The sequence below is a fragment of the Dermacentor variabilis genome, chromosome 11 (genome assembly GCF_050947875.1).
Source record: "Dermacentor variabilis isolate Ectoservices chromosome 11, ASM5094787v1, whole genome shotgun sequence".
NCBI classification, from domain to species: Eukaryota; Metazoa; Arthropoda; class Arachnida; order Ixodida; family Ixodidae; genus Dermacentor; species Dermacentor variabilis.
This window is the reverse complement of record NC_134578.1, coordinates 114,495,977-114,784,334: the sequence shown is the minus strand read 5'-3', so window position 1 is coordinate 114,784,334 and position 288,358 is coordinate 114,495,977. Positions and strand designations below refer to the sequence as shown.

At 46.5% G+C, this 288,358-nt stretch overlaps 1 protein-coding gene and 1 pseudogene across 1 annotated transcript; both read right to left on the bottom strand.

Moving 5' to 3' along the window:
* Positions 1–61,805: 61,805 nt before the first annotated feature.
* LOC142563144 (CD63 antigen-like) lies at positions 61,806–62,469 on the bottom strand (annotated as a pseudogene).
* A 50,394-nt stretch (positions 62,470–112,863) lies between these two features.
* On the bottom strand, positions 112,864–226,010 carry LOC142563440 (sodium-coupled monocarboxylate transporter 1-like). Its single transcript, XM_075673994.1, has 12 exons — positions 225,872–226,010; positions 210,421–210,561; positions 209,354–209,483; positions 191,923–192,011; positions 181,985–182,094; positions 170,593–170,660; positions 167,862–167,948; positions 153,038–153,210; positions 145,010–145,113; positions 132,144–132,241; positions 114,424–114,588; positions 112,864–112,914 (listed from the first exon to the last, which is right to left on the bottom strand). The coding sequence occupies exons 1-12, from the start codon at positions 225,931–225,933 to the stop codon at positions 112,864–112,866; spliced, it is 1,278 nt and encodes a 425-aa protein (XP_075530109.1). The 5' UTR covers positions 225,934–226,010.
* Between the last annotated feature and the right edge of the window lie 62,348 nt (positions 226,011–288,358).

The following is a 288,358-nucleotide window of genomic DNA, read 5'->3' as shown; positions in this document are numbered from 1 at the left end:
GCAACATGGCTTGGTCACGTGGGTCACAAAAAATAGTGACGTAAAACGATGCTGCGTCGTCTGCTCGCGCTTACGCGTGCTCTCCCAGCAGAGGTAAATAATTGGCGATTCGAAGTGCATGTCGCGATTATTATAATTATTGCAAAGAGCGACAACAACGGTAAGAAAATATTGCGGCTTGTGACAGTCGGTGATTCGTTCCGAAGCGCCGTAAGCTTTAGCTTTGAAGTGAGCCGGAAAAGGCGTAGCGCCGATATCGGCGGCGCAGAACGATCAGAAGCGGTGAGGCTGCCGTCGGTGCCGGAGTGACCACTCCTCGTTCGCTGATTGGCCGCTTCGCCGTACGGCTGCCGCACAAGTGGGTCCCGGGCCCGTCCTCTCTACGGCAAGGAAATCTCGCCGTTCGCGAGCAAAACCGCCGTCGCACGGGGGCCCGTGATCGGCAAACGGCGTGCGGCGAGACTCCGTGCCGGTAACGTGGACGGGCCCTCACATTGAGAAAGGCCAAGCGAACGAGAGACCGCTCCGAGCTGCCGAACTATGCGACTATGCGAGGAGAGAAGTGGACAAGACGAACGCCGCATATCCTGGTCCCTTTCGGAGTCACACGCAGTTTGCCGTTCGCGGGCCGCCGTGCGGCGTTCGTGTTGTCCACTTCTCTCCTCCTGTGTCCGTGTCTGCACGCCTTACCACTTCTTTGCATTAAGAAAGGATTTATATATGCCTGTAGCTCGGTCATAGTGGAGGCTATGCTCGGTCGCTCGGCTCATCTAAAGCCCCTGCATCCACGCCCCTGGTCGGCGGAAACGTGTATGGAGGGGCTTTAGGCTCAGCAGGCTCCGTAATCGGCATTTCATCGCTACTCATCATACGTCACGTATTTGTGCTGGCGTGCTATGACGTCAATATTTTCGTTCCTCCTCTGTGACGTCATAACTGCCGCGCTAGCGATGGGTCTCGACCACGAGAAGGAGTTTTTAATGACTTTTTGGAGCAGAATTAAAATTATATTGAAATGTTTTACAGCGTCCAATACCTCGTTCTGGGTGTCCTTGCATACGTAAGCAGCCTACAACATGCTTTTTATAGCCTAAAAATTTGGTGTCCCAACCCCTTTAAAGATCCCGTGTTGGTCAAAGCTTTTCCAGCGTCCTCCGCTATGGACTCCCTCATAATGAAATTGTGCTTTTGGCACGGAAAACCCCAGAATTCGAAGTCGCTTGCCGTCCGTATAGAATGTACCAAGTCGTCGCATGTTAAAAATTAAATTATGGAGTTTTACGTTCCAAAACCACTTTCTGATTATGAGGCACACCTTAGTGGAGGACTTCGGAAATTTCGACTGCCTGGAGTTCTTTAACGTGCACCTAAGTATAAGTACACGGGTGTTTTCGCATTTCGCCCTCATCGAAATGCGGCCGTCGTTGCCGGGATTCGATCCCGCGACCCGCGACCTCGTGCGCAGCAGCTTAACACCATAGCCACTGAGCAACCACGGCGGGTAAGTCGTCGTATTAGGCACATGCGTTCTCAACTAATGCTTGTATTGACTTTAAACTTGTTTCATGATATTTCAGCAACTTAGTACAGGTGACAATCGAACGTTGTTTCCGAGATGTGCACACGATTTTTATGCGCTTTAGGATTAACGATATAAGGAGAGTAATTGCAAGGAGAAGAAAGCAGAGAGGTGAAGCAGAGCCGACGTCCGGTTTGCTATACTTTCCTGATCTTATGAGAAAAGAGGTTAGAAGGAAAACAGAGGGAAAGAGCTGAGACGGCGTGCACATGGAATGAGGCAAATTAGCTATATATAAGCGGCTACACTCAGGCCGGCTTATACTTCAAGAACTGCTATTACAGTGCATGAATAGGTTCGTGTGCGAGCGACGGATGTGACCACACTGCGAAAGGCTAAAAAATGGCCTCAACTCCAGGCTAAAGTTGCCCAGAGAGAGTTGCTGGGCGTAGTAACCAGGATAGGTGCACAATACGTGCTTAATAATTTCCAGGCATCTGCTGGAGTCGCGCAGAGGGGATATATCCTCTCAAGTTCCCAATGGAGCGAGAGAAGATTCGCTATAACTGCACATGGAATTCTACATTTTACAAGAGAGTCCCAGTGGGAGAGATATGAAACGCTCCTGTCGGATATTCCTGTGCGTCCAAGGCTGTCAGAATTATTGCGTAGTTTTCAACTAGGTCTTCTTTCATTGCACGTCTAGTTAGAGCTCCATTGTCGGCCTCTGTACATTTTTGTAAGGCCCTAACGGTGAGGGTGTGGCCGGTGCGACAAGAAAACTTCCTTAAAGGTGTGAACGTTTTTACAGTGTAGCCACGCCTTATGCCGAACCATTAGTTTAACAGTTGTTAGCGGGAGAAATTGCCATCACCAGGAAAAGTTTAATCGATTTAGGTGTGTTAATATTAACTCGAGTAGTGCCAATCAGTGGTATTTCACGCACTCAATAATTAAACAATGCCTTAAAAAGTTTCATATTATCAGAAATGTTATCGCATATATCTTCTCAATACCACAGTTGAGCGTTTTTATGCTTCAGTGCTTGCAAAGTTGCCTGCCTCTCACCCTATTTCACATGTACACATCTCATGTACAATCATCAATCTTTTTTTTTCCTATTTCCAGTTTAAGCAACCATTATGAAGCCCAGTACCGCAGCCGTTTTCTGTGCCATATCACTGTGTGGCGTCGTCATGACCGTCGGCCAAGCGCACCCCGCAGTCCTCGTCGGCGGTGGGTCGTACGGATGCAACTGCCCCATGCTGAACGTGGTGGCCGCAAGGTACGTGCCCCAGTTGGCCGACGCTCTCTACACTGAGAATTCGTTGCAGCCATACCCTTCAGTGATTTGGAAAGAAGGCCGCTGTAGCATGGCATAACATTTCGGCCGGATCAATATAAAACTCCGCCTTCGAATGATTGCCTCGAGAAAGAACAATCATTAGCCCCTAAACAGTTGCTCACATAACTAGAAGTGAACTTTAAAAATAAGGTTGCGCACCTCAGAAAAGTGAACCCAACCGCATGTTTTTCACAGTCATCTTGAGTTAATCGAGCTGTTTTTTTAAGCACGATAAACTAGTAAAATAGTAACGTTGTACAAGGGAAAATCTGAAATAATAATTTTAAGACATTGTCCGCAACTGAGAACTTGCAGAGCTTGCTTACCAACACCCAACGAAGTTCTTTGGAGGTCGTTATCTTTTTCGTTAGTGTTGTTTGTGAGCTGGGAACAAAGCTCGCAAAGTATACAAAATTGATGTCACGGTGTGCTTGTACGTTTGCATTGCAGCGCTATCAATCGTGGTTTTAAAGAACGAAGCCCGCATGCACGCTAAAGAAAAAAGAAATAGATCGAGATGACTAGCGTGCATCAGCACCTGCATTGTCAATATCAAAATTGGCAATCGGGCCTACACGACAGTAGATAGACCGGCTCTGAACGGGGATGCAAACACAGTCGTTGGCTTTCACTCGACATCGTTCTTAAGATATACGATTAAGAGCGCTTGAATCCAGCCGCAAAAGCGCACCACTAGTGGCATCATTATTCATATATCGCGGGCTTTTTTACTAAATTCGAAAAAAAGGCTCACTTATGACATACCAACTTGGAAGGAACTAGATTGGCTGTTTCTGAGCACGCTCTAGAAATGCTGAAATGCGACTTGTGCCTTGAAGTATACCTGTAAAATTTAAAATAACGAACACTTTTATAGGCTGGTTGCTATTCGAAAATAAAAGCCGATAGCCCAATGAAGACGTTTCAGTAAACTAATATGTATTGTGCCGCCAATTTCAAGAGTGGAACGCTCCTCGTCAGCACGGGTTGAAAGTTTTAGCGTGGCCTGCCGGAGCGCTAGTTCTATTCTCAAACTGTTGGCATATCTTTTTTTTAAATTTACAACGATGCCTCCAATGTACCATCATCTTTTAGACATAAAGATTTTACATTTCCAATGGTTGGTTTGGAACGTGGTGACCACCGCACAGCAGCCGAATGCTCTTACCAGTAGGTGACGGATTGATGATGCCTGTAAAGGGAAAACTTATCTAAGATTTGCTGAAAAAGCGCCCTTACAAATTTCCCTCGTCCGAGCGAGCACTTTGATACGGTTGACGCGTTGAGCTGCGGCGCATATCTACAACTTCCTTGCAATCCTATAATATACCGACGCTCATAATCGTCAGTTTTCCTTACCGTACTAAAAAGCAAGCAAGCGCACCTTCTACAGGTGGCGATGGAAGGAGTTGTTTTTAGGATCAGTTAACTTACAGAACAAAAACTACAAATGATTATCAGCCACGGCGTACTGGGTGCTCTATAAGATTGTTGACAACCTCGGTTTTTTTTAAACATGCGCTCAATGCGCGGTACGCGGGCGTATTTGCATTTCGCCCCCATGTAGATGCGGGCGCCGCGGCGGAGCACCGGTCCCGCGCCTTTAAAGAAAATGTTACGCGACGTGTTCTTCGCAAAAATTCGCCGCGCGTCTTTCATCATACTGTGACGCTGTGACACTGTTCCACAAGGTTCAGCACGTAGTTTCGTGTGATTGAACGCTTTCCAATGTTAAATAGAAGTTCCGCCAATTCTTCAATGCTAAATAGAAGTGCGTTCGTCCCAGAAATCTTCACCGCGTCTCTTGTCCCAATGCGCCATCTTGCTTTGATAGCACACCATAGCTTCGCTTTTCCCGATTCTCCCAGTGCATCGGATTTCCATAATTTTTATTGTACTTCTCATTACGAGACCTGCCTTTCCGGCTCAAAAATAACGTAAATTGTGGAAGGATAGTGCGATTTCTTTTGTGACGAAATTTGAGCGCTTCAGACTTGCAGCTGAATGCACGACAAAAGTAAGATGAGTTCAACATTCATTTTCTTTCTCCCTTAGTCTCACTCGTTAGTGCATACGCACTAGTTTTGTTTTATCCCTCTTGTGAGAGCTTGGTCGGAGTCTCCTATTTTGCGCATTCCGAATTCTGCCCTGTGGCCTCTCTGTAGTGCACAAAATCACCTGTTCACCCGTCACAGAATTTATGGACTGTCGCCGGTAATACAAAAAAAGAACAAAAAGGAACAGTGATTTCGCAAGTGAAATCAGCACGTCTCTTTATGGAGATAATTGTGCTATGCCAATTATGTCACATATATTGTGCAAATCAGCAGCTTTGTGAATTCGGTATCGTGTCTGTATTGTGAACGTGAAAACCTGCTCGATACTCCGGCCGCTCGATCAAAACGCGCGAGATGCGTCTTGGTCGTGTGAACATGACTGTAGTCAGCCCGTCAGATTTAACTCCAGACCTGACAAGAGCACTTCTCCGGCGATGCAAGCATACCTTAAGATACCGAGAGGTGAACTTTTTGATCGTCGACAGGATCAGGTAAAATGAGTTATTTTGAAGTTTCGTTCCTTTAGGTGTTCCCCAAACCTATGCACCTGGCTGCCACACCACAATGAACACTAGTTCTCTTTTAAAGCTGGCTGCTCACAATGCTGTTCCGGCTTGACTAAATTTTGCTTTAGGCTTGTGAATTATGCGAAGCCTGATATACTTTCTATGACGGAAGTGTTGCTGTACGTTCACAGAAACAGAAACACACACTGCAATCGCTTAAGTTCTTTGCTTGTTACCAACGTAACACCAAGGACCCGATGTGCATGCTGGTGCACATGAGTTCTGAAAGAAAGTTTGGGTTGCCGCTGTGCCGTTTATAGTTTGGGAAACGCATGCCCCGGTGATTTTGTAGCTGCCCGCCATCGCCTTCCCCTGGACTTCGTTGAGGTGGCCTGCTGTGAACATTACCTTTCACTTCAGGTTAGCGCCACGAAAGAACTCGTACGAGTCTCGCAGTTTGCGGGTCGCTGTCGTTATAATCACGTGCACGTTGTTTATTGCCAAAAAAATCAAGCACCGCGCCAACCTCACGTAGGAATTTTTATTTAGCGTTGCATTGATTTACAATTTGCATTTCGATTTTCGTTGCAGCGCAGGGTTCCAATACACGTGTCGATGAAATTAAAAACTCATGCCTTGCAATCTGTCTCTTATATGGTAATTTATTCATTTTTTGCAAATGAATTTTGCAGACAATGTTGCGCCACGGTGGGCACCTGCTGCCTCAGGGCAGGGATGGGCGTTGGAGCTTTCGGCGGACATCTTGGCGGCGCCGCATACGGTGGCGTTGGATACCCGGTCCTCCCATACGTTCCTCAGGGATTGGGCATGCGCAGGCCTCTCCTCACTCCATTTGGTCACGGTGGCCTGCAGCTCAACATTGGCGCTGGACTCGGTTGATGGCAACCCTGATACTTTTGGAATGATAAATGCAGTTAGATACCAGAGTCTTGTGTTGATTTTTTTGTTGTCAACTTGGATTCACGTTTTTTTTTTTCTGTCTGATGCCAGCAGTGTAGCCTGCGTATTCCCAGTTAGTGAAGGAACAGAGGTAAACGCACCAAAATTTTCTGAAGACCCGTGAATGGAAAGTGAGGAATGTGAGTGCTGAAAGCACTAATACCACGACTAGAATTGTTAGGAGCTCTACTGCCAGCACTACTGAAGAAAGAGACATCAAGAGGCTATGAAGAACTGTCGTGGTCTTATACAACAACTGTGCTTGGCTTCCAAAGCGCAGGCGCTAATTTCTGAAGGTTTATGCAGTGAACAAAGTAAAAACATACACGTTCCATGTCGACCAGGTCAGTGGCAGTACCGCCCTTCGGAACAATCCAGCCAGTTACGCATGTGCGGCATTACAAAGAAGACCCTTCGAGATCGCGCCTATGGGTGGAAAGAACCGGACTGTTCCAAGGAACCAGATATTGGCCAAGTGCACCCATTAATGTTATCGCCACGCGGACTTACGCTTTGTTCGAAACAAGGAATCAGGCGCAAAGATTACAGGACCGATGGCTAGCTGATAAACCAATCAGTGGCGCACCGGAAGTGATCTTTCATGATTCTACATCCGGCCTCCTCCGGCGTCGCGGCAAATTCCGCGTAGATTCTGAGAGTTCTCGCTGAGAACGATAATCTCCGGGATTTAGACTTGCGGGTCGCGCTCAGCCGGGCTTGCCGGTGTGAACATCAGTCGCCTTCGTTCGCTTTTTGATCGCGAGTCGCAAATGGTCGCGCGACCTCCTCAAGTCGCCAGTGTGAATGAGCCATAAGGGAAAGCAGGACGTGGAAGTTCATACCGGAGCCAAGCTTGCTTAGAGGAACTTCAAGCAGCCTTCTTCTTACTGAGGAATATATCGTGAACAAGAAAATGGTCAGTTCTTTCCGGTTCACAGCAGTGTATACGCAAACGAGATGCCGCCGAACTAGCCCCGTGTATAACCAAAATTTGTGTCGGGATGAAGCTTCATAATATCGTTAAAGTAACCTCTAATTTGCATGTTGGGCAGTATGCTTGGCTTCAGGGGAATTGAAGGTCATGCCACTCGCAATATGACGTCAGGCTAGATTTACACAACTCGATCATTATAAATCCTAAACCTAGCGGCAGTGCTATAGGTGGTCGGGCCAACGTCACAAATTATAGGGCTACTCAGGGGTGCCTTAGCCAGTGAGTTAGCAGACTCATTCAAAGGTAAACCTTTGTGCCCAGATACGCCACTCCTTCTGACTATAAGCAGACGTTACTGGTTTTGACAACAAGTTGAGTTTTAATAACCATACAGAGCGTCTCAGATTGCACTGATAAACTATGACAACGGAGAAGAAATAAAATACTAGCAGTAGTTAAACATTTTTTTTTATCAAGAGACACGTACACATTTCTCCTCCGTGTCAGGTGGATGACAGAAGTCATTAACAAGGCGACATCGGTCAAGGTGTTTCCGGAGAAATATGATGTGGTCCTGAGAACGATAGAGGCCGGGTAGTTTCAACACTTGGCGCCTTTAATTTAACATATCGGTGTTTTGCTATGTGGTGGTACGTGATTAATAACGAAAATGGAAGGGGCGTCTAAATAAGCGAAGAATGTTCCCAACATGAACTGCGTCGAGTAAGCTAGTAGCTCTAATAAACACACGGATGCGCAAAGCTATGATGAAAATTCCAAGGAACAAAACTGAAAAATAGAGATTGTGACTGCGAATATTAGATTGTACTTCAAGGCCAGTCTTCGTTGTCTCACTTGCATGAGCAAAGGCGCAAATCCTAGGTAAGTTTTCTCGGCCCATGCGTAAGAATGTTTCGCTGCAATGTCTCGGATCCCGCCAAATTTGTTGTATACGAGCAATTAACGCCAATAGTGCTCGTAATAACTGAAACAATATAGGCTTGCGAATATCGAAGGGGCTGAGGGGAAGCGTTTAGTCAGTCCTTCATTGTATCATAGCTGCTACAAATTGATTAATAGACGTTACTGTTAAATCGAGAGAGAAAATTGTGCAGATCCCACTCAAAGAGAGCATCAGGGCTGCACAAAGGTTAACGTTTACATACATTGTCTCATTGTGCACCTGCGTATGCGACTCTATCGGTTGAGTATCCGGCTATGAGCTAAAAGATTCTGGTTCTAATCCCACCTCCCCAAAAAATTTCTTTTTTATTGAAAAGGCCCCGAACCAGGCAAGTCGAGAAGCTACCTACATTAGTGTACTGCAAGGAGCAAAGGATCTTCCCGGCCGACTGGTCCTGTTGATAACGTGGGCGGAATGTCGCTTCTACGCGAAAAACGCGAAAAGCGGTATCACCGGAATGGGTAGTGCTACAAAATTGCGGCCCAGATACTCTTCCTGCCTGTTTGTGTTGGCGATCGCCATTTTTAATTCGGACTAAATGGTTCACGTCTGACTGCCATGCTCATTCGGTACCTCGGTCTTCAGCTATATTTCGTGATGTCAACAGATCTGAGTGCAGGGCATCCTGTGTGCGCTTTGAGCAGAAGCGAAAGTGGAAGAAAACGCGCCATCCAGAAGTACGCAAGTGGAATAACCGTTTTTTCGCGTATGCGGTATACTAAAATTTATGCAGGCGATTGTCAGGCTGATTAGTCGTGAAAGTTACCAGAAAAAAACAGCTCAATGTTCAGTGCCCACCTATGTATGTCTACACCTGGATGCCTACGGAAGACTTCCGCAGGTGCGTACATGGCTCTAGACAGATGTGCCTACCGCTTCGTCCTGCTTGTGGCCTCGAGATCGCTTCAAAGTATTCGAAACGAAATGGATTTTCGTATCCCATTTAAAGTCCAGCTGCAATGAAATTTCACTGTGATAACTTGGTCGCAAATGAGTACCGTATGTGCTATCAAAGCAGTATTGGCATAGATGTGGGAAAAGTAGCTGTCTGATTTTTGTTTTAGAGCGCAGCTCTTTGGCGTCCGTTCCTGGGTTTCGCGTCGGCGTCGTCGTCGGCCTCGTAACCAGCTCCGCCCCCCTTTCATCCCCCCAGCGCTAGCAGCGACCGACTGATACCGCTGGATGCCGCTGACGCCGCTAGAGAGTCAAGATAACGTGACTGCATAGAACACCGTCGCCGCCATGCAGAAAGAGGAGGAAAGGGTCCCCCCCCCCCTGTTCTTGTGTGGCGGATAGGGTGCTCTTCAGTTGCCGACGCGCCGGTTATTCGTTGTCCCTGAAACCAACTCCGCAGCTGGGGTTGACTCACTATCGGCGTCTGCGGCATCAGTCAGTCGCTGCTATCTCTTCCCTCCTCCCTTTATCGTGTTGTACGCTTGCTGCGCGCGCTTCTGCGCCCATCGTTTGCCGCTGGGTGTACACGCCGCCCCCCTCCCTTCTCTTCCTGCGAGTCTCCGGTTGTCAAAGCGCCGGCTCGAACTTAATTCCTTTCTTCGCTCCTCCTCCAATGCAACCCCTGTGCGGTGGCAATCAGAGAGCCAGATCGGTGGCGGCGGATCTGTATATGTGCACCGCCCGAGCCGAAATTGCCGCTGCCGTTCGCCCTGTGCGGTGGCAATCAGAGAGCCAGATCGGTGGCGGCTTGACATAAAGACAAACAGCAATTTCCTAACACTTATGCGGGAGAACATCCCGTTCCTCTCGCTCGTAACGCGTCCCACGGCTGTGACAACCTCGCGAGGCACTTGTATAGATCTCGTCTTTGAGAATCAAGCATTGGTGTACCAAGTCGAACATATATCAGTCTATTTCTCCGACCACAAAGCTTCCTTCATGACTGTCAAGAACTGTTAGTGGAGTCTTTGTTAAAGGAATACGTGTGAAAAATAAAAAAAAATTCTGTGATAGCGCATACATGTGTTGCTCGATTTCTTTGCCTCAATCTATCGAAAAGGTGGAACAGCTTATTTGCTGCGCTCAAATTTCGCATTAGGAAGTAACGTAATCGTCGGCAATTTTTATCACAGCTTCAAGTATCACTTAAAGAGGCGGCGCGTGCACACCGTAGTTGGCGGATATGATGCCAATCCTAAACCTGATTCGCAGTATTTTAGAGCTAGCTGATTCACACGGTTTCAATTGTGATCTTTTCATCGAGCTTACAGAGGAGACCCTTCTACGTGCACACAGAAAATTACCCGACATCCGAGCAGCATTACGGTAGCCGAGGAGTCCCTCAAGGCGGAGTGCTTAGCCCGACTCTTCTCAATCTCACCCTTAGTGGATTAGTGTACAACCTGCCAAGCACCGTACAACTTTCAATCTATGCGGAAGACATCCGCATTTGGGCGTCAGGCGTGACACGACTTCAGCTTCGCGCTCGGCTTCAGAAGGCAGCCACAATGACATCTTGCTACCTTCGTTAACAAGGACTTGAAATTTCATGCGGAAAGTGCGCAATGGTGGCATTCACGAGGAAGCCAATGTCTGGTTACGGGGTATCTATTAACGGTCAACTTATACCATACGCAGAAGTCACAGGTCCTTGGGAGTCGTAATTGACAGAGACCTGTCTTGGACTCCGCACGTCAATTACGTGAAAAAGCGGCTGGCTGCTATCTGTCACCTGTTCAGGTTCCTTGCAGGAAAAAGTTGGGGATATCTATACACGCTATGTTACAGCTGTACATGGCGTTGTTCGTTGGATTCCTGCGATACAGCCTACCTGCAATATCCAACACCTGCAAGACTGACCTGCGTACGATTTAGAGTATTCAAGCCCAAGCCCTTCAGATATGTCTTGTTGGCTTACCACGCAGTGCATGAACGGCTGAAACCATTGCCATTGCGCAGGATTACCCAATCACGACGCACATTACCGTTGAGACAATGCGTATGCATCTCGGGCATTATGCTGGGACCCCTTCCCACCACTTGGCAAGGCCGCGCTGCAAGGCCGTGCTCGACATTTAGCGGTATTGTCAGTGCACATCGTGCGCCGTTTACTTCAGGGTACGCACCTGCGGCCAAGCCAGCGTTTCCTCCGCGGTGTTTGAGCCGTTCACAAGTACACATGATGATTCCAGGACTACAGAAGAAGACAGATCTACCGGCCCCTGCTCTAAAACAGCTGAGTTTACTTCTTTTGCATGAAAATTACAGCAACCACGTGCACACCTATAGCGATGGATCGACTACGTCCTGCAGTTCTGGTGGTGGCGTGGTAATACCAACGCGAGGAATGACACTGCGGTTAAAGACATCGTGTGTCACGACCTCAACGGCGGCAGATCTAACGGCCCTGCGTCGAGCACTGGAATTCATTCATTCTGAAAGACCCAGAATATGTGCTGCGTTCTGTGATTCAAAACGGGCATTACAGTGCGCGCAGTCAGTTCTCCGACACGGATGTCATGGCCGATTGACATACGAAGTCGTGAAACTTTACCATGACGTCCAACATAAAGGTCACGAGGTCGTTTTTCAATGGGTACCTGGCCACTGTGGAATCAGTGGCAATGATTCCGCGCATGACGCTGCTCGCACAGCACACCAACAAGAACACAGCGTTCCAATTCCGCTTTCGAGGACAGACGCTGCAAGGCAGCTTCGACACCTGGCATGCAGTCTCACAGTGACCGAGTGGAACTCGCCAAACTTACGACTTACACGACTGCATCGACTAAACCCCTCCCTGCAACTCCGACCTCCACTCGGACTTCCTCGACGTGAAGATGCGCTTCTCTGTCGCCTTTGGTTAGGAGTTGCCTTCACAAAGCATACTCTACATTTATTGGACTGACTGACAGTGCAGCATGCGAGGTCTGTGGTACCGAAGAAAACATCGACCACCTGCTGTGCCACTGTCCACGATATGCCGCAGAGAGACAAGAACTTGCCAAAGCTTTCCAAAAACTGGACAATCGGCCACTTTCTGTGCAGGTGCTGCTGGAACACCGCCCCCATCGCCCATCGGCCCAAAAGCGGTGATTGCGCTTTTGTGCTTCTTAGGGACGACGGGTTTGTGCGACCATATGTGACTATTAATGATATTTCTGTAAGACCACACGCGCGAGCGAACTCACCACAATTTCCTTCTTTCCTTCCCTCCTCTATCTCCCGGTGATCTTTGTTTTCCCCTTTCCCATTCCCCCGGTGTAGGGTAGCCAACCGGACGTTATTTTGTTTAACCTCCCTGCCTCCTACATTTCTCTTTTCTCCTCCTCCTCACCCAGCGAGTGGCGTTGTTGTCAGTTGTCGTGTCGATAACGTGTATTTTTGGAGCTTATCATAAGACGGCCCCGTGTGTTTCAAGTGTAAGCTATTGCAGGAATGTTGTTGCCTACGCGTTATGAAACTAGGCAACATTAGCGGCCCAAGATTATGACGCAGTTGGTCTTGAAGTGAAATGGGAAATAACTTAGGCGGTAGAGTTTAATGCATTGTTCGTCGACAAGACAGCGATCCCTGCTTGAATTTCAACTACTTCTGCAGTGAATGGAAAGCATACCACTAATCTGTCAATATTTCAAGTTACTTGCCTTCGTGCCATTCGCCCTCTCCTAAACAAAAAAATCTATTCTGGTTATTTTATTTATCTGCCGCAATTATAGAAGCCTATATAAGCAGGGTTAGATCACTATATGTTGTTTGCTTTCAGTGACCTGCCAAAACTGTGCGTTTTATGTGCACTCGATGCTAGACGGCACAATTTCTTTTACGTAGCACAAAGGCTCGCGCATGATTGTATATATGTTATTCGAGTCCACGAAATAAAATCTTATTATAGATGTAACAACTTCACAAATAAGCTACACAATGCTACGTTTTGAGAAAGAGAAATGCTAAATAGTAGGTGTATTTCTGTTAGCGGTAGCAAATTAAAAAAAATGCCTGCGGAAGACACGTCAATTATAAACCTTGAACTATGTTACTTGATGAGGTGGGTATTATACTTCTATAAGAAATCAGAATACTACATTGAATAACGGATATAATATCACTAATTATCTTCTTAGTTAATTAATTTACGGCTCAGATTAGAATTTGGGCAATGTAGCCGGTGAGTTCTCAAGGCGTATCCATTTGCAACGAACTGTCATCATGGCACCAGATACGAGATAATTTTTAAAGTATGTGATGAAATACATGGACATTCCTGTTAGTTTTGTGCTTCAATGCATAAAACAGCGTTTCTTGAAAAAAAAAATGAAATGCAACAACGGAGCATTTTTCCGCAGATTAGACACGCATATGTCAAAAACGGTGTCATCCTTAGAGTTAATTAGAAGTAGATATGCCTTGCAAACTCACAAGCTGAATTTTGTAAATTGCAATATGTGCGGGAAATAATGAGCAATGAACCTAATAAATGAATTTTTGTTAATTTTTCAATTGTCAATTTGTTAATTTGTCAATTGGGAACTTGATTGTTCGTGTAAGAAAACGTACTTCATCGAATTTTTTAGATTTTTCAGTTTAAGGGTTATAATTGGCCAACTTGCCGCAGGTTATATATTTGGGATTGTGGGGTAGGTATAAGACACTCTACATAATATTTGAAGAGCAACACTGAAAAATCATAGCCAACACCGAAACCAAAGCTTGACTTCTCTGTTGCTGCCTTTTGTTGGGAGATTGCGAAACGAAGTCCTACGTGACTTTAAAAAATATGTCACAGAATAGAAGCGCTGCAGCACGACGCGGCACGATAGGTGCGTGCTGTTAAACCACGCGGCCGCGGCTTCCGACGATTCAGCATTGATTCGCTTGGGTGCATCAAAATGTCACGCGCATTTGCACGATTGTGCTTGAGAACTCGCCTTTGGGAACACTGTTGCCCCACGTTTGGGAAGTCGGTAACAGGTATTACTCGAAAGCAGTCTTCGGACTTGATACAATTCACTGGCTATTGTAATGGACGCCGTAGTTTGAACCCTGTTACTGTTTCTCAATAGAAAATCGACTACAAATCTTCGTGGTTTGCATAGGCTTCCATTCTGGCCTGAGGCAGTACAAAAACTGCATTTGTCGTTGCATTTGTGGCTTGTCCTCCAGGAGCTGTCTGTCACCTGCCTTTTTTAATCATCGACATGTACGTTCAAGTATTCACGAAAAACCTGCTCATTTCATTGAAAGCGCGCTAACTTCGCGGCGCGGCCGCTTGTATCCCTGGTTTGTACGTGTCCAGAAAATCTGGATCTGGTGTCCAAGCGTTCCGGGTAGTACGTGATATGGGTGCTTCAATAACGGCTCATAATTTAACCCGCGGCTTTAGAACAACTATGCAGGTCGCCGAGATCAAGTTTAGTGAAAATAAAAACAAGATATGTCAATGTTTGCGAAATAAAATTTGTGTGGATCGTTTGCTGCCGTTGCAAATTCCTCAACAATGGCTCAAAAGCGTTATTACGAGCAAAATGTCAAGTTGGCGAGTCATCTGCCGGCAACGTGTCAAGGTATGTGGTTTAATGACAGCCAACTGAAATTCGTCATTTAACTGCTCGAATGAAAGAAGCTCACAGGAAATTCGAATTGTGACTTGGCAATGTCGCACATGCCTAGGTGTATTTGCGTAAGTGTTTCCACTAACGCACTTATCCTTTTGCAGGTGTTGGGCTGCTAAGAACGCGGTCACGGGATGAAATCCAGGCCACGGTGGCTGCATTTCGGTAGAGTGCAAGGTAAAGAACGCCAGGTGGTCGAAATTATTCCGGAGTCCCTCTCCCGCTACGGCGTCCCTCACAATCAGATCACGGTTCTTGCCATGTAAAACGCCATTATCTTATTTTCATTAATTATTTTACAACAAAGCAGCACTGCACCAAGGGGTAGCTATGGAGGTCGTGTTTTTCCTAGTTGAGTTGTCTTATTTAGCACTGTTACATCAGGCTATACCGACGAGCCCGTATCACTCAAAGTATACCTATACCAAGTGGAGCAATCTTGAACCACATTGAAAATTTCTTGGAGTTTTAAAGAAATACGTTATTTTGTCGTCACGTGCGTATTTTGTCTGTTGAATAAATGCAGGGCTTAACACCGCTGTTTATTTTACCACCACTGTCTCAAGAAGCATTGCCGTCACACATGTCGCCAGACAGAACAGCAATGAACGTCAGGATTCAACGCTATAGATTTTTCACGTGCGTATACTTGGATTACAATTGCTTAGAGCATTAAAACATAAGCAAAACTTGATGGAATTGTTATTGTATCTTTGGACAATATGCACGAAGTACCCACGTTGTTCATCGCATAAAACGAAGTCTTAGTTGAAGAAAAATTGACAGCCAAATGGCAGGACTGGGTTGAGGTTATTTCATTTTATTTGAGTATAACCATGGAAATTGTTTGCTGAGTAAGAAAAGCTTTGACAGTTTGTATAACACTCTGTTGTCGGCTAGCGGAGTATCCAAAGGGTCTCTGCAGCATTTGTTGAAGAAGTTTAGAAGGTTCCTCTAATAAATGGCGGTTCAGTGGGTCGGTTGCAGTTCAGCAGAAAATAACGATTCGGCTCGGGTTTTCGGGTTCTGGCATTGATCAGATTGGTGCCCTGATTCCTTCGTGGGTTTTGTTTTGTTGTTCTGCAGTAGTGGCGCATAGCTATGGCGCGGGATTGGCGGCAAGCCCTATAACGTAAAACTATTCCAATAGGTCTTTATTTCAATCTCCTGGCGTCAATTTTGCCTAATCGCCGACACAAGTATCGGGCGGTGATCCGCAGGGTTGTCTGAACCGACCAATCGAACGCTCTCCTCGTTTATAGAAGGCCAGTTTTGTTTGCTTTAAAAACGAATAACATTGCTCAGACTGAGTGGCTTGAGTTATCTAATTGGCTGACAAGAGGCGAGGAGCACGCTCAAGTGGAGAGGGATTCGATGAGGCCGAGCCAGTTCACTGAAAATTGATAAACGGATGAAGCCGGATGAGCCGGATAATCGTATGGGGCCGGCATCTGCAATTGGTCCGCTTTCCCTTACTTGGCTTGAGGTGCCTGGTCAAAAATTGCGGCGGCATGTAAAGGAAGGTTAAGAATGCCGCTAAAAAGGACCAACAGCAAAGAAGAGTTGGCAGAGTGAGATCGTAAACGTGCCAAAAGTGCTCGAAAATGTTACGCGGCCGCGCAAGAAAGCTTATTGTGCGCAATAAACCCATACTCTCCAGCAGGTGCGAGTAGCCGGTGCTTAAACTATCGGCGGCAGCCATCTTTTATTCTTTTCCGAAGGGGTAGCCTGCGGCTATTCCGAAAAATATCAGGGGCGCTATAACGTAAAACTATTCCAAACTTTTTAATTCCAATTTTGCAATCAGCCTTTCGCGATTGGTCAAAAATTTTTGGACCACCCCCCTTTCACCTGTCTGTCACGCGACGTCACGAAAACCGCGATAGCTACCCATCTGATATAACGTGTACATACGGATTATGCATGATTTCACCGAAGAAAAGAAAAATAGTTATTTCTGAATCGACGCCTCTTCGCCATTACCCTCGGCCATTGGTTAAAAGTTTTCGGGCTGCGCCCACTTCACCTCCCCCTCACGCGATGTCACAAAACCGCAAGAACTCACCGCCTCAAAGTGACGTCTAGCGATAAAGATGCATTAATATGCCGAGCAAAACTGAATTTTCTTCTGAATAGCCGCAGGCTGCCCCGTTCCGAAAGGAATAAAAGATGGCTGCCGCCGATCGCTCAAGCACTGGCTACCCGCACCTGTCGAAGAGCATAGGTTTATTTGCGTGTAATAAAACTTTCTACGTGGCCGTGTAACATTTTCGAGCACTTTCGGCCCGTTTAGGACCTCGTCCTGCCAACTCTCCTTTGCTGAGGATTCGTTTTAGCGTCATTCTTAAGCTTCCGTTGCATGCCGCCGCGATTGTCGACGAGCCACCACAAGCTTAGTAAGGGAAAGCAGACCAATCGCAGACGCCGGCACCACCCTCTTCCTCCGGTTATCGATTTTCAGTGTAGTGGCGCGACCCTATCGAATCCCTCTCCACTTGAGCGTGCTCCTCGCCTCTTGTGAGCCAATTAGATAAGACAAGCCGTTCAGTGTAGGCAATGTTATTCGTTTTTCAAGCAAACAAAAGTGACCTCCTATGAATGAGGAGAGCGTGTGATTGGTCTGTTCAGAGAACCTGGCGGGTGACCGCCCGATGCTTGCGTCGGCGGTTACGTAAATTTGACGTCAGGAGATTGGAATAAAAACACATTGGAATAGTTTTACGTTATAGGGCCCCAGTTCTGCACGGCATAATAATGCATCTTTAACGCCTACACGTCACTTTGACTCGGTGAGTTTTCGCGGTTTTGTGACGTCGCGTGACAGGCAGATGAAGTGGGTGCAGCCCAAAAGCTTTTGACCAATAGCCGAAGGTTATAGGTGAAAAAGGCGTAGACAGTTTCTTTTTTGTTCGGTCCAATGATGCATAATGCGTGTGTAGGCGCCATATCAAATGGGGAGCTACCGCGGTTTTCGTTACGTCAGGCAATGTGGGGGTGGTTGAAAATATCTTTTGACCGATCGCGGAGGGCTGATTGCAAAATTGTAATTGAAAAGTTTGGAATAGCTTTACCTTATAGCGCCCCAACAGTAGGATTCACTTAGTCTCACTTTGGCTTCTTCTGCCACATTGAATGATTCCAAGCTGTCCGCACACTGTAGCCTTTAAAGTGCACCTACAGTGCACTTTGAAGGCACCTCAGTAATGCAAGCGAAAATGCCACTAGCAGCCAAGTGAACTCGCTCAATATGCAATTTGCCCACGTGACAGTGACATTAAGCGCGCTTTGAGCGAGTGCACTTCGCCGCTTGTGCCATTTGCAGACTGTCACACGGGAACGCTTAGTGACACTTGCTGGAGAGCGCACACGTCGGAGAACGTGTTCGGCGAACACATTTCGCGGCGGTGAAGTGTGTAGCCTCCTCAGGAACGAGTAGAAAATATTGAACGAGTTGTAATATTGAAAGCAGAGTGAGAAGTAATCTTTAATAGCCCATTTTTTTATTGCTAACGTTACAAGGTAATAATACGGGCCACACTGCAAAAAAAAAAAGAGAAAGAAAGCAAGAAACTACTCTCGCTTTCAGGCTATTCGAGACCACGCCGGGTAAGCCGCGCAGTTTGGTGGAACGCGTCGTTTGAACTGGTACTGGTCTAGTCTTGCGTCGTCTTGGCTCTTGATAATAAATCTTGTTATTGAGATTGCAATGAACTACTTCACCTACACTTATGTTGAATTCAATTCAATTTTATTCAGAAGTAAATTATTACAAAAAGAGTTTATGCAGGAAGCGGTCCCAAAGTAAAAACTGCAGGCTTGCGATGAATTGTAAATACAGAAAAAGATCGAAGGTGGCTACGCATAGGCGAAAAATTATTAAACAGATGAAAAAGGAAATAACTACACTGAATTCATGCATAATCATATTGTGACACGCTGACGAAGAAGGCGTTTTAAGCTTGGACGGAAGAAGACGCTCTGGACTTCGCGTACTGTCTATCACCTTGTCAGCTGCTACCATTAGTGCAAATATCCTGTAAATATGCTTCTGACTACTTTTACCCTCGTACATTTTTGGTGGAGGTTGCGTGATCATTACCAAGATGTATTTACACAGCGGGCTCTCCTTGGCTGCATCTGCATGCCAGCTCAAGGCGAGGGTGTTTCGAGCACTCGGCACCCACGCCCACCGTCTTTCAAGCACAACCCCGCAACCCAGGAAAAGGCTGCCATAGGCAGTTTTGAAGCAGAAGCTCTTACGACGCTAGCACCAACGTCCCCATCAGTTACGGGGCTCTAACAGGAGGGGATGCTTTAGCAAAATGGCGGCACACAAGATTGTTTACGTTGTCATGGCAACAGGAATAACATCCGCGCGGCGCCTCCTCTCCTTAGCGTTTTTTTTCTTGTTTTTATTGTGCCGACCCGCACCGCTTCCTCTCCGCCCTCCCCCGTGCCTGGCGCGCCTTTACTTTTGCTTTCTTTTTGCCTCTCCACGGCGCGTACTTTTCTTTTTCGCGCGTGTGCGCTACTCCAGGAATTGTTTGTGAACTGACGAGTGGTGCCCGGTCGGTTCTTTATGGTTAGCACGCACGCAGTGTTGTCCGTACTTTGAGTATGCCATCATAAGCGAGAACGTATGTAAATTCCACTTCCAGCACACCCGTTCTTTGGCCTCGTTTTATTGACTTCCGTTTCCGACAACAAATATTTTTGCACGATTTAGTACAATACACGCTCAGAAAATAAACAAAAGCGAAAAAGGCATGACATGTACATGACTACTAAACAACAGGAAAGTTCAAGACACTGAAATAACAAAAAATGAATAAATAAAACTCGTGAAAACGCCAAGGCGTTTTCATGCACACACATATATCATATTTTTATATAATGCCCTTACGACTAAAGTGTAGAAGAGCGTCTGGTATGCGCATGAGAGCTTCTGATATGTTCACGAAGATATTGTACAAAACTGGACGACGTCTATGACATAGTCATGACAACTAAAGAAAGGGGAACATTCACTGGTAATGCCAAAAACGTTCAATTGAAAAATACCTAAGAAATGGAATAAAATTCTAAGATTGTTTTATTGACAGCCATACCAAGAAAAAAAAACAAAAGAACTTACTCGTAAACCTGCGCAAATGTCTATGAAATGCGTGGCATGTTCATTACTACTGAACAAAATGAAAAGACATAGCAGAACAAACATAACATTGCACTGAAAACGGAAATACACAGTATCACATTATATTGCACTTGGCCACAAATTTAGTAACGGTGGCAAGGGGGAGCAGAAGGTAGCCAGCTTTTGCAGAAGCACATACAAAATATTCGAAGAAAGGCCTATTCTTCAAAGACCAGGTGAAATAAGCCAGCAACACTACTTTTCTTTCACCACGAATGCAATGCTTAGCAGTAATATTACTTCACTTAAGGCACTAAGTCATACCTACTGCGCACTGTTTGTGTAATAAACAGGAATTGCAAAAATACGCATATAGGGTACTTGCAATGCTCATGCTTCCCAGAAAAAAAAATCGCATCATGCCTACACATGAATGTTGTTTTCGCGCTTTTCCCTTCGCCAATTACTGAGATAATACATAAACGCGAAAGGTAATTTTTCAGCTGTTAGTTCGTTTGTAGAACGGGGACACACAGAAAAACCACTGAGCGCGGTAAGGAAAGCTGGGCGATTTAGTGAAGTTGCAGAATAAGATTTGGCAAAGAAGACCAAGTCATAGAACAGGTGACAATGAGGAGGAACATTTTTGTGAGTTTTCTCTACCGGTAAGAGGGAGGTGTAGCACAGTCCACGCGCAACGACGTCCGGAGACACACGGAGCACACACATGCAGAAGGCCGTGTTCGTGTACATGCGTCTTTTTATGTCCTTGGGTCTGCGCGCTCACCTGTTGTCTTTATGCACACGGAAGAACCTTGCAAGGCTTGTATTTGAGGTGTTCGTGCACCACTGCACGATGCATGAGCGGTGGCAGTGGTGAAACGGGTGAAATGTCGCGGAGCACAAGCACAGAGCGATCGAGGACAACGAAACTGACGGAACTGCCCACGCCTGTCAACGGACAGCAGCGCACGCTGCCCCATAACAGCAGATAACAAAACATGAAACGTCATGCAGCGGGCTAAGCTGGCAATGGGCCGGCGGGCGCGCGCGAAGACAGTCGAAAATGAGGAAGTTACGTGGGAGGCCTAGGGGAGAGGAATTGAGAGGTGGGGCGAAAGGACACAGCCTCCTGCGCGCGCCGATATAAGACGCCGTGTAAGGGAAGCGGAGTTGCTTTCCCGCCCTCCCGGTGGATGGCGCCAATTACCTCTGCCACGGAAGCGCCGGAGTTTCCGAGGCCGGCTACCGAGACTAGACCATCATGCTCGCTAATTTGATATTTTACCTCGCGGGCACGGCGCGCGTCTGGTTTCAGACCCACGAGGCGGAATTTACTACCTGGGACATTTGTAAACAGAAGCTCAAAGATTTGTTTGGCAAGAAACTACAGATCGAGAATCTCAGGCCGATCTCGCTTACGTCGTGCCTGGGAAAACTGTATGAGAGAATAGTCACCAGAAGGATCCAGCAGCACCTGGAGAACGGGAGGTGGTACCCTGACAGCATGTATGGCTTCAGGGCCAACCTATCGACGCAGGACGTCCTCCTGCAACTGAAAGAGGAGGTACTCGACACAATGCCCAAGGCGGGTGAAAACGTTGTGATGGCGCTCGACATCAAAGGCGCCTTCGACAACGTCAGCCACGCGGCCATAATGGAGGGCCTCAACAACACCAACTGCGGAAGGAAAGTACACGACTACGTCGAGGACTTCCTAACCGACAGAACGGCAACGGTAGGACTGGGGGAGTTGAGGAGCGACACCTTCTCCACACCGTGTAAAGGCACACCCCAAGGCTCCGTGATATCGCCCGTGCTATTTAATGTGGCGATGATCGGCCTGGCAAAACGACTCGGCGAGATTCAGGGCATCCAACACGCGATGTACGCGGACGACGTCACGGTTTGGGTCACGCAAGGTTCACTGGGAGAAAAACAAGAGAAGCTACAAGAGGCTGCGCGCTGTGTCGAAAAGTACACCAGAGAGAGGGGACTGGTATGCTCCACAGAAAAATCCGAATTACTGAGAGTAGGTGGAGACCCCACCCAAGCAACGCTGGAAGTAACGCTTGATGGTCAAAACATCCCGGAAAAGAATATGATCAAAATCCTGGGCATGTGGCTACAGGGTAGCAGAAAATGCAGCCACACCATCAACCTGCTGAGCAAAGTGACGGAGCAGGTAGGCCGGATGATCAACAGGGTCTCCCAAAAAAGATACGGCATGAAAGAGGAAGACACACTCAAACTCGTCGGCAGCCTGGTCGTCAGCCGAGTCATCTACTCGCTACCGTACCACGCGATGACCAAAGGAGAGAGGGAACAGGCGGACACGATAATCAGGAAAGCATACAAGACGGCTCTCCATCTGCCAAAAAACACTTCAAACGAAAAACTGCTCCAACTGGGCATCAGCAACACTTTCAGCGAACTGGCGGAAGCCCTGCTTGAAACGCAAAAAGCCAGACTCAAAAGCACCCCTGCAGGGAGAGCGCTCCTGACTAGGCTGGGACGGGACACGAGTGGACACGTAGATAGATACGCAGACGTGCCCGACTGCTTAAGAAAAACAATAAGTGTTAGGCCAGTACCTAAGAACATGGACCCCAACCTCCACGAGAGCAGAAGGCAGGCGCGAGCCGAATACGTGGAAAAGACACTCGCGCTACTAGAGAACACGGTGTACACGGATGCTGCCACGTACCCGCGAGAAGGGAAGCGCACGGCCACGGCGGTGGTGGTGGACGGCGACGGGAATCTGATCACATGTGCGACGGCAAAGGCAGCCGACACAGCGGAGGCCGAAGAAATTGCCGTGGCGCTGGCGGCAGTAGAAGGATATAGGACAGGCAGGCCTCTAAACATCTTAACAGACTCAAAGGAAGCGTGCAGAAATTACACGAGGGGCAGGATTAGCAAAGCCGCCCTCAGAATTCTTGGCGGAGCCAACTTCGCCGAGAGGAACGTTACGCACAAGTTAATTTGGATTCCGGCCCACGCAGGCATACAGGGTAACGAAAGGGCAGACAGCCTAGCTCGAGAGACCACGTGCCGAGCAGAGCAGTCGCGCGCCCCGGAGTATCACCCACACGCTTGTGAGGGAGGATACACAGAAATCTTAAACTTATACAGAGGGACGAGAGCCAAATATCCCCCACCCCACAAAGCTCTAACGCAGGAGGAAGCAACGAGTTGGCGCAGATTGCAGACAAACTCCTTCCCAAATTTATACATCCTAAACAAAATGTACCCAACACAATACAGAGACACCTGCCCATGGTGCGGGGCCACACCCATACTATACCATGTCACATGGGAATGTAAACACAATAAATCATTCCACCAACACAATAACCCGAGTGCGGAGCAATGGGAGAGTCGGCTTACCAGCTGCGAGCTCACGGCCCAAAGGGCCTTAGTGCAGCACGCTAGTCAGGTAGCTAGGCTCAGTGGAGCCCTGGAATAGGGGCCCACCCTTGCTGGAAGAGGCTCCAAGTCGCCGGCGCCCAAGACGACCGAGACCTCGAGACGCTAAATCCTTGAAGGAACCAAAATAAAGTTTCTCTCTCTCTCTCTCTCTCTTGGCAAGCCTGTTGGACGTCAGCGTGCCACCCAAGAAGACTTCGCTTCGAGTGTCCCGGCCGAATGGTGCACTTCAGACGACAGGCCTATATGCTTCACTTAGGGCCGTGTCGGCCATATTTCACGTCACTGCCGCTCTTCGTGGAATTCGACTCCCTGGCCCTACCTCCCATCCCATCGCAGTCGTGCTGCTCCTCGCTTCCCTCCGCAAACGCAGCCAGTAAATTCTGGCGACACTTCCCTGCCTACCCTCTCTGGCCGCTCTCGTTCGCTACGTTTCTGCTTCATCCAATAGCCCCCATCTCGTCGATCGCCGTCCCCTTGCTCCTTGCTTCGCACCCTTCCGGAAAACTAACGGGTGCAGCACCTGGAGGTGATGCTGCCAAACCTACCCGATGCAAAAATCCTCTTCTGACCTTGCCCACACGTCGGAACATCATTAAAGTGAACGTGGATGGTGTACCTGTTACAGCTCTGATTGACACTGGTGCGGATGTATCTGTGGTGAATGTTAAGCTTTGTAATCGTCTCAAGAAAATCCTTATTCCTTACCCGTCACCTGTGGTCCGAGTCGCCGACGGTGGAACACCAGCCGTTATTGGCATGTGTCCGGCTCGCGTGAGTGTCGCCGGACATCATACTTCTCTTTTATTTTATGCTCTAGAACAATGAGGGGAGGGGGAGGGGGCCTCACGACCTAATCCTGGGACCTGACTTTCTGTCTACACATTCCGCTTTGATAGACTGTTCTGCTGGTGTTGTGCAACTCGCTCTACCTGCTGCTATTGACCCTCCCTATAGTGCTCCGATACGGCTACGGTCCACAGAGGATATTCGCCTCCCTCACCGTCGGTTACCTGCATAGGTGTTTCACTCGTTCCACCTGTACCAGACGGTGACTACCTCGTATCCCCTAATTCGGATGTCCTGCTCTCGCGTAACGTCGCTTCTCCTGACACCGTTATTACCATTTCGGACAACACGTCCTGCCTGCCGCTTGTGAACCTTGGACTTTGTACACATGTATTCCCACGCGGAATATTCCTGGCGCAAATCACGCCAACCCTAGACTACCACATTTCGGCTTTAGCTTGTTACAGCTGCTCGTGTGCAACTCTTGCGTTGCCTTCTGCCCTTTCAGCTTTGAATGCCCTAACGAAAATAACTGCTCCCGACTTTCCGCGCCAGCGTGCTCAAGGACTACGTTGCCTCCTTTCCTCGTACTGGGACTTATTCGACCTCGTAGAGCCCCCTCTAGGACAGACATCTGTCGTCAAATATCGAATAAACACGGGTGATGCTAGCCCGATCCTTCGGCGACCCTACCGCGTCTCGCCTGGTGAGCGACACATCATCCAACATGAAGTTGACAAGATGCTTTCTCGTAACATCATTGAACCTTCTTGCAGCCCATGGGCATCTCCTGTTGTACTAGTTAAAAAGGAGGACAGCAGTTGGTGATTTTGCGTGGATTAGTGACACCTCAAAAAGGTAACAAAGAGGGACGTCTATACGGTACTACGCATTGATGATGCCCTGGATTGCCCGCGTGGAGCAGTATATTTTTCGTCCATCGACCTTCGCTCCGGCTAATGGCAAATTGTCGTCGATTACATGGGCCGCGAGAAGACGGATTTTATTACTCCTGATGGCCTTTATCAGTTCAAAGTGATGCCGTTCGGTTTATGTAATGCCCCGGCCGCATTTTAACGAATGATGGACGCCCACCTACACAGTTTCAAGTGGTCCATCTGCCTCTGTTAGCTGGACGACGTGATCGCTTTTTCTCCGACTTTTGCACGAACCTCGAACGCCTATTGACGATCCTGTCTGTTTTCCGCCAGGCGGGGCTACAACTAAATTCGTCCAAGTGACACTTCGGTCGTCGGGAAATTTCTGTGCTCGGGCATCTCGTCGATTCTTCTGGTGTAGGCCCTGATCACGGTCAAATACGGGCAGTGAGGGACTTTCCCGTACCAACATGGGCCAAGGACGCTCGCTGGTTCTTGTGCCTTTGCTCCTACTTCCATCGGTTTGTCTGAAATTTTGCGGACGTTGCGCGCCCTCTTAATCAGCTCCTCAAGAATGACGCTGCCTTCATCTGGGGCCCTGAGCCAGTTCGTGCTTTCACTGAGCTGATTGGGCTGCTTGCTTTCCCGCCAATTTTCGCTCACTTTGATGCGTCACCTCCAACAAAAGTATGTACCGATGCCACGGCCACGGTATTGGAGCTATCTTGGCACAGAAACAACAAAGACGAGAACGTGTTATTGCCTACGCCAGCCGTCTTTTTTCCCCTGCTAAGCGCATGTATTCTATCACCGAACTCGAGTGTCTGGCTCTCGTTTTGCAGTGGGCTGATTCCGCCCCTATTTGTACTGCCGGCAATTCACAGTCATCACTGATCACCACGCTCTGTGTTGGCTTTCGTCCGTGAAAGATCCTTCAGGGCGCCTTGTCCGCTGGGCCCTGTGCCTTCAAGAATACAACTATCCAGTTGTGTACAAGACCGGCTGGTTACATCAAGAAGCGGACTGCTTGTGGAGCCATCCTGTAAACCCACCTAACGTTTGTGCGACCGGCATCCCTGTCACCGTTCTCTCTCTGGCTGCTTTTCGCCATATTGGAGCGGAACAACTCCGGGACGCCTCCTTACAAGACCATATACAACGGCTCACTTCAACGACGCCCGGTCCTTCCTTTCGCATGTTTGTACTTCGCGATGGCATATTGTACCGCTCTAACATGCACCCGGACGGCCCTGACCGACTCTTCGTGGTGCCTGAACATCTGCGTCAGACTGTTGTCGCCCAGATTCATGATGTACCGACTGCTGGTCACCTTGGCGTGTCACGAATTTATGACCACGTTCGTCAGCGCTTGTTTTGGCCTGGTCTATACCGTGACCAGGCGTGGGCGTAACCAGGCTGATCATGATGATGATGATGATGATAAGACGCGCGCCATCGCGACGTCCATTACATAGCGGGCGCCCTGGTTCTCCTTTGGTCACCGTCGCGACGCGTTGGCCTCTCGGAAAAGTTACTTTTACGCTGCTCTGGCCCTTACCATGTCTTGCATAAGGCAACTGACATCACGTACCAAATTGCCCCTCTTGAGCCACCTGTGCATCAGCATCGCTCCGGCGTGGTCCACGTCGCGCGTCTGAAGTTGTATCATTCGCCCGCCTCCTAACCAGCACCGAGCCGGTGCTTCAGCCGCCGGAACTCATGTGACACGCTGACGAAGAAGACGTATTAAGCTTGGTCGGAAGAAGACAACGCTCTGGACTTCGCGCGCTGTCCACCATCTTGTCAGCGGCAGCAATTATTGTAAATATCGGGTGCTAAAACGTAAAACTATTCCAAACTTTTCTATTCCAGTTCTGCAGTGAGCCCATCGCGACTGGTCAAAAACTTTTTTGGACCACCCCCACTTCTCCTGTCTGTCACGCGACGTCCCGAAAACCGCGATAGCTCCCCATCTGATATGACGTGTACGCACTGTTTACAGATAATTTGACCGAACAAAACAAAAATAGTTATTTCTGATTCGATGCCTTTTCCCCATTAGCCCTCGCTCATTGGCCAAAACTTTTTGGGCTGCATCCACGGCACCTGCCTCTCACGCGACGTCACAAAACCGCAAAAGCTTACCGCGTCAAAGTGACGTGTACGCGTTAAAGATGCATTAATATGCCGAAGAAAAGTGAATTTTCTTCTGAATAGCCGCAGGCTGCCCCGTTCCTAAAGGAATAAAAGATGGCTGCCGCCGACCGCTCCCGCATTGGCTACTCGCTCCTGCTGGAGAGCATGGGTTTATTTACGTGTAATAATACTTTCTGTGTGGCCGTGTAACGTTTTGGAGAACTTTCGGCAGGTTTGCGATCTCCTTGTGCCAACCCTTCTTTGCTGAAGATCCGTTTTAGCGTCATTCTTTAGCTTCCGTTGGATGCCGCCGCGATTTTCGACGAGCCACCGCAAGCTAAGTAAGAGAAAGTGGAACAATCGCAGACGCTGGCACCACCCTCTTGATCCGGTTATCGATAGTCACTGCAGTGGCTTGGCCCCATCGAATCCCTCTCCACTTGAGCCTTCTCCTCGCCTCTTGTGAGCCAATTAGATAAGACAAGCCGCTCAGTGCAGGCAATGTTATTCGTTTTTAAGCAAACAAAAGTCACCGCCTATCAACCAGGGGAGAATTCGATTGGTTTGCTCAGGCAACCCTGCGGGTGACCGCCCGATGCTTGTGTCGGCAGTTATGCGAATTTGACGTCAGGAGATTGGAATAAAACGTATTGGAATAGTTTTACGTTATACAGCCCATCCTGTAAATATTCTTCTGACTACATTTAACCCCGTAATATTTTAATGAAAAGAAGTTACAAAAATAAAAGGAGTGCAGAAAATACAAAAGAAATCCAAGAAAGAATAATAAAGTAATACCTTGATATGGCATGTCTTCAGGATAATTTAATCAAGTTGACGTATAATGTCAAACCCTACGTCAAATCGATTTGTACAGTCATTTTTTGATTGAGACAGGTGTTCTTTTCACTGGGATTTAAAGACCGAAAGGGAGAGACGTTGTTTTATGTCGATAGGCGATAGTGTTAAAGCAGAAACCATAGTCATCAAGCCGAAAAAGTAATAGCTTTTTTCCCGTAGTTAGTTTGTACCTTAGGCAAAAGAAGATTGCCTTTAACTGAAACACGGGCGCAGTTAGCGTTATCCAATATGTATGATCGAATTACATCGAGATAGAGAGAGTGATGAAGGACTTTGAAAAATAATAGACCAAGAATATTGTAATAAGATAGGGATAATGGTAGTACGCCATTGTTAATAAAGAACAGGAGTGAGTACGATTATTCAGCAACAGAAATAGTGCGAACAGCCTGTTTTTGAAAGGTTAGGAGAGGCGATAGATGGATGTTATAGGTGCTGCCTGAGGATTCAATGCAGTTTTTCATGAATGTGAATAAAGACATAATATATAGTGACGAATGTTGTGATGTCAAAAAGAAAACTCTAGTGCGAATGAGTGCCCAAGTCTTGTTGCGATGTTCCTAATAAGTGACAAGATATGGTGACAGAATTTGAGCTTGGAGTCAATACTAACACCTAAACTGTTAGTGCGACTGTTAGTTTTGATTTCTTGACCTTCAATATATATAGAACGAGGAATTTTTCGTTCTGGAATGATGTAAATATCCTAAAGTGCGTTTCTTTACGTTAATTTCTTAGCTTATTTATAGTGGACCAATTCTGAAGAGTATAAATGTTTGAAGGTTGAACATTAGAAGTTCAAGGCTGGCATAGGAAGAAAAAAATGTGGTATCATCCGCATATAATATGCACTGAGAAGAAGCTAAACCCGGGGCAGGTCAGTAATGGAGGTTAAGAGAATGAGGCCAAAATAAAGCCTTGAGGAACACCACATTTTGTAGTAGTTGGATCCGAGTGAACGATAAATAGAGATGTGCTGTGTCGTATTCTTCAGAAAACTCCGTAAAAAGTTTGAGGGTAGTCCAGCTATGCCATAATGCTTCACTTTTATAGGAAGTCTGTTTTGGTCAATACAGTCAAAAGGCTATTGCAAAGTGGACGAAAATAGCTGCACCATAAGTTCCATTAGCAATAAATCTGTTATGTCAGAAGTCTTCAGTAGCCATATCCGTAGAAAGCCCCTCACGAAAACGAAACTGACAATGAAGAGAAGGTGAAGCTGTGTGATACATTTGCTAAGGCGGATTTGCATTACTTTTCTGCAATGAGGGTGTCGGTAAATTCTGTTTCTAACAATAACAAACTATTTTTGTGCGCAAATGTTTAAGTTAACAAATATATGCCTTGCCAACTGACTTCCGATCGCCATCGCCACCAATTTGAAAAGACATTTTCCTTTCTTATGTAGCAGCAAGCTACCAAAATGGTACTCAGTGTGCTGAAGTGCACTTGCTCAATGTGCACTTTAGTTTGCCCGTGTGGCAGGGGTACTATCGCAGGTTCTAGCGTGCAGGAATCTGTTCAGAACCGTGCCATAATATATATATATATATATATATATATATATATATATATATATATATATATATATATGTATACTACTCCAATGTAGGTAATTCTGTCATTGGCAATTTTGGTCCGAAGTTGCGTGTCGACCATTCAATCGGAACCGATAAACAGGCTGGCTATCCCTCCACGTTTACTGCGCGGGGCGCTGTTATCTCCCCCTGCGCGACACTGCCTGAAGCTGGAACTGGAAGACAGCCCGGTTCCAGGTCGTTCATCATCGTGCCAGGAAAAGCTGCTTTGTAGCATTTGAAGGTTCTTCGAGGACGGCCTGTCCCCTCCAGCTAGCGCCTGTATCATATCTGATGAAAACGCATGCGCTATTTACATGCACAATTGTCACGTGCATATATACATGCCCCTCACTGTTACTGACCCTTTCCACCTTCGACGATAAATAACGACGCAGAACAAATGCGTGGGGGATTTGCTTCTTGACAACCCAGCTGTCCAGTCTGTTCGTTCCACACGGAACGAAACATGGTCTCAGAAGTGGAACACAAGGCTACCAGCTCAAGCGAATGGTACCTGGGATAGGTGAACATGAGAAGCAACGACATGGAGCCCCTGAGGCAACCTGAACCGTTACGTTTGACAGCGGATGGCGGAAGGAACTGGAAGCGGTTTCGTAAGCTGTTCAAGTTTTTTCTGCAAGCGACGGTATGCAAAACCAATCCAAACTTGGAAGCGGCAAAGACGGCCCTGCTCTTCAGCGTGCCAGGGGAGGAAGCCTTCGACGTTTTCAACAATTTTGTGTTCAGCGGAGACAAGAACAAGGAAGACTACAGCACTCTGATTGCCAAGATCGAAGAATACTACACAGAACAACAGAATTAAATCCACGAGCGATACGCTTTTCGTTCTCGTAGTCAACGTGAAGAGGAACCTTTTGAGCAGTTTCTACGCGAGTTGAAAAAACGAGCACATCAATGCAACTTTGGGAATATGGCGGACGATATGGTACAAGACCAAATCGTCTTTGGAACAAACTCGCAAGCCTTCGAGAAAAGATGCTCAGGGACAAAAACCTGTCCTTGGAAAAGGTTGTCATCCCATGCAAGGCGGCTGAAACATCAACTCGTCAAAACAAATTCTGGTACAAAACAAAGGAACTCGATATGAACGCTCTCACAGCCAGCAAGAGAACTCCTAGAGGGTCCAGGCACAACCTAAAGTGCAACCGCTGCAACCGAAGGCATGTCGTGAGACGCTGCCCAGCTTACGGCAAAGTCTGTTACTCGTGTAATGGGCGAAACCACTTCGCGTCTTGTTGCAGCGAGAAAGAGCGCGTATACGAAGTGCAGCGTCAGCACGACGACTTCGAAGTAGTGAATTTCGCCAGAATCAGCGCAAGCAGAGAACGATACTGGCATGTGAACGCATGCATTGACGGCAGGTACGTTACCTTTAAGGTGGACGCAGGATCGCAGGCAAACATTTTGCCACTTTCAATATTTCGCAAGTTCAAGATGACCAGTCTGATGCCCAGTTGCGCCGCTCTGAGATCCTATGGGGGCAACATGATCAAGCATGTCGGAAAGTTTTCAGCGCCCGCCAAGATTGGCGACCGCGAGGCCTGCGCAAGTTTTTTTTTGTGGTAAAGAAGGACCACAGCGCTATCTTAGGCTTGGAAAGCAGCGAGAAGCTAAGAATCGCACAGCGTGCGGTTGACTGCGTGACGGCGAGCAACAGTGAAGCAAATGTGAAGGAGTTTCCACGTCTTTTACATGGAACAGGGCGCGCCCTGCGGGAATACAAGATTGCGCTGCACAAGGATGCCTTGCCAGTCGTCCAGCCAGATAGAAGAGTGCCCCTATCCCTGCGAGAGCCTCTCCGTAATGAACTAGACAGAATGGAAAAGGAAGGCATCATCATCCAGAAGGTCAGCAGCCCCACAGATAGGGTAAGCCCCCTTGCCATTGTTCTAAAGAAAGACGGCAAATTGCGAGTCTGCATGGGCCCAAGACGCTCATATAAGCTCATTTCTTACAGATCGGAAACAATACGTTGAAATAAATGGTAACAAATTAACCAATTAAAAAGAACCTCAGGCGTTCCACTTCTTTTTCTAGTTTACATAAATGATATAGCTCATCCCATAAGTAACGAGATAACCATCCGATTATTTGCAGACCATTGTTTATGATATCGTGAAATCGCGATATAATAAGGAGTCACTTAGTCAAGCCCTTAAAGTAGTAGAAGTCTGGGCCGCAAAAAGTAAAATGAAAATTAACGAATCTAAATATGTCATGCTCAGAATCGTAAACAAAACAAAGCATGTTATTGAGTGTAATTATGAGATGCTCAACAATTCTAACCGAAGCTGAAACGATAAAATACCTACGTTTAACAATTTCGAAGGATTTAAGTTGGAAATCACACATAGACAGAATTTGTGGAGCTGCAGAAAAAAAATTATGGTTTCTTCGCCGAAAATTAAAGCTAGCAACCACACCTGTCAAACTACTTGCATATTTAACTTACATTAGACCGACGTTAGAGTATGCCAGTGTCATTTTGGATCCATTTCAATCAGGATTAATAAACCGCATAGAGAAGGTACAGAGAAAATCTGCAAGGTTCATTCTTTCCCGGTATTATCGTACTGACTCTGTTTTCGAAATGCTTCGGTTGCTTGATTTGCCTCCACTGGCTCAACGGCGGAAGTAGGCTAGACTTAAATCTCTTTTTTTGTTATCAAAAGGCCACTTCAATATTGAAACGGCACCCTATCTTGCTCCCAGGCAGGCTAGAAACGTCAGGTCACGCAGTCATTGCATGTTATCAATTCCAAAAGCATATCTGGACATGTACGCTTATTCATTTCTTTCCGCGGCCGATTAAGGAATGGAACAGTTTGCCGGCGTCTGTTTTGCAGTCAAGTAGCATTAAAATCTTTGAGGAACGCGTTAAAAACCTTTCATGAAATTGAATTTTAGTTATGTCGTGCAAACGTTGGTCACACTATTCAAGAAATACATACAATGGTCTTTCTTTTACGATGTTTCCGATTTAACTGTCACAATGTTACAAACATGCATTTCTTAGCCAGAAGATTGCATTTGTATTTGGTTATTTGTTTTGCATTGTATTTCCAACATTCTTTGCTTCATGTCCTATTTACGTTTGTAAAGTGTAAAGTGTTTACATTTTTTACGCTATGTGCAAATTTGCTGTGCCCACCCTGTTGCGGCCAAGACGGTCAACAGTATTTGAAAATAAAAAATAACAAAATAATAAAGATGCATCAGCGAAAACATCAAAAGGGAGCACTACCAAATGCCTCGCAGAGAGGATATTAAGGCAGACTTAGCAGGCGCGAAGTTTTTTTTCGCGTCTCGACGCAAATGCGGGATTTCATCAAATCGCATTAGACGAACAATCATCGAAGATATGCATAGTCGCGACGCCCTTCGGCCGCTATCGCTTTCTTAGATTACCGTTCGGTGTAGCGTCGGCTAGCGAAGTGTTTCAAAAAGCCCTTAACGAGGTTTTTGATGGCCTGCCCGGTGTACGCGTGTGAGTGGAGGATGTGTTAATCTGGGGAGGGAGCAGGGCCGAACACGATGAGAGGACGCGCAGAGCACTAGAAGCAGCTGAAAAAGCAGGTTTTACCGTCAATGCATCGAAGTGTCGCTTCGGCCTGCAAGAAGTTCTGTTCCTGGGTGTCATCATTAGCGACAAGGGCATTAGGCCGAATCCTGATCTCGTTGACGGTCTTTTAAAAATGCCAGAACCTCAGGACGAATTGACGGTACAAAATCTGCTGGGAGTCGTTAACTACTTCAGCCAGTACCTACCCTCACTCTCACAGCGTACGTCTACTTTACGTGCCCTCGTCAAACAAGGCGCCATCTTTCATTGGACACCAACCCATGAAAAGGAATGGCAGGCTATATGTCGGGATTTAAGTAATGCACCATTGCTTGCTATATTTGATCCGAGTCTGGAGACAAAAGTAACTGCGGACCTCTGAGTGGTGTTGGTGCGGCGCTCCTGCAACGTCATGGGGACTGCTGGCATCCGGTCGCCTACGCGCCAAGAGCTTTGACAGAATCGGAGCAAATATATTCGCAGATTGAAAAAGAGGCGTTGGATTTGGCTTTCGGTTGCGAAAAGTCATCCTCGAGAGTGACCACAGTCCACTGATAAACATATCAAAGAAAGGCATACGTGATATGCCACCCAGAGTGCAACGACTTTTCTTGAGATTGATGCAATATGACTACACGCTGACGTTATTCCTAACAAGCAAATGGCCCTTGCTGACATGCTGTCCCGATCACCTGTTCCAGGACTGACGGCAGCTCCAGACACGAGTGACATCGAGATCCATGCCGTCACGGTCGTATCAGCACTCGTAAGTGAAACGACAGCTAGCCAACTTGCACAGGAAACGGCTCTGGATACACATCTTGGCACTGTGTTAAGAAAGCTTGCGGAGGGAGAACCTGTCGACGGCCCCCTGAAACCAGTGGCCGCCTAGGTGTCCGTAGAAAGCGGCATACTATTGAAAGGGACGAAAGTAGTCATACCGACAGGCATGCGTGGCGACCTCTTGAAACGGATCCACGCAGGCCATCTGGGCCAGGTAAAGTGCAAAGCTAGAGGAAGGCAAATTGTCTGTTGGCCGAACATAAACCCAGACATTCAGTCCTTCATTGAAAGATGTCCAACCTGCGAGACATATGCTTATAAGCAGCCATCAGAGCCTTTAATCATGCTACCGATGCCACGCAGCCATTGTACCGTATCGGTGTCGATCTTTTTCACTAATCGGGAAAGGATTATTTGTGCGCATACGACTCGATGTCCAATTTCCCTTAGGTAGCGCTAGTTCCCGAGACAACAGCGAGTGCTGTTATCGATAGACTGAGTGAACTATTTTCATGGTATAGCATCCCAGCCGAGGTTTGTACAGACAACGGCCCACAGTTTAGCAGCCAGGAGTTTATAATTTTTGCAAAGTATTAAGCTAGCAACAAAATCCCAATAAAGAAAGGCGTCAGGCAGGGAGATACGATCTCTCCTATGCTATTCACAGCGTGTTTACAGGAGGTATTCAGAGACCTGGATTGGGAAGAATTGGGGATAAAAGTTAATGGAGAATACCTTAGTAACTTGCGATTCGCTGATGATATTGCCTTGCTTAGTAAACTCAGGGGACCAATTGCAATGCATGCTCACTGACCTGGAGAGGCAAAGCAGAAGAGAGGGTCTAAAATGTAATCTGCAGAAAACTAAAGTAATGTTTAACAGTCTCGGAAGAGAACAGCAACTTACAATAGGCAGCGAGGCACTGGAAGTCATAAGGGAATACATCTACTTAGGGCAGGTAGTGACGGCAGATCCGGATCATGAGACGGAAAAAATTGGAGGACGCTTAAGCTTCGCCTTCAAGAGTGGAACGCGACAGCGTTCCCGTCGACCCGCTAAGGGGTATTGGGCTACGGCGCAGCGACTACGCGCCCCGTATCGGACGCGGTGAGCGTCGAGCAACGCAGCGTTCGGCGCGACAACGAAATGTGCGCCTGAGCAAGCGACGCACGCCTGAGCCTTAGCAACAGCTCGTTTCTAAGGAAACACCGCGTTCACTAGAGGCGCTTATGTACCGCTTTGAAGCATCGAACTCGTGGCTCAGTGGTAACGTCTCCGTCTCACACTCCGGAGACCCTGGTTCGATTCCCACCCAGCCCATCTTGGAAGTTGCTTTTTATTTATGAAGTACCTGCCGTGATTTATCGCTCACGGCCAACGCCGCGGACGCCGACACCGACACCGACGCCGACGACACCGGCTTTTCTGCGACACGAGCTCCTTAACGCTGTCGCGTTAATAATCAGAAGAATAAGAATGAGCTGGGGTGCGTTTTGCAGGCATTCTCAGATCATGAACAGCAGGTTGCCATTAACCCTCAAGAGAAAAGTATATAATAGCTGTGTCTTACCAGTACTCACCTACGGGGCAGAAACCTGGAGGCTTACGAAAAGGGTTCTACTCGAATTGAGGATGACGCAACGAGCTTTGGAAAGAAGAATGATAGGTGTAACGTTAAGGGATAAGAAAAGAGCAGATTGGGTGAGGGAACAAACGCGAGTTAATGACATCTTAGTTGAAATCAAGAAAAATAAATGGGCATGGGCAGGACATGTAATGAGGAGGGAAGATAACCGATGGTCATTAAGGGTTACGGACTGGATACCAAGGGAAAGGAAGCGTAGCAGGGTGCGGTAGAAAGTTAGGTGGGCGGATGAGATTAAGAAGTTTGCAGGGACGGCATGGCCACAAATAGTACATGACCGGGGTTGTTGGAGAAGTATGGGAGAGGCCTTTGCCCTGCAGTGGGCGTAACCAGGCTGATGATGATGACGACTTCAAACATATGACATCAAGCTCGCAACATCCTCAATCAAATGGAATCGCCGAGAAGGGTGTACAGGTGGTGAAACGTGTTCTAAATAATACAAAAGCTGCAGGAGAGTGTTTTTGGCTGCGCTTGTTAAATTACAGGGCGTGTCCTATTGAAGATGGCAGGTCTCCTGGGGAACTAATGCAAGGAGGGCGGCAGCGCACACCATTGCCGGACTTCAATCCAATGTCGGGGACTCTCGTCGGAGCCTCGCCCATGGTAGCTCAACAGCCGTCGCCTCAACCATTGCGACGCAGCCAAGGACAGACGCGGCAGCCAAAGCGTCTGGGTTATGACCAGCAGTTCAAGCAGACGAGCCAGCGCTATTAATTTCGTCATGTAATTACTGTTTGGAAGGCGGATGTATCATATCTGATGAAGGCGCATGCGCTATCTACATGCACGATTGCACCTGCCCCTCACTTTTACTAACCCTTTACACCTTCCATTATAAGTATCGACGCAGAATAAAGGCGTGGGGGATTTGCTTTTTGACAGCCCAGCCGTCCAGTCTGTTCGTTGCACACGTGAACGAAACAGCGCCTTCCAGAGGGGGAGGCAACGGCACTCTGAGGCAGCCATCGGAGAGATAGATCCCAGGGAGTGTCTCCATTGTTGGAACATGACGCCACTCCGACGATCGGATGAATATGATCACCCTTGCACGGGCTCGACGACTCGCTAAAAATGACGTGACCCTGACGGCCTGAAGGCGTTGTAAACACGTGAATCATCGGGAAGAGAGAGGCATTCTTCTTGCCGCGGGCTGCTGCGCCCTGTTTGCTGTCGATTGTAAAAATTATTTCTTTGCTGTTATTTTCCTTTATTCACTTCCTATACTTAATATAAATAAATCTTCACTTTTCTAAGTCCACTTCAGCGTAGCCCAACTCCAGCACACAACGGCAGGATCAAATAACTGGTGGCAGTTCACAGTCCGGAGAAACTGAACAATCATAACGATGGTCCTTCGACCTATGGAGTCCTGAGCAACTGGCAACAACGGCAAGGGTTAGCCGATAACCTAGGGAGCCTTGAACAACTGGGAACAATGAGAAGAATGAACCTTCCACCCAGGGAGCCCTGAGCAACTTCCAACAGCGACAAGGGTGAGCCTTCGATACAGGGAGTGCTGAGCTAGCGGGAACAGCGATAAGGATGAGCCTTCAATCCAGGGAGTCTTGAGCAACTGGGAACAGCGAAAAGGATGAGCCTTCGACTCATGGAGTCCTCAGCAACGAAGGGGGAATAGTGGACAGGTGAAGCAGATGGCGTGATTCTGCATCCGTGAGTGAGCGCGTGGTTTTTTCCACCGGATTCGACAGACCTCAAATTTCGTGCGTTTATTTCGATTGTTCTGGGAATCCGCTATTTGTAGCATATTTTGCGCTTGCGCAAATTATTTAAGGAAACATTTCTGACCACCAGTCGTGGCAGCACCAATGAATCTTCGAAGGTTGACGATCTCAGACCACACGTGTAATCGTGCGCAGCGCAATCACATCCCGTGCCGATGAGCAATGGGTGCTGGTCGCCTTGCCTTGAGAACATATGAACTATATGCAGCTTTTTATTGATCGTTTCCGTAATTACATTCGAAATAAAGACATTTTGTCATTTTGTACCATGGTGGTGACGGTGGTGGCGACGCTGGTACAGGCGGGATTATCCTTGAAGACTTCACCGGCAAGTGCTCCGCTGAGCGTCGTTTCCTGCGCCAAGTATGCCACGATCAGTTTAGTGTCTCGCAAGAATGTGGGAAGAATGCATGACACTTCCAAAACCATTTTTTGACGGCAGTGCGCTGAATAGGCGAGCATGTTTGCGCTTGTCGGCTCTGTAGCAGACGCCCAGAAAAGGAAACTGTCGAATATGGGTACGTAGTGATTTGCCGCAAAATGTAGCCTCAACTACAAATGCGTGATGTGCCATCATGGCATCAGTTCACTGTTCTTTCATTTCTCCTCAATTAATCGGAATTTAGATTCCTCTTACCTCTCTTACGACGTCGCCGTAAGTTAAATGCGCGGCCACATTAGGATGCACGCTTATTTTATCGTAAGGACTTTTTGGCTAAGAAGATGCGTACGAACAGCGAAGCTTATTGAATTCCGCCCCAGATTACTCTGGGCTAGTAACATGTTTCAGAACTAGTGACTAACATCTCTCACCTATCACTAGCATTCCAGAGCTTTTCGTTTGATCAAGTATTTCACATCTTTGAAAGGGCATCATTACTACACGATAACGGTCCGGCGCGGAGACGCTATAAGCCGTATCGACTCACAAAATAAATACAGGCAAACTGGGCAACTGCCCAATTCACGCTTCCGAATCGATGCTGCGTTTTGCGTCCAGCGCAGAGTGTGGTGGCATCTGCACATATATTTGGGCAGCCAGAATAGGCACCTCTTAGCGTAGGAAGACGAAATTGTTTTCACCGCAAGAAATTTATTCAGCGTCTTGTGGCGTCCATTTTGAGAGAATACTCATGTCGCCGTATTTTCTTTTTGCGAGTGCCACCCTCTGGAGCTTGTACGAAACAGGAAATGCATTTAGCCTTGAGTACAAATAAGTGGGTTCACTGCACTGGCATGAATAAAACAACACTAACAAAACCGAGAAAAGTGATGACGACAGAGCACACTAAACGCTTTACGTAATTTTCTTGTTGAAAAATTTGGCACTAATACCAGAATAGCAGTGAAAATCATTTGAAACATAGTAATCATTCGAACGAACTGCAGTAAGCAACAGCGCTCCCTTTTAGCATACGGCCTGCATTTTGCTGATGCTACTGTTTTTTTTTGTTTGGTCCCCGCACTTTTTATTTTTTACAGGCACTGAGGAAAATTCCTTGTTGCTGTGTTCTCTGACAAACCATTGCAATCTGAAATTAGTACCTGCAAATTCTGTTCTAGCATCACACAGACGAACCTATCTCAGGCTCCGTGAAAGAAGAGACAGACAAAGTTATCTGGGTCTACGTGGGTCGCCAGCTCTGGCGATTGATGCCTAGCAGGTGAGCAAAGAACTTCGAGACCATTAAGTTATATATATTTACAGAGACGAGTGCTTCCTTGGAACGGTAATGAGGTTTAATATTGCAGTGTTTAAGAGGCTGCCCACGTTGTCAGTTTCCATTGGCCAGATATCATGGGATACCAAGGAATTGCCTTCAGGGATACATTTTCTTGGAAGCAAAATACAAATATACGAACATGCTTGCACAGTGATTACGTGAATATGTCGCTCTAATACGAAGCTACGTCGGAGGCAGCGAAGTTGAATTCGCAGACACAGTCATCGCTCAAATGCTGAAAATTGGTTATTCCGAAGGGGAACACGCGGAACGCTTTCCGACAGAATAGTTGTACTGTTGTCCGAGTTACGAATACGTGACGATATCTTTATTTTGCTCATATGCATGAACTGTTTCTTTCTATCCAGCTAATGAAAGGATCGAATCCCGTTGACGGCGGCCATAGCCGACGCGCAAGGGGTGCCTCAACCGTGAAGAAAGACAAAGCAAAGGGAGAAGCACCGACAGTCGATGCCGCAAGTCTAACGTTTAGCGCTGCCGTCGCGACCGAGCCCGGCCACCCGTCTCCGCAAAACGGCTTCGATGCCCACAGGGATGTCCCAAGTGTGCCGCAGATCACACCGCAGTTTACAATGCCGTCGATTATGCCACAGGCAACTTCCCAAGACCCGGGCTTGTCATCCATGGCGGCGGTGCTGCTCGCCCTGCGCATGGTCGGCCTTTCGCCGTCGGAGTCCAATTCTCGGCCAGTCATCTGGATCCCTGTTGACGTGCCCCAACCACCAACGGCACAAATGGTACGGTGCACCCTCAATTTCTGATGACTTTTGAATTACTGCTGCAGCGTTTGGGATGAGCGTACTTAAATATCTTCCCGAAGCCTTAGAAATTCCGTCCAGAGTGCATTTATAAATGCACTCTGGAAAAAGCTGTATACAGCTTTTTTCTTTCTTTGATTCGTTAGTAGGACATACTTGTACATGTATTATGGCTATAGAAAATGAAGACAAAGAAACATACGGTCATCTTTGCGTTTTCCCGTCACAACAAGTGTAGCTCTATCTCTGACCAACAAGCTTAAACAAAAGTTATGCTACACAATATTTATTTTACTTTGAGCTCGGTCGAAGCATCTCCAGGAAATACTTTGCAGCAGGCAGCCGTCCTGTTGCGAGCTAAAGTGTGGTAGTCGCAACAGTGTAGACACATGGCGGGTGGGCTGACGGAATGCCGCATCAGCTTCAGTCAGCATAACAGAATTAAAAAGTTTGACTTAGGACTGGCCCATACAATTAATATTGTCACGTGGTCGTGACTTTGACGAACACTGTAACAAACCTGTAAATGGCGAAACTTGATCTTTATTTGGCGAGCTTGTGCCCCTCAACAGCAAGTTGCACTTAAAACAACGATAGTGGCGAACGCAGCCGGCGATCGTCGAAAATTTGATCAGCGGGTCAAGCGCGTCGGCTTTTATAGATCAGTCATCGAAGGTTCCAGACTAAAAGCGGGGACCCACATGTCTTCCAAAAAGTTCTACACCATTCGCGTCGTGCGACGAAATCACATAATGCAAGGTTCGGTAACAACAGACAGCGGATAGAACCATCGATAACTTTCGAGAAACTTCCGGTACATGCGCAAGCGCGTCTTGCGCTGTGCAATAAGACTTGTTAGACGGCGAAACGGGGCACATCACCCGATGAAGATGAACAAGTATACGTGTCAATATCGCTGAAGTTACAATCTCAAAAACCTAGCGCACAAGGCGATCATTACAAACGTCGGAGCGGAAAAACGCGATCACGAAAGCGCAACAGGAAACATAATAAAGATAAATATTTTCTGCCCCTCTTATTATTATATTACAATACAGTACTCTAAAGCATGCCAATTATTTCTCGGCGTGTTGTATATATTAATTTTTACTTTTCTTCCGCAGTTCAGTTCGGTTATAATATTGTATTGGGGCGCTGCTTACTTAGGGATGGTGTAAGGGAAAATTGCACAAACTTTTTTTCTATATCCTGCTGCTAGTTTGAATACAGGGAAAATCAGACATCCACCCCCTTCGTAGCCTGATGTCTCATTTTCCCTTTATTCATTACTTCTCTCCACCTTGCGGGTTTCCGCAGAACTACTACGTCATGCTGCTAGTTTGTAACGGGTCCTTACCCCATTCAAGCTACTTGAAGGCAGGTCTTTGTCCTTAGTAGGTTTATCTTTTATTTATTGATTATTGTTCAATAATTTAGCTTCTCGACTTCAATATTGTACTCTCCTGTAGGTATATTCACGACGCAGTCTTATTCCTCTGTTCATAATAGAAAACCGGGATATCAGCGAAATATTTTGTTTACGCAGATATAAACGCCCATTACCATAGTTTACTAGAGCAAAAATACTTCGCTTACAATAACTAAGGATATGGCGCCTTAGCGATAAAAGCTACATGTCCCTGTTTAAATCCACGTGTATTTGTTTCTAAAGAAATTCGATCTGACTACTATACCGCCATCTTTTTAAGCGTATTATTTGTTATGGAAGACATCTATAATGTATTACCTATTGAACTACAACATGAGGCGGCACCTAAAATTTCCTACGTTTACTATAGCAGGTATGTAGAATTAATGCGGAATTAATAAGAACTTCTATTTGCAAGAAGACGGACAGGTGGGTTATGCGGTAGATATTGAGAGTATTGAGGCGCATAAAAAAAAAGCGCTGCGAGCGAAAGGTGCAGAACAAATGCTTTCCCGTTTCCGACACATAAAGCGGTGTTGCTTATGTCTGCGCTCACTCTCTGTTTTTGTGTTGGAATACCAGGAAGAACTTGTTTTTCAGACCATTTCTTTCCCCCCGCCGTGGTGGCTCAGCGGCTGTTGCGTTGCACTGCTAAGCATGCGGCCGCGGGGAGAAATGCTGCTCACGGCGGCCGCATTTCGATGGTAGCGAAATAGAAAACCACTCATGTGCCATGCACTGGTTGCACTTTAAAGATGCCCAGCTGGTCAAAATTTTTCGGGAGTCCCCATCGACGGCGTACTTCATATTCTTATTGTCGTTTTGGAACGTAAAGCCCCACAATTACTTTTTTGTTATTTGTTTCACTTGTGGTCCTCGCGCGCAGGCCTACTGTAACGTTTAAAGCACACATCACGTGTCACATGCCTCGATATACATGAAACGCTGCGTGCGTATTGGTTTTTATAATGGCTACCAGATGGGTTCCAAAAGCTCAAGGCCACGTGAGCCATTATTCGCCTTTGGTGCTGGAGTTGCTGGAAAACTTTTCGATGTCCACATGTACAGCAGTTTTAGATCTTCAGACAAGAGCTATATGAAACACAGTTGATAGGAAAGGCACTGCTTGGATCTACGTGTGGTTTATTTCCATATGTGAAGTTCTGGGACATTTAGGTTCTTAGCGACTGTCTGTGTAATGATGCGAAGTCGCCATTCGACATAAATAAGCCTATAGCGCGTTATGCTGCATTTTTCTCTCGTCTACTCAGTGTATTCTTGATATCACACGTGACTAGTCTCTACTGCGAGATGACCACACTCAATACATGGCGGTTGAATAGTCACGGCCAAACCGCGCCATATACATACAGTGCCTTTTACAGGTCACTTGTGAAGACTTGCCTGTCTTGGTGCTTGACACCATGGGTACCTTTTATTGCGTTCACGCTACAGCAATAAGCGAAACACAGATACAGTTCCTATGCATTTGGCACCACTTATGTAAGATCGTCTAACTCATGCGCTAGGAGCACTCACTGCGATCAAGACAGTACGTGTAGCAGGGTCAGTTCAAGGTGCCATACGTATTCACTGGAGAATCGTGCCCGGAAACAGTGTCAACTTGACTTGATGATGATGACTTGATGATGATGACTTGAAACTTGACGTGAGAAACAGCCACTGCTCAATAGCGTCACACTTCTGTGGGATTTGGCAGATCAAGTTCGCCATTGAACTTTGGTACTGCGGCGTTACAGGAGACGTGGAGAACAAGTTAGTATTTAAATGCTTTTCAAAAGGCTGTGGTTAAAAGCAGACGGAGTGAAATGAGCGTCGCAGCAGTGCTATGGTGGAACATCACGATAGCAACCGTGCACTGTGCGAAAACTATTGCCATCCAAGGTATGGGGTGAAGGGGTGGCTGATAATTTGCATGGCCCGCCCCGTTTTGAGTGTCTCGGTACAATACTACTGACCATAGATGTGGCTTCGTCGGCAGAGTAAAAAATATTTTAAAAATCCATAGTGCACATCGATTCACTGGTTTTCAACTACTTTTCTGGGGTAGCAGACTGATATCGCAAGGGACACGAACAATGAAAACAATCATCACAAACTTATGGACCGCAGGAGAAAACCAAGATGCAAACTATTAAGAGGAAGCTTAAGCTCGAGGAACCCTAGCTAAATACACGGGAACAGAGAAATAAGCGTTCGCTGCAAACACAGCGATGAACTGGATCAAGTTTCTTACACTTAAAAAAAGATAAAGTGTAGTGACTATAGACAGGAAATGATTTATTATGGCCAAGGAGTTTTTGGTAAATGTTGTTGAAAATTGTCCAATTTCAAAAATGACACTGCTAAGCAAATTTACCTATCAAATTAGTCGGTTTTAATTGCAATAACGGTTGCAATATACAGAGCTGCGATATCTGTTTTCGGTGCCGGGTAGGGATTTGTAAGCTTCGAGCTCCCATTTTGTATAACTTTCCAACTTGCCAATGAGTAAATAGAAAGCCTGCTTGCTAGTGTTGATAAAACCTAAATTTGTCTGTGAAATGTAATGTGTTTTATTCAAGTTATTCCAGTTGTTGCCTCATAAAAGGTTTCTGCATTTTGCATGTATGTTAATACACGTAATTGTAGTCGGCGCCATGCTTCACTTTCTTTTGAAACCGTGGGACAGGAAATCTTATTGCGCTAAAACAGTTTGCAAGAGCTGGTTTCCAGTGAATGTGATGTTGGAAGTACTATTGGCGAAGGTAGCCGGTCAATATAAAAAACGGTTAAAAGCGCAAAGCTTTGCAGCATCAACCTCAGATTCTCTAACACCTGTTTGCCTTACTGCGCATGAGTTGCCTAGCAAAGGATATGATGTGTTGATGTCCTTATTCATAAGTCTGTATTGTAAGCACATCGATTAAACTTGCTCGCGTTCGTTCCGGCTTTATTTGTTTCCTTCACGGAGAAAAATATGCTTTAGCTTCATATTCGAAAATCGCGAACATAACGGTTAGTTGCATTTCACGTTGAGTTGAACAAAGAACACCAATGCGTTGTGAATTTTTTGTACAGTTGGGATGCATCGTTTTCTATAACGCTGTAGGCGATACAGTGATTTCAACCTGTGCATGTCTTTCAGGAAGGCGCTGCATTCAAAGTAGGCAAGGCGGCAGGAACAACGGAACAGCCCGCTCTGAGCCAGCAGGCCCCTGCGCTTGTGGACCTTCAAATACAGGAAGGTACTTAGACACGTCGTCGACAAAAAGTCAAGCCTGTGCCTTTCGTGCGTTTTTAGTGATTAGTTCCGTGTACACAAAATAAATAGTGCCCAAAATAACGACGCGTCAGAATATAGCATTTGATCTAATGAGTTTACATATTACATACGTAGGAACATCTACAAGTTAACAGTTTTGCCCGCATGCGGGCTCAGTCGAATGCTGTGCGTTTCATACCATGTAATACGCAGCAGCCGTGGCTGGTGGCTGTTTTAGTGCTCGCATTATCTGTTCAGTATCACGTTATGTCTTCGACACTCGAAGCAACTTTGCAAGGCGTATTGTTAGCGACGTAATTGTAGGTGCGTAGATTTTCCTGCCGATGAGTTGGACAGAGCAACTTACCTTAAGCAGCGGAGTTCCTTCACCGGCAGCAGGAACAGTTGTAATTAGCTGCGCTAGAATTAAGCTTTTGATTTTTCTATAGAGGCCGCCCCTGCTCTTTTTATTGCGATGGAGGCAGGAGCGGCGGAAGTTTCTACTGGCGTTAGTGCTCCCTGACTAAACCTTTCTTTGCTTGTCACGTGATGTTGACGCACTGCTATTCACTTCCCGTTGATAGGCTCACATCTGGCGCACTTGGCAGACGACACGTTAGTGCCTACCCTCGCGTGTGGCGCCGGAGAGGCGCATGCCGTGCTTCAAAATGAGTAAAATTAGGCGTAAGCCTAGCGTGGTAAACACGCTAGGCTCCGTGCGTGTGCCTTTCGGCCTGTCTAACAACGATGACGTCAACCCTTTGCTTACTACGTCCAAGTCCCACCTGTAGAGCTGAAATAGCAGGTGGCAGCGTGACAAGCACGGTAATCCAGCGACAGGCGTAACTCCAGATCTGAGTTTTCAGAAATTCATTGACTATGTCACCCATGTTTTTAACAGCTCTGATTATATAAATAATGAATCCTTCGTCAGGGGCGGAACGACCTGATCTAGATGAACTGCGCAATGCGATGAATATCTCTCAATACTAATAATCAGCAGGTCCCATCTCACGATGACTGTCGAAAGTAATGCGTTTAGCATTGAATCAATATTGCGACACAACTTATCGCCACCGTCGAAACGAGTTATGTGTGAGAAAGTGTACTGCAGCAGGACTTCTCTATTGCACTTCCTCAAGAAAGACCCGCCGTGGTTGCTCAGTGGCTATGGTGTTGGGCTGCTGAGCACAAGGTCGCGGGATCGAATGCCAGCCACGGCGACCGCATTCCGATGGGGCCGAAATGCGAAAACACCCGTGTACTTAGTTTAGGTGCACGTTAGAGAACCCCAGGTGGTCTAAATTTCCAGAGTCTTCCACTACGGCGTGCCTCATAATCAGAAAGTGGTTTTGGCACGTCATCATCATCATCATCATCATCATCATCATCATCATCATCATCATCATCATCATCAGCCTGGTTGCGCCCACTGCAGGGCAACGGCCTCTCCCATGCTTCTCCAACAACCCCGGTCATGTACTAATTGTGGCCATGCCGTCCCTGCAAACTTCTTAATCTCATCCGCCCACCTAACTTTCTGCCGCCCCCTGCTACGCTTCCCTTCCCTTGGGATCCAGTCCGTAACCCTTAATGACCATCGGTTATCTTCCCTCCTCATTAGATGTCCTGCCCATGCCCATTTCTTTTTCTTGATTTCAACTAAGATGTCATTAACTCGCGTTTGTTCCCTCACCCAATCTGCTCTTTTCTTATCCCTTAACGTTACACCTATCATTCTTCTTTCCATAGCTCGTTGTGTCGTCCTCAATTTGAGTAGAACCCTTTTCGTAAGCCTCCAGGTTTCTGCCCCGTAGGTGAGTACTGGTAAGACGCAGCTATTATATACTTTTCTCTTGAGGGATAATGGCAACCTGCTGTTCATGATTTGGGAATGCCTGCCAAACGCACCCCAGCCCATTCTTATTCTTCTGATTATTTCCGTCTCATGATCCGGATCCGCCGTCACTACCTGCCCTAAGTAGATGTATTCCCTTACGACTTCCAGTGCCTCGCTGCCTATTGTAAATTGCTGTTCTCTACCGAGACTGTTAAGCATTACTTTAGTTTTCTGCAGATTAATTTTTAGACCCACTCTTCTGCTTTGCCTCTCCAGGTCAGTGAGCATGCATTGTAATTGGTCCCCTGAGTTACTAAGCAAGGCAATATCATCAGCGAATCGCAAGTTACTAAGGTATTCTCCATTAACTTTTATGCCCAATTCTTCCCAATCCAGGTCTCTGAATACCTCCTGTAAACACGCTGTGAAAAGCATTGGAGATATCGTATCTCCCTGCCTGACGCCTTTCTTTATTGGGATTTTGTTGCTTGCTTTATGGAGGACTACCGTGGCTGTGGAGCCGCTATAGATATCTTCCAGTATTTTTACATATGGCTCATCTACACCCTGATTCCGTAATGCCTCCATGACTGCTGAGCTTTCGACTGAATCAAACGCTTTCTCGTAATCAATGAAAGCTATATATAAGGGTTGGTTATATTCTGCACATTTCTCTATCACTTGATTGATAGTGTGAATATGGTCTTTTGGCACGTAAAACCCCATTATTTAATGTAATTTCGTCAAGGAAACTATGCGCCATCTAGCGGAGCCACCGTAAAGCCTGTGCGTGGCCTCCGAGATGCATGGCAAGCTGGTGCGTGCGGGCCCTGAGAAACGCGCAATGCGCCAACCGGGGTCTTCTCTCGCGCTTCTTGTGAATACTAATTGGCGTTCCCTTTGAAACAGGCTGGTGACAAATTGTCGCCTAGCCTGCTTTTATTTAATCCGCTGTAGTACAACTGTTTTTCAATCTAGAATTATTGTATGCGTCTTCTTGATCTATTATCTTTTCCTGGAAACCTGTCTATCTACCTTGTACAACTACTTACCCTTGTAGGGGATCCGGTCCTATCGATCTCTTACATGCTTTTACAGCGAAGATGTATATAGCTACCCTCCAGGCCGTGGTCGATGACCGTCCATGTACGCGACGTGTCAACACAAAAAAAATTTCGTCTCCAGTTTCTAGCGAATACTCTGTAGCTCTCAATCTAATGTAGGTATCTTAGAAAAATTATGCTGAAATCGGCCCTGTACTAGGAATCTATCATTGCGTCGAGTTAATTTACTTATCTTCATTAGTTAGTTCACGGTGAAATTGTAAACGCCACAGAATTCCAGTCTGCTGTCAGTACATGGCCGTTTCCGGAAGGAGGATTATGGTTAAAGTAAACAGTTTTAACTCTTGCTTTACCAAAACTATCCCGAAACAAATTATATGACCATTAGTCGCTAAGATAACTCTAATGTTACGAAGAGTTTGATCTACTCTTCACAATTACGTAGTTCATAGTGAAATTGTAAATATATTGAAAGTCCCGTCTTCCACACTGCGGCGCTGGTACACGTCACTACTCCATAACCGAATAAATCACTGTAGAGGGAAAAGGTGTGTTCGTTGTCTGTATCCTTTTATAATAATAATAATAATAATAATAATAATAATAATAATAATAATAATAATAATAATAATAATAATCTTTACTGCCATAACAGATGTACAGTGTTATCATCAAACTTTTTCAAGCCAATAAGGGCTTGTGGGACATGGGCCTGCAAATTTCGCAAGGCACTTCATTAAAACAGGAGAACATTCAGATATCAACAAAAATTAACGCTTTTACGTAAAATTTGTGCGACATTACATTTGGCTGCTCAAATTTATTACAACAGTACATAGATTTCAAGCTTACCCATAACAAAACCTAGAACGAACAGACACACAAAATGCAAGATTCAAATCTTTGAAACATTTGCCACATAAATGTTACACGAGGTAAGAAGACAAAGCTAACGTTAACATGAAACAGGTATATCCTACCGGGCACGGTATATCTTTTTCAACACTATTTTTGATGTCGCTAAGAAAATATCCTCTGGTAGATTCCTAAATAGGTTGGGAACGTAGACACATTGTCCTGCCTTACCGTATCTCGTTGAGGAACGAGGCAGAGTGAAACACAGAGTGGAACGGAGCAGGCGCGCATGTCTATGGTCAACTTTGAAATCCGAGTCCCAAAGATGACGTAACGCAACCGTTTGAACGAACTACAAGCAGAACGAAGAAAAACCTGCGGTCGCAAATATGTTCCGAGAAGGAAGTAGAGGCGCGTTATGCGCGACGCTTTGGAGCATGTTTTTTTTCTAAAAGCGCGTGAACGCGGCTCCCTCGACGCGAAGAAGAGAGCACAAAAATTGTGATGCCATACCATAATATTCCACACGCAAGGGCATCACAATCGTTTTCTTTTTTTGATTGAAAAACGAACTATACTTTTATAGTGCTCAAGAACCCAGGCAACACTTCGGCGTTTACTACATAGATACGCTAATTATGTTTCCCAGGACAGGTACGAGTAAAAAATTACACCCATGTACTTTATTAACTGCACGTACTCCGCTGGAGTAGAGCTACATGGCGAACAAATCTTGCTGTGCAAGTGCATATTTTCATCTATCGTTGTGATCTTGGAATGATTTCCGAAACAAATCGACTTTGTTTTTGAATTATTGATTAGAAGAAATTTTTTAGAAAACCAATCAATTACGGTGTAGGCACCTTTTTGTAGCCTATTGATTGCCGATTTACAGCATAAATAGTTTTCTAGTAGGACGGTGTCGTCGTCATATTAAAAAAAATGTGCATTTTTTAAAAAGTGGACGCAAGGTCATTCATGAAAATGTTAAAAAGTAACAGGGAAATAATACACCCTTGATGGACTATAGCGTTGATAGGCAAAATAGAGCTAGAGTGCCTAACACTAGGGTTTGCGATCTATTCGACATATAACGTTTAGGCGTGTCGTAAAATGGTCCCCGAAAGCCCTATAAATTTAATTGGTACAACAGAATATCATGAATAACGGTCTCAAAGGCTTTACTGATATCCAGGAATAAAGCATTGCTAAACAAATTTTGGTCGAACTTGGAACAAATTTCATCGGAAAATGCTTCTAAAATTAGTGCATTACCTTTACCAGCGACAAAAACAAAACTGGTGAAAGGACAAAATCGAGAACTTGTAAATGAAGGGAAGCTTTATTTCAAGAGAAAGTTTAACACTTGGGACAGTATAGGCAAAATATATATAGGCCTATAGTTTTCAATCACATACTTTTTTCCTCAGTTTTGAAGCGGCTTGACTAAAGCAGTTTTTAGCTCTTCGGGCATGGAAGCATCATCCAAAAACGCGTTGAGCATAAAAAAAAAGTGCTTGACAGCGCCTCAAAATTTCTTTGGCGTATGCGCGCTGAAAGTCAATCGTGACCGGGTGGTTTGTTCAGTCCGAAGCTGAAAATGATCCCACGTAGATAATGTTCCAAATGTTTCGGCCGGAAGGCCGAGGCAGATGCAGATTGTTGGAGCATGCAGTCCAACGCATGCCCGTAAGCTGCTTTATCAGACGAACGAGCAAAATGATGATCAAATTTATTAGTGGTTGTTGCGGGGTCGTTAACGAAAGGAATGAGTAGCCGAACTTAAGTCTGCTTTACTTCGAAGGTGATTTATTAAAGACCAAGCCATTGCCGGATTTCTCAGGGATATAATAAATTGTTGCGAAAAATACTGCCGCTCAGTCAATCTAACAAGGGCCACCATCTTGCCTCTAGCTGCTGTGTACTCAGCAGGAAGCGTTACATTTTGGGGGGAACGTCTCTAACATTTCCATAACACATCCCTTTCCGATATAGCGCAAATTACGTTGGCATTCATCCAGTTATCATTTTTTCGGCGTTTCCTTGTTACAGGTTTTTTTCCAAGTTTTCACATATTTGTACTTCTTCGTAGAAGCAGTTGTAGACATCTGTAGCCTTTGAGTTCATTAACGCAGACCAATCGAACGCACTCTAAGTAGGTCATACAGCTTACGCTGGTCTATTAAACAAATTTTAACATCGTTGTAAGGTGAATCATCTGCGCAAGCACGAGCTGCCATTGGGATTGACGACGCAAAGTAGCAAGCCAGAAAGTAATGATCTGCCAAACGTTGAGTTATGACACATGAATCGAAAGAACAATTGGAAGCACGAACCTAAATGTCATCTATGCATGAACTGACTGCACGCGCATTTTTACCAGCTCTTCTCTGGTTGAAATGTTTGTAGTATTTTGAATCGCGTGCGAAGCTACAAGTGATAAGTAGTCCGATACCACACCATCTGTGTGACGGAGGCCGTTTATGTTAAAGTCTCCAACTAGGCATATTTCATCCACCGGGCTGAATCGTTGACGAAGTCTTCCAATTCTATTAAAACGCGGCTGACACTATTTGATGGAGGACGATAAAATGCGAATACGGATAGCAGGAACCGCCCATGAGCCACGTTGACATTCCGCAAAAGGGAATGATCCATCAATGTGGAACACGTCGTACACGTTTTCGTCAAAAGGAGCAATCCATCCTCCTCGCCGACGTGATCATGTCACAAAGTATGATTGATAGTCGTGCAGAACAAACGTATACAGATTGGGACATTAATTTCTTTAATAACAAAGGTATCCTGAAAAAGTAGTGTTGAAGGTAGAATCATTTTAAATTCGTCCAAATATTTCTTAAGGCTTCTAATGATGAATAATCATGAAGCCACGTTTCGACTTGGGACTGAAGCTCTCACAGAACGATTTGAATATCTCGAAGCTCGTTTCAGGTGCTTACTATTATATTAGATAATCTTTTCAAAGTCTGCTAGCGCGTCGATCTGAAGGAGAGCCGAGGATTTATCTTTCTTTGCGAAATTTGCTCCTGCTTTCACCCAGGCGAACTTGTATCCCATTTCTTTAGCTACTGGCCTTGCTCGGAAGAGCAATTCTCGGTTTTACTTGGTTAGATTCTCATTGAAAAATAATTGTTGCAGCTTAACAGGGGGATAGAGCTCCCGCAACTTGCCGCAAGTCTTGAACCATCTTTACTTAACGGTAACGGAGGTGAAGCGCACCAGGACTTTGGGAATGGAGTCGCGTTTTCCTTGTAAGCAATGCACAGCTACCCCCTCTGATTGGGTGAAATCCGCCAATCCCAGTTTTTCAGCGAACTGCCCCAACGTCTGATTCAAGTCTTCGTTTTCTTCTTGTGGAAGGCCGTGAATTTCCAAGTTAGCGTTCTGGCTACATTGCTCACTGTCATTCTTGCCTTCGTGCTGGCGCTGAAGCTGCTCCGCCTCTATCGCCACTGTAGATGATAGAACGGCTATCTCAGATTCGTATTTTTGCATTTTGGGTCTTGGATTTGCTTAGCTGGGTAATAACCAAGTCGTATTTATTCGACATAAATGTCACCGCTTCCTCCACATTGTCCACGGACTGAGGTAATTTCGAGAATTCTTTGAGTCAGGAACGGTAAGCAGAGACGAATGTCTATTATGTCCTTCAACTCAGCCATGCGACCCATTTGGCATGGCGTTTTCCGCGACATGAGTAGCATCAGGCTTAAGTATAACCAGCATGGCTCTTTGTAGTTGTACAGGTTTTGCAAAGCCAAGCTTGTCTTTTAGACAGCCCCATTGTGATGAACGTATTTTGTGCAATACGAGAGCAAGATCGGCCTAAATGATTGGAATGGCGAAACCTTCATCAGCTTTCCGTCAGTAGGCAGCTGTTTGGGACACACAACGGAATTTTCATCATTGCCAGACATTGTGAATTTACCAGTTATCAACAAAACTGCACTGAATAACAAGACTGCGGTCGGCGGCCGACACAGCCAACAAAATAAATAATATTGCAGCACTCTACCTGCTAAAAAACAAGGTGTCAGCGCTGGGCGAAAGTATCGCCGCCAACTGCAAGGAATCGTCGGTGTCCATCCAAATTATACAGGTGCTGCTCTGCCAGAGTTTCCACGTGAGCAGACGGTTGCCGCCGAATCTAGCGAGCGAGTCCTGGTGCAGAAAAATGATGGACCTGTCCGGCAACGCTTTGCAAGAATCCTGGAATGCAAGAGCAGCAGCGGGGGCACAGGCTTAACGAAACGACCAACCAATAGCAGTGCAGCCCTAACATGTTCCTACGGCGCATCTGTAATCTGTTAAAAAAAATAAGGTGTCACTGCTGGCCGAAGATATGGCGGCCATAACGACAACAACAATATACATAGATGAGTGAACTGAGATAAAACGCACCACAGTTCCGTTCCTCCTTCTTCAAAGTGGCAGGGCTAATGATGCTTTCTTTATGATAATGCTGCAAACATCTGTTTCATAATTCTGCTGCTGACCGGTTGATGTTTCCATTCATGTTAAATGCAACCGCTTCTGAAGCGTGTAGGGCTGATGATGCTTTTTATATAATAATGCTGTAAACGCCTGTTCCTTAAATCTGCTGCTGTCCGATTGATGTTTCCGTTCATGTTAAATGCAACCGCTGCTGAAGCGTGTACGTTACCTACGGGTATCACTGGGTGCAACAAGGATGTGCTGATTTGTCGCCTGTGTTTTTCTGCAGCATACACACGCCTTATCTTGCTCCCAATATTTGTTCCGGTATGTTTTTATTTTTGGCCAACCAGCTCGAGTGCCAGATTATGAGGCTCTGCCCTTTGTCTGAAACTAAATATATTGTGTTCTAAGTTCCTTGTTTCCTTTTTTTTGCGAATCTGCACAGTGTGTTTGTTTCCATTCTTTGCATCGCATTCCCTGTCTCTGTTTCTCTCACTTCCTTTTTGACGGCCACTGTTTGTCCACATACGCTTTAATTGCTCTCAGTTCGTTTTCCAACTTTCTAGGTGACTTCTTCCCTTCCGTGTCTACACTTTTCCTGCACATGAAGTTCCTTATTTCAAAGGAGGCCCGACGCATTTCAGCCTGCACTGCCTCATTTATGGTTTTAACATAGCCTCGCAAAGCACAACTGGCCTACCCATCCTCGGTTCACTTCCAACCCCGGCAACTTATCCGATTTTAAGCACAGAATGACAATTGCAAACGTTAGCGCTGGCACCATTACTCATTTCCAGCTTCATACTTATTGTGGCGCCAAAGTGCTGTAGCTTTATTATTGTTGCATGCCGCTCTCCCTATTCATGTTATTTTCGTGGTTGCTCAACTAAGTATCTCCCTCGTTTATATATACGTTGAGGTATTTAGAATACTTGACTAATGAATTGAATTGATTTGACGATTAAATAGACTGCGCTTAATTGTCTTTTCATTAAAGATCATAATTCCTGATCTGTCTGCGCTAAAAGTAAGCCTAGATTCGTCGCTGCGTTGCCACATATATTCGGAAGTGTGCGTAACTTTCTTGCATTGTCCGCTAGTAGCAGTATGTCGTTCGTACACACCAGTCCGGTGATTTTCTCTTGCAGCATCTTCCCATTGCGGATTTAGGACAAACCAACTCCTCATTTAGTGTTTCCTAGTCATCTTTCCGTCTTTCACAAAAAGCGTGAACAGCAATGGAAATTGGACATTCTTGCTTCAATCCTTGGCGAATTTCCGCTATTTCATTGCATTTGCGGCCCATAGACAATTCGCAATGAGTTATCTATATCTGTTTACCTCAGAACCTCCACGAAATTGACCGCTCTGCCGTCGTGCTCCAGAATATCCCTCACCGATTCTCTGACTACGGTTTTTAAGGCATGTTTATTATCTAGAAATGCTATTCTTCAAGGTGTGTTCTGGGCTACTGAAATCTATATGCACTGAGTTAGTACAAACATAGCGCCCTCTAAACCTGGTCGGATCCTATTTTGCAGCTTCCCCAGTACACAGTTGTCTCCACTCACATAAATCGTTCCACATTTACGGCTTGAATTGTCGTTCTATATATCCCCGACGTTTCTGTTTCTGTAACTGGCATGTACGAGCTCGTCTTCTGACCCCTGCCTTTGTAGATGCGGTTCATGGTGCTTTCGCGCTATCCGACCGGAATATTTTGCCTTATAATAACTTGCTCTATGACATTAGTCAGTAGGGCATTGCTCATCCGACTGAAGTTTTTCGTTAGCTGTATTGGGATTTCGTCGTGTCCTGCGGCCGTATTCTTAAAGACATTTTCTTCTGCTTTCTCAAGTAAAACTTTTTCGTCCTAATTTTCGATCTCTCAGGCATTGAGCTGCTGCCTGTACACGTTACGTCATCTGGTGGCGCTGTCGAGAAGTCAACACCTGGCCTCCGAGACGAGAGGCGTGGGGCGCCGCGGGTACTGAGCACTGAAAATTATTCCTTCGCTTTCCGCAAATTCAGTGGCGCCTACTCAGTGACCCAAGTTCGCGAGATGTTCATTGAAGAGTGTCAAATACCCAGCGAATTCATGGCGCAGCTCGCTAAAGCGTTGCTGAAATTAGGAAATTCGCAGGCGTTTAGCGGGAATCGGTTGGCGCGGGACATGTGAAATTGCAGATCGCAGGGAGAGGCCTTTGTCTTGGAGTGGACATGAAACAGGCTGATGATGATGACGATGATGACGATGTTCGTTCCTGCGACATCATGGGAATTTATCACTTTTTGGTCAGCGTAGTAATTGATACCCGAACATATGGACCAGCTTAAGATATGCGTTTCCGGCCTCACGCGGATAAGCTCCATTTTCGACGGCTGTATGTGGTCCTTCGTTATCGTTTGGCAAACGGTTATGCCATCCGCGTTCTTGCAGTCTTCCTTGAACACAGCTGTGTACAGAGACCATTTCACCCATTACCCCTTCACCTTGAGAAGCCATGGCTTAAGCAGTCTGTTCTCGACGCACTTGAGCAGATGCGGTACATCGGAAAAGGCAAACACCTTGCGCTCCTCATTTACGGGGTGCTCGAAACCAATATTCTCCGTCTCATAGAGCTTTCCGATGACACCCAGGTGCGTCCACATTTTTATACTAGTTGCTGCTCCATCGCACGCGATCCCGTCAACTTCTGCTCGAGCATTTTCCAGCATGAAGATCTCTTCAAGAACCAACTGGCTTGGTACTGTCACTCTATGCTCCCTTTGATGCAAATACACCAATCCGTTGCGCATAACTGCCCCCGAAGGGGCAAAACATGACTATAGTATGATTTGCAAGCTCGGAATATTGTTTTTCTCTCACTGTAGTCCACGAGACACGTGTACGTTAGCGTTGTGGAGTTGTCATTCTTCCGCGCTCTCACCAAGATTGCGTGAAACAGGAACATGCCATGTCCCTCGAACTCAGTTATCGTACCCAGTTTTCCTTTTAACGCGTGCAAAAGAAAAGTCGGCATCAAAACTACATTGGCATTGGAACCATGGCGTGATACTTTCTGATTGTTTTCCCACTGGGTAGAGGCAGGATGTTAATTTCGCCTAGAAATCTGTAGCCTGATGACGTCCGAATGTGTAGAAGGCACAGCAACACCCAGTCTTGATGGCAAAGAATCACTCGTTCCGACACAATTTTTGCAGCTTTTACACGGTACTTCAGGGGCATACAGTGAGCATCTGGAAAGCAGGCCTTTTGTATCAAGTTGCGCAAGCTGTTCTTGTTCACTTCCTTCAGCTGGTATTTGTATTTCACATGGTCAAGTTCGTGTGCTTCTTGCCAAAAGTCGTTTCCTAGAGCGATATCAGGCGGAATACCTTCTTCGCAAGGCTTTTTTTTTTTTGACGGAGCCAAGGGATTTCGTACACGTGTCTGCTGCCTGCGCTCTTACTTTGAAATTTTGTGGACCCGTAGCCTGCTGGACGACGTCTTGCACGCACTGCACTGATTTCCGAGGCAATCAAGGAGAATGGGACACCTTCTATGCCGCCAAAGTTCGATCGCGTTGATGGAGCCGCGTTCTACTTTGATCCCGAAATATTTTTTCTGTGCTGGACCGCCGCGACATACAGGGTTCTCGTGAAAAACCTCGAGCATTTGCGTAACCTAAATAACATGCTAGGTACCTGTACGAACTTCCCTGCCGTGCTGCTTGCTTCACGCTGTAGGACGCACTCCGTCACAATTATACACACTTTGTACACTGTGAACTCAGGTATTTTATTTACAAAAACCGGTGGTGTCGGTGATGTCTTTCTCACCTCGACAAAGGGGATGGTGACTGCTTGTCAGCTCCAAGCAGCGCTGGGCATGAAAATGTGTTGTTCCCTTACTAACTAATCTAACAAGGAGATTTTAGGTGGATTAAATTTCGAAGTCTCGATTCACGCATGCACGTCAGTGTCACCAGAAATACCAACGCAGAGCTCGTTATGGCTTTGAGCAACGCAAATTGCGGTGCTTGTTTCGTCACAGTTCGATGAATTGGTACTAGTACTAGCGCTACTGACCGCGGACTCGTGGCAGACGTAGGACGCGAAAGGACACACCGTCTCATCTTTCTCTCCGTCGCAACCCGCATGCATGTTCGTATCTTCAGCAACCGAAATCTCAGTCTTGGTATGCTTCGCGAACTTCGCGACAGGTCCGGCTGGCTTTGTCTTTTTGCGAACAGAAGACAAGTAGCAGCTGGGACAGTGCGAAAAAAAATTAACGGCACATCGTCTGGCAACAGGACGGGCTGTTTAGGTTAGGTCTAGAAGGATTTCGCCATCAAGTTCACCATAACACCGTCGACTCTCTGTGTCGCTCTCCGAGAAGTTGTTCTCGCTAACATACTCGCGAGACGTCAGTTCTGGATCTTTCCATCTAATTGCACGAGCCCACAGTTTCAATCGCAGCATGTCACTCGGAACTTTCAAGGTCCTTTTCCCTGCAGGACGTGTAGCCACTGCTGCAGTTAGGCACGGCACATTTCCGCCCCATTCTAAAAAAAGCACGCATGGAAAGCGCTCGCCTTTGTCGCAACGTGGAAAGCGTGTTGGAAGTCTGAGAAGCCAGCGTCGCCTGCACAATGTGGAAGCCCGCGAGAGCTCTACCAAAGACGCAAAGCCTGCAGATCGCGAAGAAACACGACAGCTTGCATGTCCAAATGAGGAGCTTTTCACCTCGGGGTCACCTACGCATGCGCTCACGCCACATGCGAGATAGTGGACTGTGGCGTCGTCGGCTGACGTCCTGTGCTCACGGATTACTGCTATACTCGCTCACAACTTTCTGTGACTGTAAAAAGAAGTTTACAAATGCAAAGCGCGCACAAGTGAGAGCGCTTCCGAACAGAGTAGCGATTTTTCATCCACGTTAGTTTAAGCTGGAGAACAGAAATCATTAATACCTTATTAGCAACAGTCAGATAAAGTAAAACACACCATACAATGTAAATGCTTACTTATGTGGCGGCTTTTCCCTTCTGCGTCTCGGCAAACGCTAACCGTCACACGTGGAAGCTGCGTCAATTCGCCGTCTGTTCCGAGCAGCCGAGAGCACTCTCATACACTGGCAGACTACTTGGCGCGATAAAACTTGTGCAGAAGCTCCGCGCCCTTAGCTCTGCGTTCATAGCCACAGAAAGTTACGCGTGAGTTTTTTTTTTATATATAGTAGCTTGTTTAAAGCGCAGTACGGCATGTAACAAAGACAGTATACGTTAATAGCTGCTGCTAACATGCCCCTCCCCACCCCTCCCATTCCCGCTTATCGACGGTACCGAATGAAATCTGGCAAAAATTACAATATATGAGGCGATAACGCGATATTTGTGCGTAGCGTCCATAGAACATGTAAACCACGTTAACGCGCCCGACGCGTCCGCTGTCGTGCTGCGGTGAAAACTGCATTCTCTCCTCGCCCGAGCGTAACTTAACCGCACCATTCTCGCGCGCTGTGGCGGCCTTGCCAGATCCCTCTCCTCAAATACTTCTTTATGGGTCGGGGCATCTCCCTCAACCTCACGCAATCCCTTTGTATATACAATTGCGCACATGAATAATTCCAAACGCGGGAGTTGTGTGCCTGTCTTGCATTGCCCCCTAGCGGCCTTGTCGAGATGATACAAATTCGATAGCGCTTGCGCGTAGGCCTGCGCTCGTAGGCGGGTCAAACATCTCGATCTGTTCCTTTACTCGTGAATCGGATTGTCGTCCGCAGCTTCTGTCACTGAACACTCAGCTATGGAATGATGGCGGCCGTAGCATAGTAGATTTAGGGTGCCTAAATGTGTTCCCTCGCTCCCGGCATCTTAGTGGGGAACAGGAGTGGATTGACACACTCTAAACTGTGTATGTAGTTCATCCATAGGATTTGGTTCAATTACTAGAGGGAATATTGGCGCTGCGATCGTTCAGCCACCCTACGAATGATAAGTATAACATGTATTTGTCTTACCTTTGTGTTTTGGGTTTCAGACGTTCTTGTGACTTGGTCTATTAAGCTTTTTTAGTGCCTGAATTGGCGTAAATCTCAAAGAAATTTATACTATGTCCAATTTGGGAGGTAATAAGGCTCTGGACGCACCCACAATCGCGGCTAATTCCAGTCGTTCCGCTTCTCTATGCGTTCGTGGCTTAATCACATTAAAATTCATTTAGAGGTTTGATAGCCTTGACAGCCACTCGGGAGTATCGCCAGCGGCCTTGAAGATCCTAAGGAAACCGCTGCACAGTTTCGTGGAAATATATTCGCGCAGGTTGTGCGTCGGGATCACAGTAGTATCCCGCCAATCAAGAGCGCCAAATACTGCGGAGGCCTATGAACATTATTAAATCAAGTGGAACCCCATCCTCGTTAGTAATAGGCAGATACCGTATTCCATGAGGTTCAAGTGGACATTGTTTCTTTATCGTTCTTTGCAGTATGTCACAAAAAATTCCCCTCCCCAACAATGAAGGAATACAGAATCTATCGTTTCTAGTTGTTTGTAAATAAGGCATAAGGCAATGAGATCCCCATGGAACAAATAAGCCCTTTTCCTGTAAAAATAGTTTTACTGGCAACGTTCCAGTGTGTAAATGAAAAAAATGTATTAACCCCTGGCGCAACTCGCATTTTCGTTACTCTCTTTAACACATCCCGTCCAAGGCCTCCACTGTACAAAGCTCTGTACATGGGCTCCGGCAGAACAATGTCACACAAATCCTTGTCCTGCCCCCTTCCAGGCTGATTATGTCAGTACCGCTGGGTCATTGTATCCTGCAATTTTTATTTTGTGTATTGCTCTTCTTCGTCAAAGACAGGCAGTAAAGCAAAAAAAAAAGCCTCCGTGACTAAATGCTTGCCATATTGGGCTTCTGAGCTAGATGTGCCATGTTCGAATCCTGCAGTCAGACAATATGAATGTTTATTTAAATTTCCATACCGCGATACTTAATGAGAAATTATATTTTGCAAAGTCACAAAGCAGTTGAAATCCAGAAGGACGAAGTTTAGCCAAATCCATATACCACGCATCATACCCATGCTGGAGGAACTGCCCTGCTTGCAAGCTCCCTAGGGCACTAGCACCGCGGTTGCTACTCGCAATTGTATAAAACCCGTGTTTCACACGCGCCATAGACATGCCTTCGAGACAAAGGCAAGGTAGCTGTGATATCAGCGACATCACGCAAGCGAGTGTTCAGCCGCGGAAGCAGAGAACGATGCCCGATCACTGGGCAAACAAAGAGAGCAATAAGGAACTCACTATGAGAGCGACGCCACGCCGGTGTGATACGATTGTTCGATACTCATGGGGCTGCTAGAGAGCATTGGAACGTAGTTCGCCACACAGCTCCCGTGTCTCAATTACTTATGCCCGTACCCGTGCCCTGACAGCAAGTGTTTGCCAGTTATGGAAAATGAAGGTTTTCGTGGCTATAGATTAAACGTGTCAAGTGTAATACTCTGGGCGGGTGATGTCATATTGTTTTGCATTGATAAAGTGAAAAAGAAGCAGTTTGGTATAGTGCAACATTATCGTGAAGCTACAGGAAGTCTTCTAAACTGGGGAAAGTATCTTGAGTTGTGGGACGATGAAAGGCCGTGGCCCCAGGTATAGTGCCAGTGTCAGGCGGATGAGAACATGTGAAAAGTATCATGCCCTGCCATTTTGTAAAGGTAATATTTAGTTTTGGAAGCAGCAAGTGATAAAGAACACTTGACAGGACGTATATGTGTTAAACAGGCATGCACTTTCATAGAGTTTCGTACAATAACTGCAAGAGGGACTCTGGCACTAGTGTCTACGGAAAGCTGAAGTCAGGGCGGTTATGCCAGCATGGTAATAATGGGAAGTGTATGAATTTGCCGAAACATTGTCCTTCTGGCTTTAAACGGCTTCTGGATTCTGTAAATTTGTCATTTTAAACTAAGCACTGTGCATTAAATAAATAAACAAACATTATAAAAATTTCCGACGGCAAGACAAAAACGCGGGACCTCTAGGACAGAAGCCTGGTATCGAAACCATTACGACGTGGTGGCTTTTTTTTTATCACAAACATTTATTGGCTTTACTCCACTTGAAAGCGCAAAGATCAGTTATTACGTTGTTTTATTAGACACAATTAAATAACCTATAGTATAGCAGTATTACATATTACTTTCAACTACGGCTGGGTTCAAGTAACTTGAAAGGCAACTGCACAGAAAAAATGCCAAAGCCAGCACGATATTGAAAAAAACAAAATCAAGTCATACTGGTAACCACATGAAAAGAACATATTGTCTTACAAAATGTGAAGTAGCTTACTAAAGTAAACATTTTCTGCACAGATTCCATTATTTGTCATAAGTACACAGCACTTGACAAACAGCGGTAGATGGAACTGAAATGCCACCTAACTATCCAGCCACCGGTAGTGGTGCAACACAACAATGGTGCGGCATTTGAAATTCCAGACAGAAAGCATAAATATCCATAGAGAAGCGTCACACTGTAACTATCGCAAGAGAAGACGCCAAAAAAGCTACATTTAGCCTATTAAGGAAATGTTAAGATCAAACCTGCCAATTTAGTGTGGCTGCTAACGTTTTCGCAATGAACATTAATCGTGGTTAACAGGCACCTATGAAGCTAACCTTTGCCACTGGTGGTTATATGAGGCCATATGCCAACAGTGATTTTATGTATGCTCTCCACAGGGAGGTTTTTAATATTTGTCCCCTGATCGTAAGGCACTGAATGCATCCAAGCTTATTTCTTTAGAAGAAATTATTCTTCGCTGCACTAGTGGACAACCACGCTTCGTTTTGGCACCAGCTTCCCACAGCATATTTTAAAACTTGAAGCGTGCAGATAACCTTAACGAGGAAAGCGCACAACCTGACGGCAGACTGGCAGAATAAGACGTCACCAGAACAGAACGGTTGGAGAATGTAGTCCTACACCACCTCGTATTTTCTGATAGCTTTGGCGAAGCAACGAACCACTGCCGACAACCTCAATGAAGCAGATGATGATGACAGTAACTCAGACATAAATAATCTTCTCATTAAACTTCTCCAGAAGCACATCAATAGTTTCTTTTGTATGCCTTCGACACGTTGCAGTTTTTAGGCTTGTCCGTGCAGCAGGGCTGAGGGAGCTTATCTCCGTAGTCAGCAGTGCTGTTACCACCACAGCAATGCAAGCTGTTCTGGATGTCATCCCAGAGATGCTTCATATCAGTGTTGGCGTGGTACTACCTATCGGTCGACTTAGTGGCTTCGTTACTTATGGAATGCTCAGTTACTGATCGGCAGGCGTATGTGGCAGCTCCAAGTTCACAGATCAAAATAATGGTCAGCAGCACATCTGAACGCCATGATCACATGGTAGTTCTCCCGGGTGGTACCACAGCATCCTAGGAAAGCAAGCACAAAGACGGAGGCCACCAAGGTCACAATGGCCATGGGTGCACGCAGGTAGCCCTCATGGAAAGGCTTCTGTGGATTTAGGGCTGTGCATTGCAGTGGCGGCTATCAAGGCAATGCCACAGAGAACAAATCTGGCATAGAAGGCAAAGAGGAAGTACTTCACAAATGCCATTTTTTACGAATTCACCATAGTGAGCAGAAGCAGTTAAGCTATTCCGCCGAAGAAACAAAAACAGGAGAAGAAAGTTGCCACTCCAAAAGATGCGTAATGCAGACCTATGCGAAAGACACATGGATCGACAAGAGGCATAGAATGCCCTTACAATCTTCTCGCGGGAAAGCCAGCCTGTTGAGACGCTTGGCGCGTTTCAATTTGGCCACCTCGACAGGTTTAACCGCTACAATTAGTAGAGATTGTGTGCTTTCGCAGAATATTCTGCACATATAAAAGTATAGATGGTCTTGAAATTTAGGAAAATGAAGACAGATAAGGCGTAAAAGCAAGGACACAAGAACGTCTGAATCCACAAGTGCGAAGACCAGACAAATCCATGTACTTGCCATCATTCCCATGGTGGCAGAATTATCGCTGCGCATGAATTCCATCTACTAATTATTGTAACGAAATTTGTACAATGTCTGTTTTCAACAGGGCGACAATTGGCAATGTTGATTTGGGGGCGTGTGGGTAGTAATTTCGTGTCGGTACATTATATAAGCTACACTGTTCAGGGCTTATTGTACAATAACTCCAAAGATTCGATTATTGTGCGCGTTTCCAAGTGGGGAAGCTGCAGTCACAGGAACTTATTGAAACGTATTAAGATATGTGGTGTGCTCTCTGCATATCTTTTCGACGGCAACTAGCGAAATGTTCTCATTGTGTAGCGGTAGAAATGACTGTCTTTCTTTTTCTGACCTGCTGTATGCGCCTTGAGGCTCAGCCAATCGGTTAGCGAACTATTTGCTAGTATAGATGCCCTGCCCAAAATGTTGCTGGCGAGTGTTTTCCTAACAGTACCTTCTTTTGGCTATAAACAGAAAATTCCAGGTAGAAAGCAGAATGGTTCTGGCTTCGAAATGCGAAGACTTCGGTGTCAGAACAAGACTTCTTTCCCGCGGATATTTATTTTCGATATTATCACTGATAAGAGAATGCCACATTGCTCGCAATACGGGCAAACGTCCCTTATTGTCAATCAGCGTGAATGACTGAATTGATACAGCGAGATATTTCACCGGAAGCGCTATGCCAGAGAAAGATTGCTGCTTGCGTTCACGCATGCAATGTACGATCTTTGTTTTAATAAACTGTACAGTCTCAGTGAGTCGACAAAAAAAAAATGCTTTTTAGTCAGTTCTGTTAGCAGTTTCGCTGTTAGTGCATTTGACTTTCATGTTCGCGTTCAATAACAATTGAGCTTGAATTGATTTTCAATAAGCGGCTCTCCCCGCCTTATAATTTTTGATGTCTCGTTTTGACAGTCGGCATTATAAGTAAGGTATTTCTTGATTTAACAAATACATGAGTTCCAGTAACCGTGTGTTGTCGCCGCAGGAAAGCCTCAGCATCGTAGAGTACATGGAGCCCCTGCAAATGGAGCCCAACCTGGACAAAGCACTGCATCTAGTCACAGGACACCGAACGGTGAAAACTTCGCCGCCAGTGGCGGTGAGACCAAAGCTACCCAAATCAAGGTGCAGATGAACCTGTCAAAGGACATCACTGGGTTTGCGGCTGGGACCGACAACGCGCGAAGGGCGGCAGTATTGGGAAATGTGAATTCGAGCGGGCCTGCAGAAGAAGTCCCTGGCTACGAACGGAACGGCAATGTTGGTTTGGTGACGTTGCCAGGGGCTCTGTCGACCTTTACGACGGCTGGTTTGGGTGCTGCGCCGGCACAGCATGCTGCGGAACTTAATTCACGTGGTACTGTTAGGACAAAAGACGGAGCGAAAGGCCAGGAGAGCGGCAAGTTGGCGGACTACGGCGAGAACGGTGCTTCAGCTGGTCGGACCAGTCGGAATACGATGGCCGTGTACCTGGCGCTGGCGGTGCTCCTCGCATCCCTGGTGGCCGCCTTTTGCTTGCTTCTGGTGGTTGAAGCGCCGCCTCGTGGCATCCACGCAAGGCTGGCTTTATCCACTGACGGGTAAGCCTAATGGCGTCGTGGCACGCATGATTCGCTTTGCTCTTTTGCTTGGAAGTGAATAACGTCATCTGATCTTAATGATCAATGCACCATTATCAGCCAATATGATATGAAAGCCAGTCACAGTTTCATCATTTTGGGAGCTCCAAAGTAGCAACTCCACTGCCAAGTGCTGCATCACTGCGACGATCGTGTTCCTGCGTTTACGTCGTCTTTAGTGGCGATTTCATTGATTATAATGACACCTTCAAAAATACAGTTTCACTCTATAAAGTAGGGGTGCTTGTCTAGGCAAAACAAAGAGAGTAGTGCACCAGAAGCACGGTATCTAGTAACAGGTATCACGGTTTGACACTGTCTTATGTATAGGTTGATATTTCTTAAGTACTTCCTGTACCAGAAATCCAAGTAAGAGAAGAAATATCTTTTTCTTTGCTTCATATCACGAAATGACGTGCTATTTTCTACATATGAGCTTACAGTGGCTGGACTCTATGTGCACAATGTTAAGACTCGCACAAACCTTCGCTGCATCTGCGAGATTTTCCTGCATAGATGGATGCTATGACCGTTCCCTTCGAAACTGGATGGTGCGTTGTACCACCAACCTCATGTACTTAGTTTCCTTAATGTCATACTTATCATATTTAACTGGGAACACGATGAATTCGCAGTATCAAGCTTAATAAAAATTTAAATTCTGCTGCTTTACATGCCAAAACCGCAATTGAAAATGAGGTACACCGTAGTGTGGGACGCTGCAATAATTTGGACTACCAGGGGTTCTTTAACGAACACCTTAATCTAAGTGCACGGGTGTTTTCGCCTTTCACCCCCACCGATATACTGCTGCCGTGGCCGAGACCCAATCCCGCCATTTTGTGCTTGGCAACCAACACCATAGACACTAAGCAACCACGGCGGGTTATCAAACTTACTGAACCACTACTTAGAACACTGTTTTTGTACGCCTCTGTTGTTTGTGGTCTCTGTACTTTTCTGCCACCAAACGCCAATTCCATTTTGCTAATCTCTATTGCGGACATGCTTACCCCTTCTATCTATGAACTTAAGGGCCTTAAGGAGGCTAGCTAAATATAAACCGACAGCCTAAAACATGTTCATTCGTTTCCCTAGCTTTTCCGCCGCAAGCAGAAGCTTATTCATTGGTGTACTTCGCTTTATAACCCTATGTACTAAGGCGTCAATATATTTTTTGAACAGGAAAGAGATTGCCTTTGAGTTATTATCAATTGTTTCTTTCCTGATTTCTTTTTACGTGTTAGGTAGTTACACATAGCAGGTATTCTTTCTATTGCCGCCACCAAGGAGATCTCTGACTGCGCTTAACGTTCTTTGTTGCGATGTTGCTTACTGAACTGGTCACATAATTGCTGGTAATCTTCCTTGTTATTTTCCTCCAGTGTGAGCCAATATTTTGCCTGTACAAATATTTGAGCACATTGGCAGCCCATTTACATTCTTTCATACTTAAGAGCTGGCCTTCGAAATTAATTTAACTCAGACCTTTTCTCACATCAACACTCGTTCAGCCGATATCACCCTGTAGCGCTTTATTTCACTGTATTTCCACCAACCTACTTCCAAATGTCAGTACAGGAAACATTATACCTACCCACATTATATTCCTATAGAACTCAGTGTTTCACTATGGCCACTTTTCTCTGCGCCTTTATTATTATTGTTTTCCCTGTTTCTACATACATATCTATATATCTATCTATATATATATATATATATATATATATATATATATATAATTCTTTAGTGCATTCATACACCAAGGTATTTGCATTTTTTCCCGATGCATTTCCTGGCCTTTAATTTACACTGACTGTTCACTATCTATCATTGAATTCCATAAAACCTGATTTTCCTATGCTAAATTTCATTCTCAACTTCTCTCCTTTATGTCCACAGATATAGTGAGACGTTGCATAGCAATTACCTTCTTGGCAAGCAGCGCAATGTTGTCCGCATAAATCAAACCTGGAAGCTGCTCCTCGACAATTGCACCCGGTTGTTTGTATGAGCAGGTAAAACCCATTCTTGTTCCTTCTAGTGCCCTTGCCATCCTTAAGATGTTTACCATAAACAACACCCTTGTCCCGGTCCCTTAGTGACATCAAGTTTGTTCTCCGTCGTTATCAGTTCCCATTCAACGCCCCCGCAGGGGCGTCTTCGTCAGTAGGCGTTTGGTGTGTTGCGACACCACGTACCCGAGCAGACGAGGGTTGGACCCTCCCGCGTTTAACCGTGCGTGGCTTAGCCGTGTCCGGGGAAAAGCGGATCCTGGGGGTTGAGCCGATGCCGGGTGTACAGACCTTTAAGGCCCCCCGGCGAAGGCAACACACCTCTTTGGCCTCTGCTTCACGTAGACGGCACCCCCGGACTGACCCACCCGGGGGAAATCGGTAGTTGCCTTTTCCTATCCTCCGCTCTAATCGTCGTCTTTCTCTTGCTTTCGGTCTTTCCTGTCTCCTCCTAGCTTCCTTTTTATTTCTACTTTTCCCAGACAGCAAGGGTTAACCTTGTGTGGTATAGCCAACCTTGGTTATAACAGATTTGTTTATAGTAGCGTCGTACAGCTGGCGCGTGCAGGCCGTGTCTTTTCACGGTCCTGCAGCATCCCCTTGCTGTGCTCCATGGTGGGTGGCTAGCGGTGCTGCCGAATTTCAGCATATATCTATGGCAAGTTCTTTTCCGGCCCTACCTGATCGCCCTCATAAACGAGGGCGCACCGAAGAAGTATTTAGGTTCTATGGTCGTCATAATGAAAACTTTCCCAAATTTCATGTCATCTACTCGGAGAAAACCGCAAAGTCAGCGAGAATAATCTCTCCTTTTCTAGTGTCTAAATCAATAACCGATATTCTTGGCCAAGGCTTTAAAGTAACCAAACTTGCAAGTGGAGATCTCCTTTTGGAAGTCCGAGATAAAAATAAGTTTGAAAAGCTGCCGAATCTTGTCTCTTTTGAGGACGTTCCACTGAATGTGACACCGCATCGCACCATGAACACCAGCCGTGGTGTTGTATCAGGTAGTGACCTGATTGATCTGACAGAGGCTGAACTACTCGAAGGCTGGAGTGACCAGAATGTAATTATTGTAGAACTAGTCAAGATGAGACGCGATGGTAAAGAAATTCATACTAAGCATCTTATTCTTACATTTGGTTCAACTATTCTGCCCGAAACAATCGAGGCAGGCTATGTGAAGATCAGAGTGAGGCCGTATATCCGAAATCCCCTCCGAAGTTTTAAGTGCCAAAGGTTTGGCCACAGTTCCCAGAACTGCCGTGGCCGACGAACCTGTGTCAAGTGTAGCGACCATGAACATCCGTCCGAGTCATGCAGGAGCACTCCACACTGTGTATATTGTGAGGGGGAGCACCCCACCTACTCGCGGTCCTGCCCACATTGGAAAAAAGAAAAGGAAATAGTGGCAATCAAAACCAAAGAAAACATTTCGTTTTAGGAGGCACGCAGGCGCGTATCCTTCTTACCGAAGAATAGCTTTGCCAAAGTGGCGCGTCAGGGGGCAGCGCCATAATGGCCTGCGGCGGCAGTCCGGCCCACACCTAGTGAGCCGGCAGTCCGTCATCCGAGAAGGAGCCGTCGACCTCCGGGCTGGTGGCCTCAAGGGCCTCATCCTTTCAGAAGAGGCTTTCTCAACAAACAAATCGCTCACAAGAGCGGGTGTCCAGCGCTTCGCAGGAGGCGATGGACGCGACACCAAGTCAAAGGGCGCCACTAGCGCCTAAGGAGCGGCGAGAATCGCTCGACCGCTCCAAAAAAGAGAAATATCGCATTAAAGGACCGGAAAAGGGTCCTGTAACCTAAATTCTCTTTCTGGACACACAGCACTAACCTCGTTCCCGTTATGGATACCCAAATAATACAATGGAACCTGAGAGGACTTCTTCACAATCTTGATGATGGTAAAGAACTCCTTCGCAAATCCACTCCAAAGGTGCTGTTTGTCCAAGAAACACACCTTAAGGTAACACAGACCAACTTTCTAAGGCAATATGCCACTTTCCGCAAAGACCGCGAAGATGCACTCACCTCCACAGGGGTTGTAGCCGTAATAGTCGATAAAGGCGTTGCATGTCAGCAAATGAAACTCCGAACTCTCCTTGAGCCAGTTGCAGTCCGAGTTGTGCTGTTTGGTAAGTTAATGACAGTTTGTTCGATATACGTCTCCCCCTGCTGTCAATTTTCTAAAGCAGAGCTTCAAAGCCTTATCGATGAACTTCCTCCACCATACATAGTCGTTGGTGATTTAAACGCACATATCCCCCAGTGGGGCGACTCACGTTCCTATGCGCGTGGGCGCCTGATAGAAAATTTTCTGTTTTCTTCACGTGCATGTTTATTGCACAAAAAAGAACCAACGTATTACAATGTTACACATAACACACACTCGTCCATATACTTGAGCATCGTTTCGAGTTCACTATTCTCTTACCTGGAATTGTCTGTTCTCAAGAACCCCTGTGGGAGTGACCACTTACGAACGCCGACCATCAACTGAAGGGAGCACTGAGGCGAAAAAAGAAAGAAGACACAAAACTCATCTGCGCAAGCTCAGGAATGGTATCGCCACGTGTCAGTCGGGTACATGTGCCAGTCTACGTGAGAGATAACTGTTAAGGCACTTAATCTCTTCATTATGTAAAGTAATCGAAGGCTGAATCACGCACGCACTTCCTCCATTATATATATATATATATGCCATGCCTCTACCATAAGACGCGTATCTTCATTCCTATGCCTGTACAATATCGCGCATTCTTCTAACACTGGCGTGCAGTCACAATCATGGCAAGGTAGGGAATGATTAGAAGGCGATCCACCGGTTAACAACCTTTTATGTTCCATTAGCCTCTGACTGATACCCCGTCGGGTTTGCCCAACGTAGAACTGGCCACAGCTAAGGGGAATTTTATACACCACACCCATGCGACAGTCAGTAAAACTGTTGTTCTTATTGTGCTTCACTGGAGAAATATCTGTTCTTTTTTTACTTTTACCTGCTCCTTTTTCCTCTGTACGGCAGCGCATATCTTACCTAGCTTATTGGGAGCAGCGAAAGCTACATTACCATCATATCTACTTACAAATTTTTTAAGCCTGTGCGGCACTGAATGAATGTACGGAATAGCCACTACTCTTTTTTTGCTGTTACTGCTTTCTGTAATCACGTCCGTCCCCCTCCATACCGACTTCTTATGGTAGAGTGTCTAATGGGAGATGCAATGCATACCTATAATGGCGGAAGTGCGTGCGTGAGTCAGCCCTCGATTACTTTACTTAAGGAAGAGATTAAGTGCCTTAACAGTTATCTCTTACGTAGACCGGCACATGTAGCCGACTGACACGCGGTGACACCATTCCTGAGCTTGCGCAGATGAGTTTTGTGCCTTCTTTCTTTTTTCGCCTCAGTGCTCCCTTTAGTTGATAGTCGGCATTCGTGTTGTCCACTTCTCTACTCTTGTGTCCTGTCTGCACGCCTCAGCTCTTTTTTGCATAATGTAACATTGGTGATATTATCACCTTGTAGTAATGATGAAAAATATTTCCAAACACTGCCAAGAGCATACGTTAGGAATCTAACTGTTTATTGGGTGAACATGTTTATCGAAAGGCAAGCAACGCTCATAATGCTTCAGTACCAGCGAACGCAAACACGTTTAGGGGCCGTATAACGTAAAACTATTCCAATATGTTTTTATTTCAATCTGCTTACGTCAAATTTGCGTAACCGCCGACGCAAGCATCGGGCGGTCACCCGCAGCGTTGTCTGCACAGTTGTCCACTTCTCTACTCTTGTGTCCTGTCTGCACGCCTCACCTCTTCTTTGCATAATGAATCCTCACCAACTAGCTCAGCTTTCATTCGTTCTAACCACCGATGTTACTGCAGCTAATCTGATCAGATCTGTGTTAGCTTTAGCTTCATTGCTCATTAGATTCATTTTGCCTTCATGGGAAATTTCCATAGTGCGAGTGAGCTTTGCATTGGTCTTGGACCGAGTTGCCCAATCAGATGTATTGCAACTTTTCCAGGTACTATACTGCCGTTCTCATAGGAGAAATTTATGGTGATTTTTTAAAGTTGACACATTTTTGTTCAAATTTTGATTGTCAGGATTCTCTCTTGCTGGGTCTGTCTGAGTTAGATGTTTTTATTCCAACCTCCTGACGTCAAATTCGCGTAACCGCGACGTAAGCATTACATTAAACGTAACCGATTACATTAAACCTAACCAAACCAGATGCATGTCGCCGCGTTTCCCTCGATGGAACTTCGAATCAACAAACTGGGAACTGTTTCGAGAACTCACGTGTTTAGGATGGGACGACATTTATGATGTTAATATAGATGATGCTGTGGCATACCTAACTGGTTTTATTATTGACGCTGCAACAAAATGTATTAAACAATTTAACGGACTGGCAAAGAACCGTCGCATCCCATGGTGGAATGACGAATGTCGAAATGCACGCAAAAATCAAAACAAAGCTTGGGGATTGCTTCGCAATTCTCCAACAGCTGAGAACCTTATTAATTTCAAACAAGTCAAATCTCAAGGCAGGAGAATACGTCGACGTGCGATGAGAGAGAGCTGTGAGCGGTACATATCTAGAATAAATACTTACAAAGACGAGGCAAAAGTGTGGAATAGGGTGAATAAACTAAAAGGCCGGGAGACGAACCCCCTGCCCTTAGTAGTTACCCATGGAGATGGCCTTGAAGACCAGGCAGACTGTCTGGGGGAACACTTTGAGTATATCTGCAGTGCATCGCATTACACATAGTGATTCCTGAAGTTCAAAGAACGCGCAGAGCGACAGCGCCTTGATCAGAAATGTGGCCATTATGAAGATTACAACCGCCCGTTCAGTTTAGCTGAGCTCAAAACTTCTCTTGCTTGTTGCAACAGCTCAGCACCAGGTGGTGACCGTATCATTCATGAAATGATCAAGTACCTGCATCCTCAAACACAGAAAACACTCCTCTAACTTTTTAATGCCAAGTGGGCCGCTGGGTATATTCAATCTTCTTGGAAAGAAGTTGTAATAATACCCATACTCGAACAAGGTAAGGACCCATCCTTACCTAGTAGTTACAGGCCTATCGCTTTGACGAGCTGTTTCTGCAAGCTCTTTGAAAAGATGATAAACCGGCGCCTAATCTATATCCTTGAGAGCAATAGACTACTAGATCCTTACCAGTGTGGTTTCAGAGAAGGCAGGTCGACCGCAGACCACCTTGTCCACATTGAGGCAAATATAAGGGATGCCTTCATACACAGTTTTTTCTTTCCGTATTTCTTGATTTGGAGAAAGCATAGGACACCACATGGCGCTTCGGTATTATTCGAGACCTTTCCGCTATGGGTATCCGCGGGAGTATGTTAAGTGTCATTGAAAGTTACCTTTCTAACCGCACATTTCGTGTTAGGGTGGGCCATGCCTTTTCAAGGTCTTTCACCCAGGAAACTGGTGTTCCACAAGGTGGTGTGCTAAGCTGCACACTCTTTATTGTAGAAAGGAATACTTTGGGCATGGCTATCCCACCAACGATCTCGTACTCTGTATATGTAGATGACGTCAGCTTGGTTTTAAATCATCCAACTTAACTATCTGCGAACGACATGTCCAGCATGCCTTAAATAAAGTGGCAAAATGGGCTGACGAAAATGTTTTCAGGTTGAGCCCACAGAAAAGTACCTGCGTTCTTTTCAAAAATTTGAGAGGAATAGTACCACGCCCTGCTATTGAAATCTCTGGTAGCAGATTACCTGTGAGCGCCGAGCACAAGTTTCTCGGCATCATACTGGATTCGAAACTGACATTCATTCCGCATATTAAATACTTGAAGGCTAAATGCCTCAAAACAATGAACTTATTGAAGCTTCTATCAAGTACAACATGGGGCAGTGACAGGAAATATCTTTTGAACTTGTATAGGTGTCTCACGTCTTGACTATGGCGCTATAGTATATCAGTCCGCTACACCAAGTGATTTAAAGATGCTGGATCCTGTCCATCATTTAGGAATCCGCCTCGCGACTGGAGCCTTCAGGACAAGCCCCGTACAAAGCCTTTTCGCAGAAGCAAATGTATGGTCACTCCATTTTCGGAGATGATATAGCAGTTTTACATATTTACTCAAAGTAAATACTAACCGCGAACACCCCCCTTATTCATGCATAAACGCTATGACCGATGCCATACTCTTCGATAACCGACCTGCAGCGAGAAGACCGTTCTCTTTGCGCGCAAGGAACCTCAGTGAGGAAATGGATATTCCGGTGCTTGAACAATGTCTTATGGCTCCAGCGAAACTGTTAGCGCCATGGCAGTGGCAGCTGATAGAGTGTGACACATCCTTTGTAGAGGTCACTAAACATGCGCCAGAGACACATATCAAAATGCATTTCTTGGAGCTCCAGTACAAGTACTCGTGCACAGAGTTTTACACAGACGCTTCTGAGTCACATGCCGGGGGGTCCTACGCAGCCATTGGTCCATCCTTCTCGGAATCCGGTGTACTGCTACTGAAACAAGTATGTTTACGGCTGAGGCCCATGCACTGTTGTCGGCTGTGAAACATATCAGAAAATCAAATCTTCAAAAATCAATTATATTTACAGACTCTTTAAGCGTCGCAAAAGCCTTGAAGTCACTCTGTAAACACAAAAACCCTGTACTTACTGAGCTCTATTCCATTCTCTGTAGAGCGTATATGTCTAACCAGCATGTCATTATATGTGGGTACCTGGCCATAGAGGCATCGAGGGGAATGTACTAGCTGAAGAAATGGTTACATCAATCACCTCGCAAGCTATTATTCCTACGACCGCTGTCCCTGTCACAGTTGTGAAGCCTCTCTTACGGAAGAATCTGCGAAGCCACTGGCAACACTTGTGGGACATGGAAGCTACGTATAAGCTTCACTTGATTAAGCCAAAGTTAGGTTTCTGGCCCTCGATAACGAAAACACGACGAACTGATGTCCTGTTTTGTCGACTTAGGATAGGACACACCTATGACACCCACGATTTTTTACTGACCGGAAATGAACCTCCAACGTGTGGTAGATGTGGTGAGAGGCTGACCGTTCTGCACGTCCTCCTGGAGTGTCGGGAAGCCGAAACTGACAGAAGACATTTTCCCCTTGTATATAGCGAGCACGCCCTTCTCCATCCAGCAATGTTTCTTGGTGAAGAACCGTTCTTTGACACCAAAGCAGTTCTAAATTTCTTGAACGAAGTCGACTTGCAAGTTTTTAGCCCCAGAAATTCATAGCACATCTGCTTTCTAGAGGATGCCCCTGTGATGGTAGTCTAGCATAGCACATGCCTACAGGCCCTTGCATCCCAAGGACTCTGTTAAGGCAGCAGTGCATATTGGAAAAATTATATCTGTGAGATACACCACTAAATCATCTTTATTTCACAGTGTGTATTTCGTGTCCATTGTACAGGCCATTAACCATCGGCATAGTTTTATCTTGTATAGGTTTTATGCACTTTAGAGCGACTGATTTTAGGCCCCTTTACAGCCACCGTAACATCTGCCCTTCGTTATTCATACCTCCATTGCGAACGCATTACCACAGGGCCTGGCGCTCTTTGGCCACATTTGGACCTTGTGCCACAAAACACCACATTCATCATCATCCCATTCAACACAAGCGATATTTTATAGGTAAATCTGCCTCGAAAACTCTGTACAATTGTTGCCTAAGCTTCCCCTTCCACAACATCCCACAAAATATTGGGCCTGCGTAGGTGTCTGCTCCTGTAATGTCTAAATATACCCCACAGAATGGCCTCCTTTATTCTCTGTATGCTTGAATACACTAAGAAGAAGTGCGTTACCATTCAGACGAGTATAAGTCCTGAAGATATAATAATAATAATAATAAATTTTATTTCTGCCTCTAAGATACATGGACAGAGGAGCTGCAGAAAAAGCTGTAAAAATACAGCTTGACAAAGCCGCAGCCCCCATTTTACAGGCAACAGCAGAAGACAAACAACCACTCAACTTCAGGTGTCGTATAAACGAAACAATATTTATGAAGTGCCTGCCGTGATTTATCGCTCACGGCCAACGCCGCGGACGCCGACACCGACGCCGACGACACCGGCTTTTCTGTGACACGAGCTCCTTAACGCTATCGCGTTAAAAGAACAAAGATGTAATGCTATACATCGCAAGAGCACTTCAAGCGTACTGAGTAAACACAGGGATAAAAAGATTGTTATTACATATCACACTCTCATACATGAAATATGAGATACAGAAGCAAAGACTTATTTTGGCACAACTGAAGATGAAAATTGTTCGGAGCTACCTCCTATATACATCCTATGCAATACCTTATGAGTACAGGTGAATAAATCAAAATGTGCAGATGTATAAGCGTTCAGAAGGGAAGGGAGTGTGAATTGCAAACGTTCTTGCCCGGAGTTTAGGCGTGCTGTTGGCACCATCCATTGTTCGGGTTGTCTGAAAGGGTAATTTGTGGTTTTCTCTTGCAAGTTTGCCAATCGTCGAATATGGTTTCTACCATTTTTTATTTCTGTTTTGTAAGAAATGCTCAGCCGGTATCGATATAATTCATAGATTTGGACCACACCGGCTGCAAGAAAGAGACCTTTGCTAGGTGACCCATAGCTAACATTGAAGGCTTAGCGAAGGACCCTTTTCTGCAGCATGTGTATTTTGCGAAAAAAAGAATGTGTTGCAGTTCCCCATACAAGATGACAATAATTTACGTGAGAATAAAAAAGTGCGTTATAAAGAGTTAGTTTGAGTGACGTCGGAAGAATGTGCCATGTGCAACCAATCGTGCCCACTACTCTAGCCAGTTGTTTGACAACGTGAGTTACATGGTGTTCCCATGACATGGTTGAAGAAAGTATAACTCCAAGGCATTTAAAATGAACTATTTCTATAGGTCGAGAATTATATAGAATATAACTGTGAATAGAAACCGGCTTATTTTTCGGGCGAAATATTACGGCTTTTGTCTTCTTTTCATTCACGCGCATATCATTAGATTTCGACCATTTTTCCAGCGTGACCATTGTTGTATTGCAAGACACTATTAGATCCTGAATGTTTTTCCCAGCAAAAAAAAAAATACTCGTGTCGTCAGCGTATATGATGAATTTGGCATTTTTGTTAATGTTAACAATGTCATTAAGGAATATATTGAAAAGAAGTGGGCCTAACACGCTGCCTTGAGGGACGCCAGAAAATATAGGTTTTACCTCTGATAGTACATTATGTAAGCTAACTGCTTGTTTTCTTTGCGAAAGATATGATTTTATTAACATTGCAGCCTGGCCTCGGACACCATAGTACCATAACTTCTTTAGGAGTAATTCATGATTCACCAAGTCAAATGCCCTTGAAAAATCTACAAATATACCTATTACGAAAGCTCTGTTATCAAACTGGGACAGTATATATTCTTTTTGATGTAGAAGTGCTAGCTCAGTTGATTTATTTTTGCGAAAACCGAACTGACACGGAGTGAGCAAATTACATTGGTCAATAAATTTAGTGAACCTGGAGTGCATAACTTTTTCTAATGCTTTAGAAGAAACAGGAAGTATGGATACAGGTCTATAATTACCTTTTTAGCGGCTCAGGTGAGACTGACGTAGAAGATTGGCTCTCGACCTACGAGCGCGTCAGTGAACACAACAAGTGGGATGACCCGACGAAGCTCCGTAGCGTCATCTTCTATCTTGCTGACGTTGCGAACCTCTGGTTCCACAATCACGAACGGGAGCTGCAAACCTGGTCCGCTTTCAAAACTGCATTCGCGGAAGTCTTCGGTCGCCCAGCCTTGCGAAAACTCCGTGCTGAACAACGCCTCAGCCAGCGCGCTCAACAGCCCGGCGAGACTTATACTAGTTACATAGAGGATGTCGTTGATATTTGCGCCCGCGTCGATTCCACCATGACTGAAGAAGACAAGGTGAAGCACATCCTCAAGGGCATCGAGGACGACGCATTTCAAATGCTCCTGGCGCGGAACCCTACTTCTGTCGCAGCTGTCGTCACTCTTTGCCAGAGCTTCGATGAGCTGCGTCGACAACGGGTCCTTGCGCGCAGCGCTCTCGCACCTGGCGACTCTCTCTCGGGCCTCACGCTTCGCTCAAACACCACGCCAGCAGCATCGCTCTCTGTTGAGATAAAGGATTTCATTCGGGAGGAGGTGGCGCGCCAATTGTCTATGCTGCCTCTCAACGATGGACCTCCCCTGCCCGACACATCTCTGGCTGCTCCCATTAGGCGGGCCATTCGCGAGGAACTTGCTGGGTCTTTACCTTTCGCCCAACCCTGCCCTCCCGTGGCTGCCCCTCTGACTTATGCCGAAGTCGCCGCGCGACCTGCGCCGCCGACGTTCTCGTTTCCGGCGCCAATGCGACTTCTTGCTGCACCTCCTCCCGCGTCGCCTCCCGTTCCATCTCGACGCCCCGTTCAGACCTCTTGGCGCACACGCGACAACCGACCCATATGCTTCGCTTGCGGTGTCGCCGGCCACGTTGCGCGCTTCTGCCATCGTCGTATGCCAGCTGCTAACGCTCCTGTCGCACCACCTGGATATGCCTATTCCCACGATACCGCCGGGCATGCGATGCTTCCCGACAACGAGTTTTCGCCGCCTCCTCGACGCCCTGTCGGCACCCATCGTTCGCCATCGCCACGTCGTCGCTCACTTTCCCCCTTACGTCGCCGCCAGTCACCTAGCGAGGGAAACTAGTTGCTGCAGTTCCGCAGGCACGAACTGCAAGCTTCGCGACTTCTACAAGGCCTGCACAGTCGCCACGCAATTTATTGGATGTTTTGGTCGAAGGAACCGCCGCAATTGCGCTTATTGATACTGGGGCTGCAGTTTCTGTTATCGGCGAAAAGCTTTGTCGCAGCCTCCATAAGGTCACAACGCCGTTGTCTGGTATGCTTCTAAGCACCGCGACTGCGCAGCATATAGCCCCGGTCGCTCAATGTACTGCAAGGGTAGTCATCGAAGGCATTGTCTACGTTGTTGAATTTTTCGTGTTGTCATCATGTTCACATGACATTATACTCGGCTGGGACTTCTTGTCTCACCATCGTGCCATCATCGACTGCGCCCGGGCCGAAGTAGCGCTTTTCCCGCTTGCCGATGCCCCGCTGCCTGACCCTTCTGAACAAAAAGCCTCCAAGCTCACTATTGTGTCCGATACGGACATACCACCCGACATGTGTGTGCTTGTGCCCGTCTCTTGCTCTACCGCGCCAGACGCTACAGTACTTTTTACACCGTCGCCAATTTTTCTACGTCGCAAGGCCCTACCTCTCCCATTTGCCGTCCTCACCACTGTGTCTGGATTCTCCTCAATGCTTGTGTGTAACCCGTCTCACTACCATGTGTCGTTACTGCGCGGCGAATCACTCGGTCGTGTTCAGCCCCTTGACCCGCTTCACATTCTCGATGTTTCCGACGACACGGCCTGTTATGAACTCGACGCCCTCACTTCTCCTGTGCCGTGCCCATCATCATCATCATTGTCGTCGTCGTCGTCAAACGTTCTTGAATCTGTCGTAGACGCCGATCTGCCGCCTCCATATCGCCAGCAAGTCTTCGCGCTTCTTCAGAATTTTCGCTCGTCGTTTGACTGTGACCAACCATCTCTGGGGCGCACGGCAACCGTCACTCACAGCGTACACACTGGTTCCCATCCTCCGTTACGCCAGCGACCATACCGCGTGTCGGCAGCCGAGCGGAAGGCCATTAACGAGCAGGTCGACGACATGCTGCACCGTGGCGTCATTCGCCCTTCCCACAGTCCTTGGGCGTCTCCTGTAGTATTAGTACGCAAGAAGGACGGGTCAATACGCTTCTGTGTGGATTACCGTCGACTCAATAAGATCACTCGTAAAGATGTCTATCCGCTGCCTCGGATAGATGACGCCCTCGACTCCTTGCAAGGCGCAGAGTACTTCTCATCTTTGGATCTTCGCTCCGGCTATTGGCAAGTGCCGATGGCAGATGATGACTGTGAGAAGACAGCTTTCATCACGCCCGATGGCTTGTACGAATTTACTGTAATGCCATTCGGGCTATGCAACGCGCCCGCTACTTTCGAGCGTATGATGGACACCATCCTTCGCAACTACAAGTGGAAAACATGTCTGTGCTACCTTGATGATATCGTGGTGTTTTCGCCAGATTTCCCGACGCACCTCGTTCGCTTGCGTGAAATACTGACCTGCCTCACCTCTGCTGGCCTCCAACTTAACATCAAAAAGTGCCGTTTTGCTGCTCGCAAGTTAACAATATTGGGTCACGTTGTATCGAAGGACGGCGTGCTTCCTGACCCAGCCAAGCTTCGCGCGGTCGCAGAGTTTCCGACGCCACTACTCTTAAGGCGCTCCGCAGCTTTATAGGGCTCTGCTCTTACTTTCGGCGTTTTGTGCGCAATTTCGCGAGTATCATCGCACCACTGACCAATTTGCTTACCGCTACCAACGGCATCTCCGCGTGGTCACCTTCCTGTGACGAAGCCTTCCAGCAACTACGTCGCCTACTTACTTCGCCATCGATTCTTCGACACTACGATCCCACAGCGCCTACAGAGGTACATACGGACGCCAGCGGTATCGGACTTGGTGCAGTCCTCGCACAACGGAAAGACGGCTATGACGAGTACGTCGTCGCGTATGCGAGCCGAACTTTAAAGAAGGCAGAAGCCACCTACTCAGTAACCGAAAAGGAGTGCTTGGCCATTATTTGGGCGCTCGTCAAATTTCGTCCATACCTATATGGTCGCCCTTTTGACATTGTCACCGACCACCATTCACTTTGCTGGCTGTCCTCGTTGAAGGATCCGTCAGGTCGCCTAGGGCGATGGGCACTCCGCTTACAAGAATATGATATCCGCGTTGTCTACCGATCGGGCAGAAAGCACTCTGACGCCGATGCGCTTTCCCGATCGCCGCTACCTTGTGATGTGGCTTCAGTGTCTCCGCTCTTCGCATCCATGTCAGCCTTCAACGTCGCTGATATGCCGGACGAGCAGCGTAAGGATCCCCTGCTTTCAACTATGCTGAATTTCCTCCACGACCCATCCGCCACATCCTCTTCTCGAACACTTCGTCGCCAAGCCGCTCACTTTACTGTCCGCGACAACGTTCTTTACCGCAGAAATTATTTGCCTGATGGTCGCAAATGGCTCCTGGTGATACCACGACACATGCGTTCTGACATATGCGCTTATTTTCATGCTGCTCCTCATAATGGTCACGCCGGTGTTCTGAAAACGTATACTCGGCTAAGGCAGCGTTTCTACTGGCACGGCATGTATCACTTCGTGCGCCAGTACGTACGCGCTTGCACGGCGTGCCAACGGCGTAAAATTCCACCTCGCCCTCCTGGTGAGCTACAGCCGCTGCCCTGCCCGGCTCGGCCCTTCGATCGCGTCGGCATAGACCTATACGGGCCACTTCCCTGCAGTTCCGCGGGTAACCGATGGATCATTGTAGGTGTCGACCACTTGACGCGCTACGCCGAGACTGCCGCACTCCCGGCAGCCTCTGCGCGCGAAGTTGCGTTCTTCATCTTGCGGAACTTCGTTCTTCGACATGGCGCACCACGCGAACTGCTCAGCGACAGGGGACGTGTCTTCTTGTCCGAAGTCATCCAAGCCCTTCTCGCTGCATGCAGCATCGTTCACCGCAAGTCTACAGCCTACCACCCGCAAACGAATGGCTTGACAGAGAGGTTCAACCGCACACTCGGTGACATGTTGACTATGTACGTCGCCTCGGATCACAGTAACTGGGACACGGTTTTGCCGTTCGTCACGTATGCCTATAATACGGCCACACAAGCTACCACTGGCTTTTCGCCTTTTTTTCTGCTGTATGGCCGAGAGCCCTCGTGTACTTTGGACACAATGCTCCCATACCGACCCGATGCTGCCGAATGCACGCCTGTGTCTGAAGCCGCCAAATACGCCGAGGACTGTAGGCAGCTCGCGCGAACCCTTACGACCGCTGCTCAAGGTCGTCAAAAGCTGCGGCGTGACAGTGACGCGCTTACACCAGTTTTCCCGACTGGTTCTCTTGTTTGGTTGTGGGTCCCGCCTCACAGCCCTGGCCTTTCGACCAAACTCCTTGCACGCTATGATGGCCCCTACCGCGTCATAGACCGTCCCTCCGCTGTCACCTATGTTGTAGAACCTGTGACACCTTCACCCGACCATAGGCATCGCGGGCGTGACACGGTTCATGTCAACCGACTTAAGCCGTACTATGACCCCCTCATCCTACCTACGCCGTAAGTCGCCAGGATGGCTCCTCTTCTCTCCCGGGGGCCATTGTGGTGAAGAGAAAGACGAAGAAGGTGCTCTGGTGTCGGCTGTGCGCATGATCAGCGTTCATCTACTGCCAGTGCTACTAGACTATGCCTAGTGCCTCGTAATAAATCATCTTATTACACCTAAGTCATTTTGGTCGCCCTTTTTAAATAAAACGGTTACTTCGGCGGTCTGCATTTTTTCTGGAAAGGAAGATGTAGTTGAGCAGAGGTTGAATATGTGTGTAACTGCGGGGGCTACAATATCAGCAACATATTTTACTGGTCCTATCTGAAGGTCGTCAATGTCTCGGCATCTGCTATTCTTTTGGCTTAATAATACTGACACAACTTCCTCTCTTGTAACAGGTTCTAGAAACATTGTTTTATCGTTACGGCAGTTTATGTACTCACATGCATCTGGAAGCGATCCATAGGTTGGCATTTGCGTAAAGAAATCATTAAAAGCATTAGCCAACTCAATTCCAGTTAAATCATTGTCATTAATCTTCAACCTTTGTACGCTGGCATGGGATTGGTTGCGTTGCAACAAAGAGTTTAGACGGGACCAAAGTAAGTTCTATATAACTTATCTTTCATTTTTATTTCTTGGCGCAAGGCAGGAGTGATCCAAGGTTTACGACTCTTACGGGACCGCTGATATGCCTTATTGGGAAAGTGAAACTGGTAGATTTGTTTGAATATATCAAGGAATTGGTTATAAGCATCATTTGCGTTATCCAGCTATATCCCCATTGGGTGGGCGATAACAAACGGAATAGATAACTTTCCCCACAGACAGTGATATGACCTCGTAGTGTGAAGTGATCATACTGTATGAGTCAAGCATTTCACCATTTTCGTTCATATCCAGTAGAACTGCCACTCCCCCACCACGGCCAACAGATCTATTCAGGTAATACGTTTTATAGTTAGTCATTCTGAAAGCATTATCTTCACTGGTGCTCCACGTTTCACTTAACATTATCGCAGTGAACTTGAATTCACTGAAAAATTCTTCTAGGGATTGTGTTTTATTCTTCACTGATCGTGCGTTGATGTGTACAGCTTTTAGCGATGCGGGCGAAAAACAGGAAATAATACGGTTTAAGTCAGCAGAAAGATGATATTGGTTTTGCATCTTTATTTCTCTTTACTTTATTTTCTTTTATCGATTCGGCAAGCACAGTACTCATTTCAACTGTTCTAGGTCGTCTTCTCCTTTGATATGGATGGCATCCATCCCTGCACTTTTGCGGACAAGAACTTTTCCATTTACATGCCATACATAAAGATAACCATTGCCTTTTGCCCAGTCCTTCACCCGACGAAGCAGTTCTCTGTTGTACCGAGTAAGGTTTTCCTGGATGATGATAGGTGGATCGTTCTCTTTTACTTTGTTCTTGGCTGAAAGCCAAGTGTCTCTTGTCGCTTGTCGGGTAAAACGAGCGATTATACCTGGCTTCTTATCTTTCCGGGCAGGCAATAGGTGTGTCGTCTGAATATCGGTTGCTGTTAGAAGCGGTATTTCAAGCTTGGGGGCAAGACTGTTTAATACAGAAAGCAGATTTTCATCTGGTTGAAACTGGATACCGTGTATTCCTAGGTTAAGTTTTCTACTGCGGTGTTCGAGGTCATTAACATGTTGCTGCAGTTGGGCTTGCACTACCTGCGTCATATCGTCTTTCTCTTCTAATTCAGCTACTCTTTTTTTCAGAGGCTTGATTTCATTCTCTTGACGAGAAACCTGTCTTTCGAAGTCATCAAATTTCTTGGACATGTGTTGGACAGATTGTTCAATTTGATCCACTTTTTTTGTTACTTCTGGCAAACTTTCCAGTTTTCCTAGGATAGCGGCAAGAGTCTTCCGAATATCAGATTCAGAATTAGAGCCATTATCCTCTTTGCCTGTTACAGGAGCCTTTCCTGCTCGGCATTTACAACAGCGCCACGTCTTTTTCGAATCAGGGGGCTTAGCTTGAAACGATTTCTCTTTTACCCCAGCACACTGGCCAAAATGGTATGCACAGTTACATCCCGTACAGATCACACGCGGGACACTTTCTTGAATAGTTGATGCACAAGAAGAACATGTGCTGGACATTTTTTTTTCACAAGGTCTGGCCGTTCAACGCAACACAAAGCATACCGTTACGATGAGTAAGTTTCAACTAAGGTGGCAGCAGCGGCAGGAATAAACTGCATACAAGTTTTGCGTAATATTGCACTAACCTGCGAAGACAGCAGTAGCTTTCTAGCGATGCAGTCGTGTCGCTGCCGCTGCTGCAAAGTGACCGCTGCTCCGATGTTCGCTCTTTTATCTAGTAGATGGTCCAGTGTACGTCTGCGCAGATTTTGCCAATACAGCGCCAAGTGTCCGATGACGCAGTTGGATGACGGTGGCCTCAGGTTGGGCGCAAGTTCACAGCAGCGGGGACTTTTCACAGTAGTACGCAGATTCACCTCAGCAGGGGTGGTGTTCCTTGGACCCAGTCACAGGTGTATCCAGGGATCTGCGAAGACAGCAGTAGCTTTTTAGCGATGCAGTCGTGTCGCTGCCGCTGCGGCCAAGTGAGCGCTGCTCCGATGTTCGCTCTTTTATCTAGTAGATGGTCCAGTGTACGTCTGCGCAGATTTTGCCAATACAGCGCCAAGTGTCCGATGACGCAGTTGGATGACGGTGGCCTCAGGTTGGGCGCAAGTTCACAGCAGCGGGGACCTTTCGCAGTAGTACGCAGATTCACTTCAGCAGGGGTGGTGTTCCTTGGACCCAGTCACAGGTGCATCCAGGGATCTGCGAAGACAGCAGTAGCTTTTTAGCGATGCAGTCGTGTCGCTGCCGCTGCTGCCAAGTATTCTGAAGTCTTCCCAATATACCAGTACTGTCTGCCCATGCCTGGAGTTTCAATATATTTGCATACATTACGAGTATATTATCGATGTAATGGCCAACAGTCTACATGAGTGAATTGCATTTCCCACCCTTACCTTTGTAATAATAAATTCATTTTAATTTGTCGCCAAGTGTCTAATATTCGCGTATCCTATACGCGTTTTTCTACTGCATTCAAGACAACTTTCATACTTTTTGTTCCCAGTTCATTAACCAGCCTAACGGGAACGTCATCTAACCCTGTGGCTATCTGCTTAGGAACTTTCTTCTCGGCTTTTTTTCGAATCGGCATTTGTCAGTGCCGGCTTCTTTTGCATCTGGTTCGAGTTCATGGTCTTCTTTTCTCCAATTTGACCTCGCCAATGCGTTGAAGCGATTTGGCGGTTACTTTTCGCTAATAATTTATTGCTGCACCCCCTTCCAGTTTGTTTCCATCTTCTAAGAAAAGGCGTTGTATTGTTTCAGACATTCTGCCTGACTATGTGGTTTCAAAATCTACTAAGTGCGGCCTTCTTTTTTCTCGTATTTTTTTTTATAACCAACGTTCATTTTCGCCTTTAATCCTTTCTTGAACCAGTACTTGAACAGTAAACTTGTTCTCCCGGTTTATAACCTTTTTCTGTCTAATTCAACCTGTGTCAACTGCCACTTTCTCGCTGCACATTGTCACGTGTCTTACGCAGACTAATTATATAATCATCATCATCAGGTCGGGTGCTAATATGCGGATTGGCTAGATGTAGAGGACGACGCGAACGACGTTGGTGGCTGTTGCCACTTAAGTAAAGCCGTTCGCTGGCAGTAGACTTTTCTCGTCTTTCCTCTCGCGACAATTTGATGGAGGTGCGGAGTAGCCTGACATCCAAGGCCATCTGGGCGAGGAGTTGCAGACTCCACTAGCTTTCTCAACCCAAGTAGCCCGAAGAAGCCGCCGCCTGCAAGGACTGCCGCCCGAGTTCAATCTGATGGCAAGCCCAATGAGAATAATGTCCACCACTACAGTAGGCCAGACAGAAGAGTCCTAAACTGCTCAGGTCTCGTTCATTGTTCATGCGCCACAAACGGCAGGGTCGTTCCACAGCGACTAAGTTGAGGACGTTGAAGATTCGTTGGATGACCTCGAACGAGTCGCCCGCTTCAATGATTGGGATGACACTAAGAAGACCCGCAACATTACTTTGCACTAGAGGATTAAGTGCGCTACGGCTCGTGAGCCAGGAGTCCTCTCTGACGAATTGGCAGGAATTTCGGTGGCAGCTTCGCGACACCTACGGCAGCACTCATAGGAAAGAACTAGCAGAGCAAGCCCCCGTGTCACGATACCAGAGGTCAAACAAGAGCGTTGCTATGGTCGCGAAGAAATGCCTCGGTTCTTCCACTAGGCCCTGCATGTCCGAGGATAAGGTGCGGCTCTTTATGTGTGGAGTAAAGAGCAGCTCTTTGCCGGTCTTGTGCGTAATCCTGGTACAGTAGCAGAGTTCCTTCGTAAGGCAACATCCATGGAAAGGGTGCATCGGCAGCGGTCGTCGCAACATGAGCGTCTCACAGCCACTGCCTGCTCCCTCATGACAGGAACCGAGAATGAAAGCCTCGCATACCTCGTACGGCGTGTGGTGAGAAAACAACTCCAAAAGTTGCAAGCAACAATGCTCCAACCGATTGTGACGGCAATTACAGATGTGGTTGCTGACGAGGTCCGGCAAGTAGTACAACCTTTCGCACCCACCTTTGTCGCTTGTGCCGGAGTGGTGTGTGCGCCATCGCCAACTACAGTCGGTATCTGGTAGCCGAAGAGACAGACATCACCGCTGTTTCTGAGTGCTGCAACTCAGAGTACGGCTACATAGAGTGACCCTCAACAGATGAAGGCAAATGCGTGACGCACGGCCAAAAATAATCCAATATGTTACTACTGTGGTGAAGCTCCTCACTTTTTCCAAGACGGTACGTTCCGGCAATTGAGTCTCCGTGGCTTTCACTCGGATGCGCGTAGCCCTAGCTACGGCGACTGCCTTCAAGCAATCGAGGCATACCAGGCAGGACACAATCACCTCGCGGCTCCACATTGACGGCAGTCGCGATCACTGCCTCTTAGGTGCTGTTCTCCGTAGCCGCAACACTACCTCCATTCTGTTGGCCGCAGTGGCTCCAACCAATCTCGGGGCAACTAAGAACAGGAACCTGCGGGAGTGAAGCCACTATCTGTGAAACCGAAATTCCTCCGTCGATGCAACGTATGACTGAAGAGCGACCAGTAATCGACCAATTCCCAACTTCTCACGCGATGTCAAAGTTACGGCTTACATAACTGTTTGTGCTGTTGGTCATCAAGTAACTGCTCTCCTCGACACTGGTACCAATCATTCTTTTCTAAGTGGTAAAATCATTGCCGCGCTGCGGAAGGGAACGACGGAAAGGTCCTCAGCTGCGCACAGCCGCCGGTCATCTTGTAACACCAACGGAGCAGTCCACGTCCAGAATTGGAATGCGCAATTCTAACTTTATTGGCTTTTTCATTGTACTGCGTCATTGTTCGCGGAAAATAATATTTGAGATGAATTTTCTACGGGAATATCAAGCCACCATCAAACTGCGGGATCTGCTCGTCGCGTTATCTATCGAAAATACTGTACGATCGAATAGCTGCACATCAGAGCCAATAACATTGCGTGCGGCGGATAGTACAGTTACAGTACCACCACGAAGTAGCATTTTCATTGTTGTCCACTGGGAGTCCGACCGAAAAATTCTCCAGCCTGGTTTCGAAAAATGATGAACGGTGTTTATAAGCCACACTTGAGACTATGCTGCAACGTTTCCATTGAAGATATCCGAGTGTACTCACGGTCAGAAGGGGGACACACTCCGAGCATCTGGCGAAAGTTTTGCAAGCGATTAGTGACACGGACCTCAAGATAAATGAGAAGAAAAGGCAGTTCTTTAAGACAAAGGTAGTTTTCCTTGGAAGAGTGTTCGACGGAGCTACCAAGGACACTAAACAGCAGTCCGTCCAAAGGATCACGAAGCTTACAAAGGCGCATGGCATTCACTCCATCAGTCTCCTTTGTACTCGCAGGTCACATCAGGAACTTCATTACTGATTTCGCCAATATAACCAAGTGGTTGACGGAGCTGACAAAGAAAGATGTGTATTTTGTCCGGACCGAACAATGCTAAAAGAATGATCAAGAACTAGTACATCGTATATCCTCGGACCCTATTCTCGCCCTGCCGGACTATAATTTATCTTTTGTGATGAACGCGGACGCCTCAAATTATGGTACAGGGGAAGTTCTATACCAAAGCGATTTCACATGTCCAGCTCAGCAGCTGCGAGTTATGGGGTACTACTCCTATAGATTCAACCCTACTCAGTTGAACTATTCGACAACTGAGAAAGAAGCACTAGCCGTTTTAATTGCTCTGCATTACATGCCTCCTACATCGATTGAGGCAAGTTCAAATTGTACACTGATCACCAAGAACTGACCAATGTTTTATCTATGTCAGAGCTCAGAGGGAATCTGGCCCATTGGGTCAATAAGCTTCAGCAGTACGACTACGAGGTGTGACACAAAAGAAACGAGACTAAGTGTGTAGCTTAGTCATGCAGGTAGTCATGTTACAAATGCAGATACCCTATCTCGATTGGCAGTTGAGAGATAAAGCTTTATTATGTCCTTAATGGGGTCCAGGGGTGGCGGGTTGAGGTTGCACATGGATGGTCAACTTGAAAAAATTATGGGAAAGGTATGAGCCGTTGCACTTCGAGGATGGAAAGTTCACTGTACCAGAAACACTGATACCAAAAGTAGTTCACTTATATCATGACAGCCTTGAATCTGGCGGTCATGATGGCTTTTGATTGATGCACACTGTGTTATCTGCCCTAAACTGGCAATCTTGCCTCGTATATTCAGATGACGTCTTAGTCTTCTTATTTAAAGAACACATCGATCGACTTAAAAGCATACTTCAGGCATTTCGTACATCTGGTCTGTGCCTTAAACTTGAAGAATGGCATATATCCTAGAACGAACTCATATTCCTTTGCCACGTCTTCTGTAACGCTGGGATTTCCCGACGCCTATAAACAAGTGTCATGTCCGCCACTTTATCGGACCTTTCGCCTACTACTGCCGCTCTGATGAAAAATTTTCACAACTCGCGGAACCAATAAATCTGCTTAGGAAGCATAACGCGATTTTGTTTGGGCGCGAGGACAGCCAGATGCCTTTAGACAGCTCCAAACCCGCCTTCTGCCTCCTACGATTCTGAGCTACTTTGGCACGGATGTCGATATGAAACTACACACGGGTGGGAACAACGTTGCCATTGGTGCTATTCTTTTGCAGCTACAAGGTGTCGAAGGGGTTATTGCGTACGCCAGCGGCACTTTACCATCTGCAGAAAGAAATTAGACTACCACCGAAAAGGAATGTTTGACCGTTATGTGGGCCATCTCGAAGTTTTTACTTTACCTTTACAGCCGGCCTTTAGGTGTCGTAAGCGACCGCCATTGTCAGTTTTGGCTGGTGAATATAACAGATCCATCAGGACGTCTAGCTCCGCGAAGTGTTCGATTGCCGGAGTTTGATGCTACAATTCTGCACAAGTCGGGACAGAAACATATCGACGCGGACTGTACGTCTCGCGCTTGCGTTGGCACTTGCAGCACCGATCTCGAAGATGAGTGCGGTTTGCTCCCTGCTCTTGCAGTATCTAATGTAGCACAATAGCAGTGAGAAGACTTACAGCTGCGACCATTCATCGACTACCCTGAGGCACGCAACTCCCAAGCTCCTCGAGTGTTCGCTCGTTAGGTGTCATAGTTCTGCCTCGGCAAAGACGTGCTTTACAAGTATACTTTCCAGTAAAATGACACCAGACACCTGCATGTACTCCCGTTGGTCTCCGCGAGGAGATCCTACGCTCATGTCACGTGGAACCTTCTTCACTTGGGCCTACCGCGCACATTGAGCGGAATTCGTCAGCTGTACTAATAGACTAAATTACTGAAGACCGTGAAGCACTATAGGAAGAGGTTACATGATTGTCGACGCCGCAAGATTCTGCCTGCGCAACCAGACAGTTTTCTGAAGCCTGTTATTTAGACAGATTCCTTTTGAGGAGGTCGCTATGGATATTCTCGGTCCGTTTGCGAAGTCTTCTGCTACGAACGAATTGATTGTGGTCGCCACCGAATATCTTTTCTGGTACTGTGAAACCAAGGGAGTTCAGCGAATCACTGCCTTGGACACTGCCTTATGCTTCGTTCATAATGACACGTATACTTATCTTTATCGGGCGACCACGTTTCGCCGCTTAACAAATGTAATCGCACAGCGAGGGACGCGCCTGCATGTATCCGACGTTTCTGGAAAGTTATCGATGCTTCTACCCGGCTGTCTGTTGTCGCCAAACCTTGTGTTATCAGATTCCATCGCGTAACGCGAATGGTGTAGAACATTGTGGAAGGCACGCGGGTCCAAACGATTAGTCTGGAACATTCGACGACTGCTCTATAAAAGCCGACGCGCTTGACCCGCTGAGCAGATTTTCCGACGATCGCCGACCGTGTTCGCCGCTATCGTTGTGCTATAAGTGTAGCCTGTTTTTGTGGGCACAGGTTCGCCCAATAAAAGCTAGTTTTGTGTTTCACCGTATTGCTTCTTTCTTCACCGTCACTACCACGTGACATCTGGTGGAGGTGCTTTACGTCCATTTACCGGACGCCCCCGACAAGCCGTAATCCAAGCCCAGACCGCAAAGACAACACCAGCGCCGTCCCGGAACATCGAGCAAGCCGCCGTCTTCAACAGCTGCCCCCGGAGCACGGACTTCTACCTGAGAAGACCAAGAAGATTGTGGCCAAGGAAACCCCAATGGCAGCCCCAGCGTCCCCCATCGTGCTGCAGCAGCCCAGGGAGCCTCCAACGTTCCGCGGTTCAACATTCGAAGACCCGGAATCATGGCTGGAAACCTACGAACGGATCGCGACATTCAACAACTGGGACCCCGACGACAAGCTGCGGCATGTCTACTTCGCGTTAGAAGACGCCGCCAGAACTTTGTTTGAGAACAGGGAGTCGACCTTGACAACCTGGGACCTGTTCCGTAGCGCCTTCCTGCGCACCTTTACAAGTGTCGTGCGCAAGGAAAGGGCCGAAGCTATGCTGGACGCCCGAGTGCAGCTACCAAATGAGAACGTTGCCATCTTTACGGAAGAAATGAGCCGTCTGTTCCGCCACGCCGACCCGGATATGGCCGAGGAAAAGAAAGTACGCCTACTCATGCGTGGTGTGAAGGAAGAACTTTTCGGCGCAATGGTACGAAGCCCACCGACGACCGTAGCAGAGTTCCTTCGCGAGGCCACCGGCATTGAGAAGACACTCGAAATGCGGAACCGGCAATTCAACCGCCGCACAAGCTCTACCCACTACGCAGGAATTCAATCACTGGCCACGGACGATCTGCGCGAGACCATCAGGGCCATTGTGCGCGAAGAACTGCGCAAGGTCTTGCCTTCGTCGCAGCCTCAAGTGGCCTCTATCGCCGACATCGTGAAAGAAGAGGTGCACCGATCCCTTGGAGTTCCTGAGGTACAACCAGAACCACCGCAGCCGGTAGCAATGAGCTACGCCGCCGCCGTCGCCCGCCGTCAAGGCCCCCCTGCGCGACCGCGCCAAGGTCCTGCAACACCGCAATTCCGTCGTCCGCCGCCGCCGCCGCCAGCGCGCCCACCCGTCGCCCAGCGCACCTATGCGAGGAAGACGGACATTTGGCGAGCCCCCGACCACCGCCCGCTCTGCTATCACTGCGGAGAAGCCGGCCATGTGTACCACCGATGCCCATACCGCGACATGGGACTGAGAGGGTTCGCCGTCAACGCGCCGCGTCCACAGCTTGGGGAGCGCCCACGTGACATTGCCGATTACCTAGCCGCCACTCAGTGGAACTCTCGACGACCGTCCCGTTCGCCGTCACCAGGCCGCTACCTGTCGCCGCAGCGCCGTCCACACACTGGCCCAGCCCGGGGCCGCTCTGCGAGCCCATACCCGGAAAACTAAAAGCAGCAACCGATGGAGGTGCGGTTGCTGTTCGTCGAACTGACGAAGATCCTCCGCCGCCGACGAAGACGACGAAGAGACCATCTCGACGACATAACGACACGCCGCCGTCCCGACGAAGTCTGGAAGCCAAAACTACACCGACGAAAGACGACTTGACGACGCGACGTTCCAACTTCAGTTCAACACGACGCAGCCGTGATCCAACGCCAAGACCTAACTGCAATGCCAGACAAAGAACAACCGACCTCGACGTGCTTCTCGACGGCCACGCAGTCACTGCCTTAGTCGACACAGGGGCCGATTACTCCGTAATGAGTGGACACATCGCCGCCCAGTTGAAGAAAGTTAAGACCGCATGGGAAGGCCCTCAGATTCGCACCGCTGGAGGACACCTCATCACGCCGACTGGGATTTGCACGGCAAGAATAACCATTCATGACCGGACTTACCCTGCCACCTTCGTTATCCTCCAACAGTGTTCACGAGACGTCATTCTCGGTATGGACTTCCTGGACCAACACGGCGCAATCATCAACCTGAAGTCGAAGTCAGTAACGCTGTCGGAAGATAAAGCAATGCCGCCGGAGAGGCCTCGTAGTCACCACGCCTTGAGTGTGCTCGAAGATCAAGTGAGCATCCCGCCTCGCTGCAGCATTGTTATTTCGGTCAGCACCGAAACACCCGCTGACGTAGAAGGCGTCATCGAAGGCGACCAACGTCTACTGCTAGACCGTGAAATTTGCGTCGCAAGAGGGATCGCTCGACTGCATGGAGGGAAAACTGAAGTGTTGCTGACAAACTTCAGCCAGGAGTTCAAGCACATCAACAAGGGCACGACGATCGCGTACATCGAGGAAATTCTGGAAACAAGTAATGCGTTTGTCCTCTCGGATTCCGCCGCATCTACCCCGACGACCATGGTTCCCGAACCAGACTACGACATTAATCCAAATCTCCCTATGATTAAGCAACAGCAGCTCAGAAGTCTGCTCCGACGATACAAAGGCTGCTTTTCGACGTCATCGAGGATTCGACAAACACCAGTCGCCAAGCATCGCATAATCACCGAGGAATGCGCTCGACCACTCCGTCAGAGCCCTTACCGAGTTTCGGCGCGAGAACGTGAAGCTATAAGAGAACAAGTCGACGAAATGCTGCGCGACGACATCATCCAGCCGTCGAAAAGCCCGTGGGCATCCCCTGTTGTTCTGGTAAAGAAAAAGGACGGAACCCTACGTTTCTGCGTCGATTATGGTCGTCTGAACAAGATCACGAAGAAGGACGTATACCCCCTCCCACGGATAGACGACGCATTGGATCAGCTCTGCAACGCTAAATACTTCTCGTCCATGGACCTCAAGTCTGGCTATTGGCAAATAGAAGTCGACGAAAGAGATCGCGAAAAGACCGCCTTCATCACCCCAGACGGCCTCTACGAGTTCAAGGTTATGCCATTCGGACTGTGCTAGGCGCCTGCAACGTTCCAGCGCGTGATGGACACTGTTTTAGCAGGATTGAAGTGGCAGACCTGTCTCGTATACTTGGATGACGTCGTCGTCTTCGCCGGAAATTTCGACGTTCACCTTAGGCGGCTGGCAACAGTACTAGAGGCCATCAGGTCATCAGGACTTACTCTGAAGCCGGAAAAGTACCGCTTCGCTTACGAGGAGCTTCTACTTTTAGGCCACGTCATCAGCAAATCTGGAGTCCGCCCCGACCCGCAGAAGACAGCTGCCATAGCAAAGTTCCCACAGCCCATAGACAAGAAGGCAGTGCGTAGATTTCTTGGCATGTGTGCCTACTACAGGCGATTTGTCAAGAACTTTTCACGCATCGCTGAGCCGCTGACGCAGCTAACTAAATGTGACGTCGAGTTCAAGTGGGAAACGCCGCAGGCCGACGCATTTCAAGAACTCAAACGACGTATGCAGTCGCCGCCCGTACTTGCGCACTTCGACGAGCACGCCGATACCGAAATCCACACTGACGCCAGTAGCCTAGGCCTCGGCGCCGTCCTGGTCCAGAGAAAAGATGGACATGAACACGTGATAGCTTACGCTAGCCGGTCGTTGTGAAAAGCGGAAGGCAATTATTCTACAACCGAAAAGGAATGCCTCGCCATCGTTTGGGCTACAGCGAAATTTCGCCCTTACCTATATGGCAGGCCATTCAAAGTCGTCAGCGACCATCACGCCTTGTGTTGGCTAGCGAATTTAAAGGATCCCTCAGGACGGCTGGCACGGTGGAGCCTCAGACTACAAGAATACGACATCCCTGTAACATACAAGTCCGGACGAAAACACTCAGACACCGATTGCCTATCACGCGCCCCCATTGACCCACCGCCGCAAGATGACGAGGATGACGACGCCTTCCTTGGGATAATAAGCGCGGAAGACTTCGCCGAACAACAACGAGTGGACCCGGAACTTAAAGGCCTCGTCGATTATTTGGAAGGGCACACCGACGTTGTCCCCAGGGCATTTAAGCGCGGATTATCTCCCTTCACGCTTCAAGACAGTCTACTCGTGAAGAACTTCTCACCAGTCCGCGCCAATTACCTTCTTGTTGTCCCGTCAGGACTTCGTCCAGAAGTATTGCACGCCCTACATGACGATCCGACCGCTGGACACCTCGGAGTTTCCCGGAAACTATCGAGGATACAAGAAAAGTATTATTGGCCGCGCCTGACCGCCGACGTCACCCGTTATGTCAGAACATGCCGAGACTGTCAGCGACGCAAGACACCGCCGACAAGGCCAGCCGGATTACTACAGCCAATCGAGCCTCCTTGCCGACCATTTCAGCAGATCGGGATGGACTTGCTGGGACCCTTTCCGACGTCAATAACCGGAAATAAGTGGATCGTCGTGGCGACGGACTACCTCACCCGCTTCGCTGAAACAAAAGCACTGCCGAAAGGTAGCGCAGCCGAAGTGGCGAAATTCTTTGTCGAAAACATCCTGTTGCGACGTGGCGCCCCAGAAGTCCTCATCACCGACCGAGGAACGGCCTTTACAGCGGAGCTCACCCAAGCCATCCTGAAATACAGTCAGACAAGGCACAGGAGGGCAACGGCTTACCACCCGCAGACGAATGGTCTTACGGAGCGGCTGAATAAGACCCTCGCCGACATGCTAGCGATGTACGTCGACGTCGAACACAAGACCTGGGATGCCGTCCTGCCGTACGTAACATTCGCTTATAACACGGCGGTACAAGAAACAACACAGATCACGCCGTTCAAGCTGGTCTACGGCAGGAACCCGACGACGACGCTCGACGCTATGCTGCCTCACGTTACTGACGAGGAGAACCTTGACGTCCGTACCTACCTCCAGTGCGCCGAAGAAGCCCGACAGCTCGCCCGCCTGCGAATTAAGAACCAGCAGAGGACCGACAGCCGACACTACAACCTCCGACGACGCTTCGTGGAGTACCAGCCCGTTGACCGTGTTTGGGTTTGGACCCCTATACGCCGACGAGGACTGAGCGAGAAGCTTTTGCGTCGCTATTTCGGACCGTACAAGATCATCCGACGTATTGGCGCACTGGACTATGAGGTCGTGCCAGACGGTATTTCGCTATCACAGCGGCGCCGCTCACGACCTGAAATCGTCCACGTTGTGCGACTCAAGCCCTACTACCAGCGTTAATGAACTTTGTGGCTTCGCGTAACTGACCTTTGGACTTTATTTCTTTTTGTTGTTACTTATGTTTAAGAAGTGTCTTTTTGTGTTTCGCTCTCTTATATTTGTAGCATCGGGACGATGCTATTTAAGAGGGGGGTATTGACACGTATACTTATCTTTATCGGGCGACCACGTTTCGCCGCTTAACAAATGTAATCGCACAGCGAGGGACGCGCCTGCATGTATCCGACGTTTCTGGAAAGTTATCGATGCTTCTACCCGGCTGCCTGTTGTCGCCGAACCTTGTGTTATCTGATTCCATCGCGTAACGCGAATGGTGTAGAACATTGTGGAAGGCACGCGGGTCCAAACGATTAGTCTGGAACATTCGACGACTGCTCTATAAAAGCCGACGCGCTTGACCCGCTGAGCAGATTTTCCGACGATCGCCGACCGTGTTCGCCGCTATCGTTGTGCTATAAGTGTAGCCTGTTTTTTTGGGCACAGGTTCGCCCAATAAAAGCTAGTTTTGTGTTTCACCGTATTGCTTCTTTCTTCACCGTCACTACCACGTGACAATAATATAGTTATCCGGCGTGGTGCACCAGCCCTAGCCATCACGAATAGCGGTACAGCCATTACAGCACAGCATGTTTACCGAAGCCGTGTAACTAAATACTAGTGCACACCGAAAAGCTACTGCGTACCATTCGCAAAGCAATGGCCTGACCGAGCTCTTAAACAAGACAATTGCTGATAAGCTGTCCATGCACGCGGCCGATGACTACAATAAGTGGGACCATGCCCGTCTATACATTCGCTTGTAATACTGCGCTTCAGGAAACCACAGGATTCAGCCCTTTACATTTACTATACATACGCGAAGTTGCCGCTACGTTGGACGCAATACTATTGCCTCACACATGCACAACTGCTTTCGCGGATACAGACTCCTGTGCCAAACGGGATAAGAAGCTGGTCAGCTTGTGCAACTGCTTATTCAATGTAAGGAACGCTAGGATGCCCGCCGTTACAGTATTCGCCAAAGAGAGGTCGTGTACAGCCCTTGTGATAACGCGTGGGTGTGCAGCCCCATATGCTAACAAGGTCGCTCCGCGAAACTCCTACGCCGCTATTTTGGTTCCTGCGTAGTCTTGCAACGCCTAAACAATGTGAACTACAGTGATTCCAGCAGACTTCTCACGGCCCTTCTGACGTAAGCCTGGGCCCGAAATCGTGCGCGTAGTTGGGATAAAGCCCTATTTCTCACCACGACTTACCTGCGCTGCCCTCTTGTATTGACGCTACTTATGTGCTTCTGTGCATGTTTTGTTTTAATGCTTAAGCATTCTTCGGCGAGTACCCTAGCCCCGTCACGCGAAAAGTGAATGTCTTGTATTTGCGGAAAGATGCGTAATTTGCAAAGTTAAGGCATTTAATTGTTTTAATAGTGAAAACGTAGATAATTGCTAGATTCATAAGCAATAAGGAACAACTTAAAAAAGGAATGCATATGAGAATGCGCATAGGGATACATAGGGCTTCCTATAAATTGCATGCGGCAGATTATAGTAGGGTTGGGCAACTAAAATTTGGTGGGGAGGAAGCAACTTAATTTGAGGCTTGGCGAACTTTCTAGGAGGGCGAATTGAAGTTTGGGGGTGGGCCAACTTAATTTTGAGGAAGAACCAATTTGTAATTTTGGGGTATGCTTACGAATTCTTATATAACTCCAGTGGAGTTTCCGCATTCTTCTTTTTAGAGCGCAGGCCTCATGCGCCCGTTCCTGCCTTTAGCGTCGGCGTCCTCGCTCGGCGTAACCGTGTGAACGAGCTGAGCTAAGGATGAAAGAGCAAACGTGGAGCGCAGCGGGGTATGATAGACGGCGACAGCGAAATCATGGCGATGATCAAAGCAGTGTAGTAGTACCGCGGAAGACTGGTTTAGTGGCGACGACCATTACGAGATGACCCCAGAGTAGCGCACCATCGTCTGTTTACCGATGGTATGTGGCGAGCGCGTCCACCGATGTCATATATGGAAACAAAGCGCTGCATGAGCGGGGGTGTGTCTGCGGCCGTGCTATGAATCACGCCTATGCATCACCCACGCGGTGCATATCACGATCTCCCGACTAGCGAGGCAGTAGCGTCACACTTCGCTCCCTTTGCAACGTACCACATGACACAGATTGTCCGCGCCAACCACAATATCGCGAAATGAAAACGCGTATAGAGCTGCGCTTAAATTGCGCATTAAGGAGCATCGCAATCGTTAGTGAATTTTTTCTTCTCCACTTGTTGTTTTTGTGGTCTTGCTCTCTCATGTTTAGAAATCGAGACGATGCAGTTTGATAGAGGGAATATTGACACCCGTCTTTTATATGTTCACTCCACAAGCATTGTCATCAGAAAGAGCGTCCATTTTCGGACTGGATGGATGTAGCGGATGACGTGAGCGATGTTGGTGGTTGTTTGGGCTTCAGTTAAAGTGCCATTCGCTGTCAGTGGACTTCTCTCCCATTTGCTCTCATGACACTGTGCTCACATTTGCTCTCCCGTGATGCTTTCTGTTGTTCATCGATCACTTCCAGTGTCTCCTTGTTCCACCAGCTTTTAGCTTTCCTTTTTCCTATCCAACAAAGGTGTTGCTTCTCTTTCCTTCTTTCTCTCGTTATTAACCTTGGAAGCTCGCTCTACTACCACACTTTGCTTGCATATTTGCCAAGTTCTTTTTCGACTCTTGTGACTATATTATTTGTTCGGGTTTCAAATTTGTACTAGCCATTCTTCCCGCCTTGCTCTCTTTTCCAGCTATACATCTAATTTCCAAAATGTTGCAGTTATACCGCTGTGTTGCCATACCCTTCGTCGTGAATGACCATTTTTCTCCTCATAATTTCCTCATGCAAAGAGACAGTAATCAATGGTCAACCGTCTATTGCAGTTTTCTCGTGTGATCCACCCTTCACATTTAGGTTTGGTATTCATGATGACGAGCTCAAGGAAATCTACCATTGACTTCCCGCTGGTGCCGGCAGAACCACCTACATCCTGTATGTGGGTATTCAGTTAACGTAACATTAAAATTTCGGCATTGTTCACGAAACCCATTAAATTAGCACTTAATACTAACTCTTCCCCTAACTCGAAACAGCATTCTTTCGCTCTTTGCCGAAGCCAGCGTCAGAGCATGGCACAGCACATATGTGTAATTTTATGCCCGCATGCCTGCCAGTCAGGCACATTCAGCTCGCGTTCCCGCCAGTGTACCGTCTGAAAAATAACTGCCGAAAGTCGACGCAGGCATGGTGTCCATGTCAGATAGAGTGAGGTGAAACAACGTACCCTATGCAAACCGCTCCTAGGTGATGGTGGGGTCTTATCTATTCGGGATTTTAGATTAGCATATATTTGAGGCTGATGTGCACGTTCGCAAATGAAAGCTTGTTGGGCAAGTTCGTGCATAGATGCTATGATATCGCGGGTACAAAGAACTAGATAAAATCGGAACATTCTGGTAGATCTTGCTTTGAATATCGACGTTAATGCGATTAGCATTAAGCAATCTAGCGACACACCGTATTGACAACGCCGAACAACGTTGTGTATGGGGCGTGATCTGCGGCCGGGCTGCTTTCTCGCGCTTCCGGCTGGACATGCTGCGCCATCTATTGCACCGCCAGGAAGTCGGCACGCAGCCTCCGAGTTGCGCGGCGCGCCGATGCGTGCAAAGGTTAAGAATTTTTCCGTCTTTGCGCGTGGGCGTTCGTGGCGCAGCGTTAAATTGACGCACTTTTGTGTTGATGAATCCGTGCAACGCAGATTCTGTTCTGCTCATCGCCAGATTAACTTTAAAAAGCTTTTTTCAGTGAAGATTGGCGTGAATGAGGTAGATACGACTTTAGTCTGCAAAGTCGGCGAAGTTACCGAAATTTTTAATTGTCACAATACAAATTGGTCCAAAAAGAAAGCATGGGCGCTATAACGTAAAACTATTCCAATTTTTTTCTGTTCCAATTCTGCAATCAGCCCTACACGATGGGTTAACTTTTTTGGACCATCCCCACTTCGCCTGGCTGTCACGGGACATCACGAAAACGGCGATAGCTCCCAATATGATATGACGTGTTCACACTGATTACGCATGATTTCACCGAACAAAAGCAAAATAGTTATCTCTGATTCGACGCCTTTTCGCCATTAACCCTCGGCCATTGGTCACAGGCTTCCGGGCTGCACCCACTTCACCTGCCTGTCACGCGACGTCACAAAATCACAAAGACTCACCGCGTCAGAGTGAAATGTACGCGCTAAAGATGCATTAATATGCCGAACAAAACTGAGTTTTCTTCTGAATAGCCGCAGGCTGCCCCGTTCCGAGAGTAAAAGATGGCTGCCGGCGATCGCCCAGACACTGGCAACTCGCACCTACCCGAAAGCATGGGCTTATTTGCGTATAATGAAACTGTTTGCTTAGCCGCGTAACGTTTTCGAGCACTTTCGGCACGTTTACGACCTTGTTCTGCCAAGTCTTCTTTGCTGAGGATCCGTTGAGGATCCGTTTTAGCGTCATTTTAAGCTACCGTTGCGTGCCGCCGCGATGTTCGACCAGCCACCGCGAGTTAAATTAGCGAAAGCGGACCAATCGCAGGCGCCGGCACCACCCTCTTCGTTCGGTTATCGATTTTCAGTGCAGTGGCGCGACCCCATCGAAACCCTCTGCACTTGAGCGTGCTCCTCGCCACTTGTCAGCCAATTAGATACGACGAGCCGCTTAGTGTAGGCAATGTTATTCGTTTTTGAAGCAAAGAAAAGTTACCTGCTATGAACGAGGAGAGCGTTTGATTGGTCTGTTCATAAAACCCTGCGGGTGACCGCCCGACGCTTACGTCGCGGTTACGGAAATTTGGCGTCAGGAGATTGGAATAAAAACATTTTTGAATAGCTTTACGTTATAGGGCCCCATATTCCAACTCAGACAGACCCAGCAAGAAAGATGCCTGACAATCAAAATTTGAACAAAAATGTGTCAACTTTAAAAAATCAACATAAATTTCTCCTATGAGTGCGGCAGTATAGTACCTGGAAATGTTGCAATACATCTGATTGGGCAACTTGGTCCAAGACCAATGCAAAGCTTACTTGCACTATGGAAATTTCCCATGAAGGCAAAATGAATGTAATGAGAAATGAAGCTAAAGCTAATACAGATTTGATCAGATTAGCTGCAGTAACATTGGTGGTTAGAAGGACAGAAAGCTGAGCTAGTTGGTAAGGATTCATTATGCAAAAAGGTGAGGCGTGCAGACAGGACAGAAGAGTAGAGAACACGAACGCCGACTATCAACTGAAGGGAGCACTGAGGCGAAAAAAGAAAGAAGACACAAAACTCATCTGCGCAAGCTCAGGAATGGTATGTGTCAGTCGGGTACATGTACCGGTCTACGTGAGAGATAACTGTTAAGGCACTTCATCTCTTCCTTATGTAAAGTAATCGAAGGCTGACTCACGCACGCACTTCCACCAATATAGATATGCCATGCCTCTACCATAAGACGCGTATCTTCATTTTTATGCCTGTACAATATCGCGCATTCTAACTCTGGCGCGCAGTTACAATCGTGGCAATGTAGGGAAAGATTAGAAGGTGATCCACCGGTTAACGACCTATTATGTCCATTAGCGTCTCATTGATACACCGTCCCGCTTTCCCTACGTAGAACTGGCCACAGCTAAGGGGAATTTTATAAACCACACCCATACGACAGTCAGTAAAACTGTTTGTTCTTATTGTGCTTCACTGCACAAATATCTGTTCTCTTTTTGCCTTTTACCTGCTCCTTTTTCCTCTGTACGGTAGCGCATATCTTACCTAGCTTATTCGGAGCAGTGAAAGCTACATTAACATCATATCAACTTGCCACTTTTTTAAGCCTGTGCTACACTGAATGAATGTACGGAATAGCCGCTACTCTTTTTTTGCTATTACTGGTTTCTGTAATCACGTCATTCCCTCTCGAAACCGACTTCTTTAGGCGCTCAGCCACAGTGGCCACTGCTACACTAGGATAACCTGCTTCTAGTAGGCGCCGGACTGCGCATTAGAACTGCCGCTCATTTTGTGCATGCAGGATCTGGTGAGAGAAGACTTAAAGCATGAGATGGCAATTCCGTTTTTTACCACTTTGGAATGTTCGGATTGAAAGTTTAGCAACGGCTTCGCAGATCTTGGGGAGTAATATCAACAAACGTGATTTTGTTCGAAGACCAAGGAAATGTCAAGAAACTGAATTACACGTCGCTGAGGAAATTCCTTGGTAAACTTTAATCCTCCTCCATAAAGTTTAAATTGCTCACTTACTGAGGTAGCAGCGGAACCGAATTCTTCCCTATTGCAGAAAAACAGGTAATCATCAACGTAGCGAAATTTCTTGATAGTGCTATCACCTAAGGCTTTCTCTAAGCAGCTGTCAACTTTACTCAGGTAAATAATCCTAAGAATAGGGGCAACCTTTGAGCCAATACAAATGCCTGATTTCTGCAGAAGAACGCCATCTCTCCACCCAATCAGCGTCGACTTCAGGTACATTGAAAGATTTTCAGAAAAGCTACCGTGGAAACACCGCATCTGTCTTTAAAGCCGGTTATCAACGAAAGCAGGTTATCCTAGTGTAGTAGTGGCCACTGTGGCTCGAAGTTCGAAGTTCCATCGAGGGAAACGCGGCGACATGCATCTGGTTTGGTTAGGTTTAATGTAATCGGTTACGTTTAATGTAATGCTTACGTCGCGGTTACGCGGATTTGACGTCAGGAGGTTGGAATAAAAACATCTAACTCAGACAGACCCAGCAAGAGAGAATCCTGACAATCAAAATTTGAACAAAAATGTGTCAACTTTAAAAAATCACCATAAATTTCTCCTATGAGAACGGCAGTATAGTACCTGGAAAAGTTGCAATACATCTGATTGGGCAACTCGGTCCAAGACCAATGCAAAGCTCACTCGCACTATGGAAATTTCCCATGAAGGCAAAATGAATCTAATGAGCAATGAAGCTAAAGCTAACACAGATCTGATCAGATTAGCTGCAGTAACATCGGTGGTTAGAACGAATGAAAGCTGAGCTAGTTGGTGAGGATTCATTATGCAAAGAAGAGGTGAGGCGTGCAGACAGGACACAAGAGTAGAGAAGTGGACAACTGTGCAGACAACGCTGCGGGTGACCGCCCGATGCTTGCGTCGGCGGTTACGCAAATTTGACGTAAGCAGATTGAAATAAAAACATATTGGAATAGTTTTACGTTATACGGCCCCTAAACGTGTTTGCGTTCGCTGGTACTGAAGGATTATGAGCGTTGCTTGCCTTTCGATAAACATGTTCACCCAATAAACAGTTAGATTCCTAACGTATGCTCTTGGCAGTGTTTGTAAATATTTTTCATCATTACTACAAGGTGATAATATCACCAATGTTACATTATGCAAAAAAGAGCTGAGGCGTGCAGACAGGACACAAGAGTAGAGAAGTGGACAACACGAATGCCGACTATCAACTAAAGGGAGCACTGAGGCGAAAAAAGAAAGAAGGCACAAAACTCATCTGCGCAAGCTCAGGAATGGTGTCACCGCGTGTCAGTCGGCTACATGTGCCGGTCTACGTAAGAGATAACTGTTAAGGCACTTAATCTCTTCCTTAAGTAAAGTAATCGAGGGCTGACTCACGCACGCACTTCCGCCATTATAGGTATGCATTGCATCTCCCATTAGACACTCTACCATAAGAAGTCGGTTTCGAGGGGGACGAACGTGATTACAGAAAGCAGTAATAGCAAAAAAAGAGTAGCGGCTATTCCGTACATTCATTAAGTGTCGCACAGGCTTAAAAAATTTGCAAGTAGATATTATGTTAATGTAGCTTTCACTGCTCCCAATAAGCTAGGTAAGATATGCGCTGCCGTACAGAGGAAAAAGAAGCAGGTAAAAGGCAAAAAAAGAAGATATTTGTCCAGTGAAGCACAATAAGAACAGTTTTACTGACGGTCGTATGGGTGTGGTTTAAAAATTCCCCTTAGCTGTGGCCAGTTCTATGTAGGGAAAACGGGACGGTGTATCAATGAGAGGCTAATGGAACATAAAAGGTCGTTAACCAGTGGATCGCCTCGTAATCTTTCCCTATATTGCCACGATTGTGATTGCACGCCAGACTTAGATGAACGCGCGATATTGTACAGGCATAAGAATGAAGATACGCGTCTTATGGTAGAGGCAATGCATATCTATAATGGTGGAAGTGCGTGCGTGAGTCAGCCTTCGATTACTTTTTATAAGGAAAAGATTAAGTGCTTTAACAGTTATCTCTCACGTAGACCGACACATGTACCCGACTGACACGTGGTGACACCATTCCTGAGCTTGCGCAGATGAGTTTTGTGTCTTCCTTCTTTTTTCGCCTCAGTGCTCCCTTTAGTTGATAGTCGGCCTTCGTGTTGTCCGCTTCTTTACTCTTGTGTCCTGTGGGCACACCTCACCTCTTTTTTGCATAATGTAACATTGGTGATATTATCACTTTATAGTGATGATGAAAAATACTTACAAACACTGCCAAGAGCATACGTTGGGAGTCTAACTGTTTATTGAGTGAACATGTTTATCGAAAGGCAAGCAACGCTCAAAATCCATCCGTAGCAGCGAACGCAAACACGTTTTCGTCCACAGGTGAAGTGCGTTGGCTACTTGTACAGTGTGCATTCCTACATAATCGTGATCGCTCGCCTACGTTTTGAGAATTCACCCCAGTAGTCGCATTGCGCGCACAATCTGATCACACAACGCCCTCTTAGTATGGAATTGGCCACAACGATTGTGGAATTCGAACAAAGGTTACCTATCTTTCGCATAGTGGCAAATTGATAGCACATAATAGCACTTAAGGCGCTAGTTGCGAAGCCCAGACATGCTGAGGGCGAGAAAGAATGTCGGCTTGCCTAGATGCTCTATCATTGCGGACACGTCCCTCTTCCTCTGCGTCAATTATTACCCCAGTATTACGTCATCCTCGAACTGATGAAGTAAACCCCTGCGCAACGCTATGTCCGCGTTGACGAACTTCTCGTCGAAGCTGCCGTCTTCCAACAGCTTCTTTGTGGGCGTCAGGAATTGATCGGCATGCGCGAGGTGGGAAACATGCCTTTGAATCGCTATTCGTGCGGTGGAAACCGCCACCCAGTGTTCCACCGCCGATATGCCGGGATCTACTTAAGCGCGCCAGGGGGCTTGGCTCACGCGAGAATCAGAGGCGACAGTCGAAGGACGGAGCTCGAATGAGAATGTTGCAGCGACCACGCCGGCAATGCGAACCTCAGCATACACCCAGCAGCTCAAGTCTCACCGGCGTGGAAGACTACATGGATAGAAAGACACACTCAAAATGGGCGAAGTACAATGTCTCGTATTAAAAGAAATATTTGGTGAACTGCAGCATTTATTCTGCCGAGGGCGACATTTCCAAGATATATTTACTACTAAGCATACAGATTAGCTCAAATTAGAGCATTACACACCGTGTGTCCCAGCTAACGCTTGCCAAATTGTTCAACAAAAAATTATATTTCAGAAACACGGTGGGAACTACAATTATAAGACCTACAGTGTCCGGTCGCCGCAGGTCTTGCGACCAAAGTGCAGGTCTTGATATCGTGTCTTGCACCGTTCATTTTTAATCTTGTTTTTTTTTTCATTGAATAGCTTGGATAACATAAGTTGACAGAGCCTACATCATGTTGCTGGGTAATAAGGGACTGTATAACAACTACAGTAGGAGTCGCTACGGGATATCCTTAAGCAAGAAGGCATAGATAAGCATTTTGTAGAGTTGCTCTGGGTATATATAGAGAGAAGCGAATAGGAAAGCTATACATGTGGAAATTCCCTCAGGACAGACGTTCGTATGGCCTATATCTGAAGGGCTGTTTACAGCTTATGGTAATTGAACATAAACATCAATGGAAAGTTCTAACTGAAATTTTCTTTTAATCTTACACCGGTAACGTGCAGCTCGTACAACCCACCTGCATACTTTAGCTGAGGATTTCCGGATCAATGTATGCTGTAGACACAGTGCAACTAGATAACAAGAAAGAGGACACACGGGATTGCAAAGACGTGAGGCAATGAAGCGACATATCTGGACCCTAATTTCCCTGCTGAGGAACGAAGAATATTGGTCTTTATTGAAGTAAGGAGCAAGGAATTAGCATATATGATAAACGGCGAGGCTCAGGCTCAGTCGTAATACATAATTATGTGGGTGTTTACATAAATGAATAAAATACTCAGACCCCCACCAAGAAAACCGAGGATGAAGGGAAAGCGTTACGCGGCTATAAGGAAACAATGATCACATTGTGGCAACAATGAATATGAGGTGCAGATGTTAAGACCCGTTTGTGTAGTATTAAGGTCAAAATGGCTGAATACACAAGGCGAGCAACTTGAACACACTCTTGCAACAAAGGTAGCTTTGAAGACCTTCGTGTCATTAACGTATATGTACAACGAACGTATTCATGGATTCGCACCAACTAGCCCGCCAACGCATTGTGCTGAACGTTTTCGCATAGATTATTTCTTTATTACAGTCATATAGTAAAAATCAGCATTACACTGATATCAGCTGGTTACGATTCAGTTACACCATTAGGCCGACGAAAATGTGTAGGCGCTCAAACTAAACACAGCCTATGCAATTCTTCGGTGCAATCATGACGCCTGGCATGTCGTCTCTTGTAATGTAACTATTGAATTGGATAGTGACCGCCACGATTGTAACAGTCACTACCTTAATCCACCATTTCTCCACTTATTTATTTGCTAACTGCGTATGCAAATTTGGTTAGATATAGAGGGTGCGTAGCGCATCGACGCTACACAGTGCCAACTGGCTACTGCTTTTCTTAAGTTATCGGGATTCACGTGCCAGAACCACTTTCTGACTATGAGGCACGACGTAGTGGTGGACTCCTCAAATTTCGACCACCTGGGGATCTTTAACGTGCACCTAAATCCAAGTACACGGTTGTTTTCGCATTTCGCCCCCATCCAGATGCGGCCGCCGTGGCCGGGTTTCAATCCCGCGACCTCGTGCTCAGCAGCCGAACACCATAGCCACTGAGCAACCACGGCGGGTCTGGATACTAATACTTGCCTAGAAATACCCATTGGCACTACGTTTAACCCCCTCCCCCTGAAAAGCAAGATAACGGAAGGAGCGTTGACAGTTCACACAGCGGCCTCTTGAAACCGCCTTGGTGGTCTGCGGTCACTCAGACGGTACTTTCGGTTATTAGGGACTTGCCCAGGTGAACCGAGGCCAGCCGTGGCCTTGGCTGCATCACTGTCTTATAATGTAACACTTGAACCGAATAGTCACGAGCACAATTGGAACAGATAATAGTTTATACTGCCATTGCTTCGCTTACATCGCTGGCATCAGCATATATAGATTTCTTTGCATAAAGTGAGTATGTGCCCGTATTCACGCTACATAGTTGACAACTGGCTTTGTTTGCTTGGCTAAATAAAAGATATGAATAGATAGGTTACATGTCAGAGAGAAGAAGTCACACCACAGAATGCCGCAATAAAATCACGAAGGGGCAAAGATGACATAACTACGCTTGTGCTGCGTTCTACAGTCGTTATTGTCCGCATTCGTGCAAATCCTTAATAATTGAACCCGCTGAAGAGCACGCCTAGCTAAATGTGGGGACGACTGGAAGTAGAATAAATGGCTGACTATGATGACGGTGACAATGACAGAGAAACGTTGCTGGATGATGAGCATCGATAACCTTTTTATTCTTTCGTTTTTTTTTTTTTTTGACTTCAGACGCTCTGACATCGTTAAGCGGACGACGCCCTCCGTTCCGGAGACAGACGCGCTGTTCCAATCTGCGCTGGGCACAAATGAACGCGGGAACGAGCCTGTGGGTTCTCATTTCACAGGAAGAAAGAGTTCAACACTTGCCACACGCAAACCAGTGGCCATCAACGACACCAACCTGGAAGATGCCGTTTTATAGCTAAGTGATGACGAGAGCTAAGTGCCGCGTTGCGCGTTGCTTCTAGCCGCCATTGGTGCTTGACTTCGAAGGCTCCCTATGACTAGGGAAATGGAGAAAGCTAAGAGCCTATTTGTGCGAAACAAGCTCGTAATAAATTGTTATTCGCTCCTTTGCTTGTCGTACCTTAAAAAGAAAGGCGCTCTATTTACGCATCTATGTACGTATTATTATATGGTCTTGTATTACGTACCTCTTCTGTTATGAGCGAAGTCCCCTTAAAGCTAAATTGAACTGGATGTGTGCTAAGTGTCAATACGAATTTGTGAACAAATAAATGAAGAAAATAAATTAAAATCAAACCCACATTTTGGAATGCAGGTGATGCGAAACTTCACTAGATGGTGTAAGCAATACTATAAAACTAACGGCTATGAGTACAATTTTCCTCACTTCCATCCTATGCAAAGTGAAATCTAATGCTTACATTTATACACACCATAGGTGACGTGTCGTGCAATTTTTATGTTTGTGCATTACATCGCTCAGAAGGTATGCCAAAATGCACATTCCTAATCAAGCGGATGCACAGTGTCAGATGTGGACGTAGCGATGTCCACATGACGAAGGCGATTTGTGCTGCTTGTCAAAGGAAGAATAGTGATGGTAGGTGTGTGCACACAAAAGTACGACACGTATCCAGCAACAATTAGAAATTATGTACGTGTTGCAACACAGGACTCCGCGTACGGCCGAGCACATTCTAATATACGCTAATTTCAGTATAACCGAGAGAGCATTACTGTAATTTCGTTCACTTGCATGTCTGACTGTATGCAGTTGATAAGGTGAAGTATACGAAAACTATTCAGTTTGAGAATAATGAGGAAATATTAGAAACCACTGAATAACGAATGAAATATTGTACTATTCAAATCGAGGGACGAATAAAATAAGGCAATATTTCATTATTATACGAAACATTCCAATATACGCCCATCGCTAACCTTTTCCTTTTGTTGCCTTTTTCGCAAACGTTGCGGGTGCTGGCTTTATTGATGAAACACAAGCCTACTGCCAAGTATCATAGTAAGCACTAAACAGCTTCCAAATACCGAACTATTTAGTACCTCTATGTAGCGCGAGACTCCAAAATACCTTGATGCTGTCGTTGACACGGCCTTCAGTTTCTTCTTACCTGCTGCTGACGTTGTGCTGGGAAGCGAGGTGAGTATTTGTTCCCGAAACGGGGAGCAGACCAGCGTCGGTACGCAGTGAAGGATGTCCCAGAAAGTGGATGTATACTTGCTAGTAAAGGCGTTGTGTGACAGAACCTATACGCAGTGATAAGAGCGCGATTGACTAGAACCGTGTGCGTCCACACGTGCGAATAAATAGTTCGAGAAAAAATGCGAACACGAATAGTATGGATTGGATTGTTGCGCGGTGTCTGTGATAGACGCTGGTTTCGGAGAACTAAATCTGTGCCGTTTGACTAAGACAGGCTTAAACTGAGTGAGGCATTTCGCGGTGTACATTTGTCCAACTTTGTCATGTTCCTTGTACTGCCGACGATAATTTAATGCAACGGCGTGGACAGTCAAACAAAAGACAAAACAGACAAGGTTGCGAGCAGCTAACAAATTTTTATTCACAGGTCACCACCGCTATACGCGCTATTTGGTGTGCATACGATTCGTCACGTCATCGCGCTACTGGCGAGCATCAGCGGCACGAAAGTCCTGCTTGTAAAGAGATGGAAAGCGTGTCAAAGCAAAAGCAACCGTAGTCATAACGTGAGAACGACTATCCAACCATAAGTCCTCTTGTATTCCTCTTACACACCAACTAAATCTTTACATGAACCACTTTGCGCAGTAAACGAGCTTCGTACAGGCGCCCAAATCTTTAACTGGCGTGCGCGAGCGGCGACTTTTCCGTGCGTCAGCGCCGTATGACGGGGCGAGGCTGGAAACAGCTTAGCAGACGATGGGCCCAGCTGAGCGCGCTTTGTCCGCATGCGCTCAGCCTCAGACTCTTTGCAGCCGCGCCCCGTCATACGGCGCTGACGCACGGAAAAGTCGCCGCTCGCGCGCGCCAGTTAAAGATTTGGGCGCCTGTACATTTTCCTTTATTTTTGTGGATAGAGGACAAGGCTCAGAGAAAAATGGGAAGGTAAGCGTTTTGTGCTTTAAACTCATTTTCAGAGTGGAATATGCGATTTTAGACTTTCCTCCTAACGGAGAGCTGCACAGCTTTAAGTGTTGTGCGTCCTCACTTCGACGAGGCGAAGATGCTTTGTGCATCCCATACGCCACCTTTTTTATTACACTTACAAGAAATTTAAGTAGCCATCCCAGCAGCGTTAAAAAATGCGGCGGTGTCTCATGTTATCACCTATACACCGATTCAAGACACGCCGTCGAGCAACTCACACAAGCAGGTGAAAAAATTCCGTACCATTCCACTCTGTGGACGTGCATGAGCAGCTGTGCATGTGGGCCCCTTAATGGAGAACTGTCCATTGCCATGCGTCAAACGCTATATGCATATAAACGGAAGGCGAGGCGCGACTAGCCGCTCCTCCACGATGTCGAGCCTCGGAAGATGATGAGGCACTGGGGGTATACATGCCCGGTTATTGTTGCAAAACTCGGCACCACATCTTTAACTAACGAATTCCGGCCCGCAGAACAGACACACACTTCACCGCACTCCGACGGCACACATTGCTTCGCCGTAGCCAACGCAATCGCGCATTCGTCGACGTCCCGCAATGCAGTAATGATTGTGAGGTCACGCGAAAACTACAAGCCGCCACACACAACACAGTCCACGCAAAATTGTTTCCTCACGTACCTGCTCTGGAACGTGGCCGTTACTGCGATGTCCTGGCGGTCAGCACGCTTACGGGACCGCCACCACGAGAGAGCGGAAGGAAAGGAGATACGCAAGCACTTAGAACGCCGACACAGAGAGGGCAGTGCGAACGTACACATCGCCGACGCGGGTGAAAGTGTAGTATCTGTTCTTAGCTTAATATCTGCTACGGGTTACATTTGTACCCAAGATATTAAACTTATCTTTGCAAGTTAGCGGAGTGCTTAAATGGGCCCTGAAGAACTTTTTATCGAAGTGGATGGAGGCACTTGAGGTGGAATCAAGCTATTTCATAAACACCCGCCGCAAAAAGTACTTCCAATAATTCAGCTTCTGCTGAACGCATCGCATTCAAACGCGGTCTCCGCTGTGCTCCCGTTCCTTCTTCGGTACCTTGCACTGCGAAGGCTACGACGCAGTGGGGCGTATGTACAACGCTCCGCCTTCTAAATCTCAGCGTGGCACGCAGTTCAAATTTCATTTTTGATGTTAACGTAGGCGCCACGACTTACGCCTTTGGTGCCTACAACGCGCTAAGCCTACGTCAAGCGCGGTTGTTCTCAGCGAGCCGCATTGCGCTTAGCCAGTGGACTCGGGGCGGCACCCCGCGGCGGCCGTGGTATCCACGCCATGTAGCCGACCGAAGCTTGGTGTCAGCCATCGGCCAATAGCAGCCGTCTACGGGAATGACGAAATAGCGCGTCCGATTTCGAATAGGGCGTCTAGAAGAGAGTGAGGACAGGGCCTGCTGCTGAAAAGAGAGCGTTTGAGAGAAAGGTGACTTTGCAATCCCCATGCGAGCGCCACGCACCGCGTACGACAGCAAAACTTGGCCTAGATGTTCACAGTAGGGCGCGCTACCTGCGAACTATGTTATTTTGCCAAGCCCAACAGCGGTTCATGCCAATTTAAAGCCTTCTTTACCTCTGCCGCGTGTCGGCCCGGTATTGCACTATCTTCGTGATTGACCTCTGCATGGGGAGAAATTTTGGACCTACACGGCTTGATAGACGCAAGAAATTCTTTCCAGAACGTACCCATATACAGCTTCGTTGTGAAATTCCTTAGCAGTAAATTCCTTAGTACAGTAGATTCGCGCACAGCAAGACCACTTGCTGGATACAGTTCTAATGGACTGGATTCAGGGTCATAGCTCTGCATAAGTTAATATATAGCTGCTCATGAGACTACTGTGTGGGCAAGCCAATCTCAGACTCGCAGTAGTAGTGTTCTCCCCATGGAAACCTATATCACGCTCGTGGTCTTGAAGGCTAGGAAGCGAGCAAGCGCGCGAGCCTTCATACCACCGTGTAGCATTCGATTAACGCCCTATTTTTCCCCGGATACAGCTAGTGGTGATGACGCGCACACGGGGTCTGAGCGCGATGTCACTCTGGCGATCATCACATCCTGGGAAGAGGGCCGGAAAAGAATTTCTCAAGCATGGCGGCATTGCTCGGCCACGGCTGACCAGGTGGATGTGAGCCAGCTCTAGACCTGTCAGTAAATGCTAGAAGATAGCGATCTTTCCTAGGCAAGGTTGCATACAGTCGACCCAGACGGATAAAATACATGGAGGAACTCAAACACTTATGTCGAAGGTCTCATGTACTTTATAGATTCCGCAGGCTTACCCGTCTATTTCGCAATTTTAGGCTTCTAGGCGCATCCTATTGGGCTACAGGTCAACGAAACAAGAACAACGAAGATAATGACAATCACAACAAAAGTCAGTAGAAAAACCCTGTATATATTTCGCGACAATCCCAGCCGCCATGTGGCGTTTGTCCTTGGCTGCAGTGGAAAGAAACGTTATCGCTGATTTGTTGGACAAGAGTACACTTATCTCAATTGCATAAATTCAAAGAAATGCTTCAGTTGTCGATGAGGTTTGGGCGTTTCGTTCCCTTATTGTAATGATGTCATTTCTTTTCGCATTCGTGACAGAACTCTGAAAAAAAGAATTCGTAGAATCAATCAAGCAATCAATCATTTAATTAATCAATCAGTCTTTTAACGCACCCAAGAAAAACCTGGCACTGGCAAACGTGATAAACTGTAGAAGACACACACACACACACACACACACACACACACACACACACACACATATATATATATATATATATATATATATATATATATATATATATATATATATATATATATATATATATATATATATATATATATATATATATATATTGACACGTGTACTTCTTTGTCTTCATCGCCTGACCATTTTCACGGTCTAACCGATGTTATCGCTCAGCGCAGGCCGCGCCCGCATGTATCGGCAGTTTCTCGACAGTTATCGATAGTTCTATCCACTGTCTGTTGCCACCGAACTTTGTGTAATCTCATTGTATGCAAAAAGGGAATTATGTGGTGCTTTCTGAAAGACACGTGGGCGCCAGCGATTGCTCTAGAACATTCGATGACTCATGTGAAAAATCCGACGCGCTTGACCCGCTGATCCGTTAGAACAGCGAACAGACAATGAAGCTAAGGAAAGCATCGGAGAAATTAATTGTGGTTCAAATTGGAACATAGAAAATAATGAAGAAAAGGGAAATGGAAGTGGACGAAAAGATACCTTGTCGCCGGTGGGAGCTGAACCCAGACCCTCGGCATTATGCGTGCTTTACACTAAAAATTGTACTACGGCGACGCCTATCAGTTCGGACACTAAGTTCGGTATCTATGTTTGCTAGATCTAGCCTTAGGAGTGTTAGCCAGCACCACTCAGAGCCATGGTGGGTGGATGTGGAACATCCCTTTTTGCCCTTTTTTTTAACACTCGCATGTTAAATAAGGCTGCGCGAACGACACCCTCGCGTTGAATATACGAGAGAAGGGGAATCGAGCCCCTTGGTTCTCATTCTTCTTTCATTTATATATATATATATATATATATATTATCACGGGCCGAGGAACTTCGTTCACAGCCGATTTGACGCTATCCATTATGACACTGACTCATACCACCCACAGGAAAACAACTGCCTATCACCCTCAAACAAATGGGCTAACCGAGCGATTCAACAGGACGCTGACCGATATGTTGTCGCTTTACGTAGACTTGGAGCACCGTACATGGGACAAGATACTACTCTATGCAACATTCGCCTACAATACCGCATTGCAAGGGACCCCTCAAGTAACGCCATTCCAGCATGTATTTGGTCACACAGTTACCACACCCTTGGATGCAACGCTGCCTGTCAGCGACAGTGCAGAACAAAACCCTGACATCAGCGACTTTACACAGAGGGCCGAAGATGCACGTGAGCTGGAGCGACATCGCATTTAACAAACGCAGCGAATCGACGCGGACCGATACAACTTGCGGTGAAGGGAAGTCGAGTATGCACCAGGCAACAGAGTATGGGCGTAGACTCCCGTACGGACACGCAGCCTGTCCGAATAGCTTTTGCGCCGTTATTTCGGCCCTTACCGAGTGCTTCGCTGCATCAGCTCCTTGAACTACGAAGTCACGCCAGAAGGACATGTGAGGTCACCACGATGCCGGCGTCCCACAGCAACTGTACATGTGGTCAGACTGAAGCCATATTATGACAGGCAGTCAATATTCTACCAAACATCTACTCTGTGCCGTATACCAATTTAGTATGGACAACAGCTTGTGAACAATTTCGTCGATGTATGCATCGGGACGATGCGTTTTGGAGGGGGGATAAGGATGCAATGCAGAAACATCTTTAAACAACGCGCGTAGGTTCGTGCGGCCCTCAAGAGGACAACAACGTATTGGAGGAAAAGACGACGAAATAATGACACGTGTTTTCGCCGCACGCACTCGCATCGTAGGTGGCCGTTGTCGGCGTCTACAAGAAGAGGTGAAGAGACGCTCGAGAGAGAAGAAGAAGAAGGCATTCCTGATCTCCTGTTTAGAACGCGGCAGTCTTTTTAACGCGATAGCGTTAAGGAGCTCGTGTCGCAGAAAAGCCGGTGTCGGTGTCGGTGTCGGCGTCGGCGTCCGCGGCGTTGGCCGTGAGCGATAAATCACGGCAGGCGCTTCATAAATAAAGAGCAACTTCCAAGATGGGCTGGGTGGGAATCGAACCAGGGTCTCCGGAGTGTGAGACGGAGACGTTACCACTGAGCCACGAGTTCGATGCTTCAAAGCGGTACAAAAGCGCCTCTAGTGAACGCGGTGTTGCCTTAGAAACAAGCTGTTTCTAAGGCTCAGGCGTGCGTCCCTTGCTCAGGCGCACATTTCGTTGTCGCGCCGAACGCTGCGTTGCTCGACGCTCACCGCGTCCGATGCGGGGCGCGTAGTCGCTGCGCCGTAGCCCATTGTCTTACACCCTTTGGTGGGTCGACGGGAACGCTGTCGCGTTCCACTCTTGAAGGCGAAGCTTAAGCGTCCTCCAATTTTTTTATTTACCCCCAGGGCAAAAGTTAGCCCACAACAAATAGTTGTGTCTGAACTCCCTGAACTGATTGTTACAATATATATATATATATATATATAGTCGCAATGTCGAAACAGGGGCTGTAGAGCAGGAGGCGCCGCAGCAGGTCGCCGTTGACATTATGCGCGCAACCACGATTTCTTCTTCCTCACTGCGCCTTCACAAATATGCTCATGCACATTCGCATTGTCCTCCTTTTCAACGGAGTACAGCAGTGGCGTTTGCGTCCCTCCGAAGGAAGCATCATCCTGGTGCTCAATTTAAGCGTATGAGGGCGATGTATAACGGATCAGAGTTAAACACGCAAAAGAAAGAAACAAAAAACAATAGTTAGTTCGACAGGTACGGCTTCCTCCGCACCACATGCACCACTTGAGGCAAGTACTTGCGGCGACTGGAACTAATGTCACTGTCAGTAACGACCTCGTAATTCACGTCGCTCAAGCGGCGGGTCACTCTGTACGGCCTAAAGTACCGTCGTAGGAGATTTTCGGAAAGTCCACGACGGCGTATGGGTATCCACACCCATACTTTGTCGCCGGTAGTGTAGAAAACGCACCTGTATCCAAGATCGTATCGTTTCGCATCTTGGAGTGGCTGAATGAAGATACGTACGTGGGCAAGCTGTCTTGCTTCTTCGGCGCGCTGGGTAAAATCGTCAACGTCAGTAGGTATGTCGTCAGACTCCTGCGGCAGCATAATATCCAGCTTTGTCGTGGCTTCGCGACCGGGGACCAAGCTGAACGGTGTCATTCCAGCAGTTTCTTGTCGAGCGATATTCTAGGTGAAAGTAACGTAAGGCAAAATCTGATCCCAGTTTTTATGTTCTACGTCCACATAGATGCAAATCATGTCTGCGAGGGTCTTATTAAGGCGCTCGGTTAGTCCGTTTGTCTGGGAATGATATGCAGTTGTATTCCGGTGGCTTGTACCACTGATTCTGAGATTTTAAACAAATTAGCCAAATAATAAACAATTAGCCAAACAAATTATAAACAAATTAGCCAACAATTTGTTAGCACTGCCCTTCTCGGGGAAAAAGCATGGCTAGATATATTAACTTTGTAGTTTGCACTTGCAGTACGCGCACTTCATACTTAATATTAAATATGGAGAGGGCAGACCGTTTCACAATGTATAAAGGCAATATCACAAAATACAAAAAGAAAATAATCATACTCAAAGCTGTCACAGTACAAACACAAAGCGGTGGCACAGTTACAGAGTTGTTAGTCCAGTCTGCACGGAAATCCTACATAACAGACAGTACATGCGTAAATATTGCATTGTGCTTGCCACCAAATTAAAAAGAAATTATGCGGATCCCACGCAATATAGTATTCGGTGTAAATGAAGCTTTCTGTGCTAGGGTTTGGGTACGGGTCCAGTTGGTATTCCATTACAAACATCACTTGCAGCGCGCACATAGACACAGGGACCGAAAGAACGACGAACGACAAGCGCTGCGTCTCGTCTTCGTCGTTCTTTCGGTCCCTCTGTCTAGTACGCCCTGTAAGGGATGTTTTCAAGGTAATTAGTGGTGCTGTTGACGAATAATGTTTCATTTATTCAGCGTTAAGTGCAAAACGAGAGTGGTGGGTTGATATTAAAGATCATCACACCACGTGTTTGCTTGAGGCGTTGCTGCACGCTAGTGTTCCTAAACTTCGAGAAGTATACCATTGTCATTGCCTCACAAGGCTCATCGCATCGTGACAGAAGTGTTAAACTTGAATAGAATTCTGAGGCTGTACGTGCGAAAACTACCATCGGATTATGAGGCATGCCATAGTGCACAACTCCGTATTAATTTTGACCCCCTGGGGAATGCGCCTAAATCTACACCAGCGTTTCGGTATTTCGCCCCCATCGAAATTCCGCTGTCGTGGTCGGGATCGAATCCGAGACCTCGAGCAACGTCATAGCCGCAGAGCTACGACTGCGGGCATAATATAATTGTTGATTTGACGTTCGGCCTCTTCTCTACTTCCGCCATGGTACTACAGTGCTTTATTGTGGCGTTGCGTCTGCGCGCCCTGCGTGAATTGTCTGCTAGACAAACTTGCATAGTGTTTAATAGTCGAAAATTGCAGAAACGTACCGTACCGTACCTCGAAACCTTTGTTGTGTCGAGCAGTAGCAGCTTCTGGCCTTCCTAAATTGCCTTTTTCATTTACTGCCATCCTCAATGCATGTGACATGGGAGCGAACAGTTTAACTCATTGGTTTCGTGACTGTGTTGGTTCTGCCAAGGTTCTACCAATTTGTTTGTTTACTCTCGATCTCTACCTCCTCTCTATTATTATCTTGGCAAGTCCACGTTAGTTTAACGGTAAGCGCGGAGTTTTCTGCAGTGTTTTTGAGTGGCATCACGGATGATTACAACCGTCAATGACATAATGTGGCGATGCCCAAAGAACACCAGAGACCACTGTAGCGAGTCGACGATATTGGAAGGTTGGCGGAAGTAGGGAAACGACAAACAACGGAGGCGTCCAGAAGCAAAGTGCTGAATAGGAGTTCAGAAAGTTTGGTGATGGGAATCCTTGGTTGGTTTTTTTCCATTTTCCTTTTTTTTCCTTTCTTTAAACGTAGGTAGGACATTAGGCAATATAATAACAAGAGCTCGGTGGCGCAAACCACGGCCCGTCCGAATAGAGACGCTGATACCAGTCCATCCATTCATCCATCCGAAAAGGTGCAAACGAACTCCTCGCGTCGCCTTTCCTCTGTGCCATGCTAATGCCATGCATGTGCGCGCTCTCAACCACCACTCATCGCGGCCTGCAAGACAGCGACACAAGCAGCAGAAAAGTCGAACGAAGAGCGAAAGAAAGCTTCGCTTTAAGCAAGGAACTATGGAAGAAACACTTAAAATATTTTGATACTGCAGTCTTGCGTACATCTTTGGAGAACCCTAGGGGGTGTCCAGATAACATTCACTTTCCTATCGTAGTCCTGTTATTCAGCGTGGTCGTTACTGTAATGCTTGTTAAAACTCAAGCGTAATTCAAATATATATGAATTATGTCACTGGGACACGGCCATCACCAGCACAAGGCCTTAAACAGACCGACAATTAGAAATAGTATCGTGTTAAAAACATTGTAGTCGGCGACTTGGAACATATTCACGATTTACAATGAAAAAAGACGGAGAGAAAATGATTGGGAGAACACTAGCGCTGTGTTTGCACTGAATGTTAGCACGCGCAGTATTGGGCGTGCAACCGTGTAACGCTTTAAATAAGTCATAGTTTGTTTTTGTGCATAACGCTTACCATGCAACTCGCCAATAAGATTGACGATCTTGTCACGCCACTTTCTAGCCTCATGTTTTTTGTGACATTGTATTTTTAATGGGCTTACTACTCCAGCGATCCGTCAGCTGATAGTGATTGTGCTGTCTGCTACTTTTGTCCCACCATCGCGTGCTATAAATCCTAAAATAGCAGCTTGGTTACCAGCAAGAAGTTTGCGCATAGCAACCAGCTACATACCGTGGTTTTTCAGTGCTCCTAATGAAATATTTTTTGACAAACCTCATTATTTTGTTTGGCTGCGGCGCTCAGCTGAAATAGTGCGATAGTTATGCATCAAAAATTTGCGGGGAGTTGGAAACAGCATCTATCAAATTACATCTGGCCTTGTCTATGAGATGGACTGTTATTGAGACTTTACATTACTTACTGTGCGCGGTACAGAGTATACGTTGGCTGCCGGAAGCGTTCAGATAACCGCGCGTTCAGTTGGCTGCCCTAAATGAAATAACCATACTTGATTTTTTTCCGCAGGAGGCATAAGCCTCAAAAGCCGTCATAGAGGGAATGGAATGTCGGGCGTGAGTTGGTGCACTTCGGCATTGGGATAATTAGTGACATCTGCAGGAGCGATGAACGTGAATTTTCGAGTGCGTAACGAAATTACAAATCCGGTTTCAAAATATACGCGCCTCAGCCAAAGAACGTGTGGGCAGAACAATAACAGTCTAGTTTTACACGTTGCACATTTCAAGCGAGGTTTTGCAGTATACATGGGCTTGAACACTACTACCGCTGACGCCAGATAAGCATCGTAATCATCATCATCATCATCATCATCATCAGCCTGGTTAAGCCCACTGCAGGGCAAATGCCTCTCCCATACTTCTCTAACTACCCCGGACATGTACAAATTATAGTCATTTCGTCCCTGCAAACTTCTTAATCTCATCCGCCCACCTAACTTCCTGCGGCCCCCTACTATGCTTCCCTTATCTTGGAATCCCGTCCGTAACCCTTAATGACCATCGGTTATCTTCGCTCCTCATTACATGCCCTGCCCATGCCCATTTCTTTTTCTTGATTTCAACTAAGATGTCATTAACTCGCGTTTGTTCCCTCACCCAATCTGCTCTTTTCTTATCCCTTAACGTTACAGCCATCATTCTTCTTTCCATTGCTCGTTGCGTCATCCTCAATTTAAGTAGAGCCCTTTTGGTAAGCCTCCAGGTTTCTGTCCCGTACGTGAGTACTGGTAAGACACAGCTGTTACATACTTTTCTCTTGAGGGATAATGGCAACCTGCTGCTGACGATATGAGAATGTCTGCCAAACGCACCCTAGCCCATTCTTATTTTTCTGATTATTTCAGTCTCATGATCGCGATCCGCGGTCACTACCTGGCGTAAGTAAAAAAGAAGTAAAAAGTAAAAGAAAGAAAAAGTAAAAAAAGCAGGAAGGTAGCAAATTGTTGGAGGAAAGATTGACTCCGGCAGTACCTATTCTGGCTCTTGTCGCAGTGAATTTCCAAACTATTTGTGGTGGTCTATCGTGCCGGAAATATCACAATCAAGCTGTTAGAACCTCGCTCGGTTTCTCTTAATGTCCGCAGCTTCCCCGAGCTGGCGGAGAGAGGTAAGAGAGAGTGAAAGCAGAGTACAAAAAAAAAAGCATCCTACAACATGGCGACGCGGCTTTGGGTGGAGCCTAGTGAGGGAGAAGGAGCGGTGAGGTGGGGACACAGGTGGTGTGACGACATTGCACTCCGATGAAAACAAGCGCGTTCGCTTCGGCGGTCCTCTTTCCCGCAGTGAAAAAAAAGTCATGCGTGGCTCTGCTATCGCAAACACCAGAGACCAGTGGACCTGGGGGAAGTGCAGCAAAATATAGACTAAGCGTGGGGTTTGACACTACTTTGCTGGGGTGCGATCTTGTACGCGTTCCAAAATAGAACGGAGACGGTCCGTTCCACCGAGCCGCACATGATTGGTCAATTTAAACCGCGACGAAGGCCACGGCGTCAATTGTGACGTGATATCTGCTGTCAATCAGTCCCTGTCGTCTGCTATCGGACGAGCGCAACGGAACGGACAGCCTATTTCGTGACGTAAAGAACGGACCGCCTCCGTTCGATTTTGGAACGCGTACAAGATCGCACCCCTGGTCTTTCCCCAGCTCCGCCGGTTTCTGGTGTATGCGATAGCCGAGCCACACATAATTTTATCGCGTGCATACGATGCCCCATTTATGCCTCGCGCGTTTGTTCTGAGCCGTGATCCGGCAAAGGAAGATTGCGCAACGATTCGCCTGAAAAGAGTATCGCGTGGCGACTCACCGCTGCATAACCAACATCGTGGGTGCTTGTTCCATGGTGTATTGTTTTGCTCCAAATTGAAGTTACGACGAGCATTGCTTGCCACAGTGTGGTAAACTGCGGGTGCGCTCGCGTAGTGTTACGCTGTGTTTATCGTCGGAGGTGGTGAAGGGATGGAGCAAGAACATTCTCGAGAGAAATGAGAAAAGGGTACGCGGATAAAACAAACGGACCAGTATCTCAAGAGAAAATATTTCAGAAAGCAACCTTTAACGTAAGGATTCGTTTCTGCCAGCTGAGTGCGCAAATGATCGTTGTAAGTGGTGTTATAATATAGCCAGGTGTTTAGCAGCGTCGGTCGAGCATTCTGTAGCAACATCGACTGATTTCTGTCCACCAGGGCTAACAATAAGAAACTAACACCCGCTGCTCGAGCGAATGTCATTGAATTAGTAACGACCATATGTTTGGTCGCGGTCTTTGTTCCCCTAATGCCAGCCCCAGTACCAAGTCACATAAAATTATGACCCTTAATCTGGTGCCTTTGCAAGGGAGCTTGGCTTAAGTTTTACATCGCTGTGTAGCTTAGTACTCTTTGCTCACTGCACGCGCCAGGTGCATAATGCCTGCTGTGACATAATCATGTAAATGTGGTGCTGCCAGCACTCGAAAAAGCACAAATTTCTGCGCTGCTTTTTGAATCTCGTCATACGTTGCTACAATAAATTTTTATGACTATGTTACCGCTACGGTGCAAAAAGATAACAATAAATTGGAGGACGCTTAAGCTTCACCTTAAAGAGTGGAACGCGAAAGCGTTAGCGCACCCCGTTTGCTCCGCCCACTCATTCGCTCGGCATGCTCTTGAATCACACAAAGACGAAACGTGCGCCTGAGCAAGCGCAACGAACCAAGGAACTCGGTGTCTCGGAGAGAGAAACGATCTACCCGAGCCAAACGTCGTTATCGGCATGGACAGCCGGGCCGCGACGCGCCATGAAGGCGGACGCGATCATGGGGCTAACGCCTCGATGGGATCGTCCTCTATCTCGCTTGGGAGCGCCACGCGGACGCATGACTCCTCGCCAGCAGCCGGGCACCCATCGCAGGGGACGCTTTGCCACCAGACGCACTACGGCTTAGCGATCACGTCAGAGGCGTCCCGCATCGGACGCTGCACCTAGGAATTGCGCTGTGGGCGGAGAGAGGAGCCGCGTCGCGCGGTAAAACCCCTTAAACTTCGTAAAGTACTGCCACGCTTTGAAGAATACCGTCTCCTCTTCGCGCGCTCTGTCCGAGGCCCACGCCGCGTCGCTATTGGCCTAATAGCATCACGTGGGCCCTCGCGCCGTGCATCAGCGCCACTTTTCCTCGAGAAGCGTCTACGGAGTGGCGAGGAGCGCATGTTGGCGCCGTTGCTACGATCGAGCAGTGTAGGCGGCGCCACGGTCGATGAGGGAGCGTGAAAGAGAGGAGAAACGTGAAGGAGTGAAGGCGGAGGAGGAGAGTCACTAGTTTCCGAAGTTTAAGGGGCTTTATCGCGCGGGCGGGTGGCGTGCCACGTGTCGGGGCAGCGCCGTACATTGCGAGGGGGTCTACTGTGTTTGCCGCAAGATGGCTCTGCGTGCGCGCCAAGCGCAGAAGAAATGTAGCGGAAGCATACTTCGCTACGCGTTTAACTGCGGCTTCTGTAATTTACATGCTCATTATAACCGATATGCAGCGCAGTTTAAGTTTTTACGGCGCGTTTCTGAGGCAACACCACATTCACTACAGGTGCTTTTGTCCCGCATTGAAGTGTCGAAATCATGGCTAACTGGTAGCGTCTACGACTCACACTTCGGAGACCCTGGTTCATTCCCACCCAGCCCATCTTGCAAGTTGTTTTTATTTATAAATTGCGTCCCACCATTTTCGCTCACGGCCAACGCCGCCGACGACACCGGCTTTTCTGTGACACGAGCTCCTTAACGCTATCGCGATGAAAACATAGAAGCTAGAGAAAGCAGCTTGTGAACTGATTCCTAACACCTGTACCCACGTGTCTCTGTAAATGTGCGTGGATGTTTTCTTGCGCGCTTGGGTAGATATTTATTTGCCATATTGCTTTATATTTCAGAATTTAGCGTTCGTGTTTGTGTACATGTATGTGAATAGGTGCTTGCTTTTGTGCGTGCGTGTCTCATTTTCCTTATTTCTGTCCTTTTATTATATATTCGCGTTTGTGTTAGTAAGTTGTCTTTCAGCTACGTCTCTTCGCAAGATTTCACTAATTCTCTTATTGAAAGCACCAAGTCCTGTGAATAGAACGGCGGGCCTCTTCGATCTGAATAAAGCCTATCTCTCTCGTCTACTTTGTCCCGCCAATCGGCCTTGTGTGTTTCCTCCTACTATTATATCCTTGCTTTTAGTGTTATTGCCCCAATGGGATTAACCTACTTGCACAAAAGAAAGATTAATCAGCCATGAGAACAGAAAGGTTTACGTAAAGGTTATGTTAAAAGCGTAAGGTGTGTTGCAAAGTGATTGAACCGCTAACTACAGTTCATGTTTTTACGCATCAAATCATGTGGCAGCTGACCAGAAGTGCACGTGAAAGGGTGCCATACAGCGAAACAGCACGTTGCTATGTTGTTGCTTTTCTTCATGCTTCCAGTGAATAAACAGATGGTCTAGCAGGCCATCACATACGGCTGTACACATTTTCAACGCGGATGATACTGTGCAGGGGGGTCATTTGCTCTCGGATGCTTCCTTCATTATAAAGGCAATTTCAATCAATAGAGTGCAGCAAAACAGGGCCCTGGGAGCATTTTAATCTTTCACGATTTGTTACTTCATCAATTTCTTTCTCTGAATCTGGTCGTTGCTTGGCCTACGGCTTGCGCAATCAACAAAATGCTTTAATAAAACGCCTTCAAGTTTACTCACTAGTTCTCTGTATAAAAATGACAAATAATACTAGCAGTACTGTTCAGGGTTAGTAATTGTGCTTTCATTTGTGTTACTCGGCCCAGTGAGACAAACTAATTAAGCAATGGCTACGACATGACTGCGCTTTGAATTGCAGACTGCTAACGGTGCCTTTCAAGCGTGCCCCGATACTGCTATTTCACCACGGGGCCCGTCAAGCTTGACAGCGGCAGCCTGAATGAGTGTTGTGGGCATCACTAAGCTAATGACGTGCTACCAATGTTCTCTTATTCGCATTACTTGCCCGAGCCAGATAACCAAAATAAACAATGCAACCACATGAATGTTATGTTGCGTGCAAGCTGCTCACAGTGGCTATCAATTTGGCGTTTACTACTGGTATTGCATCACAGGTCCTGTCAAGCTCGACGGTGGCTGCCCAAATGAGCATTTTGGGTCCCACAAGGCCATTCAGGATTAGCAATTCTGTAGGCACTAGGAATTGCCAGCACTTAAGTATGTTTCCATGGCAGTACTTAAATTAAGCACGAAGTGTGCAAGCCGTTGCTTTCTTAGAATTCAGCTTCCAATAAAAGCAATTTCCCATAAGAAACTCGCCTCCACTCCACCCTGTACAAGTGGATGTAAAACAATGCTGTTGCCGACGTTAGACAAGCACAACCGACGGTAGACAAGTACAACCACGACCGGTGACGTTAAACGGCATTAGCCAAGCACCAGCACCACAAGTGACATTCGGCGACGTTAGACAAGCGCCACCACAACAAACGGCATACGTCACGTGCGCATGTTCGTGTCCGGAAGTGCGGCTTGCATCCTGATTCTTCTATACACTTTGCCAAGTGCAAATGCCTTGTTGAAGTAACAGGATTTTTCCATCTAAATTGCGTCACAATACTCGTAAAGTGCGGCTTAGACAGAAGCTGCAGACAAGAGAGCGTCGCATTGTAATTCGAATATACGAGAGAACATAATTATGTTACGCGGAAACTGAATGAAAAAGTCCTTTTCCAGCTGCCGTTTGAGGTCTGCCTGAATTGCCGCAGGCGCTAGGTGACGGTGCTGTTTCTAGGGTTTGCATGAGGCCAAAAAAATTCCGACCAACTAGAGGCTTACAGGTTCTCTGTGATAACCTGGCTGTTTGAGAGCTCGCGGTGTGAATGCTCGGCTATAGCGTCGCCACCACCAGCAAAATTTTGGTAGCCCTGATAAAGGATTTCAATAATAAGCCGTCATGCTTCGTCGAGTGGCTACATGCCGGACAAGTCGTTGTTGCAGTCACTTTCTTCAGTGTGTTCTTCCCCCACTTGGAGGACGATGGGTTGGATATGGTCAATCGCCGACGTATCAAGTCCGCACTTTGCCTACAGGTTCACCACGTGCTGAATTTTCTTCCTCCAGCCTTCCGCCGTTACGTGCTTGATTTTATCCCTCAGGATGCCTCCGGCGGTGGACAGCTTGAAATGTTCCTTGTCCAGAGCGACGGCGTTTCTGACCTATGGTTACACGAGCTCACTCGGTCTAAATTCGCAGTCGTAAGGCCCGAACCTGAGTACAATGCAACAGGTGCGTTCAGCTGTCGTCTACGATATGGCTGAGAAAGTGTGACTTGGAGGCGGCATGCACGGCACTCAACAATTTGCAGTTTACCGCGAGAAATTGTAGTACATTGTCTATTATGGCTATACAGGTGTAAAAACTGAGCAGTAAAAGCGCATTTCTGTCCAAGATATCACCTAGAACTCGCCGGCTGCAAGCCCTGCCGACCGCGATGTTGCCATGTTATGTGTGGCTTCACGTTCGGCATGGAACTGAGCCATCGTCTGCTATAAAATCGGCCACGGCACATCGTGAGGTGGGAGCACAGCTGCCGTTTGTTATTGTATTTGCTCTGCATATCGCGTGCCACGTACGTCTTCTAGAGGACCAGCTTGACTTGAAGAAGCAAGCGACAAATCTCTGAGCAGCAGAAGCAGCGATCGCGTCGTGTGCGCTGCGCATTTTGACTTCGACCCCATCGCCACCAGCTCGTGGGACGAAACATTGCATCCGAGATTTGCGCGCGCCGGCTGTAGCGCGTAAATCTTGGAGGCTATGGACGAAGACAGCGTAGTAAACCATTATGTATAATATGAACTTTTATGTCGACAATGGTGTTGCGCGAAATGCTGCTGATGCTCTTCCGAACTGCTGGGTACTATAGCTTTATTACGTCACATTTCAGGCCCGCAGCGTGGCTTAAACAGTTCACGGCAGATGAAGTCTTGGGCTACTTCCTACACTGCAAATTGTTACGCGTGTAGATTGTTAGCTGGCAAGATTCCCATGCATGCATGTCTCCTGCATTTGTATTCAGCAGAACTACGATTTTGTTAAGCTTATGCACGTTCCCACCAGTTTCGTGCTTTCTGTACATGCGCGCGGTATATGTAAACAAATGCACGCGCACATGTGTCGGCGGAGCGAGCATTTTGCGCGACGTTCGCTTCGGCTTAACCTTAATTTGAACTTGCTTTATTGCCGCCGACATTGGTAAAAACACGTTAAATTGGCTCATACCCTAGATTTCAGTTGGCCGACTCCCAAATTTCAAGTTGGCCCTCCACAGAATATTAGTAGGCTCACCTCTAGCATAACCTTCCCTATGTAGATTCTATGGAGCCTGATGTACCCCAATGGGAATTTTCTCTTATCATTTTTTAATTGTTCGTTATCGCTTGTAAAGCTACCAATCATCTACATTTACCCTATAATAACGATTTAATGTCTTCACAAATTACACTTTTCTCGTGACAGTGCTGGGGTATTCGCCAGAGCGCTCTTTGCATCCTGGTCTCATAAAGTTTGCATACTTCCCCCTTTGCGACGTTGCAGCGACTGAACAGAGCGCGTTTCGAACAAAGATCTCCAATCGTGCCCCTCAAGAATGATACGGAGCACTCCTTGCTTACTTCGCTGTGGCAACCCACAGAGATACATAGGCACCGCGGTGGAATCGTTTCAGCCGCCAGAAGTTGAACAATTCCAATGGGAACAATGCATAAGTTCCCTGTGTGCGCGCAGCTAAATCACGGAGTCATTGCCGGACTATACATGCTCGCTTGGAAAGCATGCTGCTTGTGACGTCATGGCTCGCGAGCATGCCAGTTTTGCTCGACTGTCATGCCGTTCGAGTGTAATATAAAAAAAAATCAGTTACAAATTACGTGCTGGGTCAAATGCGCTAAAATTTCGTCAACGTCTTCTTGAACGCGCAAGGATTACTTCACAGAACACAAATTATGGCCGAAAATTGGTTGTCATGTCTCATTTTAGAGATTTCACCATCGGAAGCAGCTCGTTCTTTACAATCATTTCAGTGTAGGCGATCTTATTACTTTTGAGCCACTCCTGTATGTTTTTCCTTTTTCCAGATCATCGTCGGCAATTTCTCTTCTGACCTGGTATGGGAAGGTACATTTTCCATTAAAATGACGCCAGAAGCTGGCAAATTCTGCGTAACTTCACGGAACCATCTCTCGAGGCGCTGCAGGCCATTTCTTCGTGGTATTCATCTCTTTTTTTGGGGGGCCTTGCAATACATTCAAGCAGCTGCCGACCAAGCTTTTCTCGCTGCCGATGTGCGTCGCGATCACGCGCTGACCTTTCCCAGAAGGTTGTTTCAGACGCCTCGACAGGCAATTTGCTCGAGCATATTGACGTCCGCGCTTCAGCACCACGGTGTCTCTCTACACGATTGAGCGAGCGTGTACCTCCGTCACCCACGTCTCGTCCAGGAAGAAGATCCTTCGGCTTTCCGCACGGTAGCGCTCCATCTCACGAAGGCAGCGATTCCATCATTTCGCAATGTGATCCCAGTCGATAAGCAGCGAGTTGTGGATTCTATTCTCGTGTATTAAGCCAATATGGACAAGCAGGCGACACATAGTACACCGCTTGAGTGATAGGAGATCTGTACGCTTCGATAACTCGTTCGTTATGTTCTCGACCTCGGTATCACGTTAAGGTGAAAGATCGCGCACACATGACCACTGAGCACACAATGCAAAACTGTCAAACGTCGTGCTGCGTCTTCTCTTGCCCGCATTTCGTGGGTAATTTCGCGAGGGCATCGACAATTTACCACCCTAAAAATTGAAGGCCTTCGCCGGCGACAAACTTGCTCGTGTCTTCTAACCAGCGTTCAGGCTCCCTGTTACGCGAATACGTGTAGCAACGGAAGCTCTTGTCGCTTGGATCACTGTTCACGATGTGACCGCTCGTGTTCCTACCGAGGTTTCGTGGTGTAGATATAGAGAAGACACAAGGCTCGTTCGGCAACAAAACATCCCGTTCTGTTGTCACCTCCCTGAGCTCCATGGCAGAAAACTCTCACTGAACGGAGCGCGCGAACTCGTGAGATTGCAGGCTTGAAAAAAAAAATAAATAAATAAAAGACGAAAATACAAACAAACGGGAAACGCAACTAAAGGTAAAAAAAGAATATCACATTCTTTACAATGAGTTCGTGAATAAACAAAAACAAGAAATATAAATTTCATGCTAAACAAAAATAGAAGCAAGCGCGCATTTATTCAAAACGATGAATGAAGTATTTCTGCACCTTTGAAGCCTCGTCTTCCCGCCGGAGACTTGTGAAGTTTTGGAAAAATGCATTCTTTATTTTAACGCGACAGTGTTAAGGAGCTCGTGTCGCAGAAAAGCCAGTGTCGTCGGTGTCGGCGGCGTTGGCCGTGAGCGATAAATCCCGGCAGGCACTTCATGAATAAAAAACAACTTCCAAGATGGGCTGGGTAGGAATCGAACCAGCGTCTCCGGAGTGTGAGACGGAGACGCTACCACTCAGCCACAAGCTTTCTTTTTTAAATATCGGCTTGGCAAAAGAAAATACAATGTGAGTATTGCATGGGCATAAAAGACAACTAGTCAATGCCGGATCAGTGTGGTGACATAAGAATGATGTAGGCTAGTCACTTTGTCCAAAGCGCTTAGCCAATTAGGACGATCACTCTGCGCACAGAAAAATTCGCGGATATATAACACACTTTCAATGAAGTATTCATGTGCTGGGGTCTGAACAATGCGCTCATGTGTAATATTCATACGCGTACGCCACACACTGTGCATGCACAGAAGCATTAACAGATCGACAGGCACAGCATTCACTAGAAGCGCTTTTGTACCGCTTTGAAGCATCGAACTCGTGGCTGAGTCCCGCTTCCTGCCATGCGCGGGACTCAGCCACGAGTTCGATGCTTCAAAGCGGTACAAAAGCGCTTCTAGTGAATGCTGTGTTGCCTTAGAAACGAGCCGTAGAAAATTATACTACGGTGTATATCAGTAATTATGAACATGTAACTTACAGAAGTCGAAGTTACACGAGTAGTGAAGTCCGTTTCCGCTACATTTCTTTTGCGCTTTCCGCACACGCAGAGCCATCTTGCGGCAAGCACAGAAGACCCCCTACTCTCAATGTACGGCGCTGCCCCGACAGGTGGAGCGCCACGTGCGCATCGGGCTGTGCGGGGACCGGTGCGAGGCGCGTCGCGGCCCGGACTCCCTCTCCCCTGACGACGCTTCGCCTTGCTCCCTCACGGGTTGCAGAATCAAGCGTCTTTCCTTTCTTTAGATCACGATCTCTCTATCTCTCTGCCCGTGCCGATCACGACGTTTGGCTGGCGTACATCGTTTCCCCCTCCGAGACACCGAGTTCTTTGGTTCGTTCCGCTTGCTCAGGCGCACGTTTCGTTGCCGCGCCGAACGCTCTGTTGCTCGACGCTCACCGTGTCCGATGCGGGGCGCCTCGTAAGTGATCGCTGCACCGTAGCCCATTGTCTTATACCCCTTGGCGGGTCGACGGGAACGCTGTCGCGTTTCACTCTTGGAGGCGAAGCTTAAGCGTCCTCCAATTTTTTTCAAGGGCTTGTTAAATAGCAAATGATTTTATAAGTTCGGAAAGCGAGTAGTAGCTGATCCGTGTGCATGTAAACCAGTGCAAAAGCAATGCAGTGCTCCTGATTCTACGTTTGTCCCTCGCAACAAATAAAAAAATCTGAATTGATGGGATTATCGCCTTCTCTCTGCGAAGGCGCTGATGGTACTGGTCGACTGGCTGCCGGTGCAGTGATTTCAGTGTCAAATTCTTCTCCTGAATATGTCGCTCGCGCCTTCGCCGTCGTCTTCTTCCACAGAGGGCTTCGACGCCGCTCATCTTGCTAGTGTCGCCATACTCCCCATGAGTTCTGCGAAGGTGCTGACGGCACACCCAGTCGGTGCAGCGATTTCGGGTCAAATTCTTTGCCGAAATATATCGCGAAATTAAAACACCTATACGGCTATGCTCAAACTTTGCATTAGGGAGTATCGTAGTCGTCGGACATAATTTCTTTGTTCGCTCCTTTTTTTTCGCTGTAATTCACCAAATAATAGCTTTCTAACCAGAAAGAGCTCTACGTATGAGGACCGGCTTCATGGTGTTTATCGTTTCAGATGTGATATAGTCGTGACAAATGTTATTATATTTTGCTGGATGAAGCGCCAGGCAGAATCATCATCATCACCATCATCATCATCATCATCATCATCGTCGTCGTCGTCGTCGTTATCATCATCATCAGCAGCAGCAGCCTGTTTTATGCCCACTGCAGGACCAAGCCCTCTTCCTGCGATCTCGGATTACCTCTGTCCCTGCGCCAACCGATTCCAACTAGCGCCCGCAAATGTCCTAATTTCATCGCTCCACATAGTCTTCTGACGTCCTCGACTGCATTTTCCTTCTCTTAGTACCCATTCTGTAACCCTAAGGGCGCATTCTGTAACCCTAATATCGTCTTTACCCGTTTGCTCGCTGATCCAAGCCGCTCTCTTTCTGTCACTTAACGTTATGCCTAGCAATCTTCATTCCATCGCCCTTTGCGCGGTCCTTAACTTCTTCTCAAGCTTCTTTGTCAGTCTACAAGTCTCTGCCCCATCTGTCAGCACTGGTAAAATGCGCTCATTTTAAACCGACCTTCTCAATAATAATGGTAAGCTTCCACTCAGGTGCTGACAATGCCTGCCATCTGCGACCCAACCCATTTTTACTCTTCTGTAAATTTCGTTCTCATCATCAGGGTTCCCTGTAATTAATTCACCTAGGTAAACGTACTCCTTCACAAACACTGGATGCTGACTGACGATGCTGAACTCTTGTTCCTTTGCCCGGCTATTCATCATTATCTTCGTCTTCTACATAATAATCTTAAGCGCCACTTCTATAGTCTCTCTGTGAAGGTCCTCAATCATTTCTTTTAACTCGTCTGCATTGTTGCTGAATAAAACAGTGTAATCCGCAACCCGAAGGTTCCTGAGATATTCGCCGTCGATCCTTACTCCTAAGGCTTGCGAGTTTAATGGCTTGAATACTTCTTCCAAGCACGCAGTGAATAGCATTGGAGAGATTGTGTCTCCCTGTCTGACCCTCTTCTTTATACGTATCTTCCTACTTTTCTTGTGCAGAATAAAGGCAGCGTAGAACCACTGTACATATTTTACAAGGTATATACGTTAGAGTTCTGTACTCTTTGATTACGTAATGCCTCTATGAATACCGGTGTCTCTACAGAATCAATTGCCTTTTCGTAATATATGAAAGGCATATAGAGAGGCTTAATGTACTCTGCGGATTTCTCGACAACCTTATTAATGACACGGATGTGGTCCATTGTAGAGTATCCCTTCATGGAGCCAGCCTGTTCCCTCGGCTGGCTGAAGTCAATTGTTGCCCTTGTTCTAGTGGAGATTATCTTGGTGAATATTTTATATAATACTTCAAGCAAGCTAACGGGCCTATATTTTTCCATTCTTTAAAATCTCCCTTTCTGTGGATTAGTGTAATGTTGGCATTATTCCAGTTCTCTGGGATCTTTCAAGTTGATAGACAGTTGGTATAAGGGCCGCTAGTTTTTCAGGCATTACGTCTCCTCCATCTTTGATTACATTGACTGGTAGTAGAACTTCTTCTGATGAATTCCCCGTTTCATGTCTTGGAAGGACCTTCTACATTCATCGCTAGTTACCAGAAGGAGCCTCTATAACCTCTTCATTAGTACTTCTAATGGAGGAATCGTGGATGCTTTGGGTCAGTACAGTACAGTGCAGGTCAGTGTAAAATTATTCCGCTGCTTTTATTATATCGTCGAGATTGCTGATGATATTACCCTGCTTGTATTTCAGTGCATACATCTTGGTTTGTCCTGTGCCAAGTTTCTGTCTCACAGATTTCAGGCTGCGTCGATTTTTTACGGCTTCTTCAGTCTCTCTCACGTTATAGTTTCCAATACCTCTCATTTTCACCTTGTTGATCAGTTTTCACAGTTCCGGGAATTCTACCTTATTTCTTGAGTTGAACACTTTCATTCTTTGTCGTTTCTTTAATAGGTCTTTTGTTACTTCGGCGAGCTTGCCTACTGGTTGCCTCAACTGCTGCCTCTGAAGCCAGCCTAGTTACGGTTTCATTCATTATCTGTATGTCATCATCTCTCTGTTCTAAGGCTGCACATTTGTTTGCAAGTACTAGCCTGAATTTGCCTGCTTTTACCCTTAGCGCCTCTAGGTTGACCTGTTTCTTCTTGAATAATTTTCCTCTTCCTCTCTTCAAATTGAGCTAAATACTAGCCCTCACAAACCTATGATCACTGCACTTTACCCTACCGATCACTTTTACATCAGGCATTGTGCTCGGATCAGCACAAAGTACGCAGCCAATTTTATTCCTTGTTTCACAATTAGGGCTTTTCCAGGTCCACTTCCTGTTGCTACACTTCCTGAAAAAGGTGTTCATCATTTGAAGCTTATTCCTTTCTGCGAATCGTACAAGCATCTCTCCTCTAGCGTTTCTAGAATCGACGCCGTAGTTGCCAATTACTTGTTCACCAGCCTGCCTTTTCAACACTTTTGCATTGAAGTCGCCCATTACTACAGTGTACTGAGTTTGTACTTTTCTCATCGCTAATTCAACAACTTGATAAAACTGATCTACTTCCGCATCGTCGTGACTGGAATTTGGAGCGTAGGCTTGTACTGTTAGTTTTGTACTATACCTGTTATTAAGTTTTATTACTACTACAGCTACCCTCTCATTAAAGCTGTAGAATTCGTCAATGTTGTCCGCTATGTCCTTATGGATTAGGAATCCTACCACGTATTGCTTCTTATCTAGGAGGCCTCTATAGCAGAGGACATGTCCGTTATTCAGCAATGTATAAGGGTCACCAGTTCCAATGGTGAGTTACTAAGGCCGATGATATCCCAAACACTGTCTGATAGTTCCTCAACGAGTCCTGCTAAGCTAGCCTCACTCGAGAGGGTTGGGTTTTTAAACGCTGCAAGGATCAGTTTCCATTGGCAGCCTGTCCAGGCCTAGAGATTCTTAGCACCCTCTGCTGCGTTACAGGTATGACCGCTTCCTTGGTCAGGTGCTCCGCAGCTGCTGGAGACTGAGCGCCATTGGGTAATTGAGTGAGTCATTTGGGAGGTGGTGGCCGAATACGGCACCAGGGAGGCCAATTCCTGTTCTGGCGAGGGAATGTCTTGTTGAAGCTTGCTCCACCTTCCTAATTTTGTTATACCAGGCTAGATCAATAGCGATTATACTTCTTAAACGTCCCAGAGAACTAACAATATTTTCCTTGTATTGTATTTAATCTTCTTCTATAAATTGATTCTGATAGAGACTGCACACTTCTCTGTGGGCTTGCTTTTATGTATGCCAAATGTGTTCTTCGCAAGACCCGCTTGGATTACTGACTAATCCTTCGGCGACGCAAACAATCTAATGATCATGCTTACTTTTTCTGCAGCAGGCATCAGCCTAAGAAGTCGCCACAGTGGGAATAAGAGATTGGACGTCAATTTTTTCGTTTCCACATCGGAAAAATTGGTGCCACCTGCAATAGCGAGGAATGGACAGTTTTCAGTAGGTGACATATAATATCTGTGGAAAAAGTGGATGAGCTTATTTATTTAAGAGAAACAAATTATTAAGTTCTAACACACATTTTGGATTCAGTCTGAACCGATGCGCTTAGCGGTGAAGCGCTTAGCCCTTCAATGACGGCATATATAGTTACCCCCAAAATACATATTTTTACCCATATGTGCAAAATACATAGAGAATAAGCTTAACCAAATGTAGGAATTTTTTGCGGGATCTTTTTTTAGGAATAGAAGGAAAACAACAGGAAGAAACCTGAGAGGGGGCTTCTCCCCGAGGCAGCTATGACTTTATTTTGCATTTGTACAGACAACTGGTCAAAGGTGAGGCACAAGTGTAAATTTCACTAGGTTTGCATCACGCAGATCTTGAATCCGGAGATCTTCCATTCGTCGGTGCCCTTTGCACGTGCTTTCAAAAGAAAATGATTCGTGTGCCAAACAGCTCCCTCCTCGACCTGTGTTCCAACTCTTAACGAACAAATGACGCTTGGTAGCTGTAATTTGGTGGTAGTCGAAGCCATCCAGCCCAACAAGTTGTCGTTAAATAGCGAACTGGACAAGCAAATAGTTTCGTGCATGTAAGATTTGTCATTAATGGGTAAACGAAATTCCATAAGATTCCCCATTTCATGCTTGCATCTTTGACGTAAAGGACACCGGCGTGCGCTCGTGCTACCGAATTTTACAATTGTTATATTGGTTTGTTCGTCTTAAATTTTTCAAATTTATCCTAAATGTGTGGACAGCTTCGCCGATTCGCCATTTTGTGCAGGTTCCATAGTTTGGAAATCGTCATCGTAATCAACAAACGGCAAGCTCCTGAAAGAGCTAGCTGGTATCAATGGCACCACACATGCATTGTGGCCCCATGCTCGACAATTAATAAAATGTCGAGCAACTGCGGCCTAATGGTTAGAGCATCCGCCGGCTGTCCATGGTGGCCGAGTGATCCAAATCCCAGCACCGGGCGCTATTTCATTTTTGGAAGAGTCGGGAAGATTATGTTCTGTGAGAACCCGACTAGTGAACGACCAACTGACCTCGGTGAAACCAAGGAATGGTAGGCAATTATAGGTGCGCTTCAAACGGCGCCGGCTGGGCCCACGGTGATGTGCTAGCAGCGTCGGCGATGTCTCTAGTCTGCAGGTGGAGTGTATTTTAGTTACGCGTGTTTTGGTATAGATGCGGTTGTGTTGATAACCGCCGCGTCGCCTCGGGAACTTTTGATGGAGTAAAAATGACGTAGTGAACTTACGGAGGATACTGCATACATTTATGTGCACAATAGCCAAGCAGAGGTCCATCCAAAGATCCCAACGGCGTCTGTAGATGACAGTATGGTCGCACAGCATATTGTAACGCTGATTGAAGACGGTGTCTCGCAAAATAGATGCTTCTCTTTTTTGGCGGGCCAGAAGAAGAGCGTGCATCTTACGCGTTTCATCGTTGTTCGTGGCACCGACCTTTGCGCGCGCCGTCCCGCGGTGCGGTAGCCCCACATCACTGTGTCAATGAACCCCCATGCGAAAAGCGACCGTCTCGGTCGCGTGAAAAAGTTCTTTCAGCGACTACAAGAAACCGAGCTCTTCAGGTGCATCTCGGCTCTCACGTACGCGCATAGTGTGGTTTCATGCGCACTACATGAGCAACTTCAGCGCGAGGACGACGACGGAGCGAATCGGGGTCAAAACTGCAGGGGACGACTTCGTAGGTGACGTCACTGAGGCGGCGTGTAGCCTTGTAATGACCAAAATACCGGCGGAGCAACTTTTCCGAGAGTCCGCGGCGAAGGATGGGCATTACAAAATTTGTCGGACAATCCCACCGCTGGCATGCGGTTGTAGGAGTTGTCGGACGATCTCGCCGCTGCCACCATTTGTAAGGGGTTGAAAGTCGTAGAAAGGAACTTTGGAGGAACTAGGTGAAGAGGGTTTATTTACAATATTTACATTTTAAACAAGTGATACATTTACGCAGTCTAGCGTGAGTCCAAAATGGAGCCCGCAAAACGAAGCCTACAGCATACGAGCACGAAGCTCCAAAGACACTGACGAGCACGCAGCTCACGAACACGACGACGAGCACACACAAGCAGCCCACAAATAGCCGCTTACAAGCACTCCGTTCTCCCTAGATCCCTAGGTGAGAGAACCGTTCGACGTCATCGTCAACGCAGTCGACCCGCCGGTTGTCCATTATTTTGAGTCTTGAAAGGCGCGTTGGTTCCCCGAGCTGACCCCCGCAGCGCGGTTGCCGGTTGCCCATTGGCTTGTGCCTCTAAATTCCAGAGTTGCCTTTCTCCGGTAGTCACCACGAGTGTCAGCAGACTGTGACGAATCCTGGGTCCCCGTACCACCAAGCGCCCTTTTGTTAGGGAAGCTCGTCTTGCTGCCGAGACACACCATGAAGACCCGGCAAATCAACCAACAATACGTTGGGCGCCAAACGTGGCCCGCCCTGCTGCCGTCACCGATTCTCCGAACGAGGCGCATGGTGGGTTAGGTCTGTCGTCCTCGCTGGTTCTCCGAAGGGCTCCAGCACCGCGGGTTGATCGAAGCACGCGCAGCGGGCTGAAATAGCTTTGCAGAGCACTACCCCTGCAGGCCGATCCTAGGAGCTCCTCCATGGCCCGGAAAATCTCGCCTGGCAAGTGCTGACAACCGCTGGGAAGGAAGAGAATGGCTGGCGAGCAATAAGATGGCCTTGCTCTCTGCAATCCCTGCGCACTTGGAATGCCTTCCACCATAGCACAACAACCGGCACAGAAGAGTTGATCTCGGCAACACAATACCGCTCAGCGTTCAAACGCCCGGAATCAGCTGTTAATCCACCAGGCTTCCTATCAAAATTTCAATGCAAGCCACTCAACTGGGAACCCCAAATTTTGCCCAAAAATTGTGTGCCGCCAAAACAAACGTTCACGTTCCCCTAGAGCTCGACCAAACCCGACCGTCGCGCTGCACATGAGTAAAGGTTGACGCAGAACTACACCGAAGGCTCTCAAACACCAATACCCGAACCTAAGCAGCCTACCTTCACGAACAGCCTGTTCTTACCCTATCCCAGTAGTGTATGTATAGCACGTACTCGTGCCGCTGAACAGTCTGGTGAACTCCACTGGTACAAAATTACAATCGCGCTAGCTTTGTGGTCCCTATTCCGAACGCGTACTTGCGTCGTACGTAAGCATTTCAACACGCTTACTCACATTTGTACCTTTAGTCCATACAGGACACGTACCTTAAACTTACAACTAAACTTGCGTAACTTACGCACTCTGCAGAACCCTTTAAAAATGCGTCTTCTAATAACTAGTTCCACGCATGCTTATGAGAGAAGTCAGAACACGGCCGCCCTCAACACACACGAGCAACCCAGTCATATACCTGCTTCCTTCCGTCCACACAGGACACGTGCTAATAGAACTAAGAGCTCTTCTCAGTGAAAATGATGCACTAACTGAAAATCTACGTGCTTAACTTTAGAAAATTCAAAAACACTTATAAAGAAAGAAGGTTAACTAATACACACGCGCATCACCATAGGCCTCTCAACGATACCCTTGACCTACAGGTTACTCACACACAAAAAACAAAGCCTATCTACTCATTAATGAACACCTCGCGAAACTACAGGTTTTCATAAAACGCATATTTCAAATTTCGAGCTTCTGAAACAAAACATAAACAAAGCTCATATCTTACATATTGAAAGAAATCTTAGTCTCAAATCACGAAAATTTTCCATTGCTCGAAAAATAAAACAAAACATGCTTTACTTCTACGGAAGCTTTCTTGGCCTACCGTTCCAAGCATTTTCGACTGACTCATACTTTTGAGCCATCCTCGAGCTGGTCGCGGTTCAAAAGCTACTCTGGCTACCGAGGAACAACACAAGAGCTGACCCACTATCAGTTCCTCCAAGACGTTACAGTCTCCTACCAATTTGCGTCTTGGCGCCCAGCTTTCATCACGAACTCGACTGACCGCGTCGCGACTTTCTACCACCCCGTCTCGTCTTGCCACCTTGCGCGCCTTCGCACTACATGCTGCGCTCCAAAAAGAACGACGGAACGACAAGGAAGACATCTGCCCCGTGTCCTTTGCCCGCGTCCATGCAGAACATGTTTCTCGGTCTCTCTTTGACCGGTCGCTCGAACGTGCTTTATGCGCACACGTCGTCAACGAGGACCGCACCTTTCCTTTTTGCGTATGTCGCCGTCCTTGACTGCGCTACATTATTCGCCGCATTCTCATCTTTACGGCTCTTCTTTCTCTGGCGCTTTCTCTTTGAACTCGCTTTCATGCCGCTCTCTCGCGCCTCGTGCTGGCCGGTACACATCTCTTTGACCCGGATCGGTCTCTTACCCGCACAGTCTGAGCGATTTTCATTTAAATCTACTGTCGCTCTCTGCCTCGACTGGCGGACAGCTCAACCGACTCTGGAACAATGCAGCAGTCTTTACTCGAGCTGTGCAATTCGCGCTCTTGCGAACTGCCCTCTACTGCATTGCCCAGCTCACGCTGTGCATCGGCACACAGCTCGTCGGTCTCGATCGCTGTCTCACCCGCACGGTCAGAATGATTCTTAACTAAATCATCTCTCTCTTGGCAACCTAGACTGGCGGAGAGCTGCATCGATCCCTGAACAATGCAGTTGTCTTCTCTTGAGCTACGCAGCTCGCAATCCTGAGAACTACCTTCAACTGCATCGTCCAGCTCACACTTCACTTCGGCACGCAGACCTGACACGACATGGGTGCTCGCATCTGTCGGGTAAGCATTACTCTCTACTTCGTTAACGACCTTGTTAACATTACACGCGACGCACACGAGTGGTGACTGCGCCAATTCATTCACAGCTGGCCTAGCTGTCTCCACAGTGCTCTGTTGGCACAGCACCTCGTCCCTCTCACTACGGCCTTTAACGGCCTCTGCTGCCACTAAGGCATGGTTAGTTGCTAGCACTTCGAGTTCACCTATGAACGTGCTGATAATCTCGCAGGTGCTACTACTTCTGTCGGCTTTCGACCAAAATCTGCTATCTACTTCCCACTTTCGCTGCGTCCAGCCTACAGATTTCTCAAACCGCTGTTGACTTCGTGCGTTTAACTGCTGCAAATTTTGGATCTGTTTCTTCACTGCTGCCATTTCTTTTTCAAGCTTTTGCCGTTTTTGCTCACGCTCTTGGCTTTCTTGCCTAATTAATTCCTCTTCCTGTATTTTGCTTAGAATTCGTTTACCAATTTGTTCGATGAATTTCTTATCATTGCCACTTTGCAGAATGATCTTACGAATCTCTGATTCCGTCAAGTCCTTCTCTACGTCTACCATGAGCTCTTCACAAAACCACAACAGGTCAACTCCCGTCAAACACAATAGGACCATGGTAACTACTTTAAGCTTTGGCTATGCTGTCACACAATACTTGCTGCGATACCCACGCAAATCAAAATACAAGTAAAAGATCCCAGCGAATCAAATCTACACACAGAGAGAAAATGAAGCCTGGTAAATCTTACAGCGAAAACCAAACGCTTACGAAGTGAAGCAGCACCATATCACCAGTTCATCTCCGCCGTATCCAGTTAGTTGCAAGAGGTGGTTAATCTCAAGTCGCCTCCAAATTGATCACGATACCGGTCGGTCACCATGTGCCAAAGTCCGTGAGCTGCCGTTGCTTTCACCGAGTCGTAAGCCGATCTACGAGCCGTAGGGCAATCTCACCGCTGCCGTCCAGATGTAAGATTTGTCGGACGATCCCACCGTTGGCACACAGTTGTAGGAGTTGTCGGACAATCTCGCCGCTTCCACCATGTGTAAGGGGTCGAAGGTCGTAGAGAAGAATTGGGAGGAACTAGGTGAGCAGGGTTTATTTACAGTATTTACATTTTAAACAAGTGATACATTTACACAGTCTAACGTGACTCCCAAATGGAGCCCGCCAAACGAAGCATACAGCATACGAGCACGAAGCTACAAACACACTGACGAGCACGCAGCTCACGAGCACGACGACGAGCACAAACAAGCAGCCGACAAATAGGCGCTTATAAACACTCCGTTCTCCCTAGATCCCTAGGTGAGAGAACCGTTCGACGTCATCGTCAACGCAGTCGACCCACCGGCTGTCCATTATTTTGAGTCTTGAAAGGCGGGTCGGTTCCTCGAGCTGACCCCCGAAACGCGGCTGCCGGTTGCCCATTGTCTTGCGCCTCTAAATTCCAGAGCTGCCTTTCTTCTGTAGTCGCCACGAGTGTCAGCAGACTGTGAAGAATCCTGGGGCTCCCGCACCGCCAAGCACTCGTTTGTTAGGGAAGCCCTTCTTGCTGCCAAGCGAGACCATGAAGACCCGGCAAATGAACCAACAATACGTTGGGCGCCAAACGGGGCTCGCCCTGCTGCCGTCACCGCTTCTCCGAACGAGGCGCATGATGGGTGAACCAGCGAGCACGGTCGTCCTCGCTGGTTCTCCGAAGGGCGCCAGCACCGCGGGTCGATCGAAGCTCGTGTAGCGGGCTGAAATAGCTTTGCAGAGCAGTACTCCTGCACGCCGATCCTAACAGCGTCCAGACCCACACGAAGGCGCTGGTATTGTAATGGACGTCGCCTCGACCCTGATTGTACCGAAGGGCGTCGGTATGCTGTTGGCTCCGGATACTATGCCGATCAAGCTGGCGTGCTTCTTCGGCTCTTTGTACGAACTCGTCTACGTGTTCGCTGGTCGGGCAATTATCAGCCAGAGGGAGGATTGCGTCAAGTGTGGACGTTACTTGCGCCCATATACAAGTTCGAACGGCGGAAACTGTGTAGGCTGCTGTACCGCAGTGTTTTACGCGGAAGTCACATAGGGCAAAATCTCGTCCCACGTGTTGTGCTCTACGTCTCGACATAGATGGAGAGCACATGAGCCAGCGCTCTGTCCAGACGTTCCGTTAATCCATTGTTTTGAGGGTGATGCGCAGTTCTCTTGCGCTGAGAGCTATGCGTCAGCTAGAAAACATCTTGCATATGTTCGGCTGTAAATGCTGTACCGCAATCGGTGACGAGAACAGACGGTGAACCAAGCCGCAGCCCCCCCCCCCCCCCGGATGGGCCGTACAAAGAACTCGGCCACTTTATACGTATTTGCTTGCGGAATATTATGTAGCTTCGGTTTTGGCGTACCGAGTTAAGTAGTCAGTAGCGACGACTATCCATAGGTTGCGCGAGGAGGTCACTGGGAATTGCCTAAGTAGATCCATTCCTATTTGTTGGAACGATGCTTGAGGAGAGTCCACAGGGTGGAGAAAGGCAGCCGGTTTAACAGCTGGTTTCTTGTGGCGCCGACACTCGCGGCAGGTCTTCACTTGGCGTTGCACGGAATAAAAAAAATGGGGCCGGTATAACTTCTGACGTTTCCTTGCTAATGTCGTAGCGAATCCCAGGCGTCCCGCGCTTGGCTCATCATGGCAGGCTTGCAAAATCTCTTGGCGCAGCGCCGACGGCCCGACAAGGAGGTACGTATATGCACCACTTCCGCAGTTTTTTCTGTAATGGACGTTGTTGTGCAAGTAGCACAATGATAAGCCGCGTACGAGCGAGCGAGGCATAAGACTTTCAACTCCTTGACGGTGTTCGATCAGTGGGAACAGCTCAGGGTCAGCGCACTGGTGCTCAGCCAGCCATCCTTATGGCGTCGATAACGCCGACAAATGGCAAGTCATGGTGAGGGTCCAATGACGTCGTAGGGAGTGATGCGCGTGACAAACAGTCAGCGTAACTGTGGTTTCTTCCAGATCGGTAGACAACTGCAATGCCCTACTCTTGTAAGCGCAGGCTCCAATGGTCTAGTCTGCCTGAAGGATCCTTAAAGTTGGCAAGCCAGCACAGGGCGTGGTGATCGCTGACATCCTTAAAGGTGTACCGATACTCGTTGCTGAAGTTTGTTAGCAAAACGACTGAACATTCGTTTCGCGTCTGAAGAAGCCCTCTGGCTATGCAAATGTGGCACTCAAGAAGCAGGGGGAGGTTTGCCTCAGCAATTCCTTCGTAGTCGTCCGCTATGTCGCATCGGACAAGTGTAAGCCCACTGCTCTTGGGTAGCAACGTGACGTGATCGTCACCTACGCGAAGCGCGATGTCACGGTCGTTGTCATTAGTGTTCGGTATGGCTTGCGCAGTAGCGAAGCTGACTCTAGACGCTTGCAGGCTGATGTTGGCGCCGTTCGACAGGAGGAAATTCGCACCGAGTATAAGTTCCTTTGACCATTCAGGAGGAATGACGAAGTCGCCGATGTACGTGAAACCCCGAATGTTGACTCGTGCCGTGCACCAGCCCATTGGAGTTATGAGGTACCCTCCTGGAGTACGAATCTGAGTTCCGGTCCATTGCGTCGAAACTTTGTTCAGTATACGTGCGAGATTCTGGCTCATAACAGATGTGTCCCCACACGTGTCGATTAACGCCGTGACTTCGTGGTCATGTATGGAAACTGGTACGTCCCAAGATACCGACACCGAACTACGTTGCTTTCTCTGCATCTCAATTAGATCACATCGCGGTCGTCGTAGTGGAGGATCTTCAGCGTTCACAACGTCAGCGAACTCACCTCCACAGGTCGCTGGACTCAGTTTTCCCAGGAGGCAGGGCTGGGGGAGCGACGCCTTGTTGCGCTGAGCGAGAAGACGGGGCTGGAAGACCTGTTTCGGGTGGGTGACGGTGACCGGGGGTCACGGAATCGTGTAGCAAACGAGGTCCTGGCGTCCGCGAGGTAGGCTTCAATCTCCAGGGGGCGTTCACCATTCCGCGGGCACGGTGCATTCAGTGAAAATCCACGGAGTCCAGCTCGGCGGTAAGGACACGCCTTGTAGATGTGATAGGCTCCACCGCAATGAAAACATAAGGCCTCCAGTCTGCATTGCGCTATAGGTCGCTCTTGCGGGGTGGTCGAGTTTCAGCCATGAATGGCGTACGACTAGGCCTGAAGTCGCCAGTTGCTTGTTCAACGCCGCGACACTCCATGAAAGTCCGGGACGTCGCTCGCATCGTGAAAAATCGGGGACAACGAACTTCGCGCAGCTTCCGCATACGTCATGCGAGGCTGTGGCTGCCGTACTTCGTGCTGTGGTTTCTCGCTTCAGCTCTGGCACATGGACTACCTGCCTGATTTCCTCCCGGATGACCTCAGCCAGAGCGAGTCGCGGTACCGATACCGGAGCCAACGGACGCTTTTGGAGCTCTTCTCGAACAACAAGCCTAATGAGCTCCCGCAAGGCATCGGTATTGTCCAGGGGTACATCGAGAGGGTCACGCGACAGGGTCGACACGTCGCGGTTGTACTGCCTTGTTCGCTGCTGCAAAGCCGTTCCCATTGATATGGATTTCGCGAGAAACTCTGCAACGGTCTTTGGTGGGTTGAGTATTAGGCCATTGAGTAACTCTTGTTTTACACCGCGCATCAAGTTCATCAGCTTGTTTTCTCCTGGCATGGACGAATCCGCGCGTCGGGAAAGTCGGCACGTGTCTTCGACAAATATTGCGACGCTTTCCTTCACCCGCTGCAATCTCGCCTGACTTGCAGATTCAGCTCGCTCCTTGCGATCGAGGCTGGCGTAAGTGCTGATTAGCTGCCGTCGGAATTCGTCCCATATCAATAGGGCCACCTCACGGTTCTCAAACCATGTCCGCGCATGATCCTCGAAGGCAAAGTAGGCGTTGCGCAGCTTGCGCTTTGGAGTCGAGCCGTTGAATTCTGCGGCACGCTCAAAGCGATCGAGCCAGTCCTCAACATCCTCCAAGGTGTCCCCATGGAAGGATGTGGGATTCGTGGATGGTTAAGAATGATCTCGGTCGGTGCGTTTGAAGAACAAGACGGAATTGATGTACTCATCCTTCTGTCTCGATTGGGTAGAGGCTCATGTTCAGGTGGCAGTGCTTGAAGAGGACGGCTTGTCTGTACATGAACAGGAGTCAGCTCGACCGGACTCCGTGCTGGACTTGTAGACGGTGTTCGATCTGGGAGTGGTAGCATGTACCCTGCATTTCCACCAGAAAAATGTAACGTAGATTGGAGACGGTGTCTTGCAAAATAGACTCTTCTCTTTAATGGCGGGCCAGAAGAACAGCGTGCAGCATACACACGTCATCGTCTTTCATGGCACCGACCTTTGCGCGCGCCGACCCGCGGTGCGGGAGCCCCACATCATTCTGTCTATATAATGATTGGACGCACCGTTTCAATAAAGGCCCAAAATCTACGTAGATTGAGCTCCACTACAGGAAGACTTCAACTAGCCATTGATGCGACTGTTCATAAAGTGCGAACAGCGATAAGAGCATATCATCGGCCTACTCTTCGGAAGGTTGGTCAGAGGGAGGTGGCAACAAAGATTATTTCAAGGGCTTGTAAAGACGATTTCTGTATGGAGTGCATGTGAGCAAAAGGTTGCCCACGGATGTGACAGAAAATTCGAAGACGTGACAACTGTACGAGGATGGCGCCCTTGTTCGTGCGGCACATGTTATTTTGCCTTTTTTGGCACTGCACAGTACTTCGGCATTTCGCCAAGCACGATAGTTCTCAGACATAAGCCTGCGAAATATTTCGATTTTCCCAAAAAAATGCAAGTCACCTGGAAGGAACGTACTGGAAGGAATGTAGTGCGACCGCTGCCCAAGCATCAGTTCCGCAGTACAGATTCTCGGAGCGTTTCGACAAGTGGAGAGAGCGTAGCACCCATTTTAGGAAGCAGGAACATACAACATCGAATGAGATTAGGACGACGAAAACACGAGGCGAAGGGCCTATTTTTCTCAGAGCGTGGTCGAGCACTCGCCAGACAAAGATATGATTAAGAGATTCACATCCGCGGCCAAAAAGAATATATTCGGTATGTGAACAGAAAAAATATACTTTTACACGAACTCTTTTCAAAGATGGTTTTTGCGGCAGATAATAAAACAGACAAATATGTGGATAATTTACGTGCCAAAACCATTATGAGACACGCCATAGGGAGAGTCTCCGGATTAGTTTCAACCACCTAGTATTCTTTACCGTGTACCCAATGCAGATTACAGGAGGTTTTTTGCATTTCACCCTTGTCGAAACGCGGCCGCCTTGGCCGTGATTTGATCCCACGACCTCGTGCCTAGCAGGCAGATAGTGTTTTAACAGCATTGGAGCGGATGCGTTAGAAGCACTACGTAACGCATTTCACTTTTCAATTTGTTCACTTCAAAGTTAACTTTTTCAATGTGTGTTCAACTGTTTGCAGCTAACTTATTTTATTGCTAGGTTACCAAAAGATGGCTCACGATTCCTGATGATCTCCTCTTCCCGCTTTCTGTGGTGCCTTGAAATACGACAGCTAAGAAATAACGTCGAAGGAATTCTAAATTCTACTATATCATTTTAGATTGTAGTTTTAAATGTGTTTGGAGATACGAAATTGACGAGCCCTAATCAAGTCCAGAAGTTTAGAACATTGACCCTTCGGTAATCTGTAAATATTTACCGCAGCACACCAACTCCATGGGCCGCATCTTCGAAAACTTATGTTTCGAAAGAACGTCGGGGTTTGAACAACATTTAAATATAAATGTCGAGAGGTTACTTTCTTCAACTAATATGTGCATTTAGGCCATTTAGTACTCATTGCTGCGTTATAGAAGTGTTGTGGTCCTGACCAAAAGACACGCTCTACTGAAGACTAGACAACAAGGACAAATTAGTGCGCGGCTGTTGCCGGATAGTGAACTAGCGTCCGCTTTGAGCTGACTGTTCCGCGGTTTGCTCATGTGACAACCTGGTGGAGGCGTTGGTTATGCCAACGTCCTATGCCCGTCAGACCTGAGCCAGAAGCTAACGACGCCATTACCTCAGGAATGGTGCAAATCCGCCGAAGCTGCCAACGCGTCCTAAGAATTTCACCGCATTACGGTTTCTAGCACAGTCTTAGCACTGTCAAGCTGCGCGAGAAAAATGTCAAGAACAACGCCAAGTCAACCCCGGTATATTCCCACTGCTTCACTACAATCTGTTCTAAACGTTTTGAACGCCTAAACCGCTCCACTGTGGCACTTTCTAAGATGCAGAACATTCGCTAGCCCACTTTGACCGGGTAACTACATATAATGACTCGGATGGCCGCCGTAAAGTCAGGAATATTTATTTCTCTCTTGAAGGCTCGGCATGGAGTGTGATACAAAAACCACAAACTACTTCGTACTTATCGTCTAGCCCTAAATAGAGCGTGACTATAACATACCCGTCATGTCCGTTGTCGTCGTGTAGAGTGAGTATACACCTCGTCGTGCTACCAATTGTAGTAGGTTTTGGTGAATGCTCATGCAATTTGAGCTACTGGCAAAAGGAAAGGTACTGCAGAAAGTATGTTGAAAGCAAAAATCAACAACGAGCGCCTAAGCATAGCGCAAAAGAAAACCGATCCCAGACACAGGTGTCGTGTAACTGGGATGCGTTTTCTATGGCTATACGTTACAGTATATCGGTATGTTACAATATGCTACGACATGATATCCAAGTTGCAGCAAACCGGTAATTAGTATACCTGATCGCCACGACCAGAACAAAGCTACTAACTTGGTTTCCTAAAATGAATACGAAATAACGGATTTCCCACCTAAACGTAAGGAAGCACGGTGGCTGTCCTTTTTCACACTTGCACACATTTATTATTTCGAGAAATAATGAATAAGAAAAAATGTATATATACCCAAACAAATACTTATGGCAAGTCCTCCGACATATGTGACAACTGTGCTGAACAGGCTACTCCAAAAAGATGAAAGATGGAGAAGTGGAAACGTGCTGATAGATCTGGGAAAAGAAATATAAAGTGTGAGGATAAGAGTCCGTGATACACAAGGTTTTCTAAAACCGCGCGAAGAAATAAACCGCTTATCGGCTTTCAACGGTGCTCACTTATGGGGCTGGGCAGTGACAGAAAGTGTCGCACCGTATTGATGGAAACATCTTCAATCGTATAGGAACTATTTTAACCGGTTTTTTGTCTTTAGTTACTTGACCTAATGACCCAGAAAGCTTGTGAGTCAGAGAAGAACATCGGAGAAAAAACACACATTTGCGACATTCGTACTTAACAGAACGGCAGAGACATATTGCGTGGAGGGTACTACGTGAAGTGCAGTGCACATGGTGGTCTTCTTCCTTAGAGACCCACAGCAGGCGCAGTTTTATCGCAACATTTCAGCTCACTCACGCACACACACAAAATAATACATACATACATACATACATACATACATACATACATACATACATACATACATACATACATACATACATACATACATACATACATGTATGCATGCATAAAAACATACATACATAAAGGCACGCACGCAGACACACATACACACACTAGCACGATTTACCTAGTTTTGTTACAAAAGAATCCCGGACAAGAAACAGAAGAATGCGTGCGCAACAGCGTCTTGACGGCGTTACTAAGCCTTGACTTCGGAGTGATTATAGTTAACTCGGTTTGTATCATGCAAATTTACTTAACCATTCACAGTAGGCAACAGATTCCCAGGCACATATTTATCTATAAACGTAAAGACACACAAAATCTTTTCTTGCTTCTCTTTTTCTTTATACACATAAAAGCATTTCGCTCATGCATACCTACAAGTTGATACAGACTATTTACTATTCGGGTATCAGATATATCCAACCGTCTACCTTATATGTACCGCAAAAATGCAGAAGATACAGAGGTGCTTTTAGCCAATACTACATTATAACACATTGTCACATTCAATGAAGTAAGGCCATGGTGCTTTGTTTTCGCATTACATAAGCACTCAAATGCTCAGCTTCGGCATACAGCATTAATATCAAGGCGACAGCCTGAAGTGACTCATCGGTTGGAAAATTCGTTCGTCCGGCTTTGTCGAAAAACTGACTGTCCAGCGTTATGGCACCAAAAGTAATTGTGCCGCCTACGATCATTGGTAGGACTGTTGGACCCCTACAACCTAATTCAGGCAAAGTAAGCTAAGGCACACAAACCAGATACCTTTGGTGGGAGTCGAACCCTCGACCTTCGGTGGGATCAAAATTCAATGGCACCCAGATTGATGGCGCCACCTTGATCGTCGAGCCAACGACCACTGGTAGGAGTCAAACCCACGACCTTCGGTGTTAATTAAGGAGAACTAATTAAAACGGTTAATTAGGATATAGGTAATGAAGGTACTGAAACCCACAAAATTTGGTGGGAGTAAAACCCACGGCCATTCCTGTGAGTCGAACCCATGACTTTTGGTCTTAATAAGGGTAAAATAATTAAGTCATAGTTGATTACGATAAAGTAAATGGAAGCTCAAGAACCCGTGACCTTTGGCTAGAATCGAACCCTCCATTGTTGGTGGGAGTCGAATCGATGACCTGTGGTGTTATTTAGGGCGACGTTAAGGCGCAGATAATTAAAGCAGAGTTAATTAAGGCACTCGAACCCGTGGCATTTGGTGGCAGTTGAACCGCCGACCTTTAAGTTGTGCCGGATTTTCTGCCTGATGAGCCATATAACGCTTTCGCATTAAAACAATAAAAGAGACAGGCAATCGGAAATAACAGCGCGTTTGGATGAGGATGCCACGTAATTTAATGAATGTCTCGTGAGGGCGCAGGCTTTCGCCATCATCCTATTTAGCGCATGCTAAAGTTGCTGTCAACTATTAAATACATTTCATACACCGACCACTTTTGGCTCTCTAAATATCTTATGCCAAATACCAAACTGCGGTGGATTTAATGATTAGATGAAACTCGTTGAAAGCTTCTTAAAAACCATGATCTTACCCTTGTAAGAATTATTTCTCCTCACCCTTCGCAGTCAGAGCAAACACCAATACGGGCCGATCATTTGTCTTCTCGTCTTGATTGTCAAATATGAATAATTCGCTTTCTTCGGTATGTATGTTTTTTAGGAAATACGCGAGTTCATGACGACATGTCAGTTATGTACGTTGTTTTCGCACATGTAAGTGCCAGGGATGGCGCAAAAGCACCATAGCTAGTTATTGAACTGATAACGACGTTAAATAGTGTTGTGCGACGATTTGGCAAGATATTGAAACAAAAGCGATATGTTTATAGAGGGTTGGTTAAGGAAATACGCATAAGGTATAACAAACGTACAATCGTGCTCAAAAAAAAAAAAAAAAAAAACGTGGGCCCTGGCTTCACGCGCAGGAGCGGCTGCGGGGCCACGACGCGGCGCTGCTATCTCTATCGGGGGCCTGCTTGGAGTGTGCACCGAGTGACCGCCTCACTTGCGTGCGCGCTTGATTCCCGCGCTTGATAAATTTCAAGTGCAGCATTCGGCTGTTTCGCAGCTGATGGTCAATGCACACGAGGGTGCTTCCATTTTGCTTCGTTTGCCGTGCTGCCGTAGTTCTTGGCACGGCGGCGGCGGACGTCTTCCGGTCACGGCTGGCAGGTTGGGACGGTTTCTGCACTGCCAGCCTAGTAATGCTTTCGCCTTAAACGAGAATGGAAGATCAGTCAGGACGGACGTCGACACCAACAAAGTGGTGGCTCTTTGCTTGCCACTCCTGTGCACCAATGCCTTGCCACAGCGTCTCAGAGCCCACATGCACGTGAACCGTCCGTTAAAACGCCAGGCACGCACGGGCGCGAGGCGCACGTAAACGTGAAGCGTGAAACCAGATCTAACACTGCCAGGCATACGTTCAGAGCGCTGAGCCAAAGGGCCGAACGCGCGCCTGCCGCAGCTGGTGCGTGCATGCAAGCGATGCGAGATGGCGCGGGGAGGAAGGCAAGCGCCCACTGACGAACCCTCTTTCCAACGCACCGTCAGCTGCGAAACAGCAGAACGCCGCACTTGGAATTTATCGAGCACTGGACTCGAATGCGCGAGTGTGAGGGCGAAGATTGGCGTCACTCGGTGCACCCTCCAAGCAGGCCCCCGATGTAGAATCACTGGAAAAAATTTCAGAGTACCGCAAAGGTCGGAATTTGACTGGCAACACTGAGCGGCCACCGCCATATACTTTCCAAGCCGACTGCGTCGTGGGAAGGCCGCCGTGTTGGAAGAGCTTGATATTCGGTGACACATCGGGTTGAGTGTTTGCTGAAGTACAAATACTTTGTGCCCGGAGATAATGGTTGCTAAGAACGAAAATAAAACGTTATTTTGTGCGAAGTAACGCAGCCGGTGGTTGTTTTGCACGCCGATTGTGTTTACTGCTGGGAGCGTGCTACGATTGTGGGCAGCAGCTTAGCGCTGCTATCGGGAGCTTATGCACGCGTTTTTTTTCCCTTCCGCAAAGCGGGCTATACGAAGGAAACATTTCGTCACTTTCAGCCGGATTGAGGCAACCTTGTGCTTTTGGGTATGAACATCGTGGACCGCCGTTGGCTTCTACTGAATGTTTCCAAGCAGGATGAAACTAACACCTCACAGTGTCACAGGCACGTACGTTCATTGTATAATTTCACAAGCTAAATCGGATACATTTAATTTAATTTGTAAACGGATACCGCGCGTCCTCGATTCTGCCGGGCGACTTCGTCCGCCGTATACGCACGGCACACTGCGACTGCCGTGTGCGCACAGGTGTTTGGTCGTGATCCTAAGATGATCTGTGCACAGCAGGCGTAAAAACCAACTTCGATGACCATATTGCGCACTAAATCTTGTGCAAGGCCAATATGAGCCATTTGCGTAATTACAGCAACGTATATGTACTCTTGTACACTGATAATGAGCGAGAGTTTGCTACATTGCGATTTATGGACGCGGCTGTCTAGTGCGTTCATGAGCGGCTACTCTTCTCAACTTGTTTATGACTGTTTTCTTAGACAGCCAAGATTTGCTGCCTGTGTAAAAAAAAAAAGCAGGAACGCCCGCTGGTGGCGCAGCACTTTTTTTTTCTAAGTTACATAGGTGATGTACAAAATTCTTGTGCTTTTAGAGCGGTTTATGTAACATGCATAGTGACAGAGTGAAACTAAAGCTACTGGGTATTCTGTTGTTTTGTATTTCTTGTTATGCATCAAGCACGACATGATTTGGATATGCACCGTGGCATTTCAACATAAAACATATGTATGCTGACTTCAGTTCATTGCATGTGCTCGGCTTACAAGCTCAAAATTTGAAGCATGTGTTGCGAATATCCCCTGGACATTGGATTCAAGCTCGAAATGCGTATGTATGAATGATCAAAGGATAAGTGGAAAAAAGGAAGTATCATGGGCCTCATATTGGCCATGTTTTTATTGACTTAGATCGTCACGATGTGCGAAAAACAAGTGCCATATATGGGTCGAGTGACTCGAGGCGCGAGCTCGCTCACGTGCGCGGAGAAATCATGCAAGTACCTGGTGCACGTGAGGACGCGGAATTCTCGCGCGACAAGTGTGCCTTCGCGTGCCACGAGCACGGAATGACCGGGTGTATTGAGCAACAAACGCGTACACGTGTACCCGCGTCAACCGTGCAAGACGCGAACGATCCTTGCAATGAACTCCAATTTTCGTAGCATCGCTAACACCGCGTGCACTTCCCTCGCTTAAATATCTTCTAAAACAGTGCCGAAAAGCACAAGCCAGGTGTACTTATACCTCGCAGACGCGGGTGTTCTTGTAGGCTTGAAGTTCTCCCGACCGATTCTGTGTAACCACGCAGAACGACGCTCTCGGTCATTTTTCCCGGCCGCAATCTAGATAAAAGTCTTTCCAGACTCAGTTTGATTGCTGCATCCGAAGGCGCAGCAGCCAGGCATGATTTCCTTGCAGTCAAATGCGAGCGCGACAATCGGAACACAAAGAACGTAGGGAACCTGCGCTGCCTGCGCTCTAACTCAGCAGGCCCGCCCGGCGCTTGGAAGGTATATGGCACCCCAAAGGCACGTGGTACGGTTGGGCGAATGAACGCGTCGGCGGCGCGGGGAAAACGAATGCGGCACTTTGAAATTTTTTCCAGTTACTCTACCCCGATGTAAAGCCCCTTGATAATTTGAAAGTAGCGACACTCTCCTCCTCACGGCGCTTTCCTCCTCGATTCTCCTCCCCCGCCGGCTGCGCACGGCACGCTATTCCTCCTGGGCTCCCGCGGACGGGCCGCAGGATTCTATGGAGGCGTGTTATATTGGGCCAGTTGCGCGCCCCATTGGGGTTGAAAATTTTGAGAAATGCTAATAACAGCATCGATAATGCTGGAGGCAACGTTTATGAGGAGGTTGGTTTTTTCTTAAAGCCGTATGAATGGGGTATACTGATTTAAAGGGAGCTTTGAGGCGAGTTCTATACTCCAGACAATTTTTCTGCCACATGATCAGATGCTTTACTTCGTGCGTCTGGTCTAGTATTGCTTGTGACACATCCCTTTGTGTGTGGCTTATTAAGCGAAAGCCTTAGACCTCTGTTTCAAGGTCCCATTGTGAGCTACAGAAAATATCACGTGACCGAAGGAAGGCGGGAAGCGAACCAAAGCATGTGCAGCCGCGTATAAGAGATGATTAATGATTACCAAAGTAATGATTGATTACTGATTGGATTGTTGTTCATGCACCCTAATCCACCCCAATCGGTCTTAATACCCTTTCATCAACACTTCACCTTAATCCACCATAATCCGCCTTAATTATCCTCCGCGCGCCTAAATCTTTATTCATGCATCTTAATCCTTCGTAATGCACTCTAATCCACCTTAATCTTCTTTAATACACTCTAATCAACCTAATCCTCCCTAATCCACCTTATGTCAACCACTAATGATTCATTAATTAACTTGGGTAATCATTCTCTCATACAGGGGTGGACATGCTTTGGGTCCCCTCTGGCCTTCCATGGGTCACGTGATACGTCCAGTTTAAAACGCGACCGTGAAACATAAAGATCTAAAGGCTTTCGCCTTAACACTTAAAAAAAAAAGCTCAATTTTGACTAGTGAACGCTCATCACCTACAATACTACGGGGATACTTGCCAATAATTTTTTCAGGGCGCAAAGCAGAATCAATAATACTGCGCTTCCGACTGAATAACAACAGTTAGCGACGTGCGAAGTGATGGAGCCACCCCAGAATATTAAGCATACTGAGGACAACCGCAACAAAAACGCTGGTGAGCAGGCCGGAAGAATGATAAAAAAATGCAGCATTACGGGATGCTTTGCTACGAGCTATAAGAAAGACTCCTCAGCTCGCAAACAAGGCTGTTCTTTGTCAGAACAAAGTTGCTTCGGCCAATGTCATGCAGCCATTGCTTCCTACGCAAGCCGTTACGCTTTCGTTGTGGTATTATAAAAACGGCATAACCATCTTCAGGCTTCTTGCTGCAGTTATATGCGCAACAGCCCGGCATAGCGCTAGCACATATACCAGAAACACTGCGCACAACGTTCGCTACGCCGAGCTAAAGCACCGAGCCAGCCGTGCTCAGGAGGAAAATGGCGCGAACGAAAAAGAAAAACACAAGCAAAACGCAAAAACCGTGCGTTTCCAAGGGCAACGGCAGGGAGACCAATCGTCGTGCAGAAAAACGGGGGCAAAACTGGTTGCCGTGGGGGGGACACGCAAGGGGCGAGGAGGAGGCGAGGAGGTCGCGCGGCGGCGGCAGAGTTCAAAGAGTGGCGGTACTTTCAAATTATCAAGGGACTTTACCCCGATGGAGATGGCAGCGCCGCGTCGTGGCCCCGCAGCCGCTCCTGCGCCCGGAGCCGTGGGCCGCATATTTTTGACTGCGACTGTACGCTAATGATTAATGAGCTTTGTTGATAAGAGAGTTGTCGTGTGGCCCCAGCATGTCCCTACTGCTTGGGCAAGAGCCCGTAGGCGGCCTACGTTCTAAGGAATCGCATTGCGCAAAGAGGCTAGAGCTGCCTGCGAGCTGTTCTGAGCTCTATGCTATATATGTTAAATTACGCGTGAACACAAACGTCTTTGGAGAAAGCAATTGTTATCTTTTTTTAAAGTGGCTCCTAACCATGAAAAAGAGAAGGATCCAGATAACGAGAGATTAACAAAGCCAATATGCACGTCGCATGAATGTTCAAACGCGTGCCCAATAGGAAAAATCTCAAGTAGTTCCCTTACATTACGTGCTTTGCCGCTTTTTGAGTTATTAAAGGCTGAGAATATTCATGCGGTGCTCTACGCGGGATCGAAAAAAAAAAACAGTTTCGGCGTTGGGTGAGCTTGCGAAGCAAGCCGCTGTTTCATAATGAGTACATGTCTTTAAAGATAAACGAGCTGGTTAAATTTATCAGTTATTTATTCATCCCTTATTGCCTTAGCTCTCGTTAACGGTTCAAAATTATTGGGTTTGATGCGATTGACGCTGCTTATGTCGTTCTGGTTCTCGCATTACAGAAAGCGAAGCATCACGCCTGCGCTTCTCATCCTAAGTAAACCAATCAGTCACAACAAAAATATTATCCCAATAAAGCATTAATTGGAAGTGCCTCTCGGTGAAAGTTTTGTCTAACTTAGCGGGGGCCACTATTTCCAATCGTGAGGCACTCATGCGTACGTGTGAACGCCGATGCGCGCGCGCGCACGCACGCACGCACGCACGCACACACACACACACACACACACACACACACACACACACACACACACACACACACACACACACACACACACACACACACACACACACACACACACACACACACACACACACACACACACACATACACACACACACACAACGCAAGCACGCACACTGTCGCTGACACATACCGTACTGAATATGTTGGCAAAGTAATATTCAGCCTTCCTGATGCGGTCGTCACATTGTCTCCGCAGAACTCCAAGCTTACAGGCATCCGCTCCTCCCGAACACCAGAATTAATCCGAAGAGACATGTGCACCAATTGGTAGACGACCATGAGCAGAGTAGTCACACCAGCACCCTACGCAAGAGGTGAAAGGTGCCTTTAGGCAGTGAAGCGGTGAGTCTTCGTGTCACCGTGGGGCTCTAATCTTGCCTACTCCTTGCGCCAGCTACAGCCCGATCGCAGGATAAAGTGCATTAATCGGAGGCCGAGTTGATCGGTGAGATGGGGCCCTATAACGTAAAACTATTCCAATATGTTTTTATTCCAATTTCATGACGTCAAATTTGCGTAACCGCAGACGCAAGCATCGGACAATCGCCCGCAGGGTTGTCTGAACAGACCAATCAGACGCTCTCCTCGTTCATAAGTGGTCACTTTTGTTTGCTTGAAAAACGAATAACATTGTTCTACACTGAGCGGCTTGTCTTATCAATTGACTGACAAGATGCGAGGATTACGCTCAAGTGGAGAGGGATTCGATAGGGCCGAGCCACTGCACTGAAAATCGATAACCTGATGAAGAGGGTGGTGCCGGCGTCTGGGATTGGTCCGCTTTCGTTTACTTAGCTTGCGGTGGCTCGACGACAATCGCGCCAGCATGCAACGGAAGCTTAAGAATGACGCTAAAACGGATCCTCAGCAAAGAAGCGTTGGCAGAACGAGGTCGTAAACGTGCCGAAAGTTCTCTAAAACGTTACACGGCCACGCAAAATGTTTTATCATACCGACATAAACCCATGCTCTCAGGGACAGGTGTGAGTAGCCAGTGGCTGAGCGATCGGCGGCCGCCATCTTTTATTGCTTTCGGAACGGGGATGCCTGCGGCTATTCAGAAGAAAATTCAGTTTTGTTCGGCATACTAATGCAGCTTTAACGCTTACACATCACTTTGACGCGTGAGTGTTTGCGGTTTTGTGACGTCGCATGACAGGCTGGTGAAGTGGGTGCAGCCCGAAAGCTTTTGACCAATAGCCGAGGCTAAAGCGAAAAGGGGTTGAATCATAAGTAACTATTTTTCTTTTGTTTGTTAAAATCATGCATAATCAGTGTGTACACGTCATATCAGATGGGGACCTATCACGGTTTTCGTGACGTCGCGTGACAGTCAGTATGAGGGGGGGGGTGAAAAAAGTTTTGACAAATCATGGAGGGCTGATTGCAGAATTGGAATAGAAAAGTTTGGAATAGTTTTACGTTATAACGCCCATGATCTTGTCCTTGACCACATGGGCAGTGGTAGGAGCCGCAGTAAGTGGGGCTCCGGAATAATTGAACATGCAACCAAAGCAGCATATGCGAGCGTCCTGTTTGCATTCCGGCCATAAACCGCCACGGTCGTTTAGCGATCGTGGCGCTGCGCTCTTAATCATAATCTCGCGGATTCAATTTCGCACGGCGGCAGCCGCATTTCATCAGAGAAAATGCAAATACAATTGCGTTCTTCGGTTTAGATGGATAGAAAAGAGCTTCAGGTGGGATATATTATTTCGTAATACACAACTAGAGTGCTTTTCACCATGAGATCCTGACATTCATTAGTAAAGCCGAGGAATGTATTTAATTCGCTTGATTAAGTCCCATTGGAATGCAGTGATCACCCGCCGACTGGGAATAAAACCTTCCCTGTGTGCTCAATGGCACAATGCCGAAGCCCCCGAGCCACAACTGTGCACGCTAGGCGGAGGTTTCGCATATCAGTACTAATCCCAAGGTGGCAGCGCGAGGCCTTTACGATTTTCAGAAGCTGCAAGTATAGGTCAGTCAGGTATAACAGCTGTACCACGTGCGTCAAACGTGCGCAATACGTATATACGGCAAAAGAAAAGAAAGAAAAAAGCACGTGTACCCTAAACTTTTGTGTATTGTAGCAAAAAGAGCTCAATAACAAGGCCGGATTGAACGATAAAGCTTGCGCAGTGTTTTCTTCCGTGGCATGGACCACTATGGCCTATAAGGAACATGAAACACAGCACTTCGGCTAAAGAAAGAGCAAATTCAAGGCAGAACACCCCAACAAAAGATGCCTTGCTCCATTGAAAGGTTAGAGTCGATTTACTGTGAAGCGCGTAGAAGTTCTGCATTTCATAAATGCCTTTTGAACCCGTACCTTCACGTGGAGTGCCAAATTTCACGCCCCGAGTCAAGTGTTCCGTTGCGCTGCAGAATACTAAAGAGAAACGATCGATATTTATTATCGAAGTAAGCAATGTTTCTCGGCGTTCCACTTAGAGCACCTGCAAATATTCCCATTATTACAATCGGCAGCTCCTTGCGGCGGCAACAGCCATGGCCGCCTCGTCGCTCATCGCTATTATCGGCTCTTCGCCGAACCAGGCGTGTGTGTTGCGTCATTCTCCACAGTCCGTCGGGCCGCTCCATTTGACTGAGGAGTACTTCCGTTTGCGCAAGCTTTCGAGACATATCTTAAACTTCAACCGCGCAAAAGACAATGTCCTATCTGCACGTGTCTTTCTGTCATCGTCTCTTCAAGCGGTTTTAGTATGCGATATGTCTCTGTAATTGAGAGTTCGACGGAAGCCCGTCTCTTCGGGTCGGGTTGAAAAGCTTTACTTGGCCGGCGGTGTCCCCGGTCAGTGACCTCGATCGGTCGGTATCCTGAATTTTAAGCCACGCGTGTTTTGTTATCCTACGCGCCAACGTAAAACACACTGAACACTGCTGAACGCACACGGCTGAGGCGCGCTCGTCCTGCCGCGATTGAGGCCATATATGTCCCCATACGCGCTTTAGGCGGATAACTGCACCGCTTAGCTGGCAGCGAGCATCTTAAGTTTCGTTCAAATCCTGATGTGGCCACCAAAAAAGAAAGAAAAAACGACACCATCGCAAAGACAGAATCGCAGCCAAAGACGTTGCAGTCTACTTTGCTGTAGAAACGAGAAGGCGGCCACGGTGGCAAAATAATTAATTCCTTACACGACGCGCGGAGATAATTTTCTTCTTTGCATGTAGTCACGCCTCTCTAGCTTTGAGCGCAGTCTGATAGGCGGAATCATTTCTAGTACGAATGCATGGAGCTCTAGGGCTCGATCGCAGCGACAGTGAATAGATATGTGGAAAATTCCAACAGAACAGATATATTCTTTTGAACGAACCGCAGTAACATTTTCTATTACTCTTGAAGGGAAAATTGATACTTTCCCGCTTGAAAGAGCCCTGCAACACATTTTTATCGAAGTTCTGCAAAGCATTCCGAATGAACGGTAGAAATTTTAAAACTTTGTTGCAGCAAAATCTAATTAAATGAGTTGAGTAGCTTTGTACTTCTGTGCTTCCCGTAATTGAGTAATTTTTCGTTCAGGTATTCAATGAAGCATTCTCTCGCGTCTAGTTACATTCATTTGCTATGATAAAAGCGTGTTTCAGGGCCCCTGTAAGGGATTAGCAGGAAGCCACAATTAAATGATTCTCGGTGGTACTATGATAAGCCTTCAGAACTTTCCGGTAGGGTTTTGCGGTGGCACACGGAACAAGCACAGAAAGGCAGTCGCCGTGTGATTCATGACCGCGTTGACAAATTGGCTCTCCGATACGCGCTTCACACTTTTAGCAATGTAGTTTGGATGCTTTTTACTTTTTACTCGGCAACATTTTGCAGTCTATAAGTGATAGAGATGATAAGTCTATCATCAGTCTATTCAGTCTATTATTGCCACTCAGTAACTGAGTGGCAGTAATAGACTGAATAAATTGAACAGATTGTCCGAAATGCGTGCATTGGAGTAATACAAGAGCAATCGCTCTGTTCTCAGTGTGCGCAGAAAGCGAAGAACTGCGGATAGCGAGTTCAGTAGTATGCTTGGTTAGCAGGCATGCTAATACGGTGCCGGATACTCGTTCCTTGTAGAAAGCCACCCGGCGTTTTATTGCGAGGGCAAATATATGGACATTACAGGCATTCCGAAGTCATCGTTGCCATGCTGCTCCATATCAAGTACAGGGAAAACACCGGGAAAACGAGAGATGGAAATTCGCGACCATGGGCAAAACTAGAACAAGGTGAAAACAGGAGCCAACGTTTTGACAAGTGGACCTGAAGAAGGCAAGTCCATTTGTCGAAACGTTGGCACCTGCTTCCCCTTGTTCTCGTTTTGCTCATCGTCTATCTATTGTAATGGCTCCAACATCGTGCGGTTGAGAGTGAAAGCTTGCGATGGTGAGCCAGAAACAATGGTGGCTCGATCTCGCGCGCGCAAATGATGAAGGAGAGAAGGAAGCGCGCCATCTCCCTTTGCGTGCCAAGAAGTAGGCGGGGGGGGGGCGCAGAAGGTGGAGTTCTACTCCGGCGGCTGCGGCATATGGCGCGGCTGAGCGAAGCCGCTGGGCCTAATGTTCAAAGCGATATGCGATGGGTAAACAGTCTAGGCGCACCGAGAGCTGATACCTTCATGTGGAGAGAGAGAGATAGCAAAGAGAGGAAAGGCAGGGAGGTCAACCAGACGAGCGTCCGGTTTGCTACCCCACACTGGGGCACATCGCGGACAGCGGTGGCGTATAGGTAGAACATCCTCCTCGCGTGCAAGAGGACCAAGGTTCAATTCCCGGTGCCGCGCAATTTTCCACAGGAAAAAAAATCCGCGTGTTAATAAAATTGTGCAAAGAGGCCTGGAGTGCGGCCTGATCCCGCTTACCAAAACCGGTAACGCACTCCTTCACCGGTGCAGGAATGGCCACCCTGGTGCAGTACTTGGCCACATCCTCCCACATGAACACAACAATCAAACCCCGGCCCTCAGTCCCCAGCAGCTGCGAAGCAACTGACCACAGTGGCGGTCAGACCTGCAACGCAGCAGAGGGTGCTAAGAATCCCTTGATCCGGACAGGCCGCCATTGGAATCTGAACCTGGCAATGTTTAACGCTAGAACGTCATCGAGAGAGGTGAGTCTAGTAGCAGTGCTATTGGAGGAACTACAGGGCAGTAAATGGGATATAATAGGGCTCGGTGAACTTAAGAGGACAAATGAAGCATATACAGCGTTAAAAAGCGGGCACGTCCTGTGCTACCGGAACTTAGCGGAAAGGCGAGAACTAGGAGTCAGATTCCTGATTAATAAAAATATAGCTGGTAACGTACAGGAATTCTATAGCATTAAAGAGAGGGTGGCAGGTCTTGTTGTGAACCTTAATAAGAGGTACAAATTGAAGGTCGTACAAGTGCACGCCCCTACATCCAGTCTTGATGACGAGGAAGTCGAAAGTTCTATGAAGACGTGGAGTAGGCGATGGGTAAGGTCAAAACAAAATGCACTGTACTGATGGGCGACTTCAATGCCAAAGTAGGCAAGAAGCAGGCTGGAGACAAGGCAGTGGGGGAATATGGCATAGGCACTAGGAATAGCAGGGGAGAGTTAGTAGTAGACTGTGCAGAACAGAATAAGATGCGGATAATGAATACCTTCTTCCGCAAGCGGGATAGCCGATAGTGGACGTGGAGGAGCCCGAATGATGAGACTGGAAATGAAATAGACGTTATACTCTGCGCTAAGCCTGGCATCATACAAGATGTGGACGTGCTCGGCAAGGTGCGCTGCAGTCACCATAGCATGGTAAGAACTCGAATTAGCCTATACTTGAGGAGGGAGCGGAAGAAACTGGTACATAAGAAGCCGATCAATCAATTAGTGGTAAGAGGAAAAATAGAGGAATTCCGGATCAAGCTACAGAACAGGTATTCGGCTTTAACACATTAAGAGGACCTTTGTGTTGAAGCAATGAACGACAATCTTATGGGCATCATTAAGGAGTCTGCAATAGAATTCAGTGGCCACTCCGTTAGACAGGATACCAGTAAGCTGTCGCAGGAGACGAAAGATCTGATCAAGAAACGCCAATGTATGAAAGCCTCTAACCCTTGAGCTAGAATAGAACTGGCAATACTTTCGAAGTTAATCAACAAGCGTAAGACAGCTGACATAAGGAAGTATAATATGGATAGAATTGAACATGCTCTCAGGAGCGGAGGAAGCCTAAAAACAGTGAAGAAGAAACTAGGAATAGGCAAGAATCAGATGTATGCGTTAAGAGACGAAGCCGGCAATATCATTACTAATATGGATGAGATCGTTCAAGTGGCGGAGGAGTTCTATAAAGGTTTATACAGTACCAGTGGCACCCACGACAATAAAGGAAGAGACAATAGTCCAGAGGAATCCGAAATCCCACAAGTAACGCCGGAAGAAGAAAAGAAAGCCTTGGGAGCTATGCAAAGGGGGAGGCAGCTGGGGAGGATCAGGTAACAGCAGATCTGTTGAAGGATGGTGGGCAGATTGTTCTAGAAAAACTGGCCACGCTGTACACACTATGCCTCATGACTTTGAGCGTACCGGAATCTTGCAAAAACGGTAACATAATCCTAATCCGTAAGAAAGGGGACGCCAAAGACTTGAAAAATTATAGACCGATCAGCTTCCTGTCCGTTGCCTACAAAGTATTTACTAAGGTAATTGCAAATAGAATCAGGAACACCTTATACTTCCGTCGACCAAAGGACCAGGCAGGATACCGTAAAGGCTACTCAACAATAGACCAAATTCACACTATCAATCAGGTGATAGAGAAATGTGCGAAATATAACCAACCCTTATATACAGCTTTCATTGATTACGAGAAAGCGTTTGATTCAGTCGAAACCTCAGCAGTCATGGAGGCGTTGCGGAATCAGGGTGTAGACGAGCCATATGTAAAAATACAAAACGATATCTATAGCGGCTCCACAGCCACCGTAGTCCTCCATAAAGAAAGCAACAAAATCGCAATAAAGAAAGGCGTCATGCAGGCAGAGAGATACGATCTCTGCAATGCTAGTCACAGCATGTTTACAGCAGGTATTCAGAACCGGGATTGGGAAAAATTGGGGAGAACAGTTAACGAGAATACCTTAATAACTTGAGATTCGCTTATGATATTGCCTTGCTTAGTAACTCAGGGGAGCAACTGCAATGCATGCTCACTGACATGGAAACGCAAATCCGAAGGGTGGGTCTAAAAATTAATCTGAAGAAAACTAAAGTAATGTTTAACAGTCTCGGAAGAGAAGAGCAGTTTACGATAGGTAGTGAGGCACTGGAACTGGTGAGGGAATATATCTACTTAGGACAGGTAGTGACTGCGGATCGAGATCATGATACTAAAATAATCAGAAGAATAAGAATGGGCTGGGGTGCATTTGGCAGGCATTCTCAGATCATGAACAGCAGGTTGCCCGTATCCCTCAAGAGAAAAGCATATTACAGCTCTGTCTTACGAATACTCACGTACGGGGCAGAAACCTGGAGGCATACGAAAAGGGTTTCACCTAAATTGAGGACAACGCAACGAGCTATGGAAAGAAGAATGATGGGTTTAACGTTGAGGGGGATAAGAAAACAGCAAATTGGGGGTGAAGGAGCAAAAGCGAGTTAATTACATCTTAGTTGAAATCAAGAAAAAGGAATGGGGGCATGGGCAGGGCATGTTGTGAGGAGGGAAGATAACCGATGGTCATTAAGGGTTACGGACGGCGTTCCAAGAGAAGGGAAGCATAGCAGGGGGCCGCAGAAAGTTAGGTGGGTGGATGAGATTAAGAAGTTTGCAGGAACAACATGACCACAATAAGCACATGAGCGGGGCAGTTGGAGAAGTAAGGGAGCGGCCTTTGCCGTGACTTAGTGGGCGTAGCCAGGCTGATGATGATGATGATTCTGAGTGGGCGATTTCCCGCAGCTTCTCTTTTGTAATGCAGTGCGTTTTTCATAACACAAACACGACCATATGCCATGCCTTTCATTTAATATGCTTCTTACTGCTCCATTCCATTCAAGTGAACTTGCAAGTATATACAGGGTGCTCCAGCTAACTTGGACCAAGGTTTTCAAAAACCCTATGCGTAGACATCGTGTGGATGTTGTTAGCGTTTATGTAATCTCAAAGTGAAATTTTTTGCCCGTCTTTTCTTTTAGTAATTAGTCGAGATAAATTAACTTTTTAAATATAGCTTGAGACCTTCAGGCGTCAATTGGAAAGTTGTGGAGCTCCACAATTATTACCCAACCCGGGCCCTTCCAACGCGGCAGGCTTTGCATGGCCGTTTTTATTCGGGAAAAACGAAAGCCCACGTAGTTTAAAAAAATACCACGTGACAGCGCGCTCTGTGCGCCCGAATGCGCCACGATTACAGCGCTCTCAACCCTTCGTTGTAAAAAAACATCGCTCGCTTGGCGCATTTCGTGCCGCCAAAGACAGAGCTTTGCGTTGTGGCCCGAATCCCAGTGCATTCGGGCCGCAGTTGAAACACAGCGGGGCTGCCGTTTCTGCGGCAATAATTGCACTCTCGCGCTAGCAGAATGAATGCGGAGGAAAATTAACAAGGTCATGAGTTCGAATTTGGGAGCAAGATCCGAACAACCGAACACGCATTATAACAAGCTTGATAGAGTCATGTGAATTAAGCTGCTTGTCACAAAAGAAGAATTGTAAACTGACACGGAAAGTTGCTTTTAAGCTTCTTGTCCATTTCTTGTCGGTAGATAATTTGTACTTTGATATTACTTACTTGACTTTTCCACGTCGTGCAAAAGTTTCTCACAGATGCCCCTTTTCATGAATAACGGTTGTAGAGATTTACTCGCTCTGATCTATGTGTAAAGAATCTGTTCAAACAAGGCGCACTCAGCCATAATGCAGTATTGGCACCTTTTCAGCACGTCCGATGTAGTTTTTTTTGATGACGCAAGACGGTATCTAGCTGCAGGCCTCAGCAATGTCTGCCTTTAGCGCCTCTGGTGTAGTTGTAGTTTTGCAGTACACTCGGTGTTTCACATGTCTCCACAAGAAGTCAAGAGGTGTCATGTCCGTTGACCGTGCAGGCCATGGCACTGGTCAATGCTTCGTCAAGCCAGGCTCGGGCAAGGATGCTGCTGTGAGCTTGTGCATCATCATTCTGATACGAAGTTCACTTTAAAAACGCAAGAGGACGATCACAGTGAAAATCTTCGACTGGGCCTTCCAAGATATCCTTCACGTACCGCTGAGCAGTGAGCATGTGGTCAAAAAATATGGGGCCAATTATTCTTCCGTCCAAGACACCGCACCACACACTGAATGACCATTGGTACTGGCGTATGGTCTGCGCCACCCAATGCGGGTTCGTAATGCTCCAGTAATGCGCATTATGTATGTCGACTTGAGAATTTCTGGAGAAGGTTGCCTCATCTGTCCAGAGCACTTTGTCAACAAAATCTGGTATTTCGTCATTGTTCACAAGGATCCAATTTGAGAAATCAAGCCGCCATTGAAAGACTTTTTCTTGCAGCTTATGATGCAGTTAGAGGTGATACGGATGCATTTCAGCCTTCCTAAGAACTCTTGACACTGAACACTTCGAGATGCCGGCCTCACCCCTCAGATCATGTACGCTAGAAGGAGGGTTTGCAATCATGAAAGCTAAAATGTCTCCTTCAGGCTCTTCACTGATGGTCCCCTTTCTGCACCGCGTCTTCTTGAAGCTACCTGTTTCCTTCAGCGTCAAGTAACTCCTCATAATTATGTTCGCGCTAAGTCTTCCCCCACATTGCCAATTTCGCTACACCTTGGGAGCTTTCCTCTTGTCCTTCGTAATGGGAACAGTGCGAACAAGACGACGACGGAGCGAAAGGACACAGGACGAGCGCTGACTCGCAACTACGTATACTGAAACGCACAACAGGTATATAAGCCTCACAAGCGATCGCATGGTCAATCGAGGAATACACATCCGGGCCATGTGTATACAGGGCATCTGTTACCGTATCGAACTATGTAGGTACGTTCATTCCTGCTGAGAAAGCGCGCTTTCTCAACAACGAGGTGGTGGTGTTAAATATTTATTACTTGAGCCTTATTTCCAACACTACTTCTGAGGGGGCTCAGGAGCGTGTAGGGTGGCCGGGAGTTTGTGTCCCACGGCGATCCTCAGAGCCCAGTCTACCAGCCATGTTTGGCTGGCTGAGCTGGAGACCGACATCTCGGTCTCCCATCCCTCGAAATCGGTGAGTTACCACTCAGAGGGTGGCTGGAACTCAGGGCACATGAGCATTATATGATGGAAGTTGGCTCTAGGCGCGCCGCAGAGCGTACATTCCTTGTCGATATAGGCCTGAATGAACGAGGTGGAGAAAAGCTGGAGATTGTAGCCCGAGATTCGGCGTCCGAAGGCAGAGCTTCCTGCTGGATGTCCGGCGCATAGCAACCATCGTCGCACTCAAAGCGACGCTCTCACTAGACTGAGAGAACACCTCGGCTGGTTTTCCCGCTGCCAGTTGGACTAGGAGGGCTGGCGTTTCTGAGCCTTGCCGAATAAGCGATAGGGTAAGCGTAAGGAGGGCTCCCTCGCCGGTTCTTTCACGTGACACGGTGGGCTGCAGTGTGCTCCTGAGCACTACCCCGCCATCGAAAAACTGCGCACGTGGGAGCGCCGATTCGTCGGTCACGGCGCAAAGCCACCAGAGCTAAGCGGGGCTAGATTACAGCGCTTGCCGTACGACGATGTTGTCTGCTACCACTTGCACGACGTCTCCAAAACTACGACAGCCTCTTCTACAGGAACTGTAGGCTACGTGCTTACCTTTGACTAATTCATAAAATTCTAAGCTGCGCCCGAAAGGAGAAGCACTGATTGTGGTAGCAAATTAGTAGATAGATGTACCAAGTAAAGTAGTTTTATCGGCCGTATAAACTTGTAAACATTCGCTTACTAACGAAACTAACAATGATAGAATGTGTAAGCGTGACTCAACGAGGACGTAGAAAGAAACAGACACAAGGATACAGCGCTTTCTTTGTGTGTCTGCTTCTTTCTACGTCATTGTTCAATCGCGCTTACCTATTCTACCATGGATTCAAAGGCCCTAGCCGGCCAACGTGTTTTAACTTAGTTGACGAACACGATGTCACGCGTGCACTGATAAAAATGAACACATCTCGCTCGATGAGAGCCGAAAGTCGCTGTCGAAATTCCGGAGTGACGAATCGCGGCAGCAGCAAGCAAATTCACCTTCATGCATATCTCGCTTCAACGCGAACGAAACGTCGAAAGCACAGTGCATACGAAGCTACCGGCACTAAGACGCTCTGCAAACATCGCAGATCGCTTTGAAGATGAGGCCCGAGCGGGCATGCACTTTGGCTAAGTCGCAGACTGCTTTCAGCCCCCGCGAGCGCCGGTAACACGTCCCTAGGGCGTCCGCCAAAGGCGTTTACTATGGCGTCCGCAGGTGGTTGAGGGAAGTGAAGAGAGTACTGTCAAATTGCCGGCCGCGATCAGTGGTCAGGATGCTGGGGCAGCGGAAGCGGGAAACCCATGATGAACTGAAGCTTTGGCGACCGTTTACGCACTGATGTGTGGAATGGGCACGGCTTCGGGCCAACGCGTGTAGCGGTCAATCATTGTTCCGGTAGTCGTGAGGGGGAGGAAGTGGTCCAACCAAATCAAAATGGACGTGTTCAATGCGACAGTCCGGTGGCAAGAAAGACTGCGTGGGAGTCTTCGTGTGGCGCATTTATTTATTTATTTCCAAGTACCTTACAGGCCCCAAGGGGAGCATTGATTGAGGAGGGCATCGTTTAACAAATGACAACGGAAAACCGATATATGAGAGATAAAAATGTGAGGACTAAGAATGTTTACAATAATAACGTGCTTGCAAAACACTGTTGCAAATAAAAGCGCTAAAGCAATACAAAGAGTTGTCAGGAAAGGAAGGGAAAGTACAGTTCACGGTAACAGGCAAAGCGGCGTATTATTCGCGCAGAATAACGCACATAGCGTGAGCGCATAAAACAAACGAAATTGAAACAACAAATTGGAAAGAAACAAATTGGTTACTTTGGTGGTCTAGTAAACGAGGCATGAACGCGCCCACTCGCGAACATTGGTGTGAATGCTTGGCTAGATGTAGGGTAGTGTAGGAAGGGGTTACATGGATTGGATGCTAGGATGGCAGATGTCGTGAAGGCATTGGAACACCACAGACTGAAAGCATCCGGAATGAACTGGCCGAGGGGAGCCACTGACATGTCACACCAGAGCGAGCCAGTCACAAACCGGTGAGAAATGAGTTGCAGAGGGAGGGAACCGGGATGGTTACGCTGCTTTTGAAGCTCAGGGTTTTTCATCTGCGCTCTAGCTAGACGTTACCAGTGCACAGTGGATGTAGCAGTGCCGAGGGAGGTGATGCGCGAGAGTACATCAGCTACCTGGTTCTCGCTGCGTTCCGCGGTGAACTGCTATGTATAGGCCAGTTGACGATGTTCACGTGTGAGGTACAAGGAAGAGCTTCTATGGAAGACATACACCAGAGGCTCATGATTCGTTAGAACATAAATTGGCTGGCCCTACAAAAAGTGCCGGATGTGCTGGATGTTGGTGTATATAGCGAGCAGCTAGCGGCAGAAAACGCTATGGCGAGCCTCAGTAGGTTGGAGCTTCCGAGAGAACAAGCTCAGTGAACGCCACTCTGAGTCGATTTGCCGCTGGCGAACAGCGCCGATGGCGGCATTGTAAACATCCACCAAGATGCATTTAGGTGCCTCTCGGGTGGTTGAGAAGCACCGATTTGGGGGCGGTTTGTTCAGCAGCCCTAAAAGCAGCTTGAGCTTCGGGAGACGAGGAGATCACGGATGAGGATCCCTTGGCAGTGCTAAGAAGGTCAGTCAGTGGGTGCATAAGCTCAACGCAGTGCGGAATAAAGTATCGGGAGAAATTCACTAGGCCCAGGAGCTCACACAGCTGTTGTAGAGTAGTGGGTGCTGTGAAGTATTGCAGGGCCTGGACGTGGGAGGGCAATGGACGAATTCCCACCGCCGAGATAGGGTGACCCAGGAACTCGAGCTCGGAAGACCCAAACACGCGTTTTTGGAGGTCGACAACCAGGCCAAATTGTCGAAGGCTTTCAAAGAGTTTCCGGAGGGGATGCTCATAATCTTGTGGATTGGGACTCTCGATGAGGATGTGATAGATATAGGCAAATACAGCCGGGAGTATGCACGTTACCTCGGGTATTACTCTTTGGATGGTTGCGCAAATACTCAAAAAGGCATGCGCACATACGCAAAGAGGCCGAAGGGTGTAGTGATGGGTGCCTTAGGGTTATCGGTAGGTTCAACACGGATGTGGCCATATGCCTTGAGAAGCTCCACCTTACTAAAGATTTTGATCCTTCCAAATGGCCTGCGAAATCTTGGATGTGTGAAAGGGGATAGCTATCGTGGACCGTGTGAGCGTTGACCGCCCTATAGTCGAAGCACGGACGCCAGTCACTCGGTCATGTCTTGGGAACCAGATGGAATGGGGAGGCCCACCTGCTTGGCGAAGGGCGAATAATATCCGGCTGAAGCATGTGCTCGAATTCCTGTATCTGCAACTGTAGCAGAGTAATTTGGACCGCAGTACGGCGTCTGAGAGGGTACGCCTGCAGCTCCGGCTCACCTCCGAGGAGCTTGGAGATCGCCGCCTTTAGCAGCTGCTCAACAGCATGCGACGAACGGCTCCTGGCCTCAAGCAACGTCGACGCGCAAGGTGCGCTGTTCAAGGAGCTCTTCCTGCAGCGCTTTCTGCAGTCCACCGCCTTCTCTCGGCCGCTGCAGATGACTTGGCCCTCAACCGCCTCGCACAGCTCCCTGACCGAGTCCACGTGAAGACTTCTTCTTTCGCCGCACTTTATTCAACGCCAGAGTCCTCCATTATGACCTGCTTAGAGTCCCGGATCGAGCAGCTTGCGTCTCCATCGACACGCTTCCGTCGTCCTCTTATGACCAGTGCGGCTCATCCTCATGTCCCACCTGCCGTATCTCTTCAACACTATCAATCTATTCTCTGCTTTTTTTTACATCTATGCTCTAAAGATTTTACTTATTTCGAATGCTCCACTTTCTTTGATTTCCTACGCTTCTGGAAGACATACACTACCTACAGGTCTCGCCGGGTGAATATCATGGAATTTGATTAAGGTAAATATGCACACATGCCTCATACTGTGGGGAATATTTGCTTCGGGAAGGTTTAGTCCTGAGCCAGCCAGCTCGGGCCTCAAATAGCAAGGTACTCTAATTTGTGTTGTCATCGAAAAATCTCTCAAACTCACGCTCAGCTGATATCGCGCCGTTTGGTGAGGGAGTTTCTGCTAAGTGCGTGTACACCCTTTCTTTTTTTTGCGAGCTTGAGAAAGCGCGCGTGTAGCGAAGATCAACAAAGATAACTGCAGCACCTGACAGAAGTAAGCTGATATATTATTGGGTGAAAACACTCGATTAGCTAGCACCAACCATGTTAGAAAGATTGTTTATCAGAAATTTCTTAAGGGATGTTGTTGAATTGCAAGCTTTAACAAAAATATAAATTACAGAATTGATAATTTTCATAGGTCTTTCATAAGAATATAGCAAACAAATAGTGCTTCATTTCTTATCTCAAACAAATATATTTGATGGCCTTTTGCAATGCTACGTCAAGATCGAAAATTTCCTGTGTTATTGTTAGCAAACCACATCCTTCGATAATGACCGGATTTCATGAACTTATAGGAACTTGAGTACTTTTCAAAGCATAGAGTATTTTGTCGGCCGCAAATTTTCATTCTTTCGCGAACAAGCAGTCAGGCATAGAAATATTTAAGGTAAGAAACCTTGCCCCCCTTGGAAGTGCCACGAAAAACGTCGTGTTATCCCAAATCACGTTCCAGGGGCCGCGTACCTTGCTGTTTGCGAAGGGCGCGGTCAATCCCAGTACGACAAGGCCTACGAAGGGGCCAGTGATTGCTGAGTTCACCGCCATGAACATCTGCAACAGAACGAAAAAGCAGGCCGCTCATTTCCTGTTTTCACAATGTGAAAGCCATCAAAAAGAATGTTTACTGCTGATAGACAAATAAATAAAGGAATTTAGAAGGCGATTCAACTTTCAGTCGACACCAATGAAAGACAATCATTTCCTGGGCGACTTCGGGGTGGAAATGGGGGGTATGAACCCTAAAACTTATTCTAAGACCCGCAGCTTTTAAAACGACAGCGTCTGAGCACTGGACAAAAAGGCGAGCTATCACAAGGGAAGAGTGCAAGAATGTTATACACTACTATACTAGCACCGATGGCATAAGTACCAAGCGACAGTATGGCATGGTGGTACCGCCGGTGCTGATACCACCGGAAGCATCGCTAGCATACCTATAGTTGGTATCTGCACGCATTATCAGACTGCATAACCTCCGGGATAGGCACACGATGTTTCGTGCACCTATCCTGGATAAGGACACGCGATATAGAGAAGTTGGGTGCGCTCTCAAAGAAACCGTATGACTTTAAAATTTGCCTCCTGTGAATAAAGCCCTTATCTGGAAATGAAATATTATCTGGACTATGATGTTCCCCTAGAATAAATATCCAACTTTGCATTTATTGCAGCCACATGCGTTTCCGACAATGAGAAATTCTGGCCATTGGGACTGGAAGAACAAAACAAAGCAAAAACATGCACAACTAAGGCCATTGTGGTGGCACGCACGTTAACTTAACGGCCAGATTACTTTTGTATGAAAAATACTGAGCTCCATACTATGATTATAAGTGTAATATGCCGGGTGCATAGTTCAGTAACCTACAGTTTCCCATATAATCTCGGCTGGACAAACATGGAAAGCCATTACGTTGCATTAATTTTGCTCTCAGCATAAAGGCAAAGTTCAAGCAGTGTATTAGACAGAACTTCCGGAGCAGTTCTTGCTTAAACACATCTTGTGAAAACGCGAGACAAATTCTGTGCTTTTACGTGCCAAACCACGATTTTATTATGGGGCACGCCGTAGTGGGGCACTCCAAATAAATTTTGCCCACCAGAGGATTTTTACATGCCAGTAATACACAGGACATGAGCTTTCTGGCGTTTCACCTCCATCGAAATGCGGCCATCGTGGCCGCGATTTCATCGATTTCACGAGCTTTAATTTATTTATTAAGTATTTCTTTGTAGGAGTTTATACAGCTCATAAAATTACTATCCTTCCGGCGTATAGCTATCGCATTGCTATCGGAATCAATGCTTCGCCTCTCGGACTTAAGTGCGACTTCTTAATATCACCCTACGGAGAAATAATTAGGTCTGCTATTTTATATCAAGCACCTGGACTGGATGCTGGTTGAAACAATTTAATACATTAGCACCGCAATTCACTCCTGAACACAAAAATTGAAAAGCTGAGTGCGTATTTGTTTTTGTCACAGTTATATTCTTACGGTAAAGGCTCAGTTCTTTTATAGAATATATGAACGCGTTATTTGATGATCTTTGTTCAAGCAACTACAGAGCAGGCTCCTGTGCCATTTATTGTTTGGGATGCGGTTATCATGCTATGGGAATTTCACGCACTTCTACGTGTGTGCGTTGTGCGTATCTAACCTCTTTCACGCAAACTTTGAGTACTGGGTGTGCGCAACTGGACATGTGCTGCTACGTATCTGCAAGAATAAGCAACTTCGGTCACTCTATATGGGAAACTGGTTAAGTGCCACTGGGTATTTGCCCAAATACACAACTAGGAAGTCTTTGGTCACTGCTTATGTGCAACTGGGCGTGATACACTAGGTATGTGAAGATTCTTGGCAAATCCTCCGAAATGAGTATGTGCCACTTGGCAGGTGCCCGTATAGCCAAGCAGAACATGAGGCACGAAGTGAAGGAGCCGGCAAAACAAAGTTGAAGACGTCAGCTACAGAGAAGTGAAAAAGTTGACATTAAGCGTTAACACAAATGTGCCACAAGTAAGCTGAACAGAGTAGGACCAGAGCAGGTTTTGCGCGTGGAGCGTTGAGGTACAGAGAGGTACAAGATGTCGGCAACAGACGATTCAAGAACTCGGCAACAATGAAGGGAAGAATTAGGCAATATGGGGGTCCATACATTGCTTCAAACCTAATCGGACGAACTCCGACATTCATCGTACGACGAGCCCTGACATAACTTTTTAGACGCGCAATAAACTGCGCTAATTAAGAAACTGCATGCCATTAAAAAGAGGCGGGAAACATATCCTAGCCCAGTCGATATAGACTGGCGTCAACGAATTCTTGAATGCGATCGGAGTTGCAAAGGAAAATAAAGTTAAAACAAACGAAACCAATACAAAACGAAAAAAAATTCTACAGAATGGGGTTATGTATAACGAGAAGCGCGGTTTCTCGCTCTTGTTCTTCATCCGAAAAGGAATTTAGCTGGCACGCAATCAGTGTAGCGTATGGCACGGTAAGTAATGTAATTCATCAGAATTGCATTAGCGTACATGTTCCTTACAGATTACCCAACCTGTACAATGGTCGTAACTGGCTCTCACCTTGAGCATCGGTGCGGACAATAAACGTGGAATTAAAAAAGCAGGAAGTTGTCACGTCTAACTGTATATCTACATATTGAGGTAGTTAAATAAACAACTTACCGCTGTGACAGAGCCCAGGTATGGGACCAGCACGCTGCAGCCTGTCATGACCCCGCCAACTGCAAAAGCTGTTTATACGCCGTTATAAGAACTACGCGAGCAAGACAAAAACAAGCATGCCATATGTGCTCCTCTTTGGATCACCGCAGCTGAGCGTTGCGTAATGCGATGAACGATACTACGGAAAACTGTACTACGACTGTACTACGAACGTACTACGGTAAAAGTAAGGGAGAATTTGCGCAAGTGCAAAATGTAAACAAGGCGTGATTATTTAATATAATCTGTCGGCGTTTCTAGCATATCAAAGTGGCAGCCAAAGTGGCTATAACGTAAAGCTATTCCAATACGTTTCTACGTTTTCTCTTTTGGTAGCCCTCGGCGTTTCGTTTTAAATTAGTCACGAATTTCCGTCTCGACAGGTCACGAAAATCGTGATTACTCCCCGTCTCAAGATTACGTGTAAATGCTTATTATTGACGAATAAGACGCATAAGACGAGCAAACGCAAAATCATTCGTTCCAATTCGACTGTTTTGTGACCATTAGCCTTCCGTGACTAAAATAGCGTTTCCATGGGGGCGAAATACGAGAACACCGGTGCACTTAGATTTATGCGCGCGTTAAAAATTTACAGGTGGCCAAAATTTCGGGAGTCCTCCACTACGACGTGCCTCGCATTAGGGTCGGGGTTTTGGCACGTGAGAACCCTTCAAAAATTTTTTTGGCTAAAATGTTTTTGGGTCACTACTATTACATCTATCTAGCAGGCGACGTGACATAAGCGCCAAAACTCTCCACGTGAAATGATGTCTACCCTCTAAAGATGCAATAATATGGCGATCAAAAAAAAACAACATTGTTTTTCAATTGCCGTAAACTGCTTGCTCGGTTCTGAGAAGAATCGAAGGTGGCTGTCCCCTGATCGCGATGGTACTGGCTGCTCAGTATTGCCAGCGAGAATTCGTTTTTTTACGTAATATAAACCTTTCGTGCGGTAGCATAACGTTGTTCAGCCAATTTGGGATATATGTTACACCGTTCGGCCAATTTTCTTTTAATGGAACATAGATTTTTGGGGCACTTATAACGCCCTGTTGCACGACCCCTATATTTGGCAAGCCAACTGGTAAGGGACAAGGAGGAAGTGGACCATTGCCAGACGCCGACTCCGCCCTCCTCAACCGGTTGGCTACATTCACAGCGCTAGCTAGGCCCCCTGAAACATTCTCCTCTTCTGGGCGTTCTTCGCTTCTCGTCTGCCAGTTTATTAAGGAAAATTGCTCACGGTAGCCGATGCTATTCGCTTTAAAGCCCAACAGAAGCCACCCCCTATAAAGGAGTAGAGCGTTCGGTTGCGTTGTTGAAACAGCCTTGCAGGTTGTTACGTAAATTTGGCGACAAGAAGTTGGTATAAAATCGGCATGGAATACCTTTACGTTATAGTGTGCGAGGACACCAAAGCTGGAACTCAGGGTCGACGCTTTGAATGCACGCTTGCAAACGCAGCTGTCCACTGCCACGGACAGCCAATTTTTGATGCGCACACTTTGTTGGCATGCTCTATACTCGGACGCCCCAGCACACGGACCCCAATGGTTTCCGTTATGATCGTCCGACCGCCCCTTGGGTGGCCGGATACCCTGAGCCGTTTGCTTTACTATAATATGAGGTGCTCCCTTGAGGCGCCGACTTGCCGGTATTTTCTAAATTTTTATTGTATATAGCATAACCGCAATACATACTTCTATTGCGACGAAGCTTATTAGAGCATATCTGTCCTTACCCAACGCATATACGAAATTTGCCAGCTCATTATTTTCCAACAACTGTGTGAATTTTTATAAAATGCAGTTCATGAAAAATAAAGCTACTTTAAACACAAAGCTTCAACTTCTGGCAGGTTCATGCAAAACAAAGTAGATGGTAGTACATTTTCAGAAAACCATGTATTTATACATCACCGAAAAATTTACAACTGTCCTGTAACTTCGGCATAAATGGAAAAGGTCCGAGGCAAGTACACAAAATTAACTATTACGTTGGCACAGAAATTGCTGCATGTAATGGTCTAAGTGCATTAGTAATGTCCGTTAAAGTGTCAGAAAAAGCCTGGGGCTTCTGAAAAACAAATCAGGCAGTTCCTCCAGTGCATTCGTACTAAGGCCTGCCAATCTATGCTTAGACCCTCACTTGAACATACCGGCGTCCTACGGGGATTCATACGTAGTAGCCAATATAAATGAAGTTGGAAAAAATGCAACATCTCATCACTCGCTCTAGATATATTTGTTTTAAAATGTCGCAATTCTGCAACCTATAATCTGGCCTGCAACATATAATCTGGATTTGCAAGCAAATCTTGCAAATTTCACTAAGTGAAGGAAGTCTGGAAGGTTAACATTTTTTTTCAAGCCCTCTTCTTCAAATAGGCATTCGCTCTGAAGATCTTATAGTCGGAGGCACAACCAGACCCTACCCTCATAACTAGTCTTAGCTAAGCTTGTCTTTGCACACACAAACGTGTACATGCATGCTTTTACCCTAGAAGAATAGCTGATTGGAATTCCTTGCCACGCAGTTTATCCTTTCTGAGTACTCTCATGTAAGGGAGAAGAAGAGGAAAGGTGGAGGGATGGGAGGAAGAAGAATTGAGAATAAACAAGGATGGCTACATTCATGGTTATATTGCGCTCAGTTTTACAAACACGATATTAAGGAAGGACAGGACGTGGACGGACGCAGCGCAATCTACCAACTGTTTATACTGTTAAAGAACGCGCTTATGTACAAGGAGATATGGTAACAGTATTAAACTGTTGGTAGTTTGCGCTGCGTCCGTCCTCGTCCTGTCCTTCCTTAATATCGCGTTTGTAAAACTGAGCGCAATATAACCATGAACGTTCACCAACTAGCCCGCTTCATTGCTTTACTAAAGGATGGCTACCTTGTCATATCGACGTATTTATGTTGTATTACAAATTTGGCGCAGTCAAAGACAGGATTCTAAACTGTGTTGTGCACCTCATCCGCTTCGTTTCACCGAGGACCATTGGCTTGGACGTTATGGAAAGCGGCGCAGACGGCGAGAGGCACAGGAGCGTGGCAAGCCTTTTCCACGAAGGACAGTTCGCTGTTGCGGGCGAGCACTGATCCCTTGTTCAAAACGCTCACAAATGACCTTTTGCTATCGCCGGTACAACGTAACTGCGTACGACCAGCATGAATGAACAAGGCCGAATATATGAGGGAGCCGAATATATTTTTCATCACATAATGGAACTCGAGCAAGGAAACAATTAACACCAGTAACAAATACCAGAGCTCGTGACGAAAAACGTTCTCCAGCATTCTCGGAGCCCGTCATTGGGAACGGTAAAGCCGGATGTTTACGACGGTTCGTCACCGGCAAACGTGCAAGCTTGGTTGAGTTTTTATGAGTACGCGTGCGACCAAAATGGTTAACGACATGATCTTGACAAGGTTATGAATATGCGCTTGTACCTAGAAGGCATAGCAAAAACCTGGCATGACTTGACAATCACCCACAGTGTGCACCGGCCGTGGGCTGAGTGGAGAGGCAGTTTTTTGACGTCTTTCTCCGAGAATAAGCTCCAGAGCTGGGACAGCGCTATAGCCTTGAAATATAGTTCTGGCACTATAGTATGTGATGTTCCGGCGCAGAAGAAGAAGACAGAAGAGACAAGAACAGGAGGGGAAGAGGAACAAAAAGAAGTAATCAAGATGGATAGCTGTAAATAAATGAGTGTATTTTAACTCGTACTTTGTATTTGGCGCAGCCGACTATGTGGCTTGAAGTGACGGTGGCAAGAAGAACAGATGGGCAGACGAGCGTGAAGACCTACCAGCTTGATGGCGAAGATCCAGTGCTTCTTCAGGAATCGGCGACTTTATCGGAACTGCTTCGCATCATCACTTAGAAGAGTCAACTGAACGAAGCGGCCCTCGTTGCGAAAGGTGTGGTAAGAATCAATGCTTCTATGTCTGAATTTGAGGTTATGTTTCCGGGACATTCAAGGATAGATTCCAAGAACGAGACTGAGTACACGAATAACGCCTTTTTGCAAGCGCTGTTTCAGCAGTAGACCACGCAGTATGAGCAACAGCGACTGATTTTCGAAGCAGTTAGCGACTCACTGAGAGCCCAGAAACCACATCAAGAAGAGTTCAAGCCCGATAGTTTCGATGGGGTGTCCACTGCCGCCAACTTGTGGCTCAGATTTTATGAATACGCATGTGCGCAAAAGCACTGGACGTCATTGGACGACGAAGTGTATAACATGCGCCGTTTTTTATCTGGCAATGCCAGAAAATGGTGGGACATGCGAATCACAAGTCAATGCCGTGATTCATGGCACAAGTGGAAAGATAGTTTTCTTTCTGCTTTTGAGCGAAATCCCGTTGACAGATGGGACGGCGCAATAGCTTTCCGACATAGAGAAGGGACAGCCATGGATTATTTTTTCGAGACGAGGCGTTTACTCTACATTGCCGACCCTAATCTACCGGACTCCGCAATCCTTCCCCTGATAATACAAGGCATGTCTAACGAATCGCAAAGAGAGGTTTGTGTACACCGTCCAACCTCCACGGATGACTTACTTGCTTGCCTTAAGTATGTGTCCAGTGATTTTCTGATTGACGGTCCCATAAAAAGGCATAGTACTCTACCACTGAGCATTGACGCACATGGCGAAACGGTAGAATATTTTAATACCGAGTCCGACCAATGTTAAACGATGGAAAATGTATACCTTCTTAAGTCAAATCTCTTATTTGTTAAAATGATGGTAGATGATAAAAGTCTGAACTCCCTGGTTGATACTGGAGCATCCGTAAGCCTGGTAAATCAGGAAATTGTCCAATCGAGCAAGGTGTATGAAGGAAGAATAGTTAGTGTTCAAAGCTATGATGGAAAAACCAGAAGGTTGCAACACTGGGCAGAAGTACAAGTTGAACTTGGTGGACATCGCCTGAAAGTAGATGCCCTTGTCATGCAGGGTGTTGACTTCCTGCTTATTTTATCTAGACCTGATATGAAGCGATTGAAGATGAATATTTCTTGGAGAGACGAAGTGACTATTGACGAATCATTTAAGCCTAATTTGGGCGGGATTGAAAATTTACATCGAAGAGTTAGAAATGCTAATGAGATACTGACAAATTTTCCCGTACTTATTTGTGTTGAGACGTACGTACCCGCCAGCAGCAGATGTCTTCGAGGCACCGTTTAAGCTTCGTGACGTCACACTAGTGCGTAAAAAGCCGTACAGTCTTTCCCACGAGAAAAAGACCTGGCTAAAGGCGGAACTGCAGCAAATGCTAAATGCCGGTATTATAAGGCCATCAACATCCACTTTCGCGTCACCAATCAACATAGTACCGAAAGACGATGGCTCATTTCGCCTTTGCACAGATTACCGGCAGATAAATGGCCAGACTGATTTGTTTCCTTTTCCCATGTCCCGAATAGACGAGATCATCAATGAAACAGGTGGATCAAATTTTTTCTCTCGGATCGACCGCTGTAAAGGATTCTGGCAGGTTCCACTACAAGAAGATTACAAGCGGTACACTGCTTTTGTAGCACCTTTCGATGTGTACGAGTACCCCCGCTTACCATTCGGTTGGAAGAATTCTGGAGCTTGGTTTCAGAAAATGATGAATGGCATTCTTGATGAGTTCCTGGGAAAGTTTTGTAACGTATACATTGACGACATCATCATATGCTCACGTACAAGACAAGAACATGAAAAACCCCTTTCGTGCGCGTTAGAAGCCCTCAGCAAGTCAAAGTTAAAGATTAACACGAACAAGAGTGAATTTTTTCAGACGAATGTTGTCTTTCTTGGAAGAGTTTTTGACGGCAAAACTAAAACAACAAAAGAGGAGTCTACAAAGGATGAAGAAGCTCGTCAAGCCATACGACCTACACTCACTCCATGTTTTCCTCGGACTCGCCGGTCATTTTCGTGCGTTCATTAAGGTTTACGCTGCAAAGACACGATGCCTCACCAAGCTGACGCAAAAGGATGTGCCATTTATCTGGAGTGAGGAGTGCGAGAAAGCGTACGAGTACCTTGTTGAAGCTATATCGTCGGATCCTGTGCTTGTTGTACCTGACTTCAACAAGCCTTTCGAACTCTGCACGGACGCTTCACAATATGGTACAGGGGTCGTTCTATATCAACGAGACGCAAAGGAACAGCAAGGACCCCAACTCAAGGTGATTGGCTATTATTCTTCTACGTTCTCAAAAGCTCTAGAACATTATACGACCACAGAAAAAGAGGCTCTGGCTGTTGCGGTGGGACTCCGGTATTTCAGAAGCTACATAGAGGGTCGTCATTACCGGCTTTTCGCTGACAACCGAGCGTTAACCTACCTCTTGGGATTAACCCAGCCTAAGGGCAGGGTGGCGCGTTGGATCAGTGAAATACAACAGTTCACTTTCTATGTATACCATCGACATGGTGATAAGCTTCCTGACGCAGATGCTCTTTCCAGGCTTCCCATCACAGAAGTGAGTACATCTGATCATGAACACGGTTACAGCTTGGGGGAAGGCACCGAAGACCTGACTTCCAATAATGGCAAATTTTGCGTGCCAGGAACATTGGTGAAAAAGGTTTTGAAGCTGTACCATGACAGCCCTGAGTCAGGAGGGCATGATGGATTCTGGAAAACATATTGGAACATAAAAAGTCGATTCATCTGGAAAAATATGAAGGAAGATATCAAGAACTACGTGCAAAGCCGTCACCAGTGCCAAATTAACAAGGCCAAGTATCGTCCAAGAGGGAATCAAATGGTCATCGCTAATCATTCCCAAGTACCATTTGAAGTAATTCATCTAGATTTTGCCGAAATAAAGAAGCGAGGAGAGGGAGTCAGTAAGACCCAAGCATTCCTTGTTGCAATGGATGAATGCACACGCATGGCAGCTGCAAAGCCAGGAAAGGAAGACGCCAATTCTGTTTTGACGTTACTGGAGCGAAATATGTTCAAGAACACCAAGGTAGTGGTCTCCGACAACGGGCCAGCTTTCCGCAGTAAGAAGCTTCAAGAATGGGCCCGTGATAGAGGAATTGCCCTGAGATTTGCCACACCCTACCATCCAGAAGGAAACGGCCTCGCTGAGAGGCTCATTCGGGATTTGAAAACATTCATCGCAATTTACCATGATTTACGTGGAGGATGGAAGTGTGCCTTGGAAGCAGCAGTCAGGCACCGCAATCATTCTAATACCATGGGATTAGGATGTACGCCTAACTTTGCTGCATTAGGCGAAGCAACTTGGCTACCGGCAGACTGCGATCTTAGAATCGTTGGGAAAGTAGATCTGCAGGAAAGGCGCAAGACAGAAGAGGAGCTTGCACGCTACAGATCAACTATGAAGAGACACTTCGATCTGCGACATAGCTCGAGGGTGCCTGTAATAGAGCCTGGAGATACAGTTTTAGTCCGGAGGAGTTTAGATGGACCGAAGTCCACATTTTCTGGGCCCTACACAGTGATAAAGATCATCAAGAAACAAGGAATGTTGAAATCGCTACACTATTTGGGACCGGAAGGAAAAACTCAAATAGCAACAGTGGGAAATGTCATACCCTATCATCATCTCAGGAGGGATGAAAACAGAAGTCCGCGAGGATGTGATGTTCCGGCGAAGAAGAAGACAGAAGAGGCAAGAACAGGAGGGGAACAGGAAGAAAAGGAAGTGATCAAGATGAATGCCTGTAAATAAATGAGTGTATTTTAACTCGTACTTTATATGGTAGGATACTTTTTTGAGACGAGAACGCTGCTACATATTGCTGGCTCCACGTTGTCGGACTCGTCGCTCATACCTCTGATTAAATTAGGATTTCTGAAGAGCATGCAGCGCGAGGTACAATTACAAACTCCACATGATGTTGATGACTTCCTTACAAATATGAAATATTTATGCAGTTTGCAGCATCAAGAGAGTGCTTCTAACAGCTACAGTACTTCATCCAATGAAGATCAAACACTGCGGTGTAAAAACGGGACCAAGTTGATATCGGGAGGCCACCCTCTCTCATTTAAAGAGACCTTCTTTCTTACCGATCGTGCCAAGCTTGTGTATAGTTCTGTGCAAGCAAATGGTAGGGACGTCAAGGCTCCAGTAGATAGTGGAGCTTCGATAACAGTTGTAAACAAGAGCGAAATTCCGGACCTAAGCGTCGTGGAAGATTATCCTCTGACAGCGTATGGTTACGACGGCAAGCAACAGGCGTATGATGAGTGGGCGGAAGTGTTGATCACGTATAAAGGAAAAAGCACCTGAAAAAGGCTCTCGTACTCAATTGAGTAAAATATCAGCTGCTCTTGTCTCGCCCAGTCATGCGACAGCTACGACATAACTTCTACTGGCATGGGGAAGCCACTACTAGAGATGACCGCCAAATGTCTTCGGTTTCACTTGCTGAACAACAACGGAAGCCCACTACAGCGGCGGACGTTATCAAGATCATGCCTTAGCTAATATGCGTCGGGGGCTATCCGAAGGCCACATCAAGGTTTGAAGTACCATTTGAGCTCCGCGACAAGACTGTAGTGAAACGCAAGGCTTGCAATGTGTCACGAGAGAAGGAGCATTGGTTGAAGGAATAAATACAGAAGGTGCTCGACGCCGGTGTTATCCGCCCTTCAACATCTGCCTTCGCGTCTTCGATCACTATTGCTCCTAAAGGAGATGGCAAATTTCGTCTCTGTACTGATTACAGGCAGGTCAACAAACAGACTGACCTATTTCCTTTTCCAATGCCACTTATCGGCGAAATAATAAATGAAACAGGGGGCTGTAAGATCTTTGCTCGCTTGGACCTGTGCAAAGGCTTTAGGCAAGTCCCAGTGTCAGAGGAGACTAAAAAGGTTTCCGCATTCGTGACTCCATTCGACATATACGAATATAACAGGCTACCTTTTGGCTGGAAGAAGTCACCCGCATGGTTCCAGAAGATGAACAATGTTCTAAAGCCATATGTCGAAAATTTTGCACTGTTGGCATTGATTACGTCATTGTGTATTCTAGGTCTGAGCAGGAGCACACCAAACACCTGGCGAAGGTGTTACAAGCACTCAGCAATGCCGATCTGAAGATAAATGAAAAAGAGTCATTTCTTTCAGCCCAAGGTCCCAAGGTCGACGGTGCTACCAAAAGTACCAAGCAAGTGTCTGTACATTGGATTTCCACACTTAAGAAGCAGCATGACCTTCATTCGCTGCGAGTTTTCCTTGAACTAGCAGGCCACTTCGGGGCTTTCATCAAGGATTTTGCAAAGATGACAAAGTGCCTGATCGAGTTGACAAAAAAGGACGTTCCTATTATTTGGTCCGATTATTGTGAAGTAGCCTATCATGATCTAGTGCGCCGCATCTCGTCTGACCTAGTACTAACTCTACCTGACTTCAGCTTGACGTTCGATATGGACACAGACGCATCACGTTATGGTACAGGAGCAGTGCTCCATTAGAGAGACTGCAGTTCTCCACTAAATGGACAACTTCGTGTCGTAGGGTGTTATTCCTACACCTTTAAAACTTCTTAGCTCAACTACTATACGATGGAGAAGGAGGCCCTTGCCGCACTCATGGCAGTGCGATACTTTAGATCGTACATAGACGGCAGAAAATTCGAACTGTATACGGACCATCAGGCTCTCACGTATCTCCTCAGTCAGTCGGAGCCAAGAGGAGAGCTGGCGCGCTAAATAAACGAACTGCAGAAGTATGATTTTGAGGTCATCCACCGGGCAGGCAGCGGGTTGACGGATGCAGATGCGTTATCTAGACTGGCGATCGATGTTACACATGAAGTGTTAACCATGACGAAACTATGGGAAGGATCCGAAAGTCTACAGTTTGCCAATGGACGGTTCGCGGTGCCGGAGACTCTTTCCAAAAGTGTTCCACATGTACAATGACACTCCCGACTCTGGCGGTCATGATGGTTTCGGGCGAACCTATAATAAACTTCTACGAAGGTTCACATGGAAGAATATGAAGAGAGACCTAGATGTATTCGGCCATGTCACTTGTACCAGATCAATAAGGCAGAGAACTGGCCACGGTCGGACGAGCTCGTGTTACCGCGTCAATAAGACACACCTTTCTAAGCAGTGCATGTGGACTTCGCCGAGTAAAAAAAAGAGCAAAGGGGTGCGCCCAGCACAGTCATTCCTAGTGGCAATCGACCTATGCACAAGAATGGTAACTGCACACCCTGGAAAAGAAGATACAGATAGTGTTATTGCGCTTCTTGACCGAGTGGTTTTCGAATTTGAAAGTCGTAGTCTCTGACAACGGACGCGCATTAATGAGCAAGAAGTTTCGGCAGCGGGCAGATAGTCGCGGGGTTGTGTTGCGGCTTTGATCTCAGTATCACCTACAAGCCAATAGATTGGCGAAGAGAGTTATCCGTGATATAATGCACTTTATGTTCATGTACCCAAATTTCCGAGAAGTATGGAAGTGCTGCTGTATGGAAGTATGGAAGCAGCTGTTGCACACAATAACCGGACAGAAACCACAAGCCTTGGATGTAGCCCCCATTTTGCCGCTTATGGTGAAGTGGCGAAACTGTCCATCGACCAGGAGCTTGGAATTTCCGACAAACTTCGGCTAACTGAACGAATCAAAACCACCGAGAAGCGCAGCAGGTATCGCGAAGCGATGAAACGCCACTTCGACAACAGGCATCGGGGAAATATACCTGATATAAATTTAGACGACTTTGTTCTTGTCCGAAAGGGACTACCAGGACCCGACGCAAAAATTCTTGGTCCCTGCCAGGTGGTGAAAACATGTGTGCAGCAAGGCGTACTGAAGACTGTCGGGTATATGAACAGTGGACACTTAGAGGTTGCAGCTGTAAGCAACATCCTCCCGTATAACCCCAGGAGGGATGAGGCTTAAAATAGGGGGAGTGTAAGGGAGAAGAAGAGGAAAGGTGGGGGGAGGGGATGAAAAAGAAGTGAGAATAGACAAGGATGGCTACCTTGTCATATTGACGTATCTCAGTTTTATTACATGTCATCAACGTTGTTTTTATGTCTATCCGTATACTGTTATTGCGTTAGATGTGCGTCCACATTTGAAATTGTTAAGCCAATTGAAATTATAGTATGAAGCAATCCTCGGTTGAATGTATCGCTTCAATATATCGCTTTTACGCGCTGCATGCGTGTTCCTGCAATTATTTTTGTGTCCCTCCTGATTGGGCCCCCAAGGTTTCGAGTCCTGAGTAAAAATATAAATTAGTGAATAAATGGATAATTAAACAAACGAATAAAAGATGAATGAATACATTTTTAATTATTATAGCAAAAAATGCACACTTTCTTACCTAGTACCTTGATGATGACATCCACATTATAGCTGCCAACCTTGCAGAAGGGTGCCAGGACATCAAAGTGCCACACGGCTGCTTGAGAATTCACCAGTGATGACACTGTGCTGCGGGCCAAATGAAGAACGGGACGAGAAAGGTAGCTGCAGAACTTTAGCAGAAATGACAAATGCAATTATAACAACCGGGAGCATGATTACGTCATATAGCTTTGATATGTGGGTTTGTTGCTTCATATCAGGGCGAGTTTTTTAGCTCAAAAATGACAAGGAAACAAGGAGGCACATAAGGTGCTACTCTGAGAAACAAACATCATTTCTATGACCAAGCTCAACTACCATAGCTGTCTCCGCCTATGTCAAAAACCAGGTTCACGTACGAAAACTTATAGACCCCAACAAAAGTATCCGCAGGTGTCTGCCAGACTGAGATAGTTATGTGCAAATCATAGAGAGCAAAGCTGTATCAGCGAATTTCAATACTTATGGTCTGTCTTACTGACGTCCCGGTCATATGGCGGTGCCGGCGCGCCACAATGCAGCCTGTGTTACTGGATGTTTGTTCATTGTCACCGCAGTTGTACGTACTCCTAGATTACTTCGAACGTGAAACCGGTCAAGCACGACGCGTGAAACACATATTGCGGATTTCTGGTTAACTAAAGCGCTCAGAAAGAGTTGTCTATTCCTGTGAGGCGTACGCAAGGCAACATTTATTTTAATAATTAGAATTCAAATCGAAACAAATAGCGATTCAGACGCAAGTAGGATTGCTAATTACTATTGACCACGTTGACGCACGCTGAAAGCAGGCGGCGAAAAATGGCTGAGAAACTCCATTTACGAGCTTCACTGTAAAGAACAGCATGAAAAGCAGGAGTCTGTATCAATACAACACAGCAAACTGAAACACGCGGGACATGCCTGAAACATCACTGCATACGCCGGTGCAATCCTAGCGGCGGCAGCCACATTTCGATGCAGGCGAAAAATGCGGTTTTACTTTAATTTAGGGGTACGTTGAAGAATAGCAGGTGGGCAAAGTATTGGGGGAGCCTGCCACTTCCGTGCGCCTCATAATCAGAATGCGGTTTTGCACGCAAAACTTGATAAATAATTTTATTTCTTCATTTTTGCTCTCTTTCTGTCATTGTGTTACCTCATGGATTCTTATATCATCGCGTGCGTTCGTTTCACGCTTTTAGCTTGTACTATGACAGTACCACCTCGTTATCGATTTTCTTTTAGTCACGCAACCAAGCGCCAGTAGATAACGCCTGTGCTCTATCGCCCGTTCTAGAATAGCGTGACCGTCATACCGGTTTCCATGAATGCTCCGAGATGATTGCAGCACTTACTAGGAAATACTTAGTCGTCAGCGCTGCATTGCCAAAGTTCACCGACGGATCCATAAATAACGAAACGATGTCGAATCGTTGCTTGCTGTGCTACTTGGCTCATCGCAACTTATGTAACAGCGCAAAGAAAATAAAGAAAGGACGACGATAGCGACTGAGAGGAATGAGTGCGCACATCCAAATGTTTATTAAATTGACGATGCTAGGCATATGTACATATGTGAAGCGCCAGCTGGAAAATTAGAAAGAAGGGGAGAAAGGAAACAAGAGCAACTATCAACATGAGTGGCACAAGGTGATATCACCAAGCTGCTGATCACCAATCATCCAAAAACCTTCGCTCTTCTTTCGTGAGTGTAAGTTATGGCATGCTTACACACCCATGTACGGCGCTAGCAATCTCGACAGCCTCGATTATCTCTAGGATTCACTGATCTTTGTATAGAAAAACAATCCCGCTTCTCTTGAACTCAGGCACACATGGCTTATTAGGGCAAAGCGTAGACTTGTCATCACATTTACGGCAATGTAAGCTAAGGTAGGCCTGATTATTGTCACAAATTCTTTTTGTTCTCTATAATCTTTATGCATCTGCCAGTCTGTCTAACGTATTCGCTATTCGTTGATCCAGCCCCGCCAACTGATAACGATCACTACGCGTTTCTGGGAACGCTAAACGCCAGCACCTTCGGCAAGGAGCAATGTGATGACCCATATTCACGTGCCGAGACTGAATTCCCGAAAGCGCAGATGAATTCGCCGTCAAGGACATTCAAGCGGAGCCGTTAATCTGTTTACCTCCAAAATGACGTGCCCGTGAAGAACTGCTCGTCTAATATTAACACGCATCTTCTCGTCTTGCGCAGGATTTCGCTGCAAGAAATTATAGACTAATCCCGTGACGAGCTGACAGCCGGCATTTGGGGTTCACTCGACCGTTGCGAAGAATTTCATTCATTCACTCACAAAACTTTATTAGTGTCCTGAAGCCCAGTCTTTTCAGACCGAGGCGGGACGTGTCCACTTCGGCACCGCCAGGCCGAGCCTTATGGCGTCATCGTGGACCCTCTGGACAGCCCGTAGTTGATCTTGATACGAAGAGCTTGATATCATCTTGTGCCAGTAAAGCCATTTTTCTTCGGGGTCGGCGAGAGTCGAAGATACGTATTACTAGCCACGTCTGAACGCCGATGGTGCACATTGCGTGAAATTCTGCTGGGAATGTTGGCTTCCGAGAACACTGCCCACAAGGCCGGCTGGATCCTTGCAACCCATCGAACCACCAGCCATGCTCTTCCAGCAGTGTTCGATAGACTGATTTGGCCTATTTGCCACATCGACTTCCAGGAACAACTGGAGAGTGGTCACAACTGACTAAGTGACGGGCTTCGCCGAGAAAAAAAGCCCTGCCGCCAGGAAGGATGATTTAGGTCCCAAGCTCATTCATCGGAAGCATCGAATTACGCCATGTTGTGCTGGCGGTCCTAATTACGGACAGGGCAACAACATTCACCGCAGGGCTGACCCTACCGATCCTGCGTCTCAGCCGCAAGCCTTCGCATAATACCGGCGTACCATACCCATACGAGTGGCCTTACGGAACTCCTGAACAATACCATTGCCGACATGCGCTCCGTCTTTGTCGATGTATAACACAAGCCATGGGACGAAGTGCTTCTATAGGTGGCTTTCACGACACCACAAAAGACAACGCAGCTGGGACCGTTCGATCTTTTGTACGGCCGGCAAACATGTACTATGCTGTATGCGATGCGGCCGCATGCAGACAATGACGACGCACACGCAGACGTTGCCGGCTACCTTTAAGGGGCTGATGAGGCCCACCAGCTCACTCGAATTTGTATCAAAGGGCAGCAACACACCGACGCTCGATGACACAACCTACAATGACGAGAAAAGGATTACGCGCCCGGGGACCATGCCATGCTGTGGACAGCATTTCGCCGCCGTGCTCTGAGCGAGAAGCTGCTCCGTCTCTCCCTTCGCGCCCTGCAAGCTTTCCCGACGTCTTGGGCCACTAGTTACGAAGTTGCTCCTGACGGAGTGACGCAATTCCAACGACGCCGAGGGTGCCCTGAAGTCGTCGTCCACGTGGTGCAGCTGAAGCTTTATTTATTTAGCTCCAGGAGACTCGTGGCAATTTTATTTTTTCCTATTCATTGTGTGCTTCCAATTTAATCATTTTGCTCCAACGATTTCTTTTCTCCATTCGCAAAACGTTTTCTCCAGAGATACCAAACCGAAGTACCGCTTTGGTATCACTTTTCTAGTTTTTACGCAACAATGCGGTAGGAAATAACGCATGTTTCTGAACCGTGTCGCTTTCTCTATAATGACAGGATCCGTCATATAGGTTGCGTGCATCCATTTGGACGATTGTAGCACTTTGTCAAAAATACTTGGTCGCAAGCGCTGCGTCGATAGGTGTCGTCGACGAAACGATGACACTCCATCGACGGAGGCCATTGGCGCTTGCCCTTATCGCTGCCGCCGGGTTACTCTTCGCGTTACTTTCGCGCCAAGGTTCGCCCAATAAGCGTTTACAGTTTATCGCCGAATTTCGCCTCGGTGTCTTCCTGCCTAGGCACCGTCATCACTGCATGGCAATATATTAGTCACTAAGCTCTATGACCTCCATGAAGCTGAATTTCACATCATATTTGTTCTTTTGAAATAATAATTGGGGGGGGGGCTGCACCTTTTACGATTCTGTTGTCAGGTAATTAGAATCAAAAGCGAGTGCAAGTACTATGGAGGCGAATGTAGCCTCATAAGAGCAATGTCGGCAACATCGTTTATGATTATAAACGCGCATGAACCACTTTTCTTACACTACTTCGCGTACTGCAAAGAAATGACAGTTGCACCGAACTATAATCATTTGTTGCATCAAGGCCTTGCACGTTGCTTCCGCGGCAGTTCGAACTGCGATAGCACCAGGCACGTGCCGAAAAAAATGAAATGCAAGAACACTCCTTTGCATGGATTTAGGTTCACGTTCAAGAACACCAAACGGTCCAGATGATTCTGGACCTCGAGCTGTATCGTGTACATCATAACCCATCACATCGACAGATTGCGACAAACCACACATTTTATTAGATTCTACTAGGCACGATGTACGTGTACACACAAGAGCCGAGATGCGTCCTAGTTAAGGGATTGTTTCACTTTAGCGCGACTTTCGGGACTTATCAACTGGCAGTGTTGTGTGCGAAATGGAGAATCATTGAAATAAAAATTTACCACTTGGCAATGGCTTACTTTTAATTCTGCTACGCTGTCACTGCTGACTTATTTCATCCTTGTTTCTTCGCACCACAACCTCAGAAATAAATGTTGAACCGTCCTGTAACTCATAGAAGGTATTGCATGCTGCTCAAAAACAAGTTAGATTTATTATTTTAATCAATCGCGAAGCTCTCAGAAAAATATGATGGCCATATAGCATCGCAAACTTTGTAGACACTCGCTTGCGCTCGTAAATATTTTTTTTTCGGTTTCCAGCTAATGTGTGCCTTCATTCACTGTACCGCACTCAGACACACAGCCACGAGTCATGTATGAGCACACTCCTCAGAAACTATGTTGACCAATAAGTACGTTGTTTAGATATTTACGTGACATATGTTACGTAAACAGGGGGAAGGCAGGAGATGGACGTTCAACACGATGAGCAAAACAAGAGCAAGGATAGAACAGGAGCCAACGTTTCGACAAATGGATTTTTTTTCAAGTCGACATATGCTTTCCTCGCCACGGTATATATAGGTGAGGTTCTTCTAAAGGGGTGAGGGGGTAATGCGGGTGAGTGCGGCAACGGGCGAAGGTTTGTTAACGGCGAGGGTGTGGAATTGAGAATAAAGGGCTGCTGTGCACAAGGCCTGGGACACGGCTGTCCGTCAGTCGGCGTGGCAACGGCGTCAACCCCTAACGGATTCGCTGGTGGTCGCGGGATACATGTCTCTGGAAGGGATTATGGAATATATATATATATGTACTGAAATGGCATAAATAAATCAATTAATTCATTAATAAAATGAAAAATAGGAAAGAAAGGTGGATAGAGAAGAAAGGAGAAAGTGAAACAAGGAAAAAACACTAAGAAGCCAAACTAAGTGTTGTAGCCTATTGTTTGCAATATCTTGAACTTATGAATACGGTATGATTCTGTGTATTCTCTTTCTCGTTCAGAACGGAAATTTGATTGTAATATGTGGAGTTCATGTTCGCCAAAGATATGATCTGTTTGGTTGAAATGATCGGCGACGGCTTTGGGAACCTTTTTAGCTATGCCTGCGTGATGTCCGCTTAATTTGACGTTTATTGACGGTTCCGTTTCACCGATATATTGTTTCTTCCAGAAGGAACATTCGAGCATGTAAATCACATCCGAACTTATAGAAGTAAAGCTAGTTTTGATTTCGTGTGCACATCAATTTGTGGTGATTATAATATTGTTACGTAGGAAGACGCCGACGAAAAGCTATATACAAGTATATTTACAAGGCAATACGTCGCCCTTGGCCAAAAGGCAACAGTCCGCGCTAGCCTCTAATCGTCGTCGTCGTCTTCACCCCGCTCGCCCCTTTGTCATCGGAAATACTGTTCCGTAGCAATATTATTGTCACTTTGAAGGTGCCTGCAGGTTTTGCACCTGGTTTGACAGCATGCTTTTATTGCGGGGGAATGATGTTGTCTGACTTTTTCACAAACTAACATTTATTTATGTTTCTATTGCGGTGATAGCTAACCCTTGGTACATCCAGGAACGCTTTTTTCAGACGCTCGTTACAGGATAGTATTGGGTGGTATTCTTTTAGGATGTTGTTTATGTTTGTGAGTGCGTTAGAATATTGTGTTATAAAGGCTGGCGCTCTGTCAGATTCTAGTGTAGGCTGCTTCTTAGCTCATTCCGACTGTCTCCCCAATCTTGACGCGACATCATAAGCTCTATCGAGAACAACTTGTGGATAGTTTCTTTCGGCTAGGATTGTTTCAAGGTCACTTAGGTAGTGGATATAATCCTTGTCATCGCTGCAGATTCTTCTTATTCGTTTCGCTTGACTGACAAAAATTCCTTCCTTGCAGTGTCACGGGTAATGACTGTTGTAGTGTAAACATTGCTGGCTATCCCTTGGCTTCCGGTAAAGTGTCGTTCTCAGTTTTCCGTTTCCTATGTAGACCGTTGCGTCGACGAAGTTTTGTTGACTAGGAGAGTGGTAAGGCAGCAAAATTAATACTCCGGTTAAAGCGATTGAAATGGCTAATTAAGTCGGTTAACGTGTCTGTGCCATTTTCCCATGTTATAAATATGTCGTCGATGTGTTGGGTTTTAAAGGGTACAATTTCAGCAGGTCTGTTTCAAGCTGTCCCATGAAAATTACCACCTCACGCGCTACGCTGAAACTTCAGCCCTTGCATCTGCCACAGAAAAAGACGTCGCCAGTTTTATCCTTCAAAACCTGATTTTACGCCATGGAGCACCTCGAGAGTTACTGAGCGACCGCGGTCGGGTATTCCTCTCGGACGTCATTTCAGCATTGCTAAAGCAGTGTCGCATCATTCAGCGCACTACCATGACATATCATCCTCAAACTAATCGGACGACAGAACGTTTCAAACGCACCCTTGGCGACATGTTGGCCATGTATATTTCATCTGACCACTCGAATTGGGATCGCATTCTGCCATTCGTCACCTAAGCTTGCAATACCGCCACGCAAAGTATCATTGTGTTCTCCCCTTTCTTTTTCCTTTACGGACACAAACCTTCATGTAATGTGGACACGATTTTACCTTACCGGCCGGATGCTTAGGAGTGGACGACTGTTTCTAGAGCGGCTGCTTACGCCGAAGAATGTCGCCTGCTCGCTCGTTCGTTCACATCCCAGGACCAGTGGCGCCAAAAGCATCGCCACGATTGATCCACTACGGCTACTTGCTTTGCTCCTGGCTCTCTGGTCTGGTTGTGGGTGCCCTGCACCCCTACATGCCTTTCTTCCAAGCAGCTCTCCAAGTACCACGGTCCTTATGGGGTACTGAAACAAACATCCGCGGTCAACTACCTCTTCGAGCCAATGGAAGCCCCTTCCGACCAGCGTCGTCACGGCCAGGAAATTGTCCACGTCTCCCGGCTAAAGCAGTACCATGACCCTGTGTTCTCCTACGCTTAGGTCGCCAGGATGGCTCCTCTTTCGACGGGGAGTGATTGTACTGAAGGCAGTGGGCAGTGGGCATAGTGCTTGTGAAAGTGAAGACGACGAGAATTGCTGGCTTCCCCGTTTCGCCATAGTACCGGCCTGTATAGGCCTACCGCTACAACCTAGAACTAGTGCTGCTAGGCAAACACCCCCGTTGTAGCATATGCGGGAGGAGTGGTGTTCCCACGCTAGTGCCGGAAGCTTACAGGTAGTGAATGGAATAGAATTTGAAACAAGTGAGCGTGAGAACTAACCTGAGTGACAGGTAAATTTCAGGAGCGTGCGCTTGGGGATGGATTGCAAGAGATTTAGAAACGGCTTCGATTCCTTCACTCATGGGTATGTTGGTGTAAAAGGCAGAAACATCCAAAGTGACTAGAATAGCGCGGTAGGAGAGGATTTGGTTGGGGTTGATGCCGTAGATAATTCGAAGGATTTGCGACGTGTCATGAACAAAAGATGGGAGGGTGATGGGGATGTCCGACAGGTGGTGTTTTAAGAATTTAGATAGTGACTCGGTAGGTCTGTTGTTTTTAGACGCAATAGAGTGACCTGGGATTTCTGCGGTAAATAGTGCCTCGACCGGAATTTTAGGTATGTTAAGAAGAAGATAAAAGCGGTCTGCTTTTTTGGTCTTGGTCATCAGGAAGCAATATTCAGATTGCGCGATTAGTTCCGTGGGCAGGAGCTCCGCTATTGTGATTTGCTCAGTATTGCTCTAGTCGAAGTTGGGTTAGAGTCGAGCTTGTGTAATGGGTGTGGTTGCTCAGATGTTTGGAGGCCTCATTCTTCTACTTTCTATAGGCCAGATTACGATACTGCCGCCTTTGTCTGCTGGTTTTATTAGAGCATCATTCTCTTCTGTGAGTTCTTTAAGGATTGGAGAAGAGGCTAAGAAGCATGGATATGCGACATTTGCATGTCTTGTGAACTTTAAGCAAGTTTCCGGCCTTTGACGCAGTTATTGTCGAGGGAAAACGCAGAAACAGCGGCTTGCTGCGCCGCACCAGTTTCGTTGCTGCGGTTGGAAACAAAGGCCTACGAGTCAAGCTGAGGCTAGCCGTGGAAGTGCCACCACGTGATCAAGCAAGAGTCGCCTACGAGAGTGCTGTTACAAGGGGTTCATTACCGACTCCCAGAATTTGCTGATGCACCGCAAGTTAATAGTCAAATGAACCATTTGTAAGCTTAGACCTCTTCAATTGCGCTAGAAGACAGCTGCCGGAGAGACAGCTCGCGAACAGCGAATACATACACGTGTCTCACAACTAATAAAACATCATTTCGTCCACCACGTACTCTCTCAAGCGGGAATGCTGTGTAGTCATTCAGCATCACAATTTTAACTTGCGTACGTGGCACCCACCACTATCCATCATGTTACTCCCCTTGTTTTCACGCAGGCAAATTTAAGAGGAAGCTTCAGCTCGGACCCAACTCCGACGCGACCTATTCAAATACATGTGAAACGTAAGAACGTTCTTGTCAGATAACCCCTGGACCGATTTTAATGAAATTGGCTGCAATTGCGAGAGAAAGTAAAATTTTAGTGACTGTCGGAGGCGTAATTTCGATTTAGGGTCTCAGTTTTGGTAAGAAGGTTTTCAAAAATGCGAAGGTTTGAAAAAATAGAAGCACGAAGTTTACAAATTAATAGCTCTGCATCAAGAACAGGTATCGTGGTTCTGTAAATGGCATCGATCAGATCATTGAAAGCGGACAAATTTTATATGACGTTATATATCTTACGTGAACTTGTTATGCGGCGTACAAGGGTTCTGCAAAAAATGTTGTTCAGTAACATTAAATTTCTTGAGATTAGGTGTATCATATCAACTTTGCCCGCTTTAGATGTAATATTTGATGCAATTCATAGAATTATGATATTATTTTTCGTTTCTGAGCTACAGAGTTGTAAACTTGACAGTTTCGTTTCCTGGAAATTTCCGATTTTTGCCAATTTTTACTAAAAGTTTACAACAGAAATCACAAATTCGAAACCAATAGTCACTAGATTTTAATTGTTCTTTTAAGGGCAAAAAGCTGGCCAAATAAAGTGCAGTAGTTGACGACAAAAACTAATTGTCTTTTTACATGTATTTAGACAGCAGCAGCAGAACTAAAGCTTCCTCTTAGGCGCATAAGGAAATCCATGGGCAACAGATAACCACGCTGGAAAACTCAATCGACAGGCATGCACATAAAGTAGATCAGCTTCATGTATGGGTATGAGATCCTCATCGTTCTAGAAAGCTCCCAGTTCCACTATTCGCCACTACACTGCCCCTGAAAATTTCACTACAGTGTTCTTTTTCCCTGAACGCGAAAGTATAAAAAATAACAGAATACGATACCTTATGGAAGCGCTCACGACACCTGCAAGGAAGACTCCAGCAAGCCCAGGAAATGTACTCAAGTCTTCAAGAAGGTAAAATGGGAGCAACTGCACATGCGTAAAAATAAGAAAATAAAACAAACTTTTAGACCCATCGTGTAAAACTAACACTGAATTGGCTTGTAAGATGTAGTATCTGTTGAAATCTGAACGTGCTGACAAATTGCTCTTCTGGCAAGATGCTCGACTACAAACATTAATTAGGCCTCCAAGTTTGCTGCAGAGCGGTATTGTAAGCCAGCACTGAGCACAAGGCGCTACGGTTGTTTGGGCGCACAAAGAGAATGTGCTTGTGCGGTCCGGCAGGGAGGCCACAAAATGGCACGTTAATTGAACAGGTACCTAGACTGGCAACGATTGAATTAGACAATGCGTCCAACGACGCCCTATTCCATGGCCACACATGTTACGAGGAGTTCCTGCGCTCTTGCGTTCTAGCACGTCTTTGCATAGTAAATTCAGATGTGCCTTAAAATGAGCGGTGAATTAGCTCATACACAATCGCATCATCTGCTGCTGATAACTGTTTCCTTCACTTTCATGTTTGCGTGTCACCGAGCTTTGCTGGAACGTGAAGTTTCAGCCCAAACAAATTATAGATTGGTTGCCCCTTTAAACAGGAACTCAGCGAATGACGGACGCTGCCTTGGAAACTTTTGTCCGCACCTTTGCTTCTTTCTCCGCTTTTTTTGCTTTGCATTCCTAGACCTAGACATGCGACAGGACAGATGCTTCAGACAAAATGACATGCACCGGTGGGACTGATAAAAAGACCCTAAATAGGCCTCTTTGGAATTAGATTCGAGCATAGAGCGCTCTTCTGGGAGAATAAACGAAAGTGCTGTAGTAGCCGTTAACGAAGCAAATAAATGGAGAGGAGACAGGGAGATGACCTGCACGACACGCAGGCCTGTATTTCTCCCATTGCCTCGACGATCACCCGCACACGGCGTTCCCTTTTTTGAAGCCAATTCATCACAAATAAATCGAAGACAAAGAACACGAGGCTGGATCTAAAGGTGGTACGTTTGCTTTAGCTAGCAGCACATGGCCGCAGCTCTTGCGTTCTTTGTGTTCGCTTTATCTGCCTACAATCGCTTGACCAAGCACCAACCAACAAGGGCAGCGTCAGCGAACAAAGACAAGTTATTTTAGATTACATTCCCCTGCTGCATTGTTGCATATCGTAGCTGAGGACCCACATGCTTTCATGTCAAGGCGTCCGTTTCAGTGATTATCGGTGCGCATTTCACTTTGTCCTCCAATATTTCTACCTGATGACTCATTTGTAGAGGTGGTTTTCCGCGCTCTGCGTGTCAGGGGATTGTTCCGGTTGTTCGCGCTGCTGACTGTACCCTCGACGCAGAGGCCTTCCGAGTGATGTGCTATAATCGCGGACAAGATTCTGTGGCTATGAAGGGGAAGTTAGTTTCTGCATATATGTTACCGCGCCAAGTAGTCCGGCAGCATTTAACAGTGTTTTGTTTGCTCGGAACAGACGCTGAATCTGCGCAGTTTCCCCGTGCGACGGTTTCGCGTTTGCCGATAGGCAGAAGGGAAAAGCCGCAATATAAGTAGGATTTTACATTAGGTTGTGTGTTTTGTCTTATTTAACTGTTGTGTATAAGGTGTTTATGTTTTCTCTTCCCCAGCTCTACTAACGTCGATGAAAACGAAGGACCGATTTCAGAAGCGTTCTCACTTGCGAGCGCTTTGCCTCCGCAGCTTTCTCTTCATAGCCACAGAAAGTTGTCCGCTGGCATATTATCATGCGTGTTACATCCCCTTAGGTATGGGCCTAGGGACACCTCTCAGATGAAAGGCGTACCGACCTTTGTTGCAAACTTCATGGGTTTTGTGGCTAACATCGGTGTAACACTTCGCAGTTTGTACGCACAATCTTCGCTGCAGTGCGTACGCATTGTTTTTTATGCACAGTCTGCCAAATTGGCTAGTATATGTCTGTTGCCACGAGGGAAGCGAACGCCGTAGGAAGAAGACACCTGGAAATGAAGACGCTGGGAAAAGTACGGAGGAACGCGTACAGCTCGCGGCAAAGCGACGCCATCTAGAATAAAGTCCAGAGGCGTCAAGCGAAACGGGGAAGGAGAAAAGCGGTGAAGGGTCGCGGAGGGAGCAGGGCAGGCAGAGGCGCGCTGGGTTGACCTCCTGTGGCTGTTGCTACGGGTTCAGTTTGTGCTATGGACGTACGCTGTTCGTCTCGTGATCAAGAGGGAGAGCGCCGAATGAGGAGAGCGGATCAGCGATGCAACTGGTGGCAAGCCAGGATCGAGTCGAGCTACCCCGACGTTGTCGCGAAGCGCCGGGCACCAATTGAACAAGTCTGGCAAAAGAAGCGGGCTTGGCGTGCCTAGGAGACTCTCTAGGAAAGTGCTAGGCGGCTTGCGCCAACGCGGTGTATCAGGCAATTATGGTAGAGCTGAGAAACTACTCAACAGCGTGAAGCCCGGCTGGAAGCCCATCGCATTGTCTTGCACGAAGCCGGGAAGCACAAGGCCCAGTAATATGCGCGGCTTCACGTGGGCGCCACCAAGATCTTTAAGAGGGATTTCATTGCTAACTCGTTACGGTACGTGTGATCTGTGTGTGATCGCCTCTGGCATCTGCGAGACATCGTTTCCATCAATGAGGCGTGGGTTCACGGGTTGTATCAAGACTTTCCTTAGGCTGACGTAACAGCCTTACGAGTTTGCATTGCTGCCCAGATTATGTATCAACGAGAGCCTTCCTGGTCTTCCGATATCCCCGGGAAGGACGACATGATTGTGGTGGACCGCCCGTGCTGAGTGTCATGGCTATAGCCGAGGCGGAATACAGGCTCGGGGATATACAGACTCACAGTTTAGAAATCAAAGACAGCAAACAACGAAAGGAAGTAGGGGAAGGGGAAAATGAGTAGGGTGGATAGTGCATTACAAAATTACCTGAAATATTAAAGACTGTGGATTTCCTTGCAGTGCCTTACCATGGGCACTATAACGCAATGTTATTGCAAACTTTCCTGCAATCTGCCCTTCACGATCGGTCAAAAAATTTTCGGGTCACCCCCACTTTTCCTGTCCGCCACGCGATGTCACGAAAACCGCGTATGGTATCTCATACGATATGTGCACACTTATTACGTATGGTTAGGCTTAGCACATTAAACATTTCTGATTCGACGCATTTTTTGCCATTAGCGACCTGATACCAGTCAAAAGGTTTCGGGCCACAACCAGTTCACCTGTCTGTCACGCGATGTCCAAAAACAGCCAAAAGTCACCACGTCAAAGTGACGTGCACTCATTAAAGATGCATCAACATGCCGAACAAAACTGGATTTGTTTCTGAATAGCTGTAGACTGCCCCGTTCCGAGAGGAATAGAAGATGGGTGCGCGCCGGTCGCCGAGCCACTCGCTACTCGCACCTGCGGGAGAGCAAGAATTTATTTGCGTATAATAAAACTTTTTGCGACGCCGTATAACGTTATCGAAGCCTTTAAGCAGGTAAACGAAATCGCTCCATCAACTTCTTTTTTTGCTGGTGATCCGTTTTAGCGGCATTGTTCAAGTTCCGTTACACGCTGCTGCGATTTTCGACCAGCCCCCGCAAACACAGTAAGGTGTAGCGGACCAATGGCAGACACCGGCACCACCCTCTTTATTCGGTTGTCCATGTGCACTGCGCTTGGCTCGGGCCCAGAGAAACGCTCTCCACTTGAGCGCACCCATCGCCTCTTGTCAGCCAAATATATAAGAGAAAGCTCTCAATGGAGGCAACGTTACTCGTTTGTAAAGCAAACAAAAGTTACCTCCTACAAACGAGGAGAGCGTTTGATTGGGATATCAATACAACGATGCGGGTCACCGCCCGGCACTTGCTCCGGCAGTTACGGAAATTTGACGTCAGGAGACTGGAATAAAAACACATTCATTATCATAATCATCAGCTTGGTTACGCCCACTGCAGGGCAAAGGCCTCTCCCATACTTTTCCAATTATCGCGGTCATGTACTAATGGTGCCCATGTTGTCCCTGCAAACGTCTTAATCTCATTCTCCCACCTCACTTTCTGCCGTCCCCTGCTACGCTTCCCTTCCCTTGGAATCCAGTTCGTAAGCCTTAATGACCATCGGTTATCTTCCCTCCTCATTACATGTCCTGCCCATGCCCCATTTCTTTTTCTTGATTTCAACTAGGATGTCATTAACTCGCGCTTGTTCCCTCACCCAATCTGCTCTTTTCATATCTCTTAACGTTACACCTATCGTTCTCCTTTCCATAAATCGTTGCGTCGTCCTCAATTTAAGCAGAACCCTTTTAGTAAGCCTCCAGATTCCTGCCCCGTACGTGAGTACTGGTAAGACGCAGCTGTTACGCACTTTTCTCAAGAGGTTTTATGGCAACCTGCTGCTCATGATCTGAGAATGCCTGCCAAACGGACCCCATCCCATTCTTATCCTTCTGATTATTTCAGTCTCATGATCCGGATCCGCGGTCACTACCTGCCCTAAGTATATGTGTTAGATTACCCCTTCCCGTGCCTCGCTACCTATCGTAAACTGCTGTTCTCTTCCGAGACTGTTAAACGTTACTTTAGTTTTCTGCAGATTCATTTTTAGACCCACCCTTCTGCTTTGCCTCTCCAGGTCAGTGAGCATGCATTTGAATTGGTCCCCTGAGTTACTAAGTAAGGCAATATCATAAGCGAATCGCAAGTTACTGAGGTATTAACTCATATCCCCAATTCTTCACAATCCAGGTCTCTGAATACCTCCTGTAAACACGATGTGAATACCATTGGAGAGATCGTATCTCCCTGCCTGACGCCTTTCTTTATTGGGATTTTGTTGCTTTCTTTATGGAAGACTACGGTGGCTGTAGAGCCGCTATAGATATCTTTCAGTATTGTTGTAGTCATATAGGAGGTTGTGGCCAAGTACTGCACCAGGGTGGCCAATCCTGCTCTGGTGAGAGAGTGCGTTATCCTTTCTGGTCACCGGGATCAGGCCGCACTCCAGGCCTGTTTATGCAATTTTATCAACACGCGGATCGTTTTTTTAATCCGGTCGAAAATTGCGCGGCACCGGGATTCGAACCATGGTCCTCTTGCACGCGAAGCGGATGCCCTACATCTACGCCACCGCTGCATCCATTAAAACATTAGAACATATTTACATACAGGGCCCAAGATTTCCTAATAGCACTTTGCAATTTATAAAATTCTAAGAACGGACAAAAATTATGTATAATAAAAGAAAGGTTCCTGAAAAAACTTCCACGCCTACGCATGGATGCTGTATGCTGCCCAACATCCTGGCTGTCGTGTGCCAGTTTGCCTCACATTCATATCGATATTTAATGAGTTTTGGATCACTTGATCAGTCCATGCACAGAAAAGGAAGCGACCAGCCAGTGCAGGCGATAATTTTCACGCCAATATGCTGGCATACGTCAGTGTCAGGCGGGAAACAAGCGTCAGTGGAACTGCCAGCCCATATGGAGCGAACCCAGCTTCCGTTTGGAGGTCACTTTCAAGACACAGCTACCACCCACATCATGTGTGTCTTCAAGAGCTGAGAGGCTGAGAGCGAGCGACTTTCAAAAGCGACTCCAACTGGTGCCTAATTCAATGCGACGAAGATCAGGAGCTTCTCAACAGAGTTCTTTGGACCGACGAGGCTCAGTTTTGTAGGAATTAGAATGTAAATTCGCACAACGCTTTTTATTGTTTCGATCATAATCCCCACTGGCTTCATGAGCATAAGAACAAGTTTAGGTGGTCAGCGAACGCATGGTGCGGCATTTATAACGGCTGCATTCTTCGTCCTTACTTCAGGGACGGAAACCTTACTGGAAAGATGTACTTGGAGTGCGTTTTAAAGAGCGTCGTCTCCGAGTTTGCCTCAGAGTCACCACTGGCTGCGCCGAAAAGAAAAATGTGGTTTCAGCACGATGGAGCCCCGCCGCATTGTTCTTCGCCGGCTCGTAAATTTATTGACGAGTCCTTTCCGAACCAGTGTATTGGGCGTGGGGGAAACACCGTGGCCGCCTTGGTCACCTGATTTGTCATCCTTGGATTTCTTTCTCTGGGGATATGTTAAAAATGACGTTTTTAAGACGAAACCAGCCAACCTCGAGGATATGAAGCAATGTGTGAGAATCTTCTCGACAACATTTGCAGACAGATACTTTTATCTTATGAACTCCATGACAGAGTGCCTTCATCTTTGCATCGCAATGGACGGAAAGCAATTTGAGCACATCATGTAAATATTATGTGTTGTCGTCCAAAATGATATTACTCTCGTGGAGATACCGAATAGGCCTACAACCAAATCAAAGATTGAAATAAACCATTGATGTTCATTGATATTTGTTACACGACTCAAAACTGCTAAACATAGTATGAAGTCAAGATTTCTTAATCCTAGGCCAGCACTTACTACAACTAGGATGACAGCTGATACGATACAACGTCGCGCTACAATGCGAAGCAGTTGTCAGCTACGGATCCTTCGTTTATTTTAGCTGTCAAGCCCATACCACGCAAAAATAACGCAAATAATAGAAATAAGGAATTAAGATAGAATATGATAGATAAGAACAGAATAGATAAGAATAGGAAATAAGATTTGCATGCCACAATACCGGCACCGCTAAAAATAACTTTGCACTGTCAAAAAGCGTGGCCTTGTTCTTTCAACGAAACTAGTGTAATATGAATGGAAATTAAAGGACTGCTTTTGGCGGCAACTGCACTGGCAGAGAGCCAGGCCAGCGCCCAACAGCATCTTCAAATCGACAGCTGCTTAGTTGGTAATTATTAGCCTTTGCCTTCCGCCGAGTGAGTAAGCAAAAGGTAACGCTGGCTGCTTCCTATGCTGAGCGTCGAGGCTTCCTAGCTAATGAAAATAGCACGTACATTTCGAATTGGCCGCCACAGTGATTGCATCACGTAACCAGCGGACGTTGCGTTTGCTCAAGACTTACAGCGCTCCTCAAACGCCGAGTTTCCTTTTTGAGCAGGAAAAAGTCAAGTATTCACGCGCTGCAGGGCTTTAGACAACGGCTTTTTCTTTGTTTTAAAAACTGATAAGAGATCGTCTTCTCCGGGGCTACAAACTCACGATTGACAATAACGACCAAATTTTGCTAATTAAGAAGTTGATTAGGGAAGTTTAATTAAACAGCCAACTAATTAGGCCGCCCTTAATAGCTCCTGGCGTCCGCCGCAGCTAGCAGTTTCCTTCTGAAGCGGTTCCCATTTTTTTCTCGAAGAGCCTAGTTTTAATATATTTGAAAGTGTTCGCTGAAACACCCTGTACCTGTATATAGGATGTCCAATTAACTATCATGCAAAAAGATTTTAAAAAAAGCAACGCGTTACTCAAAAAAAAAAACTGGTTCATATTGTTTCTAGTACAGTGAACTAGGCGCCAGTAATTTCTTTCGTTACTGAGATTTAATTACGCATTGTCGATTACCTAACTCGAGACGTACAATCATATTATCAAAGTGTCAATGAGGCATTTGTAGGCACAGCCAAGGGACATCTAACTGAGGTATCTTAAGCGACGTACTAACTACTTACAAATTCTTTCCGACTAATGAAGAAACACTGCGAAATATGACTAATACCACGTGACTGCGCCCCCGCCCGCATCATAAAGCAGTGCCCTCGGACAGGCTCCCTTCTGAGTTAGCCATAACTAAATGAAGGAAATAAATAAAAAATCACCGCGCAAGCACTCCGTAAAGATGGTTAACGAGCGAAGCTGAAACATGCGACTCCGGTGTTTATCACTACGTCTATTCCGACGGTTAATTAAACGAAGATTTGGTAGGCTGCCGGGTCCTCCGTACGCAGTTGCTGCTTGCGCTCAGCTGCCCGAGCCTGTTCATGTTCCCGGGCTGAAGCATCGGAATGGCGTAGACGAGATCTATCCCAGTTCTACTCGCCGCAATGCTGATCGAAAGCTGCCTGCTCCTCAGGAGTACGTATGATGCGTGGCCTACCCATTTCGGAGCCGGAGAGAAACTGCTACGCACCCGTTCTGCTGCGATGGAGAGCAACGACGCCACTACAGCCGCAGCCAATCGGGCGCCTCTCTTTCACTTTTTTTTTCGTGCATTCGCATGGGGATGTTTCGGAGGGGACTCTGGCGTGCAGGGGACAGACGGACGTACGAATTGGCTAGCCATATACAGCTTCGTTGTAAAACATCGTGATCGAGCTAGTGCCTATCTGCCACATCTCTGCCAAAGCAACAGGTCGCGTGTGGTGTTAGTTGGAAACAAGCTGTGATAGCTGTTGTCTTAGCGTAGGTAAAGTGCACGGATGGTACCTTTCGTTTGCCAAAACACCTATTACCCAAAGTGAATTGAAAGAGGCAGTGCGAATGTGGTAAGGTGCGTTTTGCTTCGTCCCAGTCGCCTTGTCTTTCTCTAATGAGCAGAAGGTAAAAATGTTCCTTGCCTTGTGGCCTGCAAATGACAGCAACAGGAAGGCAGCAAACATATAACAGTTATCGAAGTGGGGCGGTAGACCAAACGCGTCGACTATCATCAGAACTGATGAAAATCTGAAACAAACCGGCAGCTTAAAAGAAACAGCTGCGTAGGAGTCCATCTTTGAGTCTTAGGCTACATTCTAGCATTTATGGTCTCTAACGCTCATGCTAGCGTGCGGGACGTGGCCGCGCAGGTACCTATTTCCAAGTCATCAGTTTCGAGTATTCTAAACGACGGCTTTCACCCGTACCTCCTTAACCAGCACGAATGCTTGGAAGATAGGGACGTAGATAGGACGTACAATTGTCTAGATTTCTCGGATTAGGTCCTCAGAAAAGCCGATGAGTCACCAGCCTTTGTCAGCAACATCATGTGCACAGCTGAAGCCGATTTTCACAGAAACGCCCATGTAAATTTGCATAATGCGCACTATTGTAGTGACTACAATGCACATTTGGTAAAGCGCAATCGGCACCAGAACCAGTGGTCTTCCAATGTGGGGTACGGAATTTACGCCGGTGCTAAAATCGGTCTCACCGTCTTCGATCACACTCAGTGGCTATGGTGCTCAGTGGCAATGGTGTTGGGCTGCTGAGAACGTGGACGCGGGATCGAATCCCGGCCACGGCGGCCGCATTTCGATGGGGGCGAAATGTGAAAACACCCGCGTACTTAGATTTAGGTGCACGTTAAAGAACCCCCGATGGTTGAAATTTCCGGAGTCCTCCACTACGGCCTGCCTCATAATCCGAAAGTGGTTTTGTCACGTAAAACCCCATAATTTTTTTTTGCCTGAACAGCGTTACGTGGACACAATTCTTGAAGAATTGACGGATGGGTTCCTCAGTGAAGTCCCGCTGTCACGTCTTCCAGTTCTGCGGTATCACCAAGATGGGGCGCCAGCACACAGCAGCAGCCGAGCACCAAATTGGCTGGATGCGACTTTTCATGCGCAAGAGATTAGAAGGCACGGGCCTGTAATTTCGCCGGCTATGTCACCTGACCTCTCTCCACTCAATTTTTTTCTCTGTGGTTATGTGAAAGATCACGCTTACGTGATCGAGAGGGACGTCAGATTATCTCAAGGTAAGGATAACGGATGTCTGCCGCAGAATTTGAGCACCCGTCATCAAGAACGGCTCTGAAGATGTGATAAAGTGGACTCAGTACTGCGTAGCTCCAGAAGGAAACGTATTTGCACACGTCCTCTAGGCAGCAGTTAGTGTTCAATGGCGCTTACGAATTCATACATAATGAGGGAACACTGAAATCTGATGTCTTTTTTTTCTGTTTTTTTTACAGCAGGGCTGTTATCTTTTTCGTAGGTCCGTTTCCTGCCGACAGAAAACTCGGAAACCCGTCGTGGTTGCTCAGTGGCTATGGTGTTGGGCTGCTGAGCACGTGGCCGCGGGATCGAATCCCGGCCACGGCGGCCGCATTTCGATGGATGCGAAATGCGAAAACACCCGTGTACTTAGATTTAGGTGCACGTTAAAGAACGCCAGATGGTCGAAATTTCCGGAGTCCTTCCACTGCGGCGTGCCTCATAATCAGAAAGTAGTTTTGGCACCTAAAGCCCCATAATTTAATTTTTAGATAACTCGGCCCTGCAGCCGTGCGTCGCCGAGCCACGCAACCTCCTCCCATCACACACGTGCGCAGTCTCGCCTCGGCGTGCGCGCGCTTACCTCTCTCCAGCCGAGGAGAAGCGAGTGTTCGCTCAGCCGTGACGTCACTGACATGTTAGAAAGCGCCGAGCAGCTGGCGCGCCGACAGACGTGTCGCCTCTCTAGTCTAGTGTACGCGTGTGCACGGCTACCATGGGCGGACCGAAGAAAGGCAGCACTGCCGAGGAACAGGCCGCCTACAGGGAAGCTCGGCGCGCGGCTCAGCGGGACTACGATCGACGAAGGACAACTGATCCTGCCCATCGCGCCCAGGGCGTCGCCGAGACGAGGATCCCGTGTGACTTGGTGTGGCTCGTGTGGCCTACCCAGGGGGGGTACACTCCCCGGTTCCGGTGGCACAGGAAATTGGCGCCATCTGTGTAATGGGCGACGCAAAAATCCGTTTCCCTTGCACGGCCTCGTAGATCGTCGCGCGCATGCGCGCCGATCCAGGTGGCCGAGCCCTTCCCCCCGCTCAACTCCTCTCCCTACGCCCTCTCTCGTAATACCCTCTCAACTCCCTCTCCTTCGACTGTCTACGCGCCCGCGCCGCCGTGCCATCCCCGCCGGCCCGGCTGCTGCTTATTCCGCTACATAACGCTTTATTTTTGTTATCTACTGTCATCGAGATGCGTGCGCTGCTGTGCGTTGACCGACGTGGCTAGTTTCGTCAGTTCTGTGGTCCTCGGTAGCTGTGTGCTTGTGCTCCGCGATGTTTCACCCGTTTCACGACTCTTACCGCTCGTGCATCGTGCAGTGGTGCACAAATACCTCAAAAACAAGTCCTGCAAGGTTGTTCCGGGTGCCTAAAGGCAACAGGTGAGCGCTCAGACCCAAGGACATCAGAAGGCGCATGTACACGAATACAGCCCTGTCCATTTGTGTACTCCATGAGGCTCCGGACGTCGTTGTGCCTTGATTGTGCTACACTTGCCTCTTCCCGGTAGAGAAAGCTGACAAATAGATGTTCCTCCTCATTGTCACCTGGTCTGTGACTTGTGTTTTTGTGTGCCAAGTCTCATTCTGCAACTTCAGTAACTTGCCCAGCTTTCCATACCGCCCTCAGTGCTTTTTCTGTGTATCACGTTCTACAAACCAACTAACAGCTGAAAAATTACTGTTAGTGTTTGTGTACTATCTCAGTAACCCCCGATGGGAAAACCGCGCGAACAACCTTCATGTGTAGGCATGATACGCTTTTTTTTCCTCTGGAAAGCATGAGCATTGCAAGTGTACTACATGCAGATTTTTGCAGTGCGTGTTTATTATACAAGGGAGAGCCCAGTAGGTACGACTTAGTGCCTTAAGTGACGTAATTTTATTGCTAAGCATTGCATTCGGGTAGAAAGAAAAGTCGTGTTGGCCTGTTTTACCTGCTCTTTGATCGAGGAATAAGCCTTTCTGCGAATGTGTTCTATGTGCTGCTGCAAAAGCCGACTATCTTCTGTTCCCCTTGCCACCGTTACTCAAGTTGTGGGCAAGTGCAAAATAATGTGATAATGTGTGTTTCAGTTTTTAGTACAATGTTATTTTTTTCTGGCATGTTTTTTTTTTTCAATTTGTTCAGCAGTAATGAACATGTCAAGCATTTCATATACTTTCGTGCAGATTTATAAGTAAGCTTTCTTTTGGTATGGCTCTCAATCAAACAATGTTAGCATTTTATTCTATCTTTCAGGTATTTTGCGTGTCATTGTTTTTGCCATTACTAGTGAGTTTTCCCTTTTTATAGTTGTCATGACTATGTCATACACGTCGTCCAATTTTGTGCAATATCTTAGTGCACATATCAGGAGCTTGTCTACATTTAGGTCTTGAGGACGTTATATAAAAATCTTGTTTTATATGTGTGTACATGAAATGGCCTTCGCGTTTTCTAGCACTTTCTTTTGTTATTTTACCATCTGTGAACTCTTGTCTTTAGTACTCTTGTATATGTCATGCACCTCTCACTTTTGCTCATTTTTTGAGCGTGTATCACACCACGCTGTAAGAAAAATCTCCTTTCGGAAACGAAGTCAATAAACCGAGACTAAACATCTGTTGTGTTGGAAGTGGAATTTTTGTTATGTCCCGGCAGATGCTGGTATAATATAAGTATGGGCAAGACTGCGTGCGTGCCAACGCATAGCCCACGGCGCACCACGCGCCAGCTCGCAAGCAATGCCAATGCGCGGCGTAGCGCGCAGATTGCTTGCGAGCTGGCGCGTGGCGCGCGGTAACAAGCGCGCTATAAAAAAATTTGAGGACGCTTAAGCTTCGCCTTCAAGAGTGGAACGCGACAGCGTTCCTGTCGACCCGCCAAGGGGTGTAAGACAATGGGCTACAGGGCAGCCATCACTTACGAGGCACCCCGCATCGGACGCGGTGAGCGTCGAGCCATATGGTAGAGCAACGCAGCGTTCGGCGCAGCAACGAAACGTGCGCCTGAGCAAGCGGAACGAACCAAAGAACTCGGTATCTCGGAGGGGGAAATGATGCACGCCAGCCAAACGTCGTGATCGGCACGGGCCGAAAGATAGACAGATAGTGATCTAAAGAAAGGAAGGCCGCATGATTCTGCAGAGGGAGCAAGGCGAAGCGTTGTCAGGGGAGAGAGAGTCCATGCCGCGACCCGCCTCGCACCGGTGCTCGTACAGCTCCAATGCGCGCGTGGCGCGCCATCTGTCGGGCAGCGCCGTACATGGAGAGGAGGGGGTCTTCTATGTTTGCCGCAAGATGGCTCTGCGTGTGCGGAAAGCCCAGACGAAATGCAGCGGAAACGCACTTCGCTACTCGTGTAATTGCGACTTCTGTAAGTTATATGTTCATAATTACCGGTATACACCGCAGTATAACTTTCCACGGGTCGTTTCGAAGGCAACACTGCATTCACTAGAGGCGCGTTTGTACCGCTTGGAAGCATCGAACTCGTGGCTGAGTGGTAGCGTCTCCGTCTCACACTCCGGAGACCCTGGTTCGATTCCCACCCAGCCCATCTTGAAAGTTGCTTTTTATTTTTGAAGTGCCTGCCGTGATTTATCGCTCACGGCCAACGCCGCGGACACCGACGCCGACGACACCGGCTTTTCTGCGACACGAGCTCCTTAACGCTATCGCGTTAAAAGAAGAAAAAACGCGCCGCTTACGGGTGAAAACAAAAAAAAGTGAGCGGCGCGCGCGGCATGGGGGAAAGGGGAAAGGGAGTGGAGCGGGTCGGCATAATAAAAACAAAAAGGAAAGAAAAACGTCTGGGAGAGGAGGTGCCGCGCGGCTGCTGTTGCTGTTGCCATGACAACGTAAACAATCATGTGCGCCGCCATTTTGCTTAATGCGTCGCCCATTGGTTAGGGCCGTAGCTGAAGGGCACCTTGGCGCTAGCGTCGAAAGAGCGTCTGCTCGAAAACGGCCAATGGGATGTATACGGAGTGTCCCCCCCCTGGCCTACCGGCCTGGCCGTGTATGACCTCGCAAGAACTTAGCACATCTTGGCCGCACTTAGTATGAGCATAGTTAAGCCACAGATAACATTGTTAGAGCTAGCCAAACCTAGCCACGCGTCGTATCAGCATAAACAAGTCATGCGTAACATCGCAAAACCTAGCAACACTTAGCAATTGCCGAAACTAGCTCCGCTGTGAGCCAGCACTGTACCACTAGTGCAAACTTCCCACTTTTTTTTGTTTTTTTGTGCAGGCGTCCCGATTGCCGATGTGACTCATTTAGAAATGATTATTTACTTTATTGAACTCATCGGTTTTGCCTTTTCTCAACACATAGTGTCGCTTCCGCGTCTGGTTTGTTTTTTCTTTTATTTTAAGCCATGAACCTGTTCATGCAGCACGTATACACTCTCACGAAAACTAAAAGAGTCTCTTTAATTTGGTTTTGGTCCCATGCAAGTTTCTGGCACGAAATATACCGCGCACGCACTCTGTTGATGCAGTGCGAGCAAAGCAGGGATGCTGAAACATGCTATGCCTATTACATTGCTTTTCGCGTTTCCTTCGTGGTCAGAGCGGTGCTTCGGCGGCGTTATCAACGGGCCTTTCTTATCAATGTGACCAGTCAGCCTTGAGAGACGGATAATAAGACTGACGTAAAGAGGAAGGAACAGCTAGCTGCAAAGTCGCGAAACATGCTGATGGTGCTGCTTCCGTACCGTTATCTCGGGGATGCGCTGTCTTTTCGGGTTTTCGACAGGCAACAGTCAGCTTATTCATTCAGCGTATTTGAGGGCGCTGCTTTATGATGGGGCTGCAAGCGCAGTCGCGTGATATTTTTCATATTTCTGGAGGTTTGTTTGGCAGTCGCAAAAAATTGCACCCAATTAGCACGTCGTTTAAAAGACAGCAGTTAGATGTCATTTTGGGGTGCCTACAAATGCCTCATTGATAATTAGGACAGTACTTCTCGTGCCTACTACAGCTCTGGCCTTCCTAGTGTGTACGCAAAATTAAAGAAATGAAGAAAAACATTGCTTTCGGAAGTTAAACATGGTCACATGCGTCGTTCTGTTCTTCAAGAATACTGGCGTTGCTGACATCTTGTTAATATAATATTTAGCACACTCATGCTTGTAGATATGGGTTTCACACACATATCTACAAATATATACTGGTGGCTAAGCAGCCATGCGTCACTTTTGCACGGTGTGTGCAAATAATATCGCCATTCCTTCAATTAAGCCAATTTAAAAGGGTTAGATTTTTGAATTTCCTGTGATAATTCTCAATATCCATATAAACGGGCGTTCGAATAATGCATCTTAAACTTTATAAGAGAACGTATATTTTCCTACATCTACTAAGTGATTGGATGTATTGGCTGTACAAGAGAGAGAAATTTATTTACAGAAACGCAGAGAGGTCGGCCTGAGCTATAACTTGCTCTGGCCTGCTACTCTACACTGGAGAGAAGGGACGGGGAGGGAAGGGGCTGATGAATGATGATGGTATAAGGAAGAGACGTACAAAATGTGAATAGGTCTCTTAAGAATGCTTCGCCACGCACAGTAGATAGCGCCTTAGTAGTAATCAGAGGGCAGATCTTTAATGTCAACCATTCTATCCACTTTCCGAGAAGTAGGCAGGTATGTAGGTAGGTTCTTGTCTCGTCTTCATTTAATAACAGGAGGTTAATATGTAACCAATCGTGCAATTGAACCGGTGCCGTCAAGCACAGCAGCCCGGTACTCTAACCCCTAAGCCACGATATCTTTATTTTATCTCGAATGTCCAGCTTTGGCAAAACAAAACCGATTACGAGTCAGCCTATCTTCGCTGACTCCAAGAGGATTCGCATTTCTTCAAGAAAGCCACTACAGTGCACTGCGCAACAAAAAAAATATTTATCGGCTCTGTTCTTCTGTGTAAATTTAACGCACTCGTGTGTGGTGTGTAATTGTATAACGAATCGCAGCTGTCACGTCTTTATTGAATAGTTCCTTTGAATTTTAGAGACGTCCAAATTCGAAATTATCTTGTGCAATTTATATATCTGAATTTTACACAGACTTATACAGTACCAGTGGCACCCACGACGATAATGGAAGAGAAAATAGTCTAGAGGAATTCGAAATCCCACAGGTAACGCCGGAAGAAGTAAGGAAAGCCTTGGGAGATATGCAAAGGGGGAAGGCAGCTGGGGAGGATCAGGTAACACCAGATTTGTTGAAGGATGGTGGACAGATTGCTCTAGAGAAGCTGGCCACCCTACATACCCAATGCCTCATGACCTCGAGCGTACCGGAATCTTGGAAGAACGCTAACATAATACTAATCCTTAAGAAAGGGGACGCCAAAGACTTGAAAAATTATAGACCGATCAGCTTACTGTCAGTTGCCTACAAACTATTTACTAAGGTAATCGCAAATAGAATCAGGAACACCTTGGACTTCTGTCAAGCAAAGGACCAGGCAGGATTCCGTAAAGGCTACTCAACAATAGACCATATTCACACCATCAATCAGGTGATTGAGAAATGTGCGGAATATAACCAACCATTATATACAGCTTTCATTGATTACTAGAAAGCGTTTGATTCTGTCGAAACCTCAGCAGTTATGGAGGCATTACGGAACCAGGGTGTAGACGAGCCGTATGTAAAAATACTGAAAGATAGCTATAGCGGCTCCACAGCCACCGTAGTCCTCCATAAAGAAAGTAACAAAATTCCAATAAAGACAGGCGTCAGGCAGGGAGATACGATCTCTCCAATCCTATTCACAGCGTGTTTACAGGAGGTATTCAGAGACCTGGATTGGGAAGAATTTGGGATAAAAGTTAATGGAGAATACCTTAGTAACATGCGATTCGCTGATGATATTGCCTTGCTTGGTAACTCAGGGGACCAATTGCAATGCATGCTCACTGAGCTGGGGAGGCAAAGCAGAAGAGAGGGTCTAAAAATTTATCTGCAGAGAACTAAAGTAATGTCTAACAGTCTCGGAAGAGAACAGCAGTTTACAACAGGTGGCGAGGCACTGGAAGTGGTAAGGGAATACATCTACTTTAGGCAGGTAGTGACGGCGGATCCGGATCATGAGACGGAAATAATCAGAAGAATAAGAATGGGCTGGGGTGCGTTTGGCAGGCATTCACAGATCATGAAGAGCAGGTTGCCATCATCCCTCAAGAGAAAAGTGTATAATAGCTGTGTCTTACCAGTAGTCACCTACGGGGCAGAAACCTGGAGTCTTACGAAAAGGGTTCTACTCAAACTGACGACGACGCAACGAGCTATGGAAAGAAGAATGATAGGTGTAACCTTAAGAGATAAGAAAAGAGCAGATTGGGTGAGGGAACAAACGCGAGTTAACGATATCTTAGTTGAGATTAAGAAAAAGAAATGGGCATGGGCAGGACATGTAATGAGGAGGGAAGATAACCGATGGTCATTAAGGGTTACGGACTGGATTCCAAGGGAAGGGAAGCGTAGCAGGAGGCGGCAGAAAGTTAGGGGGGCGGATGAGATTAAGAAGTTTGCAGGGACGACATGGCCGCAATTAGTACATGACCTGGGTTGTTGGAGAAGTATGGGAGAGGCCTTTGCCCTGCAGTGGGCGTAAGCAGGCTGATGATGATATCTGAATCAAATTGCGTTGTACAACCAAAGTTTTCTTTGGAAGTTCTCAGAGATTCCTAATTTAATACATCTGGCCATCTACACACAACACAGTAATAAGCTTAACATCAGGCAATATAACGTGCTGGCCGTGATTGCATCACCTGGTCAAATCTTTCGATGGATCCGGAAAGGACCGGATCACAGCCTCGGTACCTGCATATGAGGGCTGCACCAACACCGGCCACGAGGGCAGAGAACACACACGTCATTATTGTACCCACGATGACTGTCCTGTAATGCGAGGAGAGGCAAAGAATAACTAGGTACCAATCTGTGTTAGTAGTGCATTTGAGTTTTGTCGTTCTATGTCTAATCTTACCGTTACTTTTCGTGCGATACAGAGTACATGTGCGCCTTTGTTTTCTGTTTGTGTGTTTCGCATAGAAATCACTGACATGATACGAAGTATTATGTGATAATACGAGTATACATGCATCGTCCGGTTGTCGCGACCGCAAGCTCTTAAATAGGTTTCTTTAGTAATGCTTTTCATTTAGTACTAACTGTTACTGACACATCCATATCGTAGAAAACCGCTGTGGTTTCATGATATTGCCGCGACAAACTTGGTGACATTCAAGTTGCGCGCCCTTTGTATTCAACACTGTGCGCGCCGTACCGTGGTGTTGTTCAGCAACAACAGGCAGTGATCTTCATGGCACGGGCAGCCGGTTGGACCCGGCTCGCATGCGCCACGCGCACGAGGTGTCACGCGAGAAGAAAGAGGAAGACGGTTCTAGGCCAACTTTGAGAACGCGACTGCCAGATATTTCTTCACGACCGCAGTGACCTTTACTTGTGGGCACAAGTTCGCCCTTAATAAATATCGTTGTTTTATTGGCATCGTTACAATATGCACAAAAAGCTACCAAGGTAGACAATGTGCTTCAGCCATTTCAAGTCACCCGATTGTAGACATATACCAGAAGGCATTTGTTATCGCACTTCAAAGTTAATAAATTTCCTGGTCTGGTAAAAGGGTAGAGCGCATAAATAGAAACAGCACTGCTAATAGCAGGCTTAGCACCCAAATTGAGCACATGCAGAAACAATCCAATGGTGCCCGTGTTGCTTAAACGCGCTCGCCTGCCCATGCTGACGCGATCTAAGCGCATCAAATCAGTTGACCCGGCCCCTCAGGTGCGAACGTAGTGTCTTTTTTACTCACCATTTCGCGTCTTTTTGTGTTCTGGTTGCGAAGTACCTCTGCGCGCTAGCTTGGTCCAAACAGATTCGGTTGATGAATGTCGGTGCGGTTGCAATCAGTACGGCCCAAACTGTTTCGTCCGTGGTAAAGTCAACACGAAAACTGAAAAGCATAGAAAAATTGTTCGGTTTTAGGAAACCCAGCTCGATACACAAAATGGGTGATATCGAAGAAACTAACAGCTATATTTGTCGCTCCCAGAGGCGTCGTCAGAAAAGTTTGAGCGCAAGTAACAAATAACATCTAGATGAAGGTGGATTCAGCTGAGGACTCAAAAAAGCATATGGAGAGGAATCAGGAAACCTATATGAGTAGTTGTAACTTGCGACGAATAACCAATGGGCGTGACTTGTGTTGTAGTTTACCACCACCCCTTCGGCATGTAAGCGTTCTCAGGAATGTTTCCGCATAAAGTGGAAACTACAGACTTACATGCATGGAAGTTTTAAGTAAGAAATAAGTAAACATTTTAGGACGTATAGGTGAATGCTCATTAAAAATATGATGTCCCTGTCACTACGCTACGACGGTGCCCGGAGTTATAGGGTTGAGAGTTGTTAGAACAGACAGACGTCTGCTTGTTTAATTACGTGATTTTGGTTGTAATAAAGTTTTGGTCTGTACGAAATCATTTTCTTTTCGCAGGCTTGCAAAGCTGTTGTAGCGAAGGCACTTCTGGACGCAAGAAGGCATATCAAGGACCCACATGGGGCCCGCGTCCTTCTTGTGTCCTCACTGGTATGCGCTACAATAATTTTTCACGATGCCATACATCTGTGTGGCACTTTTCATATGCAGTTGTCGTACGGGGCCTTGTTCAAAATTGCAGCTGCTTTAGGTATTATAGCATGCAAATCTTCATCATCATTAGCATATTGTGACGCAGCAGTTGTCACGATCTTTCTTCCGAGTCGAAGATGCGGCGAACCGGCCACGCCCACAGCACGAATCACACTCGAGAGCGAGCCCCACAAGCGACGATGAAGAACAACCCCATGTGAACCCCACATGATGATGGTCATGTACAGATGACAAAGAATAGCTTAGAAATGGCCACACTAATGTCGCCTCGCGCGAGAGTGGCCATCCTGGCCGCAATTCAAAGGGGCGGCGAACGCCTCGTGAAAGGCTTCATACGGGAAACGTTGGCAACCTCAGAGGCGCGGCAGCGGCGGTCATTTGGAACAATAACAGGCACCACGCGATAGTTAATCCGAGAAGTCTGCTCCAAGACTTTGTAAGGGCCGATTAACCAAAGCTTAAACTTGTCACACAAGCCAGGAGCACGAACTGGTGTCCGGAGTAGCACTTTCTCGCCAGGGCGGAAGCACACGACGCGATGAGAGGCATCGTAATGCTGCTTGCGGTCCTGTTGCCGTGCTTCGGTGTTGATGCGGACGAGCTGGCGACAGCGCAGAATGCGGGACACATATTCTTCACAGGAGGTTGGATATTGATTGACAGTTGGCGCGAAGAAAGAGACGTCAAGACAGGAACAGGGCGAACGACCGTAGACAAGGTAGAATGGCGAGTAACTGGTCATGCGTTGAACGCCGGTATTATACGGAAAAGTCCCGAATGGCAAAATTGCGTCCCAGTTTCTGTGATCCGGTTCGATGTACATGACTAGCAGTGGCGTAGCCAGAAATTTCGTTCGGGGGGGGGGGGGGGTAGGGGCTTACGTTGCAGCTCGGCATCCTCCTTTACAGGAAGCTTTAGTTCGGGTGCTCCTATCTAAATACTTGCAGAAGGGGAATTCGTTTTTCTCGGCACCCACTGCACCAAATTTGACGAAGTTTGTTGCATTTAAAAGGAAAACGTGGGGTGGGGGGAGTTCTAGTAACTGCTGGTTTCGAATTTTTCATTTACGCTGTCAATTTTTAATTAAAAGGTGTCCAGAACCTCAAATTTTCAGAAAACGAAACTATCAAGTATAGAACTCTGTAACTCAACAATAAAAAATGATATCACAATTCTGTGAATTTCATCAAATAGCACATATACAGCGGACAAAATTGATATGTTACACATGAATCTAAAAATGTAGTATTATGGAAACACGACTTTTGCAGAACCCTTGTACACAACGTAACCAATTCACCTAAGATACAAATTCACATAGCAAATTGGTGCGCTTTGACTATTATAATAGATGCCGCTGACAAAACTGCGATATCTGTTCTTGATGCAGAGCTGTTTGTAAACGTCGTGCTCCCATATTCTTCAAACTTTCAAATTTTTCGAAATATTTTAAACAAAATTCAGACCCTAAATCGAAATTCCGCTTCCAATAGACACTACAATCTAACTTGCTCCCTCAAATGCAACAAATTTGATTAAAAGCGACCCAGAGGTTATCTCAGAAAAGCGTTTCTGCGTTTTACATGTATTTGAATAGGCCGCGTCGGAGTGGGGTCCGAGCTAAAATTTCCTCTTAAACAATTTGTCGAGGGATAAAATCCATCAATAATAATTGTGTTGACATCGCCAAAGCTGCTGAAAACGAATTCCTGAACGCTACGCACCGTAAAAACAAAGTAAAATATATTATTCTTCAAAAAATGATATACTCGTATGTGCCAAAATTGTGTGCAAATTAGCTGATATCAATGCTTCCATGTTTTTTGTATATTTAATAAGTAAAGAAAATATCACACTAACTTTAGAACTATATGAGTTTGAAACCAGCAAAGCAGTGCATGTCGCTGATATGAAAAATGTAATGGCCATGAAATGAACAAGTTGAGGACAAATATGTTAATGAAACTTTGTCATTCAAGAACCGTGTTTACATTCATGTACCTATGCAACGGCCAGTGCAAAATATCAATGACACTGGCATTTGTTCCAACGTATAACGCAGGAGCAGCTGTCACCGGTCGTGTATCGTGAGTAATTGCACAGAAATTATATCGCAACAGAGAGCAGGTATAAAAATCAGCAGTTCTGCAAAATATACTAAGCCGAGTATATGAAAATGAGCCAATGCGAATATATGACAAACGGGGTACTTTATTGAAAAGTAGTCTCCATGAGCATTTAGACATTTGTCCAATTGACTAAGGAGTCGCATGATTCCGGTCTCACGCTATTCCTTGTGTTGCTGCTTCAAAAAAATCTGCAACTGACTCTTTCACGTCATCGTCCGACACGAATGTGGTTCCCTTGGGCTGTTTTTTTTTCGGTTGCCCCAGAATGTGGATGTCGAAAGGTGACAGGTCTGGGCTCTGTGGCGGATGTTGCAGCATTTCCCACTTGAGCGTTGCCAGTTTTGTATTAAATACATCAGCGGTTTGGGGACGGGTATTGTCGAGGAACAAGATGACCCCATTCGTCAATTTTCCACGTCGTTCTTGATTGCAATACGAAGCCGTTCCGGCGTTTCACAGTATCGGAAACAATTGATAGTCGCTCGAGACTTAGCAAATTCTATCCGTGATGGTCCCTTACCATCGAAAAAAAAAGTCAACAACACCTTTCCGGCGGATATGATGGCCTTTGGTTTCCTTAGGCGTGGAGAATTCGAATGTTTCCACTGTAAGCTTTGCCGTCATGTTTCGGGCTCGTAGTAGTGGCACCATGGTTCGTCCCCGATCACAATTGCAGACAAGAAGACGTCACCCTTATTGTGATGCCGGATCAGACCAGTCAAGGCAGCGCCGAACTTCTCCGTCTTCTGGCGGTGGTTCAAAATCTTGGGCATCCATTGCGTACACAAAAGGTGATGACAGAGATGTTCATGAATTATGGGGTGAACCGAATCGGGATTGATGATCTCATCACGTCATCAACTTTTGCAATTTTATTATGGGTGATTTCACGGTGGCTTTAGTCCTCTCTTGGATCGTCTTTGCAACTTTCACGTCCTCCTTTGAACCGTTTGCTCCAACGCTTCACAGGGGCCAATGAAATGCGATGTTCAACGTACACGGCAGCCATACGGCGATTAATTTCCTTTGACGAGATACCTTCAGCAGTCAAAAACTTCACGGCACCACGCTGTTCAACTTTTGGAGTTTCCAATATGTCAGGTAACCATATTCAACCGAGTATATGAGAGCGATCCAGAACTTTTATCCTCACACCAGCGTGTCACTTTTGTAAATGAGACTTCCCTCTCTTCTACGCACATGCCTCGCAGATAATGAACCGAACCATTATTGCGCGGGGCGGGTAGGTTCACTGTCATTTGACTCGCCCTCGTGCATTAGAAATGCGAAGATACAATGGGATATACAAATGCGAAGATAGAGCTTGATAAAGGGCAAAAATGTGTCACTGGAAACAAAGTTCACTGCACGTATACACAACATCTCCCAACAAGATATTTAAATGTACGTATAATTCTCCAATAAATGTACGTATTTTAAAAAAAGTCAAGGTGTATAATGCGTCAAACGGAGCAAATAAACATGTTGTGCAATCACAGATTCACAGAATCCTAGATACCGCCCCCATTCCATCCACTCCCCCCGATGTATCGCGCACGAGGGAAGATGACTAGCTTGCTCTCCACTTTTCTCCTTTGCGCACGCAAGACTGAGTCACCATCGTCGGCTCACCCATTCCAGTCCCCCCCTCCCCCCCTTCCCGTACGCTTTCACTCGCACATACAGCATGCGGCGCTCGGTAACGATGTTATCGCTCTTGGACTTTATACGAAACATGAGGGCAACGGTGACGGCAGGAATGCGCTTGGAGTGTCTGTATAATTGCTATCGCAATAATATAATAAGAGTATCCAGCAACTGAAGCGTCCCGTGGTCCATTACTTTCCGCAAAGGACGAAATAACAAAATCGAACTTTCACCATGCAACAACAATTCGCTGCGCCGCAACAATGTATTTTTTTTCCTTTTGTGGGGCAGGGGCATCGAAATTTAAAAAAACCCAAGGAAAATATGTTGGCCACAGTTGAATGCCTACTTTGCGCACCTAATGTGGCTACTGAAGGAATATGGAAAAGAACGTGAGACGCTTGGTCCACAGAGAACCATACGCATACTGCTCAAAACGCCATTGAAACTTCGTGCTCGGATGGGTCTGCTTGCGTTATGTGAATCCTGGTGCATGGGCGTTGCCACAAAATCCAGGCCGAGTTTGCAATTTTCACGGTAAAATGTCTTTTCGAGGAATAAAAAGACATTCTAGACAAAATTCAGAATTTCAGGCGCGGGGGGTTGCTTCGGTCGGCAGTGCATTCACAGCACGAAAACATTTCTGGAGGGGGGGGGGGCTGAAGCCACATAAGCACCCCCCCCCCTCTGGCTACGCCTGTGGTGGCTAGCATGTATGACAGCTTGCTATGAAATCGCTCTGTGAGGCCGTTGGTTTGCGGATAGTAACTGGAGGTAGTCTTGTGTGTGGTTCCGGAGGCTCTGAGTACTTCGTCTAGTAGTTGCGAGAGGAATGCTTTTCCACGGTCGCTCAGGAGGACGCGAAGGGCACCATGGCGCAGTATTAAGGATTGATGTATGAATTCAGAAACATCAGAGGCTGAGGCAGAACTCACACAAGTTGTTTCGGAGTAGCGTGTCAAGTGATCAACGGCTGTCACAATCCATCGTTTACCGGTGAGAGTCACAGGAAGAGGACCAAACAGGTCAATGCCAACGACTTCAAATGGTTGCGACGGACAAGGAACCGGTTGCAGTTGTCCGCTTGGAGCTGATGTAGGGAGCTTTCGGCGCTGACATAGGGTGCAGGAAGCGACATACCTCGCTACACTGGCGGACAATCCAGGCCAGTAGAAGCGACCTTTGATGCGGTCATAGGTTTTCTGGAAACCAAGGTGACCAGCAGTGATGTCGTCGTGGGAAGCCTGCAGGACGTGAGCACGTAGAGAGCATGGCAGGACAGGGAACCCAGCGTTGACAGTCAGGGTGATAGGCATGACCGTACAGGACGCGGTTGACAATCCTAAATTGCGTTAGCTGTCGACGAAGGCGGGCGTTAGGCGGGCGCGAAGCTCCTTGAAGTTTGTCTATGATGCGCCGACGGTAAGAGTCGGCTAGTTGATGAGATTGGAAGAACTGTTGTCGTGTGGAGGCATCTCGTCGACAGTGGCCAACAAGAAAGCACGTGAAGAGGGATCGTGCGAAAGCTTGTCACGGATGGTAGTTGGAGGTCCATTGCATGGTGTTGTAGGAAGCGGACAGCGAGAAAGCGCGTCTACATCTTGGTGTATTTTTCTCGCACTTGTAGGTAATAGTAAAGTCGTATTCTTGCAGACGAAGCATCCACCGACCAAGTCGTCCAGAGAAGTTCTTGAGCGTTGAAAGCCAGCATAACGTATGATGGTCTGTAACGTTCGTAAAATGGCGGCCGTGAAGGCAAGGTCGAAACTTCTGCACAGACCAAGTGATAGCTAGGCATTCCTGCTAAGTGGTAGTGTAATTCTTTTCGGCGTTTGTCAGAACGCGACTTGCGTACGCGACGACCCTCTCACATAAAGTGTCGTGTCGCTGTAGGAGAATGCCACCACTGCCGTAATCACTAGCATTCGTATGCAGGAGGGTAGGAGCAGCTTCATCAAGATGGCGTAGTACTGGTTCAGATGTGACAGCGCGCTCCAGATGGGCGGGCGCAGATTCACATTCAGGAGACCACACAAAGGGAACATTAGAACCCAGTAATTCGTGTAGAGGTGACGCTATTGAGGCGAAGCCTCGTATGAATCGGCGAAATTAGAAAGCGAGGCCTAGGAAACTACGCAAATATTTGGTCTTTTCGGGACGAGGGAAGTGCAGAACTGCCGAAACCTTGTCAGGATAAGGACGAATGCCATCTTTGCTCACAATGTGACCTAGTACTTTGATTGTCTTGCTCGCAAAATGGAATTTCTTGGTGCTTAGCTTAAGTCCAGCGTTGGCAAGGCATGTGAGAACTTCGTCCAGACGTTGCAGGTGCTGAGAGAAGGTTGACAAGAAAACAACAATATCGTCCAGATAGCAAAGCAAGTCTTCCACTTCAGGCCACGAAGAACGGTGTCAATTATGCGCTCGAACGTTGCGGACGCATTGCAGGGGCCGAATCGCATGACATTAAACTCGTAGAGCCCATCTGGTGTTGAAAACGCCGTTTTCTCTTTATCGTCCTCATGCATAGGTATCTGCCAGTAGTCGGAACGCAGATCGATGCTGGAGAAGTACTCGGCTTCCTGCAGGGAATCCAAGGCATCGTCTATTCGCCGCATAGGGTATACATCCTTACATGTGATCTTGTTAAGTGCTCGGTAGTCGACTCAAAATCGAATAGAGCCGTCTTTTTTCCGAACCAAAACAACGGGGGAAGACCAAGGGCTAGCAGAGGGGCATATTATGTTCCGCTGGAGCATGTCGGTGACGTTCTCGCCAATGATTTTCCTCTCGGCTAGCCATACACGATATGGTCTACGGCACACTATGGATGTACCATCTGTCTCTATCCGATGCGTCGTAATTGAAGTCTTTGCCAACGAAGCTGAATACGCATCAAACGAAGCTTCATGTTTTTGGAGCAAACCAAGCAATTGTTGTGACTGCGAAGGTGTCAGGTCGGAACGGATGGCAGCTGCAAGAGCTGAAGGAGATGCGGCCTCTCCGGTGCAAGGAACTTCGGAGCAAGCTGGTTTAAAGGAAACAACAGATATAGACTCCGATTCAGTAGCTCAAGCCAATGTACTGCCTTTACGGATGAGAAACTTTTCGAATGTCGGGTTTGTAACATAGAGAAGTGCAGAGCCATGATGAAACCTAACCAGCCCTGATGCAAAGGCTATCCTTCTTGCGAGACAGCGTGCAGATGTTAATACGAGCACGTCGACGCAGTCAATGACAGCAGACGTGATAGTAACAATGCTTTGATGGCGAGGAGTTAGCGCGGTATCTTGTGCAGCAAGCAAGTGAAGTGGTGCGTCATCTACATGAAGTGAATAGGTCGTGTCGGTCATGCGGTGAACGCGTTGCCCGCAGCAGATGGAGGCGGAGGCCGTATAAAGAAAATAAATATGAGCTCCTGGGCACACGAACTTAGGACTCGAAATTGTACGTAATGCAGAAGTCCATCGATGGAAATACGAGCAGTGCACATGGCGATAGGTAGAATGGCGCCCTTTGAGCAGCGAATATCGTAGATCCATCATAGGGGGTCGTAACTTTCCGAAGTGGTGAGCACAATTCCCGGTGAATGACTGAAACACTACCACCAGTGTCTATTAAAGCTTCTACATGTACACCTTCTACTACAACCAATATCATACTGCACGGACGTGATGGAGGAATTTCTGTCCTGTCGTTCGATGCAGCTTTTCCGGCAAAAGCTGCATAATTTAGTTTTCCGGACGATGCTCGGCGAATTGAGAAGCAGGTCGAAGTGGGGACGTAGAGCGGCGAAGGGGTGACAGCGAGCGGCGTCTCGCAGGACGGTACATCTGAGCCGTATCGAATGCTACAGTAGGCGATGGAGAGCGTCCGCGCGGTGGACCATAAGGACGTTGTTGGTCATGGAAGCTTCCTAGACGTTGGAAAGTATCTCCTGGCAAAAAGTCATCCCGTTCGTATACTCATATCCGCGACGCTCGTCTTGCTGGCGCTTGCGGAAAAACGTGCTATGTGGCCACGATAGCCGCAATAGTAGCAGATGGGACGAGGAGGACGCCATTGCGGATAGCTGGTTTGGGTAGGTGCGCTGGTAGTCATTGAAGCTATATGGGCCGGTGTTGGTTTTGGAGGCATCGGTGGAACGATGACATGAGTAGCTGTGGCTACTTGTGCGTACGTTGGTGGGGCCCTAGAGGTTAGAGGGTCTGTGTACGCTGCAACAGCCATGGACGCCAATTCCTCCTTGACAACGTATCGCAGGTTGCTATCTGAGGCACGAGAAAGCATAGGCCCTGCGGCGAAGCCAAGATACTGTAGCTCTTCTCGAATTATTGCGCGGATCATTGATCGTAACGTAGGGTCGTCGGCGGTAGTGTTTGCAGTGGTGTCTGGCTATAACCGTACTGATTCTAGTTCCTCAAGGCGCTGGCAAGTAGCGATGATATCAGCGACGGGAGCGGGGTTCTTGATTGCTAAAGTATTGAAACCAATAGCTCCTATGTTTGAGGATGTGGAGAACCCTGTCTGATTCGGTCATGGCCGTGTTCACGCGTCGACAAAGAGCAAGCACATCCTCGATGTACGACGTATAAGATTCCCCGAGTTGTTGCTTGCGAATGTCGAGCGTCTTTTTTGGGAGGGCGGAACGAACAGCCGGTGTGCCGAAGATTTGGCGGAGCTGCTGTTTGAAAACGTCCCAGTTCGTGAAATCAACCTCATGGTTGAAAAACCAAGTCTTCGCTACTCCTGTCAGATAAAAGGCGACGTGACGTAGCTTGGACGCATCATCCCAAGGGTTAGCCGAACCCACTCGGTCGTAGTCGTCCAGCCACTCCTCGACGTCCTCACCCCGAAGTCCAGCAAACAGATCAGGATCACGCTGGTGCCCACTGACAACCCAATACGGAGAGGCTGGGGTAGCTGAGGCCGAGATGGTGGGAGTAGAAGTGCCTGCTGGCTCGTCCTGCGACATGCTGGCGGACAGCTGGCACAATCGGCGACCCGATCGAAGCTCCAGGAGGTTGAGCCGTAAGTCAGAGGACGGAGGACCGAAGAGCACACTCCACCACTTGTGACCCAGCAGTTGTCACGCCGTTTATTCCGAGTCGAAGATGCGGCGAACCAACCACGTCCACAGCACGGATCACACTCGAGAGCCAGCCCCACAAGCGATGATGAAGAACCCCATATGAATCCCACATGATGATGATCATGTACAGATGACAAAGAATAGCTTATATATGGCCACAATATCTTTATGTTTACTGCATGAACAAGGCCAGTCCCAGCTATTTCCAATCACATTTGCTTGCGAAGCTCATTCCAACTTGCACCTGCAGACCTCCTCATTTCATCCCCCCCCCAACTTTCTGTCGTTCTAGACTGCGTTTCGCTTCCCTGGCACCTGTTGTGTAACTCTAGTGGTCCGCCGATTATCTGCTCTACGCATTACATGGCCTGCGCAGCTTTATTTATTTTTGTTAAAGTCAACTAAAGTATCGCCTATTCTCGCTTGTTCTCTGATCCATAGCAAACTCTTGCTGTGTCTTAACTTTCCGCCAAACAATTTTTGTTCCATCGCTTTTCGCGAGGCCCTTAACTTGTTCTCGAGCTTCTAAGTTAAGCTCCAGGTTTCTCTCCCAGATATAGCACCGGTAGAATGAAATGATTGTGCAGTTTTCCTTTCAACAACACTGGTGCGCTCACAGTCAGGATTTCGTAATGACGGCCGTAATTCGCACCAATCCACTTTTATTCTTCTGATATGTTCTTCTCACAATCAGGATTCTTTGCGAGTAATTGGTCTAGATAAACGTACTCCTGCGCAGATTCAGTCTCACTTGCGATCATGAATTCTTCCCTTGTTAGGCTATTGAACATTACCTTTTACCTTTGTCTTCTGTATAATAATCTTCTACGCTACTCACATTCTTTCGGTTAAAGTCCTCAATTACTTGCTGCAATTCTTCCTCGGGGTTGCTGGACAGGACAATGTCATGTAACATTGAGATATTCGCCGTTGAATCTCCCTCCTAAGCCTTGTACATAATGCTTCCTAATTCCTCAAAGAACCCACTAACTTAACTTCACTCCAAAGGGTTCGCGTGTTAATTAAGCGATGACATGCTCTATTTGCCGTGGCGTCCAGTCCAGATAAAGAGATTCTTGCCACCCTTTGGAGCCTAGCAGGTCCGACTGACGCTTTAGATGCTCTGCAGCCACTGGGGAAGGAGGGCCACGGGTAAATGCAAGAGTCGTGAGGGAACCGGTGGCCGCATACTGCACAAGGGAGGCCAATACCTGTTTAGGTGTGGGAGTGTACTTCTTGAAGCTTACTGGGCCATCCTAATTCGGTTCCACCTGGGTTAGTATACCACCCTGGCTTTCGGAATTTTTTGACAATGTCAGAATGGTAATGCAAGCATATAACTGGTTGCAAAGTGCTCACATTGCTTTATGGTGCTTAGGAAAATGGTACGATGTCATCTTTCAGTGGCCTCCGATCATAGACTGGCTTTGGTGGGCAGTCTATAAACTAGTCAAAACTGCTGAAGCTACCAGACTGCTTAAGACTGGCGGACTGGAGAAGCTACCATGTCGGTCCATACGAGGAAGCCCACAGTACTAGTTAATAAACAATAGTACGTGGATTCACAGATCATCCCTACGGTATACTTGTTCCTAAGAGGAAGTTCCATCTCATGTTGATGCTGGACATGCCGTTATGCAATGCGACCTGCCAAGGGTGAAAAGCACTTAGAAACAAAATTGTTTCTGAATATGGGCTAAGATATTTAAAGCGCGATACAGAACATCGAAGAAACAATAACTGCAAAGGGCTAACCCAAAGCCACATATGTTATTTAACTACATTTAACTGAACTCCACATGGAAAACACACTCATAATCGGGAAAATGATGAGCATAAAAAATTACAAGGTGTCATTGATGATCGCGTAAGAGACGCGAAGGAAAAAGCTATGTAAAGCCTAGTGTAATTAACCTTAATCCACCTTATCCGCCTCAATCCACCTTATATCCCCTAATTCATAGTAATATCTCTAAGGTCAATAATCCTTAACTGACATTAATCCTCATTAATTCACTTTATGCCACTCTAAGCCACCATAGCCCCTGTAATCCACCTTAATTTACTTCAATCCACTTTAATCCTCCTTACTCATACTTAATTTACCCAAATCCATCCTAATGCCCCTATTCCAATCATTGATCAATCAAATTAACTTTGCTAATCATTAATAATCTCTTCTACAGGGCTGGGCGTGCCTTGGTATGCTTCTGGCCTTCCTTGGGTCACGTCATGTTTAAACCTTTCTTCTAATACAGTGAATGTATTAATTTGCCAGTGGTGACAGGAACCGGGAGCCAATACATGCCTCCCTATGTGTGAGAATGCTGAAAGCTTCAAATGTCTCATAGGCACACTGCTGGCGGTACCAGTCACGACAAACAGCTACGTTCAGCTGCTTTAGCTCCTTTCGTCAACCAGCTGCTTTCACTAAGACTGCACTCCAGCCTTTGCACACTAGTACAGTTGAAAAGTACCCAACAAGTGCACCCGCAGTGCATCGAAGTTTGTGATGTCTTGGCAAGTGGAGGCTCACGCGTTAGCTGCCCGTCGGTGCCCCATTATGCCGCCACGCTTACGACACGTCATCACCAGCGCTTCTCTGTTTCGCTCATGGCGGATAATTAGCGCCCGCAGAAATGCGTTTGAACCACGTAAAATAAGAGGAGGCAACATACACAGCACCCAGAGCTAATACCTTGGTACAGTATCCTCAAGCCATTCCGTTCCTGTAGGAAAGGAATTGGCCCCGGGTGAGGTAACCGTCCAGGGCGACTTTCTGAACATGAAGCCGGTCAGAGAGCTGGCATCCACAAGGATATTTAGGGCGGGTAAGGCCAATCTTTAGAGGAAAGGGACGCCACTAGCCGATCGAGCTTGTCTTGTGGGCGCTGCCAACTATTTGCAAGCTATACGTAAAATATATAGTAAACCGATGAAGGGCGCTAGTTGGTGAACGTTTATGATTATATTGCGCATAGTGTAACACTAAGCGCAATATAATCATGAACATATACGCAAAATGTTTAGGCGCCATTTTCCTTCTCTTTCCTACTTCTAAATATTATAATAATACGTGTATGAAGATGTTATTCTCTTTCGCTATCTCTGAGAGTCCGTCTCTCTTCTACAAAAATTTAACGATGGTCTTCGCTGCGGCATTCCGGCCACGGCGGCCGCTTGTCGATGTCCCTCACTACGGTGTGCCTCATAATCAAGTCGAGGTTTTAGAACGTAAAACCCATGAGTTTAATTTTTCTTCGCTTTGGGGTTCGAAGACTGAGATCGGTACACTACTAACAGATTAAAGAAACTATTTTGACTGTTGCCGTTACTGTGTCCCTCTGTAAGCAAGCTTCTGCCCCTTGCACAACGACCAGGCCAAATGAGAATACTGATACTGTTCGAACTCTTTTGGCGAGATAGACGCCGCTACAGAACATAGGTTGCAATTGCTCGCACAATAAATCTAGCTGTCGCGAATCATTTAGCGCCTGTAATTGCCGGCGTTATAACCTTGACCAATTCTTTTATGCATTCTTAAGTGCGAAAACACATCTCAAGCAGCGAGGGGAATCAGATACATTGGTTGTGGGAGGGAGTGGTTGGCATTTGCAAAAGATTCCGTCGCTCATATTGAGCTATGAACCACCTGACAAATGGAGATACCATGAGGCCATCGAAGAGTTGCTGTGTGTCCGTAGCGTGATCAATGTCACGCGTAGTTCCCCTTTGTCTACAGATTGCGCTAAGCCGGTCGTACTCTGGAGCAATTTTTAAGGTGGTATAGCTTAGACCGTGGCCCTGCGCTCAGTGGGGTAGCCAAGAGCTGATCAAGTGCTATAACCGGAGTATCCACCTTCCTCGCGCAGTGATCGTTATGTATGATATCGATGTTCACTTGACTTTTTTTTTCCTTTTCCATCTTTTGTCTTCCTCCTGGATAAGTTAGCAGAAATGGCAGTGGTATGTCTAGTCACCATACATGTCGTATCGTTTATTTTTCTTTTTCGTCCTGGCTGGTGAACTAAAGGAAGTTTTGTAGAGATGGCTAAACGTGCACAAGTGGTCTCAAGGAGGTGCACGGTCGTGATTGTTGCTTTCAACTGAAGTTTCCGATAACGCGACTGTAAGCCGATAGGCAAAGTACCTCGTATGCGACATTATTGACGCTGCTGAGGTAGCCAGACGATTACATGTGTGCATCAGGTTTCAGTTTACAAGTGATACGAAACAGCTAACTATTAATGAATGGGTTCTGTGGTAATGTGCTTAGTGATCTTGCTCAGATGAGGCATGTTTAGTGTACTCTGGAGGCATGTTTAGTGTACTGTGGACACACTCTTTGCTCCTATTACAACCATTCGTGGATAACACAGTATGAACACGTTACTAATAACAGTGTCTTGATTCTGGAACAAAGGTTGTACATAGCGAGCAGTCTTCCAAGATGCAGTTTTTTTTCTGTTCGTCGCTTGATTTCCTAAACGCCGTTTTGCAGACTTTCTTTTTTTTTCAAGCCTGCGTGGAGCTTCACTTACCCACAAAAATTTCCGAGATAAAATACGGCTGTATTATTCCAAATGCAATCACACTATGAACACCTACTCGTCACCAAGGACACTCCCTCGCTGAGGAGGACATTGGCCACAACGTCATGGGGATGCGCCATTTGTTGAAGCATGATTATAAAAATCAATTCGTAGCTCTGCGTGGCAAATGGATTGAAGATACGGAAAAAGGCGGTCGGACCTTTTGCGTAGCACACGGTAGTAAAGCTTTCACCATCCCGAGAAGTTCCTACTAGGAACGGATTGTTAAAACATTAAAAGCGACAACCTTGTTGTTTGGCAAGAAAATGGGTGCCGGAGGGCTGGAATTACAAGAAGTGTCTGTAGAAGATTAAGTGAGTTCACGAGGAAAGCAACTTTCCAAGGCATCGGATGGAGTCGGTCCAAGCAGGATAAAGAAAAGTGCAAGTTGCCGGGGCTTTGCGCCTGATCAGACTGAGCATTATTGAGTATCAAAGCGCTCGTACACGCATTCATCCTGCAGGGAAGATATTATGCTAATGATCGTGTATTGGTATGCTCGAGAGCCTGAGGCCAACATCTAAAATGGTGCACAATTTCCCATTATTCTCGCGAGTCATTTATGTGTGACACGCATGCTAAATGTGGGAAAAAGCTGCAGGCTGACAGAGGGTTTCTATTGGCATGTTTAATGACGCGTGCCGAAGTTGATCAAAACAAGTAGATAATTTTTCTGGCAACAGCGTTCGTGGCGACCATTTTGCTTCGCCCTCCCACTCGGTTTTCGTAATTGGCATTGTCCACTAGAGTTTTCTGCATTATTTTTGTTTGACCTGAGTATTCCGTTGCAACCTATGCGGAATGCTGACGTTGGGGCATTCTTCCCATTGAAGGTGTATTTTTAAAAGCCATTACACTCTATTGTGCAATAAAAAATGGCTCTGAACAGAATGCTCGTCCTATTGTGGCACTTAACGAGGTGTAATAAATGCTAAAAGAATCGTGTTGAAGAAAGAACATTTCTAAATACGCGTGTGCAAAGAGGGCAAGTAAATTAAGAAAGGTTGCGTTTTAAGTCAATTTGAACGTCGCTACGTATACAGTAGTTCTAGCATCGCAATGGAAACAATACAAGAAGGCATTTTCACGTTTTTCTATAAGGACGTCTGTGCCATGCGTGATTGCACCACACTGCTTGCTAACGTGCTTACTTGAATAAATACTTGTGGTTCAATATTTCACTCAGAGGACGAATCCGTGCGTCGCCGTTCATCGCATCCCACGAGACTTTGGCTATTATGATGATGGGTGCAAGAATTGTCAGCAAAGCCTGCAGACAGTCAGCCCACACGACACCACGCAGTCCGCCCTAATAAACAGAGATGATAGATATTGTACACATAATGCTCGCACATATTTATCAGATGCTCTTTATGTTTCTCTAAATCGCAGAGCCGGCCAAGTTGATACATGTAAGAATGACGGCACAACAGGGAAATATTACAGATGAACCAAAGGCAATTTAGAATTCTGCACTTGCAACATCAGTTTTCTACTAACACCGTGCGCCTCACCACAGCTGTGGACCAAACGTGAGCGGGTACATGAGCGGTACAAGAGTGGTACATGGGCGGGTACATGAGCTGACACTGATAGACTGTCACAGCTATATTGCAGCCCTGATAGAAGGCCACACATTCATCACTAGTAAAACAACGCGTTTTCATAGAGAAAGTCTTTTTCAGTCAAAGAAAGCAAAAGTGCGATCACTTTCTGATTACTTCCATATTTCTTCATAAAGGTTTCTAGGCGGTGTGCTCACAGAAAAGCTGATGGTACAATTACTAGAACCTTGCCCAATAGCTGCGAATAGTTCAACGAACTGCATATGGTAAAAATATATGTCTTGTTTGAAGCTCCACAAAACGATCTGGCGCTCCTTTTGCTTGCCATGAATCCATTCTTTCCAAACATCAAGTCATAACCACGCGAATAAACAGACAATACAGCCAACGAAAGCTGTGCTTCTTGGGTATGGTGGTACTTAACAAAGCAATTACATCAGATGCCATCTCACGTTGACTGCGGACGGTATTGTGATTAGCATTCTAGCAATGTAGTGAGACAGCGTATAGCTGAAGAAATGTTAAATAAATATTTGCGCTCTTCATTCTGATATTGTTTGTTGCGCTTGTTGCGTTTGTTGCGTTTGTTGCGTAACGTTGTAACGTTGCGTTTGTTTGTCAAGCTTCGTCTTTATGGTACACGCTCTCTCTTCGGGATCGGCCAACTTTGCTTTGACGCTAGCGCGCTTGGGTCTACCATGAACATCACTGCACGAGCGTGACGCTGTGGCGCCGATTCAATGACCAACGAATGACGTAGGCGTGTTGACGACGGCACGGCCATGGGATGGTTATTATGAAATTATAACCATGGAACAATGACGACCGGGTGGCGACAATGGGATTGCGACGACCCTATGACGACGAGGGCGTGACAATAACTGCGCGGTGGCGATGGCGTGGCGACCTCGTTACGATGATAATCGAATGACGAGGCTGGCATGACTGCAATAGAATGACCGCGATGGCATGACGATGACTGTGTGTCGATGACTGAATGACTAGCGTGGCTTGACAACGGCAGCATTTAAAGCACGATTACAATAGAATGACAAGAAAGTATGCAGCAACTCCGCCGTGGTCGTGCAAGTACGCGCAAGCATACCCCCAAAATTTCAGTCAGGAGACTCCCAAGTTTCAAGTGTCCCATCCCCAAATCTAAGTCGGCCCACCCCCAAATTTTAATTGTCCCACCGCCAAATATCCAGTCAACCCACGCCAAACCAAGCTATATGCTTCACTGTGTACTGTCTGTGGAGCCCTATGGGTATGCCTAAGTCTGATCATAGGAGTAACCTCTCTGAAAAATTTTATTTTACTTTATTGCAATAGCAGTTATGTGGACGCTCTAGGCGCATTTCTGCCCTCGCTGTTGGTGTCGCCGTGATATCCTGTATAAAACAAGCACAGTATCATCGTCGTAGCGTGCCGTCTGCTGCATGTGCGAGTGAAACTTGCGAGGGTCACCCGATTATCGCGACTCAATCTCGCGTGCGCAACGAAGAGCAAGCGCGCCCTATGTGCCCTGTCTCGCCGTGCGCAAGGCACGACGGAAGACGTGCCCGCGCACAGAGGCATACACAAAGCCGTACTGCGGCAAGGCCAGTGCGCGTGCGCACAATGCTCGTGCGGATGGCGGAAGGTAGAGCGCGAGCGACCTTCCGCCACAGAGACAATTGACTGAAGCATGAGAGCTCGAGTAGTTGGCTTCCTGACCCCTTTGCCGCCAAGGTGGCTGCCATCGCGTGCGTCTTTAGGAGACGCGTTTTTCATAAATCATAATTCGACGCAGTTCCCTGTGGTGCTCCAGCGCGTGTAATTTGAGTGGAACAAATACTTGTTTTCCGAATCGGACGGCGCATCATGTGACCACAGGTCACAGTTCGCTGCTGGCTGTATTTTGCCCAAGGCGCATACGGGCGGAAAATGCTGAGCGATATCCCACATCCAGATTCTGGCGGACGAAGAGCCTAGCATGTTTTTGTTTTTCCTTTTGTTTTTCTCTGGAAACAAGCGTCGTTCTTTTACCAGTAGGAGTGTTTTCTAGGGGAGAAGTATCCATCGAAGAATAAACGATGGTGCTTTTCGTGCCAAATCACCATCTGGTTATGAAGCACGCCGTAATTGCAGAATAATTTGGGCCACCTGCAGTGATCTAACGTGAACCTAAATCTAAGCACTGGGGTGCCCCATCAAAATGCAGCCGCATTGTCGCGATTCGATCCCGCGACCGCGTTCTTACCAGCCGAACACCATAACCACTTCGCAAACACGGGGCGTGAAGCAACCGTCCTTGCTTAAATTAAAAAAAAGAACTGCCATCGTCGCCAGCTGCCAGTCTCACTTGGGTGCAATATAGGTTGTCGCGCTATCTATACAAAATAACGAGAACCAGGGAACATTCCTTATTTATGGTGTCTGAGATTGAGCAGCGCGAGTGGCTTGCCAGGTGCTCTGCCAAACGTTGGAGGCCAAGAAAAACTAGTATAGCCCCACATTTTAGGCTTGAGTCACTAGAAAAAACATCTGTCACGATTACGATGTGCCCTAATGCAAAATTTGAGCGCAGCAGTAAATGTATTTTCATCGTCGTCATTATCATCATTATCAGCCTGCTTTATGTACACTGCAGGACGAAGGCCTCTCCCTGCGATTTCCAATTAACAATGTCTGTGCCAACCGATCCCAACTAGCGCCCGCGAGTTTCCTAATTTCATCGCTCCACCTTTTCTTCTGCCGTCGTCGACTGCAATTCCCTTCTCTTGGTTCCCAGTGTATAACCCTAATTGTCCAACGGTTTTCTAACCGGCGCATTAGATGACCTGCCCAGCTCCATTTTTTTTCACTTTACGTCAATTACAATATCATCCATACCCGTTTCCTCTCTGATTCAAACCACTCTCTCTCTGTCGCTTGAGGTTATGCGTAGCAATCTTCGTTCCATGGCGCTTTGTGCGGTCCTTAACTTCATCTCAAGCTTCTTTGTCAGTCTCCAAGTCCCCGCCCCATATGTCAGCTCTGGTAAAATGCACTGATTGTGCACCTTCCTATTCAACGATATTGGTAAGTTTCCAGTCAGGAGCTGACAATGTCTGCCGTATGCGATGCAACCGATTTTTATTCTTCTATGAATTTCCTTCTCATGATCAGGGTTCCCTGTGATTAATTGACCTAGGTAAACGCACTCCTTGACAGACTCTCGAGACTGACTGGCGATCCTGAACACTTGTTCCTTTGCCCGGCTATTCATTATTATCTTTGTCTTCTATATATTAATCTTCTTCCCCACTCTTACACTCTCTCTGTTAAGGTCCTCAATCATTTGTTGTAATTCGTCTGCATTATTGCTCCATACAACGATGTTATCGGCAAACTGAAGGTTGCTGAGATATTGGCCGTCGATCCTTACTCCTAAGCCTTCCCAGCTTAATAGATTGAATATTTCTTCCAAGCACGCAGTGAATAGCAGTGGAGAGATTGTGTCTCCCTGGCTGACGAGACAGAATGTCCGCGCCAGCCAGTATATTGGGAAACAAAACAGACCTAATCACCCAATTACGTGTTTTCATTTGGTTGGCCCGTGTGCATGGCTCGTGTGGCACGGTGCAAGCGGAGGGAAGTGTGGCACGATTGCCTCGCCAATCGGGAGATAGCGAGAGGCAGCGCGTGGGTGACGCGTGGGCCCGACTCACAGCTGCCGCCGCAGAGATACCTCTGCTTATGCAGCCCTTTATTTGCATACATGGGATTGGTGAACGCGCTCGCCTCATGCCTTCGGTGAAAAGGTGGCGGTGCTATACTGTGGCGCCATCACGCAGCGGTCATCGTCGCTGAGCCCCCCTCCTCCTGCGCTTTCCGCCTCATGGTCCCCTGCATCCTCCTCCTCCACTTTCCTTCTCGCGCTCTCTTCGCTATCGCCGTCTTTCTTCCTCTCTGCGCACCGGGTACGCTCTTTCATACTTCGCTGTGCTCGTTCGCTCGATTACGCCGAGGGAGGACGGTGTAGTATGACGCCGACGCGAAACGCAGGAACGGGCGTCTAAGAGCTGCGCTCTCAAATCGAGAACGGATCTCGCAAACAGTGCCACACATCAGACATGTTGTGCTGCCAAAGCGCCGTAAAAATGCGCCGTTGCTGCCGAAGCCCAACGCCATCCGTCCTCCCTCCTTTCCACCCCCCGCGGCCTTAGCGCGTCGGAAGATGGCGCGTTGGCTCTCCGCTACCTTGTTTCGCGGCGAGTGACAGGTAGAGCCGCGTTCGTCGGCTTTCTTCGTATGATTTCACTCGCACATGCAGCATACGACATGCGGCGACAGTGTTATCGGCCTTGAATTTTATCGGAACAAAACACAAATCTAGAGCGAACGCAAGCGTTAGGTCCGAACTGATGAGCGAAAAGGGCAACACGACGATATGAGGGATCTGTTGGAGACGACGGCCACATTGGCGGCGCCACTATGTATAAAGGAGTTACAACATTGGGCTCATCGTGCGCGCCTGCCTACTCCTCACACGTGTACAAGGCCGTGCGAGCCTATCCTACCCGTCTCACGACGAGGGACGCGCAGGCGGCTCGGATAGCTTACCACACCAGGGGCCGAATTTTATAACGGCTCGGAAGGGGAACCGTTCACTTGGTTTCACCTGATTGGCCGAAATTTAGTTTGCGCCAGAGAATGTAAGAGACAGTTGAGGTGGCAACGCAAATTACGATCACGCCACGCATCTGTCAATCATTTTCAAAGCGAAGCCCTCATTGGCTAAGAGCGGAACCGGCCAAGGGGTAGTCCGCTTTGGGTTCCGTTGCTGTGGCTTAGCTGTTGGCTTTGAACACTGGCCGCGTGCGCCGGTCGCGCGACCCCGGAGACGCGCGGGTGTCGCACGCGCTTGCGTTGGTTGCTTCAGAAGCTATCACTTGCCCTTGTGGTCTTCATGGCGTTGCTCTTTCGGTGTCGGCCACGGCTTGAAGTGCGATACGGGTTCAAGCAGATGTCGGATAATTACTTGCACCGCCCCTGCCGGTTTCTAAATAGACGCTTTGCAGGCTACGCTACGAACTGGAGGAGGCTCGGGTGCAAGAGTACCATTGGTAATTCCACGCAGAGTAAGGGATCGCCACCGGCTCGCAGCTCTCAGAGGCCGGTTGGAAGCGGTGCATTCATAGGAATTGCCTAGATCTCTGCTGCCGACACTGTCCACGAAGTTGTTCCCGCAATTACAGTGTTGACCGGTAGATGGCCTGGGTCAACTTTCCCCTGACCTCTGTTTCAAAGCCAATGCCGCAGAGATATTTCTATGGTGAGATAGTATTTTGATTACTATCGCCAGCGTAAATAGCTCGCAAATCGCCGTTCAGCGATCAGAAAGGTTCAACCTAGGCTGGTCCAGCGCGTCCTTCGTTCGGATGATAAAACTATGCACTGAGGACGGGCACATATTGTGTAGATCTCTTATTTGGCGGCCATTTTCGCTCCAGTTTGGCAGTTCCGCAGTTTTGTCCTCAATTTTACGGCAGAGCACGCGTCTTCAGCTCCACGCTCTTCGATTTTGCTTGATGAAGCAATGCAGGGCCCGTATATTGTAACGTTCGATTTCAAGTTGGATTGCTCCTATCGCAATGATGGCGGTAGAGCTGTGGCGAGCGAGTCATGTCCGAGCCAATGACGATAGGCAAAAAAAGAAGAAAAACTGATATAGTTGGCTGGTAATTAAGGGTGAACCTCAGAACCAGTTCACGGTTTTATTGCACTCGGTACTTAGGGAGGGCTGGCAGTGCGTTCCTGTTGCGTGCATCGTGCAAGCTCCAGGTAGCAGACGACATAGCGCTGCGCTCTGCCAACTCATTTACGCTTGCGATAGCGCCTGTCGGCTGAGAATGAAAAAGAATTAGATTAATAAGTTATTTCAAGTATTGCGTAAACGCCCGGCAGCACACCTTTAGACTTTAGAGCTTGCCGTATAATATTCAATTGATATTTCATATTTAATTAGCAAGCAAAGACATTCTGCAGTCGCTCGATTAGCGCGCCATATGATGACATACACTACAGATGCAGCACCCTATCGTCTGTTGGCCGCGTCCTCCCCTTCTTCGACCGCCGAATTGGGAGTGGCCCATTTAGTGGCGTAAGCGGCGAAGTGAACGGTTTGTTTTCCGAACCGTTATAAGATTTGGCCCCAGTAAATGAGCGTACGCGCCGGAAGGGACAACGTTTACAGGGACATCACATGGCTGGCATGTAGACTTGCTTCGCCGATGCTAACGCATTTTGGGTCCGGCTTTGAGGATATCTAGTTAAAAAATTTATTTTCTCAGCTGAAAAACAATCTAGCGCCTATATTAGTCACACAAAAATAAGTGAAGTTACGTATTTTAGAATAAATTTTCCTCAAACCGATAGACGAACGGTTCCATTGAGGGTGATCTGGCAGCACTGTGCTACGCAGAATAAAGCGCGCCCTTTGTGAGCATATCGTATGACTGGTCGCTCTTCCATTGCTAAACGTGCTCATAGACTCGGAGCCCAGCAAGCTGTCGTGTACTTGTAGCGAGACACAGATACCGTACTCCGTGTGGTGGGATCTGAATTGTTTTACCGGCTATGTCTTATCTGCTCGTTTCGTCTCGGCCTTCGCAGCTGGACGGGCTGCGCAATCATTGACCGCAGAACAGTTGCACGTGGAGCGGCGTATTGTGTGGGTAGTAAGTGAGTGCAGCTTAGCTAAAATCCTTTACGAACAATGAGCGAGAACGCATAGAATGGTAACATCATACTAAGCTACACCTCAGAGACTCATTGAATAAACTAACGCTGATTGAATCCTTGTGCTTTTTCTTCATGCGCTTGAGTACAATTAAAAAACAAAACAGAAAACAAATTCGGCTGAGCGCGCCACTCAAATTGGAAGGTGTATGATATTCATGTGCGCATGTACAACGCTCATGACATGCGTATGGATTATGACAATGAGTTGGTTATGACCATCTGGTTATTGATGTGACGGGAACGTACCCTAAGATACAGCGGGCGCGTCTTTTGCACAATCAGTAGTGGAATTCTGGTAGTCCTTGAAAACAATAAGCCGCGTCCTCCATCTCAGAGCACTTACTCAAAAGTGTGATTCGACTATTGTTCACTGAGAATTTCGCTAAAGCGTCACAGCAACACTGATGAGCAAGATTGTCAGAAGAACATACAAACATTTACGAGGTGACCACATTCTCGCAAGAACTTAAAGAGATGAACCTATAGACTTCTTTACACTTGCGAGATCTTTATAGATGCACAACACGCTCATCCGCGTTGTACTTTTCTCAACTTACCATTGCGGTGTATGCCGTTGCTGTTAATCCAAAGATGATGGAGCACCATGTGGCTGAAGCGTTGAACACTAGAAGAAAGAGCAATATTGCATTGTTGGTACCTTCAATGTCCAATGTGAAATCGAGTCTTCACATGAAACATTTATGAATGCTTCTACTATGTGGTGTCATTCACTTTTTTTCTTCTTTATAATGTCCCGTAGAAGTGATGGCGAATAACAAGGCAGCGAAACTGTCAATAAGTTTAGTAACTGTTTATTAACCTAATTCTGCCCACAAAAGCGAGCTGCACTCAAAGCACAACGATAGTGGCAAACACAGTCGGCGATCGTCGGAATCTGATCTGCGGGTCAAGCGCGTCGGCTTTGATACATGAGTCATCCAAGGTTCCAGAGTAATTGCTAGTACCCGCGTGTCTTCCAGAAAGTACTACACAATAAGCGTTACGCATAGAATCACATTACACAAGGCGCGGTAACAACAGACAACGGACAGAACCATCGATAACATTTAAGGAACTTCCCATATGTGCAGGCGAGTCTCCCATTGAGCGATAACGTTTGACATTTGTTTACATAGTGAAAAGCGGTCAACCGACAAAGAGAAGCACGTGCACGTGTCAATATGCAATCTTTTTGGTGTACCCACCGCGCACGCCGACGGACGCGCTGCTGGTGATAGCCTTGCTAAATGAACTCGGCCAACAATGCAGCCATCCGCCGTAGTTTTCTCCTTCGTTGCTCGGCATCTTTGTTTACTAGTAAACAAACAAGTAACATCCGTCGCATGTGAGTGGTGAGCAAAGCTTCAGTACTTGTTAAAGAACAGTTCTTGCACGGTGGGGTGCTCAAGCACCTGCAGAAACTTACCGGCTACAGGGTTCTAAACATTTCCCATGAGGTCTCATGAGAAGGAGGAACGACAGTAATGGCTCGCCGCAGTTCGGAGGGAAACCACTTGTTCTGACGCTTTCTTTTGTTATCTCTGTGTTCGTCGCACTCCATCAAGTTTATACTCGTAGATGACGAAGTTGATCCCAGCCTACCCATGCTTCTTTTTTTGTTCGGTTTGTCCGAATAGGAAACGATGGGTTAAAGAGCGTTCCGCCTATGTTTTGAATGCCTCTTCAATCGGTTTCCGCTTCTTAGCCATGTGGCTCTGGTTAGGGCAGATTACTTTGCGAGCGCGTCGGGAAGTGGGTTAAAGCTGCTCAGGCTTAGAAGCGCTAATTTTGAGTGTTTCAAGTGGCCTCGCAAACTGGCTGAACTAGCAGATGTCGCACAGTAGATGTTAGTGGAAATATTTTATGGGTGGCTTCGCACTTGTGAAACTGTTGCTAGTTGCTTCTTGCGGAACTGTTAAGAGCTTTTTATGTCGTCTCTTCTGTAAGGGGGTAAATCACGCAAGGTTTTGTTCAAATCTTCAATGTTGACATCTTCGATATTGTGGTTAGCTTGGGAAATGCGGTAGGAAAATGGTAGTTCAGCCCAAGGATGGTTATTAGCTGCTGCATATTGACACGTGTGCTTGTTTATCTTTCTCCGGTGACTGCCGTTACGTTATCGCTCAGCGGAAGACGCGCCTGCATGATTTGGAACCGACGCATATGCTATCGTTCATTCTCTACGTTGTGTATATCCTCGTCAAACCTTGTATTATCAGATTACGGGCGCGATTACGGGCGCGAATTGTGTAGTAGTTTCTGGAAACCATTCGGGCACCAGCCATCAGACTATCACTTTCGACCAGTGATGTATAAAAGTCAACGCGCTTGACCTGCTCAGTAGATTTTAACGACCGCCAACCGCTTGCGCCGATATTGCTATGCTTTGATTGTAACTTGCTGTGTGGGCGTAAGTTCTCCCGATGAAAAGTTTGTTTGATCATTCACAGTTTTTCTGCTGTATTATTCACCGTCAGTACTACGTGACAATATGGTATTGCTGTTCGATTTCCGAAGAAAGGATCCCCTCATTTTTGCGGGGTGTTTCAACCTAATGCTATCTGAGCAGATTTACCCCACGCAGAGTGTTTTGTTTGTTTCACGGCTGCGTGTCATTCTTACGCTGCATTTAGTACACGATCCAATGTTCGTATCCCTTGCAGCGTAGGAGTACAATGCCTACGCCGCCAAGGACGAAACACGGCCTTCCTGGCAGCGCGCACCAAAATTTGCCGGCACTGCTCCGCTTCTAAATCTATCATGTTGCTTCACTCTTCTGTAACATTAAAAAATATGCGTACCATTGGTAAGATCAACTTTGTACTCTTACAAGCAGGTCGCTAAAGGAATTCCAAATTTCGAGAACTGCAGAGGGGAAAAGGCAGTTCGTTCGACATACGCCGCGGAATTCTATCGGTTGTGTAGCGTTACTAGCGCTTTTATTCAGCCGTACCCTTGGTCAGATTGAATAGTGGACGCGTTTCCGTCAACGGATTCGCAATTACCTTTCTTGAGGCGACTTTGGATGGACTTATTCGCTGTCGTCACGAGTGAACAAAACAGAGCGGCTTTACCTCCAGCCCAGCTTGCTATAAATCTGACTTCGTTGCGCCTGTCCGCGAGACGCGTCCCGTCGCGTATGCGGAATAGGTTGTGCCAAACTATGGCAACATCGCGTGCTATCTCGATCTTTTAACAGCGGAGCTATTTGAGCTAGAGTTCCAGCCGTGCCCGCGACCGCTCAAAACTCAGCGCAGCAGTGCAAATGAAAGTGGAGAGGAGGAAAGGCTAGGCGAGATATAGAGGGGCAATAGCTAGGAGCGGCCGTCGTGACGGAGGGGTTTGGTTGACGAGACGCGCAGTGGGGGATTCGCGTCGCACTAGGGGATTGACGTGGGCCGAATGCTGTGCTCCGACCTGCACGTGCACTCCTAGTGGAGAGACGCAGCGTGCGTCGGTGGGATCAGTGTCAAATCCAGCGATAAGATTGGCAGACCTAGGAATGTGCTCTCACGTGAAGAAGAGAAATGACGGTGAATGGGGAGGAGGAGGGGGGGGGGGAGGAGGCGATCAATGTGAGACAGCACAGGGCGCGAGGAGGAGAGATGATGGGCAGGTGTTTCTGTGCGGCGCGCCGTTTCGAAAGATGGAATCCGCTCGTCCCTAGCACCAGCGACAGCTTGCACGAGAATACGGTCAAGGAATCGACGGCGGCGCCCACGGCCGCCTGCCCCGCCGCCGCGACGAGCGACGAGTTCTAGATTTCTAGCAACGAGCGATCGAGCGACAGCACTGAGCGATCTGTTCAAGCGACGGCCTGTTTTGTCGCTCGAAGCCATCGCCGTCGCGCGCAAAATCGCTCTCGTGAGGTTTGAAATTAAAGCCGAAGTCCTCAGAGGAACGCAAACCCTCGAAATTTTCCATGACCGTCTCAGCAAAACAGCACCAAACTACCTTGCACCGGGCAGCACTCGGTCCGGACCGGATGAACACCATTGTTGACGTCAACGAGGTGCCCGACCAATCACAGCGGAAACGAGACGCGCGAGCTGCTCCGAGTCTGCTGCTGCACTTTTCGTCGAAATAATACCTGTTTGCGATTTCTATCGCTCAATATCGCAGCGATAATCGAATTCAGAGGGTTGAAAACCATGACGTACTGCTCTTCACTCATTTTTTCTGGAAAAGCTTTCAGCTTCCCTTTAAGAATTCCCCATGCGTGTCCAATCCCGAATATAGCGCATTACCGGGCTGACCCGCGCCGGAGGTTGAGCAGGCTTTAGGCACTCCATGTACGTGGGCCGATGCCGAAGAACTTGCAATACCGGGCCGACCTCCGGCGGAGGTTCAGTTCGCCATTAAGGGGCTCATATACACATCGTCGCTGGTCATCCTTCTTTACACATTGGAAGAGCACTGAATTTTTAAAGCGAACGTTTCTTTGCCTCTTCCTCCTACTTTCCGACTGCTGCTGCTGCTGCCCGGCACACCGCGCCGCAGGCTGACTCAGGGCGCGTGTATATGTGACAGGGGCGAGTCAGAGACAAGAGAAACTCGTTTTGTCCACACCGCATCGAATGTGCACATTGCCGTCTGTAGCTCCCTGGGCGTCGCCACATTAGCGTGTTGACAGCTGTAATTATCCGTGGCTCACCTCATCAGCATCACAGAAACTGCAGCGCTTCCCTTTCTACTAAAGTGCGAGTGCAGAGGGTATGTATATACAGCTGTAGAGAGCAGGTCAAGTTAGAAGGGAAGAAAACTCTACTACTACATGAGAGCGGTTTCGGGGAAACTGAATAAGCTGATGTTCAAGGTACGGTACAGTAGTTTGCTGCTATTTCTGAAAAATAAACACCATGCAAATATGTCAAGCGGTCTAATTACGCAGGGCATGCAGAACCAGAGCCGCATTGACTGAAGCGCATCGCAGGGTCTAAGCGACAGAACGGAAGCGGTCGCACGTCAAATCAACCCGTCCGAGCCCGCCGGGATAGCTTTGCGTTTATGCATTGCTTGAGATCGCGGATTTGACCGAGACAGCTGCATTTCGACGGGGGAGCAATAAAAAGCGCTCGCGCACTTTAATTTAGGGGCACGTTAAAAAACACCATGGTGCCAAAATTTTCTCGGTGCGCCCCACTACCACCTGCTTCATAATCTGATTGTGGTTTTTGCACTTACACTCCCGTAATGCAATTCACGTTTAATACTTCTGCCACGGTGGGATGTGCCATTTGAGGCAATGACAATGCTCAACCCTCTCAGAAGGTATGAATTGTGATGTACAACGGCGCCTCATGCAAACACCTCCCCCCGTGTGTTCTATGTACTACGCAGACAAACAGCAGTGGTGCACGCAAGGCAAGGTTTAACATCAAGTCACCACTCTCCTGTCAGACTAAACGCTGAAGAAATTAAGCTTTAGCCGCCCACATTACGGCTAATTATCGTCAATCAAAGCATCCAGCACGGAAACCTTCGCTTACATCGATTCCAAGAGTAAGTGGGATGTGCCCAATTTTTTTTAACCTAAACACGGCAGCGCGTGTCTTCCGTACAACGAGCGCAGCGTAGTGGCAGTGCAGAATCGCTGTGAGCCTGCGTGGTGCGAGAAGCGTCCATTCACAAGCGTGACGTAGTCGGAAGGCTCAAATGTCGTCTGCTAGGTGCTTTCGTTTCCTTCAGAGTGGGTCGCAGTTAACTAATAGTCCACATCAGGCAGCTGACAGATCAAACTGCGCTCGTGTGGGGCTTGGGCTGAACACCACGGAGTATCATTTTTGCTGTCACTTCCATCGGCAACTATATTGACAGTGTAATGAAGCAAAAAAAGAAAGAGAAATACGCTACCCGGCAGAAGCTACAGATCATTTCCCTTATTTAATTCATGTTTGACCAAACAATTTAGGCACAATTACAAGCCTAGTAGCTGCTGGCTGTGATTAATCGCTGCTTGCATCGGAATCCTTGGAGAACGATCGTCCGGCCGGAACCGTTGCTGCCAGTCTTCACGAGGCTAAATTCGAGAACACAGGCACAAAGTTCCTATCTTGTCTGAGATTTGACTGCTCGCAAGCAGATGCTCATAGTCACTCCGCAGTGGCAGAATAAATTGACGTTTTACCACGGCTTCTTTTTCATGTCCTTCCCTACATTTTTTAGGCTTTGACAGCTCGGCGTAACCTGCGACGAGCGTGTTGACGTGACATCCTCCACGCGAAGTAATATTTCCTTTACGCTGCACCTACTGAGCACGTGCAACACTTTTCTGCGCCACCGTGAGACTGCGTCGTTCGTACTGAATCCCAGTGGCTCCCGTCTTGAAGCTCACAAAGATCAAAATAGTGTATGTCCGCTCTTAAGGTACGTTCGCACCGACGGCGGAGCGGACAAGCGGAAAATCCGCAGCCGCTAGGCCGGATCGCGCACGGACCAATTTTTTCCGCGCTGAAAAGTTGGCCGCTTTGGCCGCAGCCAATCAGAACCTGACGCGGCAGAAGCGCTGGTGAACGAATGTAAACGAATGTCTTTCTCTGTGCTTTTCACTTCTGTTCTTGAAAAGCGTCAAAACGGCAAGTTGGGCAAGTTGGTTGGGAGTTGTATTAAGGTTCGCTACAGCGCAGCACAAGAGAAGGACAAAAGAATGTATAAAACGATGACACGGCGCCGTGTCGTCGCTTTATACCTTCTTTTGTCCTCGTCTTGTGTTGCGCTGTAACAAATCTTGAAAAGCGACTGTACAAGTGGCGAGTAAAATACCAACGATCTCGTCTTCTTTGTCTGAGCTCATCATTTTGCAGAAGTAAATAGCGGACGGGAGCGCGCCAACCAACGACGAAAAAAAGATATCGTAAGTGCGCGCACAAACCCAAAGTGCCGCGAGAAGGCGGCACGTCCCTGAAATTGCTAAAGATGTTGCGAGGTGGCGCGCCTTCCCGGCGGCACGGACAGCCAGACGACGCGGCTGGTCTGAACAGGCGCGAGCGCTCGTCGCCTCGCCGCTTTGAAAATCCGCTTGTCCGCTTAGACGCTCTGCTTTCTGTGTGAATGTGCCTTTAGAGAGGCCCGCGCCTTTCTGGCAGCTGTCAGTGCTGGAGCCGTATTCTGAAACGTTCGCCTTCCGCGATAGTTTCGCCTCCGCGATAGACACGTTCAGTAACTCAAGCTACTGCTTACCCGTGACCTCAGCGTGCAATACAACACGCGCTGTCGTACGCTTTACACCGCATGAAAGAGCGCTACGTACCAGTGCAGAGCGGCTCGGGTTTGTTGTTTTCGAGTGTAGTGGCCGCAGTACGGGTTCTGCGCACTGACTACGATTGGTTACGGCTGCTTTAGGTAAAATAAATTTAATAAGGAAGAGTGAATGTTCTATTTTACATGAATCAACAAATATTGCCGCGAAACAACGCGTGTAAGACGCCACCAAAAAGGCCACTATAAACTACCACCTCTCTTATCTCTACTACATTCCCCCACCAACCGAACGCCAAATGAGGCCAAAAGATGTTTTCATTTATTCAATAAATGTCTAGAGCACCCATCGACACCATGACGTTAAAATGACGTTGGCCGGAACTACTAGATGGCGCTGTTGATTTTCCGGTTTTGCTAAAACCACCAATCGGCGCGCGCCGTTGGCGAACGTTCCAGCATACGGGCTCTCAAGTACAATAAAATTTCGCTTGAGGCTAGATGGAACATAATACATATTTTAGGGTAAAAAAATTCAGCGGAAACGCACAGGACGACCCGCAGAGAAGAGACGAGACAGGCGCTGTCACTAATGACTGCTTTATTCTTATTGCGGCAACGTATATGTGGACCCTTAACCAATTAACCATGCGCGCGCATGCAACACAAGACGTAGAAATAAGCATCCCACGAAAAGCCAGTTGCTGAAGACGTGCTCAGAAGAAATTAGATTCGACTGAGTACAGGGACGAGGAGGTATCACTGATACAGTCGACTACTTGTTTTCTTTGTGGAAAACCCGCAATGCTAACCACGCGTGTTCATTTATGCTTCTGCCGATAATCGACGACTCTTCAAATCGCGGTTCACAATTGCGGCAACAATTTATATGGCCAGCAAGATGTGCACATTTGTCTGCATTATTATTTACTTTTTGCTCTTGTTCCCTGAGACGCTGATTGATACATCGCCCTGTCTGCTCTATGTAGGTCTTTCCGCATGAGAGAGGGAATACATAAGCCACGCTGGTGGTACATAGGATGGCACTTGCGGTGAAAGCAAGTGAGGATGCAAAATGAGGCACGGGATTTCCCAGATCGTGACTGAACCGTGAGAAATAAAGCGCCAGCCGTCTGCATGAAAAGTGCTGCATGAGCGGAGGTCTGTCTGCGGCGGCTGCTGTGACAGTAGCCCACGCGCCGCCTCTCACGATCTCCCGATTAGCGAGCTCGTCGCGCAACATATCACTCTGTTTGGAACGTGCCGTACGAGACAGATTGTCCGTGCGAGCCATTATATCGCAAAACGGAAACACGTACACATCTGCCCTAAACTTTCGAATTGGGGAGTATCGCAAGTGTGGGTGAATTTTTTATCGGTGCTTTGGGCAATGTAGAGAGAGAGAAAGAGAGAGAGAGAAGAGTTTATGCATATGTAAAATACACATTGAACCAAGCATCTCACTTCTCTGTTGCGACTCTTCGTGAGGTGGTATTGGAGGAGAAAACGAGGTGCCAAAACCGAGATTTGGACCCATCACGAGTGCTTTGGCCGTGATATCGGTAGTCTCAACATTTGGCTCTGCCGAATTTAATGCGTTATTTTCAATGTAAGTAACTGCCTGCCCATATTGTGTGTATAATTCTGTTTTTTACCAAGTTTAAGCGTCTGCGACATCCCATCTCTGATGTCCGGAGGCAAAGTAGGCCGGCGGCAGGAAGTGTAGACAGCACTTTATGTTCTTAGTAAGCCGGCCATGTTGGCTTGAGAATTAACAGTAAGGTTAAGGCAGGAGCTGCACCCATTCGTACAGGTCAAAAAATTGTCATTGGCTTAAAGAATTTCGTAAACTTACCTGTCGACACAGCCACAGAGGCAGCGAAGATCGCTATGGCTCCTACCATTAGCTGCAAGATAAGTATTTCACAATAAAACATTTTCTCTACGAACAAGTCTAGCTTGAATTAAATGATGGTCAAGATTGAAGTTTACGCCACAATAACCACAACAAAAGTGCAAGCGCAATATTCAAATGGTAATCGAATTGCTGTAAGAGGCAGCGGCGCGTCGAATACTTTTGACCATTATGTAAACGTAAGAGTACCACAGGCCTAACGGTAAACGGGAGGCAGCCCATTCTCAGAACAGCATGAAAAGTCTGGTATGAAGATGGACCAATGTATGAGAGCGGTGGGCTATCTTTTGCTTCCTCACTTTCCGCATTTTTTCGCGCTGTTCTAAAAATGAACTAACACCGATTCTCCCTACTTTTAATACTACTGTCAAAAGGCCGATACAGTCTGTACGTCGCCAGTGCACTCGGTATGATGAACAACACACTATAATGACTAGTATTTTACTGTTTCGTTGCGAAGAGCGAGAACGCTAGCTATATTTTTCCAGCATTACAGAATGTTTTGTGTCGCTCATAGTTCGTAATGTAATGCCCTAAAGAACTGTCAGACAGATGGGCAACGTGGGAACTTACGGCATACTTTGAGGAGCACAGGCTGAGTATCTGAGAATGAATGTTACGAGATGGAAATCTCCAAGGGATTATTTTCTCTCCAGTACATTACTGTCACGAACGAACACTCTATTGGCTATATTCAACCTTAGGCTACATGGTTGAACCGCACTGGGGTACTATAACGTACAACTATTCCAAACTTTTCTATTCCAATTCTGCAATCAGCACCCCACGATTGGTCAAATGTTTTTGAATCACCCCCACTTCACCTGTCTGTCACGCGACGTCACAAAAACTGCGATAGGTCCCCATCTGATATGACGTGTACACACTGATTATGCGCAACTAGACCAAACAAAAAGAAAATTGTTATTTCTGATGCGACGACTTTTTCCATTAGCCCTGTGTTATTTCTGATGCGACGACTTTTTCCATTAGCCCTGGGCTTCTGGGCAAAACTTTTCGGGCTGCACCCACCTCACCTGTCTGTCATGCGACGTCACAAAACTATAGCCGCAGGCTGCCCCGTTCCGAAAGGAATAAAGTATGGCTGCCGCTGTTCGCTCAGGCACAGACTATTCGTAGCTGCCGGAGAGCTTGGGTTTATTTGCGTCCAATAAAACTTTTTGCGTGGCAGTATAACGTTTTCGAGCACTTTCGGCACGTTTACGACCTTTCTCTGTCAACTTTTCTTTGCTGAGGATCCGTTTTAGAGTCATTATTAAGCTTCCGTTGCATGCCACTGCGATTTTCGACCAGCCAGCGCAAGCTAATTAACGAAAACCGGACCAATCGCAGACGCCGGCACCACCCACTTCATCCGGTTATCGATTTTCAGTGCACTGGCTCGGCCCCATCGAATCCCTCTCCACTTGAGCGTGCTCCTCGCCTCTTGTCAGCCAATTAGACAAGACAAGCCACTCGGTGTATGCAATGTTATTTGTTTTTAAAGCAAACAAAAGGGACCTCCTATGAACAAGGAGAGCGTTTGATTGGTCTGTTCAGACAACCCAGCGAGTCACCGCCCGATGGTTGCGTAGGCGGTTACGCAAATATGACGTTAGGAAATTGGGATAAAAACATATTGGAATAGTTTTACGTTGTAGGGCCCCCGTTTTGCAGAATTTGCAACTAAAATCAAAGATCCGAGTTATTCCGCGGATTAGACTACGCGAACGGTTTTATGAAAATGAACAAGCAGCCACTGGCTGCCTCTACAGAGCCACAGTGCGTGGTACGGTGACCTTCCTCATAAATATTGAAAAAATACGGGGCATTGGGTCATGATGATGATGATTTGTTGGCAACCGCTTTGAAACCTTAAGTTAATCAGCCATGTTATGCTCGTGTTTCATTCTAGCATTTTTGTACACATCTCCCCATGGTTCTTTTTTCTGTTGATCCAAACTCCTCTATCAACTTTGTACCGCTACATAGGCCTTTGATGGATTCGGTCATATTAATATTTTCCCGGCCTTTTTTCACCAACATGCTAAACATCTCTTGTATAGCTCTACTGCTCATCGGGTGATGATACGGTCCACTTTAAACCCAAACGCTTCTGGAAGATGTACGTTACATTCTGGTATCACTGGATGAATCCCTTACATTCCATTAGGATTTCTAAGTGGTCTGCGGAGTTTCGCTCCAGTAGACGCATATTTCACTCGGTTTCGAAGATTTTTCCGGCGTGTTTTTGTCCTTAGGTAACCAGCTCATTCCTCAAAAAGCAAAGCACTGAGCTTTGTGTTATCGAACACATTTGGCCTTCTAATTTCTTTCTTCGCATTCTTGTAAATCTCCATGGCCTGTTTTGTTCAAATTCTTTGCAATCGATTCAATGTATCGGTTTCTCTCACCTTTTTTTGATGACTCCTGATAGTCTATTTACACTTTCGATCACCTTGTACTGGGTTGCCACTACCTTGTTCTGCTCCTCTATTTTGTGTCCATGCTTTTCACGTACACTTTCTCGTTCACATTAGTCGCCTGCTTAATCTGGTCTATCTTCCTTAGCGCTGCTTTAAAACTAACGCTGCTCTGAGCTTCTGTGATTTCAAAGCAGCCCCAACCCATGTCACCCTGCAATGCTTCATTCGTAGTTTTGCCGTGCGCTTTCAAAGACAAACGACCCAGCCATTTTTTGCCGTATTTCCAACCCCGACAAGATATAAGATTTTAAGCACAGAATAACATTTGCAAACGTTCGCATTGGCGCGTTACTCCTTTTCCGCACGCACCGCCTCATATTTATTGTGGCATCAAAGTGCTCCATGTTTCATTATTGCTGCATTCCGCTTCCAATTTATTTTCATACTATCAAGGTGGGTACTTCAACTGAGTATCCACTTCGTTTATGTATACGCCGTGGTTTTTATGCTGATTTACTACGGGTATGACTTTCTGTTGAAGTGGCACAGCGTAATTACTGGTGTCTTCAAAAAAAGAACCTGCGCAAGAGGCCGCGTTGTCTCGGTGGGCGTCAGCTCGTCGCTGCGTAATTCAATGGACATAATGGTAGAAAAAAAAACTAATGTTACCGAAAAGCGCAGGTATTATATAGCATTTATTGGATATTAGAAACACACTTAGGAGCCCGTTAGGAAATTCGTATCAGTGTAGTATTGAATCTTTAGGTTTCTGGGTAGTTTAGTAAACTAATGGCACCCCAGTGGAACAAACTGACTGCTTGGATATTTAATACCACAGTGCGCAATCTTATTGAATGTGTTCTAATATGGTTCGCTGGAAAACATAAATTAGATTCCTGCTATTAGCTTTTCTTTTTGGCGAGGCTAGATTTGTTATTTTGCATTTCCCATACTTACCCAGCGTTGAGGAGACGCCCACTGACAGTTGGCGCAAGGCGTAGCTTGTATTATGACCCTCCATTCTGACCATTAGAACTTTTGGTGTGAGATAAGTTCAGCGCCTCCTTGTTTGCTGCCTCGTCGTCTTATGTAAGAACCTGAAGATTTCACGCAAGGTTGGGAAAGAAGGATGCATACCGTCTATGATCTACACGAATTCCGCACCTGTCCCACTTAGAGAATCTGGCTACAAACACTTTACATTTCTTTTTAGGGTCGAGCGTATATTCCGCGTATGAATACTTACGGATAGAAGGATGTAGGTCAGGGCTGTCATCACAGATATAGTCGTATTGTAGCGCATTCGAACATACTGAAAAATAGAGAATGCGTAAGAATGCAAGTCGTGTCGAAGGGCTAGCCCAGTAATACAAACGTTATTAACGCAGAAAGGTGGACAATTTGTGAGCGTTCATACTGATAACAGCACAGAAAAAAGAAACGACGGACGGTGTGAAAGAAAGACAGGACGAACGCTGTTACCTGTGTTTCTGTGAACGCTCGTCCGGTGTTTCTTTGAATCCGCCCTTTGTTCATTTTTTTTTCGCGCTGTTACCGTTAGGAACATAAACTTTGTGTAAGCAGCAGTGTATTTTCAGCTTCTCGCAGTAATGAGCTTTATGTAGAGACATCTCATGCGTTTTTAAATACACAGCACTTTTTTTTTCCTTAGTCGTAGCCAGCGTTCAGCTGCGGACATATCGCAGAGATAGTGACGCCTAAAGATCTGACTAAAGTGCAACTTAGGTGACGACAACTAGATAGGTGCCCACAAGAAGAGCGGCCAAAGCTGCCCCGCCTCCAAACAACCAGTATAGAACACACCTCCAAACAACCCGATGTGGCAATGCCCGTCCCACGAAGCGGTGCGGAGAAAGCACCTACGCAGGAAGGCATATCGAGTTACGAGGAACGGAGAGGACCGGTTGGCTGTCTAGACATTCGTCGCAACAGCCCTGGGTTCCTTCCTGACTTGCCAGGGAATGCGGGCTCTTTCACTGCACTCCTCGCATCGTGCCTACTTTTCTGGATGCACCTGATTCCCCTTCCCGTTACTAGTATTAGGCCCGAAGAGCCATCCCGCAAATAACACGGCGTTTACTTTATTCAAGCAATTTATCGCTAATATTTTAGACGGGCCCGACTGGCTGGTATCGGACACTGTAGTGCAGACGAACAGCCGAAATTGAAGCACCTAGCTACTCGCTGTGATTTCGGTTTCGCTTCTGAAAATATAGCCAGTTAACTTTGCACGTTTCATTATTTCTTATCACAAAACTTATTCTGTAGTCTTCTGGAACGTGTCGAAAACCGTGTAACGCAGCGTTCCCGGAGAACTCTTCAGTCTGCTTTAAGTTTAAGCACCTTTGTTTTAACTCTTCTCATGAGGCCTCTGCAGCGACCTGTAAACTTCAAAAATACCTACAGTGTGTTCGCCAAGGTGTTGCCGTGCGGGTGTCCGCGTAGCTTAACTACAGAAACGCACGCAATTTAACGCCTGATGAAAGGATTTCTAGTAAACTTAAGTTTACTGGCAAATGGTTTCCAGATAAGCATCACGCGTTGTTTCACCAGTGCTTTGAAGAGCGTCAAGAGAAATCTGTGAAATAGCCAAAACAGTCAACTTGCGCGGGCCCGTTCGTGTGAGCAAAGTGTGTTGGTGAAGAGGCGCGACCGCATGTCGTGTTCAATGGGCATCTTAGAATGTGCAGTGCCGGAACACCCGCAAACCGTCCACCGCTTCGGGCCTAATCATCTCTAACAAGAAGGCAGGTCATAGTCACGTGACCATGTCGCTGGTGGCTGTTCGAGGTGGTCCAATATTTCAGCGCAGAACATTGTGACCGGAAGTCCACCTCCTGGCTCCTCACAACAACAGCTAGCCCAACAATATTAAGTTTCCTAGAAGAATGACTGAAGGGAAGGAACTCTGGCGTTGCAATCGTTCAACAATGATGTGTAATACTTGGATTTGCCTGATCTGCGTGCTTGTATATTGAAGCGTTCTTGTGGCTGTGTTTATTACGTTTATGTGCGTTCCTTGCCGAACATTTCAGAGCACTCTGTGCTTTTCTAAACGCTAAAGACGTCGATCGCCCGGAATCGCTATTATTGGAGCGGTTCAACCTGTCAAGGTGGCCAGGTAGTGACGCCCTAAGTGTGTCAACGCGCTGGCTTGCCCGCGGGAAATTCATAAGGGCGTTCTGTGACGATTGGTGTAATGGTTTCAACATGGGGCCTTTGTGCTAGGGATCCTACATTGAAATTCAGCCGTCGAAAAAATTTAGTAATCTATGCAATTGTCTATTTCACAGTACCTTAAGGAAAATGACCTGTTCGCAAAGTGACAAGCTGTTTGAAACCAGAAGGACGAAGTTAAGGCAAATCCTCTCACTACCCATCATTTCTATTGTGGCTCAACCACCGCGTTTGCAGAACCGGTAGACACTAGCACCACAGCTTCCTCTAGTAATAATTGTATGAAAGTGTATGCCCAACACTAGTCAGCGAATTCATTAGCTTCGCCACCTGAGAGATACTAACCATCTCGGAGGACGCATTGCTGATGAAAAGCACAAAGCTTGCATAGCGGAATATAGCAGCCTGAGGAAATATTACGTGTTCACAAAACGCAGTTATAGTGTAGTCGACATCGCGCTATCACTCCTCGCACAACCTTGCCAATGTAAGCTAGTTCATCGCCTGAGAAATTAAGACGAAGATTCGGCACGAGCGCAAACACGGTGTCGCCGCAAATCTTACGAAAACCACTTTTTGTGCTAAGAAAACGCAATTACATTGTGCATGCATGGTCCTCGACGCTCGTAGGACTAGTCTTCAAAGGGCCGATCATGTCACTACATGCGATGAGTAGGTCTCGGACAGACACTGTCTTTTATGGAAAATATCACCATCTACTATTCGTGCGCGTCGAAAAGCAAGCGCTCAAACGCAGCGACGGAATCAAGGGATCGCCATATGTATTCAAGAAATGCCGAAGTTCCCATTGCATACCACCGCAGCTGCCGGCAAAAGACAGCCGTATGCATTATGATATGCTTCCTCGCGCCGCTATGCAACTCATAGGAAAGGTTAAATGCACCGCGGTATTGCACACAGCAATGGGCATTACAGATTTCTTGAAACGCACCAAGAAAACCAAAAATATGCCCCTGATTTCTGTATTTTTTCTTTGCATATTCGATGAACAAAGCTGTAAAAATGAAATATTATACGGAAAGCTCGCGTGATGTCACACAAACCGCCGATGTAACGAACGCGAGCCTGATCACAAATTTTCTGTGTGGAACGCCCACGCAATGTAGAAGCAAACCAACAATCTTAGACATACTTCTGCTTCATAGCTCCGCTCGAGAAATGGCCAAATTGCTGGTCGCGTAATCTAGTGGCGGTTCGATCGCATTGTTCATCACCTTTTGTTTCGCTTCTAATAGGAGGTCCTTCACTAATGGTAAATTTGTGGCTTAAATTTTGAGAAGTTCTCTCACAGTTCCTAATTGTGGGCCTCTTCGTGAAATTGTGCCATATTTGACCTATGTATTGTGAATGCAATTATGATAATAAACGTGGTACTTGGCTTCTGCTTTACTTTCGAGTTTCATTTCGATCGCGCTGCTTCATCTTCCGTTATTTTTCTTCGTTTCGTTAAAGAAGTTCCCTATGCCGTATTGTTTGCATCCAGTTGCACCAGCGGCCTGAGGAACGATGCCGTTAGTCAGTATTTTTCCGCATCATAACACGACGCAGGAGAGTTCCTACGCCGGAACGGATCCTACACCGGAAGGATAAATCGAGGGATACAACTTCATTGTAGGACAAATGCCCCATATGAAAAGTGTGAACTTTCTGGACCACAAAATTCCCAAATACTACAAGCATGTTGTGGGTATAACAGTAACATTAATTGCTCGTGGAAAATCGATGCTTGTTCGCGAAGCCCTTCCTGAACTGTTTCCCGGACTGCATGAGCGCATGTCGAAGTCATAAAAAAGTGAAGCGAAAGCGACGTTCACCAAAAGAACGAGCGCAAGTGTCGCCAAACACATTTGTAGTGACAGCGCTTTGGCTTCAAACCTACAATTGGCTTGGAAAAGAAACCTCAGAACTACGTGCTGCTGACTTGGCGCTCAAGGAGCTCACGAACGTGGCGTTGCATTCTTGGCTCTGGCAGCTCAAGCTCATTGAGGACGACCCTGCAAAGCAGAGGTGTGAATGATCTTATGTGACGCGACTCAAAGGACGCCCATCTCCGGATAATTAAGCCTGTTTTACTTAAAAAGGGCGACACTTCCTGCATAAACAGCAACATAAAAGTCCAGAAGAGACGATTTCCTGCGGCGGATAGCGCCGCAAGTGTAGAAATATTCCTTTGAGAAGCACACCGCTTGAACGTACGCACGGGCGTGAAAGCAGGCCAGCGTGACAGGGTGACCTCATATAATATAAACAGCAAGCATTGCGATGTACTTACAGAGAAATTAGTCCATGATTTTGTTTTCGTCTACGGGGGCAAGTTCAATTGGGCAATCCTCCGAACACAACCCACAAGCGATATCACAAGCTTAATGAATCCTAGAATTTTACGTGCGAAAACGCGATTTAATTAAGAGGCACGTCGTAGTGGTGGACTACAGGTTATTTAAGACCAACAGAGCGTACTTACCATCCCCCATTGCACGGGACACGGGCGTTTTTTTTAGTTCGCCCCCGTGGAAATGGGGCCACCACGGCCGGGATTTGATACCGCAAACTCGTGCTCAGCCGCGCAACACCCTAGCCGCTAAGCCATCGGGGCGGCTGACATCACAAGATACGTTGGGTGAAGGAGATTGAAGAACAAGAAGAAGAAGCAGTCGATGATTCTGTCACTTCATTTTTCACTATACGCTAGCCGCGCACTTCTGCTGCAGTTTCCAAGTTGGTATTCTTTGCCGAAAATCTCATCAGCAGATGCATCAGGCGCACGAGGCTATCTTTATCGTGTGGCTCAGATGGTATCCACGCCGTCTTTATCAAAGCCTACAGCAGTGTCTTTCTACCTCTGGTGAGATCAAACTATTATAACTGTTTGAATTATTGCACTTTCCTGCATGCTTCGAAAACCGGTGGCTCTTTTATTGTGTTTCAATCCGGCCCCAATACGGATGTCGCGAGCTGTCGGCTGATTTCTGCACTTTCGAATTATTTATTATTCTGGGTATACTGTTGTTCTCAGTATAAAAAAATGTGCTTTTTCCAAAACAGCATGGATTTCTATTGGGTCACTGAACGTCCACGAACCTTTTCAGGTGCATGATGCAGGTTTGCAGTCCCATAACGCAAAGGCTTGGTGCTGTGTACTGCGACCTCAGCAAAGCCTTTGGTGTAGTCAGTCATCCGCAATGGCTCAAAAAGCTAGCGCACCGTCGTGTTGAAGCGGCTATGGTAGCTCTGCTATAGAGATACGTCCTCTCGAGCTCCTGCTTTCTAAGTATATATGATCAAGCTCTTTTGTCTGCATGGTACCTAGTGGCGTGCCCCTAGGCTGCTTTTCAGGTCCTCCCATCTTCTTAATTTTCATCGACGATGTTTACTCAACAGTGCAGAAGCCTTCATTTCCTCTTTACGCTGACCACTTAGGAACGTTGGTGGAGATACAAGCTATCGAGGACTGTCGCGCTCTGCAGTCCGACCTCTATCCTCTTTTACTCCGACTGCAGTCCGACCTATCCTCTTTTACTCAATAATGCCAATTAAGCGCGCTCAGTCTAAGTCAATCTGGGACTACAATTTTGTCATATTCGCGTAAAACCTACACTATCGTCTTCCCGTATTCCAAGATGTCTTCCCATATTTCCGAGCTATCCGGGTAGCTGCAAGCCACAGCTCTATACTAAGCCTTCACTGCTGCTTTCTGCAGGATTCTTCGCCCGGCCTGACTTCTGCGCCACGCTTTCTGTCGATAGCCGCATGGCCGACTGGCCGCTTCGACAGTCTGCGCACTCCGCTGTACGTGGACAACCGGATACGGGAAACTCCAGCGACTTGGCACGGTAGTGGCATCTCATGCGCATATCAAGACTTCAGCCCTTTATGCGCAAGTGGCTCCCGCTTAAACAGACGTACCCGACCACCATCAGCCACATTTCAGAGCGATGCAGGCCGCTGCAAGCAACAGCTCTATACTAAGCCTTTGCTGCTGCTTTCTGCAGGTACGTTGCACAACTGCTTTTTCGCCTTGATATTACTCTTAGGCTCCTGGATCGCTCTGTTTCTGTTGTTCATTGTTTAATATAAGTGATAATACTTTAGCAAGCCTTGGACAGACGCTTGCTGACAAACCACCTTCTTCTGTAATAGGCTAAGGCTCTGGTTGATGTTACCTTGCGTCTTGAACAGACCACAACAATCAGAGCAGACATCAAATGTATTGCTGATGATAACAAGAAGCGGTCCACCAATATGGCAGAACTTTAAGTTTCCAGGACGCACATGAACACCATATTTGAGCAACTCAGAGCAGATGTGAAAGGCCTGTGCAGCGAACTCCCTAAGGTAATGGAACAACGGTCCGACCACAGTCGAGATATAAAGGAATTAAACAGCCAAGTAAAAAGCATGAGGCAGGAAACGATAGAGCTAAAGCAGTATAGTCGTCGGAACAACTTGGAAATAAAAAAACGTCCCCGCATCTTCTGAAGAATGTTTAGCGGATATGATGCTGAAGTTAGCCGCATGCCTGAAGGAAGAGCTTCGAGTGGAAGACATTGATGTGGTTCATCGGGTCCTGACAAAAGGCATAGGACGCCCAAACATTGTCGTTAAATTTGTTTCCAGGAATGTTCGTGAGCGCCTACTGCAGAGTGCTAAACGAAAAAGGTTAACTGCATCATCACTTGGCCTTGAAAAGTGGGAACTTCTTTATATCAATGAGGATCTCTTTCCAGAGTACAAGATCTTGCACGGCAAAGCAATACGAACGAAGCGGGACAAGAACTGGAAGTTCGTTTTGGTGTCAAAATCTAATATGCTAATGAGGAAGGTTGAAAATTCCCCCGTGCTGCACATAAGAACTGAAGAAATCCTAGCGAACACTGTCTAGTCTTCATATCTAATTTTGCTATTGCTTTTCATCTTTATGGCGTACTCAATTATCGAAGTTGACACCGAATTTGATGCAAAGTCATGCATATCTGTACATAACTACAACATCAGAAGCCTAAATAGAAACAAAGATTTATTGTGCGCATTCTTCGCGCAGCATCAGTTTTCCTACGACGTCGTCGCCCTCTCCGAATTTTGGCTAAGAAAAACTGAACACATCCCGTTTCCTTATCATATTCTATATAACCCAAGGCAGACGTCATCACGTGGAGGAGGTGTTATTTTATATACTAGACAGGAATACCCTAACCGAAATGCCTCAATTGCTTATAACTGAAGACAACATTGAATCACTTTTTACTGCAATATCTACAGGCATGGCCACAGCTGTAGTCTACCGACCACCCAGTTCAAGGTTACAACCATCTTACAGTATTGTGGTGCTATTCTTTCCGGTTTGAACGATAGAAACCTAAACTCTGTAGTTGTTACCAGTGACTTCAACATAGACACTTATGGAGGCCGAAACGTCGATTACTCTTTGTTATTACAATCACACAATTACAAGAACACAATTTCTGAACCCACAAGAATAACAGCTACCTCAGCCACCGTCATCGACCATATCCCATGCAATCATAATAATATCCTCGCAGGTGTATACAACACGAATATAAGAGACCACTTTCCTGTCTTTGCATTTACACCTAAAGATGGAAACGTAACCAGGAATGAATTACATCTACGCAAAGGTAGAACAAATTACTTGTTGCTTCGCGCTAAAATTAAGAAAACGAATTTCTCTGATACACTCAGTGCAGACCACAATAACAAATGCGACAAACTTGTGAAAACCCTTTGCAGAGTCATTTCTGAATGCACTGCAATCAATCTTCTATGGTACGAGCAGCCGTTATGTCCATGGATGACAAAGGCTATATTAAGCGCCATTAAGGAAAGAGACACTTGAAATCAGATGTGGAAAACGCAAAGATAAACTATCTATTATTTACAGCAGTTTCGTAGCTCCCGCAGTTCTGTCGCTGGAATAATTCGCAACAGGAAAAGAGAGTATAACGCGGAACTAATCCGTAATACTCAGGGGAATTCTAAAAAGATGTGGGATATTATTAACAATGTCATTAGTACACCTCTGAAAAGACACATTGTTCCTAGCCGAAACGACACCGAAAAAGTTGATGAGTTTATTGCTTACTTTACTAACGTTGGGTCGATTCTAGCTGACTGTATACCTCATCAGTCTTGTGATATTAATTACCCGTTAGTACGCAGCACCTCTTGCCTTAATTTATTCTGCAGAAAAAAAAGTTCATGAGTGTACATATATCTATAAACATCGACTTCCGAGCTCACGCACTAACTTTTGACGTGTGAATAATCATCCTACACTTCCATCACTTAGCTGTCAACGTATTCGTACTACAGTACAAGATGCATTAACCGACATGAATGCTAACAAGGCGGCTGGTCATGATGGCATTAGTGTTACAGCTTTCAAAAATAAAGTTGACCTTTTCTGTACTGTTCTTACAACCCATTTAAATTTTAGCATAGAATGTCTGTAATCATACTATCTCACTGCTGTAGTGATGTTTTTTCCTCTTGTTTCTCGTCCTGACTAATTATGTAAAACCAATACGCGATTGTTCAATTCTATCTTGATCGTTGTTGCACATACACACGCATACCATATGAGCCTACACTAGCCTCGGCTATGGGCCCAACAGTTGTTTGCCTATGTCCATGTAGAATCTTATGATGAATTAAATAATGTCTATTGTCTAGTCTGCGATCCACGTACCAAAGAAGACATTTCACAACTGGAAAAAGTGCGGAGACGTGCAGTGGATTTCATTTACAAAGGATAAGATGATGCAGTGGAAACGAATGTAGTTCACATAGGCGACTTCGCTGTATTTTTGATAGTACGTTACTCTTTTCTGCCCACACTGAACTCGTAGGGTCACTATATCTGCGCATGCTCGGTTCCATCTTCAGACTTACAAAGGTGTCCGTACCCGAATTCACGTCCCCATATTGTTTATATTGGTCTGTCTCGTGTCGGGTCTGTCTGTATAATGGTGGGAAATGGCACAAGGAATTCAAATATAATTTATTCTGCAGAAAAAAAGTTCATGAGTGTACATATATCTATAAACATCGACTTCCGAGCACACGCACTAACAACTTTTGACGTGTGAATAATCATCCTACACTTCCATCACTTAGCTGTCAACGTATTCGTACTAACGTCCTTTTTACTTTTATAGAAAAAAAACTTATGAAATTATTGCATCTTCTGATCTACTAGCTTCTCTTTCACTGCGGGCTCCGCAGAAGACTACCAGGGAACACAGGCCATACCAGGTTCAAGTCTCTTTCAGTAGACACTCGCTTCTCAGAAGAATGCAAAAGCTTAACAACTCATTTTGCCCATCATGATATATTTCAAAACGTGTTGTCGTCTGTCTGTTCCCTGCTCCGCACTTCCTTCCCTTATGAAAATGAGTTTAGTGTTCCTTTAGAACTCCTAATGCGTTCCTATGGAGTGAAAAGGGACTCTATAGAAACTCTCGATCTATAGAGTCTTCTGCACAGGATCTCTATAAGAAGTCTAACGAAACCTGTCTATAGAAACACTTCATTTCACACACAATGGATGTGCAATAGAGGGTGTATTGACGTCCTATGTACTGAATTCGATAAATTTTTATAGAATGCCTCTAAAACTTCTGACGCGACCTCTCTATAAAATGGTCCTCCAGTTTGCCCTCTATAGACGTTCTATATAGAGTTTGTTGTCATAACATGCACAACTTTCTATAGAAGAATGTTTATAGAACGTTTTAGCACTTTTAATGCGGTCGGTTTATAGACTGGCTCTCCAATTCCATTCTAAATATGTGCCATCATATGATATCGTATGTACTGACTTCCACAGATGAACGTTTATAGGGCATATAAAGAAGCTAAAGTGCGTTCTGCCTAAGAATGGCTCTATATTTGCACTCCATAAACCTTCAATAGAAGGTGTTCTATACGGTTGAATAATATCTCGAGTTGCCCTTCTAACTGGGAAAGGCAACAGTGCACCCATGGATAATTTTGTGCATGGAACAAACTATATGAAAAAGTGATGTACATTACTTGAGAGCGAATTGAACAATTGCACTTGCCCTTAACCTGGCGCGAGGCGTACCGCACTGAGAGCGTACTGAAATGTTGACTCTATCATAGTAAGATTCATGCACTGTAGCAGGTTTAGATATCTTGCTTTTCAGTTCCATTTACAGAACTTTATCAATAAGTTCTTGTAAAATTAGCTCTCACGCAGTTTTCGAGGAATAAGATGTGTGATTATTTCAACCCCATTTCAGACGTTTTTGCTATAAAGCAAGATCGTCTTTAAACATACACGGCGAACTAAGGCGAACAAGACGCTAATCGAAATTATAAAAACCAAAACAATGTCATGGAAGCACGCACTGTCATTTCTATCGCATATGCAGGCAAATCACAAAGATGACCAAGAAGCACTAAGCAAAACTGTGCGTAAGCAGTCGCGTCATATCTATTTGTGGGAATGCAGTGACTGCAGCACTTGGGGTGGAAACACATCGAACGTCGCCGCACATTTCTGGAAGACACCACTTAAATGTGGCAAATGCACGCTGAAGAAACGTGCCGTTTTCTTTTTTTCGAGGACTCTCGTTTGGTCGCACAATGCACAGAGAAGGCATGGACGGCATGAGCGCAATCCGCGCACGATAAACATACCGCTACGAAAGGAAGATACGGACCACATCAGCGTAACCTGCGCCTCACAAGGAAAATCAAATACCATCGTTGCTAAGCGACGGGCACAGTTACAAAGCGGACGGAAACATAATGCACTGCGCACGTGTACCTCAGAGATCGTGTCAACAATACCTGGGCTACATTTAAACGAGAGTAGAAAGATACATCAAAGGGAGAAACGAAGTGATGCTGCAGGAAGTGCAGGTAACGGCTGCGCATGATGTCATTTAGGCCTTTAAGGCCAGTGACCGAAGATGAAATCGTTCAAATCACTCCCCAGCGATAGCTGTCTCAGGCTAGGTTGCTCAGATCTTCAAGGCCATGCTTTTGCTTACTGTACGCGCCATAAGCGATTCAAAAGCAAGAATACGTCATTTAATTTATTTCTGCGCTAGACTATTGCGTACAATATAAATATGTCAATGCTTCTTTTTGTCTCGCAAGATATGTATGTATTTGGGCCCAAAATGACACAAAACCTGCTATAGTGGTTATTATTGCAGGCATCACGGAGGCCACAACGGCCGCACAAGTATACAGACGGCCCTGTCGGCGCGGGTCCCACGTGACCGGTAAAATAAGGCTTCTTGTTATTGCTCTGTCTTCAATCGGTAGTGCGAGCTGCTTCGATGGGTTGGTTTGATAGCGTGTTTTTTGGTTTGCTGTAATGAAATAAGACGTATTTCGCGTGCATGAAAGTGCCAGAAGATAGTTTGCGTCTCGCTGTAAACTCGCCGTATGCGTGGCGCGCCTGCTAAATGTAGACCAACGATTTTCATTCTATGGAGTGCGTTCCCTTCGTCACTGCTGGTTGTTGTGGAATGTTTGGTGGACGTCGCAAATAAATCATGCGTATTATTAGCGTGCCTCAGCTCGTCCACTACGCAACGTCATGTATGCTGCGAGTAACATCGTCGACGCAGCACTGGTAACTTGGAGAGCGCCTTTCGACCTCATCGTACTGCTGAAACGGTAAGCAACTGTGCTCGCAAACTACAGGTGCGTTCATGCGTGTTGTGCGTGCTTCTCGTGTGTGCATAGGGTGCCTTGCGAACGTAGGAAATGGAACGCCCACGACAACAGTGAAACCTGTGCTGATGCTTGCTGCGCGTTGGTTGTCAGAATTTTGTTACTCAACTCTGTTGCCACAATGCGGAATTGATGATCCTTATAAGCGTTTCCTTCCGCTGAGAAAGGTTTGGGTAATCGTGTACACCTTGTGCACCTGTGCATGAGCTCCTGCTTGTCTGCTAAAGTTGCGTAGTAACGACCCATCTGCCTCGCGATCGATTCTTTCTTTAATGAGGTTTCCTCGCTTATAAATGCTTCGACGGTGTGCACAATATCTGCTTACGAGGTTTTCGGTTAACGAACAGTTCTAGGGAAAAAAATGTTAGCTGGTCACAGCTTGCTGCTAATGCAGCTTTATTTTTAAGACAAGGTGTGTTGACATGACTTTGACTTAACTAATTATGACAGGGGAAAGTAATGGAAAAACAAGATTACATTGTAAAATGCTGTTGCGGCGTGTCCCAAAGCTTACTTTGATCAACGGGTCCCCACTATCATGACATTCGATGATTTCAACCTTTTCCTCCCTTGCCACATTAGTGCAAACAATGTTTTCGTGACTCTTTAGGTGCTGCTTTAATGTGTTCACAATATGACCGCATTATTGTACAACTGCTTTAAGCTAACATAGAACTCATTTTGTAGTGTGAGACCGAGGAGCCCCCAGAAATGCAGACACTGTAGATATATGGCCGGAGCAGCATGGTGTGTGATCTTGATGGTCATGTCTGGTGTATATGAAGTGTACATATTCCAAAAAGTGGGCTTGGTATCATTCATGGTGAAGCTAATTCAACACGTTACTTAACGCAGCTTCTTAAAGAGGATAACTATTAATACAGCTTTATTGAACTTGCTGCTTATTTATGTGCATAACCATAATGCCCACATTATCGTGTTCTGTACAATACTATACCTAGCCTTTCGTGGTGTTTAGTATTTTTTCTTGCAAGAGTTGTTTGGCTGCTAGTTAAACTTTATTTTTCGTTGTATATAGTATATTTATGAATTTTTATTGTGGCTTTATTCTTTGAAAATTATTTGCTATGCTGTATTTTTCATTTGCGTATCTTTTTTCTATTTGTGCTGCAATCCCGTGCAGTTTTCTGTGCATCTAAGAATTCAAAGTGTAGTGGGCTAAATATGTCTCAGGACTAAATACGTAGTGTGCACACCATTGTTTTTCGTTGACACGTTCAGTTCTTTATTTCTGTTTTGTTCCCATAATAACACACTGGCAAATACACATTTGATGAGCTTGAATTTCTTGGAAAATTAGCATGAAAGTCGGTATTCTCTACGCTGCGTTCACTTCAGTAGTCAATAGGCACAGACTGATTTCGATCTCTTGCGATCTACACAGGATGCCTTTTTTGTTGCATTATAAATGGGGGCTCACTCGCATGTATTGCTATTTATGTGATATGCCTCACTGATTTCACTGGTAATTTTTTTACGGTGGATGAAAACAGATGAACGATTGTAATTCAATATGAAGCCCCATAGTGGAAATGAACGGTGGTGAAATGTATGGCAATGAATTATGCTGATCTCTTAGCCACATGATAAGGCACCAGCCAGTTTGCCAGGTCTGTTTGGCCACGTGTGAAACGGATACAGTACACTTTTTATGACACACACTGGACAAATTGGGTGGTATCTTTCACCGAGCAAGCTTCCTTTGCCTGCTTGCCTTTCTCAATTCACTTATGCACTACCATGCATATTCTACATACTTTCTTTTTCACTGGATATATAGGCATACTGACAAGGAAGGTTTGCTGAAAGATTCCACTGAACTCGCCGTGGTTGCTTAGTGGCCGTGGTGTTGGGTTGCTAAGCATGAAGTCGCGGGATCAAATCCCAGCCACGGCGGGCGCATTTTGATTGGGACTAAATGTGAAAACACCCATGTACATAGATTTAGGTGCACGTTTAAAAACCCAGGTGTTCCAAGTTTCCAGAGTCCACCATTACGGCGTGCCTCATAATCAGATCGTGGTTTTGGAACGTAAAATCCCATAATAAGTTTTTTTAAAGATACCCCTAAATATTCTTCTCTCTCTCAGGGGTAGTGTAGCCTATTCCTCTGTTCATCTGTATATTTGAGCAAATGTACATGCAGCAGACTGGTCGGTGGCTCAACATGTGCCTGGGAGAGCACCATAATTAATTCAAGGGACAAGTATGCTCGTCCCACTTGACCATGCACCAATGGGACTAGGGCTGCTCGCTGGATTTAGACTGTTCATTTCTTTTGTTCTCCTACGACAACCAATTGACCAACAAGATCGCTGAGAAATACCAGATAAATATAGTGGGTCACAATCTGTTTACTGAATTCTACGAAAGTTCCAGTAGTAAAAAATTTGTTTGTTGCTACGAGTTTCAGGCACCCTATTTCTTGCAAACCTTCTGCTTGGCCTATAGAGCAGTTATGCAATCAATTTTCAAATTTCCGTAATTCAAGAGCGTAATTTTTGTTTTCTGTTTTTCACATGCTATGTTGCAAATAAGGACCCTTCCATTTTTAATTAAAACTGAATTAACTATTCGATTGCAATTGGGAATTCTCGTCATTGCGCTCAGGATACACATCAGTGTACATACCCGTACTAGGTTAGAAACGAATTGTTTCGATAACTCAAAAAACACAAATATACTGTGCCCATTGTATCTCACAGTGACACGGTGACTGTGTTCAAAATATGACAAATTGGCAGTTATCCAATTAATTTGCGAAAATAACTTGAAACATTATTGGTCCCCATGCAATGAATACTTACATCATCATGATTGCTCAATCTCATGCTCCATGGGAAAAATTTATTATTGGCACATTAAGCACAGTGCATACCAGCTATGGCTAACCGCGGATGAAATAATAATTTTGTCTACCGCTCAACAATAGAACTCAGTCGGTCATCCCCTTCTTTAAAAAAAATTTGTTTGCTCTGCATAGTGTGACGTCTGTACAGGACTCTTAGTTCAAGGGCGTTCCTACTTGCTTATGTTATAAATGGGAATCTGTTCTCATTGCAAGACGAGATTAATGTGTGACTGAGCTGTCGTGGTTTGGGGATACTTTTTTATCCTTAGCAATAATATTTCTAGTGCCAGGCACATTAGCCCAGTGCTAATGTCACAGAATCTTAGAAAGTGAAATTATTCTCAAAAGTGATTCTCGGAAGAACTGCCCCTCTTTGGCAGAGTGGTCAGGGAGGGGGGGGGGCGTTCTGGCACTTTCTTGTTTTATGTTTTTTGAAATACTGAAATGAAACTTAGCGTAGTGCAACAACTATATACGTATTTATGGCATGTTTGTGCCTGCTAATACATTGTGGCAGAATGTTCATTACACCTTTTGAAAAATTATTTCAATTGTATTTTGTAGGCTCCACTGTCGCCGATTACTAGATGTACCAAATGAGGCCAACAAGTAGCCTTTCCGCGCTCCTTTCGCAGGAAGTAAAATAGCAGGTTATCATGTAATAATGAACTTGCAACATGTGAGCAGCAGCCAAAGCTCCATACAAGTCATGCTGTTGGTGAAATGCTGGTACAAACCGCAATATTTATTTCTTCACTTAATCATTTAATATTTATTTATTTCTATTTCGTCAATGCTTTACAGGTTTCCAGCAAGGAATCAAGTAAAATAAAGAAATATTGTTTGCATCAAAGTAAACATGTTATTCGAAAAAGCATAATTCACGCAGCACAATACCATGATGAAACGTTTTTAGGCAACTAGTCGACTTTCAATACGATTTCATGAAAACTGCCAAATTTGAAGAAACAAAACTGTAAGGTTAACAAACCTTACTCATAAGTAAAAAACTAGATCACAGTTTTATTCGACCTAATACCATAATTTTGTCTGGAAAATTTCAGATATCGTATGCTGCTCTAGTATGCAATCGCTAATTTGTGAGTATACTCTCAAACATTGCAACAATTTCATGTAAGCTGTAAACTCATATCTTAAATTTGTTGACTTAAGTCATAGCAGATGGAGTCTGCAGAACTGCGATATCTGTTTTTGGAACAGAGACCTGGATTATTAGGCTTCGTGGTGTTATTTTTCTTAAAGCTGCGAATTTTCAATTATATTTAGCTCTATGCACTACATCAAAATTTTCTTCCTTGAACGAGTAGAGTTTAGCTTTCTCAAATGCCACAAACTTAGTTCAAAATAATCCACTGGTTGCCTCAAAAGTATTTCTGCATTCTGGATCTTTTCACTAGTACACTTTACAGAATTAACGGAATTGTGCTAGTGCGTTTCTTAAATTGAGACTTCCAAACTGAGGATGTTCTTTTCCTTCAATTTTGCTATCTTCAGCAATTTTTAATAAGAATTGATGGCGGTATTGTAAAAAGTATGATTTAAAAATTTTTAAATGTATCAAACCTCACGAAATTTGGTCCCATAGTTGCCGAGAAAACGATTTACTGTTCATGTGCATTACATAGGAGCTCCCTAGCTAAATCTTTTTCTTAGGCATTGCGTGTGCCAGCCTGGTTTGCATTTATCACCCTAATTTTAGAATATTGGCTCTGATCTCAAAATTGTTTCCTTTACAGCGAAATTCAAGATTTTGAATTTTGTACGATATATGGTGTACTTTTCTATTAAGACCACTATTTGCCAGATTTTTGCAGGGACTGCCAGTGTTAATTTTACACATAAACATAGACTAAAATGCTGTGTGGTTTCGGTATATGGTCTACTTATCTATGAAGACCACTATTTGCCATACTTTTCCACGGACTGCCAGTGTCATTTTCGCACTTATATATAGACTAAAAGGCTGTGCGGTTTCGTCAGGCTGACACAGCGTTGCAGTGCACATTCATTTCAGCCTATTTTCAGGCTTTAGTATCCAACCATTTCATGTGCACTGCTGGAACAGGTGGTCCTTTTGCAGCTTTAATTGTAAGGTTTCTTGTCCTAGTCAAGCCTGTTACTGCCAGGTGTCAACTGTAATCAAGTCTGCCACTGATTTTGTTACCTCATGTTTAATTCGTTAGCACCACCAGCGTGACCCCACAAGCATGTTGGCAGCTACAGCTTCTGCGTTGCAAGTTCTAGATTGAAGTGTGCATGTAACATATATGAAGCATGTATCTAGTCTCAAGTGCAATATACACTTCAAAATCAATACTTTTTGGTTGTAGTAACAATTTTTTTTTGCCACTGGATATACTGTAGTCCTTATTGTGTTCAACACAGTTCTCTAGAAATTTGGTAAATTGCGAGCGTTTTACACACATCGGCCTAGCTTCTATAGGCATTTGCCTGTAGGGACTCGCAAACAACTGCATAGAATTATTCAGTAGAAATTTGTCTTTAGCGTCTCTAAAGCAACTCGATAGAAATGTTCTACAGAAATTTGTCTTTAGCATCTTCAAAGCAAGTCCATTCAGTGATTCCCTAGAAATGTGCCTTTAGAGTTCCTATCAGAATGCGGTGGCCATATAACTTTTGGAACTGTATAGGAAAATTCTATAGGCAGTCAAAATAGACCCTCTAGAGTTGTATAGAATAAATTGAAAAGAGTTTTTAAGCAAACACATTAAAAATTTTTGTAAAGGTTCTGTGCCTTCTTTCCTTCTAATACTTCGCACTTTTCTCCCGACTTCTCATGCTTTCTCTCTCCTTCTATACACGTTCTCCATCTCCAAATTGTGGGTTATTGCTGTACAGTTGCTCGGAATGTACCTGTTTATCTACTGATCTTTTTATTAATTAGTTTTTGACCGTAGCTCCCGGCTTTCGACGCACCTGCTCAACCGGCACATGCCGCTAAATTCAAGCCACCGCATAAAGGCACCAATCGCCGGGCGCCTATTGTGGTTTTAGACTAAGTTTAATACGCTGCTGTTATATATGCTTTGTACTTCTTGTAAAAGCCACGCAACAAATTCACTAAAACGCGTGATACCGACGCTTTAATGCATGTGGCTTTCAAGCAGTAATGACGACACACTGGTTGAGGTAATTTTGCCCTCGTCAAATATAGGTGAGTACAATGATATCTGGCAGCTCGGCGAGCTGCTGAAAAGCGAAAAATAAATACATATAGCGGAAAAAGCTTTCTATTTCCCTGGCATCGAATGTGAGTACCCTAGCATGGTAATTGCACAATCTACCGGAACTCTAAGAAGTATTTCTGTACTCGTAATATTACGTATTGGACAGCAAACTATTGAGGCATGTGCCGGATGAGGTTTGTGGATTTCGCCACTTCTGAAGGCCAATTCTCTAGCGCATTAAGTATATTCTACTTTAACCTCATAGTTAGAGCGCATTGAAAGCCTACACGCAGTTTTAACGTCTGTATCGCTAGAAAATCGATCCCGCAGCTGCACTGCTGCTGACATCCAAGCGACCACGGAGGCCCTCCCACATGTTTGCGAAGCACCCCACCTACAGAATTCACATTTTTATCTCGACGAACGAACAGCAAGCGTAATTGCCGAGTTTCCTTAGAAACTTACGTAGAAATCTGCCGTCTGAAACGACATCGCACACACACACACACTACTAGTTTTGACGTTCTATAACATAGCGGTATGATTAAAGCACAATCTCGCGCAGAAGCGTCGACACGGAACTACTCGTGAGTGACAAATCAATTTGCACGAGAGTAGTCACTGGCGCCTGTTCGGGAACGAAAACGGAATGCAGCTGAAAAAGTGGATAGTAGAGCCAACTGTTCGTTGAACAGTTGCACATCGCTCCTTCTAGAAAGTTAAAATTTCTCTCATTTATGGTATCTCAGTTTTGACTTCGACACCTACCATGGCAACTGCGCAATATACAAACAGCACGAACACATTTCCACCGACCAACCAAGCAGATCGTTAGCAAACACATTACATTAGCGAGAAGTACGCGTTTCATAGTATGCAATCGAGAGGGATCGAATTGAAAGCGTTTTTCCTTGCTGTACGCATGAACGCTGTGGAAGCAGATACCACAGTTGTTGCACTACCGACGAGGTCGGCGATCTCCATCGCCGGCATTTACGGAAGTACGCTTGGCCGAAGACACACAACAGGAATGTTGACTAGTGAGAGCCACGTACTTAGATTTTTCCACGTGCTTATGGCCGACGTACAATAAGGCGAAGCATGCTGAAACCACCGAGATACGTCGGAAATATTCCATAAAAAAAAGAAACTATCGGATCCGCCTAACGTAACTGTAAAGAAGTTGACGAGATACGTCGGACGTTCTTTTAGCCACAGCTAGCATGTGTAGCGAAGGAATCATTTCGCGGTAGTTTGTTACATCTATGTGGCTTCTTGAAATGCTTAAACTCAAAAATAGACTTTTATAAAGATTTTCTCGAGCTTTCTTGCTTACACATGTGCCGTAAAACTTATAATGTTAATGGGCGTAATTAGTGTGTTTTGCTTTCGTTCTAGCAAATCTTGTAGATAATTCCCCCGCAGTGGCGTGATTAGAGTAAATTTCCTGCGACGTTTTCAGACGTGTTTCAAGTAAAAAGAAATAAAAGCACTACATTAACCGCGCTTCGGTGGTGCTAAAAAGGCAAAGGTGTTCGTATATGACGTCCTACTATTCCAAAGGTTTGATCGTATATGCATAGAACGCATAATTATTTCTAATAACACAGATGCTACATGCAAGCTCACAAAAGTATCTGAGGGTATTCAAATATGCTGTAAAGTACTTAATAACCACCTCACGCAGAAGCAAAGACCTATATGCCAGTAGGGAAGAAGTAGGAATAATTTCACCTAACCTGAAAGACGGATGTAATGTTCAGCTGGTACAAGACGGGGACCACGACGCTGGTAGCGAATGGGACCAAAATAAGGTTGGACACGGTAAGCCAGCCGAGGTGGAGGCCGTATGCGTAAATGTGCGCTGGCCCGCCAACGATGCCTCCCGCTGAGGCCAGAGTGGCAAGATAGGATGCAGCCAACGGAACCTTCGCCAAGGCCTTGCTGCCGAGGAAGACTTCATCCGTGCTTGTAGCATGCGTGGTGGTCTTGCGGAAAGAGAACCAGCATCCCACGGCTAGGCTGGCACCCGTTAGAAAAAAGAACGCTCCGTAGTCCAGAATATGAAACGTCATCTTGTTTAGTACAAGAAAGTTGCAACGGTAGCAGGCGCTGCTAGGCGTGGCGTCGGCAGCTGTCTGGCCCGCTGACTGTTATCTCTTTGTTTTTTCAGATGTTCTCCTTGTCCTCGGCGGGATAGGAAGCAGCGCTTGCAATTCTGCAGGTGATGCTCGTCCGAAGCCGAGGCTGACTAGGATGTAACTGTGAGAGCAAGACCATATGCACGGATAATGAAGACATCAGATATGATCCCCTATATATTTCATATTGCTTTGATAATTGCATTTCATAATATTTGACGACTGATAAAGTAAATGGATATTGTTGTAATTATCTAGATATAGCTTCTGCTTTGCCCACGAATGGAATTATAATTTTGCTAAATGCCTAAATGATTTCCTGAAAATACCAGTCAGTTTCGGCATATGTGAAGTGTTCAGGGCGCTGTATGCTTGCGAATCATAATCTCTATATTAAAAGGGCCCCTCGCCACTCTTATCTGCCTATTAAATGCCACAGCTCCTGCCAGGCTTTCATAGCATCATTATAAACACGAGGAACAGCTCTTGATAATACTGTCATATAGTATAAAGGGCTACTAAGAATGTATATTTAGCATATAAAGCTTTATATTATGTAAGCTCGAATATTATATTCTTAATAAACCAGAGCATATGCATTTTGTGTTTGAAGAACAGAAAGACGTATTTTATTTCTCATTTGTACCTTCTTTCAAATTCGCTATTTATCCGTGGCTTTTATGCTTTTCTACTATATTATAGTTTCATAGAAAATGCTTTCCCATAACAAGCAAGTAATTAGCCGTCATAGGGACTTAGTGGCCCTGACCTGGCTTGTCATGAGTAATTCCGTCTCAAAACAGAGGTGAATCGGATTTCTCTCCACAGAGAGTGAGAAAGCAATGCCGCTGGCAACTTCTCGAGCTTTTTGCTGACTGACTGAATGAACTTTTGGGGGAGACTTTGGGAAACTGTGCACAATAAGTTTCACCCAATAAACACTTTATGATTTATTCTATACCTGCTTACCTGCCTTCTTGCCGTCACAAACACGTGGCAATTAATGTCAAGAAATAGCATATCGGATAACACATAAGAGGAAGCTTTAGCTCGGAGGCTCCTGTCTATTTGCATGCGAACGCGGAAGTCGTGTACTTGGTAACCCCTGCACCCAATGTGATTAGGCTTGTTGCATTTAAAAGAATAAGTTGAAATGTAGCGACGGCAACAAGCGATATCTTGATGAAGGCCATCAACTTGGTAATAAAGCATATCGGAAATTACCAAAATGTTTAGAACCGGTGTATCACGTTCACAACTTTGCAACTCAGTAATGAAAACTGATATCACAATTCACTTAACTGCATATAGTGATCACAAATAAATTAACTGCAGATTATAATACACCTAAAGTAGATAAAGTTGGTGCAAAACACACCACATTGAAATATACCCCGATTACAGGCGTAGGATTTTGCAAATCAATGTGAACCATTCAACCAACACAACTAAATGTCATTAAATGTGTCACATTTTTAAGCCTCTGTATGTTCTAAAGGATGTAATTTACAGAGCTCGGATACGTCTTTTTTGTTTTTTTATCGAAGAACAATAATTTGTATACTTCACCTTTTCACATTTTAAGCATAACAATTTTCGGGAAGTATTGTAGAAAGAAATCAGGCTCTAAGTAAAAATTTTTCTTACTAAATTCATTATACATTAATGTTCTCTGACAAATAAAAGAAAATTTTAGTCATGTGGGTTGATTGGTGGTCACGTAAAATAATTTCTGCGTAATACATATATTTGAATCGGCCGCATGATAGTTGGCCCCGAGCTAAAGCTTCGCCCTTATGCTCCGATAAAAGGAGTCAACATTTTTCACAAGAATGAGGTCTCTGCGATGAATTTTACTGTGGTCATTGCTTCTTTTTTGATGATGTCTTCAGTTCTTTGTGATTCAGTATTTCAATAATCGAATGGCCATTTTCTACGTTTCACACAGGATAACTGAAATTTGTGTTTGAGGCTTCAATTTTAGCCCTAATCTCGGCGCTGACACTTTAGTCTTAATGACACAATAATTTTATTCTGGGAGTTTCGTGTTTTAGTTTTTGGTACCTTTCGGTCTGCATAATAGCGATTGTCAAGGACTTGGAAAGATTTCGAGAATTTTTTAAGCAGTCTTTGTTATGCTGTTTGAAAAGCTTAAGAAGTCTTATTTCTCTATCGGTTGCTAAAGATTTTTCTATGACGTGCGACGGTTCTCTGTTTCAGCAAACCTTACTTTTTCAGTGGTATCATTTGTCTTCCTACTTCAGCAAACTGACGCAAGTAGGTCAGGTATTGCTGCTATGCGAACTTCTGGAGGCCCACCGTTTACGCAAGCAAGTTTTTATTACTTCGAGAATTCCCTTCTTACTCGCCGTGGTAGCCATCTGCCTACGGCGCTGAGCGCTTAACTTTAGATCAGGGTTTATTTATTTAATTAGCACACTTCCAAGGCCCGAGGATATTACTGGAAGGAGTGGTGAATAAATACATTTGAGCAGAAGAAGACAGAAAAAATACAGTTATAACAAGTAAAGAAGAAAAAGTCAGCAAAAGGTTTCATGAATGGCCGTCTTGAAGCTGTTGATGTCGGTGATAGCGGCGATGGATGCCGCAAGGTGGTTCCATTCTTTGCTAGTCTTTGGAATGAAAGATTCGCTGTAGAAATTAGTTCAACAAGATGATACACCAACTTTATAGCTGTGATCTGAACGCGATGACATGTAGACGGGAGCGTAAAAACAACGTCTTTTAATATCGGATTCGGAAAGGGTTAAGCCGCAGGCCGCTGCCTTTTGATGGGGTGCAATGCAAGTACGTTCAAACACTTGCATTTACTCTGACGTTAAACAGACCCAGGTAATCAAAGTTATTCCAGAGACCTGCACTACGGCCTGATAATCTGTTCGTGAGACTGGCAGGTCAAGGCCTAGAATTTACTTTTTAGTTTTCGTTTTGGAAACACACCTGTATAAGCTACAAAAATTTTCTGGTTGGGCAAGTCGGTGACTCGATATCGTGACTGTGCGCCGCAAAAGTTAAAAAAAAAACAAATTGACAAGACAACCGATCGGGACAAGCGCTGAATCGGTGGTTCATTTATTTTGAGTGCACAGCGCGAACGTGAAACGTGGACCAGACAAGTGACAAGGACAAGCGCTATTTGACAAGGACAGCGCTTGTTCTTGTCACTCATCGCGTCTGTGCTTAACGTTCGCTTTGTACTGTCACGATAATGCACTACGGATCACAGTAGTGGGCTCAGCTTTAGGTGAATAAGGAGAAAAAAAGCTCACACACCTGCAACTTGGCTAACATCCCGCTTTGATCTCGCTCTTAGATGCTTTTTATTTCGGTTTCTTGTCGGGCTTTGCACAGCTAAGGTTTGCTGCAGCCTTCTTATAACAATCATTGTATCAAATCAAATCAAAGGTTACTTTATCTCTCAACAAGAAGAGAAAGGTGCCGGGAAAAAGCAGCAGCATTACTACAGTTTGACTGCACCATTCGACAGTGTGCAGCACTAACATAGGTACAGGCAGCGTAACATAAGTCTAGGCTCTTTACAGAAAATGTGAAGAAAAAAGCAACGTCCAAAACAGTAACGTGGATGTACATGCAGTAAATTTGCTTTTCCTTTCTTTTTGATGTAGCACAAAGAAATGAAAAACGGTATCAGAGTGGTACATACAAAATAATTTCAGAAGATAAGCTGTGGCAATGCAGTTTAAAGGAAAGTGAAAACAAAAATGAATACATCAGACGCATCAAACTTCATGTATATAGACGGCATACATATAATTGCATATATGTGCAAGAATCACACAGCGCTATTTTCCGAAAGGAAATAAGTGAAAAAGGAACGAGTACACATAGTATCCGGGTTTAATTCACTTGTAGTTAGGGTGTTTAGGAGATCAGCAAGGCGGTAGGATACGTATTGAGGTACATAATTAGTACGACAAAAGTGTGTTAACCAGACGGCTGCAGGTATCGTGTTATAGGGAATTCCCAGGTTAAACAAATTTACATAATCAACACTTACCCTTCTCAACGTAGTTGTGTACATGCATGCTAGATGAAATGAAACAAGTAATTCAGTTGGTATTATATTGTATTCGTAAAAATATATGGACGTGCGTTCTTTGGCGGAAAGATTAGATAGAGCACAAATTGCTCGTTCTTGAGATAACATTAACTTAATGATGTTTTGTTTTGATATTGTTGCCCTGACTAGGCGACAATAATTTATGGTTGAAAGAAAAAGTGAGTTATCCATAGTTCGTTCCACAATGGGAGGCAAGACATGTCTGTGCCTATGCACAGTCCCGTTAGTCTAGTTAGTTTGCGAAAAATAAATTCGGCATGCTTGTTCCCAAGTAGATTTTCTGAAAATTTAACTCCTAGTGTTTTACGCTCATTTAGAACTTCGAATTCTTAATTTCTTAAATACAACCTGTTTTAAAAATTCAGGGCCTTATGCTTTGGGCGAAACATGATCGCTTGTTTTTTAGCATTACTTCTTAAATAGTTTTTATCACACCAGTCTGCGATATCCTGGAGCACAATGTTTGCACAATTTACAAGAGTGTCCCGATTTGTGTTCCTGCAAAAAATGGTGGTATGGACTGGATATCAAATCCATTGATATCTTCAGCGGTCGGAAAAAGGTCATGCATGTAAACATTGAAAAAAAAAGTGGTCGGAGAATGCTACCTTGTGGCACATCAGGGGGACAGGTTTTATTTTTCAGTTTAAATGATTATGGCTAACGTAGTGAGACCGATGTTGCAGATACGAAGACAAAAATTCGTTTACGTGACCACATAGTCCGTGTGGATCCAGCTTAGCTAAAAGTGTGATACGAGAAACACAATAGAATTCTATTGTGAATTCTAAATATGTACCTAAGACCAGTTCTTCTGTATCAAGCGCGGTATTTACAAATTCTTTTTGCGTTAGTGAGGCCAATTCCGTTGATTTGCCTTTGACGAAACCATACTGAGGTGTCTAGATGAGCGAGTGTTTGTCTAAGAAACCATACATTTGCTTGTGTATGATTTCTTCTAAGCCCATAAAGAAGACAGGTAAGATGGAAAGAATATTTGGGTAGTTTTTATTTCCACCTTTATGGATTGCTACCACTTTTGCACTCAGAATTTTCTTCGGTAAATAGCTCTTTTCTAAGTATATGTTGTAAATCGCAAGTAAAATGTGCGCAATTGCGTCTATAACAAACTTATAAGGCCTAACTGGCACATCATTTGCATCAGGCGAGTTGGAATTTTTTAGGGTATGAAATATATGTTTACCTTCATTCTCCCTCTTGGGAAAAAAGCATCACATTACAAGAAAAAATTGCTGTTTTGTTGCTACTTGTAAGCTCACCAACAGATATGAAATGATGATCTAAAACATTCAAATCTGTTAAACTTGAGTCATCCGAGACTACACGAAACACGCGGCGATTGACCACTCGAATTTCCACAGGGTTCATTCACCACATCACACACCACACGAAGTCAGGAGTGCCATATTTCAAATCACTGCAGCAGCAAACGAAAATAAAATTATTTCCTTTGAGATTGTTTCTCAGCTAGGCTCGTTCACTGGCCAGTTACGAACTGGATGGACGTGCTAGGCCTACGCGTAACTTAAACAACATCGGCGGTAGGCGAGTGCTGAATATCCAGATTTCGGCGTTGGGAAACATGTTTCCGTGCGTTTCGAGCAGAACGAAATACCCATACTAGCACAGACGCTCCGGCAATCTTGATTCTGTTGGCTGTTTTAGATGACAATCGTACTGAGGCCGGCGGAACACAGTGGACAGGTTGCATTAGTCGGCGTCATCCGAAGTCGCTTGGGACCCACGTCGCACAGCCACAACCCTCGGTCGTCGGTCGGTCGGTTGTGTCGTTGACGGCCTACTGTTACAACACCGTTTTTCAGGAACGCTGTCGCGCGCGTCGTGCATCCAAAGAACTCGGACGATCCCCCGCAGGGGCGTCTGCGTCAGCAGGCGTTTGGTGTGTTGCGACACCACGGACCCGAGCACACGAGGGTTGGACCCTCCCGCGTGTAGCCGTGCGCGGCTTAGCCGTGTCCGGGGAAAGGGGGATCCTGGAGGTTGAGCCGATGCCGGGTGTTCGGACCTTTAAGGCCCCCCGGAGGAGGCAACACGCCTCTTTGGCCTCTGCTTCACGTAGACGGCACCCCCGGACTGACCCACCCGGGGGAAATCGGTAGTCGCCTTTTCCTGTCTCTCTCTCCCTCCAGCCTTCGACTTTCTCTTACTTTCCACCTTTCCTGTCTCCTTCTCTCTTCTATTTACTTCCTTCTTCTTGGCGGCAAGGGTTAACCCTGTGTGGCTATCCAACCTTGGGTACACCATATTTGGTTATAGTGGCGGCGTACGACTGGCGTTGTGCAGACTTGCATGCAAGCTCTGCCACGTCCCCCCGTTGGGCTCCGTGGTGGGCGGTCGGCGCTGTTGCCGAATTTTTATATATTTCATGGAAACTACTTTCCCCAAACTCCCTGATCGCCCTCAGAAACGAGGGCGCACCGAAGATATCTTTCAATTTTTCGGACGAGAAGTCCACAACTTTCCCCGATTCCACGTGATTCATTCAGAAAAACCAGACAAACTAGTGCGATCCATTTCACCGTTCCTTGTTTCCAAGACTTTGACCGAAGTTTTCGGTACAGGATATAAGGTGTCCAGAATGTCAAGTGGTGATCTCCTTTTGGAGCTCCAAAATCAGAAGCAGTATGAGAAGCTGCCGAAACTTGTGTCATTTGGAGAGACCCAAGTAACAGTAACCCCGCACCGTACCATGAACACAAGCCGCGGTGTTGTCTCGGACGATGACTTGCTGGAGCTCACTGAGGATGAACTCTTGGAGGGCTTCAGTGACCAGAATGTAATCAATGTTAAAAGAATTAAGATCAGGCGTGACAGTAAGGAAATCAAGACCAAACACCTTATATTGACTTTCGGCTCAAGTATTCTGCCCGAGTCTGTAGAGGCCGGGTACATCAAGCTCCGTGTTAAGCCTGTTTCACATGATGCGATTTTCGTCGCACCGGAAGTGCGATTTCCGTCGTTTGCGATGAAAATCGCAGTCGCAGTGCCGACCCCCCAATTTTCGGCTGCGACCAACCGGTTGGTCTCACAGTCGCACCGTCGCACCGATCGCTGCGATTTTCCGTCGAAATTGCGCGGAGAGCTGTCAACGGAGCTATTTCGCCGGTTTGTTTTGGAAAATGGCGTCTCGCACGACAAGTGCAATGCGCGGAGACGTGGATCGTCGAATTCGGTACGTACGCGAAGGGAGAATAAAAACTTGTACCGCAGATTGCATTCTCCGATTGCTATGCGTTTGTTGACACGCTAAACAGCAAATGAAGCGCATTTTCACGTTTGCTTCGTACGCCTTTGCGAGTTGTCAGTGCTAGGAGGTGTTCGATCCCCAGCAGACGACGAGGTCGTTACAATTTTCTTTTGTTGAGTAGCATGCAAAAATCGCCCTTACGGAGCAGCTTGAATTATTTTAACCTCGGCAAGGGCAAATGACAAGACAGCAAAGTATCCGAAGTTTCAACGTTGCGCTGAACGCGGTACCGTTCAGTTGCATTTTCTTGTCGGTTTTCAAGCACGAATTTCCCGATGCATCTTGAAAGCTTATCTTGCCTCTTATGAAATTTGATAGAGCAAAAGTGTAGGCTATCGTAATGAATTCGCTACGATAGCATTAAATCCGTGGCTTGAATAAAATATTACATGTACGTTAAGTTGCATCTCTTCTCCGGAGAATTTTTTTTCTTGCACAGAAGCCAATAAACATTGACTATGTTGCGGACTTTGCATCCTTACTGCATCTGTATGAACACTTGCTCTGCAAGGTAATTAAGTGTACAGCTAGTAGATTAAGTAAATTGCTTGCTGTAGTGGCACAGTGACAACGTACCCTCCTGCACAATTATGTAGAACTCGTGCAACAATGCGAAAAGCAGGCAAACGGCCTGTTCTTGTGGGGATAAAACAGTATAAAACGACGCGCTGAAGAAAAGTAAATCAAAACTGCGCAGTGAAGTCAGCCAGTACTAGCAGTTCTTGCACGTTCACAGCTGATCAAGTGTGCAGAAACATTCATGCCTTACATGTTTCTAGTAAGTTTCTAATAAGTTTGTGATCACATATGTTAGTGTGTAAACCCATATAACGATATCCACTGCGATTACTATATAAGTAATGAAATACCATGCTACTTGCAAGAACATATATCACCTGAGGATTTTAGATCAAATTTCTGCATTTCAACTATACACAATATTTGGTTTATTCAATAAAAGACCACAAACTGGGCTTTCTTGCAATGACAAACTTATTCCAAACTTCACTTACATACAGACAAGAAAAAATATTATAGACAGAAATATTGTTCAATTTGTTCACCTGCCCCACTGTGGCTATAGCATTCTGCTGCTAACACAAGGCGAGGGATTGATTTGCCAGCCATGGAAGTCGCATTTCGATGGGAGTCATAGGTGAGAAAAAAAGCTCTTGCACTTAGATTTAGTTCATCACCTTTTATTGAGTCCTTACACTTCAAAATACTATTGCATAGGGGGGGGGCATGCTTATGCAAAATCTAATACCAATAGAAAGCAAAGGGCAGAATTGTAAAACAACCATCTTTCGTGATAATTCGAGTGTGTAAATATTCATTGCATCAATATGTATTGTTCAACAGCACTGCACAAATAAGCATGATCAGGTATAGCAAGTACTCTGTCAGGAAGCTGGTTCTACAGATGTATAAATGTCAAGGCATGAATGCTCACACATTGCACACATGGCACAAAGAAAACCTTTTTCAAGAGTTGTTCCTTCTGGCAGATATGAGTGGGCCATAAGCAGCAGAAACATTATTGCAGGACATTGTGTAATACCGCTTATGAAAGAATGAAGAGAGTGAAGAGGCTTTTAACAGCAGTACCTCATGCTGCTCTAATAAGAGGAACGATGAGCAAAAACATTTCTGGTAGAGCACTTAAACAGTAACTTTCTGAAAGACAGAAAATTCCAGGTGAGAGTTGGAGGTACATTTGGCCCACACACACCAACAACACGGGCGTACTACAAGAAACACTACAGCCTATGGTGTATTACAGTCTATGGGAAAGCTATCTTATACAGAAATCAAGAATGATGCAACAAGCCCTCGACAACACTGGAGACTTTCTTGGCCAGTCTGGCCTCTCGCTTTCTGATAAGTCAGCTCATATCGACGTCGGAAAAAAAAAGAAAGACTAGAATCAAGGACTACCCCAGATTGCACATTGTGATCCACATAGCTGGGCAAATATGCCCGCAAGTCAACATCCACAAATCCTCAGCTAGTGTAAGCCCATGACGGCAGAGCCAGCACGTGGGTGAAACAATTATGCAATGCCTGGACACAACTTCCATACCTGGTGAAAAGAATAATCTCGAAATAATGGGGGTGGACGAGTGGATACTATAGAAAATCGCAGATGCTGTGCTTGTGTCCAAGGTATGGTACGGTATGAATTACCAGCAGCACGCAAAAAAGACAACTCATCGAATACAGGCATCGGGTAGTAATAACAGGTCTTTCCAACTGTACCATGCTTGAAGACCTCTATGAGAAAGAGCTAACGAACAAGCACCTAGACAGAGTAGAGTTGCAGCCTGCAGCACAAATTCTTTGTCTCAAGAGCTCAGAACCTCGTCCCAAGATACTATGCCAGCTAGCATATGAGATGCAAAGACGACTACCCCTCCCTTCAAAACACAACCTCGGGAGTACCTGAACTTGAAACACAACAGGCCCATACCGTGGAATACGGGGGCAAACAATTAGGCCAGGAGACTATACGCAACTGCCAAACACACAGAGGAGGTTGCTAATCATGAAGATGCAAGCGAACATAAGGCATATATAGTACACTGATCTGGCAATAGCAGTGTAACAGTAGTATGACACTACATAAAACTAAACCCCATATAAGTGACTACCATTCCAGGTCATCCTACACCTAGAAAAGCTGAACTGAAAGCAATCAAAGCAGCACTTGTAGTGCAGATTACACCCTGCACAACACCCCGCATGGATTCACCAGAAACTGTCTGGGCCTGCACATCACACAAGATTGTCAGGAAAATCAGGAGATTGACACGCGACTTGCAAGCACATGGCCAGAAATTAAATTACAGGATACATAGCCATGCAGATATTCCAGGACACAAGCGGGCTTATTATAAGCCTTACATAATAACTGAAAACTAGATGAGTTTGTGTGTATTCATTATTAACTAAAGTGCAACAGATAGACAACAGACAAGAATGAAGCACTCTGTGTGTTCACTTCGTTCCTGTCCATCGCATTTCTGTTGCACTATAGTTAATGAATTCATAAGGCTGCACAGGAGAAGAATGATACCTCTGCCCAAGGGCCCGATTTCACATCCAAATCCATGCGCGCGCGCGCACGCGGACACACACACATACACACACACACACACAAATGTTGCAAGAGTGCATAGCATGAAGCAGTATCAACAGGACGACACTAGATATGGATGAGGACTAACTTTCAACTCAGGTTCATTTGTACAAATGTGGCGAGTTATATAAGTTACCAGAAAAAAAAAGGACGATGAGCAAAACGAGAACAAGGTGAAAGCAGGAGCCAACGTTTCTACAAGTGGACTTGTCTTCAAGGTCCACGTGTGGAAACGTTGGCTCCTACTTTCACCTTGTTCTCATGTTGCTCATCGTCTTGAATTTCCATCTCCTGCCTTCCCCGAGTTTTCCCCAGAAAAAGAAAGACATTTTTGAAGGATAGATAAAAATTGGTACTTGATGCAGCCAAACATAAATAAATATGCTACAGAAAGAAAATACAGAAAAATTCCAAGTGCAGGAAAAAATCATTACAATTGCCAATCCTGCATGCCAGCACCTTTCAAGAAACACTGTTGTTATTCCAGTAGACAGACTGACAGCTTGCTTATACAAGCACATTCTTCCAGTTCCATGCCATTGGGAAAAAAATGAGTTTCCTGGAAGGTAGCCACATGCACACTTGGTGATCGCAATGTTTTTTTTTTCCTGGACTTGTACATATATATATGTATTTTCTCCCTTTCCTGCTTTTATGTTTGGTTTCATCAAGCACTAGTCTTTATCAGGTTGTATTGCTGTACTACTTTGTGGTAACCTTTATAGATCACTGCATTTTCACAATAAACCTTTTAATTAGAAGTTAGCGTACCCTGTTCTTACTGCTTCACACTGTACATTCTTGCTACATTGGCCAAATAAAAGATTTTATAAGGTATCATGAGGGCCACAAAAGTGACTTGTTGCAGTCTAAAAAAAAAATGAATAGCCTGGCTGCAAATGGCACCAGAGAACACATAGGACAAACAAGGAAACCCGAGATGATCTAACAAGCAAAAGGTTAATGTACACACTGAGTAAATGCTTGCTGACAAGCAATAGACTGAACATACACAAAAAAGAGAAGCAAAAATTCATGTGGGTTTCCTGACAAGAAATGCATCCATTTCTAATGGAGGCCGTGCTGACAAGATTAACCCAGCATTTTTAGATCTACAGCTTCCGTAATTTCTCTAGGCAGCCGATCTGCACAGAATGCTAGCTTCTTCCTCTACAGTGCACGCTCAGATGTGGAGAGTGCATTGTAGAGGAAGAAGCTAGCATTCTGTGGAGATCGGCTGCCTAGAGAAATTATGGATGCTGTAGATGCAAATACACTGGGAGAATCTTGTGTCAGCATGGCCGCTGTTACACTTTCAGAGATGGATGCGTTTCCTGTTGGGATCTGTATGGACACGCATCAGATCTTACTTCTGCTTTTTGTGTAAATTCGATTTATTGCTTGTCGACCAGCATTTACTCGGCATGTTCAATAAACTTTCATTTGTTAATACACCTCATGATTGTCTTGGTCTCTAGCAGAAAGGTGTTCATTCTTTTTACAGTGAAGCTGTATATGCCTAGGCGAAACACTCATGGTCCGATCCCAAAAACCCTAGTGTAGGGGTATGAGCCATTGTTTAAGGGGGTGTGAGCCATTGCATTCGTCTTGCATGATGGACGGAGACATTTCTTGTTGGGTAGACATAGAAATGCTTATGCATTTCAAACATACATTTATTTGCGTATTATTGCAGGGAAGGGACACAGAGGGGGATGGCGTTAAGACAAGATCATGATGTCATTATTATCTCACAGCAAAGGTGTGGTGGGCCATTGGCTAGACCGATAGTGACGTCGTTTCTCTCTAGCAGCAGAGCGTGCGTGCAGCAGTCTCTCTCAGACTTCCCAATAGGTTTGAAAATGTGTCCCTGTATTTATTTAAATGAAATGTGCAGCCCCGGTGTGTCACTTCGTAACTACAGTGCATAACTGAGTCATAAACATTATGATTAACGCATTACAAAACACAAGTGCGTAACATAATTCAGAAAGACTTTGATGGACCCGCTGCATTAACACAATGAACCACTCATTTCACTTTCCATGATGGTGATCTTGCAAAGTGCAATGTGTGGCATTCCAAATAAACAATGTGATAAACCCAAGCCAAACATGTGCATAACCTCATTAAGAAACACAGACATAACCAATAATATAGAAAGACTTGAATAAACCATTGGAATTAACCCAGTGATAAACACCGGGGCTGCACATTTCAGCTTCGCTGGTTTACCATCTGTACAGGGTGCATGGGCAGTAACTTTTTCTGTTATTGTTTGTTAAGTATTGTATAATGTTGTGCCAGTAAAGCACATTGGGCTAGTTGGTGCAATGTATTGGTATTGCTTTTCTTGCTGGTTTTTTTCTTAATGTTGTGCCCTTCTTCCTTTTGTAACAACTTTTTTATTCCCCCTTGCATAATACTTAAACCTTGCAGCCTACGAGGTATATAAATAAATAAGTACATAAGCACGTCATTCATTCATCTGCATACACCTTGCACCATTCCTTGCTCATCAAACGTCACTGCGTTGACATCTCGCAGCGTGCATCTACATTAACTGCCGTTTGCGTTTCGGTATGGCTTGTGAACAGTATAATGCATAAAGATTACATGACATTAAGGTTGTGTCCTATGCGGTGCATAAGCAAACCTTGGAAAAGATGAGATGTTGGATTGTTGAAAATAAGACAAATTGTATATGTTGCAGTTAGTTTAACAGCATTTAATTGACCTCTTGACAAAAACTTCACTTTGCATAGATTCCAACACGTACACTGAATCTGCAGTTTGCTTTTTTGCTTATTAATGCAGTCGTTACTGCATGGCCACATTGTAGATTTGAAAACAAAGTGAAATAAATTTGTTTGTTGCAATATAACAATATGTGTAGATCACTGCGATTGTAACACCAGAACTTGATACAAACATGCACACTATAGGATGCAGACAAATGCTCAGGACAAACTCCAGAATATTTGTATCCTGATACTTATGAAAGTGAACAGTTTCATTCCATGGCTGTCAATGAGAGGGAGAGAGAAAACTTAATTGTGTTCGTGGAACGAAAACGCATTGATAAGCTTAGACATATAGTCATTGCTTAGCACTTTCGAAATGAATAATTATAGCTTGCTATCGACATTGAAGCAGCCATTCGACAGCAAGAAAAGGAATCAGTTTTTCCAGCTCTGAACATTGAATTGCAGGAAATGCAAGCAGGCCTAAAATTCTGCCGACATAACCTGTTTAGGAATACCAAATTGGAATAAACATTGAGGCTTGCATTTGTACTTTCTCTGGCTGAGCAATCTAGTTTGAAATGACTCCCATAAGCATGTCGTAACAATGTTGATCTAATACACGTTAAATGCATGACTAGCTTAAGAAATCTGGATGATTGCTATAAATTACAGAGAAGAAACTATAATATCTAATAACATTAATAATATAATAATAATATTTATTTCCACAAAACAGGCTAACCGTGAGAGGCGTGCGAGGCTGAGCAAAAAGCTGCAAAATTCTACGGCAAGTGCGCCTGCCGTGGGCCTACGATTCTGCATTATGAATAGCGCGTATTCATATGGTCTTCTTGTTAGAAGTTCCGAGTATACTACCAGCGCGAGACACGGGACAACAAAGTGGACGAGAAGCGTGTCTTTTAGAATGCTATGTTACAACGTACAGGTTTCTACAAAAGTGACGGTAACTGCTCGAAACATTTGATGCGTCGGCTTTTGCGCCTTTAGAAATATTTAGAGAGGGCTCCGATATACATATTCGCAGCGCAAGCACGGCGATGGACGAACCAGGCTAGCGCTAAGGTTGAATTTCACAACACAATTTTCATTCCACGTCGTAATCACACAGATCGTTTGAGGCTTCGTCCAGGGGCACACGCGGGCGTTCGGGTTGGTGCTTCTTGTTGCGTTTGGCGTAAGAATATGGCTAGGAGCAGGCACCACATATGCGCAATGACGGGCAATATACACGCATCATTTCTCCAGAAGCTAACGCCGAGCACGGGTAGCGCGAGGATCTTGTTGGGCTGACACGACAACTTCGTGGCAGCTGAATTCCGAATACTGCATATGCGGTGAGGGTAGCTATATGAACTTGTCGATAGGTCATCTTGTAGATTGTTGTAGCGCAGGCAGAACGAAACGGTCATAGAAGGTAGATAAGACAACACACAGCGCTGAATATAGAATAAAGAATCGCTGAACCACCTGCGAACAGCTGTTTACGTGCGCGATGTCGTACTGAACTACAGAAACCGCCGTCGCGCACTCCAAGACAAATCTTATCTAAAGTTTTTAAGTTAGTAAGCGTACATATTATTTGCTTATAATCAATATAAGTCAATAGTATTATAGCGTAAATGTTTTATTCACTACAATAAAATAATTATGCAGCGTGTGCCACGAAACCTGGCAGTAAGCAACCCTGGGCGTCGCACCAGTCGCATTGTTGAAATCGCAATCATGTGAAATGAGCCCGCTAAAAATCGCACTGCGACGCGTGCGACAGCACCGATTTTCGTCGTTGCAGTCGCAGCATGTGAAACAGCCTTTAGGCCATATGTGCCAAATCCCCTTAGATGTTTCAAATGCCAACGCTTCGGCCACAGTTCGCAGAGCTGCCGAGGCCGTCAAACCTGTGCGAAGTGCAGTGCCCACGAACATAATTCTGAAGCTTGCAAGAACACTCTCCACTGCGTAAACTGTGAAGGCGAGCACGCCGCGTACTCGCGGTCGTGCCCGTCCTGGAAAAAAGAGAAAGACATAGTCACAATCAAAGTTAAAGAAAACATATCGTACAAAGAGGCACGCAGGCGGGTTGCATACCTGCCAAAGCAAAGCTTTGCCGAAGTGGCGCGTCAGGGGGCAGCGTCGCAACGGCCTCCGGCGACTGTCCGACCCACAGGCAGTGAGTCGGCAGCTACGCCATCTGCCCCCGCGGCGGTTGCAGCTAGCGCTGCTCCGTCAAATGAGGGATCATCGACCCCGAAGGTTGGCGCAGCCGAGGCTACCCCGGCCTCCCCAGCCCCTTCCTGCGCTGGCAACAGCCGGCGCAGCCAAATCCCTCAGGGAGCCCCATCGACCTCCGGGTTGGTGGGCGCAGGGGTCTTGCCCTCCAAGGCGGGACCCCCTCTAGTAACTTCTCGCTCGCAAGAGCACGTGTCCGGCGCCTCACACGAGGCAATGGACACTACACCTACCCTCAAGGCGCACCAAGCGCCTAAGGAGCGGCGAGGCTCCCTCGAATGCTTCAGAAAAAGCAAAACCCCGATTACAGGGCCTCGAAAGGGCTTTGTAATCTAAGGCATCACTTCCGTTTCCGTACACACAGCACCAATTTACATTAAATATGGATACACAAATCATACAATGGAACGTCAGAGGTCTCCTTAGAAACCTTGATGATGTACAAGAACTGATCCACCAACACAATCCAAAAGTGCTGTGTTTACAGGAAACACACTTAAAACCACAACACACAAACTTTCTACGACCGTATGTCACGTTTCGGAAAGATCGCGATGATGCTATCGCATCATCGGGCGGTGTTGCCATTTCTATCCATAAGAGCATTGCATGTCAACTTTTACAGCTACAAACGCCTCTCGAAGCAGTGGCGGTTCGAGCTGTATTCCTAAACAAACTCATCACCATTAGCTCTCTTTACATACCCCCACATTACAAGTTAACGAAGCATGAATTCCAATCCTTTATTGATCAATTGCCAGAACCTTACGTTCTACTTGGCGATTTCAATGCGCACAGCTCCCTGTGGGGCGACTCTCGTGTAGATACGCGAGGTCGTCTTATTGAACAGTTCCTTTTTTCCTCTGGTGCGTGCCTTCTGAATAAGAAGAAACCCACATATTACTGTCTTGCAAACAATACATTTTCTTCAATTGATCTGAGCATAGTTTCTCCGTCCATACTGCCTGAACTAGAATGGGAAGTTACGGATGATCCTTACGGAAGCGACCACTTTCCCGTACTACTAAGAACACTTAAAGAAAACGAATATCCACCACAGGCTCCTAGGTGGAAGATTGACACAGCAGAGTGGGATAAATTCCGAAACTTAACTAGCATATCATGGGATGACATGTCCTCGTTAGGAATTGATGCTGCCGTGGAATATTTTACAGCCTTCATAATAGATGCTGCAACTAAATGTATATCACAAGTAAATGGCTTGGCATGCAAACGGCGTGTCCCGTGGTGGAACGAGGACTGTAGGATCGCTCGTAAGAAACAGAACAAAGCGTGGGGGTTGCTACGCGCCTCTCCCACTGCAGAAAATCTGTTTAACTATAAGAAAGTGAAATCGCAAGGCAGGCGAACGCGCCGACAGGCTAGAAGAGAGAGTTGGCAGAAGTTTTTATCCGGTATCAATTCGTATACAGATGAGGCCAAAGTTTGGAACAAGGTTAATAGGATAAAAGGGCGACAAACATATTCCCTTCCTTTGGTAAACACACAAGGTCAAACACTGAAAGATCAGGCAGACTCGCTTGGGGAACACTTTGAGAGCGTGTCGAGTTCAAACCATTATTCGCAATCCTTTTTGAAATACAAACAAATAGAAGAATGTAAGCCAATAATACGAAAATCCAGACAGAATGAACCCTATAACCGGCCTTTCAATATTGCTGAGTTGACAGCTGCCTTGAACACATGCAAAAGCACTGCACCGGGACCTGATAGAGTCATGTATGACATGATCATAAATTTACATACTGACACCAAACTTACACTACTCACACTTTTCAACGCTATTTGGGCTACGGGATACCTCCCATCCACATGGAAAGAAGCGATTGTGGTTCCTGTTCTTAAACAGGGCAAGGACCCTTCCTTGGCGGCAAGTTACCGTCCGATAGCCCTTACAAACTGTATTTGTAAGCTTTTTGAAAAAATGGTTAACCGCAGACTTGTACATTTCCTTGAACTCAGCAATATTCTCGATCCCTTTCAGTGCGGCTTTAGACAAGGGCGGTCCACAACCGATCACCTTGTACGCATTGAGGGAAACATTCGCGACGCCTTTCTACATAAACAATATTTCCTATCCGTATTCCTCGATATGGAGAAGGCGTACGACACTGCGTGGCGTTATGGAATCTTGAGAGACTTGTCGCGAATTGGCATCCGTGGCAATATGCTCTTCCTAATAGAAAGCTATTTGTCCAACCGTACATTCCGTGTGAAAGTCGGCAATGTATTGTCCCGACGTTTTATACAGGAAACTGGTGTACCCCAAGGAGGTGTACTTAGCTGCACGCTCTTCATCTTAAAAATGAACACGCTTCGTGCTTCATTACCGCCAGCCATTTTTTATTCTGTTTACGTAGACGACATACAGATAGGTTTCAAATCCTGCAACCTTACAGTATGCGAGAGGCAAGTACAACAGGGCTTGAACAAAGTATCCAAATGGGCAGATGAAAACGGATTTAAAGTGAACCCCAACAAAAGTTCTTGTGTGCTTTTCACTAGAAAGAGAGGGCTCATTGCAGAACCCAGTATCGAAATGTATGGTCAGCGAATCCCTGTGAACAAAGAACACAAGTTCTTGGGCATCATACTTGATTCAAAATTAACTTTTATTCAACACATAAAGAATCTCAAGGTCAAATGCTTAAAAACAATGAACTTACTGAAAGTGTTATCCCACACAACATGGGGCAGCGACAGGAAATGTTTAATGAATTTATACAAGAGCCTCATTCGATCTCGGTTGGACTACGGTGCCGTGATCTACCATTCTGCAGCCCCGAGCGCGCTAAAGATGCTAGATCCGGTCCACCATCTAGGAATCCGACTGGCCACTGGAGCTTTCAGAACAAGTCCCATTGAAAGTTTATACGTAGACTCAAATGAGTGGTCACTTCAGCTGCAGAGAGCATACATCAGCCAAACATATTTCCTGAAAGCCCAGTCTAATCCCCAACATCCATGTTTTAATACCATCAACGATATGACATATGCTACGCTCTTCCATAATCGTCCTTCCGTAAGACAGCCTTTCTCGATGCGTGTGAGGGAGCTTAGTGATGAAATGCACGTCCCACTACTCGAGCTCCGCCTAATGCATCCAGCCAAGCTGCTACCTCCTTGGGATTGGCAGCTCATAGAATGCGATATATCTTTCGTGCAAGTCACAAAGCATGCTCCAGAGATTGAAATACAAATGCATTTCCGGGAACTCCAGTACAAGTACTCCTGCACGGAGTTCTACACAGACGCATCGAAGTCACACGACGGGGTGTCCTACGCAGCCATCGGTCCATCCTTCTCGGAAACCGATGTACTTCATCCCGAAATTAGTATCTTTACGGCTGAGGCCTACGCACTATTGTCAGCTGTGAAGCATATCAGGAAATCAAAACTCCAGAAATCAGTCATATATACGGACTCCCTTAGTGTTGTGAAGGCCTTGATGTCATTCTCTAACCACAAAAATCCGGTAATTAACGAACTCTATTCCGTTCTGTGTAAAGCGTATATAGGTAACCAGCATGTCATCATATGCTGGGTGCCAGGTCACAGGGGCATCGAAGGTAACGTTGTGGCGGACCAGATGGCCACGTCAGTTGCATCGCATTCTGCTAATTCCACCGCTGCAGTTCCTGTCACAGACCTGAAGCCCTTCTTACGGAGGAAACTACGGAACCACTGGCAGCGCCTATGGGACGCGGAAACAAATAATAAGCTCCACGTGATAAAGCCACAGTTAGGATTCTGGCCCTCTGTAACAAAATCACGCCGAACAGATGTCCTATTCTGTCGTCTCAGAATAGGACACACATTTGGCACGCATAACTATTTACTCACTGAAAATGATCCTCCAACCTGCGGTAGATGCGGGGAGAGGCTGACCGTCCTCCACGTCCTCCTGGAGTGTCGGGAAGCTGAATATGAAAGAAAGAAACATTTTCCTTTAGCATACCGGCATCATATCCCCCTTCATCCCGCAATGCTACTCGGCCCAGAACCTTTATTTGAGACCAACGCCGTCCTAAGTTTTCTGAAAGATGTTGTCTTGCATGTTTTTAGCCCTTCATGTTCGTAGCGGGTCCTCTCTTCAGAGGATGCCGCTGCGATATCTCTTTAGTATAGCACATGCCTCTAGGCCCTTGTCTTTCAAGGGCTTTGTCGAGGCAGCAGTGCTGCAAGTAATTTTACGATCTTATATATTTTATAATTTGCATCATTCTTCTACGATGGATTTTAATCTTCATAGTATTCGTCATAAGTCATCGTCATAATTTTATAGCACGTAGATTTTACGCACTCTACAGCGAATATTTTTAGGCCACTTTACAGCCAAGTCACATCTTCCATAATACATCTTCAACATTACCACGTGTCATGGCGCTCTTTGGCCAAATCTGGCCCTTGCGCCACAAAACACCACATATCATCAACTCGGACGATCGTTGGTTCCGGCGCCTTCGCATGGGCGGCCATCATAGGCATAGCAGCCGGAGGATTCGCAGCCTCCGATTAGTCGACACTGGCGACGCGTCACAGCCTCTCACTGGTGCACGCCGGCGAACCTTCGCCTCGCTTCGGCGAATTTCTACCATCGGCAATAGACATAATCGCTGCACGTCCTCATGCTTCGCCCTGTTCCCGACCTACGCTTTTGACGCTTCGGCGCGTGCCGAACCTTACCGACGCGTGCCAGTGGTTGAGGTTTTAGAATTGTTCCGTCTTTGCGCGTGGGCGTTTGTGGCAAAGCGCAAAATCGATGCATTCTTTTGTTGAGGAAACCATTTAACGCGATTTCCGTTCTGCTCAGCGCCATATCAACTTTAACAGCTCTTTTCCTTGAAGATTGGCATGAATGTGGTAGATACAGCTTTACTGTGCAAACTAGGTGAAGCTCTCGAAATATTTTAATTGTGATAATAGAAATTAAATTGATCCAAACAGACAGCACAATCCAACTCAGACAGATCCAGCACGAAAGAAGCCTCACAATCAAAATTTCAACAAAAATGTGTCAACTTTATTAAAGCAAGATAAATTCCTCTAATGAGAGCGGCAGTATAGTACCTGACAAAATGGCAATACGCCTGATTAGGCCATCTCGTCAATGCTTCCGGAGTACAATCTGAGCCGGAGAAGGTTCGAGCAGTAGCGACTTTCCTGTACCTGAGTCTGTCAAAGACGTCCGGAGTTTTCTGGGGCTCTGTTCTTATTTACAACGGTTCGTGAAAGAATTTGCAGCAATCGCTCGACCACTCAACTTCGGAAGAAAAACGTGCCTTTTACGTGGGGTTCCCCTCAGGCTGCCGCATTTTCACGCTTTATCACGATTCTTACCAATCCATCGGTCTTGGCCCACTTGGACCCATCCGCGCCTACAGAGGTCCGAACCGATGCCAGTGGTTATGGGATCCGCGCCTTCTTATCGCAACGCCAACGCGTACATGATAGCGTTATAGCCTACGCTAGCCGGCTCCTGACAACTGCAGAGCGCAACTATTCGATTACCGAGCACGAATGTCTTGCTCTCGTCAGGGCTGTTTCTAAGTTCCTCCCATATTTATATGACAAGCCCTTTTCAGTAATCACAGACCGTCACGCGCTCTGTGGGCTTTCGTCGCTCAAGGATCCTACTGGCCGTCTCGGTCGTTGGGCCCCCGATTACAAGAATATCCCTACACAGTGACTTACAAGTCGGGACGCCAACACCAGGACGCAGATTGCCTCTCTCGCTACCCAGTTGAAGACGCGACCTCTACGTCTGATAGTGACACCGACGCCTATGTTCTCTCTGTTTTCCCCCTGCTCCATGTCGCCGACGAGCAGTGCGATTACCAGTCCTTGGGTATCATCATTGACCGCAAGTGAATTGGCTGGTGAATTCATGACAAGGAAATCATTGTCAAGTGAATTGTACTCGCCGACAGTTCCCTTCGTTTATTCACACTTCAAGACAGCGTACTCTACCACCGGAACGTTCAACTCGACAGCCCTGCATTACTCCTTGCGATCCCTAAACAACTTCGCTCGGCTGTTCTCTCCGAACTTCACGACCTCCTCAGTGCCGGTCACCTGGGTGCGTCACATATCAACGACCGGATCCACCGACGCTTCTTTTGGCCAGGGCTTACTCGCTCCGTTCTAATATACGTAGCTGCGTGTGAGAAATGCCAGCGACGCAAGACACCGTTGCCGCTATCCACTATGTACATTCAACCACTCAACATTCCCGCGGAATCATTCTTTCGGGTTGGTTTGGACTTACTTGGCCGTTTTCCTCTTTCTACCTCTGGGATCCGGTGGATCGCTGTGGCCACGGATTACGCCACGCGCTACGCCATCACCCGAGCGTTTGTACAAGCTGCGCCACAGATGTTGCTGATTTTTTTCTATGCGACTTGATTTTATTACGTGGAGCTCCGTGACAACTTCTCACAGACCGTGGCCGGATATTCCTATAAAAAATTATTGCGGACATTCTGTGCCACGAGGCACAAGCTATCCAGGTCATACCATCCGCAAACAAGTGATCTCACGGAGCATCTCAATCGCACACTCACAGATATGCCCGCGAAATATGTCTCTTCAGACCACACTGACTGGGACCTGGCTCTACCGTTTGTTACATTGGCTTATAATTCCTCGTGCCACGACACAGCCGGTTATTCACCATTTTTCCTTCTGTTCGGCCGAGAACCAGCGCTGCCGCTCGACACAACCCTCCCTGTTCACGCGGCACCGACGAGTGAATATGCACTTGACGCCATCGACCGCTGCACCCACACAAGGGAACTTGCCCTTGACCGCCTTCTGAAATACCACGAGAGTCAAAGACACTTGTACGACCAGCGACACCGAGACTTCCACTTCCCGCCTGGTTCTTCGGTGCTTCTATGGTCTTCGTCGCGTCAGGTCGGCCTGTCAGAAAAAGCTGCTGTCTCGTTACACAGGCCCATACCGAGTGCTTGGTGGCGTGACGCCCGTCACCTACGAGATTGCCCCTCACGCCCTATCAGATTCCCAGTCCAGCGATATCGTGCACGTTA

Bases quoted from the DNA above. Each gene is read 5' to 3' on its own strand.
- LOC142563440 (XM_075673994.1), bottom strand. From the start codon at position 225,933: ATGAACGGCGACGCACGGATTCGTCCTCTGAGTGAAATATTGAACCAC. The intron at 132,242-145,009 runs GTATATATACAT...TCGCTATTGCAG, and splicing joins TGCCATAAGTATTTGTTTGG to GTGGCACCAATTTTTCCGAT. The intron at 112,915-114,423 runs GTACGTATCTTC...CCACATGTACAG, and splicing joins AAGCAAGACAGCTTGCCCAC to TTGCTGTGGGACGCCGGCAT.